At 31.3% G+C, this 262,227-nt stretch overlaps 8 protein-coding genes and 1 long non-coding RNA gene across 19 annotated transcripts; 5 read left to right on the forward strand and 4 right to left on the reverse strand.

Annotated features, from left to right (window-relative positions):
* Nucleotides 1–27,813: 27,813 nt before the first annotated feature.
* Nucleotides 27,814–30,516, reverse strand: ND-B14 (NADH dehydrogenase (ubiquinone) B14 subunit). The gene is made up of 3 exons (XM_088243332.1): nt 30,323–30,516; nt 29,840–29,955; nt 27,814–28,175 (listed from the first exon to the last, which is right to left on the reverse strand). The coding sequence occupies exons 1-3, from the start codon at nt 30,450–30,452 to the stop codon at nt 28,053–28,055; spliced, it is 369 nt and encodes a 122-aa protein (XP_088099458.1). The 5' UTR covers nt 30,453–30,516; the 3' UTR covers nt 27,814–28,052.
* A 3,332-nt stretch (nt 30,517–33,848) lies between these two features.
* Nucleotides 33,849–209,990, reverse strand: Eip63F-1 (Ecdysone-induced protein 63F 1). 6 transcript variants are annotated; one of them, XM_088243341.1, is made up of 7 exons: nt 209,752–209,978; nt 186,382–186,414; nt 143,193–143,292; nt 103,618–103,761; nt 46,546–46,675; nt 36,815–36,963; nt 33,849–35,094 (listed from the first exon to the last, which is right to left on the reverse strand). In XM_088243341.1, the coding sequence occupies exons 1-7, from the start codon at nt 209,788–209,790 to the stop codon at nt 35,072–35,074; spliced, it is 618 nt and encodes a 205-aa protein (XP_088099467.1). In that variant the 5' UTR covers nt 209,791–209,978; the 3' UTR covers nt 33,849–35,071. The 6 variants fall into 6 exon arrangements, with proteins under 6 accessions (XP_088099467.1, XP_088099468.1, XP_088099471.1 ...); XM_088243342.1 differs by having other exon boundaries at nt 209,889–209,936; XM_088243345.1 differs by lacking the exon at nt 209,752–209,978 and adding an exon at nt 197,092–197,240.
* Nucleotides 110,127–129,626, forward strand: LOC148283732 (uncharacterized). Of its 2 annotated transcripts, none has more exons than XR_015825518.1 (2): nt 110,127–110,256; nt 129,138–129,626. It is a non-coding gene; the product is annotated as an uncharacterized LOC148283732 (long non-coding RNA). The 2 variants fall into 2 exon arrangements; XR_015825517.1 differs by having other exon boundaries at nt 110,145–110,256; nt 129,130–129,626.
* Nucleotides 209,991–221,316: 11,326 nt separating the features above from the next.
* Ublcp1 (Ubiquitin-like domain-containing C-terminal domain phosphatase 1) lies at nt 221,317–229,732 on the reverse strand. The gene is made up of 5 exons (XM_088243340.1): nt 229,399–229,732; nt 227,026–227,207; nt 224,934–225,069; nt 223,162–223,373; nt 221,317–222,000 (listed from the first exon to the last, which is right to left on the reverse strand). Exons 1-5 carry the CDS (start codon nt 229,559–229,561, stop codon nt 221,671–221,673), a joined length of 1,023 nt encoding a protein of 340 aa, XP_088099466.1. The 5' UTR covers nt 229,562–229,732; the 3' UTR covers nt 221,317–221,670.
* A 44-nt stretch (nt 229,733–229,776) lies between these two features.
* Nucleotides 229,777–231,212, forward strand: Rpp20 (ribonuclease P protein subunit p20). The gene is made up of 3 exons (XM_088243347.1): nt 229,777–230,028; nt 230,113–230,281; nt 230,362–231,212. Exons 1-3 carry the CDS (start codon nt 229,873–229,875, stop codon nt 230,463–230,465), a joined length of 429 nt encoding a protein of 142 aa, XP_088099473.1. The 5' UTR covers nt 229,777–229,872; the 3' UTR covers nt 230,466–231,212.
* LOC148283735 (transmembrane protein 203) lies at nt 230,491–231,212 on the forward strand. The gene has a single exon (XM_088243348.1). It carries the CDS (start codon nt 230,491–230,493, stop codon nt 230,896–230,898), a length of 408 nt encoding a protein of 135 aa, XP_088099474.1. The 3' UTR covers nt 230,899–231,212.
* A 4,886-nt stretch (nt 231,213–236,098) lies between these two features.
* mip40 (Myb-interacting protein 40) lies at nt 236,099–239,910 on the forward strand. 2 transcript variants are annotated; one of them, XM_088243351.1, is made up of 6 exons: nt 236,099–236,268; nt 236,341–236,446; nt 236,539–236,802; nt 237,720–237,864; nt 238,486–238,634; nt 239,137–239,910. In XM_088243351.1, the coding sequence occupies exons 1-6, from the start codon at nt 236,190–236,192 to the stop codon at nt 239,141–239,143; spliced, it is 750 nt and encodes a 249-aa protein (XP_088099477.1). In that variant the 5' UTR covers nt 236,099–236,189; the 3' UTR covers nt 239,144–239,910. The 2 variants fall into 2 exon arrangements, with proteins under 2 accessions (XP_088099477.1, XP_088099476.1); XM_088243350.1 differs by having other exon boundaries at nt 236,524–236,802; nt 239,137–239,603.
* Nucleotides 239,911–242,140: 2,230 nt separating this feature from the next.
* On the reverse strand, nt 242,141–249,841 carry LOC148283737 (rRNA N(6)-adenosine-methyltransferase ZCCHC4). The gene is made up of 6 exons (XM_088243349.1): nt 249,430–249,841; nt 249,110–249,351; nt 246,383–246,595; nt 244,486–244,699; nt 242,995–243,315; nt 242,141–242,422 (listed from the first exon to the last, which is right to left on the reverse strand). The coding sequence occupies exons 1-6, from the start codon at nt 249,676–249,678 to the stop codon at nt 242,198–242,200; spliced, it is 1,464 nt and encodes a 487-aa protein (XP_088099475.1). The 5' UTR covers nt 249,679–249,841; the 3' UTR covers nt 242,141–242,197.
* Nucleotides 249,842–252,031: 2,190 nt separating this feature from the next.
* P32 (complement C1q binding protein P32) lies at nt 252,032–261,541 on the forward strand. 4 transcript variants are annotated; one of them, XM_088243333.1, is made up of 7 exons: nt 252,032–252,385; nt 255,929–255,964; nt 256,424–256,459; nt 257,155–257,305; nt 257,660–257,862; nt 259,434–259,522; nt 261,234–261,541. In XM_088243333.1, the coding sequence occupies exons 1-7, from the start codon at nt 252,163–252,165 to the stop codon at nt 261,384–261,386; spliced, it is 891 nt and encodes a 296-aa protein (XP_088099459.1). In that variant the 5' UTR covers nt 252,032–252,162; the 3' UTR covers nt 261,387–261,541. The 4 variants fall into 4 exon arrangements, with proteins under 4 accessions (XP_088099459.1, XP_088099461.1, XP_088099460.1 ...); XM_088243335.1 differs by lacking the exon at nt 256,424–256,459; XM_088243334.1 differs by lacking the exon at nt 255,929–255,964.
* Nucleotides 261,542–262,227: the final 686 nt, after the last annotated feature.

Here is a 262,227-nt window from a genome sequence, read left to right on the forward strand (position 1 = left end):
TAACGGGTTTCATTCTATTTTAAGTACAATTTGGCGTAAATTTCAATGTTGTAAATCTCCGGCATATTTTCGTATGACTGATGAGTATTCCCCTTTATATGTGGGATGCCGACGTGTCTCATCTCTGAAGCGTGGTGTCCCACCTCTGAGGCCCCACCGTGGGAAACACTGCACTGAAGAGTGTTAACTTTGTGGAGATTTATTTTTTGTATGCGACCACACTTTGTTTCCTATATGGCCACACTAACGATTAAACGTCAAATAAATATAAACACGTGAAATCAAACGTGATGACTTTAATTGAGGATATTATTGCGACCTTAAGCTTTACCCAAAACACTTAATTATGTTGAATTAGTATTTTATAACTTTTTTTTCTATTTTTTGAGCAGTATGCAACATTTGAGGTTACAAAATGAAATATCTTAATTCATGCATGCATATGGAAATAGTGAAAATAAAAAGGTAAAATAATGTATATATAAAAATAACACATAGGTAAACATAATATGGTATTATAGGGTGGGGTGGTTCATAAGCCAATATATTAAACCCTCTTATAATAGTACAAAGATTAATTATTAAAGTAATTCTAAAGAAACCCTCCACATTTAATGCGGAAAGTCTATTTAAAATATTTAAGGTTCATACAGTAGACACTCTTTATAAAATAAATTCTATTATACACATTTATAAAAAAGAAAATAATTTGAGATGAATAAGTTACTCAGATACCAGCTAATATTAAAATTCCTAAATTCCACACTAGTCATGGTCAAAATAGCTTTCTATTCAAGGGTGTAAAAAATTATAATAATCTCCCCAATAAACTAAAAACTATTAAAAATAATATGTCAATTAATAAAGTTGGAATAAATTTTAAGAAATTCTTTGAACACGTGTAAAAACTACATTAAATTATTATGAATGTGTTATTGTTTTATGTTTTTTTTTTGTATATCTATGTTTTTTTTTTCTTATAAACTCGTTTTTAAAATGATATAAGCCTTTTATGAAATTTATCAATAAAAAAAAGTATCTAGAGAATAATATGTTGAAAAAGTAAGGGAATCTTGTAACGAAAAACTCCATCAGAGACGTGAAAAATGTCAATGACCAAAGAAATATTTTTCAACATAGAGATAGCCCTTCCAACAGGCATAACCATCGGCAGGTTGGTCTTGTATATTGGAATGTAAATCAGTCTATGCTAACGCTATCCATGGTAATTATTCGGAATATAAAAGCTAATGCTCCGAAATGCGTAGTTAAATACGCTTCTTAAATACGGTCTTCAAACTGCTGTAACCGAGCATACTCTGGAGGAACTCAGTGAGATAAATAGGGACTATGAAATATTATAGTGTAAAAACACCCCTTTAAATTAATTTTATTTATTTTTATTTTATTTATTACAGATTAAATTCATATAAATAAAAACTACAAAAATGTATACATAGTAAAGCCTGCCATCCAATTATATGCATTCACTAAATTATACTGCAATAAAGCGACGACGGTCGAAAGTTTGAACTTTATAAAGAATAAATAAACTATTTATTAAAATAAAAGAAATATGGACAAAACAAGGAGATAGTGGGAAGGAAAAGAAGGAATGGATAAGGAGTGGTGAAGGATGATTAAGTGAAAGTAGGTGTGGAAAATTGCATTTGATTTTATGATTAAGAGGAAGAAAAGAGGCAAAACGTCTATTCTCTGTTATTTCTAATCAAGCCTATTAGTTATCTTCTGTACCTATTATATGGAGTGTTAAATGTATCAAGACTATTAAAATTATTTTAAAATGCTTCACATATACGAGGGATCGTAGAATGTTTCCGAATAAATATTTCATATCAACCATGTCGGGAATCGGGCAAACGCGCTGACCATTACTTTGCTTTGGATTTGCAGATTCGTGCTTTTGCCATTGACCCGACAGTATGTTTGCATACGTTTGTGTATTTTGAATGTATCGTTGAAGGTTATTTCCTAAGTATACATACAATCCATATACGCTTACTATTCACATCTGACATCAGGCCTGCACAGCTATATTGTATAAAACTCTATGGCAATGACATGTCAGGTAATCAGACAAAACGACATTGACATTGAGAATGTACAAATTTAAAACTGAACCCAATAACAACCAATGTACCTAACGGTTTTTGCTAAAACAAATTAACATAATTGCATATTTTATATCGAGTTGGAAACTGGCGACTGAAATGATAAAGTTTCATTAATTTATCCAAGTTTTTGGGAGGCTTATTGTCAAAATGCCATTTCTTCCAACTAACCAATAAAAGAATGTTATTTATGTAGTTTAAATTTCAAAACGTGCCCAAAAAAATAAATAAAAACTAGATCATCATCATTCCATGTCCGCTCCCTAGCTGGAGTATATGGTATCCTGGAAGAGCCTTTATGCATCTCTGTCGGCCGCCAACTTCTTTGCGTCCTCCCAAGTCAGGTTCTCGTCCCGAAGTTCTGACATAAACAGACCGCGAAACTTCGGAGGTACGTTCCTCATGGCATACTTTAAAATAAATCCTGTTTAGAAATAAAAACAAGAAATTACTTTGAGTCACGTCTTAAGTTCTCTTCCCCTCCTCCGCGATGAGTTCTGCTGATTCGTCAGTTGACTTACAGTAATCCGGAAAGCTATTACAACTATCTTATCATTGGTTGATTCAGAAGAAAGAGTGACGTCATGCAAATTAGTTAGTTTTAATTAAAATATTTTTTTATTTTTTTTACAATTTAACGATTTAATTTTTGTCACGCTAAGAATACATTATTTATTTTCAATTTCCCTAAGGGCTGAAATTCCTCATTGTGATGTATATTATAAGTACGTATTTAAATACGGGTCCGTAATGTAGTATGTAAGTTACCTGTTTTGACTTGTCGATCAAGAAAGCAAGTATCTTTAAAAAACCAGCAACCCATCAACTGAAAATTAATACTCGTATAAGGAAAATGTGTTATTTACAAAGTAATTATTTTTATGAGTTTAAGTAAATAGCTGTGACCGCTTACTTGATAAAAGTCACTGGAAATCTAAAAATATATGAACGAGTCATTTACACTACTAATACAATTCACACAATGAGGAACTTCAGCTCAATGGGAAATTGGATCCAAAAATGTTTTATTGCGCGGGGTAAAAATTAGAGCATTAAATTGTACTGTAAAGTTTCTTGAAAATGTACGGAAAAAATAATAAAAAATATTTTGATAAAAACGCTCTACTTCAAATGACGTCACTGGTTCATGTGAATCAACCTATGATCTGAGAGCTATGGAAGATTTCCGGTCTGCTTGTCGCCTCTGGACCAATGGGAAGAACTGAATGAGAATAAGCGGAAATGAACCTCTAACGTTACACGCGGAGTTATTTCATAAATACAAAACTTTAAAAAACCGTAGCGCTGATAATACGATATGTAAAAATTGAAAAAAAATTGACTTAGTTTAATAGTCTATTAACAAATAAAAAAATATAAAAAAACCATTGAAGTTCCTCATTAACACATACCCTTAAAATACTATCCACATAGAATAATTATTTATGTGGGGTATCTCGTAGTGGTTTTTTTTTTAATAATAAAATATTTGCGCTCTCATGATTTACCCAAATATTTTATTTTGAGGGCCATTTTCAACGAGTTGTAAATACTCGTAACTAACTATTAAAAAATGGGAATCAAGTAGTGACGTAGAGTGGGATTCGTACCGCGGACCTTTGCTCCGTGAGTCCGAGACGCTAGCCACGTGACCACAACCAGATTCACGATATTTTAATATAAATTAGCGTTCTTATAATTTTCTGAAATATTTTAATTTTGGGGTCATTTTCAATGAGTTGTAAATAACTCACTATTAGAAAATGGGAATAAAGTTGGGGTAGAGTAGGAATTGATCCTCGGATCTCTGATCCGTGAGTCCGCAACACTAGCCACGGGACCACAACCAACGTGTGGGAAATCGATCTATTACATGGATAAATTTATATTTATTTATTTTATTAAGGAACAATAACAGATAACTGGAAACATACATACGAGACATAGATAACATACAGGATACATAATATTTCTAGGCCTATCTAGGACTATCAATAATTATTCACAGTATGCAATGTGTTTTTTCAAATAGTCGGCCTGGTGGTGGAGTGGTCAGCACATTTGCCTACCATGCAAGAGGTCTCAGGTTCGATTCCCGACATGGTTGACATGAAATTTTTATTTTAAAATGGGGTTTTTACACTAGTACATTTAATAGTCCCTGGACTGGCACCTGAAACGTAAGACTAATCATCTTACCTTCATGTAACAAAAAAATCAAGATACGCAGCGATTTATAAACCAAAGCAGTGGCCTTTGTAATGTAATACAAATAATAAATTAATGGTTATAATAATAAAGTATGGAAGCTAAAAAAAACTGGTTTAAAAATAATAAAAGAAAAAAAAAATTAAAACGAGAAAAGTTAAGTTATGTTAAAAAAAACTCAGGAAACTAAAAACTTATCATCTGATTTTATAATTACAAATGACGAAATCAGTTGAGAATGCAAATCTGAGACTGGTGTAATTGATAAGATTAAGAAAGGGTCACAAATATGGTTTGGTTTGTTTTATACATGTCATACACGTCATAGATGACGAAAAAATGGTAAAACAGATATTTATATGGCGAGAATAAATAATAAGAGAGACCCAGCATGATCAGATAAACCAAAATTTCAAGCGCGATCTTGTTAAAAGTAGATAAAACAAGACGTGTGATTGTGGAAGAGGCTAGAAATGTATATCAAAATAGACGTGTGTGGCGGTCCATTCTCTCTCCCTACCCTACGGAATAGCAGGATGGTTAGTAGTAGTAAACATTTTTTAATATGTACATGGGTTTCCCTCTCCTATAATACAAAAAATGAATTCATAATTACATTATTTACAAAATCTGTTTATTTACCTGGTAAACAAAGTGAATTTTCATCGTGCCTATTCAGTCAATCAAGTCACACTTTTGTAAATAATTGTATTTTCATTCTAAGCATCCGATTTTTTCTCCCAATACGTTTGAATACATCGTTTTAAATATATTTTAACAAGATATCCATGTACTTAAATCATTATTTAAGGTGTTAATGTGCAAGACGTGCATCGCGATATACATTTATGTGTGTTTGAAAAATTATCGCACTATCAATTTAATATTAATATTTGCCGATGTCTACAATTGTTGCAAGAAAACTGTAAAGAAGTGATATTAGTAATTACGCTAATTATTTGCTGAGTTTCTCATAGGAATAATGATTGTATTGTTGTATAAACGGCATATACAAACAATTTTATTAAAATGTACATAATTCGAGTCCGATAGAATCCGACACCATAAAGATTTCTTGAGAAAAGCCAATGGAACCCGATGGTCTCTCACCTGTCAAACTGTCAAATTTTTTTTAATACGTATGATTTAATTGCGCTTAAGTACCTGAAATGGTGGCAAGTTTGTTGTTCAGGAAATGATTTGCTGCCGGTTCCATTTGAAGATCAACCGCTCTGTTTTTGATACAGATTTTTCTTGCCCTATCTCGGTAAAATCTAACCTTTTAACGGTCAGTCATAACGACGTGAAATTTAGATTCGACTTTGCTACTTCAACCGTGCTATTTTCAAGTCAAATTTATCTCTCTCAAAACACCAAACTTCTAAGTTTAAAGAGTAATTGCATTGGAGAATATTAGTCGTAAGATGGTTCGATTTCATGACTATAAGTGAAGTCCGAGAATGAATACAGAAGCCTCTTATAACGAGCGTCTTGAAGATGCATTGGTAAACCTGGCTTGGACATGTGCTGCGCATGTTTCAGGAGAACCTAAACCAAAGTTGCCTCTTTTTTACACCTTCGGGCTCTCGCCGCCCTGGAAGGCCGTCGATGACGATCTTTCGACTTTATTGAGCGGAATTAAGGGACGCGGGATTGACGTTAGAAGACGCAAAAGTACTAAATGGCTTTCCTGGAAGCATCTGGTGATGCCTGGTCCACTGGCTCCATTTTAGAGCGGATGTGGAAAAGAAGAAGAAATCAACAGAGATTTTAACTTTTTTCGGGCTTTTTGGTATACTTTCGAACTTTTAATGGCTAGTTTTATAAAAATCAACTTTTTTGTATTAACTGTGCTATTTTCAAGCAATTTTTTTTGTTGCTTTTATCGATATAAAATAAAAGCGGCTAACGGTAAGTCGTAACGACGTGAAATTTTGAAACTGACAACCATTTAAATATCAAATTACATAACAAGGTATGCAAAATTAAAATAACAGGATCATACTTTTTATTACCAATGACTTTAACTCAATCCTAAGCAACGCCGCGTAAAAATTCTAGTTGTCAATAAAATCAAGTAATAATAAGTACTTCGAATGACGAAAGATAAGTTACATAATACGCTTTAAAACTCGTACCATTTTTTTCTTATGTATCTATACGTTACGTAGGTACATAGATTTTATCATAATAAATTTTTCCGCCATAGTAAGATTACCTATTATAAAGTTATAACCATAAAAAATAATAATTGTTTGCTCTATATTTAAAAAAAGCCGTACGTTTTACGATGACCATACCCTAGCTATTTCAAGTTTGTTGTTTGTAGAAATATTATAAGATTCTTAATCATCTAACATCATAAATTAATGTCGTCTCGTTTTAATACTTATCAGTAGATTTTATTTTAAATTTATTTTCGTAGGGCGGGGCGCTAATTGAACATTTTTTAAAAATTTAATAAATCATAACTCTTGATTCAAACGTCTGTAGAAAATAAAAGATCAAATCTGGTTTAGAAGACATTGTCATGAATGTGAGAAACTTCCGGGCTCAAACTGCCACAAAGGTGGGGTAAGTTGAACAAGTCGAGAATTGAAAATAATGGTCTCAAAAAATGTTTGCAATTGGTTGCTGCACATCGATAGAGACGAGGTTGTCAATTTTTTAAAGTTCGAGATTAGAAATTAGCAAAAATTTACAAATGTGCTTTCCTTCCATACTTTTACTTTTGTTTGCTTTTTATATATCGTGATATTTTTATGTTTTTTCATTATGAATTTTTAAATTATTTCATTTAGTACTCACTTTGGCATATTATTTATTACTTCTATTTCTTACGTATAGAGTGAGTTTCTAGAAACTATATCTTAATTATCATTTCAACTATATTTATATATATATAAATATATATTATTTTTCTATTGATTTCACTGAGACCATTGATTGGTTTTTTTCAGTACTACTATATTTTACACTTATTTGTTTATAAATTTGTATAAACCACTTAATTTTTTTAATTACACTTCGACCGGTTTCGAGGTTACTACCTCATCGTCAGGAATTTAACTAACTTATAATTACACGCGTTGCTATTTATATAATAAAATATTGTATGAAAGTGACAGAAAATTGAAAGAAAGAGAGAAAGAAGATAAAGTAAATCATAACGGGAATAGTGTTAAAAGAGGACTCGAAGTTAAATTTAATTGATTATTTATTATTTGAAGTTTTTGATTAATGGCTTTACTAATTTCTAATCGTTCTAAATTATCTAAACGAAAACCATTTTTATTGACATGCAAAATTTCTACAAACGTTTCTTGATTAAATTCATGGTTTTCGGATATAAGATGATTTGCGAATTCTGAAAAATTATTATTACTCAGACATCTTATATGTTCTTTGATTCTAACTTTAAATTTACGTGAAGTTTTTCCAATATATAAATTTGGGCAATTTAAACAATTTAATTTATAAATTCCCGAATGATTTAATTTATCATCCTTATCTTTACAATTTGTTTATGTTTTACCTATGTTATTATTAGTCTAAAAAGCTGGCCTAATATTGTTAGGTAAAATTTGTGCTATATTTTTAGAAAATGAATTAATGTACAAAATTCCACGCCAGTTCTCATTTTTATTGGATTTTTTTAAATATAAATAGCAACGCGTGTAATTATAAGTTAGTTAAATTCCTGACGATGAGGTAGTAACCTCGAAACCGGTCGAAGTGTAATTTTTAAAAAAATTAAGTGGTTTATACAAATTTATAAACAAATAAGTGTAAAATGTCATACCACAAAGTTAGAAAATGTTTTTGATAACAATAATAAACTACTATATTTTACTATTATTTTGTTGATTTCAATGATACTACGAGTATTATTTTGTTTATTTGATTATTTATGAATCTTTATATTTTTATATTTATATCCGATTACCTTTTTTACATTGTTTTCTTTGGAATTTTATTATTTATAACTTATACCTTGTTTTTCTGGATTGTTATTTTATTGCATCACATGTCATTATAATTTACTTAATTTTTTTTTTGTTAATTATTCTGGCTTGACACTGGCACAGTCTTAAAAGCCTTAATTTTCGTATCACTATTAATATTAATTAATAGTGATACGAAAATCACACAAATTTCTAATAAAACCACATTTCATAATCAATTATATTTTTAAAGTCCTAATGCTAATTTCACAGGGAAACAAAAAGGTATTATTTCCACAACTAAATAAAATCAAAAGCAAACAAACAATATTATTCTTTATCTTTGAATATCGCTACATTACTGTACATTACACTACTGTACTGTACACACACTGTAATTAAGCGTATAATATAAGAGTTTGAGGTTAGTAACTTATTACGAGATCAATAATATGAATGCAAAGTTTATTGTCGCAATTGCAATTGACGTTAAATTCTTTGTCAGCGGCTTCCACACTCTTCTGTTCGTCAATTACAGATTTTGCTGCGTCACTTATCTGTTGACTCGTAGTTCAACCTTTGGAGCTTTTGTCCTATATGTTATGTCCGCATTCTAAAATGAAAGTCAAAAAAAAACCGTGCATTTTTGTAATATAAATAAAGTGGAGCAAACTTGCCCAACAATCTCCGATCAGATATATATTTGAACGAAAGTTAGGTTATGAAAAAAACGACGGAATTGGGCTATTTTTAATCAAAGTAACAACAAATACGTGAAGCATCAACACTTACGTAATTGCTGATAGCTGTCTTTGTACGTGTTCAGGAGAAAAATAACGACCAAGGTATTTTTTTTACTTTTTAGTCACAAAATAAACAATGCGTTCGCGCACCTCAATCAACCACCTTACGGCAACTAACGGTCACGCGATGTATTCCTCTTTTTTGTTCCCTTTTTTTTCATTTATTGTGTTATCGTGAGATGCGTAGTTTTTGAGATATTTATAAATATATATGCAAATTTGCTCACATTTCCCTATGCTCAACTAGCCCCGCCATACCCTAAGAAATAGTAATCCAGAAGAAAAATGGTACACTAATAATAAACAGAGTCATGATTTTTTCGGATTATTTCATTTTAAATTTATTTTTTTATTTTATTTTTAGATTTTATTTTATTCAGAAAACATACAGTCATAAATAAAAAGTATTAAAAACCATGATTTTGTAACATAAAAAGACCAATTATGTTTTCATAAATTATGCAAAAGATTTAAACACTAAATGTGACAAAAAATAAATTAGAATCTCAAGTGAGAAAATAATAATTGTTAACATTTGCGTTTTCCAAGGAGGTTGTCATTGGTAATAAATAAAAATACCGAATCCACACCTCGAGCCATCCACGCGCACATACATGAACGCACATATAAAACATACACAAACATATACATAGCACAAACCACTCAAGATGTACATTCAGCAACTATCCCAAATAATCAACTCCATGAAGAAATTTTCTGTACAAATGCAACGTGCAGTTAAAAATGTCTACATCAATACTGAGTCCATTACAATTTCTACAGGTACGTCTAATGAATGAATTCGTGGTATAATTGTTTTTACAAGTTAGTATATAAAAAAGGGAATTTAATCTGGTATAGCGAAGCGGACAACGGAAACCAATATTAGTCAATATTCGTATACAACCATTTACCGGCATAATGTCTACCGGTTTCGAGACGTAATAGTCTCTTTGACACTTTTCACACGTAAATTTTAGTATTAACTGACATTTATTTTACTACATACGAAGAACTTAAATTATTTGTACAAATTTTCCATAAATAATAAGGAATATTCCCATAAGGAATTTGAGATCTTAGACATAATGCAATTATTTATATTTTTAGGATAATAATGTTTGTGAAAGCAAATTATTCTACCAAATCCCAAAAGGAACACTACCACACTACCAGAAGTCAAACTAGAGGATGGGTCATGGGGTCTACCACAAACTCTGAATTCGGGCAAAGAAACTCCAGGTTCCTGGGCCCCAAAATATTTAATATTTTATCCGAACATAGCAAAACCATGGATTCAATGAAATAAAATCAATTTGTTAAAAAATGGTAACTGGGTTTAGGTAGAGAAAAATCGGAAAATTTACTCAAAAACATTCTTAAATAATAAATGATATAAATTTATATTGTATAACTGTATAGTAAATAAATGGTAGGTAGTAATGTTATTGTTTATTTTGAATAGAAATGTCTGCCTTTAACAGGTTGTACCTTGGTTGTATCTAGTTAGGCAGACTAGCCATGATTCAGAGAAATCTATTACCTAAGTGTGTATGTAGTAGATAAAGAAATTGTTATTTTGTTAATAAACCATGATTATTATTACTGTTATTATTATTTATTGTAACATTTTTTGTTTAACTTTTATTTAGTTTGAGCAGAGCTGGGATTTTTAAAATATAAAATACGTGGTCGAAATATTTCAAGATTCATCATTTTCACAAAAAGTGGCTTGGTGGGATTTTAGTTAGTAGTAAAAAAAATGAATTTTTAGATGTATAAAAATAAAAACATAAAATTTGAAAATTATCTCAAAATTGGGAAAATTTAAAAAAAGTTAGGTACTCAGAACTCATATGAAGCTACAGCTTCAATGGAACCCGATACCTCACACATGGAAAGAAAACGTGCTAACCGCAAAACAAAACCCATGCGAATGCAAATACTAAAAAAAAAAATGTTTGTAATGGATACTAACTTAATCGCAAAATAATCATGAATGCAATGCTATACGAACGCAACTATTCCTTTTTTTTATTGGTTTGTAAGTGATACCAACTGAATCGTAAAATAATCATGAATGCAATAATGTAAGAACCTTGAATACATATTAATTTATGGTTGACTGTCGGTAAAACCTTTTTAGCAGGAAAATTCATCATTCTGTGATAGCATAAAAAAAACGTAAATGCACATTTTAGCGGAGAAGCATAAAACAAACACATTAAAGTTTTTCATCATTTGAATCGATCCATGTTAAAAGGGCACAGGTCACACTTTTGGTGATTTCGACATTTTAATGTAAGATTATTTTTAAAATACACATCTTTTAGTCCTCATTCAATATCTAACAAAAATGCTCTAATCTAACAAATTACTTGTAGAAAATTGTAACAGCGATTTTAGTTCCATGTTAAAAAAAGACTATAGTCCTCAAAATGTAAAATGATTAGAATGACAGCTGTCAAACTCAAATCAATAGTGATGGGAAATTACTGATCACTGATCATGTACCGATCAAATCGATTTTATCAGTTTTTTCATGCAAACATGTAACTCTGTTTCCAAAAATTGATTTAAAAAAACGCAAAAACAAGCCTTATGTATATAGAAAATGCATAGTAAAATTAATAAAAATGAACTACTTTGAACGACGTCACAAGTTCACAAGATTGTTTTTGGGAAGCCAACTCATTAATCAGCAGAACTCTCTGACGAGAACTTGTGACGTCACGATTAAAGTTATTTCAAAAATACAAAACTAATCAAAAAAAATCGTAGCCCTGATAATACAGTACATATAAATATTTTTAGCAAATTTTTGCTTAGTTTGATAATCTATTAACAAATAAAAAAATATTTGAAAAACCACTGAATTTCTTAATTACAAATTTTGACACAAAATTATTTCGTATTTATAGAATAATTTTGTAAAACGTCCTCGAGAACGGCGCTGTATAATTTATCCAAATTAAAAATAATAATATAACTGTAAGGTGATCAGTGTCACGTTTCAGGTGCCAATCCGGGGTTAATGAAATATTGCGTGAAACCACCTTATAAACAAATATTGCATGTCAATCCTACTAGGAATCGAACCCAACACCTCAAGCATCATAGGTAAACACGCCAATCTGGCACCCAAAGCGTACAGATGATCGAAATACACTGCATTTGATTTAACAATGCAGTGCCCTATGCACAAAATAGTGCGGGTAAGGGTTTGATGATGATTAATATTTTATCTGTCTTTGCATTCACCGTTGTAATAAGTAGTAGTTAACTATTTCAAATATTTGTATAATATTCTGATCTGCCTATGAGTTCTTAGTTCGTGTAGCTCAATCACAAATAACTATCGGCGTGCTTTAAAACATGGTTATCATTTGAGCAATCACAATGAACACGTATGAACATGCTAAAGTTATCGTAGTCATCAGTCAACGCGTGTGTAATATCTATCTCTATGAAAAATAATGCAATATATTGCATTTGCAAAATAGTAAGGATTATCTGAAGAGTACAAAAAAGTGAAAATGAAATAACAAATACTTTTTTTTTTTTTAATTTTTTTTTTATAAATGAGTTGCTTTATTCTTTACCTTGCTTATAATATACAAGGTTTTTATTTTAAAAGTGGATTTTTCTGAAATTAAATTTCTTTAAATTTATCTAAACTGTTGGGATCAGGAGGGAAATACTAATGTGGGCCAGTCAGGAACTTCTCAGCATTTGCTTTTGTGGAGAGGAAACCACTCAAAACTCTTCAGGAGAAGCCGGCCTGTTGGCAGTAGTCAACAGGCCTTCCGTTCCACTAGAGGAGTGTTCGGCATTTTGTTCCCTACTTTGGTAATAATAAATACTATGGCGACTGCTTTTCTTGACATATGGCTTGCCAACCACCGGCTAAATAAAATAAATAAATAGAAATAGCAGTTTAGGAATATTTTCCATATTTACATCGGTGAAATTCAAATATGTGATTGCGCAGTAAGATTGTATGTCGCGAAACGTAAATATTTTGACATTTTATATTAGGTCTTCACGGTTGTTTTATTGTGATCGCGAATACGATAGACAACAATGGTGAGAAATTGTTATCACGTCGCTTATTAGTACGTCGATAGTTATTTGTGATTGAGCTACTGGAAGGCTATTTTGAACAATTTGGCAAATAAATACATGTTATACCGCGCTATGAACGCGTTCAGAATAGCAGCGCTGGGAGTACAATGCAGTTGTAATAATGACCAAATACATATTATGTACATAAAAATATATCTCGTTGGCTATACGTGTAGTTCTAGCATATTTTTTTAAGTAGGTTTATTCTGAAGAGGTTCAAAGAGCTTTAAGAAGGTTAATGCTATCGGCAATTTGCCAGGAAGAAGAAGTCGAGGTTGCTTGTCATGGCATAATAAAGTTTCATAAAAAATGCAAAGAATCAACTTGGTATTTGCTTCCGAACAGCCGGTAATGTTTTGGGCAGGCGATTGGCGTCCGGCACCTGTTAGCTGGATTTTACTGATTTTAAAATCAATAGAAAACACGAGAATTAGACAAGGTTATTTAATAAAAACCTATAAATGCCTTCATTTTAAAAACGGTGTGAGTTAAGAACCTTATGTATATTTGTTTAATGTAAGAAACCTTTGTTTAATAAATCGAAATAAATTAATCGGTAAAGATTTTTATATGAAGATAAATGTTTATGTAATTATTGCCAAAACGTGATATCAAACGAAACATTTTAGAACGACATTTTAAAAATGGTAGATTAACATGCATGTATGCTTTTTTAATAAATTTTAAAACGGTGAAATAAATGTTGACATTGTTACATAATATATGCAGTAAAACTTCAATTATCCGGATTAAAGAGCGCCAGATTTCGTTGCTTTTGAAAAAATACAGCGAATTGGAATCATATTAAAAACTTACTTAAACATGTCCAGCAAAGTTGATTGCACAATTAAATTTATATTAAAAACATCTCCTTTATTTTTTGTTTCCTGGGCCGCGATTATAAACGCGTAATATATCTTCATCGGTACATATCGAGACGGTATAAAGTAACATCGATACTTATGTACAAAAATGTGTATATTTTTTACGAAAATTTAAGATTTCTTCAACGGTAACCTATAACTGAACATGTTTAGAAAAAAATACATTACGTTTTTCATACGAAAAACTTAATTATACTTTGTAGATAAAAAAGAAGATAAATGTTAACTTCCCATTGGAATACGGGCCCTGATAACGATCTGGACATTTGGCAATCCAGATGACTGGAGTTTGGATAAACGGAGTTCTACTGTACTATCATATTTTTTTAAATCAATTTCGTTTTTAAAAATAAAATAATGTACCAAACAAATCTCTTATCCAAATATTTATACATACGTAAATAATAATTAATTGGTCCTAAAAATAGCTAACAATAGAACAAGTTCTTTCAAGGATTTGCGCATCAAAATAATATTGACGAGGAAATTTGAAATGCTTTAAGAGTCAAAGTAAAAATGATTTAAAAGAGGGAATAAAATAATTGAATATATACATTGAAATAAATATTACAAAATAGATACATTGAAATAAATATTAAATAAATGGTGAAATAAAGGTAGAATCAAAAAATACTTACGAAAATTACTTTATTTATTGATTTTAGAACAAAGCATATTAATTTTCCTTTAGTATTCGCAATAAGTTTTTTGACATAAAATAATTAAGTGACAGGCATAAAACAACATTGTTTGTATGACGTATTTACTTTATACATTAGTTTATTGTTAAAATATAATATTTACATATCCACCAAAAAAATATTCTAAGGCCCCGTATTAGAGATTTAGTCACTAATGAAAAAATAAAATAAAACGGCTTAATGTAATTTGAAAGTAAAATTACATTTTAATTTTATAAAAACCCCGTTTAGACCTAATTTTTATAAATCATAAAATATCTATTGATCGACCTACTAGTCTGACGATGTCGGTTTCGAGGAAACCAATACGCGTATTATTTTATGTGAAAATAATTCAATATCAATTTAATATAAATAAATACACATTATTCATCATCATCATTCTCTTTCCGCACCTAATGGTGCATAGGGAACTGCATTGGTACATTAATCGCAGCGTATCTTGATCTTTTCTGTTACTTGAAGGTAATATGACCAGTCTTGCATTAATATTTAAAACACCCTTTTAAATTAATATTTCATGTAAACCATGTCGAGAATCGAACCCGAGACCTCTTGCATGGTAGGCAAACGAGCTGACCATTACACTACGAGACCGACAATATACATACTATTACTTTAATACTTTAATATTGCTATTTTTAATGAAATTTTTTGACTGAAATTTTTATTACTGCTAATATTCCTTTAATTAAATTTTATCAACTACCTTTGGTTTAAAATCTTCTCTTAATGTTGCTTTTTCAATTTTTAAAAATTACTTGATATACTTGTAATTCTTTCTTTTTTCTCAGCTACGCTTGAAATGTTTTTATACTTTTAAAATACTGTTAATTACTTTAAGAATTGCTTCTAAAATATATATATTGCTTTTCTTACTATAATGTGTCATTATTTTTAAAGATTTTAAAAAAATTAACTTAAATTAATTGTCTTTAATTTCTTTTAAAATTTCTACTTATTGTTTCCTTTTTAATTCCTTAAAATATGTATTTATATTTATATGTTTTTCCTTTTTAAAAATGTTTTTTTTTTTGCATCTGAGCATGTTTTTTTTATTCTTATTTATTTTAATTCTTAGCCTTTAATTACATTAATAATATTTCCATTTATGTAAGTTTGTAGTAGATATACAAACTTTTACAAATAACTTTTTTACTTTGATTACACTTTTTTCATTTTTGATTTTTTTTCCTTCTTTTTTGTACTAAAAATAGTTAATTGATAAACCTTAGATCATAGAATTAAGATTAGATATAATGATAATATAACTTATATGGAAGCTTATATTAAAAAATATGTATACAAATGACGTAATGTTAAAGTTATCTTTATTACATTTTTTAAATATTTGATTTAACTGACCGAAAAAAGTTAGTTTGAGAATATTTTAATATGCAATTTCCAAAATACGGTTTTGTGAATTTACCCACACACGCAAGCCTAAAAATAGAATATTTTATTATTGTAATATCACACTGTTTTCATATGTTTTTTTTTTATAAAAATATGTGAACGTACTCATTTTTAGTTAATCATTTGGGTGACTTACGTTTTTTGTTTCCTTTTCACTTTCAGGAGAAAACTTTCAATTTCACTGAAACTTTGTATTCATAACACGACGTTCTGAGTGCAATATTTACGAATGATACTGACCGATATTTCCCTACAACCGTTCTGTACCAGCTCCGCCACCGACCACCTTGTCAGCGCAGGTAATACTAAACTTCAACTGAATTAATTGTACTTGTACTCGACAATGCTATCAATGCACTGTACATGTTTTACAGTGTACTTTAAGTAGTCTCAGTCAGAAAAAGGCCTCGCCTGGTCGCGATCGATAAATTAAATCATGTTGAATTGTAAAATTAATCTTTTTGATGTTGGAGCACTTTGTGGAACATTATCATTTAATAAATTAACATAAAATCACTTTGTTTTTATGTACCACTTATATTTTAAGAATTCGACAACCATCTCCCTAAATCAACACACAAACCCCCCCTCCTCTCTACTTCCTTAGTCACGCCCACTTTACCCTTACTGTGAAAATTTTATATTTGTTATGTTAGTTTGTAATTAACCCTGAAGAAGGCATAGTATTACCAAAACTAGTTGGTTTTCAAATTATAAAAATATAAATGGTACATAAAAACAAAGTGGTTTTGTTTTAATATATGAAAAATTAATCAATGATACAGTGAGCTTTTCTTGTTCATAATCCAAAATTTCTCTCATTTTTTATAAACAAAAATGCTTCTCTTGTATTATATTGTTTAAATCTTGTCTCAAACGCAATATTCATCAACATTTCACTATCCACACCAAGTGGTGCATAGGGCACCGAATTGGTACTCCAATGTCAGTGTTTTTTAAAATATTATTGTTAAAAATAGACTATTCAATTAGGCAAAAAAAAAAAATTTTATGCATCGTATTATCATCGCTACGATTTTCTCATTTTTTTTATTGCTCCGCGGGTGACATCACCAGCTCTTCGGTGAGTTGTTCGGATTGGTGCGTTGGCTTCCCGGAAACCGGAAATCTATCACAACACACTATCATTGGTTGAATAAGGAGAACTTGTTACGCCATTTAAAGGAGTTATTTTTTTGAATATTTTTTTTCAGAATTTTTGTCATTATTTTTAGAGAAACTACGCACTACAGTTAAATGTTCTAATTTTTACAGCGCGCAAGAACACATTTTTATATCCGATTTCCGGTAGCTGAAATTCTTCATTGCAGCGTACTATATTAATCATATTTGTTGCATAGAAGATAAGGTGATTAGTCTCACGCTTCCGTTATCAGTCTAAGGCCGCGATTTTGAACGACTATCTTCAGCGGTTTATACTGAGACGGTATAAACTAATATGGATATTTATGTACGAAAGTGTGTTTATTTTTATTAAAATTCAAAGTATCTTCGTCGGTAACTGGCAATTGAATATGTTAAGAAAAAAAAATTGTAAACATATTCTATTTTTCATACAGAAAACTTAATTTTACCGTGTAGATAAAATCTAAGATAAATTTTAACTTCCCATCGTATTTATCTCTGTACTTTTCAAATTTAATGTTTAAAAAAACATAATTTCATAGTACCGTAAATGATGAACAAAAAGCAGCGCATCTCGATCATATGTTACATGAATATGAGGCGATCAGTACCTACGCTTCAGGTGCCAGTCCAGGGACAATTATTGTGTCAAAATACCACCACATGCCATTCCATGCCATACCACTAATGCCTCTAATCCATAAAAGAAAAACGGAAAAAGCAGGAACTACCGAAAATGAAATGAAAAATGCATAGAATGAATAAAGTTAAGAAAAAGTATTATAGAAGCAGCCAAAATATCTAATATTCTATATGCGTCGTATACTGGAAGAAGGTACAGTTGGGGGCTACATACACACTTGGTTCTGTATAACATACAAGTTCTACACTACTTGGTTTAATCTCACCCTAACGCAGGTAGAAGTGAGTATAATAAATAATTTATTAAGACAACGAAATTCATTTTAATATTTTTTCCAATGAAATAAAGTTGGCTTACATAAGCTATTAAGTCTGCTGATTTGTCTAGTACCCTTTCCCCAGGACAGGATTTTTAAAAAGTGATTTACTCCAGGCGCGTTCCGTTCATAGATACTGTGGATGCGGCGCATTTATTGAAAATTAATAAATAATATGAATTTTACAAAAAAAACATTATAAATACGAAATAAAACCTTCAAATATGTATTCCTAAAATTCTCACTAAGAACGTTCGGGTGCACGCGATTCAAACAATATCTTCAGTATACATATCTAGCTACAAATGCGTATTTCCTATATAAACGTGCGTAGTGAATATCGAGGTATCTTGATCGTGATAGTATTTGTTGTATACGCGGGATGCTGCATGTCGAGTTGCGTCTAGTTCCCATAGCAATTGTCCAAATTTTTGCGCACGTGCTTTAGGTTCATAAGGTTTTAGATTTCTCTTTCGAGACTCAGGGAGATAAGAAGCATCCAACTTGAATAATGCGAAGAAAAATCGACTCTTATAAACTTTATCATAAAGTTTGAAGTAGCGCGTTGTTCACACTTGGCCCAAATTTAAGAACGATTGTCTCGGGTCTTGTTTTAGGTGTTTTGATGTTTATATTGTTTATCTCCTTTTCACACCTATGGGGACCGTCCTGGAAGACCATCGATGGCGATCTTTCAGCTTTGTTCGGCGGATCTAAGGGACGCGGAATTGGCGTTGGAGGAGGCGAGAGTGTTGGCTAACGATATGGTCTCCCGGAGGCGTCTGGTGATGCGCACATGCTCCACTTAGGAGTGGAAAAAGAAGAAGAAAATAAGAAAAATTACTGCTTCTCTTCCAGACGCGCCTGTGCTCCGTCAATTCATTAACTGTCAATTATTTATTATTACTACTCTGATGGACAACTTATATAGCGTATTAAATAATTCTGACTAAACCTAAAATACCGAATATGATGTTTTTTGTTAGCATCCTTACTGATAAAAGTCACTGCACGCGCCTGGTTTACTCGTATCTGTGGTCCCCTACGTAGCGCATAATGTCGGTCAAATTTTTGACCACTTTTTTCAACAAATCCGGCGTCATTTTCATAATAGTGCGTGATATATTGGCTTCGAATACTTCAATAGTTGTTGGTTTGTTTCCACAGACCATGGACCAAACGGAAATAATCCAATGGCGTCAAATCTCAGGAGCATTTCTGGAAATAATGTTATGGCCAAATGCAGTAAATTTTCACAATTTGCGAACGTTGTTTGAGTGTAAGGTGTTTCATTATTAAATTGAGTATTATTACAGAGCACAATGTCATCATTAGTTTGACAAAAGACAGCACCTACATATTACCAATCGAAAGTCCTATCACGGCAAAAAACATCAGTTAGCAATCAAAGAGACCAATTTATATCTGTAATAATTATAGATATTATATACTCGTACCTACTTACAAATAATTGCGATTGGTGGTTAAGTGATAGGTACCGGGATTGGTTTACTTTTCAAAACTGTATCTACATATTTCAAAAGCATATCTACATATTTCAAAAACAAAAGTAAGAACCTAATCAATGTGTATTGTATGATTAGAAATATAATACGAGTACATAGATACAAATATTTTCACAACTCCTAATCAGAAAATAAAATAAAAAATTATCGCAATTACATTTTTTGCATATAATTCAATAGGTACCTTCGATGTAATATTTTCTAAACGGCTTTAATATAACAAACAAACAAACAAACGAACCATCACGCTGTTTCCCCGTAGAGGTAGGCAGAGAGGATAAAACTCCAAATCACTCTGCCTTAGCATACAGACCTCGCTTCCTCTACATTCATACATCTTCTCACGCACGCACGCCGATTATTCCTACTCTTGACATGCCCATCTTCAAGTATTTGAAGGACTTGATCGTGCCATGTCTTTCTCGGCCTTCCTCGTTTTCTGCATCCATCGACATTCTCATTAGATCCTTTTGGCCGTTCTTTCGCCGTCCATTCGCTCTACATGTCCAAACCAACGCAGCACCCCATTCTCGATTCTGTCGATAATGCATGTCTCAGCCTTACACAGTTCGCTGATCTCGACATTTGTGCACCTGTCATACATCGTTTTACCACACATTAGCACGAGGGATCGCGTTTCGACAGCATTTAACTTCTTATGTTTGTACAATGCGTTTCGTTTTGAATGCATACATTAAATGAGTAGTTGGAAAGATACGTTTTTGAAAAAGAGAAACATTGAAAGGCCGCATACATGCGGACAATACGATAAATGTGACAATATCGTCTCGACGCAGCTCCGTGGACATTCTCGACCGAGCGGGACACAGCACAGGGACGATACGAAAATGAGGCCTACGGGAAATTGTACACAAAAAATGTTTTCTTTAAAAAATTAGTGCATTTAATTGTAAGGCAAAGTTTCTTAAAAATGTACGAAAAAAATACTTTAATAGAAACGAACTACTTTGAACGACGTCACTAGTTCATATGAATCAACCAATGATAAGAGAGTTTTATTTATTTATTTTATTTTATTAACATAAACGGCAAATCTGCCTTTTACAAACAATCATAATACTGACATATTTGGCTTAAAATTATTTTATTTTTTTGCGAACCCAAGATTTATAAAAAAAAAATTAAACCTAAAAATTTTACAAGAATTATATGTTTAAAAATAACCTAAAAATTATACAGCATATTCAGTAGAAAGTTTAAATAATAAAACATTCTACAGTAATACAACAAGAAAATTATAAGTACTGTTTCATACAGCTGGGCAAAGTGAATAAAAAACTGTATATATTATGAAATGCATGAATAAATAAATATAATTACCATTCACCATCTTTGAAAAAGTTCAAAAAGTTTATTCTATGGAAACAATACCCTACTCTAAATATATCAGATACGTAGGAATAACTATTGCCGAGTTCATGAAGTCTATTAAATACGGCATTACAAGTATACACTGTTCGTGAATTGTTGCTACAAAACGGTGGCACCTGTCTCGTCATTCTTCCAGGCACCCTGAAGTTGATGAGAGATAACAGTTCAGGGTAATCCCATATTGAATTTACCAGTTGTGGAAGATTTTGGATTTACGGTATTTCAATTGACTGAGAAGAAGCGGAAGAGAGACAGAACTTAAGACGTCACACGCGGAGTAATTTCAGAAATACAAAACTTTGAAAAATCATAGCGCTGAAATACGATACACAATTTATTTTTGGCTTAGTTTAATAGTCTTTTAGCAAATAATAATACATAAAACAAACCACAGACTTGCTCGTTCGGTCGCATTTCACACATAGAGCTGCAAAAATTAATACACGACGATGCGACGCGACGTAATACTACGAGCGAGTAGTAAAAATATTAAAATTTATTTCAACAAAGAGGAAAAACATTTTTGAGAAGGGAATATGGAAGTCTAGACATTTACAGGGCTTAAAACCTGTCATAGGCTGGTTTCAGTGGCCACTTTACACACAAAGTGACTACTTTAACCAGCCAATGACAAATCTTAAGCCCTGTAAATGCCTAGACTTCCATATTCCCTTCTCAAAAATGTTTTCCCTCTTTGTTGAAATAAATTTAAATATGAATTACTTCCTAGAGAGGAAATCCAGCTAGTCTGCAAGCACTTGGACATACTCAAACATTTAAAATCGGTTTGTGGTCCTGTGGCTAGTGTCTTGGACTCACGGACCAATGGTCTGTGGTTCGAATCCTACTCTACTCCAACTTTATTTCCATTTTCTAATAGTGAGTAATAACTTGTAAATATACAACTCGTTGAAAATGGCCCTAAAAAGGAAATATTTGGGTAAATCATAAGAACGCAAATATTTCTTTTATCTAAAAAAAAAAAATTGTTGAATAAAAATATTATTTATTTTGTACCAAGATGTACTGGAATTGTCAAAGAACAAACTAAATATTAAAAATGTTTTTTTTCTGTTTCCTAAAAAAATTAAGTATTGAAAGCAGTAGGCAAAATTATCATCATTCCGCTCCCTAGTTGGAGCATATGGTATCCACAAAGAGCCTCCATGCATCTCTATCTGCTGCCAACTACTTTGCGTCCTCACAAGTCAGGTTTACGAGAACCGACCAGAAGTTCTGACATAAACTGCCGACGAACATTCAGCAGTGGACGTCCAGGACGTTGAGAACCTGATGCCTTGTAAAGTAGGCAAACGTGGTTAAGACTCTCAGGATGCATTCCCAGAATATGGTAGGCCTCCGCTATGTTTGCCGCGTCCGTTCTCTTATTGTTTCATTCGTCACAAAGTCAAACCACCGCACACCTAAGATTCTTCTGAGGCGTCGTTTTTTGCTGTTTTGGGCCCTAGTGAGGTGACACGATTTGCATCCGTAGAGGAGAATAGGTGTTATGCAGGCGTTATATATGCGGCGTTTGGTTGTCACTGAATAAATATCCAATGTAGGCAAAATAACCAATGTTAAACAGTGCGTAAAGTGATCATACTCGATCTTTTAAATCTGTCAATGACAGGTATCCTATTAATGCCAAAAGACTTCCATATTACCATTTTTTTTTAATCTTCATCTTCGTTGAAATAATTTATTATCTAAATTTTCTTTGTCATTTTTCCACACGTACCTAAATTATTTTTGCATGTTTACTATCTATGCAGCAATAAAATATTTTATCTAGCAATATTGAAGAAATTTTTTATGAGGATTTATTACTATATAAACTTCTCGGAAAAATAATTTACAACTGCAATTTTCTTTAGACAACCTCGTTCAGAGGTTAAGAAAATACCATTTAATATTAGGTACCTACAAAACTTAAATAAACATTATTAATTTATGTTTATCGAAGAAAACGACAAAAAACTACCTTCCTACATGTAGGTACTTAAAAAAAATGTGACATTTATCCACTTACGAAGGTATGGTAGGTATACATGTTTTCCCTATATCTGTACTTTTGTAGAAACCATGACCAGAATCGCCTAGTTCTGAGATTTACAAATGATTTATTGTCATTTTGAGCCTGGAGAATACAGTCAAACTACATGCTTGAATCGGTCATTTGAGAAATTACCTATTAGTCAGTCAGTCTATTAAATGACATTCAAAATATCTGCATACTATAATCCGAACACTTCATTCATCCGAACAAGGCATAAGTTTTGTGTGTTTGGACTATCGAGGCCCTGATGTAACTAATTTTATCTTATACACTCCATAAGTTGTATTGTATTTACGAATGAAACAATATATCTGGTTTGTTTTTCACATTTGCAGTGCAATTAAAGCATTTTTGAAAGTCCGTTAGAGAATAAAGTCAATTACACAAAAATTGAATTAAAAATAACCAAAAATTATACAGCATATTCAGTAGAAAGTTTAAATAATAAAACATTCTACAGTAATACAACAAGAAAATTATAAGTACTGTTTCATACAGCTGGGCAAAGTGAATAAAAAACTGTATATATTATGAAATGCGTGAATAAATAAATATAATTACCATTCACCATCTTTGAAAAAGTTCAAAAGGTTTGTTCTATAGGAACAATACCATACTCTAAATATATCAGATACGTAGGAATAACTATTGCCGAGTTCATGAAGTCTATTTAATACGGCATTACAAGTATACACTGTTCGTGAATTGTTGCTACAAAACATTCTACATGCTACATTCTTCCAGGCACCCTGAAGTTGATGAGAGATAACAGTTCAGGGTAATCCCATATTGAATTTACCAGTTGTGGAAGATTTTGGATTTACGGTATTTCAATTGACCAATCGGCAGAACTGACTGAGAAGAAGCGGAAGAGAGACAGAACTTAAGACGTCACACGCGGAGTAATTTCAGAAATACAAAACTTTGAAAAATCATAGCGCTGAAATACGATACACAATTTATTTTTGGCTTAGTTTAACAGTCTATTAGCAAATAATAATACATAAAACAAACCACAGACTTCCTCGTTCGGTCGCATTTCACACATAGAACTGCAAAAATTAATACACGACGATGCGACGCGACGTAATACTACGAGCGAGTAGTAAAAATATTAAAATTTATTTCAACAAAGAGGAAAAACAAGGTATTTTCTTAACCTCTGAACCTCGTTCAGAGGTTAAGAAAATACCATTTAATATTAGGTACCTACAAAACTTAAATAAACATTATTAATTTATGTTTATCGAAGAAAACGACAAAAAACTACCTTCCTACATGTAGGTACTTAAAAAAAATGTGACATTTATCCACTTACGAAGGTATGGTAGGTATACATGTTTTCCCTATATCTGTACTTTTGTAGAAACCATGACCAGAATCGCCTAGTTCTGAGATTTACAAATGATTTATTGTCATTTTGAGCCTGGAGAATACAGTCAAACTACATGCTTGAATCGGTCATTTGAGAAATTACCTATTAGTCAGTCAGTCTATTAAATGACATTCAAAATATCTGCATACTATAATCCGAACACTTCATTCATCCGAACAAGGCATAAGTTTTGTGTGTTTGGACTATCGAGGCCCTGATGTAACTAATTTTATCTATACACTCCATAAGTTGTATTGTATTTACGAATGAAACAATATATCTGGTTTGTTTTTCACATTTGCAGTGCAATTAAAGCATTTTTGAAAGTCCGTTAGAGAATAAAGTCAATTACACAAAAATTGAAATACAATTTCCTTTGCGCTAGTAATTATTTTTTTTGTCATTATATCATATCACTAAAACATGCATAATTCACGAGACGATTGACACGAATTTTTTTTTTTTAAAAGGATGTTTTTACCCTAGAATACTTTCGGAAAGGGTATGGTAATTAATACAAACCTTATTTTCTTTAAGTTATAATTGGTTATAATAAAAATACATCGCGTGTTTCATTGTATATTTAAAAAAGTGCTGAATATCGCCATCTATTGACAAAACTCAAAAGTTATATGTTAATCATTGAAAGTCAAACCTACTCTAAAGCTAGGGTTTCCTAGGACAGCGGTGCCCGTATCTTAACGGCCGTGGTGAACGGTGATGCGGTGGACAGCCGTCATAACGGCGACTAGAGAGTGGTTTCCTAGGAAAACGGTGTTGATGACATCGTTAAAAAATAAAACCACTCTCTAGTCACCATTACGACGGCTGTCCACCGCATCACCGTTCACTACGGCCGTTAAGATACGGGCACCGCTGTCCTAGGAAACCCTAGCTTAAGGAAAATATAATAAATATTGAATAGGAGTAATTCAATTTTGAACCGATTTAAAAGGACGCTTCGTGCTGTTGAGCTGCAGCTTAAATTTCTAATAATCAAACTGTTCCTTATTATGATTTTTGTAATATTTGATTCATTGAAGCAATATGCTAAAATTAATTATTTATTTTTAAAAATAAATTTCACTTACATTTCTAGGTTTATCAAAATATTCAAACTTCATTTTTGCTCCCTTGCGTTTATTTTTAAAAATTTATCATAATTATAAAATTATGTTTGCTATTATTTTGTTGTAATTTTTCTAATTATTAAGTTTTATATTCCTTTATATATTTTTTCTATAACTTTCTCTTTTCTGCTAAATAGGCGCTATCAGGTTTTTTCTGTTAGTACCTATTTTAATTTATGTTGGAATCTTGTTAATTCAGTTATATGTTTATTATTATTTTATGTTTTTCTTGTACATATATTTTTGTTATCTATTGTTTGTACGTATATTAGTATTCCTTTCTGTTTGTGTTGTTCTTATGTTTATTGTAAATTAATGTAACTTGTTTTTGGCCTATGTTATCATATTTTGGTAAAAGGCCCTAATAAAGGAAAAAATATAGGCGGTATATTGTGTGTTTCGTTTGAATAGTATGTGTACGCGGCGCTTTACAGAAAATTTCATATCAGGTCAGGTGACTCAGCGTGTTAGCGGTGATTTGGTGAACCATACATTTATTTGTGTTTGAAAATATATTGTGAGTGTGACTGAAGTTCTTAAAACGGCTACAAACTGGCTACAATACACACATTTTATTTTTGAGTTCTTTATCTCGAAAAGAAGATTACGGACATCACTGTTTTTAACCAGCCATGATTTAAATATGCTTTTTGTAGTACGTAACCCCACATAGCAACTGACTGATAATAAAATTAAATTAAAATATTTTATTTCATTTGGTCAGTGTAAATTTTTCGGAACAGAGAATTTTTTTTTAAATGAATTGTATTGCAAATTATGTCTTTTTTTAAAATCATTTATTAGCCATTTTTCATTTTCATAGAATTTGAAAAATAATAATACACCATGATAAGCATAAAAATGATTTGGCAGAGATGATGGTCTGTATTAAATATATTGAATTGTGTGAATATTGCATGAAAGAGAAAGAATATAGCGGCATATAGGTAGAGATTTTTCTATATTTGCAGATCATTTCAGATATGTGGCAATACTGTAATCGCTATAAAAGTTTTTTCAAATGAAAAAAAAGCTAATATTTATTTAACTCAATGTAGAATTTATCTTTTGTTGACTGGCATTTCAAAATAAATTACAGGTTGATGGGTTTACAGTGATGATATAATCAAACGAATAATAGGTACTTTCATAATTATTTCATTAACTACACACAGAAAAGATGCTCAAATAAATTTATCATCATCATCATTCCCCTTTCTGCACCCTGTGGTGCACAGGGCACTGCATAGATAAACCAAATGCAGCATATTTCGATCATCTGTTACATGAAGGAAAGGTGATCACTCCTACATTTTAGGTGCCAGTCCAGGAACAATTTTATTTATCCCTACTGGGAGTCGAACTCACGACCTCAAGAATGGAAGGCGAACGCTACGTGGACTTAACTCCACTTGATATAAATTTAATGCAATCATTAAATATGCTCACATAAATATATAATGAACACCAAATATGCCCATGTAAACTTATAACGATCATTAAATAATATACACTACATAAATTTATAAAAATCACCAAATGTATTTTTTACATTTTTACATATTTTTTTATAATTCTAAATTGTTTATAACCTCTGCTTGTGTAAAAGCCCTCTGGGCGTTAACAAACAAATAAATAATGATCATCTTCACTTCCTCAGTTAATACAGACTACTTACCTTGTTCAACTTCCACATAAAAAATATGAATAAACTATTTAGGGACCGTAAGGACCACAACCGAGAATAACTATGGTTTGAAAAAACAGAAATACGGTAGAACTCGGTTTATCCGAACTCCAGTCATTCAGGTTGCCAAATATCCAAAATCGTTATTAGGAAATAAAAAATAAAGAAAAGATATTGAATTTAATTGTGCAGCCAACTTTGCTGGCCACGCTAAAGGAAGTTTTTAATGTGATTCCAATTCACTGTATTATTTCAAAAGCAATAAAATCTGTCACGCATTAATCCGGATAATTGGAGTTTTACTGGACTTAAATAAAAAAATTATAAATGTTTAACAATAATTTATTTTCAATCTAATTTCTATATTCACACAATTACTATAGAAGTATTAGGTATTCAGAAGATTGAGTTTTTGAAATTCCATTATGAAGTTGTAACAATTTTTTAATACCTTGTAAAAGATATAAGCTCAGAATCTTTTCTAATAATCTAAGGAGGAAAATAAAATATATACAATTAACTATAATTCAGCAAGAAAAAAGTAAAAGGTGAAAATTCCGATTAATTATTCATTTAAAAACTTGTTTAAGAAGTCTGTAGGCTTTGGGTCTTGAGTTTCTTTGAAATAAGTCATTACATGTCCTTTCTGCTTCCAAATTTCCACAGTTTCCTTTAGTTCCATTTGACCCTGAAAAAATTCATGGAAAATAAGTCAACATATTGAATTCAGTGTCTCAAAAATAGGCGAAATCATCCTAGATGAAGTGTATTGACGAAAAGTTAATTAAATAACTAGACCAAATCCACTAAAACTTATTGGCATACCCAGATTATTATACACATTATATGGGTACATTAAATTACCATAAGAAATGTATTATTTAATGCATAAATTAGTGTTTTGTCAAAATAAATCTAAATAAATAAGAGCTCTCATGTCAATTCTTAAAGCGTTTTAGAAATAAACACAAAATTGATAGAATGAAACACCGAATTGACTTTTTATATAGCAACATATGAAGATTATTTTAAAGAAAGGAATATTTGGATGATCATGAATTTTTAGTGTGGGAAATTCATGGAAATATGAAAGAAATCATCTCAGCGCTAACACTTTATAATAAAATAAGAAAATGAGGTTACTTTTAGTACAGGTGTTAGTTGCGGAATTGAAAATGCTACCTCGGGGATCTCAGGCAGTGTTAAAAGGAGCCGGCATCCCGAGTAAACCTACCATTGATTCTGTGGGCACAAAAATCTAGATACTTGATTACAAGGGAGGAGATAATAACATGCTTGTATTAATTTACACACATGTATATTCCCATCCCTTTTTAGTAAATGACGGAGCGCTACATTCCGTTAGATCCGGCGCTGGCAGTTTCAAATGCCATATACATATAATAATTTATAATTCGCGGGGTAGTTACTACAACTAGGTAACTTCAAAATCAGCATTTGTGAGTTAAAATAAAAACACATTTTTTATCCTCTCCCACGAATGCTTCAAATAGACAAGTCATGCATTCAAATCATACAATGATCACTATTTGTCTATTTAAAGCAGTTTTCAGTGGGCAACTCAAAAATGCTGATTTTGAAGTTACCTAGTGTAATTACTCCACAAATCATCGTGCCATCATGCCGATAGCCACCTACGGAATAGAAGCCAGGGCACACTTCCGAGGCAAAATCTCGGCTTCCAATTTCTGAGATGCGAACTCTCCGATCCATAACCAAAAATATGCTGCGAGACCGCACGAGAAACATTGATATTTGGAGCACATGCGGTACGGAGGATATTGTAGGATGGGGAAGACAACAAAGGCGGTACTGGAATGATCGTGTCAACAGAATGGCGGAGGACAGACTTCCACGTATCGCACTTCAAGGGAACCCCGAAGGAAGAAGACTCTCAGGCAGACCCCCGAAGAGGTGGGGCGATAGCTGGCAGTCGGTGTCCCAAGAGGAAACAGCGGCACAAACAGATTAACAAGATCCATAGAAAGAATGAAGGAGATAATTTTAAAAAAACTTTGTCCAGATTTTTTTTGTCACATACCTGGAAATTCTACTGAATGGTAAGATTAACTTTATAAATCTTAGCCTTATAAGTAATAAAAATCCCCATTTCCTTATGCATAAGGAAATGAGAACCCATATTACCAATTCAGTGCCCTATACATTATGAGATGCAGAAAATGGGGTAACAATAATAAGGAACAAGATTTGGCAAATGATGACTTTGTTTGATATGAAGCCCTCGGATAATAGCTTATATTGGAAAATGGTGAAGAGGTTAATTGCATCCACACAAGAATAAATTGAATATAAGTCAATATTAATAAATACCTTGATGACAAGCATGTCTATAACTCTAATATCGGTCACATGGCGATTTTTGTAGAACATTTCACGAAGCTTAGCCCAGCATTGTTCTTCATTTTTAGGTATATAATAATCATTAACTGCAATCAAGACAACATTATTAATCAATTGTCATAATATTTCATTGCATATTTTATATTAGGAAGTATATATTATGTTTTTTCGCATAGGTAGTTCAAAAAATTTTAGGTGGGACACAATGTTTACTAAATGTTGACGTTTCAATAGTACCTTAATTAAGCATTTACATTAATACAATTTTATAATATTTTGTTTACATAGAACGTTGGTATTTGACACATTTTATTTCTACAAAAAATAGAGTACAATGAGATATATTTAAGTGATTTTAATGCCAGAACGACTGTGATGACATAACCAAAATAAGAAGTAAACGTCAAAAATGTACCAGTATCAATAATTTTAAGAACGGTTGTGGAAACTGACCTATATGTGGAATTTGTCTATACCATAGTTTGTAAAGATTTAAAACCCGTCGACGAGCTTCAGAACTGTTAACAGATAAAATCGGTTTGACAACTTTTTGGGCTACCTTCACCGTTTCACGGCACGCCATTTTTATCAGTTTTTTCCTGAAAGTTTTGTCAGTGCTGCCATACTAAGCAATTGGTATTATTACTAAAATTCCTAAGAAGTATCGAACTTAAAGGTAGGTACTAAAAAATGAGTCGAGTAATTTATTACTCTTGAAAAAAAATCCCATTAATTAGCCTGTAATTTGCCTTGCCAAGGTATATCAAAATTTCCCCGTTATTTACATTTAAATACGTTTAGAATATAAATTTAGTACATTAAATTGTCATCTACCTCATCACTTTCATTTTAAAAGTATCTAAAATTTATTTTTCTAATCGAGTTGTGGTCCCGTAGATGGTGTCTCAGACTTACGAATCAAAGGTCCGTGGTTCAAATTCCACCCTACTTCCTCAGAAATTTCTTCTGCACTCTCTCCACCATCAAAGAGTATCGAGCCTCATGTGGCGACCAAATGATGGAACTAAACTCCAAACGACTTCTTACCAAGGAATTATACAATGTCCTCATAATCTGAGTGTGACAAATTGTTGAAGAACAATTTGTTTTGCTTGTTCTATTGAATAATATTTTGAATGTCACACTGAAGTTTAATACAATCTGAAGAAGTCTGTATTTCACAAAATATTTTTAGGTCGTCAGCAAACAAGAGATTTTTTTTTTTTTTTTACTTTACCAATATAATTTATAAAGATTATAAATAACATTAATATTATGTTATTAAGGGTTCTAACCCTGAGAAATTCCTGAACGCCTCCACTCGTTTGCGAGTGATTTTGACTCTTGAAAATAAGAATAAGGAAGTAAAAAAATACACACTTTAATGAAACGACAAAAAAAATACATACCCCGGAAAAATTTATGTGATGTAAGATGTTTAAAATCAGTATTAAAAACTGACAAAGGTGACAATAAAATATTAGTACCCTTTGCATTAAACGTAAACATCACATGAAATTGTGGGCTAAAAGTAAAGAGGGACATTTAATTAGTCTTATTATTGAAGACTTGGCAAATAACATTAAACGAATTCAAATATTTTTATTATTTATCCTTAAGAATTTAGTCAGAAGTTATCCAAATCATTCTGCGCGTGTAAAATTTTTACGTATTGTATTCTTCACAAATATTTGGAAGAAATTCGCTTCAGTCGTAGAGAGACAGTAAAAAAAACAAACGATCTAATGTATCATCGTTATTGTCACAAAGGCACATTGTCGAAGTAAATACATGTATTCTCATTAAGTTCGTGGCAACTTTCTGTAAGTTTTTATATTTTTATTTAGGAGTTGCTTTTTTTGCCTTGCTTATTATGTACAAGGCTTATATTAACAGCAAAAGGTTCTGGTGGGATAATCGGCTGTGGCCTTGTTAAGGAACTTCTCCGCTTTTGCTTTAAGAAGAGGAAAGCACAGAAAACTCATTCAGGAGAAGCCGGACTATTGACAAGCATCAACAGACCTTCCGTTCCACTTTAAGAGCGTTCGGCATTTTGTGTCCTATTTTTATTTATTTCAACAATTACCTTTAGTATTTTTACCATTTATGATATTACCTCATGCGATAAGTCTTTATGACTTATAACTGTTACGATATCTTCTAGGTCCTCATGCAGATTTCTACATCGCGCCTCTAGCTGCATTCGCTCTAAGCTGAAAATGGTACAATGCATCAAAAAATGAGGGACATCTTGGGGTGTCTCGTCATCATATGGACAGCTTTTGATTTCTGAGAGCTTAAAACGGTGAAGACAGCTCATAAAACCTCCGTTGCCTATGAGGATTTGAGTCAGTTCGTAGCCAACATGCTGCGTTTTCCTGAAATCAAAGGCATGAAAGATTGTTGGAAAAAAAATTAGTTACCTGTCCAGTAGTTTCACTTAACTACCGGTCGTTACAGAGCTTAAGTGTTCTGCATCTTATTTTCTTTTTGTCAAAACTCAAAGAAAATCTGGCAAAATCAGAAGCCGTTTTCTTAAGAGTAGCTTCTCTAGCCTTTTAATCTGCTTTTTCATTGCCTTGAACTCCGCAGAGGCCTTTTATCCATCCGATACGCACATTCTGTGATCTGGATTTCAGTTTTTGTATATCTGTATGAATGTTCATAATAATAAGAGGTTTGACTGAATTTCGATCAGCTATCGCTTGGACCCCTGATTTACAATCTGACAAAACCGTTATTATCTTCTACCGGTTTAGTGGTTTCTTTAAGGCATAAACTAGAGCTTCTCTGATTGCAAATATTTCCGCCTGAAAAACAGAGCAGAAACCATCAAGTTTCAGCTTTCTTGCCAGCCGCTCACTCATGCCATCAAAAGTTAATCAGTACAGTAGCTCAATCACAAATAACTATCGACGTGCTTATAAGCGACGTGATAACAATTTCTAACCATGGTTGTTTTATCGTATTCACGATCAAAATGGAACATCCGTGAACATCTAAATGTTAAATGTCAAAATATTTACGTTTCGCGACGTATAGTCCCTGTTGCGCAATCACATTTTTTAATTTCACCGATGTAAATATAGAAAATATTCCAAAACTGCTATTTTTATTTATTTATTTATTATTTATCATTCTATTCAATGCATTTAGCCGGCAGTTGGCAAGCCAAATGTCAAAAAAAGCAGTCGCCATAGTAGTTGTAATTTAATTTTTATGAGATTATCCTTACTATTTTGCAAATGCAATATATTGTATTATTTTTTATAGTAAACGCCGATTTTTTGCCAGTGAACTGTATTTATTTACGAAGAAAACAAAAAACAAACCGACGCAAGCGTTGACTTAGAGATTACACATGCGTTGACTTGTGACTGCGATAACTTTAGCATGTTCATTATTGTTCATTGTGATTGCTCAAATGCTTAGTATGTTTTTAAGCGCGTCGACAGTTATTTGTGATTGAGCTACTACAGGTGAATCGCGCGAAGCGGACGTGTTTTCACTAGTTTCCTTTTTTAGAATTATACCCACTTACCCTTGACAAGTCTTTTCGACTAGATGGCTACTTTTAGAAAAAAATTCCGAATAAGATAATCGAGTGGAAGTAATGTTTGCCTCATAGTTGGCGTGTTCGTCTACCATTTTTGTGGTCCTGGGTTTGATTCCTGGCAGGGTGGACACGAAATGTTGATTTTAAAGGTGGTTAGAACTGCAATATTTTATTGTTCCTGGACTGGCACCTGAAGCGTAACACTGATCATTTTAATTTATTTTGCATTTAGTTTACCAATGTACTGAGGCGTAAACGGGAATGGCGAAGACAGTTGTACACTAAAGGCACTGAGCCAGTGACAGGCCATAAACCCTGAAAATTCCCTGACATATAAATAAAAATAAATATCCGCCACCTTTGCCTTCAATCTAACTAAGGGCACATCATGCGTTTACGAAGGTGAAATAAAACTTCAAATAATAATATATTATGTAGTATTATTTATTTTCCATGTTGCGTAATGTTTATTCAACAATTATATACGTACAAATATGATGTGATAATTTGGTAAAATTAATTCTAGATACATAATGTGTAATAAAATAAATTTCTTAACCAATTAGTAACACTTAAATAATGTTTTTTTTTGTTAAACTAGAAAAATATAATCGTTATTAGTTTGAAAATGATAAATAAATATATAAGAAAACCGTAAAATCTACTGACTAGTTTTGAAGTAGAATATTAGCTGTATTATTTTATAATTGTAATTTTGTGGAGAACTTTTAATTTTCAAGCATCCCTACAATATTTTTTACATTAATAAGATGTTTTTATTTTTCAGTTTGACCAAAAACTTTTAACATTTAATTATGAAATTAATATTTTTTTTGTATCCAATATTTTTAATGTAACAATATCTCTTACAATTATTGCGATGCAATTTAAAACATGCAAAAGGCATTCTTAAAGCGTAGATTTAAGGTCAAAAAGCACTAGAGCGGCACTGCGCGACGCTTCGCGGTAACAGACAAAATTATTTTTACCGTTTTGGATGAAACAAACCGCAGTACAGCTGTGCTACACTACGCGGTACTCCATACAAAATTTTGTGGCGCAGCATCGCTGAAATGCAGCGACGCTGTAGTGCAATTTGACATTTACGCATATTTTATAAGCTTCCTTTATTGTTTGGAAATACATCTTACAATAATACAAAATAATGTGTTTTTACTATACAATCTGATGAACGTATCATTTTTATATACATGTAAATTTATTAGACAAAATATTTTATTTATAAATAAATTCTAAGCAATTTCTTCCCTTAAGTAAAGAGAACTAATATTTATCAATGGAACAAATATTAAAGTAAGATCTTTGGGAAGAAAACATCACTAGGAAAATGGCTAAGGTCTTTTACAAAAATATCATATTCAACAACTGTGTTTCGTTTTTACTGTAATTAACAATAAGTATTTATTTAACAATCTTGGATTTAAATTATTCGTTTGTCTTTATAAAAAGCTCATGATAATACAGTGTATCGTGTGACTTCAAAATATAACATTTTCTATGCGCTAATCTACAAAATGTACACGTACGCACATCTAACCATTTTAGTTATGGTAGATGTACTAACACAACATGTAGGTTTAATAATATTATATTATGTATAAAATCACTGCACAGTGAACTCCTATCTACAAGAGCAGCCTGACGAACTCTGAAACAAAAATGAGAAAAAATATGTATTTTTATTTATCTATAAAGTTATACGCAATACATTTATTTATTTATTCATTCAAAATTACAAAATTAAATATTTATGAACTTATTAATGCTTTTTAGGCTATGCCCGTGTCAAGCCACAATAAATAACAATAAAAATTCATAGTAAAATTAATAAGATCAAATTATAATGACATAGAATCACAATCTAGAAAAAAAAGGTAAATGTAAAAAATAATCAAATTCCAAAGAATACAATGCAAAAAAGATATTCAGAAATAATTTTTAAAATATAAATTTTACAAATTAAGAATCACACATAATCAAATATACAAAATAGTGGTATCATTAAAATCAACAAAATAATAGTATAATATAGTAGTATTAAAAAAAAAAAACACAAAATAAGAGCATGATTTAAATCAACAGAAAAAGAACATTTATATATATAAAAGCATAATTGAAATGATAATTGAGTTATGTTTTCTAGAAATTCACTCAATTGTAGTAAGAAATATAAGGAATAGGAGCAATAAATCATATGCCAAATAACAGTACGTACTAAATTAAATTATACAAAAATACATAATAAGAAAAACATAAAAATTATCAATATATATAAAAAGCAAATAAAAGTAAAAGAGTATGGAAGGAAAGCAGATTTGTAAATTTTTGCTAATTTCGTACTTTAAAAAAATTGACAACCTCGTCCCTATTGATGTGTAGCATTGTTAAAATGTCATGTAAAAAGGAAAACAATCACCCCCAGGGAGCATATGATTGAAATAAAGTTATTTGAAGAAATCTAAACCTAACACATCAACCCAGAAAAAGGTAAAAAAAATCTTCAGCTAACTTTGCGGTCTATTATCATGGAATGGTTTTCCTGCATATGGGGGACTCTATTAGGTTATTACTCTAAGGGAGAACAGGACAGAAACATAGGGTATAGACATGCCTAAAGAGGAAAATATTTAAAAAGCAGTGACACGAATACGTACCCATAGTTACTATGTACTGTTTATTTATACCAGGGGTTGTATTCTGAATATTCTCTACTTTGACAAATGGTAATCAATGATTACATTCGTTTTTACCAGGGGTGGTATTCTGAGTTTCTCGACTTTGACAAATGGTAAACAATGAATACATTAGTTTTTTTATACTACAAACAAGAATCTTATGATGTATTTGAGCAGTTTTAATGATTTTAAAAGTACTGTGCAATTTTTCTAGTGAAGGGGGTGTTTTTTGAAAATTGAGAAATGCTGTTTTGTGATCGACACCAATCTTTTTTTAAGAATGTGATTATTACAGTTTTTTGTATGAAAGCGGTCTGGCTGTTTTTAGCAGAACATAGAATTTACCTTACTGCACCCGACAACACCAATATCTATTTTTTCAAAATTGTGGACTGGCTGCTTACTGCATAACTACGTTAAATTGTTTTTAGCTTTGTTAGTCTCTCACGAACAAATATTTAGCAACGAAAAATTACACAATACTTTATACAATGTTTATTCAAAAGGTTTTTGCACGTTTTCATAATACAAGTAGTCATTTTGTCTAGATTCTAAACGTCAGTCTTAATTGACGGTCGAAGAACGACTAAATACGCGTTGGGCAAGACTGAGCGTTTGGGCAAGAGTTAAGTGATCAGTTTTGAGGGCTCGGGGCATGTCCATGTATTAATATCTCAATGGTATACTGCATACCTTCGTAGTTGATCTTCCCATCCTTGTCTACATCCCCGAGAGCGAGGACCTGAGTCAGCTGCGCGTCAGTGACAGGCTCTCCGATCATTTCCAGGGCGCTGCGCAGCTCGTCCTTGGTGATGTAACCATTGCAATCTCTGTCGAAGACTCTGGAATTAAGACAAAATCATTAACAATACTTTCAGTTTGTCCAAATTTTTGTAGACAAGGACTGGATTTAACTCCCTGGGAGCTGTTAGTATTAACATATTACAACAGAAGTGAAGAACATTTTAGAGAAGATAATATAGAAGTCTAGGCATTTACAGGGTTTATGACCTCTCATTGGCTGGTTTAAGTAGCCAATTGATGCACTGTGTAACATTTACCATTCTGCCCATATTTGAACATCTATATTACTTCGATTCTTTCATCTGTTGATGTGACGAACTAGAGTAGAATAAATTATTGAAACACCGATTATTTTTTTTTACTTCAGGTTGAATTTGATCGTAAAGTTTTTTTTTAAAGTTTTTTTTTTAAAGCGTAATATCTTATTTTTTAACCCTAGTTTGAGGGGAGTTCCGACGTATTTTAATCACAAATGTTTATAACTACCAACAAATATTGTCGCTAAATATAACTTTACTGCCGTATTATAAGAGCACAAAATCGCTTGAATTTTTTTTTTCTTACACTTATTCGAATAAAATAACATAATATTTTAGTTGACCGATAATAATTAGGTCTGTCAGTTTGTTTATATATTTACAGAATCCGATTACGCTATTAGTGAATATTAATTTTAATTAAATATGGCAGACGTGGAAAATATATATCCAAATCTAAATAATATGCGTAATTGTGTTTTGGAATCTTTGATAGTTAAAAGTTTTGCATCGCGAACGTTTGCCGAAAAAAAACGTGTTATTCAAAATGACAAACCTACGCCGAATTTAAAAATAATAACAAAAACAAAATCATGTGACCGACATTTTTCGAATTCCGTATATACGAAAACTTGGTGGATTTGTGGTTGTGGACAAGAGTCAAAATTATATTGTTGGCCGTGTGTTTTATTCTGCACTAACAATTTTAATACGTGGAATAATCAAGGATTTTGTGATTTAAACAATCTCATTAAATCTGCAAAAAGACACGAGTGTTCCCAACATCATATCGATTCATGTTTTAAACTCAAGCGTTTCAATAAAGAAAACAAAATTAAAACTTGTTTAAGTGAACAACATAAAATAAATATCGATATTTACAACAAAACAGTTGCAGCTTATAAATATATTATATCCAAACTCATATATGTTGTATGTTTTCTTTCAAAACAAGAATAGCCTTTTAGAGGACATCGTGAATTATCCAATTTTTCAAACAGGGGAAATTATATAGAACTATTATACCTAATGGGCAGTTGCGATAGCCAGTTAAATATCTCAACATAAGTCCCATGGATTCGGAACTTGTGACTCAATAAATTGATAATGCTAATAAAAATATTTTTTGGGAATAAATAAAATAAAAGATAAACGAATAAATATTTTATAAGTATTTGCGTTTTTATGATTTACCTAAATATTTTAATTTTAGGGTTCATTTTTTACGAGTTGTAATGCATGGTATACTGGACTTATGTACGTATTTATGTACTTTTTGGATATGTATGTACATATTGCTTCCCTAACCGAATTTTTTCTATTACAATATAATTTTATACAGTTATAACTCCAATTTATTTAATCTAATATAATGTTTCGTAAATAAAATAAAATTATTACGCAAACACAATTATAAATGATAAAGCAGTGTTGAAAAACAAAATGGAAGCAGATAGTGCCATTATTTTTGCCCATTTTCGATATCAAATTAATCAAACTATTTCTTAGTAAATCTCGATACTTGCGCGTGGGAATAAACATAAATATTATTTGCTTCAGAATAAAGTATTTACTTCTTTCTTTAAATCCGAATTAGTTCCTAAATAGAGCATGTGTGCATTATAAGACACCTCCAGGAGACCTTATCGCCAGCCGGCAGGCACTCTTACCTCCCACGTCAATCCCGGGTCCCTAAATTCCACCGACTACAGACGAAAAATTGTTCATGTCGGCCTTCCAGGAAATCGGGAGCCCGTAGGAGTAAAGAATATAGAACTTGGGTCGAGGCTCTCAAAAGGCATCTTAATTTTAATTGTAAAAATATACAAGTTCCAAAAATTTGATAGTACCAAGGTTTAATTACGAATAGCGAGTGTGCAAACCAAGCTCAGAAATGCCTTTAATTCGTATTTCCGAATGAATTTTTTTTTAAATTATTATTTTTTTTTTTTTACAATAAACAAAATAAAACAGTATTAAAAAATAAAGCATAATTACATAGCAATGAAATACATATTAATAGAAAAATAGTAAACAAAAAAATCCCACAAAGGCATGGCCTGTTCGTGGGTATACAAGAAAATGTTAATGAATTTTTGCTCCTATAATAAATAATGGACAGTTATAATATTTTTGTGTAACATAAGAACGAAAAAATAAAATATTCTGTAAAAGATAATATATATTTTTTTTATAGTAATTAAAAAAGGATATAAAAAATACAAAAAAAAACAAAAAAATATTCCTTATTATTAAAGGGCAACAAAATAAATCATAGAAAAAAAGAGTTCATATCTTTAGTTTGAATCCAGGATAGTGCATGTTTTTTAAAACAAGGAAAATTTTGAAAGTTTGGAATCAATGAAATATTATCAGTAAAAAAGAAATAAACAATTTTGGGCCTATAAAATATGCATGTCTCTGTGCGAGCCTCGTTTTACAATGTGGTATTTCTAGCACACGATTCCTTCATTTATTATCTGTATTTATTTTAAGACGATTGAGATAAATATAAGAAATGTGTTTGTAACAAGAAAAACAGCCCTAATTAGTAATCCTAACAAAAATAAATCGACATAATTAAAACCCAGAAATGAGGCTTACTTTCTTTGAATCCGTGTATTACCTTGTTCGATTGTTAGAAAGTTGAGAGTGAGATTAGTGAACTTTGGCCATCCAACTGTTCACAACATTTACTAACGATGCCGTTTCGTGATTAATTTACGGCTCCTTAGTAATATGTACTAGCAACTTGATACACTTTTGCAGTTCAACCATGTATAATCATTTATTAAAAGAGATAAAATTTCTTTAACATATTACAACAGAGATGAAGAACATTTAAGAGAAGGTAATAGAGAAGTCTAGGCATCTACAGGGCTTATGACCTGTCATTGGCTGGTTTCAGAGGCCACTTTACACACTGTGTAACATCCACCATTCTGCCCATATTTGAACATCTATATTCCTTCAATTCTTTCATTTGTTGATGTTTGTGAAGTTAAAGAGCTGAAACCTTTATTTATGCGGGTGAGATTCATCTAATTGAATTATTTCACCTACATACTAGGCCTGAATCCAGTCCTTATCTACAAAAATTTGGACAAACTCATAATATTGTTGATAAATCCACCTGGTCCATGAAGAAGTATAGAAATCGATAAAATAAAATTTTCAGGCGTTGCCTAGTATGTAGTTAAATATACATTGCGTTTGTGTAGTATGTGAATAAACGCATGGCATGACGTCGCACGGTATACGCATTTTGAAAATACTCTATGTGTCCCTCGCTTCAAGACACGCTTACGAGTGTTACAGAGAAAACTATTGCTTTGTTTGTGGCTAATAATGTGATTATAAAATATATACAGCGTGCTCCTGCGTCCGTCCGAACCGGTCAGTCATCGGCCATCGATCAACCGACGCGAAACTTTTGTGACATGTGTTTATTGTTTGTTAGTTTAGTTAGATGTATATTCCTCGCAATAAACATATAACATTTTCTTAACCCGTTGTTTTTTAAAAACAACTCTACAATCCAACAGAGATTTTTAAAAATAAGGAACATTTGGTTAAAATGTAATATGACTTTTTAAAAATCAACAACCTGTACGTTTTAGAGTAATGGGCTTGAACATCAATGTGGCCAAAACAAAGATGATAGTGTTTAGCCGAAACCCTCACAATAATACTGTATTGCGAATAAATGGTCAAACAATAGAGAGAGTGACTAACTTTAAATACCTCGGCAGTCAAATCACTTCTGATCTGGATCCGGATAAGGAAATAAGATGCAGAATAGAAATAGCACGATCAGCATTCAATGGCATGAAATCATTCTTCTGCAGTGATAGTCTTAATTTAAAACTGAGACAGAGGATGGTCAAGTGTTATGTGTGGTCAATACTGCTCTACGGGGTTGAAACATGAACCGATTAGAGGCTTTTGAAATGTGGCTTCACCGGAGAATGCTGAAAATCCCGTGGACAGATTTAGTGACCAACGTGGAGGTGTTGAGACGAGCCAGTGCCGAAAAAGAACTACTGTCCTCAATAAAACAGAGAAAACTCGCATATCTGGGCCATATCATGCGCGGAAGCAAATATACGCTTCTACAGCTTATTATGATGGGAAAGATCGAGGGAAAGCGTGGGGTTGGAAGGCGACAGATGTCCTGGCTGAGAAACATCCGCGACTGGACGGGAGTGCGTGGGGTTGAGGCGCTGTTCCAGTTGGCGCAGGACCGGAATGCCTACTCTAGAGTGATCGCCAACGTCGGGGAGACCTGATATGGCACAGAAAGAAGAAGTACGTTTTAAATGAGTTTTATGAACGCGTTAGCGCTATTAATCGACCTGAATATGTGTGAAGGAGTGTGGGTGTGGAACTGGGTTTGGATGATCTTAAATGTTGTTGACGTAAGTATTTTCAATCGATGTTCAACGAAGTTTACGTTCACCTGCCTCACTAGAGTCTGTATCGTCATCGTCAGTACAGCATTGAAGTGATGTAAGCTGGTTATCTTTCTTTTTTTTAAAAGGAATATCCCGCTAAGTCTCTATTCTAGAGGCTTGTCAGCAGGTGGGAAAGATGAGATATGAAAGGAGGTAATGAAAAATTCTCCACAGCACCCAGACCAATTGAGGAAAAAATCTATTATGGATTTTTCTTGCAACTGGCGGGAATCGAACCCGCGACGCCAGTTTCACAGTCGGCCGTTTAACAACTGCGCCACGACGCCTTCATTTCAATTGTGAACTTTTTCCTAAAAGTTTTGCGACAGGTGCCAATTGAATACCACCAATTCAACGTCCGTAAATCTTAATTAATTTTAACATTTTTACAAAGAAAATAAACCATCGCGCACTGAGGTATAATTTAATAGAGATGATGCTTCATAGAACGATAGATTCAAATGATGTTCTAAAAATGAACGTTCCCGCGTCATGCCTCATCAACATTGCCGTGCAAAACGCATAGTTCGAGTAAAAAGACTAACTGTCTATGCCAGTTTACTGTAAATTTAAATCTGTATAATACGGGGCAGAAAATGGTACAGAATCTTGTGCAAAATTTGACGCTATAAATATTGTGTCGCGTAATACACAAATTAGGTGAAACCTGTTTTCAAATTCAGAAAATTCACAGCACAACCAATTTTTAACAAATATTTGAACCAAGATATGCACGCTCATTCCACGCCTGTGATACTGTTATCTGCAACTTGTATTTGTTGTTGATTGGACACTTAATTTATCCTTGGTCGGATTTTTGTTCCACTGCAATTTTTCCCTTTTCGCTTGCCTTGCTTTATACCATTTCCAGTAAGGTTCACGATTCATGTTATTTAATACATCTGATGTTGATTGCTCGCAAAATAATATTTTGTAGGCTTTCAGTGGTCGCGTCGTCACAAGATATATAACTTTTTAAACTATGAAACTGCTCATTATCTGTCACGGCGCCAAAGCATCTAAGTCCTGCACATGCTGACGCGCAATTTTCATTCCCATAAACTGCGATATGAAAAACACCAAATAAAATGCCTCAAGATATAGATTACACAAACATCACTCTGTCAGATTTTAAATTTACACTAAAAATGCATTATGTAACTTAGTTGACATTATAATAATAAATATGTACATCTCCCTTCCCCTCCTTATCCTCTCTTTAAGCATTCTTATCTTATATATTTACAGTAACTTAATGTTCTTAAAATAAATATTAAAAAATTCTTTGATTATTGAAAAATATTTACGAGTACGTGAAAATAGCATTTTTATAAGTAATTATTTGATATGTAATATATTTTCTTTACTAACTTTGTATACTATGTGGAAATCTGTTATTAGTTCTGAGTTGATACACTATATCTGTTTGTTTACTATAAATATGTATGTAGAACTGTTAATTTCCCAAATAAAATAAATAAATATGCATAGGCGGCCTCCGTGGTGTAGTGGTCAAGACGCTCGACTCACAGATGGAAGGTCCCGGGTTCGATTCCCGGTGAGAACACAAAAAATTCATGTGATTTTTCTCAAGCCTGGGTGTTCTGTGATGTAATTCACCACTGTAATTGGGCCTCCTGGCCTGTTGTGGTGCAAAAAATAAATAATGAATAAATAAAATAAATAAATAAAATAAATAAATAAGATTTGGCATATAATTATTGTACAAGAAACTGTACAGTGTCTTTTGAATAGGGTTGTGGTCCTATGGTTTGTATTGTGGACTAACGGATCGAGGTTCGCACCCCGCTTTGGCACAACTTGTTTGCCATTTTCTAATAGTGAGTTTTTTACAACTCGTTGAAAATGGTCACCAAAATTGAAATATTTGGGTAAATCGTAAGAACCCAAATGTTTCTTTTGCCAAAAAAAAACTTAGCGTTAGATCTTGTACCATTTTCTGACCTATGCAACACGAGGTGAAGCTATTAGTTAGGTACAAGTCGAATTCAGTACGTCAAATAATATGTGAATCTAATCTTATTAATTCGAACACATAATGTGGGTCGGTGGTAAATTTCGTTTGAAGTAATCTGCTGTCAACGCCACGTCAATCTTTTTCAATTAGGATTTCCAGCACTTTGTATTTATACGCGAGTACATTCCAATTTCCCGAACTGGTTATCTAGAGTAGTACATACACATTTCATTACATAATATCGGGTAACATTGGCATTGGGGTGGCTCAGGGGATTAAGAGATTTAGCGCGAATAATATTATTACGCTGATAGTGCTGGCTGTAAGGTGGTGGTGAATTTACTCAAATATGTTTTACGATTTACTCAATTCATCGCTGTTAGTTATACAAACATAATTAATTTTATTTTAATTGATTTAATTAGGGATCTAATAAAAGTGATATATATACAAGAAGAACTAAACCAATTATCATTGATTTTAATAACTTTTGGGATGTAGACGGGTGTTAGATTTATCCCAATTTAATATTTTTTATTTTATTTATTTTCTTTTATTTAGGAAACATACAGTACAGTTACAAAGTTTAATATTTTACACAATTAGACTTAATTCTAATGGACCAGTGAAGTTTCCATATTATAAAGCAATTATATGTAAGGTTAATTATGAAAGTATAAAAAAGAGAAGGAAAAAGAAAAACATAAATGAAAGTTGTTTAAAAATTAAAATTTAAGTGAAAAAAAGATATTTTGAAGTTTGTAGTTTGTAGTGAGTATTTACAAATGGAAATAATATTAAAAATGAAGAAAATTTGTAAGAGTAATTAAAAATTAAGAATTGAAATAAAGAATGAAAAACATGCTCAGAAGTAAAAATAAAATAAAATAGTAATAACATTTTTTTTAAAAAAAGGAAAAACATTAATATACACATATTTATTTTAAGGGATTCAAAGAAACGATGAGAAGAATCTTTAAGTGAAATATAAGACTATAAATTTAAGTCAATTTAAAAAACATCATCAAAATTAATGACACATTATAGTAAGAGCAGCAATATATTGATTTTATTTACATATATAATATAAGTAATTAAAAGTAGTTTAAAAGTATAAAAGCATTCCAATGCAGCAGAGAAAAAAGAAAAAATAAAGAAGGAATAACAAGTATAGCAAGTAATCTTTAAAATTTGAAAAAGCAATATAAGGAGAAGATTTTAAACCAAGAGAAGTCGATAAAATTTCATTAAAGCGATTTCAGTAGTAATACAAATTTCAAAAGAGAAATTTGATTTGTAATAATAATGTTAATGTATGTAATTTGAGTGATATAAGAGAAAAAGGGATCTATATACATAACGTATATCTGTACGTTTTGAAGTTTAAACTGCAGAAATTAGCGCAATAAACCATTTTCTTCGTGAATAAAACACCGAAATTCACTTTTGTCATAAAACTGCGTCTTTAAGTTAAAATGAAAATCTGAAGTCCACATTATTTTAGGCAAAAAATATCAGTTGTCCCAGATACGCTGTTTTAATATATGTAATTCTTTTATCAAAATAATTAATATTTTGCATTGTAGATTAAAATAATCTCAATTGGTTAAAAAATTATCATGTTTTGGATGTCGCACAATCGCAAAATCTTTTTTACTGAATATTTCGTTCAATGTGACTCCCGAGGTTTATCCTTTAAGATACATATATTATTAAATTGCAGTTCTTTACAATAAGAAAAGTCACGATTGTTAAATGATACGCGATTAGGAAAACTCATGTGAGATTTATTTTCACTGACTTTAAAAACGGCATGAAAAATTTACAGTTAATCTGTTTAGAGGTTAGACGTCACATGTTACTTCGGAGTCTGTCGGCGTGGAAAAGAGAGCTACCTCTCTTGCGTTCTCCTTTTATTATGCTTTTACAGCGCTTTCTGTTGTCGGTCTTGCGTATAGTGCGATGTTGAGGTATGACATATAACCTTTTACGTTCCGCTGTGCGCTAACTCTATCTTATCTATCTTAATATTTTAATTGAGAGTAAGTAAGGCATCTAGATTTGATTTATTCTTTATACTAAATGCGAAGAGGACATGTAACCACAAATCCATTCCCGAAACAGGTATATATATATATATATAATACTTCTATGACGATTATCCGATTTTAAATTTCCAGTCTTGGATTTACTGATATTATGGTATTTTTATATAAATTGTTTGTATCTTTGTGGTTGTTACATGCTGATTTGTGCTTGTGGGTGAAAGGATATGCGTATTAGTGTGTGCATGTAAGAGCGTGCTCAGATTTCACTAAAAATAATATACTAGTAAGTACCTCCCCGATATAAAATTTGAATAAGAAAATCCTTCTAAAAGAACAAGGAAAAAAGGTTTTTGATTAGGGTAAAAATCAGGCCTTTTTGTAGATAAATAAATATGGTAATTTGAGGATAAAGAAAGCAAATAAAATTTAAAAAATAGTATGTTCACTGGCTATTATTCACTGGAATGGCACCAGGGAGCGTAAGACTAGTCACCTTGCCTTCATGTAAATAACAAATGTTCGCAAATACGATGCAATTGAAGTAACGATTATAAACGACCTATCAGCCGTTATTTTAATAGTTGACTAGCAGGAAACTGTCGGCTATCACCGGCTGTTAGATTAACTTTAGATTTTTTTAAATTTAAGCGTTAAACTTTTCGACTTGAACTTTTATTTTACTATCGTTTCTTCCAGCTTACGGGGGTCAAATTACTACGATAGTAATTCACCTCGAATAAACACAGAACCCTAATACTAAAAGGTTACTGAAATCTTTGGAAAACTGGGCCTGTGCATTATTCGTTTTCATAAATGTATTATTTGTTTGGATGAAACCAAATGGGCCTCTTATTAAGAAGATAATTATTATATTGATAGTTACCTAAAGGCCGCTAACAGGTCTCGGGTGATCTCGTCTTCCGTGTCCCCCGCCTCTCCCGTCAGCGTCCCCTGAAGAGCCTGGATTTTAGTCACCCACTGAAGAAATTCTGCTTCATCTATCAGCCCGGTACCTGGAAAAGATATACCTTTATAAGTATCTTACTTCTGTCAATATGACACCGCGCTAGTAATTCCCGGAAAAAAATCCTTGCGAATCCCCAGAAAAACTTCAAATTGATTTTAATGAAATGCCAAAGTGGGCACATGACTTTGGCCAGTTATTAACGTGTAAACTAAATGTCAATACATAAAATCTCCATATGCAAAAAAAAAATCCTTCCAAATATAAAAGCGCACCGCACCAATTGTTTGCACAACAAAATTCCCTATCCTTGTAATTGCGAGCTTATAACTTTTGAAAAGGATTATAGGTATTTAGGTGTTTATGTTGATTATAATTTTAAATGGGATTGCCAAATTTTTAAAACTTGTAACAGACTACGATCTATTGTTACTACTCTTTATAAATTATCTTTTATATTGCCGAAATGTACTCTACGGATTGTTTATTTTTCACTGGTTAAGTATATTACAATAAGGAATCGGATAAAATCATGGGGCCATTCAACCAGAACCAATATCAAAATGATGGAAGATCTACAGTATTATATTATTAAGAAAGTTGTACCACTAGAATTATTCAATCAGAGAGATAACAAAATTCTCGTTTACGAATCACTCAAACCTCTGCCAGTTCAAGGATGTGTGTGGTTTTGCATCATTTTAGAGCAGTATCATTCTAATATTTATAAAATTTATCAAAATCATTCACAAAACTCGCTTTATTTATAATAATGATTTAGTGATCCCTAAAATTAGTAATACATATGGCAGTAGAACATTGAATTATATTGTACCTTGCATTTTTTATTTCATTCCTACTGACCTCAGATTTAATAATATAATATGTAATAAGAAAAAAAAAAGTAGAAATTGGATTCTTAATCTAGAGTTTTTATTTATTAATGTTTTATAAATAATATGTTCAAATTTGATATATATATTTATTATTTCTTTCTTGATATATTTGTTTTTCTTATTATTATTTTCTTTTTTCGATTAAGCGGATACTGTCGAACAACAGCTCCTTATTTTACTGTAATTGTTTGTGTAACGATATTAATTTTTAAGTAGGATTCATATTTATATATAGGTAGATAAACTTCACCAACAAGCCACAAAAAGTGGCTTGGTGAGGTTTTTTGTATTTATTAGGTGTATTTAATTCTTTTTTATGCATCTCAATTTTTATTCATGTGCACCTTTACAATTAAATAAATAAGAAATAAAAATGCAATATTTTGAACATGTCCAAATGTGTGCAGACAAATATTGGATTTCATACTGCAAGAGTTTATCAAAATTGATAGATCTTAAAGAGCATGTTGTAAATCGCAATTTTAAGGGAGAGTTGATTATTTCATTTTCTAAATCAAATTTTAACTCTTAAAAGACTGTGCTAAAAATCTCCCTTCAAACGGTGTTGTAACGCCTTGTTACATTAAGCAAAACAGGAGATATTTTTAAATTCAGGTAATTAAAAACGAAAATTCAACACATAGACTACACTGTTTAATCATCTATTAGCAAAATACGACTGAATTATTTTTAAAAAGAGAGATTTTTTTAAATATTTTTTTTTTATTTAAGTTTTTTTACAATAAACATAAGTGATAAAACAAAGTATTCAAAAAATAAAACATAATCACATAGCAATGAAATACATATTAATAGTAAAAATATTAAACAAAAATCCCGCGATGCATGGCCTGTTCGTGGGTATACAAGAAAATGTTATGAATTTTTGCTGCTGTAATAAATAATGGACAGTTATCATTTTTGTGTAACATAAGCAAGAAAAAAAAAGAATAAGATATATCAAGTCTTGTATACATAGTATGTAGAATTATGCGACATCATAGCAAGAAGCATGTATGACGTTATAACGAATAGAAGAATTGAATTATTTACTAGTAAATTAAATACAGTGATTAGTGCGTGTTATCGTGTAGTAACTTTCCCAAGCTAAGTTTTGTAGTTACGAATATTTTTAAGGATACGCATTTTCCTTGCAGTGGATTTTTACGTCGCTGGAATAAAATCTTTCTTTACTTGTTTTCAATGCGTATAATTGAAAATGTGAATCTATTACAATTTGCTTACAAAACTAGAATATTTTGTTTCTACTGGGACATCATTCGAACACCAATGTCGAATCACGAAATCAATGCCGAAACAAATGGTTAGGCGAAATATTTTCGTGATTTTCCTCTCATCCGAAGTGTCATCTTTATATATATAATTTTTCTGTACGTGTGATGTCACAGAACTTCTCCTAAACGGCGTAACCAATTTACGTGCGATTTTCAGCGAAATGTAGATCTTTGCGCTGCGCGTGTTCGTAGATATTAAAATTTTCAAACTTATACGTAAAAAAGAAATAAGGAGCATTAAGTTTTATTCATCGATCTACCAGGGTTGCATTCGAGGAGAATGCATTTACAAAAAAATGTTGTTTTTTTGCGTATAGAAAAAGTTTGTTTTTAAATGTTTACAAACAGCATTTGTTTTTTGTGGATCTCAATCAGATTCTTTCCTTAAGATCCTTATAATTTCTACCCATTTATATATTCTTACTGGATTTTTGGTAATGCTAAAATAATATTAAATTCAATACATTTTTAAAAACCGAATATGTTAAAAAAAAGTTGGAATCATGAATCTTTTTTTCATCGACCTACCAGGGTTGCATTCGGCGAGAATACATTTGTTTTTTTTTGTTGTGTTAAAAAAAAGATTGTTTTTGAATGTTTACAAACAACATTCGCTTTTTACTTTTTATGGATCCCAGTCAGATTCTTTCCTTACATTCCTCATAATTTCCTCTCATTTATTTATTTTTACTTGATTATTTGGTAATACTAAAATCATAATAACTCAAATTCAATACGCTTTTTTAAATCGCATTCATGAATAAAGTGCACCCATGTTGGTGAGAAAAGCCAAGTTTGACGTTTGCTAAAAGAATTCTATATCTGAAACTGAATTATGTTATGTTTTGGAATTCAACCATAAACAATTTCTTGGGTACCTACTTAAATATAATAATTTTAAGTTGTGGAATTCAATCATAAGCAAGTACCTAGGTCCTAGGTACTTACTTATCAATGCAAAGTCTTTTTCCAAGGTAATAATAGCAAGCAAGCCAACGTGGTGTAGTGGTCAAGACGCTTGACTCACGCACGGAAGGTTCCGGGTTCGATTCCCGGTGAGAACCCAAAAATTAAAATGTGATTTTTCTCAAGCCTGGTTGTTTTGTAATGTGATTCATCACTGTAATTGGGCCTCCTGGCCTGTTGTGGTGCAAAAAAAAAAGAAATGAAATGAAGAAACCGTTCGGGCAGGACAACGTCTGTCGGGTCCGCTAGTATAATTATAAAGACAGACTAGATTAGATTTAGACAAACTTAGATTTTACACAAAAGTAGCAAAAATGAATTTATAAGAGTAAGAAAAATACGATATGCTTAGATATTGTCTTATTATAAATATTAAGATTTAGAAAATAATATCAAAAAATTATAAATAAATATAAATTAGAAAACAAACAGGTGATAATCAAAATTTAAGCATATATATAAATGAGAAAACATACAATTTATAATTTAAAACTATCACATATGTCGGCCTCGCGGCGAAATAATAAGCGCGTTTGCGTACCATGCAAGAGGTCTCGGGTTCGATTCCCGACATGGTTAAAATGACATATTTGTTTAAAAAGGTGTTTTTACACTAGAGTATTTCATAGTTCCTGGTCTGGTACCTGAAGCGTAAGACTGATCACTTTACCTTCATGTAAACAAAATTATTAAGATATGCTGCAATGAATGTATCAATTCAATTTCAAATTCAAATTTCAATTTTTTCAATTTTATTTATTTATTCAAATATATGTACATTACAAAATGGAATATCTTAATTCATACATATAGAAATAATTAAAATAATTAGGTCAAATTAGGTACATATTAAAAAAAAACATATTAGTATACATATTATCTAAAGAATGATATGTTAAAAAAGTAAGAGAATCTTGTAACGAAAAACTCCCTCAGAGACGTGAAAAATGTCAATGTCCAAAGTGATATTGTTCAACATAGGGATAGCCCTTCCAACAAGCATAACCATTGACAGGTTGGTCCATGGCAATGTCCTATGCACCATTAGGTGCGGAAAGGGAATGACAATGACGAATTAAAAATTGAACATATATGTAAATACTAATAATAAGAAAAATAAAACAAATATAAATTACAAATTGTAAAAAAATAATACTTTAATAAAAATAACAAGGAGATAACACAATTTTTAGACACAGAAATAAAAAAGTCTACTTCTTTGTACTTAGGGTTATATACTTAGGATTTGTACCGTGTTTTGCTTTCGTTGCTATATGCAGCTTGTTTATTTAAAATCTGTATAGTTTCACAGTTTGATGATGGAATGCGATTAAAATCATACCAGTACTTACCCGGTTATAAAGCCATTACATAAAAGCATAGACTGTGAAACGACACAAATTTCCAATGAACAAGCTGCATATACCAACCACTGTGACACGGTAAAAGTTATATATATCTACGCAAATTTCATCAACCCTGATGATGAACGCTGTAATGTGATCCGAACAGTCGGAAAAGAGTGCGAAAGAAAAGCTTAGTAGTCAATAAAAACTCTGTGCAGTTCTGGGCCGCGATTATGATGGGAAGCTAAGAACGTCATACCTTCACCATAACGTCATAGTTGAAGATAAATTCTCCAGAGCGATTACGAAGATACACTACCGATCCCCCCCCCCTTCAAGTTTTGATGTAAGTACATAGGTTTGTAACGACGAGTCTTTGATACGCATTAAAAGTTGCAAAACATTTGTTCCACCATGCAGTTTTTCCTTTAATTACGATTTATTTGAATTTTTAATCATTCTGAGGTTAGCATTTTTTTTTAAAAGCCTATTAGAAATATGAGAGAGAAATAAGTCAATTTTGAAGTCGAATTGAACGTTTTGTTCATTGAAGTGAACGTTTGAACTGAATTGAAGTCGAATTGAACGTTTTAAAAACGAACGTCTAATTGCACAGATAATGTGGCTAGATTCTGCCCTATTAACATATAAGAGCATCTAAGCGTAAAATGTTGCCACTGTAAAAATAAAATTAGTTATTTTATTTTTCCTATCTCCTTTCTATCTTCTTGAGTGTACGTATAAAAACGTTAAAGGAACCGGCTTTATTTTACTCGGTAAATAAATAGAGACGGTCGTTAAGCATACAGTTTTGGTAGTTGTCAAAAGCCGTATGAAAAATCATGTTCAAGCGATTTTTTTCGCTTGAATTGGAATTTATTGGAGATTATAAACGCTTTGAAGTGGACACTTTTTATCAAAGAAGCCTATTCAAAATATAAATGAGAACTAATGAAACTATAATGAAGTAAGGAACGCGGACTATATTTTCGGGGTTATTCATTGGTTGGATTCGATCGTATGACGTCGAAATGACAAGTCGGTAGAACATACCGAAGTAGATAGATATAGTACAGAAGTTAACTGTACCGTCTCTATATGTACCTACAGATGAAGATAGCGTTCATAATCGCGGCACTGGGCTCCGATTACAATGGGGGTTATCTTAAAGTCTATAAATGTCTATAAAGTAAAATTGAATTTGATTAACGAAAATGTGTATATTTGTGGGAAAATTTGAAGTATTTCTGTCAGTAACCTGTAATCAAACATGTTTATTTATTTATCCATACGAGTATTTAATTTCTAAAATTCGACTTCACTTTAGAGACAATTAAAGATAACTCTGTTAACTTCCCGTTTTAATCGGGGCCCTGTTTGATAAATAACTTATGATAGATAACCATCAAGATAACGCTGCATTTTACAAGTGGTTAAAATAAAATTAAAATGCACAAATGAATAAATATGTTTCAACACCCTCAGCGTGATTAATGTCCGAAATTTCCATATTAAGTAGTTATTATAAATGTAACTGATACAAATTTGTCCATTTCGATTTGACCCGAAAGCGTATTGGGTACAATAAGCAAAACCGCTCCATGTGAGAGCTTTTCACAAAGCTCAAGGCCTCTTTGAATGTCATTCAGTCGGCAAAGTTCGCATGAATGCTATGGGGGAGGCAGTGTGGGGAGGCTGTGGGGTGGTTAGCATACTACTAGCTCCCAACCGAACCTCACGCTGAACCTTACTTATGTATTAAGCTTGTTGGTCAGTTGTGAAATCAAATGCGTAGTTAAAATTATTTCGAATGTCCAAAACTTTTATATATTTGGACCTTAATTATTTTAACGGTAAAAAAATATTTCAACATGGTTTTTAAAAAGCGAAGCGGTTGACTTAAAAAATCATGTGGGTAAAAATAAGGGTGTAAAGATCGATGGCATGTTCTTGTGTCACCTCAGATTCGCAGATGACATAGTGGTAATAAGTCGTAAGTAAAGACATGGATGAATTAGGCGAAATGATTATGGAACTACAAGAGGCTTCAAAAAGGATTGGTTTGGAAATGAATATTCATAAAACAAAGATTGTGAGTCCAACAGGGAGAGATGTTTAAATTAGTCGATATAAAAAATAAACGCCATTAAAATCGATACACATAGTAAATATCTTATTTACAGAGTTTTCTACTAACATTTCTTGGTGGAACTGCATTTTAATTATAATAATAAAAATACGTATTTAGTTTCATTAATACATCTTTTTTACATTTTTTTTTAAATACATTTTTTTTCATATTCACATAAAAATTCCCAATTTACGCAAATCAATAAACTAAAATTAAATAATATAATGAATAAAATTAATAAAATGGGACTCACCCGGAAGCCAATGCCCACTATGTCTTGACCTACTAACGTCTCAAAGACAGTGCAGAAGGAATCATATAATTCCTGTATGTAAACAATAAAATATCAAAACATCCAAAACACTAATTACCTAGCACGGATGTCAAATTGCAGACAGTCAGGGAAATAGAAGATGACCCCAATTTCCCACTTAAGTGAAGAGAGAAAAACAGGGACGGCTACTACAAAAGCCGTGAAACCCTTACTAGAAGATTGTCAAACAGTAAAAGTTAGGAAGTCAGTAGAGTTCAGCCCTTACTCATGCACTTTATAACCGTTCTATATTTTATTCAACATGTAATAGATACACATCGAAGCATAAGGTAGTTTTCTTCTGTCATCTCCAACTGGAGTAGAAGCGGGAGCTCCTGAGAGATCATTGACAAGCCAAAATCCTACACTAACGTTTGTTCCTCTGGTTTGTTGTATTTTCATTTATTTTTACGTGATCTGAAATACAATTTTGCCGTAAAGAACTATTTCAGAGAACGCTATATCACAAAAGATCGTGAAATAATATATTTGTGTACTTCATCGATATTATATGTGAAAAATTGTAAGTTCATGAAATGCGTTATGAAAATATCAAAACGATTTGTTAAACAAAATGTGAACGTAAGAAGGAAGAACGGTGTACTATTTGATTATGGAAATAAACTAAATAATCAATATTTCTGAAATAATTATATTATTATTTAAAAAAAAATATTTTTTTAATTACGTTATGTGCAAAACTAGTTTTAAAAATGAATAATCGATAAGAAATTCGTTTATACGTTACGGAAATAAGTCAAGATAATCGGTTATCGGTAACGAAAATACAGTCGATTTTAAATATTGTTAACTAGAAAAACTTTTAAGACCAAATGTCTAAAAAAGTTATAAATTATTGATATTTTCTAGGGGAAAAGTATTAATCATAAAACATTGCTCACCATTTATACAAAAACAAGCCATGGATTGCCTGGTAATAAAATAAACAATAACCATAATTAACGCTAACGGTTGACCAATTGTTTTGAGGATTATTTTTGTTATAGAATATTATTCGATCAATTGTATATTCTTATAATTCGATTATGCGTTGTGTGCATCGCTAGTGTACAATAAGATATACATTTTGTTGTCATATCATTATGTAGGCAGTAAGCTGTGCACTTATTCATTGAAATCCTTCTTTGTATATATCTTCTTAGAAATCCTTTGTATGAAACAACTATTTGTAACTAAAATTAAGCGGAGGTTTCTTTTTACTGAGAGCCTCTTATATTATTCAACTCTCGTTGTGGCGAGACCAAGGCGGGGCGGGATATTGAAGGTCAGGGCAAGGAAGGATAGGAAGGCACCGCACAGGAAGTGACGGAGCACGAGAGCAAGACTGGAGATTTTCCACTTATTTATTCCATCCATACGTAAGATGTGTACATTTGTAAGGGAATATGTTGTACTTATGTTACGTCTACTTTGTTTGATGGAATATGATTGCATTTTGTATTATATATGCGCTTTCTTTCAAATCATCATCATACCCTATTCGCATCTGATGGTCCACAGGACACTACATAAGAAAACCAAATGCATTGTAACTTAATCATCTTTTACATCAAAGCAAGGTCATCAGTTACTCACACGAGAAGTAGTATTTTAAATGGTAAAGTTAGTGCATGACATTGGTAAAATATACCAACGTAGGAAACAAAAAAACTCTCTTCTAGTGAAACGGAAGGCCTGTTGATGACTGTCAACAGGCTGACTTCTCTTGAAGGGTTTTAAGTGTTTTTTTTACTGGAGTAAATTTTGAGAAGTTCCCGATCGGCCCACTATAAAATGAACGTAGTTATGCAGAAAGCAGCCAGTCCACAATTTTGAAAAAATGAGATGTAAATGTTATCAGGTGCAGTAATGTCAATTCCATGTTCTACTAAAAACAGCCAGACTGCTTTTATACAAAAAACTGTATTAATCACCTTCTGAAAATGGTGTCGATTACAAAAACGACATATTTTAATTTGCTAAAAACACCCACAGCATTAGAAAAAACTTACGGTTCTTTAAAAATTATTGAAACTAGTCAAAAAAATAATTAGATTCTTGTTTGTCAAATAAAAAACTAATGTTTTCATTGATTATCATTTGTTAAAGTCAAAAACATTCTGACTGTTGTGTAAACTTGATTATTCAGTCTTTTCACAAAAGTGCTATTATCTCATTCATTTTTCTATGGCTGGCTGCTTTCTGCATAACTACGTTCAAGTATTCCTTCTGATCCCAACACTAAAAGATAAAATAGAAAATTATTTACAGGCAGAAAAATCAACTTTTAGTGAAATATAAACCTTGTACATAATAAGCAAGGTAAATAATAATACAACTCCCATACATTTTTTTTAAAGGTGATTAGTAGTACGCTTCAGATGACAGTCCAGGGACAGTAAAATATTAAAACGGAAAGCCACGTTTAAACCATTGTTCTGGATCAACCCTGCTAGGAAAATAACCCGAAACCTCAAGCATGGTAAGAGAATCCGCTTGTCAGTACAAAGTTGACTTATCTCCACTCGTTTTCTTTTTTTGACTTTTTAAAAACTTATAATTCGTTTAGGGTTCTGGTTCTCTATCAAACAGAATTGTTTCCTTTATCTACTTATACACGGACCAAATTTCTTTAGAAGCTGCGAAAAATTCTAGGAATTTAGCTAAACTTAAAAAGTGTGTACCGAAGTACAAGATAATTTTTTTTTTTTTTTTATTAAGTTTTATTCATTTTAACAAGTAAATAACATACAAAATTGTATTTTTGTTCCCGCAAAGCCGAAGCTTGTCTGCGGGTTACATTACATTTTTTTTTTTAAAATTTATAAGTAAGTACATAGTTTAATAATAATTAAAGAATAAGATATATTTATACACTTAAGTTTCACTTGCTGTTTAATAATTTTTTGACTATTTTTTTAAATGAAATTAGGTTTTTTTCTTCGCGATTTTTGGCTGGTATTAAATTGTACAGTTTTGGTACTACACTACCCATTGTTCTGTCACCATAGTAGTTTTTCTGTCGTTGTACCATCAGCTGCTGTGCCGATACTTGTCTGGTCATGATCTGGTGGTTTATTTTGGATTTGAAACTGCAATCGAGGAAGTGATCTGTCATTATCTTATATTGACACTGTTTGTTAATTGGCAAAACGTCAACAAAATCAAATAATATTTTATTGTTGTCTTTTGCCTCATTCTTTATTTTTACAGGTACGATAATTTTTAAAATTTGTACCTGTAAGTTCAAGACTCTATCCGTATAAGATTTAAAACTTAATCCCCATATTCTTAATCCATATTGAATAATTGGGTCAACTAGCCCCAAGTAAACTAGTCTCAACACTGGGTATGGTATGTATGGTTTTAAATGGTACATGTTAAGTAGGCAGTAAATGGTAGGTAATTGAAAAGGGGAGAGATTTTGGAAGAGAAAGATGATGTTTCTTCAGACGTAATTAACTTTTGTGAGGCTGCGATGTCACAATAGTCTACATTCGAGACAAAAATTGATATATCTCTCTCATTTTTTAAAAGATGAAGTCGTTTATTGTAATCTTCAAATGTACATTTTCACATCGGATTTGGAAAGTAAAATTTGTATAATAAAATTAATACCGAAAATATAGAACTATTACAGAATTTTTAATTGGTAACACTTCGAGTGCCGACCCTTGTATATATACAAATAAATAATTATTATCTCAGAGAGACAAGACACTCGGTAAGTTTCATCTTTCGAAAAGGGAGCTAATAATTTATCTTTTGAATAACTCTCTTTGCTGTAGGAATACATCAAGTACGGTCTTTGGTCATTTCATTCTAAATTCCCTTTTGGATTAAATTCAGTACTTGTCTACAAAGATTTCGAAATCAAATGGTGCGTAGTATACAGCATTAGTAGATATTCTAAACGCAGCGTATCTCGACCATCTGACGAAGGCAAGATGCTCAGTCTAACGCTTAAGGAATTTGAAATGCATAAAAAAAAAAACTTTCTCGTCATGCAGTGGTTGGTACGATCGCCTACCATTTTTAAGGTCCTGGATTAAATTTCTGGCAGGGTGGGCGTGGAATATTGATAAAGGTTGTTTAAACTGCAATATTTCGTTATTCTTTAAATGGCACCTGGGCCCCGATTACAATGAGAATTTAACAGAGTTATCTTCGACTGTCTATAAAGAAAAACCGATATTTGTGTACAAAAATGAGTATATTTGCATGAAAATTTAAAACGTTTTCCTCGGTAACATATAATTAAACATATTTAGATGAAAAAATCGAATGCATATTCTGCTTTTCACACTGAAAACTTAATTTTACTTTGTAGATAAAATTGAAGATAAATGTTAACTTCCCATTGTAAACAGGGCCCTGAAGCCTAAGACTAATCATCTTATCTTCTGATGATCAAAATACGCTGCATTAAGTTAACCAATGCAGTGCTGTATGCACCACTTGGTTCTGAAAGCGGAATAAAGATGATGATGAAAGACACATTTTCAAATCAATATATCATGTGAAACTTCCCAAGAATCAACCCGAGACATCATTCATATTGGTTTAAAAATACACGCAGACGCGTTAACCACTATAACACAAAACGGAAAAATAATATCTTAAAAACTAAAATATAGTTATTGGAAAATGCGTTACATCATAGAAAAATATAATCGAATGTATTAACAGATTACAATAGAAATGAAGAAAACTTAGAGAAGGAAATATGGAAGTTTCTTATGACCTGGCATTGGCTGGTTTAAGTGGTCACTTTAAAACATTTACCACTGTAACATTCACTATTTAATTTCTTCGATTCTTCCATCTGCTGATTTTTTTAAATTAAAAAGCTGGAACCTTTATTGAAATGAAGATGCCTCGACTTCCATAAATGTTTTCTAAAACGTTCTACATTTCTGTTGTAAAATGTTAATCGTAATGACTTCCTAAGGGGTAAAACTCAGTCTTTGTCTACAAATATTTGAAAGAACTAAACATTTTGTTAATCAAACTTACATACCGTGGGTATACTGGCAAAAAATGTCAACTCGAAAATATGCGGATTTGACTTAATGATGCAGTATTGTAAAGGTTTTGACGCTCTAGAAACTGGCAAAATACACTTGTCATATTAAATTTCATAAATCTGTAGTTTCAAAACTAAATTTAAGGTTAAGTCGTATACCCGGTATTTTATTCAGGCTAAAAGCTTTAAATAACTTAATTTATATAATATAAAATTAAGAAACGGAAAAATTAAAAACATGTTCTTAAACGAGCACTTAATATTATCTCACTATTATAAAAGATATAAAAGAGTAAAATTGGAACAAAACTTAAATGCTTGATTTCCCAAAACAGGGATTTGAGAGTTAAGGCCTTTTGCCAGTATACCATACGATATATTTCATAAGCCTAAATAAATTCATCTCACTGGGGCGGGAGTCTGAAACGCCTCCATAATTAATTTTCTATGGAAGTTCTGACACAGATCACATCGTATATAAGTTATTTCTCTCTCGACCTCACACACTAAGTCACTTTAAAGTTAGATGAGACATTTAAAACGTATTTCGTATGACACTGATTTATTGCAAAGTAAACATACGAAGCAATTTCTTAAACATTTGCAAACAAAGTGTTTCCTGAGTTCCCTTATTAAATTATTTAAAAAAAAAAACAATAAGAGGATCAGGGCTGTTATTCCAAACGCTCTCGCAGCCGTATTATCTCGTGTATTTACATACAAAATACACGAGAAAAACTGTTTTCTCGTGCCGCGAGTGGTTCAGAATAGCACCCCAGGGGCTTGTGGGGAGTAAATTGATAGAATGTCTGTTATATATTAAAGCGATTTTATGTTTATTTATTTCAAACTCAATCTTTAAATATTTCTTTTTAAGGAAACGCGGTTCGCCATTTATGTTATTTTCTACCTGGATTAGAGCAGCGCACTGGAGCAGTATTTTTTACGCACTTTACATTTTCACCATTGGCGTGTCCCCATTGTTCTATTTTTTTTTTCAATGAGGAATTCCACTGTTTTCTAATTTATTTTTTTTCTATAAGCGTACTATTTAACTAAGCAAATATATATATTTATATATATTTTTTTGTGCGTTATTTACAAAGATATGATTTTTTAAAAGTTACATTTATCTAATACCGCGCCAAATGACTGTAATCAGTGTGTCACTTTTCAGTAGTGACGTCATGAAACGGTTGGCGTTCTTACTTTCACTGACCGCGGTAAGTTGTATTTCTCCAGCTAATAACAAAACTGACAAGAATCTATGGAATATTGCTTTGATTACTTCATTTAGTTGGTCGTAATTTGCTCATTTCTATGTTATGGTTGTTTTTACGAACGGTAGATCTGGCAACGCTGTTGAAATGTCAAAACTTTTCAATCACAAGTTATACTCTTTTTTTCTATTGTCAAAACGTTCCTTACAAGATGCGGGGGCTTTAAAGCGGAAACCGGAAATACTACACGTAGATATAAGGAGCGACGTCATTATTTACGATTTTAAAATTAATACTATTTTAAACATTTTTTATTTATTTTTGCGTGCGTTTTTGAGATATTTCATTCTACTCAAATTTTTTTAAATATTTACGTGTACACGAAAACATTTTAAAAACTTAATTCCGGGTTGGAATTGTTTTCCGAAAATCCTTAAAAGCATCCAGTTTTATCAGCAGTTTTCGAGCGGACGGTACACAAAAATAATAACATTTTAAAGACAGTCGACAACCCTCGAATTTTGCGGAGCATTGGCTTTTATGTTCCGGATAATTAGCTTAAACAGCGTCAACATCTCGGAGTAATAATTCTCTAGAGAAGCCCTTAAGCTTTATTGTATAGAACAAAAGAGTTCCAAATTTTTGGTTTGGTGTTAGTTTGATTTTTAGTTTAACAACAAACGTGTAATAGACGGTTTCGGTAAGGGCCTGCAATTTTCAGCCCAAGTACTTACGGCCGGTGTATTGCTGTGATCTGTTACTAACTTCGTGGTCAATAATCAAAGAATGGTTTTTCTCCGTATGCTGGACTCCATTAGGTTATTACTGTAAGGTCAACATGGGCTATTAAGGGCTACCTCCATGTTAAACAATATTGCCTTGGACATTGATATTTTTAACGTCTTCGAGGTAGTTTTTAGTTACAATATTCACCTTTTTTTAAACATATTCTAAAGATATTATGTATACCTACGTGTTATTTATATATATACCTATTTTTATTAACATATTTTGTTATTATGATGCGTTTGAATTAAGATTTTATATTTTATAATGTACATATAAACAAAAAAATAAAATTGAAATATTAACGTTTTTTAAAAAAAAACGTTATAATAATTAGTAAACACTTAAATTCAGAACACACATAATTTCCTCATAGTGATGGTGAGTAGTCCCGTGGCTAGGGTCGCGGACTCACGGATTAGAGGTCCGAGGTTGGAACTCCACTCTGCCTCGAATTGAAAATCATTTTATAATAGTGAGTTATTGACAACTTGTTAAAAATGAGTGCGAAGGTTTTCACGGTCAGCGTTATCAATATGTTTCTTTTTGGGTGATACAGTTTACCCTGCAGTGGCTCCTGTAATGGTAGCTGAAACTCAAGACACGTGGTATCACCCAAAAAAGAAACAAATTGTTGAAAATTTGTGTGGGTAGATAAAAAAAAAGGAAAAACTTATTTTACAAAAAAATAATTTAAAAAAAGCGAATTGTAAAATTTTCTTTAATTTCATTTTGTATAAAATGTTTTACTTCATTACGAGAATTTTTTTATTAAAAAATTATGTTAAGAACAAAATTTGAAAAAAAATACACCTTGGCATCAAAAGTTAGAAAACCAATGTTAGTACATATTTTTTTTATTTGAAATGAGTTTCACTTTAAACTTAAAAAAATTTTATGTTATTCATTGTGTGGTCATGTTTTTTCTAAAATAAGTTTATATTTCGCAGTCTAAATTTATTTTTTTATAAAGTGAAATATTTTCAGCTTATAAATAAAACCACAAGTCTCAGAAAAAATATGAAATAAAATACATGTAAATGGGATGAAAACATAAATAAGTATACTTTTTAGAAAACGGTTGGTTACATATAAAAATATTTGTCCTTAAATGATTATTAAAAATATAATATTCATTGTGTTATAATTTATACCGTTGTCATTGCCGTATATATGAGAGGAATAATTAATATCACCTTTGAATGAAGTACATAGATCTATGTAACGTTAGCATTCAATTGACCTTTAGTTGTTCTTGATATTACAAATCATTTTACACACAACAAACATTATGAAATTTTGTTTCCAGCTGATATCGTAATAAAAGAAAATTCCTTTGTATTATTTATGTCAAGATCGCCAACCGTAAATAAATTATTTTAGAAAATTAATTAGACTATCGCGTGCTAAAGGTTTTATTTTCTCCTAAAGAGGGTGTTATTCTAGTTTCAAACTACCGATGAAATTCCAATACCTTATAACTTTTATATATTTGCATTTTTTAGTTGCTGAAATAAAAAAATAAAAAAAGTAAAACAAGAAAATTAAAAACAATAGATGTTTTACACACTGAATTTTCATTGCCGTTCAGATGCACAATGAGCATTTCTGGGTTATCATCAATCATCAACCCTGATGATAGACACTGTCGGAAAAGAGTGCGAAAGACACACGGCATAGTTACCCAGAAAAACTCATTGTGCGCGTTTTTTATAGTAAGGAGAATAATGAATTGTTTTTTTTTTGTTTTCATCACATTTCATTGATTTTCTAATTGAATCTTTCGTACCAAAATACAATTATTCTTTTTTTACCAATGCAACGCAACGTTAACATTATAATATTAAATTAGTGATAGTAAATTATTGGTATTTTGATTTAATAATTTAAAAAAATATCTCATAAAAGAATAAATATTTTCAAATACATATCTACCTTTTTACGTTTATCAATTTTTTTTGGTATACATTTTTTTTATTCTGTAATATATATGGGAATTATTCTTATGAATATATTAGCTACCTTACCGGCTGAGCGTGAAACATAATTTATCTCTCCGATCGTAGCTTAAAATACGAAAATAAATTGTTAACTGTTCAAAAAGATTGTTATTGTTTTTAAGTGGTCAATGTGAAGACGAAAAGTAGAAAAAGAAAAATCTTAAAGCATTGTTTTTCACTTTATTCTTACCAAAATATGTGACCAAGTAACTAAAAACTGTCTTACAATAGAGCGTCTGTTACCTTAAAATCATAAAAAAGTAAATGAATCCACTAAAAGCGTTTAAGAATGTATTAATGTGCGACGCGAATGTACCAAGATTTAACTATCTGGAACACAGCCTTACACGATAAATTACAATAGTGCTACTTAAAGTGAATTTATTGATAAATACATGAGATTTTCACAAAAATGGCACTATATAAATTATTCAAACATAAAAATAATAACAATTATTGCACTAGAAACAGTTGCAGCATTGTTTTTTGATAACGTATCTATGAAAATATTCATTAGCTTATTTTAAAATGAGGAAATTAACTATAGCCGTTTAGGTAACACAGCGAACATCACATGGATATGTTTATAGAATTTTAAATAACAAATAGGAAAAATACAGATTAAAGACGATCACTTTCAAAATAGAACGTAGCTTCGCGAAAGGGCTCTAATATATTGCACAGGTGGTGTTGTGGAAATCTATCGATCTCGCGTGAGAAATAACAATTCAAGTTAATTTCCTTTATGGGGGTGGCGGTCAGTATTTTGTGCAATCTAAACGTGAGCTTTGATTTTGTACTGACTCTATGGGTTGTGCTTGTTGAAATAGAGGTTCTTCTTTGAGAAGGTAAAGTGGATGCCTTATACGTCAATGAAAATAACAAAAAAAAACTACAGAAAAAATCCTCCAAATCATTTAGTTTATATCAACCAATTATTAATTTAGATTCTTCATTTTGGGTAGAGAAAAATACGTTTATGGTTCTGGGTAGTTAGAAATTTCTCGCGATATGTCAAAATATCAAATACCAACCATTTTAAATTTTTTTAAATACAATAACATAAAAAAATGTATATATTTAGAAACTTGATAACAAAATAAGAAAACATCTTGATCAAGTTGCACTAAAAACCATACGTTAAGTGTTATACTGCCGTCATTAGCAAAAAATGCAGTTATTTGTAAAAGACATATTTTGAGATATGACACATAGTACCTATATTTCAACATTACGCAAATTGAAAAAAACTGTAAATAATTAAATCTGAAAATATCGAACGGTCCGAAATTTCTTGTAGAACATTATTTAATATTTTAATCATTTTATGATTTTTGACAAAAAGCTGCATTTTTGCTTATACAGCAGTGTATGGTTTTTACATTTTAGGAAAATAAACGCCATCCTTTCGCAATGAGGTTGATACTTTTTGATTGGATAAAATAAGGGTGCAATATGGAGAAGACGAATACTCATTGTATCGTTTCCGAAGACATAAAAGGGTAACGAGCAAATAAAAACGTAATATCATTAAGCCGCAATTATACACCGCAATTACTTTAACAATGTCATATGCGAGTAAGGGTAAAGTTAAGAATAATTTAACAAATTCAACCGCATTTAATTTATTAGAGGCGAGTTAAATCAACTCGGAGCGTAAAATTATTTATATTTACACGTTTAGTACTCCAAACACAAGCATGAAAATTATATTAATTTCCATAATGCGAGAGTTCTTACTCAGCAGACTCTTAAACCGGACGGCGACCAATTCCATTAGTTTGTGGTCTTCTGAAATATTAATAATAGTAAAATCTGTTTATGACGGGTATTTATTAAAACTGTTATGTTGCACCAGACACAAAGGTCCTTTAAGGCTTTATATGTAGAATATTAATGTAAATAGTCCATAAAACTACTTTTGTATTCAATTGTAAATCCAACCATAAATATGTACGGCTTTGGGCTTTATCGCAATTTTACGCGAGTCATATAAAAGCAAAGGATACTATTGGAAATTGGATTAATATTATTTTATCGCTGGATCTAAAGTGAAACTTCTGAACTACCTTTCGATTGAACTACTCTACGGTCGAGAGATCGTATTGAAAAAGACGATAAAACGGACACATTATTAATTTAATCGTGTTTTTTATAAACTCATTGGACAATCAACCGTTTTAAGAGCAGAGGAAATAAAATACCCACGTATTATATAACTCTGTATCGATGCTTATATTTTCTGGAAATTGTCAATTAAATATAATTTCTTTATGGCAAAAGATATACTTAATATAATATATAATATTCGACCAAAAATGCCATAATTTATTTAACACCATCAAAGTTAATTTCACGAAAAAGCTAAATCAGACCATTTTTTCCATTAAAGAAGGCTTTTTTACTTAAATGAGTTATAAATAAAATTATTTAACCTCACACCAACAATACCTAAGTCGATTAAGCCAAAACTCACCAAAAATTGACTAATAAATTATCAATTACAACAATAATAAATAGTTTTAGCCTAAGAGTAGCGATTTCGATTTATTTTTTCTTATTAAATACAATATGTTTTGTCTAATATTATTGCTCATTGCACAAATCGCCTATATGATGGTATCTCTAACCCATATAATTGCAAACTCATAGAATTTGTAAAGTAGTACAAGTATTTGGGTGTTTTTATAGACCATAATTTTGAATGGGGTTGCCAAATATTTAAACTTTGTGATCGATTGCGGACTCTTGCGAGTACTTTTTATAAGTTATCTTTTATTTTGCCTAAAATCACTCTAAAAATTATTTATTTTTCTTTAGTAGAATCAATAATAAGATATGGTATAAAGTCGTGGGGACATTCGACCAAAACTAATATTAAAATGATCCAGGGTCTACAGTACTCTATAGTTAAGAGAATTGTACCAGCAGAGAATTACGAACAAAGAAGTGATAATTTTCTCCTGTACAAAACACTTAAAACTCTGCCTGTTCGAAGATTACTGTGGCTTTGCATAATTTTAGAGCAATTAATTAGAAATACTTTCAAAATTCCTCTCAAACATAACCATAATACACGCTTCACGTATAATGATGGTTTGGTAGTACCAAAAGTATATAATAAGTGTGGTAATAGAACTCTCAAATAGTTAGTACCAAGCATTTTTAATTTATTGCCGAAAGTACTTAAATTTAACACACAATGTAACAAGAGCAAAATAAGGCAAATATTTTTCATATATTATCTTGAATTAAAATATATATATTATTATATACGAGTACATGTTTTGTATTCTGATCTTTCCGGCTGTTAATTATATCTGTTAATTCATTATTTTTATAAATCTAGATCATATTATATAAGAACAATATTTTAAGTTTGTCCAAATTTTTGTAGACAAGGACTGGATTCAACTCTCTGGGGAGCTGTTAACATTAACATATTACAACAGATATGAAGAACATTTAAGAGAAAGTAATATAGAAGTCTAGGCATCTACATGGCTTATGGGCTGTCATTGGCTGGTTTAAGTGGCCACTTTACACACTGTGTAACATTCACCATTCTGCCCATATTTGAGCATCTATATTCCTTCAATCCTTTCATTTGTTGATGTTTGTGAATTTAAAGAGCTGAAACCTTTATTAATGCGGGAATATAGATGTTCAAATATGGGCAGAATGGTGAATGTTACACAGTGGGTAAAGTGGCCACTTAAACTAGCCATTGACAGGTCATAAGTCCTGTAGATGTCTAGACTTTTATATTACCTTCTCTTAAATGTTTTTCATCTCTGTTGTAATATGTTAATATTATATAAGTTAGTATAAATATAAATCTCCACCAACTACAAGCTACCGAAAATTGCTTGGTGGAATTTTAGTTTTAGTGAAAGTATGAAAATTGAAATGTTAAAACTGTAAAAATGTATAACTATATTAATAAAATTAATTTAAATTTTTTCTGGTAGAAAAATAAAAAAATGAGACACCGATTTGCAATCGCCTACTTCCTACATACATTTTTTGTTGTAAAATATTTATTTTAAAAATAATTGTCTGCCTTTGATATAGTGTTTAGTTAAAGACGAGTTGGTACTAATAGTAATATTTAAAACTCCAGAATCGGAAAATTACTTCATTAAATTTGTATCAAAATTGCATGAAGTCCTTTTGTCACAAAATTCAACGCTCCAGGTTCGAAATTAATCAACTGCAAAATCAATTATTTCGGGAGGGCAACTTTAGCTTGTCATCTAAATATACTAACAAAAACATCTGTAATAGCTGATCTAGAACAAATTAGGCATAGTATTAATAAACTTGAATGAGGATAATTAAAATATTATTTTTATTGATAAGAATTTTAATATAGATGGAAAGAAAATCCAGAAATAATTTTAAAAAGAGATAACAATAGATCTCCGTTTATCCAAACTCCAGTCATCCGGTTTGCCAATATCGGGATCGTTATTAGGAATTTAAAAAAATAAAGTAGAAGTTATAATAAGAAATAAAAAAGGGCGCTAGTGCAGGGCACGTTTCTTCGATAAAGCAATTAACTTTGATGGACATGTTTAAGTAAGCTTTTATTTGATAATGTTTGGCACTTATTCAGATCAGTTCAGTGCCGAACAAATCTGCGTTTATTATAAGTAAAGCTTTATATTATTATGGTATCTTTTCAAAACAGTAGAGAAGGTAAAAAATAAACTAATTAAAAAAAAAAAATTAGTCACTATCTATTCTCACTGGGTATAGTAAATACCTGTTCTGAGGTAGACAGAATTTTTTTTCTTATAAAATACAGCATATTTTTTACTAGAGAGTCTAAAGATAATTAATACGAAATCGAAAAATATTTCAAAATATGATAATCTTACAAAAAATATGGAACTAAAAAAACAAAACTGCCGAAGTACACGAAACTGAAAAAATATATGAAAACGAAAAAATAAATGAAACTAAACAAAAATATACAGACAGAAAAACAAATATTTATAAAAAGGTATAAACTGATAGAAAGTAATAAATAAGTTAATAAAATTTGTAAACTAACAATTAAAAAACACACTGACAAACAAAATTATATCACACAAAAAAATTTAATCGCTGCTCCAACCGGCTCCTTTTTATTTTTAAAATCCACTCTTTTGTACCAATTTTAAATTTGCATCCAGCTAAGCATAAAATTTCTTGGGGGAGCATTCGTATACAAGGGGAACTATAAAACTTGGATTCGGGCAAAAGAAGTTTTCATATGGGGAATTTTTATTTTCCTTTCAGTTTTAAATCTGGCACTCTGATAGAGTGCCCGCCATTTAACCTTTCCTAAACTACCACTAAAACAAATCATTTGTGTAATACGCAGGTACGTAAATGTGTTGTAAAAATCACGTTATTTGATTGGCTAATGTTCATTCCAAATAGTTCAAAATTCAAAATATACTTGTCAGTACGTTTCTAACACTGTTTCAAGAAAAATACAGTGACCATGTCTAAAGCTACGAAGTTGGGACAAGGACGGACTTTGTGCGGACAAATCAAGAAACTCGTCTTAAATGTTGCATTTGATGATTTCACCGAAAACAGCGCTTTGATTTTTAACGTCTCAGATGACAAAAGTGATGACACATCGGATTGTGATGAGCAGTTAATATTTTAAAGAACAGTTGTAGTTATTATATACGGGTTAAAAATAAATAAATACATTTTTTTACTTCATTTTTTCTCACTATGACATATAATATTTTCACTTCATTCACTGCATACATGTGTAATGGTTTTTTTTACATTGTGACATTTTCTTACTTTTTTATTTATTTATTTTTATTTTCATTTAAAATTTAAAAAATAAGTACTTTAGCGGACTTAGTGCTAAAAGCAATATCTTCCAGCCAACCAAAAAACAGACTAGTAAAAAGAAGCGATTGGTCAAAATTTTGTACTAAAAACCATAAATATAAATCAAAAGAAACATACACAAGTAGAACAAACAATAGAATATTTAAAAAAAATCTGATTTTAAAAAAACAACTGTTTTTTTAATTTATATTTTTTTCAAAAAGTGCATTATGTTATAGATGTGAATTAAATGATGAGGAAATGTGGGATCAGATAATGAGTTTGGAAGGAGAGAGAAAGAGAAACCAAGGAAATAAGAATGTGAATATTATACTGTGTTATTTTCATTACGTTTTATTTTTACTACATTTACTACATATGTTAGTTTTTACTTCATCATTTCTTACTATTTTATATTTTCCTTCAATTGACTACATAATGTGTTTGGTACTTTTTTATTTTTTATGATATGTATATAATAAAACGTATAAATCGAAACATTTTGTTTGAATAATGTTCCCTTGCCCTGAATCTCTGCTTAAACCGTCCACGTTTTTATTTCAAACGCATCTCTCAGTCTTGAAATCAGACATCTATTAAGCTAGGGTTTCCTAGGACAGCGGTGCCCGTATCTTAACGGCCGTAGTGAACGGTGATGCGGTATACAGCAGTTGTAACGGGGACTAGAGAGTGGTTTCCTAGGAAAACGGTGTTATCAACACCATTTAACACCGTTTTCCTAGAAAATCATTTTCTAGTCACTGTTACGACGGCTGTCCACCGCATCACCGTTCACTACGGCCGTTAAGATACGGGCACCGCTGTCCTCGGAAACCCTAGCTTTACAGTGCTGCTTTATTATTCTGGTGCCTATGTTCAAGACAAAACTTCGAGGAAAAAATATTAAAAATAAATTCTAATATATTTATATTTTTACACCATGGTCACACTATGGGAAATTGGAAAGATTATATGGCGATAGCTCTACTGATAATTCAAATTTTACAGTAATTAATAATCAATATTTTTTTAATGGGCGGCTTCGTGGCGTAGTGGTCAAGACGCTGGACTCACTCACGGAAGGTTCCGGGTTCGATTCCTGGTTAGAACAAAAAAATTCAATGTGATTTTTCTCAAGCAAAAATAAAAAATAAAATAGTAATAAATAAATAAAATAAAATAAAATAAAAATAAAGGGAATACAAAAGTCTTTATATTTTCAGGCGTTTCCAAGTAAAGGAAATAATTTATTCAAATGAATCCCCCGCGCATCATTAAAGATTTCAGCTCTATATCTTAACAAAAACCAACAGTTGGAAGAGTTTACGAAATACTGATTTTCAAACATTGACAAAATGGTGTACAAAAATTTGAACAAGTTTTAAATATTGTTAAATAAATAATAAATTATGAAATAAGTAAATAAAAGAAGGATTGCTTGGTTGATAGGTACATTGATAAATGGATTGAGGAGTAAATTAATGAATGCATAAATATATTTTTATATTTTTTATTATTTGTTTATTTTTCCATACATATACACATGAATCGGAAAAAATGCCCAAAAAAACTAACAGCGTCTGAGCGTGGGTCATTCCTTTTTAATTATTAAAAAGTTTATAGCACATATATATTGTATGACATGACCATGAAAAGAAAAGAAAAGAAAAGAAAAGAAAAGAAAAGAAAAGAAAAGAAAAGAAAAGAAAAGAAAAGAAAAGAAAAGAAAGAAAAGAAAAGAAAAGAAAAGAAAAGAAAAGAAAAGAAAAGAAAAGAAAAGAAAAGAAAAATAAAAGAAAAACCAAATTAATTACGAAAATATTATTTATTTGCAGTATGCATTTTTTTTTTAAAGAATGTGTTTATCTGCTCCTTTCATGCTAATCCAAGACCTCGAACCTACTTAAAACTGTACCAGTGATTTAATGTTTTGTAGTTCCTTGGTTGAAGGATCTTGGACCAACATGTAAGGAGTGCCTCTGTGCGAACTTAGTTCTGCATCCTATAAAAGAGGATGACTATTCAATGCAAGCAACGTAACGTCATTTGATATCCTTTCATTGCAGTCTATAAAATATATAAGTGAAATTCGTATCACCCAGTTGAAACTTGAAACTATACCAAACTGTAACAAAATAAAACGTCCCTAACTATTTTGTTCCAAAGTACCCAACTCGCTCTAAAACGTGTTACTGAAAGAAAAGTTGACCAAATTAAATGTCATTCGGGGAAATTAAATTGAAATGGTTCCGGGTACAGCTTTAGAAATATTTTATACGTAACTGTCACGGCTGAATTTTGTGTAATTTTAATAATGTGGTATTTAAATAAATTATATTATTTTCCCTTATTTGAATACGTCTATCAAATAGGCGTAAATAATACATAACCCTTTTCCGAGAAAAGGGGTTAAGTTTGTTATTCATATTTTCATCATATACACAGTGGCCTCCGTGGTAAGGTGGTTGAGACGCTTGACACATGCACGGAAGATTTCGGGTTCGATTCCCGGTGAGAAAACCAAAAGTGAATGTGAATTTTCTCAAGCCTAGGTGTTCTGTGCTGTAATGAGAAAGTTCAAAAGTATTTTTTTATTTGTTATTAAATTACCAAAATAAGCCGAAAAACTTTATTTTTATGTGTTGTTAATATATTTTGATAATTCATCGCCACGATTTTTTTGAAGTTTTATAATTTTTTAATTATTCCACTAGTTTTAGTTTTTAGTCACTAGTTTTTTCGGTGAGTTGTTTTGATTGGTGAGTTGGCTTCCTGGAATCATTGGTTGATTTATATGAACTTGTGACATCATCATAAGTAGTTCGATATTGTTTATTAATTTTTTCACACATTTTAGAGAAATTTCAGCGAATAATTAAATGCTCCGATTTTTACCCCGTGTTAGGAAACATTTTTTATATCTAATTTGCCGTAGCACTGAACTTCCTTATTGACTACTGTAATTGGACCTCCTATGGAAATATTTTAAACTAATCAACAGATAAATGGCTTATTTCAATTACGTGATTTCAATAGGTAATTCATATTATAAGTCTAGTATCTAAAATACATAGGTTTGTATATCGAATGATAACAAGGAATAACGGATCAAATACATGTATCATTCAGCTGATAGTGATAAATTATATATATGGTTCTTCTAACATGAATAATATATAGGTACTTACCACCTACGTAAAAAAAGATTTTTAAATAAAAAAACTTTCCAGTGGATTTTAGTTTTTTTGTTAAGTTATTTATTTTTTATTTTAACTGGTTCGTAATGTGAAAATAGTACATCGGCGGATTTATAGCCGGATTTATAGATTTATTTATGGCAATATTTTACAACCAACTGATAAAATGAATGTTTTTTAGATCATTTTGATTTTTTTTTCTGGCTCAGTATCAGGCATAGAAGAAACATTCACATTCTATCACTTTTTTACAATATTTTAAATAATCCCACTTCGCCTGTTTATCTGAGAGAGCTCATCTAACCTCTTTCACAACACGGACTAACTCTTCGTTCTAGTAACGAGAGAACCCTTTAAATGCCCTGTCATCCCTTTAATTTTATTGCCTCCTCTTTCACAGTAGTAGCCGCTCGATTGAGGAATAATCTACCCACTAATGTTAGAGACGCCCCTTCTTTATTTACATTTAAGTCAAGATTGAAATGTCACTATCTAAATATTTAAATTGTTCCTTTATCCTTATTCTTTCCTTCCCATCCCCTCTCCTCTCTTCGTAGTATAGTGTTAATTTGTTTTTATATTTTTTATTTTGTTAATGTTTGTTTTTAATTTTTGTATAAAATTGTAAGATTTAATATGTCCATGTATTTATAATTTTCTCAAACTGAACGGTTTGGGTAGGTAGGAATTAATTGCCTTAAGGCAATATGCCCGCCCTTATATGTATATATATTGTATATGTATATAAAGTGTCAAATAAAATAGGTAAGTATTATTTGGAAAGTATTATTATTGTTATTTTTTTATTATTACCTTGGTGATTACTAAGAACTTTATTTTTACGTTAAGTCCTTTTTAAATTTACTTTGTTTTATTTATATTTAGAACATACGATTTTCTTATCCTTTTTTTTATTAACATTTTTGTTTCTTTTTTACTCTTTTGTTGATTTTTTTATATTTTACATTCACTAAATTGACGAGTTTAAATTACTGGATTATATTTCATATTTATTTATTTATACATCAACGGTTCAAAGAACCCTTTACAAAAAAATAATAATTTACAGTAATATTCACAGTAGTGCACAATAATCGTGTACTACAAAATATGAAATAATAGAATAATTAAAACTAAAAAATTTAGTAAACATATAATACAAAAAGTAAAAAAGAAACATAACACCTCTAAATAAAAGATAACAATAACCATGAGAAAATCTTATGTTCTAAATATAAATATAACACAGTAAAGTTGAGAATAACTAGATAATAATAATTTGAAAAAATAATACCACATTAGTATAGTATATAACATTATAAATTGTTCACTACTGTGATTATTTTAGTAAATAAATAGTGTAAAAAACCTAATTTTTGATATCGTAAAAGAAAATGAAAATGAGGTGGAGAATCGTAATTATTATTTTGTCCACACCACATATCTATGGCACAAAATTGGTTCATTAAACACAGTATATTTCGGTGGTATTTTTTAATAAATAAATTTATTGTATATAGATCATTCCGGGGATCAAACTCGCAACTTCAAGCGTGGTAGCCATAACGCAAAAGCCACTCACCACGAGCGAACTCGGACGTTTAATCTACATTAAAAAAAAGGATTAATGTTATTGGATTCAATGATTTGATATATTATACTACAGTGTAAGGGTGTTGTATAATAATCTAATTTGGGATGAACAAATTGAAACTTTAACTGCAAAAATTAAACGCTTGATGCATTTTTTCATCCCCCTTAGAAATATACTTAAAGTCCCGGGCTTGAAACACCTAGACCATGCACTGGCAAATTCTGTGTTGACTTACGGTCTAAATGGGGAGCTTGCATTAAAAAAAAAACTTTTCGTTATCCAAGTGACTTGCACTTCAAAGAATTCAGAGTACTAAATATTATTCAACAGTATATATTGAGAACGGTAGTGGTTACACACATCAATAGAGACATTTACCCAAGCGTCAACCACAACCATAATACAAGATACTCTAAAAGGGATCTGATACTAAGTGAAGGGGTCAACACTGTTCTGGCATCGAGACAACACTATTACGTAGGCAAAAAGGTCCATAACCTTTTGCCAGAATCATGGAAAGACGGGAGTGTTGTTAAGTTGCGGAAGGTGTTGACCTCGCTCTTTCATGACATTGGTTGTAGGGAGTCAGAAAAGTTTATGCATGCCACGGATTGGAGATTCTTACTGGATGTCGAAAATAAAATATGAAAATAAAGAATAATTTAAAAAATATATACACAGATGGTAACCATGAAGTTTTGTATTATAAATAAATTGTCTTTGTTTTATGAATGTATGTATGTGTATGCGCATGGGTGTATGTACGTGTGTTTGTATGTACATGAGGGTGGGCCGATATTTTTTTTTCCGAATTTTTAAATGAAAGTGGCCTAAAAAGTTGCCTTTTGGATTACTTGGAATGCAAAAAATATTTTAAAAAAATATTTGATACTACTTTTCGCCCTCAGCCAGAGCTTGAAGTTTTCATAAAAGTCAAATTTTCGCGCTAAACCGGCTGTCATTTCGTATTTAAGTAAGAAAATCAGTCCATTTAAATTTTATAATGTGCATTGAACCTTATTAAATAAGCATTGATGGGCGTGAGATGCACTTTATTTTGTAATAAATGGGTAGAATTGTTTTGATGAGCCATTGTTTTCGTCAATATTAGCCAGGCGCTCAACGGAATCAGTTCCGCGGAGTGTAAAATTATTGCGTTTCGGTAGTTCTAAAACGCATTTGAATTTGTAATGTGATTAAGTTATATCTTTACTACTAACAAAAAAATAATTTTATTGATAATTAACAAAATGTTCAGACAGTTATAAATTTCAAACCTCGGTTGAGGGCCAAAAGTAGTATGGAATATTTTTTTAAATAATTTTTACGTTCAATGTGATCCAAAATGCAACTTTTTATACCCCTTTAACTTTGATGTCTAAAAGAATAAGAAACTTCATACAACATCGGCCCACCCTAATGTACGTGTGGATATATGTGTGTATATATATATGTGTATATATGTGTATGTGTGTATGTATATGTATCAAAATGTGTATACGAGAAAGTTTATATTGTATTAGTCTGTACTCTCTATTAATTTGTTAACTGTTATCATATATTGGAATGTAATTGCCTAGCTTGGAACGAGGTATGTACCCTTGTTAGCTGGACAAAAACGTAAAATTGTATTTTTGATAAAAGGTGTAAATAAATAAATAAACAGATCTTGTAACTAAAATCAATCAATTTGGAAAATGATTTTAAGAGCTCATGTTTTGAAATGTACCTAAAATTGTACATACGAAGGGAGAGAATACAAAAAAAAAACAAAATGCGGGCTACGAGTTCCGAAGGATGTTAGGATCATATTTATATGGATATCAATTTTACAGGTACACAACACTCTTTATATGATAATGCAAGTCATATGACTCTTCACAGCTGCAGATGAAATTTGTTTTCAATATACAGGAGCAAATAATTTGTCCTTTAGCAACTCAAAAATAAGGAAAATATATATTTTTTTTTAATTTTTCCACAACTTGAGAATTAAACAAAACATGTTCAAAATATTTGGTAATAATCAATTAATTAGCAATGGGTAAAAATTTCACGAAAAACTGTTACTTGGTAAAAAAAGTTTTTAGCAGCTGTAGCAGCCATAAGAAAATTAATCTGTTAATGTACAGAAAAAAAATAAGTTAAGATGTTAAATGGAACTTTTCGTAAAACTACCGGTTCAAAATGAACTAAAAACTATTACCTACATTAGTAAATAAATTCAAAGTAAATTAAAATATTATTTTTAAATTGAGTAAAAAGAAAATTCTATTTAAATGAGTATATTGTATTACTCTTTTCTGTTTTTATCTTTATTGCGTAATTTTTTTTATTTGTACTCTCATGCATATTCGAAATTATCTAACTTCAAATTACTAACAATGCTTCTTGTTTACCTACATTTTATTTTTTTATTTTTTTTTTTTTTATTTATTTATTTAAAGAAAACAACAGCCATTACAACAAAAAATAAAGTATATACAAATGAACCAAAATTTTAGGCCAATTATAGTTTTCTATATAAAAACTAAATAGAATGTAAATTTTTTTTTAAAAAAGCGTACCTGTATTAAGCCACTCCGTATCATATCACTTGCAAAAAATAAAAAAATTAATAATAATTAAAAGTACAAAATTTAATTTATTATTATAATTTTTAAATAATTTTAAAAAAAAATCATTTTACGGATCCCCACGGAGTAGCTTCAGATCAGCTTTTCCTCTTAGACATAAATACAAATGTACAAGTATATAACAAATTACAAATGTTAAATAGATAGTACTGATTAAGTTAAATGATTATTATCTGCAATTATAGCCTTGGCATTTTTCTTATAGTTGATTAAAGTTAGAAAATATATATCAATTTCAAAAAAATGTTTGTTACAACTATTTAAGATTCTGGGAAAAGGTGCATACTTGTTGTTTTGTAGACAAGAACAGGATTCAACCCCCTAGGGAGCTGTTAATAACAACAGAGATAAAGAACTCATTAGAAAAGGGAATATATAGAAGACTAGGCATTCACAGGGCTTATGGCCTGTCATTGACTAGTTAAATTGGCCACCTTTACACACTGTGTAACATTAATAAAAATTTGGACAAACTCAAAACATTGTTGATAAATCCACCTGGTCCAAGAAGTTTAAACATTGAAAAAAAAATCTAGCGTTGTGTAGTATGTAGGTGAAATAATTCAATCACATGAATCTCACCCGCAACAAAAATGGTTTCAGCTTTCTTACTTCATAAATGTCAACAAATGGAAGAATCTAAGGAATATAGATGTTTAATTATAGGCAGAATGGTGAATGTTACAAAGTGTGTTAAGTGGCCACTTAAACCAGCCAATGACAGGTCATAAGCCCTGTAGATGCCTAGTCTTCTATATTCATTTTTCTAAAGCGTTCTCCATCTCTGTTGTCATATGTTTATTCAAATTACTAAATAACTATAATAGTGTATGTCACTCTCCAAGCAAAAGAGCTAATCTCTTTTTTGCAAAGTTGCCGTTATAAGATGAACTAAATATATTAAAGTAGATTGTAATAGAAAAAAAACATGTATCATTTTATTTAACTATATTAATGAATAAAAAGTTCCCTGGGAAAAAATCTTAACCACCTTCTATCCCATGAAAATCGAAAAATTTGTTCAGATACATGAAATGATCTCTTAAACAACAGTTTCCGCGCTGCTCTAAACTTTTCTTTAGAAACAGTTTAATTTGTAAAACGGTAACGGCTGCTGTTATTTTTTTTAAATAACCGAAACGCCCATCTCTAGTATATCCAGAACACACAAAAATTAAAAGTAAAATTATTTTTTTGACTTGACGCAACATGCTTGGGAACTACGAGTACGTAGGGGGTGCATTATATTGTAGAGTTTTACAGTTTGTATGCTTTGCGCAGTTAACCACAACTCTGTTTTATACAGCAGTATACAAATTGTAGCATAAGGGGTGTAACACGGTAAAGGTGTTGAGTGGATGTGGCACCGGGGAAATTGCATACAATGTTCTCTCAGTTAATAAATTACAAAAATACAAAGAACATTTTTACTGAACTATTACAAAAATTTACGTTAAATAATGTATTTGCGCAATAATTTTATCTTTATTTTTAATAATTCTGTTTTACAAAAGTAAGTGTAAAATATTTCGTACCTTACTATTTGTTTTAACTCGTTATTTTGATTATTAGCAACTACAGCAATCTATCATATATATAAAAAGCAATGTTCGTTTGCGTATCTTCGATAGACTAAATAACTACTGGACCAATTTACGTGCGTTTTTTGCAAAATGATGAGCTTTGCGCTAGGCATATTTATGACTCTTAAAGTCTTCAATCTAATTGGTAGAAAAAAAGTTAGGAGCGTAAACGTTTTATTTTATTTTATTATGTATTATTTAGGGTTGCATTCGACGAGAATGCATAGGTATACTGAATAATTGCGAGGATGTTATTTTTATGTATTAAAAAAGCTTGTATTTGTATATTTACTAAAAACATTAACTTTTAATAGATTCCAATAAGGAATTTTCTTTAAATTCCGTATAATTTCTACCCATCTACTTCTTTTTACTGGATTTTTGGTAATACTAAAATAATGTCAGCTGACATTTACATTTTAAAAAATCTTATTCCTGCATAAAGTGCACCCCGGTTGGTGAGAAGAGCGGAGTTAGACATTTGTAAAAATAATTCTTTTTTAACAAATTCATTATTTAAAGTTTTGGAATTTAACCGTGAAAAAGTACCTACCTAGGTATCTACTTACCAATGAAAAGTTACACTATCTTTTTTACGTTAATCCAAACGGTTTTTATACGCTTTCACGGCATTTTGGTTTAAAATTAAATACCAAATTCACGTCAAAATCGGCTGGTGGTTAAAGAATAAGTAAATTCGTGATGAGTAAAGTGTAATAATTTTAGAAGGCTCAGGGTGCGTTTATGTATATGAATAGGTCAATGGTTTCATATGAAAAAACAGAACTTGTTTTTATGGTTACGTAAAAGCATTAAATGTTTTTATCGTAAGAGGAAACAGAGTCTGACTTTTCTTTAAACAAACCTTTTCCCGTATTTTCTCCCAGGACTATGGCACTAGAGCAGTGATTTTTTTTATACACTTTACATATTTATTATTGGCGTGTTTCCATTTTATTGGTTTTTTGATAAATTGTTTATCATGGGAACTAGAACCACCCAAAAACCCGTAAAAATGGCCAGTTTTATCCGCTGTCTTCGGGCACACGGTATACAAATATGATATATCGATACAGAAAATTTTGTTCTGATACTTAGTTGGAAAAAAAAATCCGTTCAGTTTTGAGATGCGGAAAGCAAAACAACAAAACGTAGATTATTTATATTTTAGTTAGACATAAAAGGTCTGACATACAGTTTTATTTTCGCACAGTATCGAGGAGGCATCTGCGAGACAGTGACAAAAAAAATATGTTCAAATATCTATTTGTCAAAATTCTCTGTCATCGCATAAGCTCACAATTTATGTAATCCGAAACTCAAAAATATCAATGTTTATCTGAATATCTAATTTGAACGAAATACAATAATTGATATCAAACTTTCGATTTTTTTTAAAAAAATATTTTATTTTTTTAATATTTTATTTAATAGCATAATTGTACATTTTTACCATTAAAAAAAAAACAACTTGTTATATTTTTACTAAAACTAAAATCCCACCAAGCCACTTTTTGTAGTGATTGTGTTCATTTCATCTATATACAAGTGTTCATTTCATCTATATACAAGTGTTCATTTCATCTATATACAAGTGTTCATTTCATCTATATACAAGTGTTCATTTCATCTATATACAAGTGTTCATTTCATCTATATACAAGAATATACTCAAATCTAGCAAAAGCAAAGTATGGCCGTAAAATATATAATCAAAACAAATAAAAAATATTAACATATTACAACAGAGATGAAGAACATTTAAGAGAAGGTAATATAGAAGTCTAGGCATCTACAGGGCTTATGACCTGTCAATGGCTGGTTTAAGTGGCCACTTTACACAATGTTTAACATTCACCATTCTGCCCATATTTGAACATCTATATTCCTTCAATTCTTTCATCTGTTGATTTTTGTGAAGTTAAAGAGCTGAAACCCTTATTTATGCGGGTGAGATTCATCTAATTGAATTATTTCACCTACATACTAGGCAACTTGTATTTGTACAAACTCAAAATATTGTTTATGTATTTTATCGTCAAAACTGATCATCAGAACTTTGAAAATGTCAAGAATCACTTTCACTGGTGTACCATCGCTGTACCTTGAAATATCAAAACTATTATATAGTAATATTGCAATTAAATAAAGTGAAGATAAACATAAAGTTTTAAATAAACTAAAATAGTTGTGATACGCCAGTCTAAATTAATTCAAGTGATACTACATTTTTAAATCTTGTATGTTTACGAAGATCGCAAATTTCAAAAACCAATAACATGGTTCGTGTCAATTAAGAATGAAATAGTAATTGAAATCAAAACATTTCATAGATTAAATCTGACTCGATGACAGTTATATGGTGGAGGTCGGCCAAATGAAATCGGCGGAAGGTGAAGGCGCCATGATTAAGTTATGAGTACCAAAATAAAATAGAATTTTAAACTAGTGTTTACATTTTTATCGCATCTTTATTTTAATCTTCAAATAATTCAGTCAGATGAATCTCTTTGCAACAATAAAGGTGTCAGCCCTTTACCTTCACTAAAATCAACAGATGGAGGAATTGACGAAATATTGACGTTCAAACATAGGCAAAATTGAAAATGTTACACAGTGTGTAAAGAGGCCACATAAACCAGCCATGGCCTTAATGGCCGTGTATTGTCATGGAAACCATTATTCATATCCATGCCATCAAAAAATAACATCTTGTGTTTTCTCTCTTCTTCGTCTGCCCGCATTCCCGTAACAAACTGCACACTTTTTCCGAAGACTTAGAGATTTTCGTATCCGAATTCAGTCCGGATCTCCCTTTCCCGACTTCCCAAAGGTGAGATTTTTGTCTACTGTAGTTCGCTTGGCCGCAAACTGTTTTTATCCGCATTTTCCATCTCTGCATCGCGCATGTTTGTTTTCCGCAAAATTAATACACTTCAACATTTCTATTAAATAATCCCACCAAATTATAGTCGCCACCCCATGTTTAATGTTTTTTTTTTGCCGTTCTGACGTCAGGTTCACGTGACAGCGGGATATTGACAACGTGGAGTCATCTTAGGAACGTTTGTTGGTCGACCTATAGAATCGTAGAACGGGAAATGGCGGAAGCTTTCGAGAAAGGTCAGAGCGGGAATAAATCAAGATGGCGCGGCGTTTTGGCAAAGCTCCATCCGCAATTCACAGAAGATTGCAGCGTGCTCTCCGCGCCCTCTACCCCCTCCTGGCCCTGCCTACTACGTGCCACTGTGTTTACGATAATGACCATAGCGAAGTCCCGCAGTACTCGCTCCGAGAGTACCGCGAAATAAATTGCAACAGACTTTTACTAGAAACAATGGATTTGAGAAGACATTATACACTGGAACCTCTTTTTATCTGGCGAATACGCTTCATACAGTACCGTGTAAAAAAGCATACTTAAAAAAAACATTGCTGGATGGATTGCCTTATATAAAATTAATTAGTTCTTGTATTTATTGGTTTGTTTCAATGAAAATGGATCACTGTAATAGAATGTAGAAGAACTGGTGAATGACCAATATGAATGTATAAATATAGATGTATAATATTTATGTGTAAATAATAATATACATGTATGTGTGCGAATATAATGTACCGAATTTTCCGGACCATAAGACGCACTTTTTCACTCTGTAAATATTCACTAAAAAAATAGGATGAGTCTTATTGTCCGGTGCGTCTTATCGTCCGCAAAATACGGTATTTACCTATGTATGTGTGTTATGTTTATGAATGCATTGCAAGTGCCCCGACTCAACGCGGATTTTCTAGTGAGTCGGGCTAAGTTCCCAGGCATGGGTCGTTCCTGAGCCTCGTTTATGATGGGAAGATAAAAACGTCATACCTTCATCTTGACGGTATAGTTGAAGATAAATTCCCTCTAGCGATTATAAAGATATACTACCGACCCCCCACCTTCAAGTTTTGGGTAGGTACATCGATATGAATCAAAGGAAGCGTACCTCACGGTAAACATATCTACTCTCTAAATGACATAAATACGTCATACCTTCAGTATGACGTCATAGTTGAAGATGAAAGTCTTCCGACCGACTACAAAAGTATAGTACTGATACCCCCACCATCAAGTTTTAATATAAGTACATCATTTTATACCGACGGGTCTAGAACCCCTCGATAAGTTTATCTACGCATTAAAAGTGTCAAAAATTTTGCTCCACCTAGCAATTTTTCCTTTAATTTTTATTTATTACAACTTTTAATCGTTTTGAAGTTGGCACTTTTTTTCTTAAAAGCCTATTAAAAATATGAGAGAGAAATAAGTAAGTTTTGAAGTCGAATTAAATTCCGACATAACTGTCACTTTAATAAAACAAACGCCTAGATGTGAAAATAATGTCGCTAGGTTCTCTCCTATTAACAAATAAGTATTATTATTAACAGAGTATCTAGACGTTAGACACAGATTATATGCGTCAGAAAGTTACCACTCAAAAAAAATAATTTAGATATTTTATTTTCCACCAGTTTTACTATATTTCCGACTGTATGTATCGAGTCGTTATAGAAGCCGGCTTTATAGTCGATCGGTAGATACATACAGACGATCTTTAGGCGTACCTCTAGATGATTTCCAAAAGTCATGCAAAATTCATGTTCAAGCGAGCCTTTTTTGCTTGAATTGGGATTTATTGGAGTTGATAATCGCTTTGAAGTGAGGTTTTTTTTATTACAGAAGCCTATTTAAAATATAAATGATAACTTTTTCAAATGTCAATGACGTAAGGAACGCGGACTAATTGTTTGCGGTCATTCCATTTGCTTGTTTCGATCATATGATGTCGATATGACAAGTAGGTAGAACATACCGAGGTAAGATACAGATGATACAGAAGTTAAGTATACCGTCTCGATATATACAGATGAAGATATCGTTCATAATAGAGGCACTGGTTGTGTCACTATAAACTGTTTCTATGTAATCAACTTATTTGTTTATTCGTCATTCAAAGAACCTTTTACAAAATAATATTTTTCAGAATTAATCCAGTGAACAGTTTAGAATGCAATACGTAATATGAAATATAAAAGAATAATAAAAACTCAACAATTTAGTGAAAATGAAATAAGGCTAAATATTAAAAAAGAAACATAACATCTCTACTTAAAAAATAACAGTTTAGATGATGAAATTTTATGTTATAAATATAAATATAACAATGTAAAGTTGAGAATGATTTAACATAAAAATAAAGTGGTCAGTGTTTAACTAGGTAATAATAAAAATAACATAATAATAATACTTTTTGAATGATACGTTTTTTAGAGCAATAGGAAAACTTAAATTATCTAAATAACATCTTTATTGTATCAGTTGGTTGGAAGAAGTTGCCATTAATTTGACAATCAATTCGCCGATTTACTTGCTTACTTACTTTACTGAACTTATGTATGTATAATGTTTTCAATAAATAAATAAATTTAAGTTCGGGATTTAAAAGAAAAATAAATTAATAAAAAGTTTATTTATAGATTTATTACGTCCACGTGTAGTATTTAGTTGACATGATAAAAATAAAATAGGAATTAATTCATTAGCTACGTAAACCTTGACGAAGAAGCTTGTTTGCTTTGAAACCGGTCGGTGGAAAAAAAAAATATTAGTGGTTAAAAACAAAGATGTTTTATTTATTTTATTATGAAAAATAGATAGTTTACTCTTCATTGTATCTTTAAAGTACTTCCTCCAAATACCCGAAACCGTTTTAAAGAGCGTGAGTCTTCCTATCGGTTTCACTCATACAAAAAACAATGTTTTTTTCTCGATAAACGAGTTACTCTTTTAAAATTTTCAATTCAATATATCGCGATTTTATTTGAATTTAACCCTGCTACTTTGTCAGATATTGTCATTTATGTATATTTTTTTATTTTTAATCTTGAAATAGGGCACACATAAACATATTATTGTGTGTATTCTAATTATAGCAATGTACATATTTTTATTTTTAAAAAAATTCAACATATTTCATAACGTTCTGTTTGAATTGTTTTTTTTTTCTTCATAAATGTTTTTTTCCATTTTATAATATTTTTTACTGCCTTAAATAAAATTTTATTTCATGACTTTGCCTTTTTTCTGAATGTGTATCTGATTTTTACATTTTCTCTGGTATTGTGATCATGTTCATGTTGGCTTTGATCATTTTTTTCCAAATTCTATGTTTTAAAAATAAAATTCCCTTACACAAATATCTTTGTGTTGTAAAATATTATTTGCTTATATGTTAATACTTTTAATTAATTTAACATCAACTTTACATGTGTGTATCGTATTCATGACCGTATTGTAAACACGAATGGTCGCAAAAACTGCGTGGGCATATATGTTTTTGATAAAATTTTATAAAAAATTACAGGTTACTAAATATAAGTTCTTAAGATGTTATGAACTAACTTAATAATACGAAAATAAATAAACAAATATAGTAAAGTATTCAAATAATATGTTCGCACAGAATAATAAGTAAGGGTTACTATAAACAAAATATTATTTATATGGGATGTAATCGTTAACACATAAATAATCATACCTAAATTAATATATGCGAAAACGCTAAACAATGTTTTAGCTGTAGGAACAATTAAAAGTCTTAAAAGCATGTTTGCTTATTTTTTTTTCCTTAATACTAAAGCTTATAATATGAAGAACATTACAAAGCCAGTAAAAAAATAATTATTTATTTGTTACTAACTTAAAAATTATTAATTTTTATTGATTTTCCCGTGCGCGATTTAAATATATAAATTTATATGGAGTGAACCGAGTGAAAAATATAATTTTCTGTCGAACGCAAACATGTCTTTAATAATCAGTCTTAAGATAAACATTGGAGCAATATGGACGTCGCATCGCTTGGGGTATTGTTGACACATCTACCTACCAAAAACTTGTTTGGGTGCAGCGTATAAAATATAATTCGCGAGTGCTCGCTAGCCTGCCTCTCATGAAATTAGGTAGATTGGAGTAATATCAATCAAATGTATTTCAATATTTAAAAATGCGTAATTTTATCTTTCACTAGAGCATTGCGCACTGTATGTCACAGATACGCAATGGGTGGCCACCAACTCATCCGTGTTTCAACAATGAAGGATCTTGGGGTAATCTATGAAAGCAGATTGACTTTTCATGCTCACATCGAAAGAACACGTGACCTTGCACTCAAGATGTTGGGTTTATTTTTCGAACTGGAAGGGTTTTTGAGAATCCCCGTACACTCAGAATTTTGTACAACTCGTTGGTTCGCTTGAGAGTGCATCGGTGATATAAAGTCCGCACGAAGCGAGATACTCCCTCATGTTGGAGAGGGTTTAGAAAAAAATTCTGAGGTATCTCTACATGAGGGAGTATGGTAGTTACCCGTGGCTCTATCCCACTGGATTCCTCTTGGGTATGCTTGGGACCAATAGTTTACAACTTAGAAGGGATGGGTCTACACTGACCCATTTTTTCAGACTGTTAAGGGGTTTCATCGATAACTCGGCCATTTTAGAGAGTATCAATTTTTATGTTCCTGATGGCTATCTCCGACAGCGTCAGCGCAGACTGTTTTACCTCCCGGTTTCCAGAATCAACCTGCCTCTGGTCATGCCGATTGGAAGAGCAGTCAAGCAGCTGAACATTATCACTTTGGAGATCGACATCTTTCACATTAGTGAAACTATGTTTAAGAGGCAAATACTCTTGGTATTAGAGAGTATTATACCTTAATAATGTCAAACCATTGCTCAAGGGTTTTTGGTTTGATATAAAGTTCCAATTTAACGTCTTAAATCCTTTGTTATTTGTTATGTTACTTTGTGAATAAATAAATTTGAATTTGAATTTGAGTTTTAGATGTGTAAAAGTAGATATGTTTAGAATTTTACAAAAACATGTACTTTTTATGAAATTTATTAATAAAAATAAAAATAAAATATATCAGAACATTTATTAAAAACATTAATAAAACGAATATTTTTGTATGGAGTTCAACTTTTTCTGTGATTCATGGCTTTTATCAAGTGAAAACTCATTCCTTGGAGTTGTAATTTGTGTTTTATAAAAAGCGAAAAGAAGCGGGGGACTATATCCGGCGAACAAGATACATAAACGAAATTATCAATAACTTAACTGTTTTCGTGACATCTGTGTTATTTTCGGCGCGGTTTTAGCGGCTGGTTTATTTTTCGCTCAGTACAAATCGCATTACTCATGTATTTTATTTCGATTTACAGTACTGCTATCAATTTTACTGATAATGATCAACAGTTTTTTGGAATAATAATTGATTAATTTTTTTAAATTTTTTTTTTAACATATTACAACAGAGATGAAGAACATTTAAGAGAAGGTTATTTAGAAGTCTAGGCATCTATAGGGCTTATGACCTGCCAATGGCTGGTTTAAGTGGCCACTTTACACACTGTGTAACACGTGTATTATGTATTTATTTATTTGACGGACTTATGCAGTCCATTCAAACGATGGTTAATGCGATTTCTTATAGTAAATACTGGCACCAATAAAATAAAATACAACTAAATAAAATTAAAGCTAGGACAAAAAAAATCAAAATAACTACCTCAAGACAAGATCCGGCCTATCTTAGTGATTTTTTAAATCTATAAAGACTTACACCAAAAAAGTCCAGATCTTGTCTCGAGTTTACAATACGACACAATCGGGTCATTGGTGCATTCAAGCCATAGTTTGTGCTGTGTTGATCGAGGAACAGCACATCATTTTTTCGCAACCGACGGATTATGCCGCTTGTTCCAGTAACGGATAACAATTATAGTACCGAGATTAGAGCACGGCTATCGGCAGAAAACAGATGTTATTATGGCTTGTTTAAACATCTGAGATCCAAATAGCTCACTAGAAAAACTAAGACCATTATTTATAAAACTCTCCTCAGACCGGTCAAACATATGGTGCCGAATGCTGGGTTATGACTAAAAGAGATGAAAATATGGTATTAGTATTCGAAAGAGAAATATTAAGGTAGATATTTAGTGCTGTCAACTAAAACGAAGTGTGGATGAGACGGTTTAATCATAAATTAGAGGCACTGTATGTCAAACCCAACATTGCACAATTCATCAAAATAAGAGGATTACAATGGTTGGGCCATGTGCACAGATGAATGATAACCGCACCCCAAAAAAGATTCTTTATACCACTCCGGAAGGCAGACGAAGCAGAGGCAGACCAAATTTAAGATGGCTGGATAATGTGGAAAGTGACATTAGAGCGAGTGGCCTGACGAACTGGAGAAGAGCCGCGGGGTGCAGGGACGAATGGAGTCAAATTCTGGAGGAGGCCAGGGCCCACAACGGGCTGTAGCGCCACTGATGATGATGATGTTCCAGTAACGATGGTACATCAATTAAGCCATTCGGTTAGTTAAACATAAATACGGAGTCAATGTTATTTCTACGTTTTTGTAGACTTGAGATTTTTAAATTTGACTCCATTTTTCCATAAGTGTAGTCTCTACGGTAATAGGCTCTAGTAATAATGTGACATTTAAATTGGAATTTGCAATTTTGTACACACAATTGGCAACTTTTCTGGTGAAGCAGCTTTCTTTAACGAAATAATTGGTTTCCCATTTTTTATATCTTCTATGAAACTTTGTATAAAGACATTATTTTTTAATACAGAGAGAGTATTACAATGATGATTTATTGTCAAAAGAGAAATAAGTCTTGGAAATCGGCTGGTAAAATAAGTAATTGAAAAAAAACGAGTATATAATATTGTAAAAAATGAAAGAAAAAATCAAAACTCATCGGTTAAAAGCAGTAGATACAAAAAAATATGGATAATTTCCTTGGCAAATCACTATTTTTTTTTTTTTAAATCTTATAATACCTAATATTTCTTTACAAAAATAAAAAAAATGGTTACAAAATATTTTGCATGGTCGTGAAGCTTATATGCTAAATATATATTATATTATATTATATGCTATATTTACTCTTAATGCTAAATATATATTTGTTTACTTTCTACGCTATATTTACTCTAAATGCTAAATATATCTTTGTTTACTTTCTATGCTATATTTACTCTTAATGCTAAATATATCTTCGTTCACTCTCCCTTTTACATCGAACGAAACATTTTTATCATTAGAACGTACAAAATGACCTCAACATAAAATTTAATTTCTAGAATAAATTATTACAAAGGTGACATATGAAAATTTAAAAAATACAAATAACCACAACAAGCCATCACGCTGTTTCCCCGTGGCGTTCTATCTGCTGTCCCAGTAGGCAGAGCGGATAGAACACACATCACTCTGTATTTGTATACAGACCTCGCTTTCTCTACATTCATACATCTTCTCATGCACGCACGCTGATTATTCCTACTCTTGACTTGTCCATCTTCTAGTATTTGATGGACTTGATCATGTCTTTCTCGGTCTTCCGCGTTTTCTGCACCCATCAACATTCGCACCGTAGATCATTTTAGCCGTTTTTTCGCTGTCCATTCGCTCTACATGTCCAAACCAACGCCGCACCCCTTTCTTGATTCTGTGGATAATGCATGTCTCAGCCTTACACAATTCACGGATCTCGACATTTGTGCACCTATCATACATCGTTTTACCACACATTTGCCCGAGGGATCGCATTTTATTAGCATTTAAATTGCAAATACATTATCTATAAATTATAATCTTTAAATATTTTTATTAAGTGTCATTTAATTTGTTGGTTTTTTTATTGTTATATGAAATATAGAAAATTCCTTATAGACAATACACCCGTTTAGTTTTACGATGTCAGTAATTATGTAAGTACTTGTATGTTCATTATTATATTTTTGTACCTTTTACATTATTTTTATATAACTTTTTTCTTTTCTTATTCTTTAAATTTAAATTTATCTTGTTTCTATTTACTTTATTTTTATAACTGTATACAAGTATGTGAATTTTTATTTTATTTGCAACTTCTAACTGCCTAACATTTCTTAATTTTTAATTGCTTTTATTTTGATACCGATAGTGTACTTAATCAATAGCTTACACCTCTGTGGAAAATTTTTATTGACTTTTTTCACTATTTTCGTTTATTTGTAATCTTATTTTTGGTATACAATATATGTAAAAACTGTTGTTTTTTTCCCAAATAAAAATAAATAAATAAATATTTTATAAAATAAAATAACAAACGTAATTTCACAACTTTACTAAAGGGTCGTTTGACTCTAGTGAATAAAGGTTTACCCTAAAAAAAAGGTATTTCAAAGAATAAGAAAAATGTTTGACACGCCAACTGCGTGTCTGCGTGATCATTAATCATTACAGCGTTGTACATAAAATGATTTAAAGAAAATAAAGTGGCCACAAAGCCGATAACAGAAAATCATTGGAGCTGTTCTATACACTTCGCCCTTTGAAGCAAAGGGAATTGGTCAGGGGTCCCACTTTGTTCGGATAGAAAGGCTTCGTGTAAATTTATAAAACGTGCTACAATCTTCCCTTTGCGATCTGGATCATTTATTTTATTCAGTGCAAACATATACCCGACTAAACCCACGAATTGGTAATTCGGTTGCGTTTACCGTGTAATCATTTTAATTGAACCAGTTGTGTTGAATTGCGTTGTAGTTTAAAAATCTGATGTAAATTAAAATACGATAATTATTTTAAGAAGCAATAGATATAGAGAGATTACGTTAATACAAAGATAATCAGAAATTACGACAGTACGTGAATTAATGTTTTTTTATTTAAACGGTTTTTCTGAAAATGAGTTGTAACTAAACAAACAAATTCTAATCAATGTAAACATGAATTTTAAATGACAAATAAAATTAAACTCAGCCGCAATTTCGTAAAAAGTCAAAATCGCAGAATTCGTGAATGCACCGAGCTGTAGGTTCATGTCAGAGGCGAATCGTCAAAATAAGCAATTATCTACAGCTTACATTTGACTTTCGATAATAATGTTTTATAGTAATTATGTTTATGATTTTAACAAAAATGGCGCTATATAAATTATCCAACTATAATTATACTAATAATACAATTAATCTTTAAATATATAAAAGGCAATGTTCGTGTGTGTGTCCTCGATAACTACTGGACCGATTGACGCGCGGTTTTAAGCGAAATGTAGATCTTTGCCATGAGCATATAATAAGCTCTGAAATCTTTAATTTATTAAGTAGAAAAAAAAATAGGAGCGTAAATGTTTTTTCATCGTTAACCAGGGCTGCATTTGCCGAGAATGCATAAATAAAGAAATTGGAAGGATGTGTTTTTTGGGTGTATAATTTTTTTTCCTAATGTTTACAAACAACCTTAGTTTTTAATGGATTCCAATCAGATTATTTCCTTAAATTTAGTATAATTTCTACCCATTTATGTCTTTTTATTAGATTTTTGGTAACACCAAAAAAATATTAAGTGACATTTAATACATTTTCGAAAATAGCATTCCTCAATAAATTGAACCCCTGTTGGTGAGAAGAGGAGAGTTTGATATGCGCAAAAATAACTATTTATTTTGAAATGAATTTTTAACAGTTTTGGAACTCAACCATAAACAAGTACCTAGGTACTTACTTAAACTTGTGGTAAATTTTTTATTACCTTCTTCCATATCCCCTCTATCCCACCTGCTGACAAGCCTCAAAATAGAAGCTTAGTGGGTTATTCCTTTAAAAAAACAAAAAACAGCAATATTTGAAAATAAATTATTTAAGTTCTGGAATTCAATCATAAACAAGTATCTAGGTACCTGCTTACCAATCAAAAGTTACACCATCTTTTTTGCGTTAATCTGAACTATTTTTAGACGCTTTTGCGAAACAACCAAGCATTAGGTTTTCGAATCAAATGTCAAGCTCACGTCAAAACCAGGCTGGCGGTAAAATAACGACTAAATACGCGTAGGGCAGGACTGAGCATTTGGCCATGTGTTAAGTGTCATAATTTTAGAGGGTTTCAGGTGCGTCAATGTGTATTAATAGGTCGATGTATTTTTTTTAATACTGAACCTATTTCTATGGTAACATAAAAGCCGTATGAAGTAAAGTTTTGTTAGTATACTTAATAATGTTTCATCTGAATAGGAAACGCGGTCTGACTTTTCTTCATACAAACATATTCGCATATATTCTCTCTGGATGGCACTAAAGCAGTTTTTACACACAATAGATATTTACCATTAGCGAGTCCCTGTTGTTTCGTTCTTAAAAAAATGTTTATTATGAGAACTAGAATTATCCAAAAACCCGTAAAAAAGCACATATCTGCTGTCTTCGAGCGTACGGAATACAAATACAGCTATTTTTTAAAAACGCAAAACGTACAGATACAAAAAAAATATTCTGAGACTCTGAGTTTAAAATAAATAACAAAATCGGTTCAGTTTTGAGGTGCGGAAAACGGGACAACGAAACGTCGATTTTCTCTATTCCAACAAAAGGTCTAACATGACTCGTATAGTCTGCATTTTTTGAAAAAGATAATTTAGAGTCAATCCAAACTCCTAGATATTTGATGCTTTCAACATTCTCAAGAACCTCTCCATCTAATTCAACACTGATCACTGTTAAAACAGCGTTTCTTACCCATTATCATACATTTTGTTTTTCCTACATTCAGTTTTAGCTTATTTGTTTTAAGTCATTTGGAGACTGTTTTTAATTCTGCATTTATTTCCCTTATTGCTGAATCATATTCGTTATCAGCTTTATTAGATGCGGAAAGGAAATGACGATAATGAAACAATTATTGATAAATAAATACTTTATTTAAGAGTTTAAAAAAAAAGTTAAATTTAAAGATGTTTACGGCAAAATTAAAATAAAAACGCTTGAATAAAAATATACCACAGCTAAAAGTATTTTTGTATTTAGAATATTAATATTTCTCTTTATTTAATTGAAATGAAAGTTATGATTTTAGCAAACATGTACGTCAAATTAATTATAGACAAGCGCGGCCTACGTTCTTACTACGCAATATATAATGTGCCTTCATAAATATACGAGTGTGATAAACCTCATGATGGTGCGAAAATCCCGAGATAAATGTTAATTTAGAGGTTTTCCGTATAAAAAAATCACAGGATATTGTTTCCTAATAATGTATCTACAAGTATTGTGGTCTATATATCTACTGTCTCTACATTTATATTATTCCGAGTATAAATCAGCAGTTTCCTTAATCCTGGAATCTTCGACTTTTCGTTTAATCCAATTTCGTAGAATTAGATCGAAATATAGTGGTTGCGTTAATAGAATCGAAATAGCCGTATAAAAATTAACACTGACTATATTAGGTTGGTAACGTATGAACTGATACATTTTAGTTTCACTTTGTCTTTATCTTTAATCTTTTTTAAAATTTGTTGACCATCATTTGATGATCAATATATTCTGGTTGTAAAAAAAACATACTGAGACAAAATCGTTTGCAACCTTTACTGCAATCTATGAAAATTCTTGATTGTTGATATTACATTCTTTGTTTATCAAGGCTTTTTAAAACTTTTTTAATAAAAACATTGATCTTACTTTTGCAGTAAATCTGTTTTCGTATAAATAATTATTACATGGAATTTCGGTTTACCCGAAAATTTTATTGCATTGCATGAGCGTGTATAAATAAACGATTTCACTAACATATTTATGTGTAAACTTATAATTAGAAATCAAACACTGATTTGAGTCTACTGAACACTTTATTTTATTTTTACAAAAATAAACATGTAAAAATAAAAAAACGAATTGACATTCGTTTGAAAATGCCCTAATAGGGCGAAAGAATTGTCACGAAGTTTTTTATTTTTATATGTTTATGTTTGTAAAAATAAAATAAAATGTTCAGTAGACTCAAATCAGTGTTTGATTTGTAATTATACGTTTAAATATGGAGTTCTACAAAATAAATACCAAATCAATTAATATTTATGTGTAGTTTATTATTAAATTAACTGACTAAAACAAAGGAAAAATACAATAAAATGAATTCCAACAATACTGACAGAACCTAAGTGTGATATATAAACATAATTTACGTTTATGTTGAAAGTCGTTAACTTGGTCGTGTTGGGACAACCGAAACCAGCGCTTGACGAAAACAGTCTGAATTTAGTTTTATAGCTGCCTGTGACGTGTTGTGTGGCTGCGTTGACAGGCCTGGCACCTGGTGTTGCAATTGTTGCAAGTGTTTCAAGTGTTGCAAGTGCCCATACTTTAAACTTCACTGGTACTGTATGCTATTAAATTTCAAATTGAAAATACAAAATAAAAGTTTCTAAATAATGAGTTCAAAAATTATATTATCTTTTTGCTAAAGAAAAACATTTAATGTTAAATTTAAGTTAAGTTAAGTTGTCATATGAAAACGTCAACAAAAAATATTAAAAGAAATATGTTTTTCACTTACATAAAAAAAAGAAAAATTCATTTTGGTCATACTCTTAGCTTGTAGTAAAAATTTTACGTAATTTAAAAAAAACTTTTCTTTCAAAATTCTCTTATTTCAGTTTTTTTTTGCTTAAAGTTTTTACACAATGCAATAAAATTTAATTACATTTTTTCTTACCACGATTTACTGAAATCTAGAGATTTCTCAAAACAGTTTAAGACCTATGAATAAAATTATGTATTTTATATTAATACTAAACTGTTTATTTAAAAGATAGACCCTCCTTCTAAAAAAATTGTTGATAATTTCCCTTGTATTTTCTTGTATAGTTGTATACTGAGAAATACAAATAACGACATATTCACATGTAAGTAAAGGTAATTATAAAATATTATTTAATAATAAAAACGTAATATAAATATGAAAACTTATAATTTCCAGTCAATGTTTATTTAACATTTAACTTTGAAAAAATCATGAAGCTTTTTCTTGCATTAAATTATATTAAGATAAACATATAGGTCGGTTCGTGGGTAGATAATTTGATTGACTATGTGGTGAGGAAACATTAATCGAACAGCTATTTTCAGAAGTAAGTCATTAACGTGTCACATTAAAATTCATTTTAGTCCAGAAACCGTAAAGGATAAATATCCACTTGTAAATAACATAATACGAATACCTACTTAACCTGTCACTATTTACCGTCAATCAACATTTGCCTTCAGCCACTGGCCTACTGTCTACTGCCTACAACAGTCCACAGTATATAATGTAGTATTCGTATAATACATAAAGGGCACCTTTCGTAACGTCGCCATGGTAAAACCGATGTCCAAAAATAAGGTCATAAATACGGAGAATTTTCTTTGTGACTAAATCCGGAACGTTTTGTTCTGTGTTTGCAATATAATTCTCTAATCAATATAATACAAATTAGCCATGTTTAACGATAAACAGATAATAATATGTTAACTTCAATTTAATTCAGCATTTATTTATAAAAATTGGTTTCATAAAATTGTATTGTTTTCGTAATACGATTTGATTATTGAAAACATCGACCATTTATTACTTGTCTATTTTTTAAATGCGCACAATTGATGAACCCGCTTTTATTCATTTTATGCATTTCATATCTCTTAAAAATGTATGTAAAAGTTCTTATTTCAGTACAATGATATATTAAAAGAAAAAATATTTATGGACCATATCCTATATTTATGTTTGATTGCAGATATAAAAGAAGTTTTGTATTCAATTTATGATATTTTTGACAATGAGGAACTTCAGCCCTACGGGAAATTGGATACAAAAAATGTTTTCTTGCGCGGAGTAAAAATTAGAGCTTTAAATTGTGACTTAAAGTTTCTTGAAAATGTACAGAAAAAATAATAAAAAATATTTTCATAAAAACGCACTACTTTAAATGACGTCACTGGTTCATGTGAATCAACCTATGATCTGAGAGCTATGGAAGATTTCCGGTCTGCTTGTCGCTTCTGGACCAATGGGAAGAACTGAATGAGAATAAGCGGAAATGAACCTCTGACGTTACACGCGGAGTTATTTCAGAAATACAAAACTTTAAAAAATCGTAGCGCCGATAATACGATATATAAAAATTAAAAAAAAAAAATTGACTTAGTTTAACAGTCTATTAACAAATAATTTTTTTTTTAAAAACCACTGAACTTCCTCATTCTTGATGGAATTTCATTATAATTACATGGCAACTTATTAAAATATAAGTTATAAATAAATTTAAAATACTTGGTACAATTCCACTTTATCATTTGAATTTCTAAGTATTTGTGGAAGTTTCCTGAAATGTAGTTTTATATTTTTTAACGCTAACCGTTTATGTGAGAACAACGGCAAATTGTAACTTAAATTTCGGTCCAGGACTCTGGCTCCTAACCAACAATCGTGAAATCATGTTACACTCAAATAACACGTGATCAAGAATCGCTGCAATTACAGTACGCTTAAAACAGGAATAATACATTTCAGAGACCGGTATGACAAACACAAAATATTGTAATAAAACCAACTAGTCGAAGCGAAAGTTTTTGCAAAAAAGTTTTCAGGCGTTGCCTAGTATGTGGAATAATTCGGTCAGATAAATCTCTTCACAAAAATAAAGGTATCAGCTCTTCTAAAATTAACACTTAATAGTGTAAAATTGTTATTGTTTTACTTAAACCAGCCAATAACAGATCATAAGCCCTGTATATGCCTGAAGTTCCATATCCTTTCTCTAAAATGTTCTTTATTCCTGTTAAAATTTGTTAATATTAATGAGGAAGTTAAATGATACCGAAACAGTATTTTTAAATATTTTTTTGGACATTTTACATTTCTTAAATTTAATTTAATTTGGCAAAATTTCTTCGAAATGTACAAAAAATACATATCGTATACGAGTTAGTTAGAGAATCATAAACATAGTAGAAAATAAAACCATTTCGTAGAACAACGAGAATAGAAATGTAATGTCACAAGTAAAAATGTACGTGGGTATTTCAAAACAATTTTTTTAAGCCGTCATTGCCTCAAAATATCTCGAATTATTGTTAATCCTATTTTTAAAAAAAACAGTGAACATCTTTATTAGATGATAATGTTATAATATCGACCATGTTTAGGATGAAGGCACCGCAATTCTGGAAACAGCGCAGCGGTTTCATTAATTCAAATGTGTTTTCAACCAATTGCGTGGGTCTTATTATACTGGCAAAATGATTAAAGAGAATAGACGTATGTAATAAACAATTTTTTATTTTCAAATCATCAAAAACAAAATAAATACACATGTTCGTTATTTTGTATGTTCATTTATTTACTTACACATTATTTATCTGTACAATATTCTGAATACTCTGAATTCGGACAAAGAAATTTCAGGTTTCTGTGCCCCAAAATATTTAATATGTTACCCAAACATTGCAAAACCATGACCCGGATCAAGTAAATAAATTTGTAAAAAAATGGTTACTGGGTTTAGGTAGAGAAAAATCGGACAATTCAATAAAAAAACATTCTTAAACAATAAATACTATAATTAAATATTATATAATTTTATGATAAATTAACTAGTAGGTAGTCATATTATTGTTTATTTTGTATAAAAATGTCTGCCTTAAAACAAATTGTACCTAGTTAGGCAGATAAAACACAATCCTGAGAAATCTATTACCTAAAACATGTAGTAGATAAAGAAATTGTATTTTTTGTTAATAAACAGAGATATTTGATATTTATTTGATATGTAATATATTTTCTTTACTAACTTTATATACTTTGTGGAAATCTGTTATTAGTTCTGAGTTTATACACTATACCTGTTTGTTTACTATAAAAATGTATGTAGAACTGTCGATTTCCCAAATAAAATAAAATAAAATATTAGTATCATTATTATTATTAAATATTATGTTTGTACTCTTTCATTTGAAATTAATTACACTAATGTCTTAGCACTCGATGACAAACTATTATTTAATTAGTTTATTGGGACAAAATATGTGTTAATACTTTTTTTTGTGATATATTAATATTAGATGAAAGGACAGCTGGAACTCCTAGCCTAAATCCTAAATCACCCTCTAGCCGATAACAGATCAACTGATATAAACAGAGAAGAAAAAGAAGTATTCATAGTGTAATAACATGTGTATTTTATTAAATAAAATAATAGTAAAAATCAAATCGTTTTACTGGAATAACTGTAAAACCTTGGCAAATGGTTTGAAACACCTTTAAAATAATAAAACAGCTATTTCACGAATTCTGATTTAAATCCTTTGTTCTGAACCCGGTCAACACCTCAGAGTACTAATGTGCCAAGCTATAGAGGAGCCCAAACGTAGGAAAACCATTTTATGACTATTGGATATTAAGTTAGCTTCAGTTTGCAGCAAAACAGTGGGCCGTACTCAGATCGAGAATTGCCAAATGGATATTAATTTGGATTGTTAATACTTTTAAATATGTACCTGTGTAACAGTAAACATACTTTAATTCACAATTTTATCCCCTAAATTGAGAAAAAATAGTATCTGAAGTAAATATGTTGATATAAGGAAAGTTTTTAAGCATCATAATACACGTATCGGGACAATAAATGCCAAAAATCAATTTAAATCGTGGGAAAATATTCGAAATCAATTACCTGTGAAAACTGACTCCTTTAACACATTTAACGCTCCTACTGCTGCAACCAAACATACTGCAATTCACCATAGTCGATTTTCATTTATTATAACGTAAATATCCAAGTTATTTTTAAAAAAAGGCAAGCACAGCGACAAAAGAATCCGCTAGAACCGTTATGCGTATGTTGTAAAACAAAACAAAATGGCCTCCAATTTGTTGCTAACGAACATCGCTTGCGTTCTATGAAACAAAGTGTCCATAGGTTGACGCATTATTACTCTGAGGTCAATACATATTTCTTATCTGAATTTATTTCGACTACTCGACCATAAATTAATTTTTAAGTCCACATTTCCTGAATATAGTATTTTTACAAGTAGGGAATAACGTTAAAAATGCATTATATATTTAGAGCTGAACTATCAATTTTATCAAATCAGTCAATCAATGTTTAAAAATGAGCACATACAAAACGACTTCAGTTGGCATCACGTCATATTGACGTCACGCGTTACGACCGCCGACTGGGCTTCTAATAAACATTGCGTACAAATTTGGCGCCGAAACGTCATACGTGCTGTTTGTCCCGCAGGGCGCATAACATCTCTTTTTTTAGGTAATTCAAAATATGAATATTTTAAACCTTTATAGAAAATTTATCCGACGTCGTACGAAATATTAATACCGTTACCATTGTAATTTTTGCTTATTTAAAAATAATAATAAAAACGTGAAAATACCCTGTTCGACGATCAAGCGTCAATTTTTAGCTAAGACGTTTTCGTGAATACGAAGTTTACTTTCCTATACAATTTCCTCTGCATTATGTCAAATAAAAATATCGAACCACAACGCGGGAAATATCTTCCATCTTTTCATCACGCGTCATTCTTCTTTTCCATATTTTTATTTCATTTCCTCCTTATTTGGCAATACAGAAAATCGCATGCACATAACAGTTATGGGCGCTCTCAGTCATTTTTCATATATAATTGTTGCCGCTGGATGCATCCCACGACTGAAAAAATACATGATAAAAATTAAATAATAATAAATAATGAATACGAATAAATACAGACAAAATGATCAGTTTTATTTTAAACCCCTACCAACTAACATATCCTTACCAGTCTTTTATAAACATCACCACTTTTTGTTTACGAAATTCACTTCAGATATTTTACCCGAGTTTTGAAGACAAAAAATAAAAATAAAATTAATGAAATAAGATTCGTCTTTTTATGTTTACCTGTTAAATAAATGATAAAAAGAACTTTATACAAAATATCCCTTTCGATTCCAGTCAATTAATAATCCTAATAGTTTGAAACAGTGAACTCGAACTTCGTTTATCACGTATTTTTTTGGGAACATTTCCTACCGAGGTAAAATGAATGTGCTAGAAAATGAGAATCTTTTTGTGGTCCAATGGGTTCGAAGTTCAAATCTGGCATTTTAGATCTAAGAGTCTGTGACACTACTAGGTTCTACATAATAAAATATAAAATAGCAAGGAACAATATATAAAATACGACAGAATCATATATAAAACACCACATAATAATATACAATAATAATTTGACAGTATAAATGATTTATAGATATTTTTAATATTTTTTGTTTTTTTATATTATTTATTTAGTAAAATAAATTAAAACAATCTATTGATTGATTAAGTGGCAAAGACGCTTGTCTCACGCATGGTAATTCTAAATTCGATTGCTGATGAGATCAAGATTATTGTACATTTATTAAGTCGATATCGGTGCTTACAGCTAAAATTGAGCTACCTGTCTCGTAGTACCAATAAGTTATCGAATCTGAATTAGAAAAATATAACAAAATTCGTTTAAATTACCTAAGAAAGGGTTAAAACTTGAATTTCCAAGTTAGTGTCGGTCGAATAATATGACACGTAATGTACCTGACAGATAATATCAACGTTGTAGTTCGCGAAATTTGAGAATATTCCTTCACGAATAAATTCAGCCGACTAAATAATCGCTCTTCTGCCGCTTCGAAATATTATCCTCAAAATAAATTGGGTTGTCAGCAATTGCCTTCGAATTTTCATACCTAACGTGTTGTTATCTGGTAACTCGATACTACGTTATAAATGGGAAAGCGATAAAATCGCACGGTAATATATTTTTTTAAATGACAATTTATTCTAAGATAATTTAATTAGAGTTTATTTTTTGAAAAGTCCATTGTCCATTTGATTTTTAACGTGATACCTTTGTCGCTGCCATAGCATTCATAATTTGTAATCTATTTTTGTTCCATACAAATGCATATATACATATTACAAAAAAAATAAAATAATAACGTATCCTTTTTTTCAAATTTCTAATTCAAATTCAAATTATTTATTCACAAAGTAACACAACAAATAACAAAGGATTTAAGAAGTTAAATTGTAACTTTATATCAAACCAAAAACCCTTGAGCAATGGTTCGACCTTATTAAGGTATAATACTCTCTAATACCAAGAGTATTTGCCTCTTAAACATAGTTTCACTAATGTGGAAGATGTCGATCACCAAAGTGATAATGTTCAGCTGCTTGACTGCTCTTCCAATCGGCATGACCAGAGGCAGGTTGGTTCTGGAAACCGGGAGGTAAAACAGTCTGTGCTGACGCTGTCGGAGATAGCCATCAGGAACATAAAAATTGATACTCTTTAAAATGGCCAAGTTATCGACGAAACCCTATGAGGCCATGGGCCCAGTGTTGAGTTGGAATACATCATAATGGAAAGTGGAAGCACGTACATAATTAAATAATAGCAAAAATTAAATATTTTTACATAAACACATATATTTTTATAAGCATCTGGACAACACGCTTAATAGTATATAAATCTATGCAATATCTCGCTGAAGTCTCCTGCAATGCTCTCTTCCGTTAAACAAAATCAAGACTTGTACACTCCTCCTGAAAATGAATCCAGGGCATTGAACACTCTCGGGGCCACAAAAGATAAATTCCTCTGAGCAATCGTCGTACGTGTTTTTGTTTGTATTTAGACAGGAAAAATGTTTCAGTATGTCGTAATTTGTGTAGACCAGCTAATTGAAGATAATTGAATTAACAAAAAAAACATATAAAGCATCGAAGCAATTGTATGTGCATACAATAATGTATTTTACTATGTATTTCACAATATTTTCACTATGTCAACAACCTTTATTTATTTTTTCAATGTATTGAAAATTGTTTTTTTTTTTGACTGGCTTAGAACGGGGTAAATATCCTTAATTACATAGTCAAAGCAACTATGTATAAATGTATAATTTTATGTTTATAGTATGATAATAAATCAATTTGTTTATATTTTATTTTATAACATTATTTACCTAGCGGCTTTAAACCTTTAACTGCATTTCTTTAGCTTATTTAAAAAAATAAAAATAAAATTGTTATTATTATTTTTATATATTTTTTTAAAACCAACTTAACTTCTTAACACAGTTCTGTATTTTATTTCTCTATATTGTATTTTTAATTTTATGTTGTTTATACACTCATCTTTTTATTTTTATTTTTATACCAACTATACTTCTTAACACTGATCCGATCTTTAATTTCTTGATATTGTATTTTTTTAAATTTATGTTGTTTATATACTCATCTTCTTTTTTTATACCAACTAAACTTCTAAACAATGTTCTGTCTTTTATTGCTTTATATTGTATTTTTTAAAATTTTATGTTGTTTAAATACTCATGTTTTATATAACTTCCATGTATGTAAAAGCCTTATGAGCGTGAAAAATTTATAAAATAAAATAAACATTTAAAAAATTGATACGACTCTTTAACTGAAGCACAACTAAGAAGTTACATAGTATGTGTTTAATGTGATCACTTTTAATAGTCGACAACAGATTATAAGTTGTGAACTCAATGTTGAATGAACTCTGTTGAAATAAATTTAAATATGAATAATTCCCTAGGGATGAAATCCAGCCAGTCTGCAAGCATTTGGACATACTCAAACATTGTTGAGTTGTGAACCCTGTTAATGCCTGACTTCATTACCTTAAAAGTAATGTTTTTATATTCCGGACAATAGTTTCAAACCACAATTATGGAATAAGCATTACAATTATTTTAAACGGGCTTTTAAGCAATTATGAATGTCTTATATTTATATATTTTAGCAAGTAGTGTTTAAACCGCAAGCAGATATAGACCCAATGCTCCCGCCAGAATGTGGATAAAACTCAGGTAATTCGATTAAAAACTAATAATAACAAATTTGGTCGAAATTGCGGGTTGAAATCATTTTCCTATACATAGTCGATATGTCAAATAAACAATAAATTATATTTTTTTACAATAATTGGTTTTTTTTTTTAATTCAATAACGCATTACATGCATTGTATGGATTGAAAACATTGACTGAGGAAAAAATGCTGGAGGATGCTGCTTATTCATCTTGCGTGAACGACTCCATTCTTCGGGTATAATTATTACCGACCGAAAGATTCTTCACAGCATGCAGGAAAAACATTTAATTCTACATCGGACAAGGAGGGAACGAAGGGTTTTGAAAAGCTTGTAGTAACAGGGACAGTTAAGGTTATAGCGAATACAATAACGGTCTCCTAGAAGATGTACTGACCAAATAAAAGAACTAACAGGGTCCTTATTGAAACAAAAAAAAAAATTCGGAGTTTTCCCATTAATTGAAAGGTTTTATTCTAAATACCGCTTCTGTTCATAGTAAAGATTTGTTATATTACATTATTCGTCTAGACTCTAGTTCTAGGTAAAGTGACAATCTATTCATCCATTTTAGGATATAGTCGTTTATTTGTCTTCTACCAAGAAAAATGGTTGGGATTTTGACATGTCATTTGGAAATAATACGTCACATAAACATCACAAACTGTTATATAATATCTTTTATGAATTTCTGAATATTTGAAAACAAAAAATGTAAGAATTTCTTAAAAAACATGAAAATCGTATTGAAAAAAAAAAACATTAAAATATCTAGGGAACAATTGGATATCCGTCTGGGTTGATAAGAAAATCGATATTTTCATAGGTAATATTGATCATACTGTGTTAATATTTTTTAAAAATTGTATTAGCACGTACGAAAATTAAATAATCGGCAAATAAATACATCAATGTATAATTATGTATTTAAATAGGTAGACAAGACTTTCTGAAAAAAATTAACGCTATTTCCCGTTTTTAATATTTAAACGTAAGTAGGACCGCTGACGTAGGTATAATAAATAGATCCAGTACTCCTATACTAGCTACATCTAAGATATAGAAAATAAAGAGTTGACAACAATTTGAAAAAAAAGAGATACTACGATACACATGCAATCATTAATGTAAGAAAAAGATATATATTTCATTAGTTTGTACATATTTCTGTGAAACTCGTTACCACAGAAACGACACTAGGTGGCAGCTGTCAAAAATTTTTTAAATGTGCCGAAAAATATAGAATTATGTACTTTTTGATCAAATTTGGTTGTATGTATTTACGAATGAAATGATACGTCCGTTTTGTTTTTGTCGTTGCCATAGTTGGAGTATAATTGAACATTTTTTCGTCACAAACAACGACAAATTTCTGCGCAGCATCATGTCTGACAACAACAACAAACAATCACGCCGTTTCTCCGTAGGGGTAGGCAGAGAAGATAGAACGCCATATCACTCTATCTTGGCATACATACCTCGCTTACTTTACATTCATACATCTTCTCATGCATGCACGCCGATTATTCCGACTTTTGACATGTCCATCTTTAAGTATTTGATGGACTTGATTGTGCCATGTCTTTCTCGATCTTCCTCGTTTCTGCATCCATCAACATTCTTTTACATGTCCAAACCAACGCATCACCTCTTTCTTAATTCTGTCGATAATGCATGTCTCAGCCTTACACACTTCACGGATCTCGACATTTGTGCACCTACCATACATCGTTTTACCACATCCGCCTGAGAGATCGCATTTCGACAGCATTCAACCTAAATTTCATCATCATTTTTCCAATTCCATACTTCGCTCCCATACATTAGAGTTAGCACTAGAACTCCGTTGTGAACTGCTAGTTTAGTCTCCTGCGATAAACATGTGTTTGCCAAAGTAGATTTCAGTGCACCGTTCACCCTGTTTCCGGCACTCACCCTCCTTTCAATATATTTCTCGGTCTTTCCATCCCTCATTTAGTTATATTTTCATCCCTTTCAAAAACAATAACTTTCGATTTATCAACATTCATAAGCAAATCGCTTTTCTTGCACACATAGAGATCATGTCTGATCATAATAAAAATCCGTACAGAAGACAGAAGGCAATTACCCACGACTTGAAATGACATTTTCTTCGAGCTATCAACGTGTTTATTTCATAATACTCGTATGTCATAGAGTAAAACATATAGATTTGTTTAGTACTTTAAACTGCGATGAGGATACGCAACAGCAACTCCATTCTCAAAACACGAATGAATACTGCTCTTGGATTGGATGAAGTTTCGCTCCCGGTTGCGAAATCGATAAATACAGTGAAGTGACTACTCACCCTCTGTGCTAGCGTCCTTCATGAGGTCCTGGAGCAGTTCGTCCTTGACCTCTATCCCGAGGTTTCTCAGCATGAACTGCAGCTCACTGAAGGTCACGTGACCATCACTATCTCGGTCCAGAAGACCGAAGGCCGTGCGGAGATCTGCAACAAATAACGTACTGTTTAAATACGTACTATCGAACTTAAAGTTTGATAACAAACTTACTGTCTAAAATCATATGCATTTAGTTAATTTATTTATTTTATAATTTAAGTCCGTATTATTATTATTTTACTTATTTAATCCATTAGATTATGACAGATTGTGAATCGGGAAGAATAATATTTCAAATGCATCCTACGACAGTAAATAAATACACAAACATGTACATACCCACATATATAGGTATATTCTCAGGTAGACAAATCAACAATCATTCTCCGAAACATATAAAAGGGGATAGCTGCTTAACTGTCTACATGTACAGAAAAATATGTCGATATTATGTGCAGAAGCCGTATACAGCAAACAACTTATCCTATGAATAAGCTGAATTCTGACCTGCATTCGTACGGCTTAGTTGTTTGGAACATATAAATGTATCTTTCAGTATATTTAGATTGAATATTATGCTTTCACAAACCAACTTATCAAATAAATTAGGTTTATAATTAAAATTTATCATTTAATCAAGGAACAATTTAATATATACAAAAGTACGTAGGATGCAAATACCAATCAAAACAGCGCAGGACTTAGAGGGGTTATGGTCTCGTAGGTAGTGTAGATTAGGAGGGCCAAGGTTCGAATACAGCTCTATCACAACTTGCTTCCCAATTTCTGACACGGATTTTTACCACTAAAAGAAGATGGCTCTAAAACCAAAATATTTGGGTAAATCATAGGAACGCAAATATGTTTTTTTTTCAATAGAGAAAAACTGTATTATTTGTAAAAATAAACAACTTTTAGTGGCAGTGAATAGAAATTAACTAAAATACAAGTTATAAATCGTTATATTTGAGTGTCATTTTCATATAACAATTGATTATATTGATAACGTTTTATTAATTCATTTTATCACTTCTTTGTATCTTTTTGTTACATTTTTATGAAAACTAACATATTTTACACCACCGACAAAAAATTATAACTTACAGAAAATTATCATTTAGACTGTGTAGGAATAGTTTAAAAAAGAAAATCAAATATCTTTTAATGTATTATTTGTAAAAATAAACAATTTTCTAGGGCAGTGAATTGAAATAAACTGAATTACGAGTTATAAATCGTTATATTTGAGTGTCATTTTGATATAACAATTGATTATATTCATAACTTTTTATTTATTCATTTTATAACTTTTTTGTGTCTTTTTGTTACATTTGTATGAAACTTAATATTTTTTACATCACCGACAAAAAGTTATAACATAAAGAAAATTATAATTACGACTGTGTAGGAATAGTTTGAAAGAGAAAATCAAATATTTTTAACTGCATTATTTGTAACAATAAACGATTTTCAGTGGCAGTGAATTGAAATAAACTGAATTACGAGTTATAAATCGTTATATTTGAGTGTCATTTTGATATAACAATTGATTATATAAATAACTTTTTATTTCTTCATTTTATCACTTTTTTGTGTCTTTTTGTTACATTTGTATGAAAATTAATATTTTTTACATCACTGACAAAAAGTTATAACTTAAAGAAAATTATCATTGAGACTATGTAGGAATAGTTTTAAAAAGAAAATCAAATATTTTTAATATCACCAGGCTGCTTTTTTAAATTAACATTTATAATTATTTTAAATACATTTTTTCCACTACATTTTTTTTAATACGAGTTCCGTCGCGGTAGTAACACGGTGCAGACGGCACGCAGCATCGATGATATATGTAAGTGCTAGAAGCAAACTTCGAAATCTCCATTGAAGGAATTACTGAGATATTTGCGAAAAACTTTGAAAAAAGAACTGTGAGATTTCTAATTATGCTTCGCCAACTCAATAGAGAATGCTAAGTTTGCGGTGTCAAGTAGTATAATGAGGAATTCCAGCTTAACCCGGTATAACATTTGAAAAATGATTTCGTGTACACGTGAATATTTAAAAAAATTAAAGTAGGATGAAATATCTCAAAAACGCACGCAAAAATAAATAAAAAATGTTGAAAATAGTATTCATTTTAAAATCGTAAATACTGACGTCACTCCTTATATCTACGTGTAGTATTTCCGGTTTCCGCTTTAAAGCCCCCGCACCTTGTAAGGAACGTTTTGACCATAGAAAAAACAGTATAATTTGTATAATTTGACATTCCAACCAGAGATTAGGTAAACGTTCGTAAAAACAACCATAACATAGAAATGAGCAAATTACGATCAACTAAATGAAGTAATCAAAGCAAAATTCCATAGATTCTTGTCAGGTCAGTGAAAGTAAGAACGCCAACCGTTCCATGACGTCATTACTGAAAAGTGATACACTGATTACAGTCATTTGGCGCGATATTTGATAAATGTAACTTTAAAAAATTAAATCTTTGTAAATAACGCGCAAATATATATATATATATATATATATATATATTTGCTTAGTTAAATGTTACGCTAATAGAAAAAAATAATTAGAAAACTGTGGGATTTCTCATTGAAATCTAATTTTGCAAGATTAAGAGACGGTTTTTAATTACGCTATTATTTAAGTAGGTGGGTTTTTATGTACAGTTTAATTTGGCATCAATAACTAATTGTTCGTTTTTGGTGGAAATTTCTAAGTTTGATTCTAATACCCTCATACACAGGCTAAACGCCGCAAGTGAACGCACTACACGTTTTTTATTTGATGACTTCCATTCGGGAAATTTCGACTTTAAAAATAAACCCCGTGAAAGACTGGAGACTAAGGTTGAAGACGAGAGATTAAAAGCTAAAATGGAACCGGCTCCTCTTAAACTACGACTGAGTTAGCAGCAATTTTCAACGCGAGGGATGAAACAATATTAAGTCATTTACATAAAGTCGGAGAAGTAAAAAGCTTGATAAGTGGGTTCTCCATAGGCTAAAAATGAATGGCCCGGCAAGCTTGCGTCGATGATTAACCATAAAAAAATATTCACAACTGTTAAGAGAGAGTGAATCAATAATATAAAAAAATAGTAGGTCAGAAAAAACAGGTAAAACATTAATCAAAATAAATATCGCCGCCGTTCAGGCAAAAGTCACCAACCCAAAAAACATCATACTGAAAAATTGCAATATGAAAGTTTGGAGACCACGCAAAAATCAAATTTTTGTGTTTTGAATGTTCACAACATAATTAATTATTTTTTCTTAATAAATTCCATTGGTAACTTTTTAATTACGACACATTTAAATATTCAAATTTGTTGCAAGAGAGAGGGAAAACATTTTTGAGAAGGGAATATGGGAGTCTAGTCATTTACAGGGCTTACAACCTGTCATTCGCTGGTTTAAGTGGCCGCTTTACACACTGTGTAACATTCACCATAGACTCCTTAGACCTTAGACTCCCATATCCCCTTCTCGAAAATGTTTTCTCTCTCTGTTGCAACAAATTTAAATATGAACAACTCCCTAGGGAGAAAATCCAGCCAGTCTGCAAGCATCTGGACATACTCAAAACGTTGTAACGTTTAAATATATCTGGAAGGTTTTTAATGAGGCAAGGTGGCTAAAATTTGGTTATCTAACTTTTGCTTGTTTATAATCTGGGAAATGCAAGCTATAAGAGTTAGTGACAGGAAGAAAATATTAGAAATATTTTTTATAATTTTGTGGTTTAAAATTATTTTTTATTTAAAAAGCTATTTTTTAACGTATTTCTTCAATGTTTTAATATATAAGGATATAAAGTCACAAGGTAAAAAATAAATAATTTCGATTGACGTGACTTTTCTAACTAAGTTACCTTGATGACGTTTGCCTCAGAAAGAACATAATTTTACGCTTCGAATGGCATATCATTTAACTCAATTATAATTTTTGGCTGAACGCCGACAATATATATGCAGAACATAATGACATCTTAAAATAAAAATAACACAATTCAGAAATGAAACAGAAATCACAATAATGCGTAATTTTGAAGTATGAAATGAAGCGATTATTCATTTTTTCCTAAAAAAACCTCGATAAACGTTAACAAAATTATTGTAATATATCTATTTAAACTTATTTGTACCGAAGCGCCTACAGTTTCAAAGATGGACATTATTTTTAACAGTGTTATTTTGTATTTATTTATTGACAATACTCTTGGTAAATAAATTATAGGGGACAAGAACTACACATCTGAAAAGGGAATGTTGACATTTTTCGAGGGTTTTTCAGAAAAACTCGAAACACTGGCAAATCTTAAGGAGGCTTCAAGCTTGGTGATGAAAATTTTTGTTGACCCTCGGAATTTGTCAGCCTAAGATCTTTTCATAAATAAAATTAAAAGGGTATTTAAAAGGGGCAGTTTTTTAAACAGGCACTAGATATCTTTTGGATTATAACAATTTATTCTAACTTTTTAAAAGCGTGGGATGGACTTCCTGAAATACCTGTTTTAAGCTTTGTTCAGTTTTTACTCTTGTTAAACAATCACTTAACGGTTTAAATTTATTTCTAAGAAAGTCTTATTTTTAGTATGATTTTTGTCGAAAATTGAAAAGCGTTTTAGCAATTATTTTCTTATTTATGTTACATATTATTATTGTACAAGCAGTCTATCTTGCTTGTAAAATAATAATATATATATTTCAGGACTTTTTCCGCAACTGCTGTCAATAAACTCTTAGGAATAAATTTTATTTGACAATATTTTATTAGTACACGTGTACCTAGAACTTATTTTTCACAAGAAGAGTTTTTTTTAAACATAAATGTCCAGAGTAATTCTGTGATTGAATTTATCAACAATGTTTTGAGTTTGTCCAAATTTTAGTAGACAATGACTGGATTCAACCCCCAGGGAGCTGTTAATATTAACATATTACAACAGACATGAAGAAAATTTCACATAGGGGAATAAGCGAAAAATTTGGACAAACACAAAACATTGTAAATAAATCCACCTCTTCCAACAAGAAGTATAACAATTGAAAAATATTTCAGGCGTCACCCAGTATGTAGGTGAAATAATTCAATAAAATTTAAATAATTTACAAAAAACATAAACTATTTCCTAGTAATAAATTATACGTAGAGAGTGGACTCCTTAATTTTAGAAAATTATATATATTTCAGTGCATAAAATATGTTTACTTGTATAGAGAATTGTTTAGTAATATAGTAATAGATTCGATAGTGTACTGTCAGTTCCAGGATGCAGAACTAAGCTCGCACAGAGGCACTCCTCACATGTTGGTCCTAGATCCTTCAATTTTCTAACCAAGGAACTACAAAACATCAAATCACTGGTACATTTTAAAGTAGGTTTGAGGTCTTGGATCAGCATGGGAGAATAGATTCTTTCTTTCTTAAAAAAATACATTCTTAAAAAAATAATTAAAATTAAAAATAAATGCATTTTGCAAATAAATCATGTTTTCGCAATATCAGCATACATTAATTTGGTTTTTCTTTTCTTTTTCTTTTTTTTTCATGTTCATGTCATACCATATATATAATATATGCTATTAACTTTTTAATAATTAAAAAAGGAATAGCCCACGCTCAGACGCTGAAGTCTTTGTGGGCATTTTTTCCAATTTATGTTCTAGCTTAATTGTAAGATCTATTTTCTAAAAGTGTATTTTAGTAATTATATTTCTTTGTAAATAATATGTGTATGGAAAAATAAACAAATGAAAAATAAAAATAAAAAATCGAATGAATCTCACCCGAAAAAATAAACGTTTCAGCTCTTGAACTTCACAATCGTCAACAGATAAAAGAACCGAAAGAATGTAGATGTTCAAATATAAGCAAAACGGTGAATGTTACATAATGTGTAAAGTGGTCACTCAAACCAGCCCTGTGGATGCCTAGGCTTCTATATTCCCTTCTGTAAAATGTTCCGCATGTCTTTTGTAATATGTTAAAATACATTTACATAAATTTCATAGTGTATGGTTTTATTGACCTTCGTCAGAAAATTTAAATATTACATAAAAATAGCACAATCACATTTTATGATATCTTACCGATAAAAATAATTTAATTATTTTAGAAATCTCAAACATTAAAAAATATAAAGAAACATACTTACAGAAACTATTTTTTCTTTCAGTTTTCGTAGAGGTATTCATATCGATGTATTAAAATTACGTGTCACATATTAACCTGTGTTCCACAAAAATAAACATAAGATTTTATTGGTTTTCATTTACAACACATGTTTTGTAATGTCGGCGCATGGAACACATAACTTTTCACAGATCTAGTAATTCATTTATTTTATATCATTAACTAAACAACCGACTTTCTTTCAAAGACAAACGCGACTGCTGCTGACTTGTGAGTTCGCGTTTCAATCTCGAAAACATGTGCCTTGAATATTCACAGGCAATGTTTACGACAGTTCGCTGATTCTCTTGACTCGTCAGATTTACAATCCCAAACGCCTGATAAGATAACCGTTTTGACGAAATACCTGCTAATGAGCTATGTAGCAGTGGCGAATGGTGATTTTATTAACAGGTAAGCTATTAAAAAATATCATTGATTTGTACCTACATAGTAGGTACATAATATAATGTAAGTGATATATACTATAAATTGCTATTTTTTCTGTGGTTCTGCGTGATACAACAACATTCATTCATCAACTCAAACGACGTAATTTCGTGATATATTGCGAAGTTTTATTATATATCCATTAATTTAACACATAGTTTATCAAAATAGCACAATAAATTCAGTCATTATAAGGTATTCTCATGACGATTGAAATGTCAACTGGTTGATTTGTTCAAGAAATGAATAATGCCAAAAACAGCCGCGTCGAGCGCCACATGTGTTGCTAGTCATATCTCAAAAATATCATCTTCAAAGAAAAATAGTCCTTAAGAAATAATGTTTAAAATACTGTTTTCCAAATCACGAATCTTTAAAAAAATTGTAAGTTGACTCGAGAAAAATCCCGCCACTGGGTTTAAGATGTTTAAAATATAGTACGCTTATTTGTATGCAGAAATAAGCTGGAGTAATCAGCTAGTTCCTTGGCTCATTGCTGGCGCTGAGCGCGTTTTATTAATATTTTTATTTTTATTTTGAGAAAAATACAAATGGTGACAATGATTTCTAAGAAGAAGTCATTATTTTTTTGTTTTTCTGTAAATAAAGTTACCATAAAACATTATTATGGATAGTCAAATATGTAAGCTGAGCATAATCGCTTCTATACACAGTTCGCCCCTGCTATGTAGTTACAGTATTAATCTCTGAGAAAACAGTTCTCTTAACGCTATCACATTCGTTTTATGATATTTAAAGGAAAAACTGTAATAAAGTAATTGTTCATTTGTGTGACCTTAACACGGAATTCTAGACAATAAGCCGCGGCCAATGTTGATTGAGAAATTATTTACCTCGCGGTGTTATAATTAAAAGGCTACGAAATCCCGGGTTCGATTCTTAGATAGGTAAAAAAAGATCTGAAAAGACGTTCTGGTAATATCTGAAGATGGCAAGTTACAGCGCCAACATTTACTTTACTTAAATGAGGAATTTCAACGGTTTTTAAAGATTTTTTTGTTAATAGACTATCAAACTAAGCCAAAACAAATATTTTTCTTTTCATGCATCGTATTGTCATCGCTACGATTTTTTAAATTACTCCACGCCGGTGTCACTAGTTCTCTTCTGAGAAATTTCCTGATTGGTGAGCTGGCTTTCCAGAAACCTATCACACCACTCTATCATCGGTTGATTAAAAAAAACTTGCGACATCATTTAAAGTAGTTCATTTTTATTGAAATCATTTTTGTTAAATTTTCATACATTTTATGAAAACTTTGCCGCACAATTTAATGCTTTAATTTTTATCGCGTGTGAAAAACATTTTTTATATCCCATTTTCATCTGAGCGTTCGCTTACTATGATTATGATAATGAGCTGAATTCCTGGAAACGTCGATTTGAAATATTGTTTTTAAATGTAGTTTTACATCGCAATATTTTGTTGTGCCTAGACTTAAAACTGAAGCGTAAAGAAGATCACCTTGCCCATATTTGACAAATGATTAAAATAGCTGGATTTAGTTTGCCCGAGCCGTGCCCTTTACACAACTGCCCACTGGGTGCAAATAGGTAAATGATGATTATCAATAAAAATATATAATTATAACTATTTTTACTATTATTTTGAATTTTAATATTCACCCCAATATTGACACTTATATTGCATAAGGCACTACACTTAAACATTGCAGTGTTACCTTGATAGTTTTTTTATGAATATTTTTTCATTAAAAACTAATCAAAAATGTTTTTGTATTCAAAAGTAAAACGGCAAAAACAAACCAAAGTACAAGATTAAGTTGGAAAGATTTATTTATCCTTATTATTAAATAAACATGTCACCGTCGTGTTATATTACAGTGTATATGAAGATACATGGCTTAACGTGGACCTTTTTCTCGGAACTCTGAAAACATAATATAACATATTTTCACTGTGCTAAGATTCAAAGATGATTTCAAACGCTGAAAAATATTTAGCTATTACCATAGAATTAATAGGGGCGTAGAATCATATTTGAATACATCGGACTGTGTCCAATAATTCCCCCACTATGCCTTACTTTCGCCGCGCGCATTCGTGATACCGCCGAGTAATGTTGCACGATGAGAAAAAATATAATTATAAAACAAATGTAAGGTAAAAAAAAAGCAATCTGTTAATTTCTCTTAAATTTTATTGTGCACGCGGAAATATTGATTGACACAACAGAGTAGATAAGTAAAGGGTCATTTAATAAGAGTAATTGAATGAATGAACTTTAAACTTGAAACAATTTTTTTTTTACATAAAACGGACATTTTTATATCCTGTTAAATAATAGTTGATGTTTTAAAGATAATATCGGTCATATGTCTATGATAAAGTTGTTTAACCCAATATCCAATTATCTTTAGTTCTCTCATTAGATGAGCAAAGTAGGGTAAAAAAATTTACTACCCTGGCAACACAAACGAAATGTTCATTTCGTTTCTTCAACAATTTAACAGATGGAAAAATAATTAAATTTTTAAGTAATGCATTTGTTACATACACATTCATTTGCTAATTACACGTGAAATGTGATTGCATGCTGTTTCTTTAGGATCCTAGCAGTATTTTTACACTTTAAAAGGACACGGCATAGTCGAATTCAAATCAGGAGTTGCGTACTGAGCGACGTCTACAAAAAAACTAATGGGTCAAAACGTAAACCTACTCATTTATGAGTAGTTTAGTCGCCTTCAGTTTGATGTGCGTATGCGGTTTCTGGACTATTCTTAATTCTATGGCTATTACTTACATATCTAAGCGATCTCTCGACACATGTTAGTTATTCTTTCATTATCAATTTTAAAACGTTCTTTATTTACGTTTATTTATATACGTTTTATTACTTAATTAATAACTGTTTGAAACAAATTATTAATGTAGTAATAAAACTTTCTTTTTCATACAATTCTTTCTCTGTTTTTGATGTGAATTATTATTATCTTATCTCTTTCTGATATTAATTTATCAAATATTTTTGTGTACTTTATATTATATTATTTTCACATATATACTTAATGTTAACTAATTTTCATTGTTTATTTTTAACAATAATTTGTTGATACCATTTTTTTATTCATATAAGTATATTAAAATGTATTTTTTTTTTGTTTGAATTTTTTACAAGTATTTACAATTTGCTTTTTAATTCAATTACTTTTATTATATCCATTTATTTTTTTTTTCTTTTTTACTATGTAAAGTTTAACTTTTTATTTTGCATGGCAGTATGCTTCTTATTGTTTCTAAATGTATACAAAAAAGCATTGTTTATCTTTTAAATTTTTACGCACTATGTTTGTACTTACCTGTATATTTTTTGTAAATGCCCCTTGGGCGTATTGTAAAATTAATAAATAAATGTTATGTGCTGACACATGGATACTTGGACTAGAGAGAGTTAATTATTCTTATGCTGATATAGAGTCAATGTTAAATATTTCTAGTCTACAAAAACGTAGAACCAATATTGATTCTATATATATTTTCGGCATACTAAATAGTATAATCGATGTTCCATCATTACTGGGACAAGTAAAATTCCATGTTGCGACTCGTAGGTTGAGAAATAATGAAGTACTATTCATCGATCAGCATAGTTTGACCCGTCTTTGTCGTATTGTCATACTAAAGACAAGATCTGGACTTTTTTGGTTTAAGTTTACAACGATTTAAACGAGCACTAAATAAATAGTCCAGATCTTGTATTGATGTCCCTTATGTTTGTCAATGCTTCTTTTCTTTTTTTTAAATGTTATTAACTATTCTTTCATTGTAATATTTAAACCATATAAATTGTATACATGAACAATGTCCGTTAATAAATAAATAAATAAATTTAGAAGTGAATACTTTCTACTAGTGTTTGGGGATATTGACAAAAATCATTATGAACAATTGATATTTTTATAATCCAGTACGATTAATAATTGTAAATACATCGTGCATATTATGGTGTTGAAATTATGAAAGTATTTTTTTTTATTTTTTTTTATTTTATTTTAGTTTTGTAATAGAATTTTGGATTTGTAAACAGAATAATTTGCCATAGACTAGTGGATCGTCATATTTTTTTCATGGTGATAGCTAGTGGAGCGATAATTGATACAAGCTATTTTCTACCTCGAAAAAAATATTATTTCATCCGAAAAATTCTTATTGATAAACTACAAAACTAATTAATTACCTAACTCATTTCTCCCTAACACAATGCCGCGGTTAAAAGCTAGTATATTTTTAATTAAAAAAAATAAAACACTAAAACTTATTTTAGTAGAGTGCCCGCCACTTCACCTTTCCAACACTAACACTTAAACAAATCATTTGTATATGCAGGTATGTAAATGTGTTAGTAAAATCACGTCGTTTGATTGGCTAATGTCCACTCCAAAGGGTTCTCAATATACCTATCAGTACGTCTCTAACTTTCGAATTGATCGTACGTCTGTATGTTTCAAGAAAAATACAATGACCACGATTGAAGCTACGAAGTTGGGACAAGGAAGGGCATTGCGCGGAGAAATCAAGGAAGTCGTGGTATATGTTTAAAAATACAAAGAAGCGTTGATGGTGGTAATTGTTTTATGTTAATATTAGTTTTAATGAACAATGAAAAATATTTTTAGTAATATTAATATTAATAAAAAATGCATTAATTATTTTGAAAAAGTTATTTTTACATTTTTTTATGCTAGCAACAAGATATTAAATATGTATTTTTACTGCCATTTATATAAACAAAACAAAAGAACGGTTAAGTTTTCAAATTGATGTGTATTTTTTTTTTTTTTCAGTGGTTTGGTCAGTTATAATGGGGCATGTAGCATATACAAATGTCGAAATAACGTTGAGTTCTGTCAAAAAATTGGTAAAAGAAAAGGTGATTGCACCAGGATTCAGTCGGATAACGTCTGCGGGTATATATGCAAAATACTAGAAAAAAAATGGGAACAGGACGTTGCATTTGATGATTTCACCGAAAACAGTGATTTGTTTTTTAGCGTGTCTGATGACGAAAGTGATGACACACCTAATCGTGATCAGTAGTTAATATTTTTAAGAATAGTTTTTGTTAAAAATAAATAAATAAATACTTTTTTTTTATTAATTAGTTTTATATTCGCTACATTTACTGCATATATGTTTTATAATTTTTTATAAATTGTAACAGTTTTTTTACTTTTTTATATTGCATTATCATTGTTATGTTTTATTTTCATTACATTTACTAAATGTGTTACATACATACATTTGTCTTATAGTGATATTTTATTATTGTGTTAGTTTTACATTATTATTATTTTTATGTTATATTTTCTAAATTTACTATATAAAGTGTTTGGTATATATTATATAATTTTATGAAATATTTTGTTTTAATTTTCCCTTGCCCTAAATCAATATTTACATCGTCTACATTTTTATATTAAACGCATATCTCAGACTTAAAATCAGACATATATTACATTGTTGCTTTATTATCCTGGTACCTATGTTCAAATCAAATTTCGTAAATAATGTTAAAAATAAATTATAATATATTTATATTTTTACACTGTAGTCTCCCATGAGCGTTGGAAAGGTTATATGCCTATAGCTCTACGTACTAAGACCAGTAATAAAATACGTTTAGTCAAGCTTGTTATTTTCTGTTTTTTATAAACTGTGTCGTATGAATGATTTGTTCAAATATTTAAACAACTGTACTGTTCTTATTTTCTTGAGTATGTTTTGTGTACCCAAAAACATAAATTAAGTGATTTCCAAGAGTGTATGCCAGAAAATAATATACCTAACGACTCTATTTACATACGCCAGTAAACAGATAAAAAGTTAAAGTAACAAAATTTTATGTAGCTGCAATACCTATTATCAAACGGAGAATGATTAAAAAAGACTATGATATTTATTGTATAAATATTTTGTCGGCCTCGTGGTGTAATGGTCAGCGCGTTTGCCTACCACGCAAGAGGTCTCGGATTATATTCCCGATATGGTTGGTATAAAATATTTATTTAAAGGGGTGTTTTCACACTGGAACATTTCATAGTCCGTGGACTGGTACCTGAAGCGTAAAACTGATCATGTTATCTTCATGTAACAAAAATGATCAAGATACGCTGCAATTGGTATACCAGTGCAGTGCCCTATGCACCATTAGGTGTGGAAAGGGAATGATGATGATATTAATATAAACATGGATTTTATTTATTTAGGATACATTTAAGGTAGACTTACACAGGGTGTTCTTTAAACCCTGTCACATCCGAAACCACGATGATCAGTATGGGCAAGAAGACATATTAGCATATTTTAGAAAAATATTTAGAACAAAGAAAAATTTTAAAAATAAAATATTTAAAAAAAACAAATGGTTGCTTACTTCTGCAGGAAGGAAGTAAGGGAGCGCGGCGCAGTATCAGACTCCCCCCTTTTCGTTTCACCCTTGCAGAAGTTAGCAACCATTTGCTGTTTTCGATATTTTATTTTTTTAAATTTTATTCGTTTTAAAAAAATATTTTAATGTGCTAATATGTCTTCCTGCTCATACTGATCATCGTGGTTTCGGATGTGACAGGGTTTAAAGAACACCCTGTATAAATTTATATAATATTTTGACTTTAATTTCAGCCATTAGGTATGTGCAAAATATATATTGTATATATATTAAAATATTTAAAAGTATTAAAAATACATTTACATAAAAAACATTCTCTAGGTGAACTAAAGCAATATTATTTATTCAAAGTACCTCTTGATCTTTTTCACAAGACCTTCAGTCCACTTTAGGGCGGTGACTACAAACGCCATCTTCATCGGTACATATCGAGACGGTATAGAGTAAAATCGATATTTACGTGCAAAAATGTGTATATTTGTATGAACATTTAAAGCATCTTTGTCGATAACCTGTAGATAAACATTTTTTTAAAATGCAAGTGTATTCTATTTCAATACAGAAAACTCTGTGGTGTTAACGCCATTCTTATACGTATTCTGTCAAGATTATTTTTTATACTTATAATTACATTATTCACCATTATTTTTTATGAAAATTAACCATGCAAACCAAATAAAATAAATAAAGTAAAACTGGGTTCGACTTTTTTATCGTTTGGATATAAAATTTGAGAAGATAATTTAAAAAAATATGTTTATTATACTTTTTCCCTTAGTTTGACTGTTTTATTTACTAACCAACGATCTATTTCGCCAAGACAAGAAATGTAAAAAAAAAACATCATTTTTATAAAAAAAAAGCACAAGTCTTATTTATTTCGTTCATTTACGCCCAAGGGTCATTTACAAAAAATCAATAAAAAAATTCATGCAATCATACATCAAAAATAATAATCATATCTGCAGTCGATGGAGCATAAGGCAACACATCGTCGGTTTAATTAGTTTTTGTCCAACATACCATTTTAAACGAAATTGAGTCAGTGTACGGAAGTTCTGAGAAAGCCTTTTTTAGTAAAATTAAAATCATTTTATCGTTTTAAAAGCATTTTTTTTTTATTGTTTTAGAGGCTTTTTAACAAGTCTTAAGTTGTAGTCATTAATTGTGCCTATTTCATAAAAAAAATTAAAGCTTTATTTCTGCAGATTAGTATTTTGGTCTGTTGGACAAAAACGAACTGAAGCGACGACATCAATACATAAAAAAAAATACTATGCTCTACCACGGTTATACAAACACGGTTACAGATCATAATTTAACAAACATGCTCGGTTAGATAAAATTGTAATACAATATCTTCCTACTATTTTCTTTCTGTCGGAACGATTTTTTCTATGTATAACTATTCTAATTTTTATGGATGGCTTCAGCCAGACGACATAATTTAATTCAGGATACGGCACTACCCGATGTAGGGAGTATCGCTTTAAGCTAGGGTTTCCTAGGACAGCGGTGCCCGTATCTTAACGGCCGTAGTGAACGGTGATGCGGTGGACAGCCGTCGTAGTGGTGACTAGAGAGTGGTTTTATTTTTTAACGGTGTTATCAACACCATTTTTATAGGAAACCACTCTCTAGTCACCGTTACGACGGCTGTCAACCGCATCAATGTTCACTACGGCCGTTAAAATACGGGCACCGCTGTCCTAGGAAACCCGAGCTTTACCCACCGTTAAACTACTGGAAGTCTTTCTTAATTCTGACCTTTCTCTTGACGCTCGAATTGGTAGAACGATAAGTTCATGCTTTTACCAGCTGAGACAGATTAAATGCATACGCAAAAATTTGCTAGTTGATGCCGTCCGTCAATTAATGAATGCGTTTGTAGTGTCTAGAGTCGATTATTGTAATGCCATTTACGCAGGTCTACCAATGAAAAAAATGACTCGCCTATAGTCTGTATTGAAAGCAGTTCAGTCATATCACTCCACTACTTCAGGAATTACACTGGCTACGTTTTCCACAAATAGATAGGGTGGAATACAAACTCTGTTGGCTTATGTATAAGTCACTGCACAGCTCTGCTCCAGAATATCTAAGGGAACTCTGCATTCCAGATGAACTAGCTGACAGACGTCTTACGCTTAGATCACCTACATCTACGTCGAAAAGAAAAGTTATTATACCTCTACGCAAACAGCGCACTAAATTCAGCAAACGCGCATTTGCAGTCGCAGGCCCTACGGCATGGAATGCTCTCCCAGCAGAAGTCCGAAACTGTGATAGTGGAAGTGATGTTTCGGAAGAAACTTAAAACCCACTTATTCTCTAAATCATTTGAATATATCCTTAGCATGTGGTGACAATATACATTATTTTTCTTAAATTGAAAAAAAAATACATCTTTATATAATCACTTTGTAAAGCGCTCCCGAGGTATTATATTACGAAAATGGCGCTATATAAGTTGTCCACAATAATAATAACCGTAAAATTGACATTTGAATAAAATTTTGGAAATTTTTAAGTAGATTGATCACCTACCTTATGTAACAAAAATAATCCAGATGCGCTGCAATTGGAGTACCATTGCAGTGCCCTGTGCACCACTGGGTGCAGATATACAAACATTTAGGCACACTAAAAATATTTCATGAAATAATATATCATATTTTGATATATCAACGATGATTTATTTCATTTTGAGAAAATGACGTTTCTGAAATACGGCACAATATTTATTTTCCGTATTTTACTCACTACCCACCTAGCTAGAAGTATAAAATACTAACGACATGTTACTTTGTGATGGTTTATGTTGGGTACTATTTGTAGGTGCTGAAGCTTTCTTGGTGAATGCCTATGGAAACTCCCCTATCTAGCCGTTAGTAATGGCGAAGTGGAAGTTTCATAATACTCCCATATCTTAGGTATAGTGTTTCACGAATAATGAGACCTTGTTGCACATAAAGACGAGTAGCTAATATTTTCACACTCGAAAACTGCCATAACAGCTTTTTGTCCCATTTTAAGATAATATTTCAAAAAGCGTAAAATGAACTTTGGGGTCAAATAATTATGATCGTGGTAGTGTCATAATCTCATGGATCAGAGGTCCAAGGTTCATATCCCACTTTGCCAAAACTTGATTCTAAGTTTCTGGTACGACTCTTAAATAATTAAATTACTAATGGACACAAAATTAGGTAAATCATTAAAAAAGCATTTATATAATATGGACAATGGACATGAAAAAGTTTTCGCTGTTTTCCGACAGATCTTGTTTCTCGACAGATTGTAAAATATATTTATTTAAAAAGGTGTTTTTACAATAGAATATTTCATAGACTGGTACCTGAAAATTAAGACTGATCATCTTACCTTCACGTAACAAAATTTATCAAGATACACTGCGATTGGTCTACCAATGCAGTGCCCTATGCACCATTAGATGCGGAAAGCGGAATTATGATGACGATAATGTTTCCCGACAGATGGTATTGTCTTACCTTTTTTACATCAAGCAATACTTCAGCCAAATTTATCGTGAATCTCCACCATTAGGCTTAAAATGACAGTATATTTTATTCCGTCGAAGCGTAAACAAATTATTTTTCATAGTTTTAAGCATGTTGAATTTTGTGCCATAAAATAAGCATTTATTTATTTATTTGTTTATTTATTTATTTATACACGGTTCAATGAACCTTTTACAAAATTAAAATAAAAATAACGAAAAAATTGCAACAAAAACTACTAAAACATCAATTTTACATTAGTAGAAAATAGTAGTAAAAAAACAAATGTAACATCTGTAACAAATACACTTTTCAATTTAATACCACTATTTTTTACTAAGTCAAAACGATTTGAAACTGGGACAACGATGTTTGATGTTTACATTTCAAAAGTTATTGTTGCAAAGAAGTATTTATGGGGAATTTTACTGGATTCAAAATCTGCAGCTGAAGCACATAGAAACACAATCACCATCATCATCACATCGTTTTCGTAAATGCGGTTAATATCAAAGCATTTTGTTGTACGGTAAAGTTTCTCGAAAATGTAAGAAAAAAATATTAAAAATTAGTTAAACAGTGTCACTAGTTCTTCCGAATCAACCAATGATATTGTTGCGATAGATTTTCGGTTTTCGGACAGCCATGTTTTTCAACGTTTAGTGTGTTTCAAAAGGCATGGGGTTTTCCTTTTAGATGTTAAGAAAACTCACCGACTGGTACTCATCACGGGCGGTGTTAATAATTTTCAAATGACAAAACTTCAAAAAATCACAGGGATGATAACACGCTACATAAAAATATTTTTTCAGTATTTTTTAAACTTCCGCGTTGATAAGATCTAATATATTTTGCGCATTAATGTTCTTACCTAAATTAAATAAACTATTTTAATTCTCGACGAAAAATCAAAAACTTTTTACATTTAATATTTTTTGGGAAAAAAATAAATTGAAGATGAGAGAAAAATTATTCAATAGCGTGAAACGTCCACAGAGAGAGGTTATCATGGTGGAAACTTGGGACTTTCCTTTATAAGCGATAATTTAAATTGCAAAGTATCGGAAAGTCGTTTCTTGGGGAACTTGGTGCTTTAATATGGAGATTTATTATGATACAATAATGAATGAATGCCTTTGTATGAAAATCGTGACTCGGGCTGAAGAGTATGAATCACAGCCTCATTTCACATTTAATGCTGAAGTTTGTAGAAGAACGCTGCGCCGAATGAACAAATAACGTTTCTAAATGTCGCTTCTTAATTTAAGTAAAATATCTGACTTGGGTTTGTTATATGGATTACGTGATCGGAATTTTACGAAACAATAGACAGTGTTAGATTTAAATATTTTTTCATGTAGGGATTTATATTAGGGCGGGTTGAGAAGTTTGACAACAAAGACTATTTCATCAGTTTTACAAGATGCGTGAGTTTGATTATTCCGTGCCATACTTAAGCAGTCGAAAGATGCGTCGTCAACATTGTCACAGAGTCTGCAACTTAAGTAAGCTGACAAAAATTGAGATGGCTTTTTATAGCAATTTTTTTATCAAGATCGATGATGCCAAAATTATATTAAGTCTGATTTTAAGACAACGTCCTTACCAAAATAATATTAAATAATAAACCCCGGATGGTTGGTTGGTTTGATAGCGTGTAAATGGAACTCTAATAAAAGCCACCTCTTCTTGGTGAGTTCAAAAAAGTGAAATGGCGGAGAGCTGCAAAATGTAAACGGTATAAACCCCAATTTTTTTATTTTTTTATTAATATTGCTTTTTGCGCATACTCAAAATGTCTTTAAATATATTTTTCTATCATAAGAGAAATAAAATCAAGTGCTTAGATGAAATTAAAAGTAAAAATAAGTTACTCGTACATTTTGAGCGAAAAATTGAAATTCGGTGTTTTTTGTATTTTTTTCCAAATTTTAGGTCCTTTGCATTACAATTCGTGAAATTTAGGATTGTTTAAAGTATATATATATATATAGCCCTGTTTAAATTTTATTATTTAAAAATCACTGATTTTGACCCACCCAAATATATGCATATATCTATGTATTTTTTATATTTATTCACAAAACTTTACGATACATTTTTTTGAAACATTATTCCCAACTCCACGAGACAGAAATCTTGCGCTGAGTTGGGACGAATAATGAATTAATTAATTTGGTTAAAGCTCAAGAATAATATGAATTTTCTGTATTAAGCACTTCATTAAATTAAATGATTTTTTGTATCCTTAATTGCTTTCCTTCCTTATGTTTATATCCAATTAATATATTTCGACGTTTTGTTTAGTGTTTTACTTTGTCAAATGCTTTTTCGTAATCAATAAAAAAAGCATAGATGTCATTTCTTTGGTCAAAACAGTTTTGCAGCAATATATTTATTGTTGTAAGCGCTTCCCGGGTACCAAAGCCATTTTTGAACCCAAACTGGGTGTCATTAGTGAGTGAATGCGTAAACAAATGTCATTTGAAATTAATGAATAAATTTATTCATACATATTTTGTTATTTTTTCAATTAAAATTATTGGCAATTCTGTGAATGTATGAAGTTTAGGTTTTGTTTTAATATATGTAGGTTCAAGCTTATTTGGATGCAGTATAGTAAAATGATTCTAACGCTATTAATGTCATCAAAATGTCATTAGTGTTAATGAAAACGGACAGTCGATTTTATTTAATTAATCCATCTCGATAGAACTGGTTGACTGAACGTACACTAGTTATATAAAGCTTATGTTGAGCTTTAACTATACTGAATATCCAACGTGATTAATTGAAGATCACTCCCACTCGTCCAATTATAAGAGTTTGTCAATTAACATTTATTACCTGTAATTAGATTAAATACTAAGTTTATTGTTACACAGTATAACTAAGACGGTTCATTCGATTCCCATAATTTATAATTAATACCGGCAAAAGTAATATTAATTGTATTCCTACGCAACGATATTTAAAAAAAAACTTATATCCAAGTAATATTTCCACCTTACTTTATATCCAGGCGAATAAAGAAACAGTTTTGTCTGTGAAATAGAAATAGAAAGGCTGAACGAGAAATATTGAACAATGTTTGAGTATGTCCAAATCCTTGCAGACTAGCTGGATTTCCTCCCTAGGGAGTTATTCATATTTAAGAATGGTGAATGTTACACAGTGTGTATGGTGGCCACTTTAACCAGCCAATGACAGGTCATAACTAATGTAAATGCCTAGACATCCATATTCCCTTCTAAAAATGTTTTCCCTCTCTGTTGAAATTAATTTAAAGAGAAATATTGATTTTAAGCTCCTGGACTGGAACCTGAAGCGTAAGACTGATCACTCTACCTTCATGTACCAGATGATCAAACTACCCCGCATTTGGTTTACCAATGCAGTTGTCCGGGTGGATGAATATTTTTTAAACGTGAATACATTTTTTTTACTAACTTTTATTTTGCCCATCTTCTTTTAATTGAAAAATAGTTCATTTCTTTATAAAATTATAATCAATGTTAGATATTTCGAGAATATCGTGGCAAAAAAATTGCAAAACTAATGTTGGTTTTCGTCAAAACTGACAAAATGGGCTTTATTTTCATAAAACGCATTTTGTCATTCTTTCATAAATGTAATTTGATGTAACTTTTCATGCTGTATCTGGTCCTAAAATGTTAAAATATTTTATTAAAAAAAAAAAATTCTAAATATTCCCATGTGTGACCTTTTTGTCTTTGAATATAATGAAATTCCTAAGCATAGTTAAGCAAACGAGAAAATTGGCTGCAATACATAACTCTTTTAAGTCGTGATTTATTTGCCAAAATAAAAAAGCATCTGCCGCAGTTGAGTCAGTATTTTTTTTCAAATTAAGTCACCGTTTTAAAAACATGACAGTTTATAACTAAGACGTGGGCGTAAAAAAACATAAAAGTCGAACACACTTAATTTCCTAGAAACTTTAATTTTAATTAATTGTGGAAATAGTGTTGCAAATGATATTTGTAGAAAATTCGTGTTGTATAAAAACTATATATCTTGTTAACACCAATAAAAAATGTGCATTACTAAAAATAAATTATGCGCTCGTAATTATCTTAAAGGTTCAAGACTGTAGGTCGATAAAAAGTAAGAAAATCATAAGATTTAGCCATTTTAAAACACCGTTTTTATCCAAGTCGTGCCATTTAAAAAAATAAGTATAATATAGGTAATTTCTTTTCGACCGGCAGATTACGCCTTTAAAATTTAGACCAAACTTTGGTACATTGGTCCTCATATAAAAACAAAGTAGTTAAGTAAAAATTATTTTTAATTAAATTTAAAAGAAAAAAACTAGAATACAAGCTATGGGCACTCACTATCGCCGCATTTTTACCACTAACCCCGTGCAAGACACACCGGAACTGCCCGACGTCGGCACGATCGGAGCTCGCCAGAATCTGCGTGTGCCCGGTCGGTTTCGGTTCAGTTGGCTTTTGCTCTCTCTTTCTAAAACTTACAAATATAACCCACATCGTGTGAATTCGTGTCACGGTTAATTCATTCAGTGTTGTACTTAATTTAGTCACATCTTTGTATATCTTGTATTCATCATATCATCTATTAAATCTCAGAACAATGTAAGTAAATCTTTCATTTAATTTCCCGCAACCTTGCAACGAAACTGCGGTAAGTCAAACCAACCATTTCATTTTAACAAAAAAATTCACTACATAATTGGGGTCACCAATTACCACCACAGTGTCACCAACTATTTTGCCACATAAAATCATATTTTGTCAATTCAATTTCACAGTAATACTACATACTATAAGTCAAGTTAGATGGATTAAGGTATACCTTGACAATAATTTAAATCTGTAAATCGCAAATACTGACTATCAGCAATTGAAAAATACACGAATAGAAAACAAATATTTATTGTAATATTAGAAAAACTTTCCTACATAAATAAAAACGAATTCGTACTGTTTTCTGCGGTTATAATCTTATCGCTAAACTAGTTTTTGTGGAGTTAAGTATTTAAATTATAATTATTTATATCGAATTAAAACTATAATCATAATCTTAACTATGTTAAAAGGTAGAAAAAGAACTTAATATATTTTTTAACTATCAGCATTTTAAAATGGTTACTAAGTTTTTGATACTGCATCAATTTTGTTTAAAATAAAGATAAATTTGCAGTAATGTTCTAATATAGTTTACGTAGGTAGAATGAAGAATTTCTGTTATCATCTGTCTTTTATAACGGAATTTGACAAAGGAAATAGCGACTGTGTTAAGGAAATACCAAACTGAAACACGGATGCTATGTAAATTGCCATATTATGGGCGTCTTTGTTAGTGTCAAGAAGCAAATTCCGTAAAATTCCATATTTAAATCATGATAGGTACCTAAAACTAAACATTATTAGTCAATTAATGATGCATACACGATCGTAGATCAAATAAAATGGCGTTTTAATTCGTAATTGTTTTCTGTGCCTTTATTCTCATATAGACTTTCATTTTAAGTAAACAGAAAATTATCGTCGTTTGTGACGCAAAAATGCGTTAATTACACTGCAATTGTAAAAAATAAAACAAACATATCATTTTATTCGTAAAAACAACCAAATGTTATGAATAGGTAGACACAAAACCGATAGAACCCTGATACCTACACACGTGAATCAACCTTCTACCAAGAACTGCGCAGTCCTAGCTGTCAGCCAGTCACCAGTCAGCCAGTTGCAATAATTAGGCAATGATACTGGTAGCAGAGGCGAACCATGTAACCGAAGCAATAATGCGCAGCTTACCATTATATTTGACTAACCATAATAATATTTTACTGTAACTTTATTTACAGAAAAACAAATAAATAATTAACAAATTACAACAGGGATAGAGAATACCTTAAATAGGAGAACATGGAAGTCAAGGCATTTACAGGGCTTATGACCTGCCATTGGCTGGTTTAAGTGGCCACTTTACACACTGTGTAACCTTCACCATTTTACATATGTTTGAGCATCCATATTTCTTCAATTCTTCCATCTGTTGATGTTAGTGAAGTTAAAGAGCTGAAACCTTTATTGTTGTGATGAGATTCATCTGACTGAATTATTTCACATACTAGGCAACGCCTGAAAACAATTTTTCAATTTTTAAACTTCTTCTTGGACCAGTTGGTTTCATTACAATATTTGAGTTTGTCCAAATGTTCATAGACAAAATACTGGATTTCACCCCCTCGGGGGTCATTAAGATTAATAAATTACGACAAGGATAGAGATATTTAAGGTATTATCTATCTAATTTATTATTTTATTATATTTTATTTTATTTGTTTTTTTTTTTCATGTTTGCACCACAACATGCCAGGAGGCCCAATTACAGTGACAAATTACAGCACAGAACACCCAGGCTTAAGAAAAACCACGTATTTAATTTTTGTGCCTTCACCGGGAATCGAACCCAGAACCTTCCGCAAGTGAGCCAATCGTCTAAATTGAGGCTTGAATTACGGAGGCCGCCATTAAATATCGTCGGTGGTTCGGCAATACCGCGTAGCCTCTTTCTTTAAAGAAAATGTTTTACTGAAATAAATTCATTATAGGGTATAAGACCGTTAGTTTTAAGTTATTGCAATTTTTATTTTAAGTACGAGTAATGATAGTTTTTCTGACACTCTAGCGGTATTTTTGGTTGGCTAAAATCGTAAGTAATATAATAACATAATGATTATTTTTTTCGCAAAATTTTGGGGAGTCATCTGCGAGAGAGTAACAGAAAAACTATGTGTAAAAAAATCATTGGTTTTTTCGAGCACCGCGTTTTCTCTTAATTTTGCAAACTTTTCTCGTTATTTTGTGAAAAACATTTTTTTTTCAGTTCGACGAATTAATAAAACATAATAAAAAATACAAATGTTGCCAATCAGAATTCCGCAACGTCTGACTCATCAAGGCAGGAAACCTTGAACAACAGTCTAATAATATAAAAGTACAATATTCTTCATTTGAAGTGGTATTGCCTCTTAAAAAAACATAGTTTTACTTATGCGAAAGGTGATCTCTAAAGTGATTATGTTCAGCTATCTGATTGCTCTTCCTACAGGCATGACTAGAAGCAATTTGGAAGCCGAGGGTTTTTTTTCAAAATGGGAGTTACTTATAATTACGAATAAGTGCTAAATATTACATGAAATAATGTGAGTAGACTTAATAAAAGCGAACATGCGTAGGTTAAAAAAAAGTAAGAGAGGTAAAAGAAACGTAGGCATTTTGAAAGGGATACTTAAATCCAGCAGTAAAAGTACTTATAAATACTATAGTTTTAAAAAGTAAAGAATTAACACTGACGTGTAAGAGATAGACACGTTGTTCCCTTACTAGCTGCATTTCAGATGTAGGAAAAATTGCGTTGTCCTCAACAATTAAAAAAAAAGATATGGCTAATTACGATACATGCAAACATTCGTGCGAGAATGATATACTGTAATATACATGTACATATTTCATTAATTCCGATTATTTATGTAAATTCGTTGCTATAGCTACGACTCTGGCTGTCGGTGTTTTTATTTATGTACTGTGAAATTGTAAAACTTATTGTCTACTTACTCAAGAAATTATATTGTTTTATAAATGAAATGATATATGTGTTATGATTATCACAAATGCAGAGCAGGTAATAGTAGTTTTAATGTTTTTTAAAATAAAGCCAAATTTAAAAAAAAAAATATGTATCGTTATGATTTATAAGGTTTGTAATGTTGAAATTACTCCGCGTGTGACGTCTCAAGTTTTCTTCGGTGAGTTATGCTGATTGATGAATTAGCGTAAACCGGAAACATATCACAACACTCTATCATTGGTTGATTCGGAAGAACTTGTGACGTAATTCGAAATAGTTCATTTTTATAATTTTTTTCATACATTTTCTTGAAACTTTGGTGTACAAAATATTAAAATAAATTTATCTATTTTTTTTGTTCTATACACCATTTTGTTTAAAGGACCTAAATTATATTGTTATGGTATTTGTTACAATCAATATAGTTTAAAGTTTCCGTATACCAAGTTTTGTAAATTTTCCAATAAAATCTATGAAATCGCCATCTTTGATAAATTAGTTTCATATTTTCGTTTAGAGTCACCGTAAGATAAAAATTACCATAGACTTTACAGAGGTCAGGGCAGTAGTTAGCTGCGGTGGATCGGCGAACTTTCTACATTGAATATATTTACTTCGCGTTCAGGGAACAAACCAAAGTGTCACAATTAGACGCTTATAAGGAGAATAAAATTTGCCCGATTTCAGCCAATTTGGGTATTTATTGTGAGGAGATTATTATAGGGGCGGAAATGTTTCTAGACGTTTACAGTGTGGTTTGATATGTAATTTGATGCACTTCTGAACGTCCTTCGCTACTGTTCGGATGCAAGTACAACGACATTAAACAGATAAAATATGTATTGAAATCGGTAGTCAGATGGCAGAAGGGACCATCTGTATTTTTTTCTGTTTTTTTAATTTTCAAAAGTTTTAATCAATATTTCAGTAAATACAAATAGAAAGAAAAACATAATATAGAATGATAATTCATTATTGAAAACAACACTAAAATATTTAAGTTTAGGGATTGAAGTCTTGAAATTGAGTCGTATTTCAGCTCTCCTAAACATTTTTGAAAATTACAGATGGTCCCTTCTGCCATCTGACTACCGAAATATTTGTTGGCATTTTAGCGCGCGACTGTGAAGAGGCGACAAAGAAAGTCTTGAAAGAAGAGAAAAGCAAAGAAATATAAAGCAAAGTATATGGTTCTATGAAAGAAATACATATGTCGTTCTTGTTAATGTTAATGTGTTTTTAATTTACTTTGCTCAGGTTCGCAGTTTGCTCGAGTATGCCTCTTCTGTTTGGTCTCCACAATATGTCACACATAAAGAAAAGTTTGAGAAAATTCAATGGACATTTCTTAGACATCTTAACTGGAGATGCAGGTATACCGATCTCAATTATATGTCTTCCTGCAAAAAACACCACTTGCTTACTTTAGAAGATCGCCGTCTACTGTTGGACATGGGGGTGCTTCATGACATACTCAGTGGGCGCCTTGTTAGTCCGGCTCTTTGGTCGGAGTTATCATTAAATGTCCCCGGCTACCGCACCCGTCACACGTCGAGCTCTCTATTTCATGTGCCAGCAGTTCGTACGAACTATGCCCAGAACTATCCAATTATACGTTTTGCTAATGAATATAATTTGAACTTTCCCCTTATTGATCCATTTGATTGTAAAAAAATAACATTAAAAATGCGCGTCTTAAAACATACTTTTTTGTCTTATACTTAGTTTCAATAATAAAGTCTTAATTTATCTTATTTTATTTTATTTTATTAAATTTTATCTCTAATTCTTAACATTTTATATATATTTATATTTTCGACACTTGACACCCTCATTCTAATATAACACCCACCCTAATATTTAATTGTAAATGTAATTGTCTACGAGTTGTAAATAGCTTACAGTTATAAAATGGGAATGAATACTAGATTTAATCCCCTGACAGATCAAAAGCCCTATACATTAGAAATTAAACGGATTTCCGATAACTATCGGGTATCCGGCCCAGTTTACTATCTGGTCGGATACCATATAGTAGTTTAATATCTGGCGGATACCTAATATTCGGTATATTTTCCTGAAAAAAATAAAGCATTTGGGGTGAAACTACGCAAAACCAGTATAATTATTTAATTCATAAACGTACAATCCATATTTATATGCAACTCATTAATCGATAAGTGATCATCAAATATATTATTAAAATGTTTTCATTCATTTTTGATTTATGCCCATCAAAAGTTTTTTTTATATAAAAATAAATCTTTTGGTTCGTATGATTTACCCGAATTTTCCATTTTGAGGGCTATTTTCAACGAGTTGTAAAGAACTCACCATTAGAAAATGGGAATCAAGTTAGGGTAGAGAGGGGTTCGAACCACGGACCTTTGAGCCGAGAGTCCGAGACAGTAGCCACGGAACCACAACTTGATTTTTGTTTTTAACTAAGAGAGAAATTCGATATCCGGCTATCCGGCTGGGGATCACTGAATATCCGGTATTCGGCCAAATCACTATTCGTTTCACCATTATTATAATTTAATGCTTAAAAAAGTTCATCTGCTTGTTAAAATATCTATCAAATTAAATAAATCAATATTTATTTATTACATAAAAATACGATGTGTTTAAAACGTGCCTCGGGAGACAGATCGTCGCTTTAGTTCGTTTTTGTTCAACAAAATAGAGTTAAGTGAACGGTAGTTCGGAGAAAGTCTTTATTTATAAAATTCAAATGAAAATTATTTTTTTTACTTGTATAGAGATTTTTAAACAAATTTTGTATTAATTTGTTGTCATTATTTATGCCTATTTCATAAAAAAAACTTTATAGCCCTATTTCTGCAGATTTGCGTTTTGGTCGGTTGGACAAAAACGAACTGAAGCGACGAGATGCTACGTAGGACGTTAGGTCGACTACAAGACGCACAAACTTTTCCACCATCCAAGAACTACTCGTAGCAATAAGCAAAAGGCTCTCCACAACACGCAAAACGAAGTCATATGAAATGAAAGTACAAGGAGCCATAAAAATGGTGATAACAATGGGAGTAATCTGTAAGTGGATAGTCTTCTTCAAGATGGACTGACGACATAAAGGAATGGTCTGATTTTTTTTCAAACAAAAGTATTCCCGTATTTTTTCCCTGGATTATGGCATGAAACAGTGATTTTTTTAACATACTTTTGAAATTTATCATTAACATGTATCTATCGTTATGTTTATTTGATAAATTGTTTTTAGTGGGAATAAAGACCATACAAAAACTTTTTAAAGCGCCTAGTTTTATCTGCCGTTTTATTGGACGTAGGGTAAACAAATGTGCCAACTATTTTTAAAAACGCAAAATTTACCGACACGGAAATTTGTATTCTGATGCTCTTTAAAAAAAAAAACCGCCAATTGATTCAGTTTTGGGGTGCGGAAAACTTGGAAGCAAAACGATGATATTGACGATTTTTCTTTGGAATGATCAGTCTGATCGGGAAAAAACAATGCTCAAATGCCTATTAATCAAATTTTTTAGCCACCTCCTATCCTATTAAATGCCGCTCTCCACTTGATCCAGGACCCAAGGGATGGAGGCGTATCAAACACATCTCTGAAGACAACGAAGCACGGCATTGAGCAAGACGAAGATAAAGAATAAGAAATAAACATGTTTACTAGTTTGATTCATTTAACGATATTCTTTGAGTTTCAAATTTTTAATTTGCAACTTAAATATACGCAAAGGTACCGTCGCGTTATTTGTATTTTACTTCAAAGAAAACGTTCCATAGTAAATAATTGTTTTCTAAACTTAAGAGTGCCAGAACGACGCCGACGCCGACGTGAGCCGTTGTTGAATCTGTGGGTTTATTAAATATTCCACCCCTTTGAAGAATAAAGGCGTAAATAAAACGGTTTGAGTCTTTTCATTACAATTAATACCTTCATCTTTGCCAAAATACAAATCTTGGAAAACGAAGAATAATAAAATTCACATTAAGCAGTCTGTGAATTCAGTAATGTTTATTTTTAATCTTACGTTTTAAATGTTTACAATTCACGCATAAATTATAATGTATTTAAATCTTCTAGTCAGGTAATAGCTCAGTCATTTTAGTTTACCCTGAAGATGGCCGGCTCCTACAACGGTAGCCGAAACGTCAGAACGAATCCAGCCTACACGGTATAACCCAAAAAATACGAAATATAATATTATGCATATTGAATCATGGACTTGGTTATTTTATTGGCCGTTTTATTTTTTCTTTAATAACAAATTGAAATGTAATTAAAGTTTAACTTAATTTTACATCAAATTTAATTTAAATTTAAAATAATTTAAATTTTTAACAAAAATAACAAGAGCTCTTTTTGGAATCCTCTATCTCTCCTTTATCTTACCTTTTTAAAGTTTAATCATCTGAATGTGTTTTGATTTCCTGAATGGCAGTGTAGAAACCGGTTGAAATTATTTGTTTTTGTTCAATCTTGTTATATTTATGTCGTATTTGTGTATTTATAACTAAATGTAACGCTAAAACAAATAATAGAAACCAAATTTGAAGTAAATTTTATGCCCTGATTAAAATTCTTTCGTATTATTTGTTATGTATTTAATATTCTCGGGTTATTTTTTTAGCCATAAATTAGGTAAAATATATCTGTATCTTAGAGGATAAAATGCGAAAGTTCACGTTTTACCGTTCTAAAGCTAAAAATGCAGGAATTATCGCAATAAGCTATTTGATGCTTGAATAAAACGACGAAGTCGTAATAATAGTTAAAAATATTTTTTTAAAGTTGAAATAAAAATCTGAAGTCCAATTTGTGTTAATGCAAAAAACATCAGTAGTCCCAGATGGCTACTTTAATATTTATTTACTTATTGTTGATATGGCCTAAGCCAATAATAACAGTTACATGAAGAAACACATGTACAAGAAACTAAACAAAAAGAACATATAACTATGTAGCAAAGACAAACCAGGTCAATCGCATAATGGTATACAATATATTCATAAACACGATCAACTTATAATACTTCGAGCTAAACCATGCAAATCCATCTTCATCCCACACTGTTTCAGTGGCGAAGAGATCTACAAATAGCAAGGAGATCTATCACTATAAATTCCAAGTTTTGCGACGAATTGACTAATAACATTCTGGACATTGGGGCATAAAAACAAAAGTTCATCTTAAGAGATTTGATAAATAGCAGATTTTGATTTCTGGTGACACGGTCGGGAACATGAAAATAAATTGAATGCAACAGAGATAGTGTTAACGAAAAGGTGGACTGTAAATGAAAAACGATTTTCATTCAGTTTTGTGATAGGGAAATATTTGAAAAAAGGATAGGAACATACAATGGATACATACGTTTAATGTGATGTGAATGTTCTTCAATTTCGGGCACTGGATGACAAAATGAACTATAAAATTAACAATGTTTTCGACGACGCGCGACGAATCCAAGCACTTTTTATCCGATTTTATGTTAAGTGAAAAATGTTGTTTTGTTTTGTTCTAAATCCGAATCTTCTAATTTTGAATTTCTTCTATCTTGATATTAGGTAGGTAACATAAGAATGGGTCAAGGGAAGGATGGGAAAGAAAGGTAATCGGCCAGGAATAGTTTCGATAAATGCTGTTATTTACTTAACAGATGGCACATCACTTATTTCAATAAGTATTTTGAAAATGCATTTAAGGTTCATCTCAGTTCTATGTTTCTCTAATGAAGACAGATTAAGAGATGGCTCTATTTTAAAATATGGAAATACCTAAATACCCCTTTGCAATCCGAGCAACCATGCCACGTTTCTTCGAATACGGTGTATGTAGAATGTACTATTTTTATCAAAATAATTATAATTTTACAGTGAAAGTTCTTTATAAATTAAACAACTTCATTTAGTTCAAAAGTTATCATGTTTTGAAAATCGCAAAATCAGAAAATCCTATTCCCTGAACGTTTCGTTCAATGTAACTACCGTAGTCCATAGTTTAAGGTACATTTTATTTTATTTTCAATATTTCGTGTTAATTCTGTTTTGATTTGATTAAGACAATTACTATATCGACAATAAAAGAACTAAATGACTGATGCACCGCAACGTAAATTTAGGAAGAAAGGTTTTTAAAATGATTTATTTTGAATCAAATCCAAAACTACGTAGGAAGACAGATGTTATTAAAAATATTCGAGCTATATAGGATACCAAGAATATGTTTTTTATGTAAACCAAATCCAAATCATACAAATAAATACAATTTTGTGTGATGTAAACCTGTTGATTTTCTGAACGTAGGTAGGCGTCGTACAAGAAGTTTTGGGATGTAAATGCCAAAATTTAGGTCTGACATTCATGTGTGTCGGTGCATACGACGAAGTTTTAAATTTTGATAAAAATGGTATATATAGATAACTTAATTTCGGTTAAAGTAGCGCATCAGTTTTTTATTTATTATATTTACGGCCTAAATCAATAAAGGAACATTAACATAAGAAACTGAACATAAATACATGTAGCTAAGACAAACTAGAACAATAAAATAATGGAATAGGGTTTATTAAAAAAAATACACGATCTACATTATTAATTAAAATAAAATAAACTATTGTAAGACGTCATTTCTTATTATGTACACAAGAATTGTTTATTTCTTTTACGTAATGGGAAACTTTAATGTAAATATATGTATTTAATTGTAAAAAAATGTATTTAGTTGTCACATTGTATTTTCATTTGTTATCTGAATAAAAAAAATAAAAAAATAATAATAATAATTTAAGACTTCGAGCTAAGTCATGCCGATCTTTCTTCATCCCACACTGTTAGTGGCGAAGAGATCTATGAAAATCTGGAAGATCTATCCAGAAGAATATCAAGTTGTGCGATTAATTTACTAATCTACACATTCTGGATATTGAGGCATAAGAGCGAAAGTTTCTCTTAGAAGATTTGATAAATAGCAAATTTCGACTTCTAGTAACACGGTTGGGAACATAAAAATAAATTGATTGCAACAAACATGGGACACGACTTATAGAATGTATTTTGAATATGCATATAAGGTCCTACTAAGTTCTTTGTTTCTCTAATGAAGCCAAATTATGAGATTTCTTTATTTCAACATAGGAACAAGGATTACCCTTTTGCAATCCGAGAAATCGTGCGACTAAACAAAGATGCTGGACAGACGCTGTATAGTCAATATAAGTCCTAGAGAATGAAGGCCAAATTTAAGAAACATATCTTAGATGGGGACGAACTAGCGAGCAGCAAAGTATTTCGATGGAATTCACATTTTTGAAGTCCGCCGTCATTCTATTGATAAACAAAGAAGTTTGAAAGATTTGTTTTAAATCTTACCAATGTGTTTACGATATGATAGTTTACTGTTTTAAGTGACACCAAGAGCCTTTATTAAAGAAACCATCGAAAGGGGAATTGTTGTTTTATATGTAATCAAATTGAATTGGTGTATTTAGTCGTGAGAAAGATATTATTTTACATTCGTCAATATTAAGATGAAGACCGTTCATATCGCACTATTCGTTAAAACAAATAATATCCATTTGAAAAAGAAGACAATTATTTGACGAGTTAATTAGCTCTCTTATCGTCGATATAAACTGTACGTGCGCTGTAGGTACTTGAAAATATATTTATGGACTTGTCACAACTGACTCTAGTTAATACAATCGAGCCGTGACTTGACTAGATTGATTTATTGTTGGCTCTGAATTCTAGCTACACTCCAACCTTACAAATACCCGGCTCCATACAATATGGAATATAAGATTATCTATGTAATCTATGTAGCAGGGACACTATTTAACCCGTCGCCATTGTATGTATTATATACCCAGTTTACGTTCCGAAACATTCGATTGCGTGTGTATTTATCAAATAAGAAACTATAACTAATGCGAATCAACGCAACAAGTAAGTTGGTCTTGGGGTGTTAAAAATATTATAATAAATAGAGCAATAGACAGCAATGCCAATGGGTTGAGGAAAATTATCGTATACGAAATGTCGTTGTAACTATCCATATAAATCGGTAACTGCGTTAATTAACAATCGATAAAAAGAGGGAAATATCACATACTACGAACACCAATAAAAATATATGAAATGGATTTAGAATGATTAATTGTATTTTCAAAATCAATATGGATATTGTGGAGAAATGTTTTCATACATAGATGTAAAAAATAAATTTAATAAAAATACGTTCGTAGAAAAACGCGACGTGTTTGGCCTTGGTTGTCAATGTTCGTGATATTCTTTCAAATAAACATGAATCGTGACGTATTAGGGGCGTGACCAATGGAATCACCGTTTTTGCGGGAATTCAAAATTACAAATATAAAAGTATTTTTTATGCAACTAATAATAAGTAAACAATTATTTTTTACTGGATAGTATTTCATAGACCTTTATTACTTTAAACATATAAAAAAAGAGATATTTCCCTATAATGAATGTCCCCCTAAAATAACGTGATCATAAATTTACATTGTGCTAATATCGGCCTCGTGGTATAGTGGTCAACGCATTTGCCTACCATGCGAGAAGTCTTGGGTTCGATTCCCGACATGTTCCATATGAAATATTTATTAAAAAAGGTGTTTTCAAACCAGAATATTCCATAGTTCTGCTTGTGTAAGAAAAGGTTTTAGGCGTATATATTGTTGTTGTATATTTAGTTATAAAGGTGCTAAACTTGCTTTGTTTCTTTGTTGTTCTCAATATGTGTTTTTTTCTAAAGTTATGTCCCGAATTGAGTAGTTGTAACTCCTGGGAATGTAATTCATACTTGTAAAATACTTGGTGTTATATGAATTATAAATACAAATAAAAAATAAAATAATCCCTGGACTGGTACCTGAAGCGTGAGATTGATAATCTTACCTTCATGTAACAAAAATGATCAAGATACGCCGCGATTGGTGTACCAATGCAGTGCCCTATGCACCATTAGGTGTGGAAAGGGAAAGATGATGATGATGATGTGTTACATACGTAGCATTAATATTTACTCTATGGATTTACGAAAATCAACTAAGTAAATAAATTATTTTTTATTACTGTGTTGGTAATTTGATCTCCGTGTCCGGGCGGATTAAGAATACCGTATGTAAAATAGAACCAAGGCCCGTATTACAATGGGAAGTTAACGTGTACTTTAAATTTTATCTACAAAATAAAATTTTAAAAACAAAAAGTTTTCTGTAATATATGTAATATTTACTTTAAAAATATATAATGTAGGTACGCAATTTTTTTTTCCAAACATGTTCACCAACGAAGATAATTTAAATTTTCATACACATATATCTATGAGGATTTAAGTATGAATATGTATTATTTTATGTATATTTTTTAGACACCATAAGTATATTATATAAAATCATTTAAATGGATGCCTCGACACGGATTGTGCCCAGTGAGGTATTTATATATTTTTTTAAAGTTATGTAAAACGTGAAACAAAAAAAATAAATAAAAATACACATTTTCGTACATAAATATCGAATACTTTATACCGTCTCGATATGTACCAAAGAAGGTAGTGTTTGAATTGACCCCCAGACCCCTGTACTCCTGGGGGCGTATTCCAATGGAAAGATAAAATTTATCTTCAATTTTATCTACCAACTAAAATCTAATTTTATGTACGAAAAATATAATACGTGTATATTTTTTTGAAAATATGTTCAGTTACAGGGTACCAACGAAGATATCTTAAATGTTCAAAGAAATATTCACATTTTCGTACATAAATGTCAATTTTACTTTAAACCGTCTCGATATGCAACGATGAAGATAGTGTTCATAATCGCGGCCCTGGTGTGTTTTCGACTCGATGACTACTCTCAAGTAAAAATCCTAAAAAACGAAATTGAGTGGAGCAAAGTCTGCCTCGTAGTGAAGTAGTTGGAGGGTTCACCTACCACACTCCAGGTCCTGGGTTTGATTTCCGAAAGGGCCAATATGAAGTATTTACATGATGAAGAGTTTTATATTCTTAATTTGTAGTGGATGACAACAACGTGGATAACTTATTCCTTTCACCCTGATTCCTTAGAAACAGAACCTTCATATTGTCGCCATGTGACGATAATATATTATGTTTGTCTACACGTATCGATGTATTAATGTCAAGGTTTCCATCATGTAAACACGTCACTCCATGATTCAGTTTTCTCTAAAAGAGGCCAGAGGGATTTCTTTATTTCCCCACGACGCGTGGAGTACGTGCTAGAAAGCAAAAAGAACCGATATTCCGAGAGGAAAATGCTTCAGGGACCTGATCGTTTATCAGAACCTTGGGCAGGTTTCATATATCTGCCTAAATTATGTAGAAAAGATTACACTGAATGCCTGACATCCGTGAGGACGACCAAATGACAAGGGTAAGAACCCCTTATCCTTCTCAATTGATACACACTACTTTCGGTCAAAGAAACACGAAATACTATGTTATAAGGATGTACGAATCGCTTCCATTTTCCGTTAAAACAAACTACAAGCTAATCTTTATATATATCATTTTTCTGTACGCGTGATGCCACTGAACTTCTCCTAAACGGCTAAACCGATTTACGTGCGGTTTTCAGAGAAATGTAGATCTTTGCACTGTGCGCGTTCGTAGCTATTTAAAATTAAAAAATTTAATCTAATATGCGAAAAAAAAGTTAGAAGCATAAATCTTTTTTTCATCGAGCTACCAGGGTTGCATTCGACGAGAATGCATGTACAAAAAAAAGTACGTTGTTTTTTTTGTGTTTAAAAAAGTTTGTTTTTGAATGTTTACAAACCACATTCGCTTTTTATGGATCCCAATCAGATTATTTCCTTACATTCCTTAGAATTTCTTCCCATTTATTTCTTTTTACTGGATTTTTAGTAATACTAAAATAATATTAAACGACATTTAATACATTTTTAAAAATCGCATTCATGAATATAGTGCTCCCCCTGTCGGTGAGAAGGGCCGAGTTTGACATTTGCAAAAAGAATTCTGTATTTGAAAATGGTTTTCATTAATGTTTTGGTATTAAACCATAAACAAGTACCTAGGTATCTTTTTAATTCAACATTTGATTAATAATAATTTGTATTTTTTAAATTCAATCATAAAGAAGTACCTACTCAACAATGAATAGTCTTTTTCCAAAATAATAGCAGGCAAGCCAACGTTCGGGCATTACAACGACTGTCGGGTCCGCTAGTTTAAAATAAACATGTATCTAATGTAAGCGGGTAGAAACTACACAGACGCAAGTCTACGAACAAACTAATTCATTCCCTTTAAAAAATCAATGATCATATTTTAACTCGAGGTAAAACTTTGTTGAGATACAATTTTAAATGTGTCCAAGGGACGGGAATTTTCCGTGAGGACTTGATTTGAATAAATCATACGTATGTTTGTATATTTTTGAAGTGGATTTCGTTTATATTTTCCTTTTAATTCTCCGAAAATTAACCGATAAAACATTATATAATTTAGAGATATAAATAAATAATATAACTTTGTTTTATGAACCACTCTTTTATTGTCACAACCGACTAGTTTCGGCAACTACACGTTGCCCTCTTCAGGGCTATATAATAACAAATAGGCATTTTAGTCGTTCAGGGTTATATTTTTATTTTTATTGTTTTGTCGATAATGCTTATCTCAGCCTTACATAATGTATGGATTTGTGCATCTGTGCTACAAAAATTAACTTAAAAAACGTTATGAAGTTGTTTATCAAAAACAGCAAAAGAATTTTCCTAATTACTGTGATCGTAACATGAAAATGAAAGCACGAATCTTGAACAAAATATGAATCACTAAATATACGCACATACGCAGTCACAAAAGATAAGAATTATTGTTTTGTTTAAAAAAATACTAGGAAATAATCATAATTATATGCGTCCTTCAAAATCGAGGACGTGGTTGTTATTTTTGTAAAAGTTCTATCAATTAATAACGTTAAATGTTGTTTTCAACATTTTATAACAGCAAATCACCAAAGAAACGACCATTATTTGGTATAATTCAATAAAATACGTTGTTATCTTTATGAACCAGAATGCGAATTGCGTGTAAAATAAAATAAACGTTATAGAAATATTTAAGGTGATGGAACGATTCTTTTGCTTTGCGAAATGAAAGAAAAATATCTTATCGGTTAATTTTCACGCATGTTAATTGCCCTTAATATTATTAATAAACAACATTAACCGCGTACTGATATTCTTTTATTGCATTCTTTTTGTTTCTAAGCAAAAAGTCTATCAAATTTTACTCACTTTTGCTATTATTTTTTGGATGTTATCACTAGTACATAAATACGTTTTATGTACCGACTATAATATGAATGCAATTTTTTTTAATAACAGCGTACTATATACTCGTATTATATACGATAGGAAAATATCACTTTTTTACAACTATGAATTTATAAGGGACTATGAAATACCGACAAGAAACAAAAACTTTTTGTACTTATTAGTAGCAAAAACAATATTTTTAGATTTATAGTTTTAAATTCCCGCGTAAACACTGTATTGTTTTGGCCACGTCCCTAATACGTCACGATTCGGTTCAATTTTCACAGTCGGCGTCGTTTATGACCGTTTAAATAGATCATCGTGTATCACGAATCTTTGCGTCACGATTGTCAAGGCCAATCCTTTCGCGTTTTTGTGGAGGCGCATTTTTGACAATTTTATTTTTTTAAATATGAATGAAAATATTTTTTCATAATATCTATATTGATTTTGAAAGTACAAAAAAATCTAAATTCATTTCGCATATTTTCATTGGTATTAGCAGTATGTGATATTTCCCATTTCTATTTATCATTCAGATTACTTATAAAAACAACATTATTTTGAGTCGATTGAGGAAATTATTATGAGAAAAAACATTTCAACTAAAAACCTAGTAAAATATCCAAAATAGCAACAAAAAAGTATTTTTATAATCGATCGTGCTTACTGTTAACGAAAAGGCGGACTGTAAATGAAAATCGAATTTCATTCAGTTTTGTGATTGGGAAATATTTGAGAAAGGATAGGGACATGGAATGGATACCTACCTTTAATATGATCTGAATGTTCTTCAATTTCTGGCACTGGATCACAAAATGAACTATAAACTATAACAATGTTTTTCACGACGCGCGACGATTCCAACCACTTTTTTATCCGATTTTATGTGAAGTCAAAAATGTTGTTTGGTTTTTGTTCTAAATCTGAATCTTCTAATTTTGAATATCTTCTATCTCGAGGTTAGGTAGGTACCATAAAGATGGGTCAAAGGAAGGATGGGAACGAAAGGTAACCAGGAATAGTATCGATAAATGCTGTTATTTACTTAACACTCACGTAGAACAATTTTTATTATGTATTTGTAAAATTACTTTCTGCTTTAAAGTAACAACTGTGTTTAGTATCATCAAATAAAATTTTATTCATTTTTATTATTGATTCGTTATCATAATTCAAAACTTGGTTGTATCTTAAAATTCCTTTTATGTAATAAAAGTTCCTTTATTACATGAAAATGTGAAGATCATTTCAATAATAAATTGTAAACCACTAATCATAGGAGGATTTTCGCTCGACACACAAATAATTGGGATAATTTGTTTTTTTTTATTTTATTGGGAGGTCTTCTATACGCGATATTCTTTATTATTAGATATCAATAATGAAATAAAGCTAAACTTAAATATTGGCAGTCAACGTTAAAAAATACAATAAGATTAACACTGATTGTCAACGAGTATGACTCGAGCGACGAGTGAATATTTTCACACAACGCATCATCTCTAACAAGGTTAGGTAACACCGTTCGAACATTTTTAATAAAATTATAAACTGAGTCATGTATGTTTCTGACAAATTAATTTATCTTTTCACGGTCTCAAAATTGTTTTTTTTTAGCATCAGAGTAATTCACAGTACACATTACGTTATTTCTATTTTTAAGGCTTCTTTCACCCCTTGAAACAGCTACTATGTTATTATGAATGGCCACGGTCGGATCTATCGCGTAAATCGCTTATTTAATTTATCGTACGAGAATCGAAATAATATAATAAAATTTACAATTTGAAAATAGGTATTTGTGTTGACGTTTTTTTCATTATGAAGAATAATTAAACTAAAAAACGTCACAAGAGAATCTCAATCTATTGTGGTATAGAATTGTTACAATTCAAATTATTATGTACAGTTTTATATATAAATGATTATATCGTTGTTTTTTTCTCTATTTATAAATCCGTAAGAAAAAAATATAACCAATAGTTCTACACGTATTACCTTCAAATTATAAATTAGTATTTAAAAGTTTAAATAAATTGTATGATACGTTCGAATGTTCTCGTATTATAAAAGCATATTTCGCATTAATATTATAAGTGTATATTTTTGCATAATATCGCATCTTAATACGATGAAAGTCCGTTATAAAAAAAAAGGCCCGTAAACCTAGGAATTGCAATATTTTATATTCTATATAAGTTACATGCCTGTTTCTACTAGAGATGTGAAGAAGTCTGAAATGCTGCTTGCTTCTGCTTTTCTTAATTATGTTTCTACGATTCCCCATTGTGCGATTTGTTGTATATGTATATAAAAATACCGTATTTTTTTGTTTGAAAAAAGTTTCGTGGACTAAGAATCAGAGACGTCCACCGTCTTCGGCTAGTGAAACGTGAATAAATCAACATTTGTAATCTAGCTTTTTTGTATGAAGATTTGTTTAAACGATATAATGACCGAACAAAACTTATTTTAAAGAAAAACGAGATATTGAGACTTGTTGAGAAAACGAGAAAAAGATTTAAGCATTACGATAAACTAGAAGACAAGGTATTACCATATTTACAAATACGTTAAATACCTATTCGAACGATGACTGTTTTCAGTGACTTACAGATAAAAATAAAAAAACAAAAGATATTAAACCCTAGAAAAAGTTCAAATTTCGACAAGGTAATTTTAAAATTTGGCTAGAACTACTACAACTACTTTAAATATCCTACCGAAATATCACATTTTTCAGGCCACTCCCCCTTACAACAGTAACCCTTATATGACCTTTGAGATAATCATGAAAATAGCACCATACAGATTTACCATAAAAATTATGAATAATAATAATGTTAAATGACATCTCCAATTGCTAAAAATGTTCTCATCTGAAAAAACACATTTAAAAAAAAACAAGATTTTTTTTGCTAAAAAATATTTAGGAATTGAACTGTGCTAACAAATAATGTAATATATGAGATGTTTACCGTTTAAGCTGGCGTCTGATGGATCTGGTACTCTGGCTAACTCCTCGGTGGGAGGCTGTGAGCTGCTTCCAGCTTTCCTCTTCGATTTCTTCTCATCATCCTATAAAACAGAAGTAATAATGATCAACATTTTACTCCAGTAAGCAAGTAGCAGATTACGCAATTTATTATCAAATGATATGACAGACGCCAAAAAATCAATCAATCATACCTTTAAGTTTCAAGAAAAATATTACCTTATAAATAACCTAATTATAACTTTTTTTTAAAAGATTTTTTTTTGAAAGTTATTAGTTTTCCTCGTTTTATTGAAAATTTTTACATAAGCATTCCTTTCAACAATTATTCAATTCCTGCCAAACTGCAAAAGCAGTTTTTTGCAGGGATTTCTCCCGTTAAATATTTTGGTAACACAATATAATAATGTTTACATAAAAATATAAAAAATCTGAAATATGTCAATAAAATAAAAGTAAAATTAAATTAAATACAAGTAAAATAACTTTTTTGTGATACCGAAATATATAAAAATAATAAACGCACACTTTTTTTAACACTGTTTTAAATTGTTTAGTTTCCCCCCTTTTTTTACTCACTAAACTTAGAATTTAAGAAAAATATTTTTAAAACAAATTTTACTTTATTTTTATTTATATCAGTATTATTTATTTCATCCGGGAGTCTATTTACTATGCGTGAGAGTGTATATGCCCTGGTCCTCTCTCCATACGTATTAAGTGCTATTTTTTCTATGAAATTTCCTTTCACTTCTTGGCGCGTTTCATGCTTATGTGATATCGGCGTTTTGTAGAAATCCATGAAGTCCTCTGTTACCAGGCGATAGTATATCATATTCTATACCGTCAAAACTTTACACATCGAGAAAGGATTTTCGTTGTCATTTTGACAAGTAATCATGTATTATAATCACAATAATGTGTATATGTGTTTGCGTATGTATGTGTGTGCATAAGTTTTTTTAAAAATTTCTACATATGTTCGTGCCGTCAACAATCAGTATACCCCACGCATTGACTTGTATACTTACTGTATATTTACTGCTAACCAATATATATTTAAAAAAAACTTTTTTTTACGTAGGGGAGTGCAATACTTTAAAAAGGGGTAAGGTTTAAAAATCGGTTAAAAATGTAGAAAGATGCCATTTTGCTAGGGGATAAAAATGTATAAAATGAAAACAATCAAAAATGGATAAAAAATCTTTAAAAAAAAGATTGAAATGTTTTATATCCTAGTGGTGGTTCAAGTAAAAAGTGTATGTGATTCAAAAATGTTTGTAAAAATCAATGTTTTTGAGATTCAATAAGAAAAAATATTTTATCTACTTCATCAAATTAATAACGATGCGGCCTTTAAATTATATATCTTATAGCGTGCCTCGATTAATTTTGTTTCGAAGAGTTAGTACAATTAATTTAGTAAAATTAATTTCAAAATCCATAAATAAAATTTTGAACGAAGTCTTTACTATTGCTATACACGCAATCATTCATAAAATATTTCGTGATAATTTATTATTACTATGACGTAGACAATAATAATTTTGGCGTGATACATTCAAGCGTTATAATACTTTCAGCAGCTACGTGTATTTTAAGTTAATTATATTACCTATTATTAAAATACGAATTGTTCAATTTAAATTATAAATTCATTATTCGATGCTCCTGAACTACTTAGCTCCGTTTGTTTAAACATACCTTCTAGAAAACTTAGACAGGATCATGTTTTTTACATAGAAAACGGTATTATTTTTTACGAGTTTTACTATATTTTACCCAGAATTCTCAGAATAGGTATCAATTACCCTAGTATTGACTATTTATTAACAAAACATCAATTATTGTTAGCTGATCCGAGGGTTGTCTTTATTTATGCTATCGTTGATAAAACATCCAATGTACCCATAGTTTTATTATTTAAATCTCAAATCGAGCCATTTTTCTTGAAAATATATTATATTAAGGTATTATCCGCAATCCCAGCAAAATTCATCTTTCTTTATACTGAGCAAATCACAAAAAAATAATGCAATAATAGCTTCAACTTCTTTTTCATATTTTTATTTTATTTTTATAACCAGTTAATATTTTATATGTAATTGATGATGAAATAATCATGATTATCTCAAGTAACAATAGTGAAATAATGATTTTAATTTTGGAGATTGACAACTTTGCAATACTTAAAGAGAGGTTGCCATGTTTGCAACAAACCCAATTACTTGAAAGTTAAGATTCTTACAAATAAAGTCATATTTTGAACTGAAAAACTTATAATTATTGTAAACAATTCTATTCTGAATAAGTTACAATTCATATATAACTTTTTTAAGATTTTCGATTTTGCTAAGTTTGCAGTGATACCCTCATATCATAAATTTTAATTTAGATTTTATTGTATTGTTTTGTATCTGTTTATATTTCATAACTTGTTTATAACCTTTACGTATTTTTTCTTTATTTATTTTTTTTTATTTTTATAAATCATACAACACAAAGTATAATATGTTGAATTACATTCCCAGGAGTTATAAAAACTCAATTCGGGACATAAATAATATTAACATTAAGAAAATAACACATATTGAGAACAACAAAGAAACAAAGCAAGTTTAGCACCTTTACAACTAAATATAGCACAAAAATATATACGCCTAAAACCTTTTCTTACACAAGCAGAATAAATATATATAAAAAAACGCTTTTAAGAATAAAAAAGTAGTGTATCTACTTAGGGAGATAAGGTCATTAACCTCACATGCCATGCAGATGATGCTGCCATAGTGATGATGAGAACATATCTATCTCAGTTAGTAAACATCTGGATGCCTAAGAAATGTCGTATAGTACAATGAACACATGATTATTGGAAACATAATTCGAATATACAAAACGTGTGTCAGACCATATATTTTTAGTCTGATATGAAAATACCCGTTAGACGTAAATAAAGCCAATAAATAAAAACTTGTACCAATCAGTAGACTCATAATTTCATATGAAAAATACTGAAATAAAGATACTGAAAAACTATTCGGCAGTTTTAATAAAAGCGAAACAATTTTAAACAAAATCACTTAGAACAGAACAAACAAACAAACAAACAAACGTTACTGTTTTATAATTTACAAAAAAAATTCGGATAGAAAATTGGGGAAATGCAAATGTAAAAACAGTCGTAATGGCGAATATTATACCTACATACTGTGTGTAAACGATCGTTTCAACCATCTAAGAAAATTATTTTTTTAAAACACTTACAAGACACCAGATCTGAATAGCTAAAAATAGTGATTTGACTCGGCGTAATTTATTAAGAAATATTTGTGTTTTCTTATATATTATATTTGGCCAGGAAAATATACATTATTTGTCAAAATATTCGTTGCTGTTTGCCAAGATCAATCAAGAAAATGTCTCAAATATCTGCGACATACTTAGTGTCATCAAGCTTAAATGCTCAAGGATACTAAATGTTAATTTGAATGGGATGCTTTAAAATGTTTTGAACGTTAAAAATTTATTTTTACGCTCGTCTAGAAAAAGAAATTTAATTTAATCAATACTTTTTTAAGCAAAAGAAAGTTAAATTATGTCCATCAGTAAATCAGAATAAGTACCAATTTGCAAATTCTCAGATGAGTAACCGATGTAATGCGCATTTAAATTCGCAAATTAAAATATTAAATCAATAAATATGATTGATTTTACGTAGAAGAAAGCAATACTAAAATATAACGAGCATTTTTATTTCGATATCTATTTGAATTGCCAATAATATTTGATATTCTCGCATTAGAGTTATCAATTATTTGCGAATTTTGAATCCGTGCTTCCGTGCACAAAAAACGAATTCTTGAAAATGACAGTTCGTAAATTATATTTAAAATAGGCCATAACCACAACCTATATTATTTTGTATTATTCATATTCATTATTTGAAAATAGACCCTTCATTTCAAAAGCCCTCGGGGCGTCAAATAAATCAAAATAAGTAAATAATACCTATAGAAAATTTTGGAAAATGAGTTATACGTACATTAGAGTGGGCCGATTATGCATGAGGTTTTTTTTTTAGACATCAAAGTAAAAGAGGTCTAAAAAGTTGCATTTTGATTACATTGAACGTAAAAATATTTTTTTTAAATATTCAATACTGCTTTTGGCCCTTAACTGAGGTTTGAAGTTTATAACTATCTGAACATTTTGTTAATTACCAACATTGAAAAAAAAAAATTTGTTAGTAAAGATACAATTTAATCCAATTACAAATTTAAACACGTTTTAAAACTACCGAAATGCAAAAAGTTTACACTCCGCGGAACTAATTCCGTTGAGCGCACAATGACAAACAACAAACAATGGCTCATTAAAACAATACTACCAATTTATTACAAAACAAAGTACAACTCACGCCCTAAGATGCTTATTTAAAAAGATTTGATGCACTGACTGATTTTCTTACGTAAATATGAAATGACAGCTGGTTTGGCGCAAAAAATTGACCTTTTTGAAAATTCCAAACTCTGGTTGAGTGTCAAAAGTAGTATTAAATATTTTTTAAATATATTTTTTGGATTCCGAGTAATCCAAAAAGCAACTTATTAGACCCCTTTTATTTCTAAATTCGGAAAAAAAAAATATCGGCCCACCCTAACGTACATCATTTTTATTTTTGATATGTTTAATAATATGCATGCTTCTAATTTTTATTATGTTGTATCTCAACTCAACACAGGGCTCTTGGCCTCATAGAGTTGGGGAAAAGTTATTATTTTTTTGTAAAATATGTACGAGTATTTGTATAAATAAATAAAATTAAAAAAAAACAGTTCAGTTTAATTCAGTGACACCTAGTGGTTTTTATTTATTTTTGAAAACATACAAAAATATGTTAAAGTAATATGTAGATTGCACTAAATATATAATATGATTACTATTGGTAGATTTTTAGTATTATTAAAATAGTACAAAATAACTATTTATAATATTGTAGCATACATACATAACTACGGTACACACTACAATATATAATGTTTCGAATAGTTAAATGAGAGGTGAATATTTATTTTTTAAACACGTATTAAATAACATATTACAACAGAGATGAAGAACATTTAAGAGAAGGTAATATAGAAGTCTAGGCATCTACAGGGCTTATGACCTGTCAATGGGTGGTTTAAGTGGCCACTTTACACACTGTGTAACATTCACTATTCTGCCTATATCTGAACTTGTATATTCCTTCAATTGTTTCATCTGTTGATTTTTGTGAAGTTAAAGAGCTGAAACCCTTATTTATGCGGGTGAGATTCATCTAATTGAATTATTTCACCTACATACTAGGCAACGCCTGAAAATGTTATTTTTTCAATTTCTATACTTCTTCATGGACCAGGTAATTTACCAACATTTACTTCTATATTACCTTCTCTTAAATGTTCTTCATCTCTTTTGTAATATGTTAATATAAACAGCTCCCCAGGAAGTTGAATCCAGTCCTTGTCTACAAAAATTTGGACAAACTCAAAATAATGTTGACGTATTAAATATTTAAGAATGTTGTGTTTTGTTTAATTGTTTTATACGCATATCATTACTTACATCGATTTAAAATGCAAAACTAAAGAAGTTTATTCAAATCAATCATTGCGAACACTTGAAAGAAGACGAAACTGGGGAATAACATATAATATTTACGTTTACAAGTAAAAGCTCGCGAAAGATGCTTTTCAGTGAGTGGCGTTGGAGTTGGCGCTTCGAAATATTTAGAGCAATAGAATCTTTCACCTCTTTTTTACAATTTCAGGACCCCTCTACATGTTTTTCTACAATGAAATAAATAAACCAATAACATTTGCTCTGGCATCTATTCCAGTTATCCTCGGCTGATATTTATTCCCGGGAAAATCAAACTCGGGTATTTTTGAGAAAAAGAAAATGTCCAACACGCCCACCTTTGCGGTAATGGCCGCTGGTTTAACGATCCGGGAGCAGAGAAATTAATGTCCCCCTTTTTATAACGACACTTTTCTTGGCACCGATCAGCCACCTTGGTAACGCCAAGGGTTCAATTAATTAATTCAATTATGTATTATTATCATATATGCAGAGCGCTGACTGTGAAAATTACACAATAAAGCTGATTAAATAAATATGTGTATACTGTCAACTAATTATACTTGATTATCTTTGTTGTCATACAAACAAGTTACTATAAATACGTTATTACAAACATGTTCGTTAAAACAAACATAAATTATTTTTATATTTTTTAAATTAAATAAAACATTAAAAGGCAGTACAGTGATGATCTAGAAATTAAAATCATGTTCTGTATTTGAATTTCTAAAATTTGAATAGAATAAATTATTTTTAAAATTAGGTCCGGTTTTGTAAACATATGCAAATAGCTTAATACCATTTAAAAGTAATATTTTATTTATATAAAAAAATTATATCGTTTTATAAATGTTTGTAGCGTACCTAGTCGGTTAAATAATAGTTAAATAGTTAAATATTCGATTTTTTCATGATTGATTAATTTTATCGATTTATTAACATATTACAACAGAGGTGAAGAACATTTTAGAAAAAGGAATATAGGAGTCTAGGCATCCGCAGGACTTATGACCTGTCACTGTCTTCATCTCTGTTGTAATATGTTAATATTACCAGCTCCCTAGGGGGTTAAATCCAATCCCTGTCTTCAAAATTTGGATAAACTCAAAACATTGTTAGTTTATTTATATTTAATAATTTTTTATTTATTTATTTATGCATTACGATCCGTTTTTCTCAGCGCCAATGTCGTATTTAACACTGACAGATATTTTTACACATTGTTGGGTGATTATTTCTTTCCTTTTTCGCTTAATTCATTTGCGATATGTAATTATTTCTTATATGTTTATTAATTACCATTATTTTTTACTAATAAGTAAAAAAAAACATATTTTTTACTGGACAGTACTTCATAGACCTTTACTACGTTAAAACGTAAAGAAGTGGCATTTTCCTATAGGAGCACCAATTCAGTGTCCTATAATATGTACGCATTAGTCGTGTTTTAATAGAACTTGTTTTCTTGGAGGCGTATAAAGCTTGTTATAATTATAATGATGACGTAACATCGCACTGCACTCTGCACTCTGCATCCAGAGTAGCGCTGCACTGGCGTGACTCCGCACTAGACCTGTGCAGAGGTGTGCCATATCTTCTTCAATATGCCATTAGACCCTAACCTTCGTTGTTGGCCCACTTCCATCCAATAGGTACTTACCCAATATATTGATTTGCGCTTTACTTACTTCAAATTGCACAGAGAGATCACATGCAGTAAGATTTATTTATTGACGGCATTTCTGCCGTTTACAATACATGTTATTAAAGAGTATTTATGATTCTACATACTAAAAGGCTATTTTAAATGTGTGTCCTCAATGGACTGAATAACTACTGTACCTATTTACGTGCTGTTTTTTCGGTAAATGACGAGCTTTGGCCTGGGTATATTTATAATTCTTATAATCTTCAATTTGTTAAGTAGAAAAAAAATTAGGAACGTAAATGTTTTATTCATCGTTCACTGAGCTGCATTCGACGAGAATGCATATACTAAATAATTGGAGGGATGTTATTTTTTTGTAGAAAAAAGGTTGTCTTTTAATGTTTACAAACAACATTCGTTTTTTATGGCTCCTAATCAGATTGTTTCCTAAAATTCCTTTTAATTTCTACCCATTTACTCCTTTTTACTAGATTTTCGATGATGTGAAAATAATATTAACTGACATTTAATAAATTTTCAAAAATCGTACTCCTACATGAAGTGTATCCCTGTTGGTAAGATGAGCAGAGATTGACATTTGTAATAAAAAAAAGAATATGATTCTTTATTTAAAAATTAATAACTTCAAGAATAAAATTATAAACAAGTACCTAGGAGCCTACTTACCATTAAAAAGGTACACCATTTTTTTATGTTTATCCGAACGGAACATATTAATCAGGTTACGTAAAAGTAAAGTTTAACGTTATCATAATTCCCTTTCCATACCTAATGGTGCATAGGGCATTAAATTGGTACACCAATCGCAGTGTATTTTGATATTTTTTGTTACATAAAGGCTAGATGATCATTCTTATACTTCAGGTAACCAGTCCAGGGACTATGAAATAGTCTAGAGTAAAAACACCCTTTTAAATAAATGTTTCATGTTAACCATGTCGGGAATCGAACCCAAAACTTCTTGCATGGTAGGCCAACGCGCTGACTATTACACCACGAGGCCGAAAGTTTATCGTTAACTTAACTTAAAAATTTAACTTTAACTTAATTTTATAAACTTTTGATTGTATTAATTTGGTATAAATTAATACTCAAATCTAGAAATAGTTTTTGAGTAGAGTTCAGGAAATGTTTAAACATAAGCAGAATGGTGAATGTTACACAGTGTGTAAAGTGGCCACTGAAACCAGCCAATGACAGGTCATAAGCCCTGTAAATATCTAGACTTCGATGTTCCCTTACCAAAAATTTTTCACCTCTCTGTTGCAACAAATTTAGATCAAAATAACTCCGTCGGGGGGAAACCCAGTCTGTGTACAAACATTTGGACAAATTCAAAACATATGTAGTTATTTAATACTCAGTGAACTTAAATTAAACGATTTCCAATTCAAGGAAATTATTTTATCTCGATCTTTTGATGTAAATTTCCTCATTTTACTAAGAATTCGATATATTCGTAATATTGTTTTTGTAAATGAGCAATGATAAATTTAATACATCAGAATATGGAGCATATATGAATTGGCAGTTCAGATCTGGGACTCTCAATGAATTTGAGCAAAACTAAGCTTATGATCATTGATCGAGCTAATAAAATAGCGCCATTATCCTTACTGCGCAACTTAGAAAGAGTCAACAATTTTATTTATCTAGGTTATCTCATCAGCGATGGCGGTGGGTGTGAAGGTGAAATATGGCATCAAAAAGGAGAAAGACTAACATCCATGTGCGAGAAAAGAATCTTGAAGTTCTTTGGGCATATTTCCAGGGGAAACTCTGATAGTTTGGAGAAAATTATTCTCCTAAGAAGTGTCGAAGGGACAAGGTCGCGTGGACGTCAACTGACAAGATGGAGCGGCGCAATCACTGAATTATCAGAATCATCACTGACGAATGCCTATAGAAGAGCACAAAACCGTTCCAGATGGAGGGAGACTGTCCACAGACGAGCCATGCCTGGAGTCAGGCGTAATCACCATCCTCAGACATGAGGCACGGATTGGAGAGAGAGATTAATTGCCAATTATTTGTATTCTATTGATAGGTTTATCATAATGAACAACCGTTCGAGAATTTTGACAGTAAAATAAAGTAGATGCTCGACTTCAATAAATTAGGTATCTAACGATGATTTTATTATTTTTTACAATATAATTAGATCGATTGCTGTTCTTCGTTATTTAGTTCATTTTAGAATGTTTGGTATGTTTTCATAATTTACTCTGTAAACGAATGAAGAATATTTTTTAGAAACGAGTATGCTAAAGCAATAAATTATTTTGTGTTAAAACATTTCAATCAATGTTGCTTAATATTAGTATGTAACCACTTACCGTCTTTCTATTTATTTATTCATTCAAAAGTACACTCGTTTATACATTAATCAACTTATTAAGGCTTTTTAGGCTGTGCCTGTGTCAAGCCATAATAATTATCAATAAAAAATACGTTGAAAAATTGATTAAATTAAATTATAATGAAATGTAATGCAATAGAATAACAATCCAGAAAAACAAAGTATAAATAATAATAATGAAATTTCAAAAAAAAAACATGTTAAAAAATCAACTATAAATATTAAAATACAAATTATACAGATTTAGATTCATACATAATCAATTATACAAATAAAGTATCATTGAAATCAATAGAAAAAAAGTATACAAAAACATAATTGAAACGATAATTGAGATATGGTTTCTAGAAACTCACTCTATACTGTAGTAAAAAATAAGAGTAATAAATAATATGCCAAATAACATTGAGTACTTAATAAATTAATAGAAAAATGCATAGTGAAAAAACATAAAAATATCAAGATATATAAAAAGCAAATAAAAGTATGGAAGGAAAGCAGATTAGTAAATTTCCGCTAATCTCGAACTTTTAAAAGATTGACAACCTCGTCCCTATCGATGTGCAGCAACCAATTGCAAATTTTATGTCTACCGGTTCGAAACGTACCCGTTTCTTCGCCAGGACTCTAATATCATTAACATGTAAATATTGTAGATACTAAAATCCTTTGCAACATTTGCAAAAATAATTATTTGTTTAAAAAATAATTTTAGCAAGTTTCAGATAGCATGCCTTGTCTTCGTTTTGTAAGTCCGTTCGTATACCATCTCTCTCTCATATTGAACATTAAAAAAATCTCATATCTCTCATCTTTATCTAACGCTATTTAAATGGTATATCGCTATCGTTTCCGCTACCCACGAACGAACACCCTGTGACTCTTGTGCTAACTACCCTTTTATCGAATTAGGATGAACTCTGGTAAATAAAATGCTGGCAACATTATCTTAATACAACCCTAAGTTAATTTGCATGATAAAATGTTTTTTCTTCTCACAAATTTTCTGATTTGCTTTGGCAAGACAATTAATTATTCAGAAACTTCTCAATGTCCAACAATTATTTTTGTCACGGCGCGTCGCGGCGAGCGAGCTCGGGGACATGACACATCATGACAGAATAACAGACGAAAGCCAATGTCGCTTGCACAAAACACGATAAACAGATTTAGAGTCATTGGCCAAAATGTAGATAGATACTTAGGTTCGTTTATTTGACTGTTACACTATCTTGTGAAGGTCAAAATCAATTTCGCGTATAAAAACTTCAATTATTTTTTTAATGCTACAATCTGTGGTTTTTACATCAGAATAATTTTATGTTGTATTGTCCTGACTTAACATAGAAAAGCCCTAGCGTCTAGGAGTAGGCCAAGAGCTATTTTCCGTCTGGACTGGCTAGGTGCTTGGATGTCAGGACCGATAAATATAATGTGTGTCTGTCCGAAACGAAATATTAAATTTATGCTCTTGTTCCAATATAAAAATTAACTTTAATATTAAAATTCAACATTGATCTTCGATTTTAATATTAAAATTATAATACAGAGTTGTACAAAATAAACGGCAACTTAATAAATAAAAAATAATTATATCATTAAAAAGTAATGACTAATAAATTATAAATTAAAGGCTTGCACCATCCATTACCATACTACAAGAAATAAATCATATCATAATTTTAACACGATTTTGAGGCTATTTAAAAAAAATCAGCACTAATCTTTATAAATACACTAATATATTAATTGATTGAATTGCTGAAAATGTTAGTTTATTATGTATTTTTTTAAAGCAATAAAGAATCAAGATATGAAAGAATTCAATAAATATGGATGTTTATATATGTGTATATAGACAGCATAGTAAATGTTTACAGAGTGTGTAAAGTGATAACTTAAACCAATTAATGGCGGTTCATAAGCTCTGTAAATGCCTAGATTTTCTTCGCAGGATGGTTTTACACATCCGTTAAAACATCTCATTTGTTTAAATAATATTAGGTTTATAACTTAACGGGGTTCAAACTGTCAGTAGGGTCGCAGTGAGTCACATCTTGCTGGAGGTTGTGATTCAATAAAATGCTGCGAACGCCCAGTTGCATTCCACCGGCAACTCTGGTGACTGGTCCTACTCGTTAGCGTCCACGTCGCGAACCCTGGGTAATGGGATCATACTCATAACGGTGTGATCGCAGCAGATAACGAGAGGATTAAAGGCGAGTTTTTGGCGCCTCAAAACCAACCAGCTAAGGGAAGGTAACCCCGACAGAAAATCAATCAGAGAAGGCAACGGGAAACCACCGTGGTCATCTTTTCCCAGGAATCACTACGGTGAGTAACATCAATAAGCAGTCGTCCTGGCTGTAAAATGTAAAATTAGCGCAAGACAGATCCATATGCTTTCGCTGTAGTGATCGCCAACATCGGGGGGACCCGGCAAGGCACTAGAAGAAGAAGATATAACTTAAAACTGGATTTTTTTAGGAAATTCGAGCATTTATTAAAGAAAATCTCATACATTTCTGTAATTTAAAGTATTGTCTACCGGAAGTTACAACATTTCTGGCCCCATCTTTCTGGCGTTTGCACATGGCACACAAAATAACCGTTCATCTTTTGAATCAAAGAATGAATCGAGCCCATTTTTGATGCCTGAAAGTGCATTCTGCATTGACCGAAACAAATGGAAGTCAGAAAGCGCCAAGTCTAGACTGTATAGCTGATGGGGTAGAAGTTCCCATCCGCTATTTTCCAAATAGTTTTTAATGGGTTGAGCGACATGTGGCCGAGCATTGCCATTTTGAAAAATCAATGTCTCGTGTCTGGTCTCCCGTTCTGGCCGTTTTCCCTTCAACGCTCACTTTAAACGAATCAGTCGTTGTCGGTACAGCCTTCCAATAATATTTTCACCAAGTTTTAGAAGCTTACAATGCACAACTCTCTTCTGGTCTTCATCTTCAAACTTTTTCGGCTGTCCAGGCCGCTCTTTGTCTTCGATATCAAAATTGACACCTTGAAAACGTTGAAACCACTCGGAGCACTGTGATTTCGCAAGAACATGTTTGCTATACAATTCCACGAGCAAATGATGACTTTCGGCAGCAGTTTTCTTTGCAAAAAAGTGACTCAGCAAAACTTACCGGAAATGCTGTTTTTTATTATTATAAAAAAAATTATGCACACAAGAAAATCAAACACCATTGACTGATTTTGACAGCTTATAAATAGAGCCTTAAAATGACATGTATGTCAATGATTTGCTACAGCGCATACACACGTGTTGACATCTAGTGTCGAATTCCGGTTTTTAAGTTATAGACCTAAGAAAAATACGTAAATATTTATATTTTAGCTTTCGTTACGTAGTTTATTATATTGCATGTCTATTGTTGCAAGAACGAGGAACTTCAACCCTACAGAAAATTAATAACAAAAATGTTTTCTAGCGCGCGGTAAAAATAAGAGCATTCAATTGTACGGCAAAGTTTCTTGTAAATGTATGAAAAAATAATAACAAATTTTTCAATAAAAACGCACTACTTTGAACGACGTCACTGGTTCATATGAATCAACCAATGATATGAGAGCTGTGAAAGATATCCGGTTTGCTTACCGTAAATGAACCAATCGGGAGAACTGAGAGAGAAGAACCTCTGACGGCACACGCTGAGTTATTTTATAAATACAAAACTTTAAAAAATCATGGCGCTGATAATACGATACAAATTACCAATTTTTTTTGACTGGCTTAGTTTAATAGTTTACTAACAAATTAAAAAAAACTGAACTTCCTCATTGGATTTATGAACGCATAGGCGGTGCAAGTGGTCTTCCTCCGCAATGTCTCCAAACATAATTATACAGAGATTACGAATAACAAAGCTTGGAATTTATATGAGTCAAATTATGAATTAACTTGTGAAATACTTCTCACTCATCACGCAAGTGCCAGAAGCATTGAAAGTGAAAATCCATTGTAATCATTTGTATTCCGCTTTCAAACTTGTTCTTCGTAAAATGAAGTTTGCATTTTAAATACGCTTTGATATACGAGTATAATTACGTAAACTATTAATGTTCTTATAGAGACTGACAGAATAAATATAACGTGAATAGATATTTGTGTCGTATTTTCTAACACTAATTATTTAACAAATTACAACAGGGACGGAGAATACCTTAAATAAGGGAATATGGAAGTCAGGGCATTTACAGGGCTTATGACCTGTCATTGGCTGGTTCAAGTGGCCACTTTACACACTGTGTAACATTCACCATTCTGCCTATGTTTGAACATCCATATTTCTTCAATTCTTCCATCTGTTGATTTTAGTGAAGTTAAAGAGCTGAAACCTTTATTGTTGCGAAGATATTCATCTGATTCATAAGGTAATAACAATTATAAGAATATAAGTTTTGTTTGAATGTATATAATAAAAGCTGGTGTAACTGGTGTAACCCTACTTGCACTTGTATATAACATAGAAATTTGTTTAGTCTCCCACCAGTCTGACGATGTCGGTCACGACGAAACCCGGTCACTGGTAAAAAATTTATAAAATAATTAGAAATAAAAGTAGAATAAAACTATAAAGTATTTTTATTATTATAATTGATATATAGTTAAAATAATTATTGCACATTCAATTAAAAATTATTATCTGATCTGAATTAATTTTCAAATTTTAATTTTACGTTTACACAAAATAATTTGGTTATTGCCAACTCTGTTGTCTTGAAGCGCTTAATTTTCATTTCAGAGCACTTTGAACATCTTTGGGGTTTTATTTATAAATGAGAGTATTGTTTGAACTTTTGATTGTTTGATAATCCTTTCCTCTGCCTTTTACATTACCTTGTTTAGTTTGGAACGCTTTACTATGAAAACACCTTTCAAATTATCGATCTACTTTCCTTCAATGAATTTCAATTTATCATTTCGCCCTAGTTCAACTGGATCCGTAAACTAATTAACAGTGAACCACAGTAGCGTCTGATTTGATAAGAGGATTGTTTGTATGGCTAGATTTGTTAGAATAATATTCTAATTAACTACATGGGCACTGGTTGATTGTATAATTTACTCAGCTGACCCCAACAACAGTATAACAAGCTAAAACATAATATAATCAAAACTGTTACTGTATCTAAAATGAATTATAAAATACTACGTAGTTACAAGACAATAAATTAACTCGTTCAATTCATTTTCTGTCGAATAATATAGATCATTGGATTTATTTTGAATTGCACAGCATGTGTAAAGGTGAATGGGTCATTCACGTCGTGGTTAAACATTCCTAAAGGAGTCAAACAGGGATGTGTAATGTCACCATGGTTGTTCAGCATATACATCGATAACTATATGAAAGCACTGAAATATTTAAAAATGAGAGCAAAAATAAGTGGTATAACTGTTAACGGTCTTCTGTAAGCGGATGATGCCGTGCTTCATGCTAGCAGCAAAGAAGACCTGCAATTCTTGGTAACAAAAGTCGACGATGTATTCAAGAAAAGCGATTTGCTTATGAATGTTGATAAATCGAAAGTGATGGTTTTTGAGAGGGTTGAAAATATAACTAAATGTGAGATCAGTGTGAACGGAGATATTCTGAATCAGATTGAAGAATTTATGTATCTGGGTTTAGTATGTTTACTAGGTATGGAAAGACCGAGAAAGATATTGAAAGTAGGGTGAGTGCCGGGAACAGGGTGAACGGTGTACTGAAATCTACTTTGGCAAACAAATGTTTATCGCAGGAGGCCAACTCTAATGTATGGGAGCGAATTATAGAATTGGAAAAATGATGATGAAAGTAGGCTGAATGCTGTCGAAATGCGATCGCTCAGGCGAATGTGTGGCAAAACGATGTATGATAAGTGCACACATGTCGAGATCCGTGAATTGTGTAAGGCTGAGATATGCATTATCGACAGAATCAAGAAAGGGGTGCTGCGCTAGTTTGGACATGTAAAGCGAATGGACAACAAAAAAACGGCTAAAAGGATCTACGATGCGAATGTTGATGAATGCAGAAAACGAGGAAGACCGAGAAAGACATGGCACGATCAAGTCCATCAAATACTTGAAGATCGACATGTCAAAAGTAGGAATAATCGGCGTACGTGCATGAGAAGATGTATGAATGTAGAGGAAGCGAGGTCTGTATGCCAAGATAAAGTGATATGGCGTTCTATTCTCTCTGCCTACCCCTACGGCGAAATGGCGTGATGGTTTGTTTGTTTGTTTGTTTGAAATTAAATATGAATACTTTACTTCAATAAACTTATAAAAACTGAAAAAGGAAATATCTTTTATCAGTATTTTATAAAAATACTTTAATCCATAAAGTTAAAATATGTTCATAGGTAATAACAGAAATAATTATAAATTTATATTATCACTTTTGACTAATGCCATGGAGATACGCTATATGTGCTGCTTATAGTTGGTTACGTGATTTTTCGTTTAGTAAATTCCAAAAAGGAATGCCACATTTTCACAACTAAAGATAAAAGCTCGCGAAATCAATATAATATCAAGTTGTTCAATAAGCATACTGGATCTGCATACCTTGTACCTATAAATGTACGGAACAAACTACAAAGCACTGTTCCACAGGCAATAGAGCTCCGTCAACGAAGTTTTTGATCTCATAAAAGCAAGAGCCAGACTTGAAAGTCTCTAGGAATAAACAAACGTCCTTTGGCATGATTCAAGCAATATTTAAAATGAAAATTAGAATTCGGCTAAACGGATTGAAATATGTTCCCTGACTGACAATCGCTGAGGAAATTATAATCCTCATCTGTAAATCAAGTGCTTTGTTTACTCATCGCTACCAAAATAATTATGTATTTCAAGAGATGAAGAAATCGAATAAAGGTGTTTTATAACATTTGTCACCAAGAAAAAATATCTTAAACGTATTTTTATTGTAAAAGTATACGATTTACATTTTTAAATCCTGATTTAACATTAAAAGATGGACATAGAACACGGCTATTTACTTTTTGTGAATAACATTATTTAAACTAATAGTTTTTCCCAAAGAATATGCATTTACTCAGGGTATACTATTTGAAGTACAATAGTGTTATGCAATTATCTGAAACTCTGCACTATCAAATTGACATGTTGAAATTTTCCGATGCATCATATATGACTACGAAAATTTCAAACAAATCCATTGAAAAATCTCCAAGTTAACACTAAAAACACTGCTCCTGAAACAATTGCGTTTAAATATTATGTATCTTTTTTGGGTGATATCGTGTATGTTGGATTTGATCCGACGTTGTGTTGACACAGTTTTCCCTGAAGATGGCTCCTGCAATGGTAGCCGAAACGTCGGATCAAATCCAACATACACGGTATCACCCAAAAAAGATACATAATATTGATAACAGTGACCGTGAAAACCTTCGCACCTATTTAATTGCGATTAAAGTTGATTAATTTTTGCTTCATGATTGCTTGGATTTTCAGATTCTGATCCTCAAAATGAAGGAAAATTATATTTCTTCAATTGCGAAGTTGCAGTGTAAGATCTATAATCTTAACTTTATGTAATTGAAAATAAATTTTCAAAATCAACTGCAGTGTGTTAGGCATCACTTGGTATGAAAGGAAAAATTTATTTGGTTGGGATTTAAAACATTATATAACGAAGCGACGCGACAGTTAAATAACCTTGTTTTTCTTCGATTTTTTATAAAGCACAACTAAGTTTTATAAAGTACGCAGCGTTGCATTAGTAGACGAATTAAATTTTAATTTGATTCATGGTTGTATTATAACGACAAAGTAATAAATTTAATCATATGCCTTTAAAAATAAATATTTTATTCACCATTCCACCTTGGACCGTGGCAAACGGAAGCCATTGCACTAGCAATTATGTTACTCGCAGAGAGCTAACAAACAATGCACTATTGTTTACAATATATGCTATAGCACGTCAATAAATATAAACGTAAATATACGTAAACGTAAATATAAATATGTGTTATAGCACGTAACACATATTTATATTTTTATCGTACTGTTTGTTTTTAAAACGTATTTAAAATTATCCTAACCGAAAAAAAAATATTTTAAATAACGAGAATCTTCAAAGACATTGTCAAATAAATAGATATTTCATCTATTTACCTCAACCAGAAACGTTCGGCTTGATGACACAAGAAACTAATCAAAATGCGAGGAAAAATAATTTCTCAATGATTTAGTGTTCAGAAAAAGAAACATTATTGCGCGGTAAATGTTGCAGAGAAATGTTAAAATGAGCCCGTTTGGTTAATAATGGCCACATTTCTGGCTGCTTATCAAAGTCACGCCAGTTTTAACTATGAGAAAATATATCTGATTGTGTAAAGAAACGTTGCAGACAAATCAATATCATTTTATTCTCTTCGGGAGATATTTTGAAGTAGTATTTATATACGTATGCGTAAAAGCACGTGTACGCTTATGCGTAAAATAAAATAGCTTGTGTTTTAGTTTATGGTTAGTTTACGAGTCGACATGTTTACAATCGTGATTTGATCATGTTTGTAATAGTGTGTACTTAAAGTTTTTTTATATAACCGGGACAGGGACAGCTTATTAAAGATAATCTTAAAACAAAGTATGCAAAAGAATGAAAATGTTACATTTGATTCCCGATCGTAAATCTGATAAATAGATTACAGACCGTCAACAGAACTATTAAGGCTTCTTTTTATTATAGTGAGAATACGTTGAAAATTTAATTTGTAACATATTACAATTATTTTTACTGATTTGGATTCTTTTTGTTGATCAAAACAAAGATTTAAGAAAATAAAAAAATTATATAATATGTTTCAAACATGTATATTTACTTTTTAATATATTTTGCAAAAGTTGGTGGCATAAAGAGTTAGTAACATTTTTAAAAAATCAAAAAAAATATGAAAATCGTAATTCTGAACCATGTATTTTCCTGGGTCACAAACTGCATAATAACCTACCAAAAAAGACATCGTGCATGAAAATTTAAGAAATTTAACCAGGTTGTAGTCCCGTGGCTACTTATCGAAGTCTGAGATTCGAACTCTGCTCCACCCCAACTTGATTCATATTTCCTAGTGCTGAGTTGAAGATGGCCCCCAAAATTTAAATGTCGGTAAATCATAAAAACGAAAAAATATTTATTCAACAAAAAAGTAGCGCAGTAATAGTGAGGCTCATTAAAATGTTTATAGTCAAAATTATTATCGTTTGACTTTTTCGAAATATATTTATTACGGTGATAATTTTTTGGTAATTTTTACTTGGACTAAGTGTTTAATGCGTGCAGTTTTCCTTTAATGGTTAACCAAATTATTTTATAAAAACTGTGAGATTAATTTTTCACTGTTTTTGTAATCAGATTGCACTTACAAAACTCCGCAAATACGATATGTAAATCGATACTTTTGGCCGTCTTTGTGATATGAACCTTCCCGTGCAGCTACCGAAGTTATTTAAGAGACATTTTGCTTTATAGTTGTTCTAGTACCGAGTTGTTGGTAAACCCGCCTAAAGCTATAATAATTCATTCCCGGTGGAAATAAGAGAAGACTCCTTAAACCAGTGCTTCTGGTCGGGTAGAGGGTAGACGACAAGCTTGAAGATTTCTCACAGAAAATAGAGATTTCTTGTGATAAATTACTTAACTTTGACGGTGAGTGATTCCCTCATTGTTTTGATTATTTCTTAAATTACTTGAGATAAACTAATTAATTTAATCAAAATATATATATACACCTGTATATTTTACAAAAATAAAATAAAATAAATATATAGATATTAGATAAGGTTGATAGTTTATAAAATATCAAAAATTTTATTCTGCTTTTCTAAATAATATAATCGTTAATAGTCTAAATAAATTGAAAAATAAATTTTGATCAAATATGCGTGTCTTAAATGAGTTTTTTCAAAAACTACCTTGCAAAATTGTATGAAGTCCAATGTTTTCTGAATAAAAAAATAAAAAAGCGCACATGTTTACGAAGTTATGGGCTAGTGACAGACTCCAGATCTCATGTCCAAGATCAGACTTCTCGAAAAACCAACCAAATGAGCTTCGTCACCGTTGTCATTCACTTTGCGGCACCTAATGATGCATAGGGAAGTGCACTTGTACCCCAATCGCAACCTATCTCGATCATCTTTTTTTTGAAGGTGAGGTGAAGATAAGTCAAGTCAGTTTCTAGTTCTAGCCAAGTTACGATGAAATATTGAAGTGAAAAAACAAATTTATTGAATGGCGTAATGAACCATCTTGGGAATAGAACGTACAGAACAGAAAAAAGAACGAGAAAGGTGAAGATGCACATGACAAAAGTCATAATGACTGCGTCTCGTTAGATGTTTTAATATCTGGTGAGTTTGAATTTTATTTAACTTTTTTCAGTGCTCTAAACTGCGATCCCCCGAAGAAGCCAGCTATTTTTCTACTCGCAAGAAAGTTGCATATTCAAAAAAAATGACTGTAACGCTGATGTAGAAGAACGAAATCTATAATTGAAGATATGTGATTTGGCATTCTTTTCTTAAGCATACGCAAAACGAAGACAGAGCAGCGTAATCCTCTTCTCCCTGGCTCCATAACCCGGTGAGTCCAGAGTCTGGCCTCAATGGGAACATTCTGTGCTGCCACCATGTTCTGGAAGTCTGCCTCTACCTCTAGTTTGAGCTGGGATGTTGTTGTTTATTTTATAAAATATACGTCTGAGATCTACATCCATTGCGAGATATTTTTTGTAGCTGTAATGTATTTATTCAGATAGTTGATAATTAATGTAGAACGCTTACGTACTTAAATGTATACTGCTATTCTAGAGTACATAATGATTCTATGCATTCCAGGGTACGTATTCTGATGGGAAGTTAAAATTTGTCTACAAAGTAAAATTAAATTTTCTGTATGAAAAATAGAATACGTTAACAATTTTTTTTTCTAAACATGTTCAATTACCGGTAACCGACGAAGCTATATTGAATTTTCAAACTAATATACACACTTTCGTACACAAATTTCGATATTAGTTTATACGGTCTGAGTATATATCGATGAAGATAGCCGTTCATAATCGCGGCCCAGATTAATTCATTGAAAGTCGTCTAACGCTTCGATCGGCCAAATTTAAACTGAGGCAATTATTTTACCTCTGATCATCATCAAACCCTCACCCGCACACAGTGGTGTCTAGGGTGGTGGGTATGGTGCTGCATTCTTAAATAAAATGCAGCGTATCTCTATTATCTTTATCAGGAAGGTTACGTGAACTTTCTTACGCGCCAGTCCAAAAACAATGAAAACCCGGGGCCTTAAAAGCTCGGTAGGTGAATGCGCACTACAAGGCGGACTTTTCTGTAGTCGATTTTCTTTTTCAGAATTTTTACCTGAAACCATGAAACAAGTAAAATAGACTCATCCACTTATATTTTAATATACGTTATACATTTTAAATACATGGTATACTTTCATTTATTTATTTGCAAACTACAGCTTTCATCCTCTAATGGGCATCTTGAGACTGGTTGTTTGTTGAGAATAGAGTTGTGGACCCGTGGCTAGTGTTGCGGACTCACGGATCGGAGGTCCGAGGTTCGAACCCCATTTACGCCAACTTGATTTCCATATTCTAAAAGTGAGTTATTTACAACTCGTTGAAAATGGCCACCAAAATTGAAATATTTGGGTAAATTATAAGAACGCCAATATTTTTTTCAAAAAAAAAAAATGTTTTATATATGTAATAAAATTTCATCAAGAATTGTCAACAAAGAACATAAATTGAAACAAATATGATGTTTCAAAATATTGAAAATTCATATTTAATATAAATCATTCTGATAGTCTTTAGTTACGCATGTCAAGAAAATAAATTATATTACTTGAATTCTTCTAGCATATAATAAATTAAATGGACAGTCTAAATTTATTATCTAAAACGTCCTTGATGAATATTTTTTACGAAAATGTCACTGTATTTACGAAACCTACATATACGAGGGTTTTTCAGGGCTATACCGCGAAAATTCAGAGAAACGTTTTTCATGATGTACTTTTAAAAATATGCTAAAAAATTTTTTGGAAAATTGCATTTTTGAAATATTTTTTAATTCGATTTCAAACGTATTTGACCTACGAAGCGGTACACACCGGATGCGGACAAGAGTAGGGGCTGGGTAAGGGAGGGATAGGAGTTTCTGGAAGAGATGCTTATTCGCGACATTGAGGATTGTCTCGAATTTCAATTTATAATAAGTATTATTTTCATAAAAAAATTTAACTTTGAAAAAACAATTAATTTTTATTTTTATAGTTTACCAAGAGGACTGTTCCTTTGAAATTTCGTGGTTTGACCCTGAAACATCGTGTACAATAAGTAGAATTACTTTGTTATTATAAAAATATGTATAAAACAAATATATTATAATATAAATAAATAATGCACTATGAACAATTTGTATTATATTCATAATGCCTTGGTATGAATAAAAATACGTTTAGTGAAGTGATTGATTGAACATCTAAATATCTGCATTTATAAATGATGCAACATGATGTACTAAAATAGTGAATGTAAGAATTCTGAGATTCATTTATTATGGCCGATTAACTGAAACACTTTGGCAAAACATTTAGGAAATGTGAGATATATGTACTTGGATCATAAACAAATGTGACAAAACTATTTATACATTTAATTTAAATCACACGACGATCCAACACGTTTCATTATGTTATACATACGTTCTTTCACATTCCAAAACTTGATTCTAACATGTCATCTATCTTAGAATAATCATTAAATTTACGAGCGTTGTGTTATAAAACGAGTTTGAATAGATTACGTTTTCCAAAATCAAAACATTTAGGAATAATAATCACTATTTTATTAAAATATAATTTATTTCAAAATATTCATTATTAAACGTTTTGACCAAGACGAAACGCTAGTAAAAAAGTTTTATACAAAAAAACATGCTTTTGCTGTAGAATATTTATTCGACAATATTTGTATTTTTTTTCAGGGCTTACCAATATATGCTTGAATAATTTTTATAGCGCCATTTTTGTGAAAATCTGAAAGGGCGCTGACAATAGAGACAATAGGATTTTTATAGCTCATGAAGGCCATATTTAAGTAAATATAATCAAAATAGTCAAAATTTGACATCTGTTCTCAGTTGTCATCGTAAGGTTTGTAATTTCATCATGAATCGTTTCATGTTGCCCCAGCGTTTGGGAATTGTTAAAATATTCAATCGAAATTTGAGAAAATTTGTTGCTACTTAAAGAACATTCCTTGCAAAATATGGTTGTCATTCTGCTCTTTCTCAGCTCTCTATTCGTCGCATAATTCAAAAGTTGGAGACTGAATCTGCTCTACACGATAGTAAGCCACCGGCGCGACTTCGTAGTGCTCGTAGTGGAGAAAATATAGTCCCTGTCCGAGCAAGTGTGGCAGATAATGATAATGTTTCCCTTTCGCGCCGTTTACATGAGTTAGGCCTGTCCACGATGACTACCTAGGATGCTATTCTACATCGGATGTTTAAAATATCACCCCTGTGGAATTTTGCGATTAAACTTGAGCCTACATCCGTATAAGATGGAATCGGCACAAGAACTCAAGCCAACTGACCATCGTTCGCGTCGAGGTTCGCTGATTGGGCTCCGGAAGAGATAGAAGGAAATGCCGATTTTCATCTAAAAATCATATTCTCAGATGAGGCTCATTTTGTTGGAACGGCTACGTCAACAAGCAAAATTGCCGCTATCGGTGTAAGTCGAACCCTCAAGTGATTGATGAGGTTTCGTTACATCCTGAAAAACTCACTGCCTGGTGTGGATTATGGTAAGATGGCATCATGGGGCCATATTTTTTTCAAAAATTAGCAAGGACGTACCGTAACTGTGAATGGTGAGGGCTATCGTGCCATGCTGAAGGTTTTTTCCTTTTCCCAAATTAAAGGAATTGACGAAGACGATATTCATTTTTAAAAAGACCGCTCAAATTAATATATTAATTAATTAATTAATACAGCGGGCGATGTGATGAAGATATTGCGTATAAAATTAGGTAAATCGGTTATTTCACGAAAAGATCCTTATAACTGGCCACCAAGATCTTGTGATTTAACACAGCTAGACTATTTTCTGTAGGGCTATGTTAAAACACAGGTTTAGACCAACAAACCCTAGAATCATGATACCATCAGAAATGCAGCAGTCATCGAAAATTGGCGTCACCGGATCAACCGGTGCAAAAGAAGCCGTGATGGTCATTTGAACAATATTTTGTTTAAATCATAAATGGCATAATACGTACCATCTAATAAAAATCATACCGCAAATTTTTTGATTGAATTTACTAAGTTTTATTTAAATTTTAAATCCTATCGTCCTTATTGGGAAACCCTATACTTACATTACATTTACTATTTACAAGTAAGCAGAAATAAGAAAACAGTATTTAAGAAATATTTTTTTATTTTAATATTTGATTTACGACAAAGGTTTCTTTTATTAATTCTTATTCTGATTTTTTGTATAAATGCACTATCTAATGGTAGATAGGTCACATGCGCTTTGTAGCTGCAAGACGTTTTTTGTATTTAAAAGCAATACATTAACACACCAATTGCAGTGTACGTACTTCCATCAGTTGTTCCATGAGGGCATTTAGATGCCAAAAAATATATGAACCATTCACTTTTTAAAAAATCAAGTAAGAATTACAAACCAAATTTCGTATCGTATCGTACCTCAGAAAAATAATGCGTAAACGTATAGAGAAGCCCTGCAACTATGTTTCATAGAACGCAAGCAATGTTGGTTTTTTGGTTAGCAACAGATCGGTGGCCATTCTGTTTTATTTGACAACATATACATTTACATAAAAATAATATTTTCAGGCGTTGCCTAGTATGTAGGTGAAATAATTCAATTTGATGAATCTCACCCGCATAAATAAAGGTTTCAGCTCTTTAACTTCACAAACATCAACAGATGAAAGAATTGAAGGAATATAGATGTTCAAATATGGGCAGAATGGTAAATGTTACACAGTGTGTAAAGTGGCCACTTAAACCAGCCATTGACAGGTCATAAGCCCTGTAGATGCCTGGACTTGGACTTCTATATTACCTTCTCTTAAATGTTCTTCATCTCCGTTGCAATATGTTAATTAACTAAATATCTCATTTCCTCGGGTCTGCGGTGATGGCAACGATACAAAAATAATGTTTTTTTACCGGCTTCAGAGGAATGTCAGTGTTAATTTTTAAGCCTATTTTAATTTGTATTATTTCTGAGAAAGCAATTATGAAATCCAATCCTTTCTTATTGCCAGTTAGAATGCGATAATCGTTTTTGAGAGCGACTGATTGTAAATTGTTAAGTTGAATTTTATTATGCAGATGTCAGAGAGTATCGGTGAAATATAAGAAATTTAAATATACGCTGATTTATCAGAGTAATAAACTTTATTAAACTTCTATTAATATGAAGTATTTACAGCGAAGTACGTAAAAAAATATTCGTTTCAAAAAGTCTTACTTTTTCCAACTTAACATCTTGGATATAAAAAAAAAACTTCTATTCAAGACTCGAACTTTCATTTACAAGTTAAAAAAACTGAATGCTTCCTGGATATTTGTAAAATGTATTAAATGTAATTATCATACTCACAAGTACAAGAAGTGGGGGTGATTTCAAGTTTCCTAATATGATACTGACTGGAACTCAAAACAACCTATGTATATATGTTTAGTGGGTTGCCAGAATGTTTCTAGGAACCTGGAGGCATCTCCACTTTTCAATCAAAATAGGTACTTTGTTTACATTTGGGATAAAGAGTATATTAATATTATGGAGAATCATTGATGAATTTAATTATTTATATAATATAGTGTTATGCTAGCTAGTAAGTATTTTTTTGTAATATTGTATATTTACAAGCTAAATAAATAAATTATTTAATTTTTATTTATGTTCAAAGCATTAACTCTGTGGTCAAACATAAATGTTAGGAAATATTATTATTTGACCAGTTACCGACTTTTTAAGTCTACCGGTTTTGACACGACACAAATACATATATATATATATATATATATATATATATATATATATATATATATGGCACATCAATATGGTAAACAGTAAACTCAAACATTCGGAAAATCATCAAGGAGTTTCCTACTCAAATCCCTCCCACTGAGGAAAATTCAGTCCTTAACTACATTCTAGAAAATAGTTTTTGTCCTTGAGAGCTTAATACGCTCTTCCAAAATATTGAACACTCTCGGTGCGATAAATGAGAGATGTCTGAGCAAAAGTCGTACGGGTTTTAGGTATGACATAATTCATGCTCTGGAAAAACCTCGTACGGACATTTTGCTGAGACCTCTCCTTATTCTTCGATCAGAAGTGTGTAAGTACTTCTTTTAGGTACAGTTGTCTCATATCCAGCACCTTCATGTATTGGAACAACTGATCTGACGGGTATGTTTATTATTCTCAATAATGATTTCTGTGAAATTATTAGAGGCTTTAAAATGGATGCCGCACAACCCCCCCAGCCAGCTATTCCATAGGTCGCAGTGGATTGAAACAGAGCAAGATACACACTTCTGAGAGTGCCAATATCCAGAATGTCTCTAAGAGAGCAGAATAGATGGCACAGCTTTCTCAACCTAGAGTTTAGTGACTGGACCTGAACCTCCCATCGCAAATTCCTATCAATGATAACACCAAGGTATTTTATGGAATCTACCGTTACATGATTGCCTTCTGGGGAACTGGTAACAAGACAGACATAACAAGAATACAAAGACAACAAAATAAAATTCTTAAACTAACATACAACCTACCCTACCTGACCTCTACGACTGAACTGTACAAAAAAACACACCAGTTTGACATAAACTACTTGACTAAAATTGAGACCTTAAAAATTGTGCACAAAATAACACTGGGAAACATACAAGACGACGACATAATATTAGTCAAAAATGCTGACATACATAAATATAACACTAGACAACAAAAACACTATCATATTGAAAAAGCAAAGACAAACACAGGACAGTCAAAAATACTACATAATGGACTTAAACACTACAACGACCTACCTTACTACTTAAAAACTTTTAATGGAGACAAATTTAAAATCAATCTGAAAAAGCACATGATGACTGAACTAACTAGACTAGACGAGACATAAAATGACTAGACAATATTAAATTTCTAATGTAACCCTAACGGGTTTTTTAAAATTGTAAATAAATAAAAAATAAAAAAAATATGATATTTTTGTATCTATTGAAGCTGCTAGGTATTCGTTTATCGCAATTTTACACATCAAGTACTTACTTTTATTTTATTTTTGTATTGTAATTTAAGTGTTTAGCCAAAAAACGCCTTATTCTGTCACTGAACTGAACTGAAATATGCATATAAATAAAAAAAAAATATTAAAAAAGCGTGCAAATCAAAACGAGTATATTTTAAACCAAATAATGTTTTTTTTAATACGACTTTGTTAGAAATGGTAGAGGTGGAGGGTACGGACTAAGAACTATAAATACCGCGAAGAATGTGAAAGAAGATTGAGGTGTTTGCTAAAAAATTATAACCAGAAATAAAATAGGAAGCAGATGTTGAAGACAGTCAAAATTTAGTAATTATTTGATAAAAACACGCATTTTTACCTATGTTAAAACATTGTCTAGTTTCATCAATACCAAAAACTTAAATACACAGTTTAACTATTAATCAAATATTATTCAAATTCATTAATCATTTAGGAGAAAAATAAGTGTAATAAATTCAAACATATTTCAAAACTTTAGCCAAGTCTATAAATTTTGAGACTTCAACATAATTTTAGAATATCATAAGAACCTATTTATCATTTTGTGTGTTTTATGATAGCGTCCATTGAGCTATAAATAAATATAAATACTGTTCATTAAAGCTTAAAAAATATGTTTTTGCAATGTGAGGATCTGAAAAGAGGCCAAAAGACCTTTAAAACGGATCAGGGTAAGTTGGTAGGTCTTTCGATGTTCCGATATATTTTAAATCCCTAGGGAGTGAAATCCAGTGTTGTGTACAAACATTTAGACATACTCAAAATATCTTTGATCATATGTGCTTTCGTCCTGTTTGTGAAACTAAAACTTACTTATATTTTCACCCATGTTTTTGTTAAATTCGTTTGAGCGTTTTTATTACTATAAATAAAATAAATTATTATTAATATTTAAAGCATTAACTTTGTGGTTAAACATTTTACTAAATGTTATTAAATATTTGAATATAACCACTTATCGACTTTTCCATGTCTACCGATTTCGAGACGTACCCGTCTCTTCGTTAGGACGCCAATTAAACCAACATGCAAAACCCACTAAACACCTTCACCATAGTTGTAGGACAAAAATATAAAACCAACACGATATGCATTTGAAAAAGCACATGCACTGGTTAGGACAAACAGGTACAAACGGTAGACATAGAAAAGTCGGTAAGTGGTTATATATTATTACTTACATGTAAGTAACAATATTACATGTAAGTAATAATATATAACCACTTACCGACTTTTCTATGTCTACCGTTTGTACCTGTTTGTCTTAACCAGTGCATGTGCTTATTCAAATGCATATCGTGTTGGTTTTATATTTTATTCTTATTTATATATTATGTAGGTGCATATAATGTATATTTGTATGTTCTATTTGAATTAACTTACGCGTATTGTCATACCTACTATGCTTTATTGTTGACGTTACATTGTATTCACTGCATTGTGTGGTTACCTACCGTATTGTATGGGACTCGTTGCACATTATTCATTCAGTGTGTATCAATTAAATTTTAAAATGAAATGCTCTTTTTTCAGAATAAAGTTTAGAAATTTACCACACTTTAAACAATAGATTTTATAATATTTCTTAACTTAAATATTTACAAAATGGTTTCGAAAGTAAATATAAAATATTATTTTTTATTTTATTTTTATAATCAAACCAAGCTCTTTCTTGTACACTTTTCAATGTCACTACAAGTTTATTTTTTTATATACTTACGCACCCTCTCCATCATTCATTCACACACGCACATGCACACTCTCCCTCATTCATTCACACATACACACATTCACATACACACACATGAATACAAACGTCTCACATATATACAATTACGTAAACTCTTTTTCTTATATATTATGTATTATTAGATTTACAGTGATTTTTTTTAATTAGCTCTAGTATTGTTATTATGTTTCTACTTATTTTTTTATGTAATAACTGTACAAATATTTAATAACATTTAGTAAAATGAATTAATGAAATATGAAGAGGGGTAAGGTCTTTTAGTGCCTCGCGTGGCTAAAGCTTGATCGTTTTATATTTCATTCTATCGTAATGGAGTAGAAAAAACTAACGATTTTGTGTTTTCTTTACCACTTGGAATAAAATTAAGACCAGTCGTGACTCAACAAGATGTAAGGTTCTTAAACCCAGTAAACACATTAACTCTTTCTCGGAACATCACATACACATTTATGAAAGGCGGAGACATGTGAATTGTAAAAAAATCAATACCTCATTAAATTGTTTTTGTGTATTTATAAGATAATAAACAACCTTTTTTCTTAAAATAATGTTTTGAGTAAGTAGGGTTGGGTGGGGAGAAAAGTGCCATATTTTTACTTTGGATTGAATAACTCGATTACCGACTATTGCGTTATTGCAGCATAGTTTTTGTTTAAAAAGTTTTAGTTACTACCCAAGGTAAAAAAAATACTGCCATTTTTTTTTAAGGAAATTGATTGACACTTTAGTGAAAAGTACCGGGGTGCTGAGTCACACGCGGAGTAATTTCAAAATTACAAAGCTTTAAAAAATCATAGCGCTGATCATAGAATTAAGAATAGTCCAGAAGGAGCGTAGAATCATATTTGAATACATCGGACATTGTCCGAAAATCCTTCAATTTCGCACCACTTTCGCCACGCACATGCTTGAAGTCACCACGTAATGTTGCCAGATCGCGAACAATATAACCGTAAGATAATTAAATATTTTTTTTAATCAATTCGTTTATTTCTCTAAAATCTTATTGTACACGCGGAAACATTGATTGAAACAACAGAGCATATAAGTAAAGGGTCATTTAATAAGAGTAATTGAATTAATGACTTAAAAAATGTAACAAATTTTATTATATATAAAGCGGATATTTTTATGTCATGTCATGTCAATTATATATCATGAGCAAATTAGCGTAAAAAACTTGACAACCCTGGCAACACTAACAAAATGTCCATTTTGTTTTCATTGACAATCTGACATATGGAAAAATAATTTAATTTTTAAGCAATGCATTTGCTACTTACACATGCATTTGCTACTTACACATGAAATGTGATCCCATCCTGTTTCTTTTGATTCCAGCAGTACTTCTACACTTTACAACGATACAACACGGTACAGTTGAATTCAAATCGGGAGTAAAGTAATGATCGAAGTCTCCCAAGAAACTAATGGGTCAAAACGTAAAACTACTCCTTGAAGAGTAGTTCAGTCACCCTATGTTTGATGCGCGTATGCGGTGTCTGGACTACTTTTAATTCTATGGCGCTTATAATACGACACGTAAAAATATTTGGCTAAGTTTGATAGTCTAATGAAAACTTTAAAAATTATAAAACACCACTGAATTTTCTCATTCACCCATTAGTAGAGCAATTCGCTTTGTGAATTCGGCTTCTGCGCGTAATATACACATATTTTTCTATGGCAGCTATCTGCTTTCTATTCATTAACTTTTAATTATTTATGCTAGTCTACGTTTACAGTCTACATTAAGTTATTACCCGTAAAGTTATGCTGACAATAATTTATTTTTCAATGAGTAAATACCCATTGAGAAGGGAATCCAGAAGTCAACGTGTGGAAAAATTGAAGAAATGTGAATATTAAAATAAACGTAGAATAGTGAAAAGTGAATACTTACTAATGAGGATCCGATAGAGCACTTGAAAAAGAAGAAGGTGAACACTTGTATTATAAAATACGTAAAGCGAATCAAAGATCTGTCAAAGTAAACAAACGCATAAAAATCTCTCCACATATAAAGTTGAATTACAGTGTTATAAGCTAGTTTCGATAACTTTACATAATATTTTACCACTGCAAAGAATTAACACTTTAATGTGAACTATTTACATCAGCAACATCAATAACTGTGAGTACGTAATATACGATTGAAATTTTCAAATTTAACAAATTCACTATAAAAACTACTGTCATTATTGTCACATAATATTTTATGGTAGCATTAAAGTTTTGACAGTTGCAAAACGACCATAGAGTAAAAGAAAATTTATGATCATGGACAATTTTGTACCTCAGAGGCAGACGGATACAAATCTAAACGTAAAATGTTCAAAACATTTCTAAAGAATCTACTTGCTGTAAGTTATTTCTTATTATTTGTAGCATTATTTTGTATTTTTAGTATTTTAATACATCGGTTCTTTCATTATAAGACTGACATTTTTTCAAACTGAATGGACATGATCATAAACTGGATACGAAAATCGAAATGTCATTTCATCAAATTCTGAATTTGCATCTGTCTGCCTTTGGTACATATGTAAAGACAGAAAATAGACATAGATTAAACGGACAAAATTGAAATATAAAACTGAAATTTGATTGGTAAAGGAAGGTAAAGCGAGCAAAGAGTACGCACTTTTAAAGAAAGCACCTCGCGATATATTCGAAACTTATGAGGGTTGTCTAAGTTGACCAAACCACGATTGTCATCATTATTTCCTTTCCGCACCTAATGGTGCAAAGGGCACTACATGGTACACCAATTGCAGCGTATCTTAATCATTCTTGGTACATGAACGTAAGATTATCAATCTCACGCTTCAGGTTCCAGTCCAGGGACTATGAAATATTCTAGTGTTAAAACACCCTTTTAAATAAATATTTTCTGTCAACCATCACGGGGATCAAACCCGAGACTTCTTGCATGGTAGGCAAACGCGCTGACTTTTACACCAACATGCCGACAAATTGTATGGGCTTTATATGGCCTAAACGGTATGTCTTATAAAAACAGTTAAATATTTTTTGGTAGTTTTTATATTAAAATCGATAAAAAATAATCATCTGTTACAATTCTAGGACTGTTATAGTAAAAGTTAGTATTATTAATTTACTATGTTAAGTGATAATTAAACTATTTTCAAGTGTATTTGTTTTTGTCGCTAGATGTCATTTTATAAATGATTTCATTTATGCCGTCAAATTGGTGCCGTATTCTTAAAATCAAGATTTAAATGTCACTATCTAAATATTTGAGTTGTTCCTTTCTGCTTCTTCTTTCCTTCCTATTTCCTCCCCTCTCCTAGTATAATGTAATTTATTTATTTTTAGGTCATTTTCTTTCAAGTTTTGTGTAAAATTTTAAGTTTTAGTATAATTCCTTAGAATATGTCCATGTACTTGTAATTTTCTCAAACTGAACGGTTTGAGTAGGTAGGAAGAAATTGCTTTACGGCAATATCCCGCCCTTATATGTATATATATTGAATTTTGTGTGTTTGTTTTGGTTTCATTTTATGTTTTTTCGTTTGTATGCGTGTATTTGCTGTATCCCAAATAAATAAAATGAAAAAAAAAAAAAAAACGAACCAGTTAATGACAGCTCATAAGCTCTGCAAATGCTCAGACTTCACTAGTGCCTTCTGAAAGCTGTTATCTGTCTCATTTGAAATGATTTTATCTTTTATTACGCCACCCCAGCTCTCTGCAATAAATCTATTAGGTATGAAAAACGCCTCGTTTCTATGGAAATTAATGGTGTTTCGTATTGATTTTAACGGTTGATTAATCTGTTAGAACTTCGTCTCATGAACGTGACGCGTTACCAAAGTGTAGGCTTTACGTGCAGACAATGTTTTATTGCTTATCAAATATTAGTCTTCATATTCTGCCCATAACAAAATGTTGATACACTATACACTACTTATATAACTTTTTAAGACGTGCAATAATAAATACATTAAAGTTTTACTTCATTATTCTTCCTTTTTTTCAAATCGCATTTATTTTCGGCTTATTGACACCTTATAAATATATAATATATAACCTTATTTACATCAATTACAGATTGATTAAACTGTTTTTATATCTAAATTAGTTGCAAAAGAGAGGGAAGAGAAGAGAAGGGAATCGGGTTGTGGTCCCGTGGCTAGTGTTGCGGACTCACGGGCCAGAGGTCCGAGGTTCAAACCCCACTCTACCCCAACTTGATTTCCATATTCTAGAAGTGAGTTATTTACAACTAGTTGAAAACGGCCACGAAAATTTCAATATTTGTGTAAATTTGAGAACGCTTATATTTCGTTTTAAAAAAAAACATGGAAGTCCAGGCATTTACAGGGCTTAAGACCTGTCATTAGCTTATTATAGTTGCCACTTTATTTTATTTTTAAACATCTACATTTCCACTACTCTTCTATCTGTTGACTTTTGTGAAGATAAAGAGCTGAACCTTTATCATGTGGGTGAGATTCATCCGGACGAACAATTTTATTTACTAAGCATCGCCTGAAAACAATTTTTCATGTGAACATATTCTTATGTGTGCTCTAATAATAACCTTGTGTATATATTATAAACATACATGGAGCTTCTCGCTACTATCTGTGGCCCAACAGGGCCATAACAATAGGTCCTGTCGGATATACAGATCTCGTGGCTTCCAAAAAGAATTTCAAGGCCTTTAAAAAGTTTTGTTATCATTTCGGCAAATTGATCATGTCCAATCGATTTAATCCCAATCGATTTAATCCCCTTCCCTCTCATCTCAATCCAATGAAGTATATATTATGTACTTCTGGATTACTTTCTTTCAGCACAAAGATGCTAAGGTTACCAAATTTCAGAGAGCTCCTTAGGGCAGCTTTTCTCGTTTGACAACGAGCAAATTTTCCGTGTATGTGGGCTCCGCCAAGGAGACTTATGTCCTCAGATGCGGTGTGCGGTATATGGTGGGCAAGCTATACAGGGTGTTCATTAAACCCTGTTACATCCGAAACCACGATGATCAGTATGAGCAAGAAGACATATTGGCATATAAAAATAATTTTTTAAAACGAATAAAATTTTCAAAAATAAAATATCAATAAAAGCAAATGGTTGCTTACTTCTGCAGGGGAGAAACGAGGATGGGGAGGAGGGAGTCTGATACTACGCCGCGCTCCCCTCACTTCTCCCCTGCAGAAGTAAGCAACCATTTGTTTTTTTAAATATTTTCTTTGTTTTGAATATTTTTTTTAATATTCTAATATGTCCTTTTGCCCATACTGATTATTGTGATCAGAATGGTGAATGTTACACAGTGTGTAAATAAGCCACTTAAACCAGCCAATGACAGGTCATAAGCCCTGTAAATGCCTAGACTTCCATATTCCCTTCTCAAAAATGTTTTTCCTCTCTGTTGAAATGAATTTAAATATGAATAACTCCCTAGGGTTGAAATCTAGCCAGTCTGCAAGCATTTGGACATACATTGTTAAATACATCATACATCAAACATTTTAAAAATATAATCTGCCTATGTTTCAAGATAAGTTTTATATCTTTTTCTTCACAAATGTCAACAAATGGAAGAGTTGAAGAAATGTGGATGTTCGAACATAGGCAGAGTGGTGAATGTTACACAGTGTGTAAAGTGTAAAGTGGCCACTTAAACCAGCCGATGACAGGTCAAAACTACTTAAAATCGTTTATTTTATTTTTTAACTTTGTAAATGCCGTATAAGAACGAAACAATTGTATTTTTTTTTTGTTTTTTGTTCAAAAATAAAATAAACGATTTCAAGTAGTTCAACAATGTTGAATTACTACCTGGTAAAAAAAGAAGTATAAAAATTGGAAAATTGTTTTCAGGCGTTGCCTAGTAGGTGATTTGGTTCAGCCAGATGAATTTCACCCACGTGATAAAGGTTTCAGCTCATTTACTTCACAAAAGTCAACAGATGGAAGAGTCGAGGAAATATGGATGTTCAAACATGGGCAGAATGGTGAATGTTACACAGTGTGTAAAGTGGCCACTTAAACCAGCCAATGACAGGTCATAAGCCCTGTTAATGCCTAGACTCTCATATTCCCTTCTCAAAAATGTTTTCCCTCTCTGTTGAAATAAATTTAGATTACAAGTAGACTCAAATCAGTGTTTGATTTTACGATTAAATAATAATCTGGAGTTTTACAAAATAAACACCAAGTCAATAAATACTTTTAAGAACCAAACCACCGTGTTTTTTAAAAATACATTACCGTTCAGATTACACGATGTTTTAAATAATGTTTTTATTTTTTACAGAATATGTTTTGTAGAAAGCAGTCATGTCTTTATAATATCGTAGGAAAATTCAGTACTTATAACTGATAAGATACTGTAAACAAGATTGATGAGTTGAGTAAAACATATCCATCAAGATTATTGGGAGTTGGAAATAGGGGATGATTTAAAATCATTCATCAAATAAGGCTTTCGTCTTTAAAATAAATACACTTACGCTTATCAGATAATCAAGACATTCATAAAATGCCAGAGTTATTTTTATTTGAAAGAATTTGTAATTTTATTTTATTAAAACGAAAAATGAATTAACTAATATTAATATACCTTCGTGTAAAATTTCAACGTTTATCAGTTCACGGTTTACCTCATTCTCAAAGCACTCTCTTAATTTCTATCAAAAATAATTCCTTCTGTGCTAACTTATATATTTCGCCACCAAATAGTTCACTCAGACACTCGGTTGGCCGGTTGGTCTGTTCAATAAATGCCGCCATTAAATTTTATTTTATTTTTTTGGATAACCAACAGCTATAATTATCTTATATATATATATATATATAACAAAACAAATAACAAATTATCCAATTACAGGTTTTCACAAGTAGCATCATAGTAGGTTAAAAAAGATTCTCGAACATAAAATGAATAGTAATTCAATATAAATCAAAAAGAAAATAAAAAATACTACGAATTTTTTCGAAAGCAAACGCCGTACGTCATTAAAATTATTTGCAAATAAATCTATGTTTAATGATTTATTTATTACATAAAAATTATTTAAAGTTAGCTATAAATATGAATTACGCCTATAATTAGATGAATTGAATAGCCAAGCCATTCGTTGAATGATTTAAGAAAGCTAAACATTCAACGTAATGGCTGGTTGAAATGAAAACTAGCCCTTTGCAAACTACTTGTATAAAAGTTAATTAAAAAATACCACTAGGACATTCAGCAGATATTTCTATTATGATTTAAATTGTCAGCACTGAGCACTGGCTGATTCCATTCAAAATGAATAATTCCAAAAACGGCCAATTCGAACACCACATGTCCTATGTTATACATAATATGTCAACGGTATCCTATTGAAGAAAAATAGTCCTTCGAAATTAACGTTTGAAATACTAGTTTCCAAATAGGGAATTTTCAAATTTTGTTTGTAATCTGCAAGATGTTTTAGTACTTAAAAAGCTGACTGGGTTAAAATGTAAAATAAAGTTTACTTTTTATATGGAGAAATAAGCTGAGGTAATCGGCTAGTTTCATCGTTTACTGAGAACGGGCGGAGCGCTAAGCGCACTCCGTAGATGTTTTTTTTGTAGGAATATATAAACGGTGGTGGTGATTAAATAAATAACAATTATTTCATCTATTTTCAAAAGAAGCGCAGTTACTATTATTATTATTATTTATTTATTTATTAATTACATTATACGTACATTTGTTAAGGACATAAAACATTATTATCGAAAGTCAAATATAATGGTAAGCTGTGCATAATCGCATATTTGGACGATTCACCCCTGCCTTCCCGTCTTCCCGTCTACACGCACGAGCTCCGGTATACGAACCGGTTTGCGCAGGCAATACTTAGGTAAAGCCTCCACGTGCAGAAGACCCTTAAGCGACTTTCAGCCCTTTCAATAAACGTTGCTTTCCACGTTTTGGCAAAGCGTCCATTCAATTTAATACCGGTATTTAATGAACAGTCTAGCCGCCCAACTGAGTGGCTGATTTGACTATTTGGCAGCAACATGCACATGGCCACGCGGCTCGACTGTGGCCTCATCTCCCATCCACTATCAAGTTTGGTATGTTTCTACAGTAGCACTCTTTAAATCAAGCCCGAACAAACATTTCCTTTCGTTTTCTTAATCTCTCTTCTTTTCCTTTCTCTGTGTTTACTTTTCCCCATTGAATGCCAAGGTAGACATAAATTAATTTATAAACACATATTGCTAGTTTTATATTTGTATGTATTTTTTTTCTCATGTACATTTTAAAACGAAAATTATATATGTAACAACTTTAAATATTCTGACTGGTTTTAGAAAACAAGTGTTCATTTCTAGGCTTAAAAAACTAACAAAATATTTATTTATTACCGCGAACTATAAGCAATAAATTCTATGATGTTAATTAGATTTTAATAATTTCATTTAATAGTATTACAAAATAAAACAAAACACAAAAAAAAACGAAATGATGTAAAATAATAATTGATTTCACATATTTTTTTATAAATGTATTTAAAAGTGATACGAAAAAATTCAGAAAATGTTTCAACATAAAGAGTATACAAAAAAACCCAATTAATAAAAAATGAACTTCTGTTCTCTCTACTGGAATATATGTACGTATGTACTATAAGTAAGAGTAGTTTTTATATATTTTTGTTTTCTTTTTCTTATTACTTCATTTTCAATTTGTTGCTACTTTTGTGTAAAATATATCTCTGTTCTTTATATATAAATATATGTAAAACATGTAAAAGCCTACAAGACGTTTAAATAAATAAACAAATAAAATTAATAAATAAATATTGAAATATTTAAGTGAATATTTTTATTTTTTTAATATTTAATCGGTTTGTTATAGGTTACCTTCGCCTTAACCGTTGAAGATGTATGTTCCAAAAACTTTTAGCGATTTGTTTTCTTTAATACAGAAAATCACAAAATTATTGGTGTAAAAGTTTATTTTTTATTTTTGTTAAAATATTGTTCAACGTAGGTACTAGGATTAAATTCTATTTTTGTTCTAAAATTAAGTGTGCATAAGATAATTATCGATACTTTATCAAATACGTAGAATATATTCCATATTGGCTGCACTCCATTGAAAATTTTGGTTGTTATGCCAAGAATATAATTGTAAGCTAATTAGGTGTGGCAAGATAGCTGGCATGGGTGAAAACCAGAGGCGAACCGTGTATAGAAGCAATTATGCACAGCTTACCATTATATTTGACTAACCATAATAATGTTTTATTGTAACTTTATTTACAGAAAAACAAATAATTAATTACCATTTATTTTAAATAATTTCCACCGTTTGTATTTTTATCCTAATATAAATATACATTTTAATAAAGCGCGCCCAGCGCCTGCGGTGAGCCAAGAAACTAGACAATTATTCCAGCTTATTTTTTCATACAAATAAGTACACTATATTTTGAATGTATTAACCCCAGTGCGGGTTTTTTCTCCTAAATTAAACTTGCAGATTACACAAATTATTTGAAGATTCTTGATTTGGAAAACAGTATTTCGAACATTATTTCTTAAGGACTATTTTTCTTTGAGATGGCACTTTTGACATAAGACCATAATTACTTTCATGTGTCATATTGCAGGACATATAGCACTCTACGCGGCCATTTTTAGCACTAGTAATTACTAGAATAATGCGGCCAGTTCACATTTCAATTGAACACTCAATATTGACTGAATTCATAGTGGTATTTTTTAAATATTTTTTTTAATGAATTATATATCAAAGTAATTTATAATATATCACGAAGTTACATCGTTTGAGTTAATTTCATGGATGAGAGTTGTTGTATTACTCAGAACCACAGAAAAATATCAATTTATAGTATATATTACTTACATTATTTTATGTACCTACCTCCTATGTAGGTACAAATATATGATATTTTTTTATAGCTTACCTATAAATAAAATCACCGTTCGCCACTGGTGAAAACGCTACATAAATAGACGCGTATTAACTAAATATTCCAAGAGAATTGAAAACCTACAGATGGTACTCAATGGTTCTTACATTTTCAAATTGAATAAAAATATTTTGGTTCTTATGAATTATCTAAAGATTTCAATTGTTTATCCAAAACCTATACTGGTATCAAACAGCTGAAATCAGACGCGGAAACGAAATATCAGATGCAATACCCATTCAGCGGGGAGTGCGACAAAGTTGTATGCTGTCCCCTTTGCTTTTCAATTTGTATTCTGACTATGTTTTAAAGAAAGCGTTGAACAGCAATGAAAGAGGCCTGAAGATCAATGGAGTTGTAATCAACAATATCAGGTACGCCGACGACACTGTTTTGCTGGCGGATACCATTGCCGATCTTCAGGAGTTGTTTAATAGTGTGGATTTGGCGAACAACTGGGTTTAACAATTAATGTTGGCAAAACAAAATGGATAACATTTGGCCGCCTTGATTACTCCGCATTTTCTCTCAAATTAAAGGGTATTGACATTGAAAAGGTGGACAAATTTAAATACCTCGGCAACATTCTAACAGAGACCCTAAACCCAGATATAGAAATTAAATGCAGAATTGAGACAGCAAGAGCTGCTTTTAATAAAATGAAATCCCTCTTCTGCAATTCTAATCTCAACTTGAAAATAAGGCAAAGATTAGTAAAATGTTATGTGTGGTCTGTATTGTTGTATGGCTGTGAGACTTGGACTCTGAAAGTGAACACTATGAATAGGTTGGAGGCTTTTGAGATGTGGTTGCATCGCAAAATGCTTAAGATATCTTGGACAGACCTAATAACGAACTCAGAAGTCTTAAGTCAAGCTAGAACGAACAGAAAACTCTTAACCACCATAAAAGTTCGTACAATTTCTTATCTGGGACATATAATGCTTGGAGAAAAGTACCACTTGCTTTATTTAATTCTGAAAGGCAAGATTGAGGATCACAGAGGGGCTGGAAGAAGACAGATGTCCTGGCTGCGAAATATACGAGACTGGACTGGCTTCAGGACTGTGGAGCAGATTTTCCGGGCAGCACAGGACAGGGAGACTTTTGCCAGAGTGATTGCCAACGTTGGGGATACCTGACAGGGCACTAAGAGAAGAAGAAAGATTTCAATTTCGGGGACCATTTCCAATGAATTGTAAATAACTCACTATTAGAAAACGAGAATCAAATACTGAAGTGATAATATGAACATTCTCCTAGATACAGGACATTTATTTATTGTATTATAATAAATCTCGAAGGAAGATGAGTCTCAACGTCAGAGTATGATTATATTATACCGTCGCTTTAGTTCATTTTTGTCCAACGGACCATTTTTAACTAAACTGAGTAAAGTATACAGGAGTGCTGAGAAATCCTTAACTTATAAAATTCAAATGAAAAACACCTTTTTTTAAAATTGTTTAAGGGGTTTTTTTAAAGAATAGGTTGTGGTTATAATTTATGCCTATTTCGTAAAAAAAACTTTAAAGCCCTATTTCGGCAGATTTGTGCTTTGGTCTGTTGGGCAAAAACGAACCGAAGCGACGATACGTTGTCAGTATTTTCTTTTTTCTCTTTTCTTTTTCATAAATGGATTTTTTTTCATATTTCTTTTGAAAATTACCTAACTGAAATTTCATTGTAATCAATGTGGAAATAAACTTATGTATAAAAAAAATAATACACTTGACACTTTGGAACATACGTTTTTTTATAAATGAATTATATAAAATATTAAAATAAATACTCGTAAAATATGAATATTGTTACTCTGTATTAACACAAGTACACTTGTATTTTTTTGTTAAAAAATCGAAATGTGGAAAAAAATATACGTTCATATGTACCTACATAATTATGGTATAATATTCCCAGTGAGTTTGATAATGCGCGTGCTGTTTTTAGTTTTTTTTTAGTTTTTTATTAATAAAAAACATTTTTACTTTTAACAAACGTTAATTATTATTATATTCAATATGTTTTTTTTTGTAAAACTAACATTATACTAACATATTTAAATTGATTGGAGGTTGTATGCAAAAAATATGATCTCCAATAATTTTATTAATTTTCAGCAACAGGTAAAGATTGTGATATTTATTTTTTCATAGAGAATTCATTCATACATGAGCTACATACGCAGTCACCAGTGCAATAAATGATTGTTGAAGACGTCTACGTCAGATCTCTAGTTTAGTTTTATTTCTTTAACTGTAAAATTTTTGTTTCTTATTTTACAAAGTGATTCGAGAACCAAGAAAACTCGATTGAGTTTTTTCCTAGAAATGTATAGAGTAGGCTCCTAATACGATTTGCGTTTTTTCTTTTCTCACGGACGACTCAATACGACTTCAAAACACAATTATTTTAAAGGTAAAAGCTTTCTCTTTTATGTTATCGCAAGTTTTTAAAAGTGTGTACATATATTGTGAACGAATATTTATATTTTTAGGGGGGGTTTATCAGTGAGAGGTTTATAAATATTTTTTTTTTTAAAAAATACGGTAAAGCTATAATCTTCGCTACAAAATACTTTGTCTTATGCCTTCGATTTTAAAAGCGTGGACAAAAAATAACATTTGTATGCGAAGCGCGGATACAGACAGATAATCCGCCGTTCGAATTATTCCCATACGAATTTTTAAATCTAGAAAGGTTTTTTTCAATTTCTTTTTCAAGGGCGACAAATTTCCTGTTTCTTATAGAACTCGGGTTATGTAGCTACTAATACTAATGTAGTAAGAGGTGGTCTCTTCCCCCTATCACCACTCCCCTTTCTGGTCCCCCAACTCCCTCCGCCCTTTCTAGTTCCGGCATTTTTACTTTTTATGCTCCATTTTCCTCGACCGGAGAAATACGAGATCAATGGAAACGCTCGTTTGAAATATTATTGTATCTTCAGTTTAAAATGTTTCTCTATTGTAAAGTTTATGATGAAAGATTAATATATCTATTTCAAGTCCTCCTTAAAGATGGTTCCGACTATTGAGTACTATTTCAGCACTACGTAGATCTGAAATATTCAAAAGATGTTATTTTTTCTTTGAAAAGTTTAAGCGGGAAATGATGCCAAACGGCTGTGTCTTATTTCACAAAAGATAGAAAATGCGTATTTTGAAGACAAAATCAACAAATTTAACCAACCAAATCATAACTTATAGCCTGTGGTTTAATATTACCTCGCTGACAGACTTCGAGACGGGCTTTAATAATGGTATCATTGAATTATTTACAAAATAACTCAAATATCTGTGCATATTTCATGTGACAAAGGCTCGATTCCAATGATAGTTTCTAACAAAATTTTAAATCTCTGTTTTTGTACCACATTATATGTTACATTCAAATTTTTAACATGGTACATGATGGAATAATTAAATAATAAAATGTGTGACCAACAATTAAAATAGTTACATTAGGTATTATATATATGTATTACAATATTAAGACAAGAAAATAACAATATACGTAATGTTATATGTATGATGATACACAGATGCACAATTTTATCACAAAAAACAAACTTAAATTCTTGAAAAAAAAATAAAAACAGCATGCAGTAAGTATTTTTAATAGTAAATATTCAATTTTACACATTCATAGACACGCCCTATTTCATTTATGATATGTATAAATGCATATACACTGAAACATCCTGTGGTTATAAATGCATTATTATAAAATAACAATTTTATTTAAATTTCCACGTTTGACATCGGAAGATTAAAATATTAAAAGTTTTGACTTTGACAGAATTTGCATTTATACATTTGCATTTAGATACTTCGTAGGTCAGATAATTTAGTATAACATTACATTTACAGATATTTACTTTTTAATATGAATAAAAGCTATTTTACATTCATCAACGGTTATATCAAAAACACATTTAAAATATTGTACTAAACTTTATTTGTAAATGTGGACTTCCGAACTTCACAAAACTTAACAATACATCTTATAATATACATAAGATGAATAAAATCTAGAAAAGCAGTAAGCCACCGGAAAGACATATTATTTTATAGCATGTATTATCATTACAAATATGAGTAGAGTGCTTTAGTTGATTTATCAGCTGTCCACAAGAGCTATAACATATTGTGTAATAACGAGAAATCACACCAATAAATAAAGAGTCGAATCTCTACCAGTATTTATTAAGCGTGATACACTTTTTTATAAACATTAACGTTACCCATATAATTTACACCAGAGAAGACGCCGCGCCGGCGAGGGAGTGTATTAAATTTTCAAACTTTCAATACGCCTCGCGTGATTATTGTGGGGAATCGATTAATCAAATAACGGGCATAATAATCGTAATAATATTATAAATAAATAAATTGTACTGACCTTCCGCCTACTCCGGGATGTAGTGGCCATTCCCTGAAAAGCATTCATTATTTATTACATGGCCGTGGCAACACATCACGGCTCAATGTCGCCAATTTTCTACCACATTAACGAACTGAGAATTTAATATTTTGGCTCCTTTAAGTTAAGTCTTAAATTTCTTGGACAAAAACGAATATTTAATTCAATACGTTGTAGATTGACCTACAGAACAGCTGTTTTGTGGATTGTCCTAACTTATTATAAAACTAATGCCTTATAAATAGTAATTGATCTTAAAGACGCCGACGCAAAACTGTATAATATATGATTATAATAATTTTCGATTGCATTTATGGAGATTATGTGCGTTCAAATTTTTGTCATTCATTCGACTAAGTTATCGAATGTTTGTATTGATATTTTTATTTAATTTGGGTGTCGGTTTATTAATATGGTACCAAAATTCATTTTTTTCGTTTTTCTAAATTATATTGTAACGTTATTCTATTGCTTAACCTATTTATTTTGTATTACACAGATCCAGAGTCTGAATCACAGTGACAAACAATAGTTAAGTGTTTGTCTTGAGCATAAGTTAATTACAGTCCAACATCGCTTGTTTCAAAAAGTAGCGTGGATGCTTGGACTAGAGAGAGGTAATTATTCTTATGCTGATATAGAGTCAATGTTAAATATTTCTAGTCTACAAAAACGTAGAACTAATATTGACTCCATATATTTGTTCGGCATACTAAATGGTATAATCGATGTTCCATCATTACTGGGACAAGAAAAACTCAATATATATTCCGACTCGTAGGTTGAGAAATAATGAAGTACTGTTCATTGATCAGCATAGAACAAACTATGACCTTAATTCTCCAATGACCCGTCTTTGTTGTATAGTTAACTCAAAACAAGATCCGGACTTTTTTGGTTAAAGTTTACAACGATTTAAACGAGCACTAAATAAATAGTCCAGATCTTGTCTCGATTTCTCTTTTGTTTGTCAATGCTTCTTTTCTTATTTTTTTAATGTTTTAAACTATTCTTTTATTTTAATATTTAAACCCTATAAATTGTATACATGGACAATGTCCGTTAGTAAATAAATAAATTACCAGTGTTTTAAATTGAAAACCAAAAAAAATATCACTGTATTTGTTTTTATTCTTTTATTATTCGTTAATTATTACATAAAGTTAACTGATTATTTTTTATTACAAATATTAGAAAATTTTTCTATTAAAGACCGTGATTATTTACGTATTAAATAATATAATATTAAAAAATAAAATAGGATAGATATTTTTAATCCTGTTTAAATTAAAGCAACATGAATGAATATAAAAGCAACTTTTACCTACCCTCATAGTTTTGTATTTTGTAAGAGCTTTTATTGCTGACCAAATGGCCCTATTTTTTCCCTTAACTTAGGATCAACTAATTTTGCTAGCCGAGCTTAAAAGCTTTAGCGTTTACATACACGGTAAACCGTTAATTGGATTTATACAATCCTTTAAATTTTGGGGGATTTCTCAGGCAAATTTATAAAATGATTTTTATTTAAGAGAATCGAAAGAAATAATTTCGTCAATTACCTCTACCATATACAATAAGTGTAAAAAATAATCATAACCCACGTAATTATAATCCAATGTAAGACCAAACCTGAAAAAAATTTAACAATGCTCGTATGTTATATACAATTTTGTTTATTTTTCTTATTTAACGTTACATTTTCAATTCACACCAACATTATGTCATTCGCCAATAAATAGCTGATTTATTGTGTTTTTGTTTCGGTAGGAGTATTTTTTTTTAAAAATAGTTTACAATGACAGGAAAATGCTTATTTTTACCACTAAAAAAACCGACCTAGTGTGGTATTACTATAAATATCAGTTTCACGCCTCTAATACATCGATAATTTATTTTTTTGATTGAATAATTCATGCTTACTGGGAACAGAAAAGGCATTTTACGAAAAATTTGAGATTACTACTACTAACATCACACCATTTCCCCGTAGGGGTAGGCAGAGAGAATGGACCGCCACACACGTCTATTCTGGCATACATTCCTAGCTTCTTCCACATGCATACATCTTGTTATACATTCCCTTCGATTCTGACTGCTTTTGACATGACCAGACTTAAGATTTTGGTTTATCTGATCATGCCACGTCTTCCTTGGTCGTCCTCATCCCACGTTACCGTTCATTTTTGCCAAATATACTTGTTTAACCATTCTTTCTTCGTCCATCCGTTCTACATGACTAACCATCTCAGATATCTTGTCTTAATCTTAACATTTATACTTGACTCAGATTTACACTCTCGCCTGATTTCATCATTTGTACAATGATTTCCCTTACATTCGTCGAAGAAACCGCATTTCAACCGCATTCTATCAACTTTCATCCTTCTTCTGCTTGTTCTATGTTTTACTTCCATACGTAAGTGTTGGGACTAAAACTCCATTATGCACTCCCAGATTAGCTTCGATTGACATATTTTTATTAGCAATTACTGTGCTTAGTACGCTGTTCATTTTGTTGCCCACTTTCACTCTCCTTTCAACATCTTTTTCTCTTTCTATCTCTTGAAAATCGGAGATAAATCACTAATACAATAGAAAGTTTACCAATGTATCGCATATTGCGGAGTAAAAGAGTAATCCTAATACATAATTGTCTATCTTATACTCTTTACGTCTCACTCTCTGTAATATAGATGTATTCGGGAGCGAGAGAGACAATTTCACGCGTCTCACACGTGAACAGCAAAGTTTCTAGTACTTTTCCTAAGCGCTAGTTAGTAGCTTCCTAACTTTCGTTAGGGGCGGTTTGTTCGCTTGCTCTGCGAGCATGAACTAATGGTTTTTTCATGTTTTTGGCAATTAGATTGAAAATACTATAATTTTTTACTTCAACTAATAATAATTGAAGCAATTGCCTATGATAATTACATTTTTCTGATTAAAAATCTTTAATTTTTTGCATGTGGAATGACCACACTGCACCGTAACACGCGGATGTTTTTCAGACAGTAAAAAAAAAGTTTTTAAAAAATCACTTAACAGATTCTGTCTACTGGAAAAACCCTCTAAATGATCAAATTTCAGCAAGCAAGTTTCTTGCTTCATCAACTGATAAAATCCTCTTAATCATCCCAGTTTTGATTTCAAAGTTGTCACGCATAAAAACACAAAACATTTTTTTTTTTTTCTGGTGAAACCCGTTGATTTCATTAACTAGATTTTTCTTAAATCTCATCCATTGTAACAATTTAAAGAAACTTAGTTGGTTTCATAAGTATGTATCAGGTCCAAAATATGTTGAAAAACTGTTGTTGAGTTAAACGTTCAAAATTAATTATCTCAGTATAGTCAATAATGTATTTAGGGGGTTTTACTATTATGCCGACGAGATATTGTCGGCGCGATGATGATATTTGTATAATTTTGAATGAAAAGAGGTAGTTTTAATTTTAGTTTTTGTTATTTTCCTTTTTATAATAATTATGTTATATAGTATGTTTTTACTATATTTTTGCTATGACTTTCGTTCGTTTAATCGTTTGACTTTCGTTCGACTTTCGGTCGACTTTCTTTCGTTCGTTGACTTTCTGCGATTATTATTCATTAATGATTGTTTTTAAAACTATCAAACGACGAATATTAAATCGTAAATATAAAGGAACTTAAATTTACTGCAAAAAAAAAGGAAAAAAAAATAAAAAAGGCAATATGGAAGTCTAAGCATTTATATTTATGGCTTTTCGTTGTCTGGATTAAGTGGCCGTCAACACACTTTGTAACATTCACCATTTCGCCTATGTTTAAACATCCACATTCCCTCGACTCATCCATCTGTTGACTTTTGTGAAGTAAAAGAACTGAAACTTATTGATGTGGGTGACATTCATCTAGCTGAACTATTTCACCAACAACAAATGGAAGAGTCGAGGAGATTGCGTAAAGTGGCCACTTAAACCAGCCAATAATAGGTCATAAGCCCCCCAAATCTCAAATCTCTTCTGGAAAAGGTTTTTTCTCTCTGTTGTAATAAATTCAAATCTTAACTTCTCGATGAGTGAAATTTAGCCTCGTCTACAAAAATTTGGACATACTAAAAAACCAATATACAATTGAGAGAATTTTAATTTAATCAGCGCTTTTGTGCATATTAATTAATATAAAATATTTTTTATCATTAGCATTGACTTTATCAAAGGTTCTTGCCATCACTCCATTTATTATCCATTTGATGAATGCTTTATTTATATATTATAAATACGTTTTTAAAATAAATATTAGCGTTCTAAAGATTTATCACAATATTTCAATTTCGGGGGCTATTTTCGACCAGTTCTAAATAACTCACAATTTAAAAATGGGAATTAAGTTGCGGTAGAGTGGAGTGCGAACCTCGGACCTCTGATCCGTGAGTCCTCACCACTAGCCACGAGGCCACAACCCGGTTATTGAGTTAAGAATAACTTAAGCGCTTACTAAGCTTATTTACAACAAAATTTTAAGAACGTCCGATCGTTTGTAGACATAAACTGGATTTCACCCTACGGGGAGTTTTTAAAATTAACTTAATATAACAGAGATGGAGAACAATTTAGCGAAGGAATATGGAATTATGGCACCTACAGGGCAATTACCTGTTATTAGCTGTTTCAAATGGCCACTTAACACACTGTGTAACATTCATCAAATTGACTATAGAAGTGAAATCAAGTATTTGTCTACAAACTTTTGGAATTACTCAAAATATTTAATCAACTGGTCCACGAAAACGCATAGAAATTAAAAAGCTTTTTTGTGTATGAGGAATAATTCAGTCAGATTAATCTCACACAAATCGATAAAGGTTTCAGCTCTTTGACTGACAACGCAAAAATCAACAGTTGGAAGAATTGAAAAAATATGGACTTCAAACATTAGCGAAATGGTAAATGTTACACAGCGTGTAACGTGGCTATTTTAACCAGCCGGTGAGAGGTCATAATTTCTGTTGTAATGTGCTTTAAATGTTTTCATTCTTCACTAGTAATTTCTGTTATTTTACCCAGTTATTTGTCACACACCGGCATGATAATAAAAATACGCTTTTCTTATTAGAAAACGAGTAGGAAAATATAAATGTGGCATCGCATTGGCAGCCGGGCTAGGAAAGAATTTCCCATTTACAGTCATCGTTTAAATTTAGAAGTGTTTCAAGTTACTAAGATAGTGGAATAATGTCATTTCCGGGGGGAAACTCGGCAGAGGGCGCGCCCGGGGACATCCTTCCAATCTACCGGAAGTGAGAATCAAGGTCACCCAGAGCGGAAATCCGATCATTAAGACCGAGCTTACGATATGTACGTAATTATTATATTATTGCCTACTGCGCAGGGGTTGGCTTTATTGCTGGCGGGGGCGTGTTGGGTGGTTCATTTGTCACTACGAGATTAGATAAACACTGCGGATACTACATACAAAGTTACACGGTCTATAGCAGGGGTGGCCAACCAGATGAGACCCGAGGCCTGCTTTTTACTGCCCATGTTCGTGCACTATGTCATTCATTATACCTCTATTCGCATATAGAGCACTGCATTAGAACACCAAATGTTACGTGAAATGAAGGTGAACAGTCACAGAATTCAGGATCCAGTCCAGGGACTACGAAATATTCCAGCGTAAAAACAAATATTTCACATCAACCCTGCCAAGATTTGAACTTTGGACATCAAAGGGTCGTATTTATCAACATAACCATGGGGGTAATTATTCCCGTTTTGAAATAGACCAATCTCTTCATCTGTTTTTTTTTTGAGAAACGTAGAACTGAGTTGGACCTTATACGCATTTTCAAAATACTCAATGCTTTAAGTGATGTTCTGTTACCCACCACATGCAATATATTTTCAAGTTCCCAACCATGTCGTCAGAAGTCAAAATCTGCTATTTATTAAATCTTCTAAGAGCAACTTTTGTTTTTGTCCCAATATCCAGAATGTGTAGATTAGTCAATTCGTCACACAATTTGAATTTTTTGGGATAGATTTTCCGGCTTTTTGTAGATCTCTTCGCCACTAAAACACTGTGGGATGAAGATGGATTGGCATGGTTTAGCTCGAAGTCTTATATGTTAATCGTGTTTATGAATATATTGTAAACCATTATTTAATTGCCCTTGTTTGTCTTTACTACATAGTTTTATGTTCTTTTTGTTCAGTTTCTCGTATATTTGTTTCTTTATGTAACTGTTGTAATCGGCTTAGGCTGTATATAATAATAAATAAATAGTGTATAAGGTTTTGATTATAATAATTCAAAATAAACCAAAATTTATCATGTTTTATAAAATGCAAAAAAAACGTTAGCAAATTAATTTCGACACGCCCCGTTAAAATAAAAATTATTAGCCAATAGGAAAATGTAACTTTTTTTGCATTTTTTAAGTTTTAAAAGTCTATGAAATACTGTCCAGTAAAAAAAAATTAGCTAATTATTAGTTGCATAAAAAATCATTTATCATTCCAGTGGTCACGCTCGCACCCCTAATACGTCACGATTCATGTTTATTTGTTCCTGACCATTAAAATTCGTTTAGAACAATATCATGAATCTCAACGTCACAACAATCAAGGCCAAACACGTCGCATTTTACTAGCATCGTATTTTTATTAAACTTTTCTTTAACATTTATGTATGAAAACATTTCTTCACAATATTCAAATTGATTTTGAAAATACAATTAATTATTCTAAATTCATTTAATATATTTTTATCGGTATTCGTAGTATGTGATATTTCCCTATTGTTGTCCTTGCTCGTTGTAGAATGACTCATTATATCGCCAGAAGTGATTCTGTTTTCAGATTCCCTAAAAAATTGGGAAGAGCCCAAAAATATTTGACATTATGTAAATTTCCTTGACCCCTCTACGAGTCACCTTCAATATAAAACTAATCTAAGCCACCGAAACATAACTAACTGATTGGCGCCAGGTTATGGCTAGTTTATGTAAGATGTAAGTATTTTTACATCACTGCAATATTTAACTGTTCCTGTACTGGCACTTGAAGCGTAAGACTGGTCACCTTTTCTTCATTCCAAAGATGATCAAGATACGCTGTGTTTGGTAAATTCACACAGTGTTCTATGCACCATGAAGTCCGGAAAAGAATATGATGGTGATGAAAAATTATTTCTTTTTTACGTAAAAAATACGTATTCCTACGTAAAAAATCTTTTTTATATAAATACGAAACGTTTTTAATAACACAGAGGAAAATTTTAAATTCAGATTTTTTTATTACTGTACTTGTTTTATATTTTTTGTCTGTATCCAGGCTGATGGAGAAGACATTTTAGTGAGTGAAACAGAACCAGAACCCTGGACAAGTGTTTTTGACCCGATGGCTACTCTCAAGTAAAAATCCTAAAAAAGAGTGGGGATAAGTCGGCCTGGCAGTGCAGGGGTTGGCGCATTCGCCTATAATGCTTGAGGTCCCAGGTGCAATTCTTAGCAAGGTCAATGTTTGTTTTAAAGGTGGCTTAACATTGCAATATTTCTCTGTCTCTGGACTAGTACCTGAATCGTAAGACTAATGAGCTCACCTTCGTATAAAAAAGAGTTAGGCTGATGTGTTTGATGTTTCAATTAAGTGCCCTGTGCATCGTCTACCTTAAATAGTTATTATTATGTAGAACGATTTATACGGCGTTTTTTTCGTAAAAGTCAATAAATCAACTCTAAAGGTAGTATTTTATTGTTTTCGTGTGTTGGGGAGCCATCTGGCGCGCATCGCTTATACTGATATTGTATCGAGGCGCCACGACACAACACACAAAAGAAATGTTATTCTACCCATATAAGTGATACGCGCCAGATGACACCCCCACGCACCACTCTACAACATACGAGAACAATGTTATCCTGCCTCTGTACATTGAACATCCCAATACGCCCTGCAGCTACGACTCTTTATTTACGTATTTTATTTTCTTTTTTAAACTATTCCAATTATATATTATTTGAGCAATAACTATACGTCTTGCAGCTACGAAGCACGTGGGTAGTTGGAATTCTGGCTCCTATTTACAAATAACATAATTTCTAAATTATAGTTTACTTTAAAATACGTTTCCAGGAGTTTGATGTTTCATTGCTTTTAAAATAATGTTCTTAATATGAAAACACTCTAAAATTAATTATACTTGTAGAAATTCTAAAATAATAAAGTACAATAAACTTCCACCGAGAATTTTCGAGTGTTTTAATATAATCAATGAATAAAAGAGCAGTGATACTTAAACCCACAAATTTGGAATAACAAGTACCGATTTCATCGCTTTCACGGCATCTTCGAGACAGGTATGTTTATTATACCATTTATTATTCTTCGTTATTTTTTTTGTTATTGACTTATTTAGAATTTTGTAGTAATTTGGATATGAATAAACGTTGTAAATTCCCTAACAATGAGACAGGTCTATTGATGCACAAATAAGAAAGTACAGTGCTACGGAAAGTTGGATATAAAAATAGATTTCTTACGAGCGGTAAAAATCAGAGCATTGAGTTGTACGACGAAGTTTCTTGAAAATGTATGAAAAAAAATAACTACTTTGAAGGACGTCATTAGCTTTTCTGACTTTTTTTTACTTGTTTATTTTTCCATACATATATTATTTACATATAAATATAATTACAAAAATACACTTTAGAAAAATACATCTTAAAATTAAGCTATGACATAAATTGGAAAAAATGCCCACAAAGACTTCAGCGTCTGAGCGTGGGCCATTCCTTTTTTAATTACTAAAAAGTTTATAGCATATAAATATGGTATGACATGACCATGAAAAGAAAATAAAATAAAAACTTAATTAACATATGCTGATATTACGAAAACATGATTTATTTGCAGTATACATTTATTTTTCATTTGAATTTTTTTTTTTTTTTAAGAATGTGTCTATCTGTTCCTTCCATGCTAATCCAAGACCTCAAACCTACTTTTAACTGTACCAGTGATTTAATGTTTTGTAGTTCCTTAGTTAGAAGATTGAAGGATCTTGGACCAACATGTAAGGAGTGCTTCTATGCAAACTTAGTCCTGCATCCTGGAACTGACAGTACACTATCTTTAAATTATTACTAAACAATTCACTATTCAAGTAAACATATTTCAGGCACTGAAATGAATATAATTTTCTAAAACTAGGGAGTCCACTCTCTACGTATAATTTATATGTATATATATGTTTTTTGTAAATAATAATTATTATATTTTTCTGTACAATTTCTATTGAGCTACTATGCGCGTCCAAGACTCCTCCCCACCCTAGATTGAATTAAGGCGTAATATACGATTTTCAATTTTTCTTCGGTTAAGATATTTTTCAGTCTTTGGAAAACAACCAATAAAAGAGTGTTGTGATAGATTTATGGTTATCATGAAGCTAACTGGCAATCAGCAGAACTCACCGAAGAGAACTTGTGATGTCACACGCGGAGTAATTTTAAAATTACAAACCATTAAAAAAAATTGCGTGAATAATACGATGCATATTTTTTTAAACTATTGGCTTAGTTTGATAGTCTTTTGACAAATAAATAAAAAAAAACACTGAACTTCGTCGTTGTAATGTTTTGAATCCTTGCTATACATATTTATTGCTCTTAAAGTTAAAACGATTCATTTTTCTTGATATTTCTCTTATGTATTTTGGCTAATACCAATGTGTTACTATTTTACAACAAGTAATTTACTATTACGCAGAATCAAATTTCACATAACAAAGGATGTTTTCGTTATCTACAAACGAAAATTAAGGCGTAGAAAACATCTTTAGAGAAATTGTTTTTAATCTACTTGAAATTTGTATAGAATATAATTTGATATAATGTCTATTTGATATGAAAATAAGCTATTGTATCCATGAAATCAAGGATTTGTTATTATTTGAGAGAAACAATCTAAAATACACGATTTCATAATTAATAATATTTTCCCTAATTGTAATGTAAATCAATTTTAACTGTAAAACATTTCAATAAATGTAATATCAAAATTAACTCAACGCATGTATAATTAGAATATGAATATAAGTAATAACAATTTAAATGCCTATAATATTCATATAGCACTCAAACGATTAAAATTAAACGAAAAGCTGAATTTTGAATTATAATAAAAAATATTATACATATTTATAATCAATATTATCAATCTATATTTTAATGTTTGTCTTTATTAAAAAAATCGGTATACTCTGAGGTAAAAGCGTTAAATAATTTGGATTAACATTTTGAATTGATCCCCAACTAATTCTTAAAAAATAATATATTTTAAACTGTGGTTACAAGTCAACATCATTATTGTTTACTTTTTGTCCAGAAAATCAACAAAAAAGAAGCCATAATATTAAACACAATTTAAATCTAGACACACTATATTAAAGCCGTTACAATTTAATCCTTAAAAAAACTAAAACTGAAACTTTAAAAAAAGTTATGGTAAATATTGAAAATTAAAATCGAAAAGAAAAGTTTAACTTGTCCTTTTTTATGCTACCCGCCGTTATAAATCAAAATATCTGACTAAATTTACAAAATAATCTAAGATAAAAACGGTTCTTTTTTATTTTAACTGTGATTTTTCAAAGTATATACATAATAACAAATTTACTCATTAATCCGGCGAATCAAATACTCACTTTTTTACAACTTCTCACAAACCTAACGAACACAGTTGATAAACAAAAGAACACAGAAAAAGTTTTCCCGATCTACGGATTCGGACTTCGAACGCAGATAAAATCGGATTGTTCCCGAGTAGGTGTAGAGCGCTCTAGTGGTAGCGAGCGCACTGATATAGCTGGCCGCGGGCGGCGGGCACTGATCCACCCCCGCCGAGCTTCCCGCGCGCTGCTCAGGCGCCACTTGCGGGAAAATCTCAAACCGAAGCGCGCTGACAGCTATCTAAGGGCGCGCGCAATACAGCGAATTTGACCAGAATGTATATATTATACATAGTAATTAATGGAAAATTCATGGAGAGATTCTGAGCAGACACCTTTTAAAATTTCCATAATAACGAGATCCTTTGTCAAATTCGCGCTCTTCATTCACAAAACGACGCCGTGAATTCGACTTTTTTTTAATCGCATTATATTTTTAATTTTCTTTTAGTCATTGCTTTGTGCCTTGCGCGATTATTTATCTATTTATTTTACAGAAATATACGCCAAAATGAGTAAATTAATTATAATAAAGATAAAGTTTAAAGACAGACCACCAAAGTTTCTAAATAAAAATCATACATATTATATTATGGTACATTTTTAAATGTGTGCGTGCTTATATTATGTAAAAGAGTGGGTATCAAACAAAATAAGAAAATCAGAACTATGCACACTTTCAAACTAATTTTAATAAATTGTTTTAAAAATTAAAAAATATGCTTCAACGTATACAATAAATATTATATAACACTTAATGTTTTTCTCCTCCTTTCTGTAAAATGTTCTCTTTTAATTTGTTTTTTACCACTTTTACCACTCGTACTTTACTTTTAACTTATGGAGTTTTTTTTTTTCATTTCCTCTTTAAGGTTTTTAAAAAAAAAAACAAATATGTTTTTACAATCATTGATCAATAAGTCCACTTATATTCACTACACACTCTCGCATACGACACAATACTCACACACCCATACACATATGCACACACCCTCACACACCCTAAATATATATACTCACCCTTACTAACATGTACAACAATAATAAAACTGATACACTAAATAAGAGTACGCATTGTTTTTTATTTATGTTATTTTATTGAGACTATTATTACTAATTTATACTTTATTTATATACATTTAAAAGAAACTTAGTACTACTACGAGACTTTATTAATAATCTAGTAAAATTATATTCGATTCTATAAATTGCATCTATCTTAAATTAAATTTTATTAAAATTAATCTTATATAAATTCTAATAAACTGCTTCAATAACATATAATGAAAACTAAATTTTGGTCTATATAGACTTTTTAATTTTTCTTTTGTGGCTATTAGTGTTCACATATAATTGGTGAAAGATGTTATGTGTTATTATTTTTTATTTTATAAATTGTATTTATATTGTGATATCTTTTACTGTTTGTGAACTAAAAATAAATAAATTTATAATTTTGAAAAATATGTTTGTTTTTGTTCGTTTTATAAAATAATGTCGTTTAGCTATATGTTCTCATATTAAATTAGAGGTGATAATTGGAAATTCATCATTAATGTCATTTTTCCACTTTACATGGAATGCCCCATGTGGAACACTTAATCTAATTCTCCATATACTTCTCATAAATTAAATATAAAAAAAATATTTTTATGTATCTTTTTTTTCGAATGTCCCAAATATTATGATAGCAAGCCTCATTAATTATTAATTATTCGCGTAATTTACTTTACTGAATTATGTATATATTTATGTTTCCCGATTTCCGGCCGAGTAAAAAACTCCCAACATCACAAAATAAAAGAATACAAAAATTATAAAGAATTAATTTTTTGAAATGCTGAAATGGTAACTAGTATTTTTTTTATTATTTATGTATAACTATTTGTTGAACCACGCAACAATTGAAAGAGTTAATTTCATTAGGGATCTTGGCGTATTTTTTGATGATTAACTTACATTTATAAAACATATTGACAATATTTCAAATGAGGCGCTAAGTATGTTGGGATTTATTTGTAGGGTTACTAACAAATTTTAAAGTATCACACCAATCAAGTCACTTTATTCTCCCTTGTTAGAAGTCGTTTAGAATATGTTTCTCCAGTCTGGTCGCTGGTCGCCCCATTATCGTGTACATTCTGATTCACTCGAGCGCGTCCAGAAGAAATTTCCAAAACATATTAATTTCAAACTTCATATTCCAGCTGCTTTATTTAATTCAAATCAATTGTTATCTTCAGCAAATCTTTTAAAACTTTCTGATAGATGAATCCTAACTGACCTAATATTACTTTATAAAGTGATCAATTCATTAATTGACTGTCCTGATTTGCTGGAGTTGGTGGTACCCGCCACAGATCTCCTTTTTGTTCTGCAAGTTCTATGACCAACTATCACATGCACTCGCCTATCCCTAGGCTCCATAGATATGGTAATCAGTATGAGGACAAGGCTGATATATTTGGTTCTAGACTTGATAGTTATAAAACGAGTCTGATTTCTTTTTTCTCTCGCATTATTATTCTTAAACTTTTCTTTATATTAAAAAATGTTTTTCCTTTTTTTGTTTTTTTATATTTTTGTATTTATTTCGTCAATATTTTTGGTTGCTAATGTGTATTTACCTACTTGTTACTATTGTTATAGTTATGCAATTTTATGTTTTTTTTCATATATATGTTCAATATATGTTAAAAGCAATTTATGCCGTTTATGTAAAATAAATAAATAATTGCAATTATACGTATTTTCTACTTCGTATTACGTAGTTTAAGTGCTTTACTTATTTATAATTTTTTAACTAATTAAATTTGATCACCTTCACTGACATGCATAATTGTACATACGTATATCAATATTTAAGTATGTCCAAATTTTTGTAGGCAAGGCTTTATCCATATGCTAAATTAAAATGTTACCAATATGGTACTAGGAAAAAAATATTTTTGCTGTCGGGTAATACCATACCTTTAACAACTATTAGACCGTTTATTCCTTATCCATAATCAAATTTATCATACTTATATTTAATTTCTCTAGAACTGCTATTGTGTCTGTACCAAAAGTAATTTTAACCTTACGTAAGTGATTAAATACTGAACACGAATTAATATCCATGGAAATCAAATTAAGGGGTATGCGGTAGAAAATTTCGGTTTTTAAATATTATTATTTTATTTTCAAAACAAATGATAAGTTGAAAATGTGACATGCCGGAGTTTGAAACATGGTTTTTAATATAGAGGTCATTAAATTGTCATTATATATTTTTTTTAATGTTTTGATTTACCAAATAACATGATTTTTTATACCAAAAATTATTATTGCATCGTTTTTGTAGACAGTACATTCTATTTCATATACCATTAAGTAATAGCTTGTCCGGAAAGGGCGAACTCGCCGCGAAACGTTTCACGCGAATTCACTCGCGTGTTAGCGAGATAATCGGCGCCAATTCATAGCGTCCACAAGCATCGCGCGAATTCAAGATACGCGCGTAAATCGCGTGCGCTTCGCCAGACTCGACTCGCGCTTGATTCGCGCGTATTGCGCGCGAATCGAGATACTAGAGACGCCTTGTTGCGTCCAGTTGACGCCAACTATATAATCTGTGGTTGACGCGCGAACTCCAAAGCGAGTGCTTATATCAAGTGCGCTTCGTTCCACTCCATGTTTTCTACTGACTTACTTCGTCCTCAAATGCTAGCGCGTTGGTGCGCTCCTTCTGAACGCAACGGTCGCGCGTATTACGCACGAGAGAATCGCAGCGCCCTTTCTGGACAAGCTCTTAAACATCATTTGCTTAAAAATTATTTTTCCATAGGTCTTGTACTCAATGTATAGTTGTGGAGTACTAATTTTAAAGAAGAAGACTTAAGCACTTTAAATTTAACTTGTAATTCGACAGGTAATATAAAACAAAATATGTTTATTTTTTAACTCTTTTTTTTATTTTTATTTTTTTATTTATTTTTCCTTTTTAAATTCTAAACATTTTTTTTTTTAAATTCCCGCCAAACTGCAAAAGCAGTTTTTTTGCAGGGATTTCTCTCTTTTTCCTTCCATATATATGAAAGATTCAGTGCTACCATCCTTTTCTTATCCTCTTTACATTCATCCCCATCCTAATTTTATTTTATTTATTTCGAATACAAACAGATGTACAGGTTAAATGAATATTTAAAAAAAAAAAAAAATTATATAAAATGTATACATAGTAGGGCCTGCCATCCAATTATATGTATTCACTAAATACTACTGTAATAAAGCGACGACGGCTTGAAGTTTAAACTATATAAATAATAAATATACTATATATTAAAATAAGATAAATATGGACAAAACAAGGAGATAGTGGAAAGGAAAAGAAGGACATTGATAAGGAGTGGTAAAGGATGATTGAAGGAAAGTGAGAGTGGAAAATTGCATTTGATTTAATGATTAAACGAATTATGAATGAAGAGCATGAATCAAGCCTATTAATTCTCTTCTGTACATATTGTATGGAGTGTTAAATATATCAAGACTATTAAATTTTTTGTTAAATGTTTCACATATACGAGGGATTGTAGAATGTTTCCGATGATTAGTTTTAAATTTACGAATATAGAAAATATCAGAGAGTCTAGTTGGCCTGGAGGGGACACGGTAAGCAAGTAGATTAATGAGTTCCGGGGAATCGAATTTATTATTGACAATTTTATAAAGCAGGATCTGATCAAACATATCTCTTCTGTGTGCTAATGAAACAAGGTTATAAAATTTTAATTCTAATTATGTATGCCGACGACCTACGATATTTAAAAAAAAATCGAACCGACGCATTATCTAACAAAGACTAAACTACGACCTAGCTGTGTTGAGTAATTGGACAAACACAAAATTATTAACACTTACTGAAAAAAATGTAATATGACACATTCCAATCTAGGGAAAAATCTCATAAAATAGATACTACTTACATAAATGATAATCGACTGAATAAAATAGGACATATAAAGTACTTTGGACTTACAATGGACAGACAATTGAAATGGACAATTCATATCAATAATTTAACTAGCAAAGTAGCAACATTATCGAGTATTTAAAAAAAATCTAAATCTTTGTTCCGAAAACAGAAAATATTTTAATGTATGAAGCCTATGTTTAGTCTAAAATATGTTAAGTGCAACAACTATAAGGAACTCGAAACAAAAATGGCATAAAAAGACTACGACATCAAAATAATATATAAAGCTAAAATATGACCTCCTTTATCTAACACTAACCAAAGAACTCTTAAAACTACACCATTATATAAAACTGTACTTTTTCAACTAGAATCCTAAAATTGTATTCATAAATTAGGCACTGATGTAATAGAAAAAATGTAATTGTAATTGTAATTGTAATAAACACAAGAGAGATAGAGAATACCGACAAGGGCAATCGAGACAAATAAATCAGGGACTGGAATAATAACATAATATTCAATAAACTAAACAAAAGACAAAACTAAACAAAAGACAACCTCTACAAAAGATATTAAATATATGATTATTATAATAGAGTATGATTTTTTTTAATGTTTTGTTAAATTAATATAATAATCCGTAAGGCTTTATAAATAAATTTCCAATAAAAAAATGCTGCTTCATTTACTAACCCAATTCTACCCAAACAATATTTCGTAATTGTTGGTTCATTACAAGTACCAGAAGTAAGTGTAAAATTGACTTAAATGGTAAAGAAAGATCTCAAGGGATAAAAAAAACTACAAGTCCAGTGGTCGGTAAGATGAGGCCAACAACAACAGTTTAGCTAAAATAAAGTAATGTAATAGCAGAAACATCCTCTTTTTGAAATATAAACCGTGGAAAGAAAAAAATAATGCAACTCTCATATAAAAAAAAAATTAAAAAAGATGAGGCCAGCAAGGGCTGTGTGATTGAGGGCCAGAGGGCCGATAAACTAAGCAAATTTTCTAACATGTAACAGTCGGGAATAGCCAAAATTAACGTATCTTTTCCATGTAAGGATTACCAGTTTTAGATTATTCTTCACTATGTATCGTGATGTGTATTGTTAATTTACACATTTTTTAAAAATACTTGTAAGAACATTGTAATGAAGAAGTTCGTTTCTATGGGTTTATTTAAAAAATCTTTTCTTGCATGCGGAAAAATTAGATTATTCAATTGTACGGCGAAGTTGTTCGAAAAAAATTCATAAAAATGAACTACGTCACAAGTTCTCACTAATCAACCGATCAACTACGGCGTTGGATAGATTTTTCAGTTTCCGGGAAGTCGGCTCACCAGCCACGATAACAAGCGTAATCTCAAAATTACAAAACATTACAAAATCATAGCGATGAGAAAAAATATTTTTTTACTTTTTTTTTGTTTAACATTATGTATCTTTTTTTGTAATCCCGCGTAAGTTGTATTCGTTCCGACGTTTCGGATACCATTGCAGGAACCATTTTCAGGGTAAGCTAAGTGTTTTGTAGAAATGTGTTTGTGTACTAGTAATTTGTACCATGTCGCAGTCGCAGTCGGCAGCAGGCATATTCCGTGTCATTTTTGTGTAGTGTGTGTAGTGCCGGGAACCATGTCGTTGCCGACTTTGACACGGCACAAATTACTAGTACAGAAACAAATATTTGTTTCTGCAAAACATTTAGTTTACCCCGAAGATGGCTGCTGCAATGGTAGCAGAAACGTAGGAACGAATCCAACCAAAAGTATACACATTGATAACAGTGACAGTGAAAACCTACGCACCTTTTTTGGCTTAGTTTAATAGTTTATTAACAAACATTTATTTTTCAAACCACTCAACTCCTCATTGACAGATGTAATGTAATGTATACATTGTATACATTTTACGAAACTACATATTTTTTTATACGTCGTGTTTTATTATTATTTTGAATCTTTTTAGTCTTAAAATAGTACAAACATAATATATGAATTTCCTAATATTAACATATTTCTAATTATTATTAAAATATATACTAATTATTAACATTTCTATTTCTATTTTCTATTTAAAGCCACTCGAATACAATTATTTTTTTAAGCTCAACTTATCTGCTACACACATATTTTTTTAACATACGTTTAAATGAAATTATATTTTTTGTTCTCTTATTTCTAATAGTATTTCTGTAATATAACTGTAAAGCTCGGTGCATCAACTAGTTCTGTGACTTTGTCTTCTTACGAAATGGCAGCCTTACTTCATTTTTATTTCTAGTTTCATATCAGTGTTCACATTGATTAGAAAAAACCTTTTTAGTCAACTTTTTAGAGGGATTAACCATTATTCATTTTGTGAACAAAAAACATCACATTAAAATATATCAGTTGAAGTATCGTCATAATTTTGTTTGTTTCAGCATCAACTTCATCTTAGTGTATCTATTTTTTCTCAAAATTACTTTTGTATTCTGCGGAACAGTAAGATTATTGTTTCCTCTTCAGTAGCCAAAAACAAAATACTGGCACAATAATTTATATGAGGCACAAAAATGGGATTATATATCATCCTGCACGAATCTGCACTTCCAGATCTTCTGATTCTTCCCATAAGAGAAACCTTCCTTGCTATCTTATTCGTCAAATATCTCGTATTCTGGGAAAAAGTCAATATAGAATCTAGAATAATCCCCAAATATTTCATCTCTTTAACCTCCTTTAATATTTCCTTATCCATCACTATTGTTGGTGAAATAGGGATTTTTTTATTTAAAATGTTCATAAACTTAGTTTTATTTGTATTTAGCTTAAGTTTATTCTTCTTCAACCATATTTCGATATTTTTAAGGTCGAAGTCGATATACTGTAGATTCATAATTTAGTACGTAAAAACGCGCTATAGTTGCGTTCGGAATACCAGCCCACGGCATCATCCGCAAATAATCTTATTTTACAGTATTAAAAAATTTTCACCAAGGCATAATGGAGATAATAAATAGTATAGGGCCATATATATACATATATATTACGAAAAATTTCTTGGATCTATCAACCTGGAAAATTATAACCGCGGTGGGTCTGTTTTGAGAAGATAAAACCTTTGCTTAGTTTAATAGTTAATAACAAATATGTATATTTTTTAAAACCATTAAACTTTCTCATTGATAGATATGAAAGTTTAAAATATTTATTTAAAAAAAAAAAAAATATTAGCGTTCTTATAATTTACCCAAATATTTCAATTTTTGCTAGCCATTTTCAACGAGTTATAAATAACTCACTGTTAGAAAATGGAAATTAAGTTGGGGTAGAGTGGGGCTCGAACCTCGGACCTTTGATCCGTTATATGTCATAGAAGTCCCCGTATAAATCAATGATATGTTTTATGTTTAGATATTATAATTAATTCGATTTTTTTAGAGGAGGGAACAGTCACATTGAATCAATTTAATTTATAGATGGAGAGCATGTTATTCTCTGTTCACATTCCATAGACTACAGATAAGTAACTTATTGAAAGCAGGCCAAATTTTTCACGTGCATATTAAAAGATCCATAACAACTCGCGGTCACTGCCAATTTTTATGTCAACACAGTTTGTAAACAGTTGTTGGTACTATAACCGGCTACCGCACTAAAAATAATCACGTCGTAAATGCCATATTTCTTATAGCTACTTTAAATTCATATTTTTACTCATTCTGCTTGCAAAATGTGGGATTGGTTTATTTACTTTCAGAAATTTCAGAAAATATCAATGAAAATTCGAAGTTGCATGTATTTGTTTATTAACTGAGATAAACAACCGTTTTAAAAGAAAATGTGAAGATTTATACAGACACCTTTTTTAAAGAAATAAAATACGTTCTTTCGATTGACCGAAATATTTACATTTTTGGGCCATTTTCTGTTTGTCCTATATACCGTGTTGGAAAAGTTGGAAACAAGTTACGCTAGAGTGGGGTTCGAGCTGCGGACCTCAGGATCCAGAGTCCACGACACTAGCATGTAACCGTAACCCGTCTTAATGTTTATTTGTTTTTTAATTGCATCTTTAAATAGTGCACACATAAACATATTATTATGTGAGAAATACATTAATTATCCAAAAATTAAAATCAATTTACTTTGCATTAGCCCAATCCATCTTACAGTATGGAATAATCTATTAAAATAAATATTTTACCGGTCAAAAATGTACAAAAAATAATTACAAAAGAAACGTTTTCCATTGTTATTTTAAAGGAATCGTTTATTTTCAATCCGTAAAGACAACATACATAGTAGTGTTTCTACGTCACAAATGTACGCGATCTAGATCAATTGGTAAAATCTTAATTCCAAAGTTAAAAACCACTACAATACAACATCTTACAGAAGAATATTTTTCTTTAATGAAATGAACAAAGGAAATAAAAAAATAACTGCATTCTATATACGAGTATATTCTATAATCCTAATGAACGAATCTTCTAATTCTTCGAAAAATTATAATTTTTTGCGATATTTTTCGTCACCGCCCTCGGAGTAATAACGCGCTACAGCTATAGAAATGCCGTTTCACTTTCTTGCATATAACAAAAGCATTGCGAAGTTTTGGTTTAACAACAAACATGTAACGGACGATTTCGTCGCTGTACTTGCAATTCTCGACCGGAGTACCTACGGCTCATTGTAGGGACTGGCCGAAATTAGAGTTTCAACCGAAATCGAGACCGAAACTTATTTAAATAAGTTACAACTCCCAAAATTAGGCGTTTTTATTGTTAAACCTTACGAATTCACGAAAATAAGTGTTGAATAAAATAAACAATGTTTGTTTTTAGCGCTTTTTGGTTTGTTGTTATGTTATACATATAACTTATTTATTTATTTTTTTTTATTTTTTTATTTTCTTTTATTCATGAAACATACAGTACAGTTACAAAGTTTAATATTTTACACAATTAGACTTAATTCTAATGGACCAGTGAAGTTTCCATATTAAAAAACAATTATATAAGACAATAAATTTAGGTCAATTTAAAAAACTTCTTCAAAATTAATGACACATTACAGTAAGAGCAGCAATATATTGATTTTATTAACATATATAATATAAGTAATTAAAAGTAGTTTGAAAGTATAAAAACATGCCAATGGCAGCAGAGAAAAAAGAAAAAATAAAGAAGGAATAACAAGTATAGCAAGTAATCTTTAAAATTTGAAAAAGCAATATAAGGAGAAGATTTTAAACCAAGAGAAGTCGATAAAATTTCATTAAAGCGATTTTAGTAGTAATACAAAATTTCAAAAGAGAAATTTGATTTATAATAATAATATTAATGTATGTAATGATGTTATATGTAACGGTTCTTCGATGGACGCCATTGGGAACTTTTAACTTATTAACTTTAAAGAAATTACAAAAATATAAGTATAAAAGATCGTAGAACTACTAACTATAGTTAACAAATAACAAAAACCAGCATAGTTTTAATTTTTCATGTTGGACATTGGTAATACAATAACTAATTATTTGAATGGACAATAATCCAGTGCTCATGTTTATACATGAATAGAAATGTATATTTGAGATACCTCTGTACAAAAAAAAATATAAAACTTTTCTAGAGTCTGCTTGTAAAAAAATATTAAAAACTGGTGGTGGGGAAAATCGAAAGCGCCCATCTAACGCATATAGATGCCAATAGTGTAATCCGACACATTTCTATCGCAGGTTTTGACTGAGCCGAAGATTCGGTCAAATTTTGGCCGAAACAGAAACCACGGCCGAAATTCGTTTTGATGGCCGAAACCGAAACTTCGGTCGGTCACTAGCCCATTTTTTTGCTGTAAACTATAGCCAACTTCGTGATTGATAATCTTAGTGCTTTTATGACATGTAAATTTCGAATCCATCATTGCATCGAAATATTACATTTTACTTACTTTCGGGCGGGTGAAGTTCTGTGTGTGAAATAAAACTTCTACGGTACTTTAAGGTAAAATAGAAAGCGAATGCAGATAAGTCCGCCTCTTAGTGTAGTGGTTAGCGCATTCGCTAACCATGCCTAGGTCCCGATTCCTGGCAAGCTCGAAATGAAATATTGTTTTTTTATACACTCGAGTCCTTATTATTGACTCAAATATTTAAATTTCAGACCATTTCATAAAAGTCGTAAATAACTTGTGCTGGAAAAGGGGAAATCGAGTTATGGTAGAGTGGGATTTGAACCTTGGACTTTTGGCCCGTGAGTCCACAATACTTCCGCAGGACCGCAACCCGATTTAAAAGGTTGTTTTACATCGCAATGTTTCATTGTTCCGGGACAGGCACCTGAAGCGTAAGACTGATTACGTATCCTTCAAGTAACGATCTTACGCTACATCTGGTTTACAGTACCCTACGCTCTACCGGGTATGGATAGACGTGCGATGACTAGATCGCGGGGATGACAATTTCAATACTGAACGTAAATCATAAAAGGTAAACTTCCCGCAACGCCTTATCATATTTATTAAATTTAATGCGCAATGCATACAAATGTACGGCAAATAATAATCCGAAGCGGGATATTGAAATATTATCACTTCGGTAATATTATTTTCAAGTGTGTGCAATATATGTATAAGGGGACCTGCTGTTAGAAGCTTCTGTTTACATACACTCCTGTCGCAACATTATTGTCCTATGGCGGAAAGGTAATACCTACATATAAAATATATGTCTACTTTCAAAGGTATTTCTAGAATCGCGCAGTGTATTTTCGTATGTTTGCTCTGAAAATGTCCCATATCAATGAAAATATTCTATTTGTAAACACAGGCATGTCTATGAATGTTTACCATCAGAAAATAATAGAAAACAGCGTGATTTGCGAAACAGAGATTTTGCAAACAGCTTTATAAAGTTGTCGATAGATGGCTTCAGGAATGAAGTTTTTTAAGATTAAAAAACTTCTATAAGTACATTTTCATCTATTTTTCCCTAAGTAAACATTATCTTAGTATGAACTCTTATCTAATAAAGTTGTTGAACGTTAAAAATATTTTTTTATATACCTTTTACAAAACGACCTTTTTTAAGTCATGTTGTATTATATTACATACATTTTCTAGGATCTGCCAACCTGGAAAATCATTGCCGCGGTGAGTCTGTTTTAAGAAGATAAATCTTTTTATCAATACTGTTGTTTATTATACGATATTATTTTCAAAAATTGTAGCAGAACTCTGTATTTAAAAGGGAAATGAGTGAAAATAACAATTGTCTTTGTAGCGCTTTATTTAAAAAATAGGCTGTTTTTGCATAATTTGGGAAGATAAAACAGACTTAGTTTGATTATATTTTAAGAATGTGAAAGCGCTGACATCTAAATATTGAATACAATTGGAATGAATTTACACGTGTGTAAATTTATACATCGGCGGGCTTACGGTAATTATTATTTTTTCGAAGCAACCAGTAAAATTTACGAGCATCTAAGCGATTTTTGTTCCCGCTACATTTTAAAATTAACATTAATGTGATTCCCAAACTAATGTAGATTCATGTTTACATAACGGTATATAATAATGTCTCGGATCGGATGAGTAGAAACAAGCAGCATAGAGCCATGAAAATGCAGTCTACGAAAATAAATATATACACTAAGTGCTATTAATATGAAAATAAGCAAAGCCTTACTTTCGGCTTGGACAGATGAAAACACCAACACACACACATGCTAGTCACCGAATCACTAGATCTAGATGATGGGATACATTCCCAATTTGCACGTGCCGAGACTACAATAAAATGAGAAAGCACACGCCGCTACGTACTTCAAACTTGTTGTAAAGCGCCGAGAATATCATTCGTAACGGCGGGAAAGGGGGGTTTATTTTGAAACGAAAAGCGCGAGTAGTCGCTTCATACTGAGCTCGATAGCCAAACCTGTGTTTGATGTTTGGCAACAACACACAAACTCAACACCTCACTTTGAAAGGGTTATAATATTTGCACTTAAAAAGAGAGATGTCTGCCTCTTGCAGTGGCGAATGGTGATTTTATTTACTGGTAAGCTTTGAAAAAATATCATATATTTGTACCAACATAGAAAGTACATAATATAATGTAAGTAATATATACTATAAATTGATATTTTTCTGCGGTTCTGTGTGATATAACAACTCGCATCCATGAAATCAACTCAAACGACGACATATTATTGTGATTTTACATCGCATAACATGCGAGACCAGCCAACAAAAGGCGCTGTCAAAGAAATTAAGAGATATTGTTCTCTTTTCCACGCCGACAGCCTCCAAACTAACATGTGACATTGAATCCCTTAAGTTCATGTAAGTTGTTCTTTTAATTTTACATTAACTGAAATCGCATCGAAAGTTTACTACATCCATTCTTCCGTACTAAAGAGAAGTGGAAAGTAAATCAATATACTTATTTTTATCACTAATTAAAAAAATGCAATGAAAAAAATGTATATTCCATCAACAATGAGCAACGCTATTTAAAAATGTTGGTAAGGGGGATGTTCAAAAGAATAAATTTTAAATTAATTCTTTAATTTTCTATAATTGGCTTACTTTATCTATAGTTCGGTATGCTTTTCATTTTGGTTTTTTTTTTGTAGTAGTATTAAGGATAAGTGAATAGAATAACGATGCGACGTCGCCATGGACAAACGGATGGTCAATTTTTTTTCATGACAATAGTTGGAGGACCGTCATATTAACGATTTGCCTATTAACAAATATATAGGAGATAGAACAATGGGGAGTGTAGTATAAAACTGTTTAACTTAATTTAAACAGTTTTAAAGTGAAAATTGAGAGGAAAAAAACTTAAATCAATTTTTTTAAATCATCAAAAACTTATTAAAAAGAGCAAGTGAATCTCAAGTATGCACATTAATATTATCTTATTTGTTTATTAAACTATGTACTACCTACCTTTTATTAAAATAATAAATAAATAAAAAATGTAATGTTACCCGAAGACAAACCTCAGCTTTGCGGGAACAACAAAACTATTATGCATGGTTTTTATTGTTAAAAAAAATCATTATTGAAAAAAAAAATTGGTACAGGCTACTTTCTATCCCGAAAAAATATATTATCGGGAATCGTTTTAATGCCAAACGACAAAACTAAAGAAGTACTCTACTTGTTTCTCCCTAATATCACGTGAGCGAAGCGAAAAGAAGAAGGCATTTTTCTCCATTCGTTTCGGCTACCATCTTCAGTGTAAACTGTGTATTTTGTAGAAAAAAAAATGTTTATGTACTAGTAATTTGTGCCATGTCGCAGTCGGTATCAGGCACACTCCGTGTCATTTTTGTAATGTGTGGTGCCGGGAACCATGTTGAATTTAATTTCAGCCCGTCAAGCTCGCAAGGTACGAAGAAGATTAAAGAAAAAGATATTACAAGAGAGACTGCATACCTACCATTTGTACGAAATGTTACTGACAGGATAGCTTAAGTGCTCAAGAAACAAAATATTTTAACATTTGGGACTGAGGGAAAAATAAAGGTCCACTTATTTAACCCGAAAGACAAAAACCCCCTGAAAACTGAAGCAGTTTATAAACTGAGCTGCTGCGGATGTGATAAAGTGTACATTGGACAAACAGGGCGCACAGCAATGAAAATAATAATTAACGAATATAAAATAAAGTTCAAACTAGGGCATCCTGAAAAATCTGCAATATCGGAACACTTTATAGACACGGGACATCTTTTCGCCATCAAACCAAAGATTTTGCATAAACCTGAAAATAACAGAGACAATAATAAAAGAGGCAATTGAAATGCACAAACACCCAAATAACATAAACAACGACGATGGGCTGAAATTAAACTCAACATAGTTCCCGGCACCACAGACTACAAAAATGACAAGGAATATGCCTGCTACCGAATGTGACACGTCACAAATTACTAGTACTTGAACATATATTTTTTCCTACAAAATACACAGTTTACACTTAAGATGGCTCCTGCAGTGGTAGCCGAAACTTCGAATCGAATCCAACTTACACGGGATCACCCAAAAAAGAGATATATTAATATGCACGCAAAAAATATTTCTAGATATACGCATTTTACCACTATTTACGTACATGCATTTTAAGTATTCTGTCATAAAACACATTTTCATTTTCCTAAATAAATTAAGCTTGTTAGAGCCCTTTCAAATGAAGGCGAGAGAATAACTCCCACGCAGTGGCCAGCGAACAGCCATTGTTCCTCCTTCATCTTCCATTCTCTGCTCTCAGCCTCTTGTTGTTTTGCCGGCATCATGAGGCCAGCGGCTAATTTTGAACGCCGATACGAATATATCGATAGAGCGTCGGCTGAACTGAATCTAATTCAGATGCGACGAATGGGCATCGGGTCGATTAGGTTCGAAATAGTTTCGACGCAATCAGCGAGAGTGCCAAATATAAATCATCAGTCTCACGGACGAAACTGCTAAATGCGTTATAAAAAGATTCCACAACAATGCTTTATTTTTCTAGAAACGAAATATGCAATACGGTATTTTGCGTCCTAATATATCTCTAGTATGTGCGAGTATAATGCGCGTTTTCATCATGTTTGAATGCGCGACATCTCAGTTTATTAAAAGATCCGTGTCATGTTAACGGGATTCAAAGCTCTTTGCTGTCATGTCCTCAAAATAAAAATAGAAAGTTTAACCCTTTATAGGACACCAGAACAAAGTGGTACAAAAATGTACCACCAGAATGATGTGTTTATTTTCTAATATTTCTTATTAATAACAATTGAGTCACAAGAGTATTGTAATAACTCACTCTGGTAGGTCAATCTTCCACTCAGCTTTTTCAAATTCATTAGGTATTATTGTTAAACATTGTTGTTAAATCCACCTGGTCCATGAAGAAGCATAGAAATTGAAAAAATAACATTTTCAGGCGTTGCCTAGTATGTAGGTGAAATAATTCAATTAGATAAATCTCACCCGCATAAATAAGGGTTTCAGCTCTTTAACTTCACAAACATCAACAGATGAAAGAATTGAAGAAATATAGGTGTTCAAATATGGGCAGAATAGTGAATGTTACACAGTGTGTAAAGTAGCCACTTAAACCAGCCGTTGACAGCCCTGTAGATGCCTAGACTTCTATATTACCTTCTCTTAAATGTTCTTCATCTCTGTTGTAATATGTTAAAATTCATTAGGTTTATGATATTAAAGAAAAACGTGTTTTACTAGATTTGCAAGACATAAATCAACACAAAATAGTGTCCTATGAAGGGTTAATGCGGTCGTATTTTAGCATTAAATTTGTTTTCAGAACAAAGATGATTATCAACATGAATACATTCAATGATTTTTTTATTTAACATACATCAGCTATATATTTATAATGAAAACAACGATAATTTATAATTTCCATGTAAATAAATAACTATAATATTATATAAATAGCACACGGAGAAATCGACTGAAAAACACTGAAAATGAAAAGCATATTGCCTATAAACTAGGAGCTAAAAAAACATTGCAATGAGGTAGTTCATTGCTCCGGAAATTGGATATTACAAATGTTTTCTTACGCGCCGTAAAAATTAGAGCATTTAATCGTACGGCGAAGTTTCTCAAAAATGTATGAAAAATTCATAAAAATTGACTACTTTAAAACGTCACAGTGAACAACTGATAGTGACGTTACGGGCGCAGTATTTAAAATGAGAAACTTTAAAAATCTCAGCAATCATCATAAGAAATATATATTTTTTACTTAGTTAAATCCTGATAATGTTTACTTTTGTATGGGTACTATTGTGTACCATATTTACGTGTATACTTATTAAAAAAAATTAAAAAATATTATTATTATTACTATTTTTTTATTATTATTTTTTTGAGACAAAAGAATTTTATTGTTTATATTATACTTATATTTTGCACCTCTTAAATAAAAAAATATGTAAATTCTTTTCCTTTAAAAATTTTATCTGCACACATTGTTTAATTATTATTTTTTATCTAAATATGTTATTTATACAATACTCCTGTTGTTATATATAGTATTAATTAATTAATTAGTTATGGATAACTTATAAAGCGCCATTTTCGCAATAAAATACCTCAAGGGCGCTTTACATGGTTATTCTATTGTTGAGTTAATTTAATTGTAGCTTTTAAATTTGTAATTTAATTAAAATAATTTATTTTGTTGTCACGTGCTACGGATTTATTCAAATGATTTAGAGAACAAGTGGGTTTTAAGTTTTTTCCGAAACATCACTTCACTTTCACAGCCTCGCACCTCTGCTGGGAGAGCATTCCATGCCATAGGGCCTGCGACCGCAAATGCGCGTTCACCAAATTTAGTGCGCTGTTTGCGTAGAGGTATAATAACTTTTCCTCTCGCCGCAGACGTAGCTGATCTAAGCGTGAGACGCCTGTCAGCTAGTTCATCTGGAATGCATAGTTCCCTTAGATATTCCGGAGCCGAGTTGTGCAGTGACTTATACATAAGCCAACAGAGTTTGTATTCGACCCTCTGTGGAAAACGTAGCCAGTATAGTTCCCGAAGTAGTGGAGTGATATGACTGAACTTTATAATTATATAATATAATTAAACATAATACTTTCCAATTTAATTTTGAAGTTTTTTACATTATGTTGAAGTGTTTATATTATTTTTAATATGTATCTTTTTAAGGTAAAAGGCACTGCGTGCCATGTATATAATAAATAAATAAATAAATATATTAACAAATAAAAATGCATAAAAAAACACTGAATTTCCTTTATTAATAATTTAAATAAAAATAAAACAACTTTATTTTAACCACTTATTTTTTTATTATTTTTTACCGGTCGGTTCATACCTTGAAACTTGCGGATCTTCGAAACAGAACAGTAAAAAAAAATGAGGTTACAAACAAAGTATTTAATTTCAATTTCAAATTATTTTATCATTAAATTATTACGATCCGTTTCCCGTAGGAACACATTATTTATCCTCCAGTGAGCACATTAATAAACAAAATTATTGACAACTTAATTTAAAATCGTTAAACGAACAATATCTTGTTCATGTGGTACTTTATTTATTACAATTTTAATTTAATTACATTGATTCGATCGTATAAATGGACCATTTTTTTGTAATTTATTTATTTATTTTTACTATTAAAAATTTCAGAACCTTCATGGCAAATCATTTTTACAAACTTAATCCCACCAAGCCAGATAAATTAATTCATGATAATATATCATGCAGTCATAAAACTATACTAAGGAGAATTGGTGCGTAGGTTTTTACGGTAGTGTTATTAATATGTATCTTTTTGGGTGATCCCATGCAAGTTAGATTCGTTCCGACGTTTCGGTTACCATTGCAGGAGCCATATTTAAGATAAACAGGTGAAACATCGGACCAAATCCAACTTACACGGGATCACCCAAAAAAGATACATATTAATTATATTAGGGAAAGTTTTTTAAAATTATTTTTTTATTTTAAAACGTCAAGTACAAAGAATAAGTACTTTGACGGACTTATTGCTGAAGCAATATCTCCCAGCCAGCCAAAAAACACACTGTTCGAAATTTTGTACTTATTTTTTTTATTAAAAAATACATACATATATAATATATTTAAAAAAAACTTAATTAATTAAAAATAACAGCTGTTTTACAATGGGAAGATAAAGCTTGACATATAAACTTAATAAATGTATATTATGCTGTATAAGAGAAATTTTGTGCCCTTAAAATATTTGTAATAACCCACACATTTATTTATGTACATCTTTATCCCAATCAAAATGATTATTTTTTAATCACAACTTCTGTGCTGATATTTATTATTTTTTCTGAATAATGTGTATTTTTTTTACATAAAAGAAGAGTAAGTAATTCCATATTTTTTTAACTTTTCATTTACCTACGTGATATTCTTGGTCCAAAAAATATATCAATGCGAGTAAAATAAACGACATATGTTTTTGGACATACATTTATAGAGTTGAGGTAGTTATATAACCTGAAGTTATCATTGCTTTTAAATTTAAATCGTATATTATATTCATTTCCGTTAAATACTAGTGCAATGAACTGCAAGACCGCGAAATTTGAGATTCAAAATTTTATGAACAAGATAGAAATGTGTAAAATATTTGTAAAAATACATCTGCTGGAGATATGCCAGAAAGTAACTAAGTACACATACCTACATGTCTACCAATACTTGCCATGCCCGTCTTTATAGAATAATGGTTGATGTACAGTGCTATCATTCTTAGAGCCATATTTTCATTATTGGATATATATATTTTTTTTAAATAAGCTTTCGCTGTTTTTTCGCGAAAATTAATGCTTCGTTTTTTTTTTTAATAGTAAAGAATTCATCATCAAAAGTATTGTATATCCATAGCGACTACATTCTCCCATCTTTCTGGCAGCATACAAATACCATCTCGAAAGAACGACTCATCTTTTGAGGTTATCCACGAAACGAACCATTTTTTGGCATCTTCATAAGAATGGAAGTGCTGCTCAGCCAGACCATGGGTCATCAATCAGCATAAGTGGTAATCGGAAGGAGCAATGTCGGCGTTTCCAAATATGTTTAGTCTGGCTTTTAATCATGTGGCCGAGCGTTATCTTGCTGCAAAATTACTTTGTCGTGTCTCTCTTCGTATTGCGTTTTCCCTTCATTACTAGGCTCAAACGCATCAATTGTAGTCAAAAGCGAGTTCCTGTAATGGTTATATTGGGTTTGAGGAGCTCATAATACACTAAACCCAGCTGATCCCAGAACTCACGCGAGAGAGAGGTGGTCAAGTTAGTACAGGACATTGGTAAAATAAACTAGATTAGGACTCTAAATGCCGAACACTATTCTAATGGAACGAAAGGCCTGTCGATGACTGTCAACAAGCCGGCTTCTCCTGAAGAGTTTCAGTAAAGTGGTTTCAGAAGAGAAACTCACAAGAAAATCACAAGAGCAAATGCTAGAGATGTTTCTGATCCCTTAAACCATGAGCACTTAAGGTAAAACAGAAACTTATTAATAACAGAAAAATGCACCTTTCATCATACGTCATACTTGTGACGTCACATCACGTCGTAGAGTACTTGAGACAACTTCAGTCAAGTGTTTGCGAATCTATGAGTTTTTATTGGTAGTTCCGTCACTTCAATATAAAAATCTTGTAACCCCGATTTTTCATCCAAGTTCTACAAAATATGTGAATAAAAATATCGTATCAAAACGTCAAGTCGTAAATCAAAAAAAATTAATTTTCTCATTTATTTTATTAACATATACGACACAATTACCTTTTACGAAATTTTTAATACGAACATATTTAAAACATTTAAGTTTGTAAGTAAAAATTCTTGATGGATATTCATTGTAATTTATTATATAAATAAAAGACGGGTGATACTTTGACTTAATTATCTTAAATATTTGTATATAACGACTTTTCTATGTCTACCGGTTTCGAGACGTACGTTCGAATGTAATTTTTTTTTTTAAATGTCCAAATCATAGAATCAAGAATAGTCCAGAAACGTAAATAGTGAGTAGGTTTACGTTTTGACCCATTAGTTTCTTTGTAGACGTCGTTCAGTACGCAACTCCCGATTTGAATTCAACTATGCCGTGTTGTGTCCTTTTAAAGTGTAAAAAATACTGCTAGGATCTTGAAGAAACAGGGTGGTATCACATTTCTTTATTATTATTATTATGGATAACTTATAGAGCGGCATTTTCGTAATATAATACCTCAAGGGCGCTTTACAAAGTGATAAAGATATAAATTTGTAATCATGTGTAATTAGCAAACGAATGTTTATGTAGCAAATGCAGTACTTAAAAATTTAATTATTTTTCCATCTGTCCGATTGTCGAAGAAACAAATGAAAATTTCGTTAGTGTTGCCAGGGTAGTAAATTGTTTTACCCTACTTTGCTCATCTAATGAGAGAACTAATGAAAATTGGTTCGGACTAAACAACTCTGTGGTGGACATTTGACCGACATTATATTTAAAACATCAAATATTATTTAACATGATATAAAAATTTGTTTAATATTTTAAGTTCAAAGATCATTAATTCAATTACTCTTATTAAATGACCCTTTACTTATCTACTCTGTTGTGTCAATCAATGTTTCCGCGTGCACAATGAAATTTTAGAGAAATTAACAGATTTCTTTTTTTTTACCTTACATCTGTGTTATGATTTTTTTTCCCATCAAGCAACATTACGCGGCGACATCACGAATGCGCGCGGCGAAAGTAGGGCAAAGTGGGGGGATTATTGGACACAGTCCGATGTATTCAAATATGATTTTACGCTCCTTCTGGACTATTCTTAATTCCATGGTCCAAATTATTTATTATTTTATTGTGTAAAAATAAATTTTAATATAAAAATTATATTTGTAGCAGGGCTAGATTTTATATATGTTTTAGCCAAAACATTAAACATTATAAAAATATGTCTTAAATTGCTTTTTTTAAACATGTGTTTTGAGAACATATCTTTTTTTAATTTTTGAAGAATGGCTGAAATATTCCAAATACAAAAGAAATGTTCATATTTTTAGCTTTATTTCTCATAAATTCCATTTTATTGATGACGCAGTGGATTCACAGTAAGAAATAAAGTGTAAATTAGCCAACATTTTATCGAAAATTGACAAAAGATAGGCAGCTGTCGGGAGGTCAAAGAGCGATTCTTGGTTAAAAAAAACAGAAGTTGCTGAGGACATATAATTCAAAGTAAGCACAACAACATACACCATCTAGAGCTGATACTACTGCGAAAAGACCCCAAAAATGCTTAAATGTTTGTGTAAATGAATCCTCTTTTAAAACGATAAAAGTCATTGAATTAATAAGCTCGCCCAGACTCAAAATGTGCTGTCAAAATGACCGCTGCAGAAGTAGCTGTGCGTTCGTCAAGTCAAAGAAACGTTTCAAACACTTAGACATTAGTGAGTGCTCACAAAATAGTAATTGGTGTTACAGATACTTCTAGAAAATTAACTGGCGACGAACCGTTATCATATTTTACGGACTCTAAATTTATAACACATTCATACAAACTATGATGGGAGTTTACCTGTCTTTGGCTGGTTTAAGTGGCCACTTTACACACTGTGTAACATTCACCATTCTGCCTACGTATGAACATCCACATTTCCTCAACTCTTCCATCTGTTGATGATTTTAATAAAAACAAACTATTTTGAACTATGTCACAAGTTCTTTCGAATCAACCAATCATAGTTTTGTGATAGATTTCCGGTTTCCGGTAAGCCAACCCATTCATCATGACAACTCACGGTAGAACTTGTGGCTTCACACGCAGAGTAATTAAAAAATTACAAAACTTAAAAAATCGTAATACAAATAAAAAAAATCATTGAACTTCTTCATTGCAGGGCATCTGGATCATTTTTGTTACATGAAAGGTAAGGTGATCAGTCTTATGCTTCAGGTTCCAGTCCAGGAACAATGATATTGTCTGTGTAAGTTCAATACCGCGTATGAGCCAAAAAATCCAAATATGTTTTTTTGGCATTTTCAATTGAATGGGACAAGCCGCATTGATTGGTATATTTTGATTTCTACAAAATCACAGTTTTTTATCCCTCCTGAACATCTTGACAAACGATTCATCCGCGATATTGAACTTTCATAGATGATATATTGCTGCATAGAACCACCTTTAAAACCGTTATTTCACATCCACCCTATCCGGAATCAAATCCACGACATCGAGCTCGGTAAGCGAGCGCGCCAACCATGGCGCTACAAGGCTGACTTATCTCCACTCGATTTCCTTTTCCAGGATTATTACCCGAGTAGCTAGAGTGGAAAACACTCGCCCAGGTTTCTGGTTCTATTTCACACACAGAACTCTATTCTTTATCCGTTCGGAGACACAAAGTTATGCATAACTGGAGTTAATTTGCAACTTATGTAGCATCATCCACGAAGTGAAATATTCATGAATTATTCAATTGTACATGCAATAAAAAAGATTATAAGTTGTTTTTAATATATAGTTTATTAGGAATATAATATAAATGTGAAAATACAAAACTTCTACTTCAAAACTTATACATTTGAGTATTCAACAGTAAAATAGTTATTCCAAGAGATGAAACGCACTAAAATAACATTACATATTTTTCCCTACATAAAATAATTGCAACTTAATCAAAAACATTATCACAGAATAATAAAACAAACATTTGAAATGTGTTTATTTTTAAAACTCTATTTTCTTTTAAATTATAAAATTGATAATAATATTTGGATTCTTATTTAAATAGGGTATGTAATACTTTGAATAATAATACGGACTTACGACATCAACATGGAAACATTTAGGTTATAATTAAAAAAACATACTTATATAGGCAGAAATCTCAACAAATACAAATGAATTATTAGGAAAAATAGAATTCTAGTCATTTACGGGATCATTGAATGGCCGGTTTAAGAATAACTTTACACATTGTTTAATACGCACTATTCTGCAACACTTTTTAATATGAGTATAATTCATTCATCTCTGTTGGGATATATAGATAAAATCCCAAGCAAGTTAAAATATAGTTAATGAAAGTTAAGAGCACAGAAAAAAATAATTGTTTTTCGACCTATTATTAACTGTAGGATAAAGTTTTTTTTCAATCATCAAATACATACACTCTATTCAAATCTTTAATAACCTTTGCTTTATATGCGCGTTACAACAAGTTTTTATATGAATTATTCAAATGTGCATGCTTACACAAGCAAAAATTGTATGTTTACTTGGTTCACCGACAGTCACAACATATTAACATAGGCTTATTAAACATTCGAAAGCACTGTAAATACCACTAGTTTTTACACCTTTATGTGGTACTTTACTTTGGTAAATAAGTTTATTTAAATTTATGAAAAACATTTTTTTAGGTGAGTACATCAATTAATTCAATAAATATTTTTTCTTAGTATGTTTTAAGCGCAAATATAATCTTTAAAAAAAGACATTTCGTACATCGGTGTTAGTTAATTTTTATTTTAAGTATTTATTTAAGATTTCGATTAACCCACAAAATTGATGATAATTTGAATTGGAAATAATTTAGATGCAAAATACTCTCTTAAAATCATAATTTAAGTCAAATTTTAAAATGCCTCAAGATTCATCTTAATAAAATATCAATGATGAATATAATTAATGTAATATTTTTTTTTTACTTGTATTTTAACCATTTTAATCCGAGCCTATTTTACATTTAATATGCAAAAAATTCTAAGCAATTTAATAACAAAAAAACAGTAGTTTATATTTCATCATTTATCTTAGATAATACCCATTGAGTTTACGTAAATTGAGTCAAAAAAATGTAACTGAACATTACGTAGTAATTCTCAATGATACAATTTTTTTTTACATAAAATCCTGTATGAAAATTTTGAGTTCAGTTATTGGCCCTGAGGGATTAAAAAGGTTAAATGAAAAATTAAGAAAAAACAGATGTGTGTGAAAATAGAACAATTAAGATGTCCACAGTGAAATCAATGGATTACTTAAAATAATTATTGAGATTCTTCTTCATCATCATCAGCTTTTCTTTTACTGGCACCATATCTCCTGTCAGAATCTGTACACGGAGGAAGATACTTTTCCCATTTTTTATGATTTAGTTCATCAAAATTATCACAATGGCGGGCGATATCCCTCAAGTAAGTAGCCAAGTAGAGCAACTCTCTGTCTTTATCTCTGTTAAGGTGGGCTTGCCTAAATGCCCTTATCTTCAAACCGGTTTTAGGATTCATTATGAAATTACGCCTGATGTCGTCAAACATTATGGTATTTTTCGAACTGTATTGGCTAAATTTTCCCCAAATTACTCCAAGAGGTTTCACCTAAAAGAAATCGGTTAAAAGGGACGTAAAATATTTACAAGTCTTATGACTGGGCCCTGCTTACAATGGAAAGTTAATAGAGATTCAATTGTCTATAAAGTACAATCAAATTTTATACACTAAAATGTGTATATTAGTATGAAAATTGGATGTTTCTTCGTCGGTAAAAATTTATATTTTTCATATGGAGAGACATACTTTAGAGACAATTGAAAATAACATTGTAATACAAGCCTCGGTGAATTTTAATAATTCAACTCGTCAATGTGGTAGTAAAATATTATTTATGTTTCAAAACAATATCATTATTGTATTCAAAGGCCCTGTAAAATAAAAGAGATTTTGTCTAAAGCCAGAGAAAATAAAATATAAAATTCAGTTTTTCGCTAGATAGTCACAGATTTATTTTCCATCATTATTTTACAAAAAAATAGTAAATAATTCAAAGCATCTTCACCATACACTGCGCAAACATGGAAAGCAGCTTTGGCATCTTTATTCCCTTGATAGAACGCAAACAGAAAGAGGTGTCGAAAATGCTAACTTTTGTCAACTTGACATTACATTTAGAAGGCTTGTAATTAAATAAAATAATTTTTATAACGTAAAAGCAAATACAATATCTTGCAGAGTAGAAAATTTTCTTTCGAGTGACGTATAACCTTTACCATTTTATGTTACTTTCGGTGCTTTTTTAATTTTTAAATTAGGAAAAAACAGACACAACTTATGTTAACACCCAAAAAATATCAATTTTTGATACAGAATATAATTCATTATGTATGTATATTTACATTGCACTAAACCAGCTCCATAATATATTGAACTTAAATATATGTCCTTATTACACAACTCCCTTTTCGCTATTTTGGTAGTGCGGGTACTGTGTTTATTTATTGTTTTTATTTTAAATGTATACGCTAAAACATTGTATCTTTAAAGTGTCGGAAATGTATGGACAATATTTGGTCTTGTAATGGTTAGCATGCAAAAGGTCCTGGACCCAATTCCTGAGAAGCTTGACATTGAATACATGCTTAAAACTGTGTTTATTTGATCTTTTTATGTAAAAAATATTAAAGCATGCTACAATTGACGAATTATGGCAGTTCCTTTGGCAATATTAGCTCAGAAAAAAATTTAAAGGACAATAAAACTTACATCAATTATTCCATATTTTGGAGTGTGTACTGTTATCATGGCAAGATGGTCTAAGTAAAACAAAATCTTGTAATCTTCATGGGTAGATATACCGAGTAATTTCATTTTTTCTTCAATCCATTTCATGCCTGTCGCTGACCAAATAACTATATCGTAGTCTTTATAGGCAGATGTCAAAAATTCGTGGAGAAATGGACGCATCAGCTCATAACCTAAAACAATATAAAAGATTTGTTTTAATACTTTTGCTGATAAATTTAAATTAGAACATTTACAAAATAGTTTAAAGCAATAAGAATTTTGTATTGTTATGCCTGAAATATAATGAAATCTGTATAAAATTTTAATATACTAATTCAAATAAAATGTATTATCTTAAAAACTTAAATTGGTAAAAAAAAATCACTCAAAAGGCCAGTGCATGTTCATGGATATAACTATTGTTTTGTTTCCTTAATTTATGTATGTATACATTTGTAGTTTTGTTATATAAATAAATAAGAATACCATATTAACCCAAATATAGCGTGATATTTTTTACTAAACATTTTTTTTTTTAATATTTGCATTATATTCTGGGTTAAGGACGTGTCCAGATGTACTACGCACACAGCAAGGCTTTCTTGCCTATCATAAGCACAGTTTATGTGTGTGTTGGTTTCGTGAGATTTGGGGGCAGAAGAGTGAACGTGATGCACCGAGTAAAAATCATTTAAGCGACACTGACAAGCATACCTGAGTAAAAAAATATAATTTACCTAATATATTTTTTTTTCTTTAATTTCTGATCCAAATATATAGGCCGCATTATATTCAGGGTAATACAGTTCTTATTTTTAAAAATATATTAAAATATGATAGAGAACATAAAATATGCACATAATCTATAATTCTCCAAAAATTATTTCACCCGATTTCAAGTTAATGAGCTTCATTGAGAATTGACATCATAGCTTATTCAAAAATTAATAACATGATGATAACTTCACTCAAAATGTTCATTAATAGTTGAATCCGTTATTTGTGTACAAAATATTGTGGAGCAATAATAAAAAAAATCCATAATTGAGGAACGTTTTTAAAAAACACGATATTCGTTCCACGTGGATATTTGGGTTTTTTTATTCAACACGCATCGATTACCTGAAAGAAAACTTACCAAAACGTACTAAAAAACAACATAAAAAATATCAAAGTCTAATTGTTGTTTCAAAACCCTTATGATCTGATCCCAAATTTCAATCATTTTTATTGGGTGTGAATGAAATATAAAATAAAGCTATAAACTACATATAAATTATAATCCCTTCAGGCTTAGTTGTAAGGCGTAATTTTTAAGAATAATGATGGTGCACGCGATTTGACACGAATCAAAAAAACCTCACCTGAAAAATTACATTTTAAGCCAACATCAAGTTTTGAAAAAAACGGTCCTCAATTAGTAAAATGTAGAATTAAAAATTAGTAGAATGAAAAAAATAATAATCATAATAATATATCTATTAAAAAATATATATGTAAAGATATTATTCACAGTCATTAAATGTTATATGTATTACTAAACTTGAATGTGCTTGAATTAATACAAAACTTTTATCGTTACAATATTTTAACCATTATTTTTACTACTCAATTAAATAATTTACTACACAAGTAAATAATACAATAGAATAATATCAAATTAAATAATTTACTACACAAGTAAAAAATACAATATTATAATATTAAATTAAATAATAAAATGTATAAGATTCATTGGATCATATTTTTACCTGTTTCCGCAGCAGATCGATGATCAAATAGTGTATAATCAATATCCAATACTAGGAGATTTTTATCAGGTCTCGGTTCGTTCAGCATATTAATTTTATATTCCTTAATTCTCTTCTCAATTTTTTGAAGATATATCTAGAAACAACACAATGTTTACATTGGTGAGATAATTCAAATTATTTTCATTAAAAATTTATTACATGTATCTATTTATTTTATATATATTATTTTTCTGTTGATTTAAATGATACTCTTATTTTGTTTTTTTTTTAATACTACTATATTTTACTATTATTTTGTTGATTTTAATGATACCACTATTTTGTTTATTTGATTATGTGTGATTCTTAATTTTGTATAATTTATATTTTAAAAATTATTTCTAGTTATCTTTTTTGCATTGTATTCTTTGGAATTTGATTATTTATTACATTTACCTTTTTTTCTAGATTGTTATTCTATGTCATAATAATTTGATCTATTTAATTTTACGATGTATTTTTATTGTGGCTTGACACGGGCATAGTCTAAAAAGCCTTAATAAGTTCATAAATATTTAATTTTGTAATTTTGAATAAATAAATAAATAAATAAAAATAAATAATTAATAAAATGAATATGTTAACATTTTCAAACTATAAGACGTTCACAATAATTTTCACACCAATTAATTTATTATTTGCATACATGCAACCCAAATCACTTTTTTATAGACAGCTGGCTTTAAAATGAACTTATCTTTTATAAATAATGCCATTGTGCCCGGGTAATATTATTATTATTCTTCTTCTTCTTTTTTTTGGCCTTTTCACTTCTCAACTCGGGTGTTCTGGCCAGTGTTGAGTTTTTGTTTTTTTTCTTACATATTTACACATGTGTTAGTAATATAATATATACAAGTTAGTGTGTTAGTAATTAATACAATATACAGCCTGTAACTGGGGGGGTGGGTCATCGGTGGCAGAGCGATGAGGACCTCAATGCCTATCGATTTAACCCCCATGTATATTCAGCGATATTCAGTTGTTTTAAAGTTATTCAGATTTTTAAGAATTTTTAATGCAAATCCGATTTTAGGCTGAATGTCCCAAGTGTAGCCAAACTATTAAGTCTACAATAGTTTTTTTTTTACAAGTAGCTCAATAGTAGGCCTTTTATCATTCAATACAGTTTTGAGTCGTTATTTGATTTAATTCCAAATAAAAAATAATCTTTTCCAAAAAATATGCAAACCCAATTAATTTATTATGCATAAAAAAAAACATTAAAAATTTAAAATCCCCCCATACAAAAATATCATTTTTGTTAAAATTATAGATTGTAATATAAGCCGACCCACGATATACATTTTATTCCAAAAGAAGGAACATTAAAAATATATATATATAACGAAATATTATCCACCTCATGACATACTGGTTAGCGTGTACGACTTACTTACACGAAATATCGGGTTTAGTTCCTAACTCAGTTTAAAATTAATAATAATTTTTGAAAACACTGCATACGATGTTTGAATTTAATGTTCTTGTTGCTATAAGGTGAGAAGGCGGATATTTTATATTTTTGCAGGTATACACATTTAATAATAATTATAACTTATATTATCACTAAAAAAATACACATTAAGTTACTAACTATAAAACTAAAATTATAACTATAATAATTGTTATAAACAAATCTTAAAATAACTCAACCTTATTCAGCATGTCATCAACATCAACCTTATAAAACAAATTGAAATTATTTTCTGAATTCAATGAATGTATATTTTTTCTCAGATTGAATTAACCACTGATAAAGAAACTACTCCATTACGGACATTACTATTTTAAGTAAAAAATCTGTTTCCTCATTCATAAATAGCAGTTCGACATTTGATTAAAATAGAAAGACACAATATTTCTGTGTTTAAATCCCATGCAACTTATTGTAACATTTCTTGCACCATGTAAAACCAGCATAAGGTGATAATTTAAAAATACCGTTTTTAATTTCTTCTAGAAAAAAATCATAGATAAAATTACTTTCATAGAAGTGATTAAAACTAAAACATGCACGATACACATTATTTAAATTTATAATTATTACATTAGAATTTTCAATGGCAATCTCTTCGTCTTCGATATCAAGATCATTAATTACATCTTCAGAACCAGTCGGCATACTACAGGCGTCTTTGATAGCCTCCTCCAGAGAACCCATCATCATTATTTTGAATTTAGGCTTTAAATTTGTATCGCCGAGGGTACAGCCATCTTCTGCGGATTTACCTAAAATAAATACAAATACATAAATACCATTTAACAGAAACCAAACTCAGAGATTATAAACGAGACAAACAAATTATAAATACATTTATTTATTCTTAATATACAGTACGATAACATTGTATACAAATTTGACTTTGAGTTCTCTTTAAGAGACTGTCCAATGTTCAAATCGCTGTCTTCGTGGTGATAAAACTGAGTCACAATATAATAGTTTTAGGAAAAATTAACTTTGAAGTTGACCAGTTAACCAAAAATATATTTTACATTCGTAGTACCGACATTTATTGATCTAGGGTTGGGAAACCTTTAAAAAATATTAATTACCAAAAAGCTTAGTACAAAAGAGATATTAATCATTTTTCGGGGTCGTTTTGCCATCAAGATGGTGGTTATTATTCTTTGTTCACATGTCAAGGAAATATTTTTTCAATTGACTCTTTTTTTCATTGACTTTTAAAATCAATAAATTTCCATAACTAAGGTCCAATCATTTTATCGAGATAGACGAAGGCATTTTTTTCAAGAAGGAAATAATGAAGTCCGCGTATTAATAGAGCTTATAACTCAATTACTAATAAATTATTACCTTATTATCATGTCTCTCTTTATTGAGATAGAGGGCTTCAGATATTTGACCTGTGAGTCCGCGACACTACAACGGGTTCGCCACCCGGATATTAAATTGCTTGAAATTTTTCGCACATACTATGTTAAATAGACTGGGATTAATATATCTTCTATGACTCCATTTAATCTCAATGGTACCAATATTTAATTAAAAGTATTAATTTATTACCATGTATGCTGGCGGGCTCATACTAATGAATTCAATTGTAAAATATTTTTCATTCTACACTCACGTAGGCTACGATTTTTTTTACCCATTAGTACAAAATGATCACTCGTACAAGCATTATTACTATCCATTCTAGATTACTTAGATGATTTAAGCTGTGAACTGCTTGATAAACACAAACAATTTGAGAATTCATGAATTAGGTATATATTTGGTCTTAGGAAATATAACCACATATATAATTATCATAGGCAACTGAATTGGCTCAAAATTAGACAGCGGAGAAACTATCACACCTGTTACTGTCACTTCTGTTTACTCTACTTCATAGTCCTAACTATCCAATATATCTTCGTGAAAAATTTCAACAATTATCAGGTTTTCCCCTTTATTCTTATTATCAAAGCACCTTCTCAATTCCCATCCACAATTCCTCCTTCTTCTCTTACTCATATAGTGTCCATGAGGCTAAACTGTAGAATTATCTCCCACCCACTATCCGAGATATAGTGGCTCTGTTTGAATCACGCCAAAATAAACATCTCATTTCTCTTCCTTAACCTTTTAGGTGCCAAAAGGGAGATATCTCACGCATGGTACAGTGTAACATGAAAATTTGCATGTAAATAATCTAGAATATGTTTTACTGCCAACTTGACAGACTGCAATGAATAAAGTTACCAATCTACTTTTGATTCCGCATAATATCCTCTAGAAAAACTTATCCCTACTGATAGTATTTTTCTTTCGCAAAAGCATTCCAAAATCTGCTGAATTAGTCTGGTATTGAAACGATTGATCTCTCATCTTTTCCTCTCCCTTTGCTCAATTTATCACATTAAACACTAGTATCAATATTAATTCATTTATATTGCTAGTTCTATTTACGCCTGAATTTTTTTTTCATTTCACGAATACGTTTTGGAACTAAAATTAAATTTTATTATTGGTTAGGAAGAAATTTACATTTGGCAATAAGCCCATTAATGTACAAATACGCATGTATAAAAAGTTAAATAAATCGATAAAAATTTAAAAATCAAACGGATTAAAGCCACTACATTTTAAAACGGACATAATGATATGAAAAAAATATCTCATAACAGGTGATGAGATATTATTTCAGGACAAAGCTTTTATTTTAATAAAAACTCGCACAACATGTGTATTCATACCGGTCCGATATTTATAATTATTTTTTATGAACAAGTTATATTAGCTAGGGATAAAAAGACAAGAATTTCTTGATTTTAATAGAAAAATTGTACCGGCTTTTGATTGGAATAAATGTTGGTTATAAAATAAACAGCATCTTTCACTCAGGGAGAATTTGGCAATTAAAATGCTTTACACGATTTAAAGACAACAAGAAAATTGAGAGATCAGGATACATACCCTTATATTTGATATTGAGTAATTTCTGGCGTGCACACCGAACGCCCGTCTGTACTTCAATTAATTCCTTCAATTTTTTTACAGTGTCTTTTGAACATAAATCATTTATTTCATACTCTTTTCCACTCCATTTCACAACAACAGGTAGTTTATCTGTATCCATCGTAAAATAAATATTTCAATCAACGTTGATAAGTCAAAGCGTCACAGTAGGTATTATAAAAATTGACAACAACCGCGACGTCAAAAATACACAAACACAACCGACGTAAACGTGCATGAACTTACACGTTGGTAGACGTGTTTTTGAACTGTCAAATTTAGGATGAAATAAGGTGTTTGACAAGTTAGCCAACAAAATAATTAAAATATCATAAGCAATAATAATATAGATAAGATTGCCGTTTTTAAAATATTTTATGCATTCGCAGTATTCGCACATTCGCAGCTTGCAACATTAAAGCTCAAGTAAGAATGGCAGATGAAAAATTTTCTGCTGGAAAAACAAATGTCACTTCAAAAAGAAATAACAATTCGTTTTCCCGAGGATATACATTAAAGAAAAGAGCACCATCTAGAGCAGTTCCTAGAGATAATGATGTATATATCACAAAGAAAACTAGTTTCCAGGTAAACATTGATTTAACTTAAATCACATGTTGCGTGTTGATTATGACTGGTCTTCATAAATTAATCGTCTGATTTATATTTAAGGCTCAGTTGGAGAAGTGTTCAAATCTACTTCTGAGCGGGGAAAAGGAAATATTTTTACATGGTTTGGGAGCCGCTATAATCAGATGCCTAAACTTGGCATTGCAATTAGAAACAGCATTTCATGGAACTTGTCGAATAGAAGTTAATACTTCAACCCAAGATTTAATAGGTAAAAATGGTGATTAATCTACCTTTTACCAAGATAATTATGAATTGCCTTTAATTTAAATGTGGATCTCAATATTTCAGATGACTTGGAACCTACGACGGATGAGGGCGAATTTGGATCTCAAGTTCGACACAATTCTGCCGTCCACATAAGAGTATATCGAACAGCTTGCTTAGAATCTTAGTGGACTAAAATCAACATAAAACAAAATGTTCTTTACCCTCAAAGAAATAGTTTCGTGGATTGGATTAACAGTGTTTGAAATCTGGATAAATCTATTGGCCATTACAATATTTTCAATCCTACTAGCTCTTAAGGTAGATGGAGTTATTTCAGAATCTTGGTGGATCATATTTTCTCCACTTTTTATCAGTGATGGCCTGAATGCATATTTTTGTGTGATTATTTTTATTCGCCTCAATTTATGTGCGTCGCTCAAAGCATCTCTTTACCGGGCATCATGGAGTTCAATATTCTTGGGTCTAACTTTCGTTTTCAAATTCCTCCTCTGCAAAAAGTTGACAGGACAGTCGACAGTAGATTATAGTGAAGTCTTCGCTCCACTGTTTATACTTCTACAATTGATAGCCGTCCGTGCTTGTCAACTTCATCAGTAACAATTAAGTGTTTCCTCCTGTGTAAACGACTTTTAAAAGTAGATAAACTCGATTAATTTCATATTGATGTTAATATTTCATTATTTTAAATTCCTCCTCTGCAAAAAGTTGACAGGACAGTCGACAGTAGACTATAGTGAAGTCTTCGCTCCACAGTTTATACTTCTACAATTGATAGCCATCTGTATTTGTCAACTTCGTCGGTAACAATTAAGTGTTTCCTCTTGTGTGAACTACTGTAAAAATAGTAGAGAAACTCAATTTATTTCATATTGATGTTAATATTTAATTATTTATAATAAATGATTAAAACATAACAGATTAATTATTATTTTTTCCGGCAACCTGTTCTTTTAAAATAAGAAATACAACAGTGCAACGTGATGAAAAGATAACTTCATTAAAATTGAAAAAAAATAAAAATATTTATATATTCAACTTATGCTAGCATGAAAGAATGTTTTGTTTCAAGATAACTTTTTATTTAATTGATTATAGAAACAGGTATGTAACATTTTGAAAAGTGTAGATTCATCATTAAAAACCTTAAAATAATAATAAAACAATTTATTTTTTGTATGAACTAGCAGTTTTAAAAATGGACATTGCTGTTTATTAAGCGTAAAGGTGGATCAATCTAATTTTGCATATGGATATTTCTAAATTTGCTACTTAAAAATGTTGCCATTTTTTGTCCTGTGTGTTATTGGCTGATTATTGAATTTCTAATTGTAAAAGTGACAACGCTACAGTGTCATGTATAATTTAAATACGATTTTACTTTATTATAAAATGTTTTTGAAGCACACTGCTGTTTAGATAGGTAGATTTTTGCGCAAACTTTATTTTGGCATCAATAACTCATTTTTCAGATTTTGTGGAGATTTCTAGGTTTGCTACTGGTACCCTCAATGTCTGATTAAAAACACCCAAAAAGTTATTGTATGAAATTTAATTTATAACTGAAAATGTTCATATTGTAATGAGGGAGCTCAGTGCTACAGGAAATCGGAAATAAAAATAGTTTTTTAAATAAGAGCATTAAATTGAACAGCAAAGTTTCTTGAAAATACATATATTTTTTTGAAATACTTCAATAGAAACTAACTACTTTGAAGTAAGTCACTAGTTCTTCCAAATCAACCAATGAAAGTGTGTTGTGATAGATTTCCAGATTACGGGAGGCCAACTCACCAATCGGCAGAACATACCTAAGAGAACTTGTGACGTCACACGTGGAGTAATTTCAAAACATTAAAATATCATTGTGCTGATAATACGGTACATAAAAATATGTCTTTTTAATTTATGACTTAGTTTGATAGTCTATTAACAAATAAAAAAAACGCTTATTCTAACTTCCTCATAGCGTAGATTCTTATATAATATATTATTGCTGCTCTTTTTTTCAAATAAGCATAAAGTTTAAAACCACTTTTGATTTGAAAAACGTGCCAGAATACCTTTCAATTCTTTTTAAAACAAAAAATCACCATATATTCCTTTATTGTAATCAGCTTAATATTCTTTTTAAATTTAAAGTTAAACAAAATAATAAAGTTATCAGATCTCTTGAGGACCGCTGAGGACATGAAAATCGAAAAAATGAATCGGGTTGTGGTCCCGTTGCTAGTGTTGCGAACTTACGAATCAGAGGTCTAAGGTTTGAATTCCAGTCTACCCAAACTTAATTCCCATTTTCTAATAGTCATTTATTTACAACTCGTTGAAAATGGCCCTAAAACTTCAATATTTGCATAAATTATGAGAATGCAAATACTTCTTTATTTAAAATATTTATGTTATTGAAAAAATGGATCTTAAACTCAATAAATACCCGGGCTTCCAAATTGTCTTCTCATAAAAAAGGTTTCTTTCATTTGGTAGAATTTCAAAAAAAAAAATATTTCTTATATTTCTATACCGACTTAAATATATTTCAGTGTAATTATTACTATCAAACTTTTTTTTTACTGTAGCTATATAATGTTAGTATTTTTTATAATATTGTGATTTGTGGCTGATACTTTTATTTAAATTTATTTCAACAGAGAGGGAAAACATTTTTGAGATACTTTTATTGCTTATTCTGCTTTTTTAACTTTTCACATTCTTTCAGCATCTTTTGAACTTCAAAGATTGCTAATATTAAATTATTGATCCATTGAAAAATAAAAAATTATTACTGGCATGAAAAGGTAGTGTTTGTTTTTTTACTTTAACAAGCCAAGAGGCCTAATTACAATACAAATCATTCGGGAAAAGAAACAAGAACAAGGGGAAAAATGTTTTCGAATACCTATATATTTTTTTGTCGAAAGAACAGCCTAAAAGATTTACGCTGCGAATGTTGATGGATGCAGAAAACGAGGAAGACCGAGAGAGGCATGGCATGACCAAATTCAATAAATACTTGAAGACGGGCATGTCAAAACTCGGAATAATCGGCATGAAAAGATTTATTTATTGATTTTGTTTACTAACGCCCAAGGGTATTTACAATACATGCTAACATACTTGAAAATAAAATACAAAATATACAGCAAAAAGATGTGAAAGTACTTAGAAAAGTGATGGTAAAAAAGTTATTATAAAAAACAAATATACATTTTTTATACATATATTTTATCATACATCCAATCTTTTGTTCACTTTGCCCGGCTAAAAAGGGTACATACCCCGTTTCAAGCTAGCTGAAGGAAAACAATAAAAAACAGTTAGCATATAAACAAAAAATGCAATAGTAAAATTAATTTTGTAAAGCAAATAAAATAAAAAAAGTTTTACGGTAAGCAAGAAAGAAAAATGTGAGTATGATACGAGCTAAACATACCTGTTTAAAATATTCAGGCATTAAAATCTTTTGTCCCCGTAAAAATAAGCAGGTATTTTTGTTTTAATATATAAAATTAACCCTTGTTTGTATTGGGAAAAAACGCGGCGATGTTTCAAAATATTTCAATACGAATTTAAATATAACTTTCCAATACATTCTATTGTTTTCTCTAATCTGGGGTTTCTCAGCAATAATGCATTTAAATATAACATTTTGGTTCATGTCAGCCAATTCTCAAAAGAACCCCATTTTAATTACCGCCTTTACAAATAAATCCATTAAAATAAATCCCCAATTACCTGAGCCATTACTAGGTATCCACAACTTAACAATAAATATTGACCCATGTTTTCCGCTGGGGAAAACATAACCTTTTTTAATAATAATTTGTAAACCTATGGCCATTAAAATAATATTTGTATTTTAAAAACTTATTTAAAACTAACAAAATAAAATGCATAATTAATTCCTCAGTAATACATACAAACCTTTCTTCTTCAAATTTCATACATCTTCATTCATTTGCGCGCCGATTATTCCAACTTGCCACATATTAACTTAAAACTCTAATTGACTTTTGCGCCATCATTTTCTAATCCGCACCCGTGGTACATAAGGCACTGCACCAGTCGCCAGCGATTATTTTATAATATGTATGAAGGTATTTTACATCCACCTTGCCAGGAATCGAACCTAGGACCTCAAGTATGGTAGGCGAACGCGCCAACCACTACACTAGCAGGCGAATCATTTCCAATTTTTTGAATTAATGATTCCTATCTAATCTTCATAGGTATAAGTTAGTTTAATAATTTAGGTTCTCATGTTTAGTATATGTTTATTTTTTAATTAATTAGTTTTGAACGTATTTAATTTTATATACATTCTAATCTTAGTTAATTATAATTTAGTTTTATAAGAAATAATATGCAGAACATAATATTTTCGTTTTAAATATGACGCGGTGTTTATAATATGTGCGGAAAGGAGACAATGAGTTTTAGGCAATAAGCGAAAGGGAGAAGGAGAGACCTCCTAATTTGGGAGTTATAAAACCACCCCAAATGGTCGGAACAAATGAGTCGGAATACAGTCGGGAAGAAGAGTCGACCAAGAGTCGGTCGATAGTCGGGAGAGTGAGTTGGGTCGACGCGATCGTACCGTCGATCGCGGAGACGATGCAGCGTGGAAGTCGAAGTTAGGGAGTTTAAGTGCAGTGAGTGTACAGGGTAGCCAGTGCTACGTAGCAAGCTCGTGGAATCTGACTACTCCACGAGGGTCATCGGAGGCCGCTTTCCAACCGCGAAGGTCCCTCCACATCCCGGACATCCATCGTCCTCCAAAAGGAACGCCAGTTTCCTGCACCGCCAGCGCGTGTTCCCAGCCCACGGCCGGCCAGTCTTCCAGCTGACTGTCGCCGTCACCATCGCCACGGGACCGAATCCCGAGAGCTGCCCAAGGCTCTATCTATGGCATATCTCCGCCCAGGACATCGCCCAGCATGTGTTCGTCCGAACACAGCATCCAGACCACCATCCGTCATCTCTCCACATAAGTGAAACCACCATTGCATTAGAATTAAGTTACAAAGAAGAAGAAGAGTGACAATTACGAACTGCATTAGTGGAGGACCTAGATCTGTAAGTATTTTTCTTTCTCTCATGTTTGTAACTAGTTCTAAGATTATTCCCATGTTCTAATTAAATAAACATAGGTACATAAAACATTCAAGCTTTTAAATCATCTTCCAATTTACTCGTTTTCAGAATAGATTTAAGTTTCTTTTATTTTCTTTTGGGCTTTAAATTCATTTCGTTTTAATTAGGATTATATTATCATGATGGGGAATAAAAATGGAAACACATGGCGAAGTAATTTTCTACACCACATATCCGATAAGGCACCAGGAAGACGCGATCTTCTTATTCATCTCAAGGTTCCGTTCGGTGGATGTTCCCGATTTCTCTCAGTTAGCGGAGAGACGGACAGCTTCCGTCTATTCCTACGTGCGAACGCGGAACTTAATTTTTCACAGCCTCCGAGATGATTAATCTCATCTTAATTTTTCTCTCATCGCCACTCCCTCAATAACCCAGAAACTACCCCATAAAAACACGTAATTTTTCATTAAAAAATTTACCCCCCGTGATAAGTAAAACATAAATTTTATGATTATTAAATCAAGCAAGCATATTATGGTGAAAAAGAAGAAATAAAAACATAGTAAAGTGATATGGCGTTCTATCCTTTATGGGAAAATGCGTGATGGTTTTCTTGGATTTTTTTTTCGCGTATAGTCTATGCTTGTCCATTCCCACGTTTGCTCTATGCCTGTCAACTGTCAATTTTTTCCATATTATCTGTGCACTTTATTGGAATCCAAGCTCAAACGAAAACATAGATTTAAGATTTTTTTTAAAAATTAAAGTCAATTTGTTTTATAAAAATATCTAAAATGCCGAAGAAACGAAGGAATTTAAACACCAGTTCAGACATTTATTACAGCCCCGATAAAAAAGTTAAAGACCCGAAAGGTACGTGCCCTCGAAACATACAATTATAAAATAGTGTTAGCCGTTTATTAATTTATACAATTTTGTATCTAGATGATGTAGTGTGCATGGCGCGCGGAAGACTGAAAGGAGCATTACAAGACGCTCTAGACCCAAACATAGATGGTGATTCGTCGAACGAAAATACTCCCTTTAGACCGTAGGTCGACTTTCTCAACACGTTTGGATATCCTACTTGAATTTATGCCAGTTGTATAATTGATTTCGCTAATTTAGTTATGTGCTCCCCAGAAACGCTGGCTTTAGTGATGGAAAGTTTTCTTCCATTTCTAAAAGGGAATTTAATGATTTGTCAGGAGACAATGATGAGTACGGCTCGGACAAAAGCGATAAAAAAATTTCTTGCAAGAAGAGGTTGTTATCTCCAAACAGATCCAATTCTTATGTCATGAAACTTTTTGACAGAAGTGTAGACCTCGCACAGTTCAAGGAAGACACACCTCTATATCCTATTTGCCGAGCCTGGATGGCCAATCAGCCACGAAACTCCTTTAGGTATGAGTATTTCCCTATTTTATCTTTATCGTCCCTATTCGCATACGCCCGGACAGGGCAGAAAGCAATGCATTCACACTATCATGAAAGTAATGTGACCGGTCTTACGCCTAAGGTTGTCGGGGTTGTGATCAAGTTGGTAGCGTTGCGGACTCGCAAATCATTGGTCCAAGGTTTGAACTTTGCTCTACCTTAACTTGATTCTCATTTTTCTAGCATTTAAAAAAAATATTTATTTATTATATCGTACACATAAAACTATACATTAATATAAAGTTGCATTTACTGTGTAACTAGGGTAAATAACCCTATTATAAGATAGTCGTTAATTCCCACTTTATTAATTATTTACAACTTTTAGAAAATGGGCTTAAAATTTTAATATTTGCCAATATTTCACGTCGACCTTCCCAAGAATCGAACCCAAGACCTCAGCGTGGTAGGCGAATACACCAACCACTATTGTAAAGGGTGGGACTTATCTCCATTTCCTTTTCTTTTTACCCGAGAGAAGTCATCGGGTCAAAAACACTCCACACACTAAACTGCAATCTTCATTCGCCCGGACACAGACTTATCCGTATTTAGAACATCCTAATACTAAACTATTTAAAAACAGAAACAGATTAATTATTTTGACAAATATCTCAATTGAGATGAAGGAATCATTATGGAACATGAATGTGTAATGTTGAGCTTTCCACATCTTAGAATATTCTATATTTGTATGTATCTAGTGAATTCTGCATGTCTCTGTTTATTTTTGATGAAGTTTTTACTATGCAGAATGGTGGATGTTGCACTGTGTGTAAAATGATAATTTTAACCAACAAATAGCACATCATAAGTCCTGTTCACTTTCCACATTTTCTTCTTTAAAAAGTTCTCCCATCTTGATGTCTTGTGTTGGATTTTAGGCCCAAATCTCCGGTACCAGAGTTGGAAGATAATTCCTTCTGTAAGGTAGATCTCCCCTCTCCAGAGGGGCCCCCGGTGCCCCGTGTCCCCCCTCTATTACCCGAGCAAATTCACAATGGAAAAATCAACATTAATCTTAATTACGTAAGTTTACTTTTATAATCTACTTTTATCATTACTTAGATGCAGTACTGTCATTTCAGGTAACATCAATATAATATTTTACCAAAAACAACATAAATACATTAATATTTTTCATGAGCATTATAGTAATTGATGTAAATAAGAAAATAATCTCTTTTTTACATACATATATCACTTTTTTTATAGTAAATATGAAGACAGCAAGAGTGGTACCCTGTTTTCAAATGTTATTTTCAATTTGTACAATCTTTTTTGGATAATCCCATGTAGCTCAGATTCGTTCCAACATTTCGACTACCATTGCAGGAGTTATCTTCAGGGTAAACTATGTGTTGTGTAGAGAACAAATGTGTTTATGTATATATAGTAGTTTTTTACCGTGTCGCAGTCGGCATTTGGTACATTTAGACCCCGTCCGCTGAGTCCATAAAAGGCTGAGATTCGCGCCTGGACCGGTCATTTTGCCAGGAACCGCGGCGCACACAACAGCTAGAGTATAATAAACATTACAGAGATCCTTTTCAGAGCCACAATGTATTTTTATAAGATCTTAATATTATATAAAATTACTGAATGAAGATATCCTACACTATATAATAAAACAAAATATTGATATTCCAGAATGAAATGACCCCTCCATCAATAAATGTTTTGTTAGAGTTACACAAAGCTCGCTGGTCAGCAGTACGAAGGAACTGGTTCGAACAATCTGTAAAATACGAGAGTCGGTATGCCCAAACTCAAGAAATACTGAAAGAAATGGACACCAAGTGAGTGTACTACTTAAAATAATTAATCACTTAAGATTTATGGAAATATTAGTTAAAACTTATGTTTTTTTTTAAAAATCAATAGGAGTTCATATCATTTATGACAGTTGCTTTATTTTATTAAAACAAAAGTTTTTAAAGTACAACAATTGATTATATGTATTACAAACACAGAAACAACCCAGACATTGATGTAATTAACACATCATTATGTTCTGAATTTTTAATACATTTGCTTAATAATAAAATGAAAAGTTTTCTCTCATCCAAATTCACCAAAAACTGACCATAACTACGAGATGGTGAACAAATAACTATAACATGTGCTGATTCCATTTCCATGGATGAAATTGATGCATTTTCACAAACTTTCACTTTGTATCTACTTGGGTTTGAAAAAGTTATAGTAAAAGTATGTATAGATTTTTATAATATTGAAATAATTGAAGAATTGTATTGTATACACATATTTTTGTTAATTTTGTTTTTTATATACTTTCAGTTCGTGAACACCTGGACACATCGAAAACAAAATTTAAAAATATATTTGATAAACTTTCAACACATTTTTTTTAGTATATGTTTTTTTCTTCTTCTTTTCATAGATTTTAATTTTTATAATTAACAGAGTACTTTTTACAATACTCAAAAAATTATGTATAAAACTGTAATTACATAATAGAAAATCATAGAGCTGTTTACAGTTTAATCCTCAATTCCACTAATGAGCAGTTTTTCTTTCTAAAGACAGCTAGTTCATTTTAAATTATACCAAGAGACTTTTGTCGGTTAAAAATAAAACACTTTGTAAAATACACATATGTGAAATAAGTTTAAAAGATATTTAAGGGTAAAAATCATAATTTTCTACATCATTATTTTGTGTAAATTCAAATTCCTAGCTCACTGTTTATGATACATAATGAATATCTGTTTATTATTTGTGCAATTATAAATGTCCTGTGTTTATGTTTGAATTTATAATGCATACTTGCATATTATAAGTGAAAATTGCTTGGTACATACACTTCCACTTGTTTATTCAATCTGTTAATGCTTTCACCTTCTAAGGGTATCTTCAGAACGGTTAACATGTTTTAGATTTATGACATAGATTAATAAGGATTAAAGCCTGATTACAGTGGTGAATTACAGCCCAAAACACCCAGACTTGAGAAAAAACTAATTTCAATTTTTGTGATCTTTCCGGGAATCCAACCTGGAACCTTCCGTGGGCGAGGCAAGCGTCTAAATCATCACACCACAATTATCACAGCCGAAATTCAAATAAATAATATATCTTTCAATCAATTGTATAAATAAGATGCTAACATATTTTAATGTTATTTAAGCTTTACTATACAAACCATTGGTAAATAAGAGCTATCTGCAAATGTAAAATTTATCCAAAATACTTTCCGTTTTTACTAATGAAGTGTTTTTTTTAAACATTTGAATAGAATACACTATTAAACATTATATTGACAAAGCGCTTTTATCATTATACACTTTTACAACATACAATCATGTTTTTAATTTATTTTACAAGGGTTTATGATTTTTTTACATTTTTATAAATAAATATGTACATGTTATAATTTTATGTTTAATGTTTCTACATCTCTAATGGAGCGAAAGGGAGTTCGTTTTACAATAACATACTTTTTTTTTCATATTCCCGAGAAAGAATGGTGATTTATTTAAATCAAAGGGAAATCTTTTTTCTTCTTAAATTTAATAAAATAGTAACTTTTTTCTCTTTAAAAGCTTGTATTATAGATTTTTTTTAAAAATTTCTTCTACTGTATTTACACGAAATTCTTTAAATACTAAATTAGATATTTGTTTTTATATACTTTATACTTTTTGGTAATAAAAATCTATTTTTTGTGTAACTTTTGTAAATACACTTATTAAAGGGACCGGTGGGCTAAATTGTTTTTAATCCATGTTAGTCCCAAGAAAAAACTTTCTCATAGGCAGTTTCTGCATTTGAACAAGAAAACTATATATATTCTGTATTTCAAGATCTTATATATCCATATTATATTATGTGAATTAGTGTTATTAATGTAAAAATTTAGTAAAATTATTATTTCACCAAAAACTACACGTAATTACTGTTTTGTATAGTGGTTTTACTTTTTTAGAAATGCATATTTTCTAAAATAATAAGTATATAAATAAATAGGTCTTAAGATTTTGTTTAAGACTTTAATTATTAGGAGTACAACTTTGCTTCCGCTGTTTTTTTTTACCGAAATTCGAGGCCTTATTGTAAAAAACTTGGTTATGCATTTATGATTCAAAGTTTTTTCCATTGCTGGTCACTACTTTCTGGCAGCATTCCCGTGTTGAAAAAACCGGTCATCTTTTGAAGCGATCCATTGATTAAAATAAGTGATTGTCAGAGGGAGCAACGTCTGGAGAATACGGCGGGTAGAGTAGAAATTCCCGTTTCAACGTTTCCAAGTATGTTTTGACCACTTTCGCAACATTGGGTCAAGCAACTGTTCACAAGCAAACAAACACCGTTTAACATCTCTCGTTTTAAACGCGTACGGCAACCAATTTCCTTGCTTCTGAATCATACCCATGGTTTTAAGGCATTTTGAAATTGCTCGTTGAGTCACTCCCAATGATCGTGCAAATTCTTCTTAATTTTGACACAAGTCTTCATTAAGTAATGCCTCCAATTTTGCATCTTCGAAAATCTTTTCTCTTCCACCGCTTCCATCTCTTCCATGGCGGTCTACGATGTGAAAATCACAGGCTTAAAGCGTTGAAACCACTCACAACACGTTCTTTTACTAATAGCGACCTCACCATAAGTATTTGAGAGCATTCAATAAGCATCAGCCGCAGATTTCTTCATATTGAAGCAGAAAATTAAAACGATAAGAGCAAATGATAAGAATTTGGTCCGTAAACTGACATTTTCAACAAAGAATACTTCATGATGCAGACATAAATTCAACAATGTTTTGAGTATGTCCAAATGTTTGCAGACTGGCTGAATTTCCTCCCTGGGGAGTTATTTAGATCTAAATATGTTGCAAAAGAGAGGGAAAACATTTTTGAGAAGGGAGTATGGAATTCTAGGCATTTACAGGGCTTACGACCTGTCATTCACAATCTACAAAATTGTTTTTCGTTGTTAAAACACAGGCAGAATGGTGAATGTTACACAGTGTGTAAAATGGCCACTTAAATCAGCCAATGACAGGTCATAAGCCCTGTAAATGCCTAGACTTCCATATTCCCTTCTCAAAAATGTTTTCCCTCTCTGTTGCAACAAATCTAGATGCAAATTGACTAATGTTTCTATGAGGTTATGTTGACAGATGTTGATTATTGCATAATCTATTTATTCCGACCACTGCTTACCGCTAAAACCATCTACAGAAAAACAGCGGAAGCAAAGTTGTACACCTAATATAAAAAACTATAGAACTCTCATTTGATTTAAAATAGAAATTCTCCTTCGGTTGAATGAAAAACAAATGTGTATCAATATATAATTGTATTTATAAACTGAATAAATAATAATAATTTCCAAATAATTATTTGTTTCTATTTGTGTGTATCCTTATTTTTCTCTCTTTCTTTTTATTTCTTTTTGGTTGTGCAATTTTATTTTTAGAATTTGATTTAGTCTTTATGTCGGCACATAATTTCTTATTTTGGGTGTCACATTCATTTTCGTTTTTTCTCTTCTTTGACTGATTCACTTCAAGTTTTGGACAAAATGCCTTCTTGTGTCCCTTTTCCTTGCAATTGAAACAAATCTGCAATGCATAAATATTTTAGCAACAAAAAAATATCAGATAAATTAACATTACAAAAGAAAAGAAATAACATTTGTCAAAATGTATTAAAATAACGTACACATATGTATATTAGTTAACATCTATATTGCTAGCTGCTATTAACCTCTAAGAGATTTGAGTTTTTTAAAGAAAAAAGTATGTATTTAAAAGAGTTAAGTTAAAAATTAAAGAAATCTACAATTTTAAAGAAGTCTATATTTAAACCAATCATCCATAGAGGCACTGCCATGTCCTTTATCCAATGGAAGGATTTTGACAAGTGACTCTTTACAATGTACGTCCATATTTCTCTATGTGCAAATTATTTTAGTGTACACGGTATGGCCATATTCACTTAAAGGTTAACCATTCAACTGATGATTTTTTTAATCTCAAAAATATATTTGCATTTAAATTGTACATAGCTAGTGCAGAACAAAACAATTTATAATATTGCGGTAGATATAATCATTGCTGAGGGATTATACAAAATTATCCATGGTATTAATTATCCAAGTATTAATACTTTTAATAATAAATATAAAACATACCTGGTCTATCAAAATAATCCCACAATCATGTTCTTTCAAGCAACACCGGCTGCATTGATTGCAATGTTCCCATGATTGTTTGACACACCTTTGGCACAGGTCACAGTGTTTATACGTGCTTCCATTTTTACTCGGGCAACATTTGCAATTTAAACAGTGTTTATTCCAATTTCCGACCCACTTGACACAAGGTTTACAAAAGTGATACCCATCTTCAGATTTCAATTTGAACTTTTTCAGTGGTATATTTGTATAGAAGCGCACAGGTGATCCATGTTTCAAAACTTTGTCTTTGAAATTTGAATGATTTTTATATGTCACCTGTTAAAAAAAAGTCGATCACTTGTATTTCCACCAAATATTATGTAATAAAAAAAATGGTGTGTAATAAATAAATATATCAATTCAATAAAACACCTTCATAGGAAATCAAAGTTTATGTATTTGTTTTATCGACTAAATACTAAGTCTCTATTGAGAAAACGTTTTTCTTTTACCCTCACCTCATTTCTCTTTTTATAAATAAATGCCCACATAAATCATAATTTCAAAATATGTAAATGGTAGATAGTGAAAAATAACTCCATTACAATGTACTACGACTATCACTCCATTTTCACATAGGGGTAGGTGGAGAGGATCGAATGCCACTCGTGTCTATCCTGAAATACTTAGCCTCTTCCACATTTTCATCTTGTTCGATTGTGTCTGCTTTTGGTATAACCAGACATGAGGTTTTGGTTTATCTGATCATCACACACACACATCTTTCTTGACAGTCTTCGTCCTACATTACTATTCATTCTTCTCATATATTTTCAACATGCGGGTCGCGACTCCCTGGGTCAGGGACACAAACAAGAAAAAAGTAAAAAGCAAGGATGAAAAACCATTCTATGCTTATTGACCATGACGTTAGTTTCAGATTACACTAATACAAAGGGCCGTAGGTACTCAGATAGACAATTGCAAGCGCTAACCGAAACCGTCCATTACACGTTTGTTGTTAAACTAAAAACCAAAAGTTTGGAACGGCTTCTCTAGAGTGAGGGCAAACTAGTATAATAAAATTAAGGTCCTAGGAGGAGCAGCGTAGTCAGATCTTGTTAAGCCTCGTTCGGGAGCCTCACAGTCACAAGACAAAAGTGAAGTCCCGGAAGGGGGGAGGGGGTGACATGTAGCGTCAGATCTTTTTATATTTGGTTCTACCCTCCTCCAGAACCTTCATTTTTTGCCTTGCTCTAGACTGCGACCCCCCTCAAACAAAACAAGAGTTGATCCTGGGGGGAGGAGGGGGTCGCCAGATATTTTTCTACTCGTAAGGGGGTCGCGTATTCAAAAAAGTTAAAAAAACACTGTCTTACCAATCTTTCATCATCCATTGTTCCACATGACCAAAACATCTTAGTGATCCTTTCTTAATCTTATCAATTATACCTGTCTCAGATTGTCAAAATTAATTTGTAGCGGTTTCTAATTAAAATGTCATACCTGGTAATCGCTCATCTCTAAATCGGGGATGTGATTTTTAATTTGTGGTTCCATAAAATACGGAGAAACTAAGATAATTGGCAACAATGTCTCGGTATCAACACTAAGATCGTTTACTTTTCTATGGAGATTCGAGATCTCGCTCAGTGTTTGACCGAGTGGTTCAATTCGTCCACCGAATGGTGGATCAATAATAATACACAGGTTGTCTTTCCTGAAACAAGATACAATTCATGATTTAAAATATTAGTATTTGGGGACATTTCAGCAGATGGAAAATTTTATGGGAAGGGAATATGAAAGTCCAGATATTTACAGAACTCATGACCTATTATTGGATGGTTTGAGTAGCCACATTAAACATTCACCATTCTGCCTTCGGTTTGAGCATCCATGTGCGTATTTCTTCAATACTTCCATTCCAGTGTTCAATATAACAGATTTCGTTAAATTTTAATACCATTAGATGTGTTTACTTTTAAAGTAAAATATTATTTTATTATACTCATTTATTTTAGAAAAAAAAAACTAATTGAACACCGTCATCCATTTATTTATTTATATATTGTAGATAATTTTTATAGCGCCATTTTTGTGGAAATCACCTTAAGGGTCATAATCACAATAAACATACCAACATGTCTTGCAGCTACAAAGTGCATAGGCAGTTGGGATTTTAGTTAGAAATCTAGACCCCATTTTAATTTTACAAAAAAATGATAAAAAATTTAAAATAATCATTTACAGACAGAAACTAGATTAAAACATGTTCCGCAGATACAGGGTGCATGGGCAGTTCGAAATCTAGACCCTATTTACAGTTGAAATAGAAGTTAGAAATAAATGTTTAGTAAATTTTATTTACATAATATGGAAGCTAATATTACTAAACGTCTTGCAGCTACAAAGTAGATGGATGTATGGGATCCGCAACACTAGCCACGGGACCACAACCCAATTTTGGCAGCATTAAGCCTACTTTTATCCTTGTTTTTCCAATTCCATACTTCGCTTCTATACAGATGGGTTGGGACCAGGACTTCATTGTGAACTGATAATTTCAATTAATCTAAATCATGTAAATGCCTAAACGTATTCCCCTTCAAAAAAGTCTTCACCTCTGTTGAAATATCTATAAATGTTGATAAACACTTCTTAAGGGATAAAATCCAGTAATTTCTTGTTTTTAATGATTTTGACATTTTCAAAATATTATCAATATTAATATCCTGATAGATATATTTTACAGGCTTAAAAAATTAATTATATCATCCATGTAACCATAATATTATGTCATAAGACACCATATATATATATATATATCTTTTTTTGTGCATTGGTGGTTATTCGCCATCTTGCAAAATGTCATAATCCAGAAAAATCATTTGATTGTTATTTTTACGATTAACTTACATGTCTTAGATTTTAATGAAGCAAAAGGCAATCCCATAAGCCATAAAATTATTTAATGTTTGCCTAAAATTAAATATTATGTTTTATTCTATTAATTATTCACTAACTGTGATTATAGGGCAATCTTACATACAAAAAGAACATTAGAAATATTATTATTTATGCAGTAATGTTGTTTTCTCGCCCTACTGCAAAATTTGAAATTCATGGCTTATTACATAGAACAACGACGCATATGATTTTCTTCAACTCTAGGTGAGAACGGTTTAATATTTTTTTGACACTTTTATGTCACAACTTGATATGTACACAAGTATACTATTTGATACTTGGGTTAGTTATGAATATATATTTTTTTTCAAATCTGGAAAAAAAAGCCTTCAATATCAAATATAAAAGAAGGTCAATGTGGCATTTTTTACAAATCCGTCGTTGTTCTACGATCCCGACGATATTATGGCTGTATAGCTTCTACACAACTTACTTATTACACTGAAGAAAATATTCAAAATGTTTTAGTTCTTCGTTTCCATTGAAAAAGTAGTTATTGAATATGTTATAATGGCAAAATTTGTTTGCATCATAGAAATTTTTATGACGACTGTCCATGTCTAATAAGATGGAAGACATGCCATTCTGAACACCATTCTGCTGTATATACTCGTGCATTCGAGGTGTTCCTAAACAAATTATGTTTCTGAAAATAAATAAACATATACATATATGGTTAGTATACTATTGCTGTACCTTCTACTCTATACTTGCGCAAAATTAGATATAATTTTATGTGCTTCTTATTTTGTATTTTAATCCGTTATTTAGGAACACCACAAAAATGACAGTTTTAAATAGAATATTATGTGTAAATTTGTCTCTTTGAAATTCATCACTTGTTCATAAAAAGACAAAATGTAGTAATTAGATGTAATAAATTGTAAAATAACTAAATATAAATAAATACATTTTACAACACAGATGGAGAACATATTAGATAATACAATAATTTATATCGACGCTGGAAAGGAAAAAGTTACCAATGGATATGTAGTAACTTTACAGAAGAACCAATCAAAGCTTTTTTTATTTATATAATAAAAAAAATCTAATAAATACGTATTATTTTGCCTTGATTCCTACATAATTTAAATAAAATTTTAAAATATGAGATTCTTTATTCATTTAAAAAAAAAGTAAAATTGCTACAAGTCGCTTGGTAACTGTTTCCTTTCCAGTGTCGATATATTAATCTTAATAACTCCCTAGGGGGTTAAATCTAGACCTTGGCTACAAAACTTGGACAAATTCATAATATTGTTGATTAAACCAACTTGTCCAAGAAGTATAAAAATTGAAAAATATTTTCAAAGAATGTCAGAAATAATTCACTCAGATGAATCTCACTTATATCAATAAAGGTTTCAGCTCTTTCAACTTTACAAAAATCAACAGTTGGAAGAATAAAAGAAATATGGATGTTCAAACACAGACAGAATGGTGAATGTTAGTGTAAAGTGGCCGTTTAAACTAGCCAATAACAGGTCATAAGCCTTGTCAATACCTAGACTTCCTGATTCCCTTCTCTAAAGAGTTCTCAATCTCTGTTGTAATATGTTAATCTTAATAATTCCCTAGGGGGTGAAATCCAGTCCTCTGCAAACATTTGGACAAATTCAAAATGTTGATAAATAAATTCTTATAGGTACCTGGTACAAAGATGTTAAGAATAATACCTACTTATGTCTAATAAGCTGTTTTTTACTTTTAAATTAATTATATACATTTCATCTATTCAATTCTGAACTATCCTCAATGCCAAAATGTAAAATGTGCAGGAGAGCGATTTTTTCAACTTCACAAACGGTACGTTCCGGAGTATTGTAAACGCCATGTTATTGTAAAATTGTTGAAAGCGAGGAAATCCTGTGAAGAATTCAAAGTATAATTGTCTTTTAAGAGTATCCTAGGGGTTTAGGATAGATTTCATTTTAAAAGTATTGCATATTTGGCATTAAAGATTATACAGAAATGAAGGGATTTTCTCGGAGAATCATATTCTGTAAAAAAATACCAGATTGAAAAATTGGCATATAGGATAGTTAAGAAGTGAATAGATGGTTTTATAGTAATTCTTAGGTCTGCCAATAAATATCCCAGTCTTGATTTCTTTAATAAGTTGTCTTCTTTCGTACAATCACTGAATCAAATTCAACTATAACCATCTCTCTTTTTTATTTCCATCTATCTAGTCCAATTTTATTCCCTTTTTTTTTGAACCAACACAGTCATAGTTATAAACAATACATACAGAATAACAACAAATAACAAGACCAATTACGGGTTTCATATAGTAACAAAATATAAAAAACAAAACATACAATTCGCTAGGGGTGAAAGGAAGTGGGATTGGACAATAGGGAAGGAAGAGAAGAAGAAATAGTAAGTAAATATAAAACAAAGGAAAAATAAATAAAAATATATATAAATGTACATTTACAACATACATACATATTCAGCAAGCGAATCGCCCTATTAATGGGTGAATTCTGACTTGCATTTGTACGGCTTCTGGGTGTGTAAAACAGTGGGTGAGATCTCTCTCTAGTAACATACAAACTGATCTCTTTCATAGGTGCGAAGGTTTTTACGGTCGCTGTTATCAATATGTTTCTTTTTTAGGTGATACCGTGTGTGTTGGATTTATTCTGACGTTTCGGCTCCCATTGCATTACTCAGTTTACCCTGAAGATAGCTCCTGCAATGGTAGCCGAAACGTCGGAACACATCCAACACACACGGTATCACCCAAAAAAGAAACACATTGATCTCTTTCAGTATATTTCGATTATATATGCTTCCAGAAATCAGCTTATAGAAATGTTTTCCAAGAAAATTTTGAAGATGAGATTTGAGGGTGTTGTAATCCAGCACCCTTGCTAGAAATAATGATGGATACAAGAATGGATAATAATTATTTTCTTTAAGATATAATTATCGCAAAAATTTATTTCGAACCTTCTCTATTTCAAGGATGTGGTTTGATTCAGAAGGGTCCCAAATTGTGGAACAGTATTCTAGTATGCTGCGGACTAATGTATCATACAATAATGTCTATTTTTCCATTAAATGATGTATTCCCTGTCCTTACGTTAAATGCTCACCGGGTGTATATTTAAATAATATTTTATGTTAAAAAAATATTTATAAAACTTACTTCAAATTATTATGAACTAAAATGTTAACGACAGTTTCAATACTTTTATCGGAGAACAAGTACTGCGCTTCCTTCTTATCATTTTCAAGAGGTTTCAGTAAACTTGATGGATTTGAAAGTAACATCGGGTTACTAATGCGCAAGACATCGTGGTGTACATGGGAATTATAATCTTCAGACACCAGAAATAAAAGACTGCATGTGTGGCAATAGGCCTTGTCACTATTAGATGCTGCTTTCACCTAAAAATAATAATAGGTTAGCTCGGACTGCAATATTATCACTCCCAAATGCATGCTTATTATCAAATTTTACCCAACCTTTTCCAGTATTTGTTCTATGTCATATTGAGAAGACACTGGTGATTTTGGTAATGGCACGTAATTTTTCTTTTTCCGTATCCAGTCTTCTTCGCGCATAAAAAACGAACAATCTTTTCGATTTCGACATGCTGAACAGGCATAAAATTTTGCGTTTTGCCGGCAAAACAAGAGTGTGGGCCCATGAGTACAGACCGGATGATCTGAAAGATCTTTTATTACAACTTGAACACTTTGGTTACCCTTCATATTTAGTAAAAAGGCAATTCACAGTATAAGTTGAAAAATATATAGGTTAAACCATGCACTGACGATCGCAACTCATGTCTTCGACACTTCAACGTCATTTGTCATACTGACAATCACTGCCACCAACGGAACGGTATTTTTATGTTTGTATTTTGTATTTCATAAAAATATGCCTCATTTTTTTCTACCATAGAACTGTGACCCAAAGACTAAGGATCACCTAAAGATATGTACCTAATAAAATGTTTGGATCCATTCCATTCAAACTTTTGACATATCTATATTCATAAAACTCTAATAAATTTTAGCCCATCATTTTCTTATCCGCGCCCGTAGTACATAAGGCACCAGCGATTATTTATAATACGTATGAAGGCAAGATGGGCAGTTTTACGTTTCAGGTTCCAGTCCAGGAACTACAAAACATAGCGTAGAATCTCATTTAAAATCAATATTTCACATCTAACTTGCCAGGAATCGAACCTGGGAACTCAAGTATGGTAGGCGAATGCGTCAACCACTACACTACATAGGAGGCGGATCAATTCCATATTTTATTAATCATTGATTCCTTTTCTCATCTTCAAATATACATTATCAAGTCTTGGTTTATTATAATTTAGTTTTATAAAAAATACGGATAGTTAATAATAATTTTAAATTTTAGTAATAATAAGTAAAAGTGTTGAAAAGAGACAATGAATTTGAAGTAATAAGTGAAAAAGAAAAGGAGACAAAGCTTTGCTCGGGCGATATTATAAAACAACCTCAGACAGTCGAAAAAGTTAATCGGAACAAAGCAGCCGTAACAAAGTCGTAATGCAGCCGAAAGCACTGTCGGGAAAGTGAGCGGGTCTACGCGATCGTACTTTGGTCGCGAAGACGATGCAGCGACAGTCGGAGAAGGTTGTCAGTCGTCAGTCGGGAGTCAAAGTTGAGGAATTGAAGTGAATGTAAGTTGTGTCGAAAGGATCCTCGGTCTTTGCTGGAGAGCACGTACAAGGTAGCTAGCCGTGCCACGTAGCAAACCTCGTGGATTCCGACTGCTCCACGAAGGTCATCGGAGGCTGCTTTCCAGCCGCGAAGGTCCCTCCACATCTAGGACATCCTCCTCCAAGGAACGCCAGTTTTCTGCACAGCCAGCGCGTGTGCTCCAACCACGGCCACCCAGTCTTCCAGCTTGCTGTCGTCTACCAACGGGATCGAATCCTAAGAGCCGCTATGACTCTATTCATGGCAGATCTCTGCCCAGGACATCGCCCAGCTTGTGCTCATCCCACAGTATCCGGACCGTCATTCGTCAACTCTCCGCATAGTGAAACCACCGCGGTAAAATTATGTTAGAATTAAGATAAAAGTGAAGTGACAATAACGGACTCCTTTAGTGAAAGGGCATAAAAACTTAGCGGCCCTTCCTGGGGCCTTTCGATATATTTACAGCATAGGAACTTCAGCTTATGTATGCGAGGTACTACCTCTCTAATAAAGACAAGTATTTGTCGCTTTCGGGGGTGTTCATCGCCATACTAGAGCACGGTATAGAATAGTTATTAAAATATATCTAATAAAATATTGTCGACTATCTACCATATTTACTGCGTCATACAAGTTATTTCTGTGTATATATTTTTGAATGTCAACCGCCACGTGGTCGGCAATGAACTGCGGCCGGGTAGCGAGAGGGGGGCGTCCTTATACGTGGCGCAAAAGAGACCGATAGAGTGGGCGAATGCACTCGCTATCTCTCTCGCCACGTGATTAGCCAACCTAGCGCCGCCGCACGGCAAAATATGTTGTATATATAACACCACTAAGGACTTTTACTCTTCACTTTGTCTCCCTGCTTCTCGACTTCGCTTCAATCGGACCTCTTCGCCACCTGGCATATTCGACTGCCACTACCCTTTGGACTTGCAACACGGATAATCTCTGTTTTGGATTTTGGACCCCGGATAAATTTGACCCTTGGCTACTTTTCCGGTACACACACGCCGTTCCCGCCGACGGATCGATACCGGCTTTACAAACCGGTTGCCTGCTTCAGGATTGCGGTTGCCAGTGCTACCTACTAGTGAGGATCTACGCCCGGCCATTCTGCGGTGACACCTGCACCTATAGTATACAGTTCTTGTGATTGGCGCGATCGCTACGGGAGAGAGAGTGACTTGCCGCGTCTGTTACCGGGCCATTGGGAGCGGATCACAGATTAATAGTACGAGCGGATAAAGAAATTATGATGATTATAATTTTTCAGAAATTCAGAAAGACAGAAAAAATTATGAGCAGCGAGCAAATTTGTATTATCTATGCCATGAGAAAACTATCAAACTAAAGAATGTTCTTCGTCTTCGTTGTCTATGGCAAATCCAGCTTCGGCAAGGCAGGTTTAGGGAATTCAAGGTTGATCGATTTGAGTTTTTTTCAAATAATCGGGTATAATAGTTGCTTCGTTTATTTGTTTTCAAAGAACAACATATTCAGAAAATGAACGGAATTGTACGAACGGCTTTACGCCTGCCTTCACTCAAGAATCTCGTAAATCCGATGGTAAACCGCTCTCTTTTTCCGGTAAAACGTGACTTTAACCGGAGTTTTTGGCACATGTGTAGTGGCTCAAAGAGCGAGAGTCTTGCATCAGTATCAATCCTTCATAAAAACACAACAGCATGTTCTTGTGGCTGTGGTATCAAGCGTATTCATACTAAAGGTAAGCAATATGCGTGATTTGAATTTATTTTTAATTTTCAATTATGTGAGGTTATGTAACTTGAAACGCCTTTTCTTGTGTTTCATTCCTTTTAAGCATTCTAATGTTGCGGAAAAATAATTTGTATTCAAATATGTGCCGCTTCCCATTGTTTGGGACTAATTTTCGGTTCTATTAGCGTAATTTTCGTGATTAAACTACTGCATTTATCATTTCGCCGAGTCTTTTTCTTATTGTTATTTTGCACCCCAACAGGCCAGGAGGTCTAATTACGGTGGTGAATTACAGCACATAACACCCAGGCTCACCGGGTATCGAACCTGGAACCTTCCGTGCGTGAGTCAAGCGTCTTAACAGCTACGCAATGGAGTCCGCTTAGTATTGCCGTTTAACTTCTTAAAATAAAAAATAATGCCTATTTTTGTATTTATGAATTCTTAAAGCATGTTTTTTTTTTAATCATAAAAAATATTTTCAATGACATATTTACATACAACCATGTAGAACACTATTAATCTACAAGTCTAAGCATTTACAATTTAATTTAAACACATTTTTCTATTATTTTCTCCTTATATTTACATCTGACTCCCACACTACAAGTTTTCAAAAGAACAAGGTGCAACAACTTTTTTTCAAACATTAATTCAATAATGTGTTACAGTAATATTATGTACTCATTTTTGGCCCTTCTTACACCCCTTGCGTGTACTTACTACTCAGTAGGCAGATATGCGGAAGGTTCTGGATATCGGAAAATGATGTTGTACATCTGTCTGAGATATTGAAAATTTGTTTTACTGAAAAACAATAAACAGTAACTGTTCAACTGAATTTGTGTCCTTAAAATGGTACCAAGGAGTAACAATCCTTGCCACTGTTTTTAAAGTAATAAAAATATAAAAAAATGTACTTTTTTAAATTCATACATTTTATGATATTACACACATTTTTTGTACACTTTGCCCAGCTAACAAGGGTACATACCCGTTCCAAGGTAGGCAATTACATTTTAATACATAAAAACAATTAAAAAGTTTAAAGAAAGAACAGACAAATAAAATATAAACTTACTAGTAAACACATATCAGTATGAAACGTATTCACTTTTAAAACAGAAGTCCGGTGTATCTAATTTGATGTCAAAAATAGCACTTGAATTATTTTATCTAAATGGTTCAATATTCTTCTTCTCCTTAGAGAGATTAGTCCCATTTCGGGGAATCCCATTATGGGATTACGGGCGTCCCATTATGGGATTAGTCCCATTTCATTCGGGATCAGCTAAGAAAGGCGAGTTAATAACTAAACATTACCAAGATTTTTCTTGCCTAATTCATTCGCCTACTTAATATGTTTCTGAAATTATATTTTAAATGAGTTTATAATAAATAAAACAATCATCTTAATTCTCTATCTGCAGTTTTGAATTGGACGTAGTTATGCAGAAAGCGTTCAACCCTCAAAATGCTAAAAATGAGTAATGCCGGTTTCGATAGCATACTACGATTTCTAACCCACATCACGGCTATTTATGTTATATTAACTTTTAAAATGTCCCTAGTGGTTTGACTGTTTTCTGCGGCTCTTTTTTTATTTTTATTTTTTAATTTCTTTAATTGGCAAAAAAGTATAGCACTTGGAGCTTGGAAATTTTCAGCACCTAAAAATATCGTAGTATGCTATCGAAACCGGCATTAAACTCATTTTTATCATTTTGAGGGTCGGACGCTTTCTGCGTAACTACGTCCAATTAGTAAGCCACCTTCAGCGTATTTAATTAATTTGTTACATAAAGGTAAGGTTATCAACCTTACGCCTCGCATACTGCCAGTTCAGGCATTATGAAATATTTTAGTGCCAAAACTTTTTTGATCAATATTTTTTTCTTAACCTTCTCGGGAATCGAACCTTACACCTAACGCACGGCAAACATGCTAACTACTACCAGGAGGTAGACAATAACAAATTACATTTTTGAAAATATACAGGTGCCCTTAATTTTTTGTATCACTTATATAAAGTTGTTTAAATATAATAAACGTTAAGAACACTTATTATAAAGTTTTTATTTTATAATAATCCGTTTCCCCATAGGGGTGGCAAAGAGGATATAACGCCACAACACGCGTACAGACCTCGCTTCCTCTACGTGTCTTTCTCGGTCTTCCTCGATTTCTGTATCAGTTAACATTCGCATCGTAAATCAATCATCTTAATTTATGTGTTCGTTATTTTATATGTGTATATTATTATGTAAGCAGACATTGTAGTGTTGGAATTGTAGAAGGGGAAATTATTGAAGAAGAATGAGTGTGTATGTTTGTAATGGTATTATGAGTAGAGACTGGATTATATACAATTTACAAAATAGTCTTAAATTAGTCAGCAGCTATTGCATATACATTTGTATGTTTTGGCTCTTTTTACAGATTTTAGCATATCTTACTGAAAACCCGCATATTTGCGATATTTTTACAGATCGTAATAGTTGTAGCCAACCTAAACAATGAAATGTACGGCTCGTATGAGCCTGAATTGAAATTGCCAGAAATACTCCTCCCGCATAAATGTAGAGAAAAGTTTGAAAACATTTTACAAAACAACCCTGGCTTTGAACCTTTATGTCAAATTAATAGTTTTATCAATGGCACGGGTGAAATTTTACCTGAGACAATATGTGATAATAAAGCACTTTAGTGCAAGCACTGCCTGGTAGCCCTTGGTGGGCGTGGAAGGTTCATTCTCAATTTATAAATAATATTTTGACTTATAGAAGGCACAACCACACGACAGAATTTTTTTTTAAATACGTTGTTGTTAACATTAATGAAAATGTTTTTTTTTTTTTAATATTCCATGTTACACATTTTGACACTTTATTTTATATTTCAGCCTTTTTATATTGCATATAATCCGGTCTCTAATTATGAGTGTGAATGTGACGATGTATAGTGAATAAATGAGAGGACTTATTAAATTGTCCGTCTTTCCGAGAAAACTACTTTATCAGTCTAAAAGTACGACATAAATGTAAATACAGTAGTCTCGATTATCCGACCTAAACCGGCCGCGGCAAGGTCGGATAAGCGAAAAGGTCGGATAACACGGAAGATGATAAAAACGACATTGAAAATGTGTTACATTATTTTATTTGCACATTGAAAACTTTTCAAATATGTACATGTAACATAACTGAATGTAACGAACTAAAACATTAAAATGCAGGCAGCTCCAGCTGCTCTGCATACTTAAGTGCTATTTCTAGAGCTTTGTGTCCTTCGCTGTGTGAAACTTTCTGTTTTCCTCCAACGCCATAGCACTGAGGACTGTGGACTTTTGCCTGGTGCGCGAATATAATGCGAACAGTCGGGTTAAGGAAAGGGGCATTGCCCCGGTAGGTCGGATAACTCGGAAGGTCGGATAATTGAGACTCTACTGTAATGTGATTATTGAGTTGTGCAACATTTTAGTTAATTTATCTTTTTTTTTTCTCATTTCAATTAAATAATACATAAATGAAATCCTTGTTTTTCTACTCAGATACTGAAATCCCTGCACCAAATGTCCAACATCCTGGTAAGATGACTTTCTTATCCTTCTTTACCTCTCCCAAACCTTTCCTATTATATTCTACTGTTATTATTTACAACACCATCTAAACATAACCCCTCAGTAGAAAAATTCAGCAAATTTTTCTTAAATCAACTTTTTTCTCATTTGAGCAAAAATGGCAACCATTTGGTTTTTATTTATGGTTTGCCCCGAATCATTTATTACTTTGGTCAGTCAAATAAAAGCATTGGGAACCTGTCCTCCTGCTTTGTTACTGATTAAATTGGGTTTGGTGGAACTTTAAAAAAAATAAAAATATTCTGTGTAAACTTAGTAATATAACAAATAATAAAATTATAAAAAGATTATGCGTATTCCCTCAATCTTGACTAAAACATTTATGTATGTTAAAAATAGAGAAAAAGTTGTGTTGAGTAATTGAGTTCAATATGTAATTAACCATGTACACTTTTTTATACTTAGATACTGATACCCGACCACCAAAAACCCAACTCCCCGGTAAGATAAATTCCTTATCCTTATACGTCTCAAACCATTCCTGTAAATAATAAAAGTATGCAACTGAATCACAGTAACAGCATACGAAGTTTCCTCTATTTGTAATGTAGTTTTACTCCGTGTAAGGTGTTTTTAAAATTTAATTCATAATAATTTTCACCATTAATGAAATTATAACCTAGGTTTATTTACTTATTGCAGTAGGAACGATTCAATAAAAATTGTCGTACAGAGACAGAACTAACACCTTTCTATTGACATGTTTTTTTAATATCACGTTTCTTCTGGAGACGTGCACTCCATAGAGGCATTCGTGCAGTTTCTACTGCCTAGCCTATACTTGATTATCACAAAAATATCAAGTCTTCCAGAGCCGTCAATGAAATTAATATCAATATATAATATACCAATAGACTTGTAATTTGCATATGTTGTTTCCGAAAGACTCGTAATATTTTTATGATAATCAAATAAGGTTGGCAGTAGGCACTGCTTAAGTGCCCAGTGTTCACAAACCTGTGATACTTAAGTTTTGTGTATTATACAAATAAATATTTTTTACATCCAGTAAAAAAATATGTATTCATGTACTTTTGGCAAAATAATGCTGGGAATCTGGATATGGACAATAATAATAAAGGGTTGTATACGCTTCATAATTTGTTTTCCCCTTTTAAAATTAATGATATTTTCAGGTGAAAGAGAATTGGTCGAGTTTTTAACTGAAGAAATCTTGGCAGAGAAAAAAACACAGAAAGTCAAAACCATTCCAAGCACTTTTGAAGGATTCCAAGTTAGTCTCAGCGGAGCAGAAGTCACCCTTACCAGAAAATCAAATGATGAAACGTATGTACCACTATTTTGATCACATCATAAAATTCACATAATTTCGTTTTCCACACTCAGTGATGGGGCACTGCACTGGAACAACGTGTCTCTATCATCTGTAACGTGAATGTAAGGAGATCAGTCTTACGCTTCAGGTATTAGTGCAGGAACAATGAAATATCGCAGTGTAGAACCACCTTTGAAACCAATATTTCACATTAATGTCCACCCTCCCAGGAATCAAACCCAGGATCTCAAACATGGTAGGCAAATGCGCCAACCGTTACACAATGAGATGGACATCTCAGCAGAAGTATTATGGAAATTCCATTTTACCAACACAATCAATCAATAATAATAATTTTTTTGCAGAGTAAACATATCATTCAACGTCAACCACACCGTGGACTCGGAGCCATCTGAAATGGAAGAAGGCACGAGCGAAAAACAAGAAATGTCAGAGATGCGATCAAAACCACAGTTTGAAGTTGATTTCGTCCGTGGAAAGTCTACACTCAGTTTTACTTGTAGCTTTATTCAAGATAATGAGCCCACACAGGAAGGTGATGGCTACAGTAAGTAGAAAATATCCCTGTTTTTGTAAAACATAAGTATTGTAACAAAAGCTACACAGCGTAAGCTAAAAAATATTGATATGGCACTAGGACAAAGCGTAATTTGGTAATTACTAAGTACATAGTTTTATTTATTCAAATGGAAAAAAATACACCTGCTTTTGTATTTGTTAAAATCACACTAATTATAACAATTATTATTTATGTTTTGTTTTTTCATATCGATGGAGATTTGAAAGTATGTACTATCTAAAAATTTAGATTTTACTAGTGTAAATTTTAAGTATTTTATAATTTAAACATTGTTGCCCAAATTATTACTTTCCAATATGTAATACATATTGGGTATTGAATAATTTTTTTAACTGTGAAAACACTTTGTGCAATGGGGTAGTGATTAATGACTGATTTATTGCAGTTAAGAAAAACATTTTAAAAATAAGATAGAACCATTTATATATTAATACATATAGACATGCCCTCTTATGACGCTTAACTTATGCCCAAGCGCTCAGTCATGCTCAACACGTATTTAATCGTTCTTTGACCGCCAGCCAGGTGTGTCATGAAAGTGTGTAAAAACTTTTCGTATAAACATTGTAAAAAGGATTGTGTAACTTTTCATTGATAAATATTATTTTTTGTAAAAGTCAAACTACATCTTGCGGCGCATTTGTGAAGTTTTTCTTACATACCAGGGGTGCACTGATACGAATACGTTTTTTAAATATTATAAATGTGATGATGTAAAAATTTATATTTACATATAAGTTAAAAATACTGAATACCAGTCTGAAGATGCCCATTAGAGGGTGAAAGCGATAATTGGTCGACCAAGTATTTTTAATTAGTACAAAGGAACAAAGTTTTAATTACCATCATTACAAAGGAATTCCATCAAGAATTGTCAATAAATAATTTCAATCAAATAATAAATGTGAGTTAATATTATTTTTGCATTCACCAAAATCCAATGAAAAGAAATAAATTAGTCAAAATTATAAGGAATCAAAAGAAATAATCTGAAAGTAATCCAGCAAAACTAATTTTGATTGTTAACTTTAAAATACAAACTTTTTTAAATACCAAAAATGAGTATCTAATTTTTTATCGCAAATTCATGCTTGTTGAATGCAGCCCTGGTAAAATTAACAAACTCAGTAACTTTAGGTACGTTTTCGTGTCACTACTTTATAAATATTTAAGTCTATAGGGCGCGTCTATGTCTTTATTTATTTTTATTTTATTCAGAAAACATACAGTCATACATAATAAGTATTAAAAACAACAATTTTTAACATAAAAAGACCAATTAAGTATTAATAGTAAATGGGTAGAACATACTGACAGATCACCGACAATATTTTTTCTACAGGTAATAAATATTTTAAATCTGTCCCTAATCTTAAGTCTTCAAAATATTTGATGGCCTATCTAAATTTATCTATTGTCTTACCAGTAATTACTTTGATAAACCAGTCTGAGTGTTTATCTTTATCTTTTTTTACCATCCTCTGGATATGTTTATGTATCGGATATGGATAGAAACAATAAGCTTTTCGACGTTTCAGATGATGTATTCGGTATCGATGAAATCACCATGTACGAAGGTGAATGGAGTGATAAGACCTATGCAGTTGCTGGCGATGTTCTTGATGGGGTAAACATTCACATTTACCTATTTTATTCAGACTTTCCTAGACCAAACTGACAACACTATGTAAAACCACACCATAGCAAAAAGCCACGACTCGTCACATTCCATGTTGTGTCGTATATTATGCGTGGTGTTTCCGGAAAGTAATGTCAGTGATTTTTTTTATGCGACTGTACGTTGGAGCGTGTGTACACCGGTTGGGAATGGTAGTGGGGGAAGTCAGTAGTCTCTCAGTCTTCTCCGGAGAGTGAGGACAGGCGTTTATGCGGAAGTTGTTTTGGGACCTTGTACAAAAGTCAAAATGCAGCGCTCGGTAGAGCAAAGGAGTTTATCAAGTTTTGCGTCAAACTTGGCAAGACTGCCGCGGAAACTGTTCAAATGATCAAGAGAGCCTTTAAAAATGTTCTGTCGAATCAGCAAAAGGTCAGCGTCCCCTCTCCCCAAGAAGACCAGGATGAGTAGATCCAAAATCAAGAGGATGCTTATTGCGTTTATTCCCAGATATTTAATGTAGTCAACTGGTTTTAAAATTTGGCACGAACAATTAATATCAAAGGACTGGTCCATCACGAGTTTGTACCACCTGGGGTGCTATTTTGAACCGCCCTCGCGGCACGAGAAAACAGTTTTTCTCGTGTATTTTGTATGTAAGTACACGAGATAATTTGGCCGCGAGAGCGTTTGGAATACCACCCCTATTACAACTGTGAAAAACAAATTTTACGTCGAAGTGCTAAAAAGACTGAAACACAGGATCCAACGCTTCCAGCCGGACATTGTCAATGACTGGAAGTTGCATCACGATGATACGCCAGGCCCACAGCGCCTTCCTCGTCACCAACTACCTGGCCAAAGCAGGAGTTCCGGTAATTCCCCAGCCTCGCTACAGTCCGGTCCTGGCTCCCCCCGACTTCTTTTTGTTTCCACGCCTGAAAGGACCCATGAAAAGAGAGTATTTCAACTATCATGGGGATCCAAGCTGCACCGTGGCCTTAAGGAGCATTCCAGACGAGGCCTACCGTGGCGCATTTGATGCCTGGAAAAATCGCTGGAGCCGATGCATCAATGCAGGAGGAGCCTATTTTTAAGAATTTTGATGTGTTGTAACCAAAAGTTTAATAACTTTAAGAAAAGTTTTATAACTTAAAGAAGTTATTAAAATTTATTTAAAGGTAATCCGACTCACTGACATTACTTTCCAGACACCCGTGTATTGTCTTTTTTAGTACAAAAAACTTCTATGAAAAACCTACTTGAAAAAGTGAAGATTGCTTATGTACCAACAGCTCAATTTGTTGCACATCCTTAGACTTGTCTCATATAATAAATAAATAAATAATTGAATCCACGCCTACATACTTTGAAATTTAAAAAAAGTATGTTTAAATTATATATGCATACTTACCATATTTTTAATGAAAAAGAGAAATTTTTGCATTCTTATTATTTATCAGTTATAGATAATTGCACTAGAAAACAGGAATCCAGTTGTGCTAGAGTGGGTTTCGAACCTTGGGCAGTGTTTATACGCTACACTAACACGGGACTATTTTTTATAGTTGATAAATTAAGACCATTTTGTTGTTTACTACAGAGATAAAAAAATAAATAATGAATCTGTAAAATGAGCATTATTTTTAACCCTCTTTACATATTATATATACATATTCTACTTGTATTAAAATAGTTTCTAAGTGTGTTTTTCTTTTTCTAGTATCTCTACGACCTTTTGATGAATTTGCTTGAGGAGAAAGGCATCAGTAATGAGTTTGCAGAGAAGTTAGCAGATTTCAGTACAGTTTACGAGCAGTCAGCGTATATTGGTCTTCTAGAGAGTTTATCTAAATTCACAACTGGGGCAAAGTAAACAATCTCACACTATCTGTAAAGATTTAACATTCTCGTAGGTATGGTGTAATATTAAATTAGTTCATTATTTTCATGTTAAAAGTTGTTTTTATTTAGAATATCTATGTAAATGTACTGTCGCACATACAAATAAATATTATTTCCGCAGTACAATCAAATGTGTTTTTTTTTAAATATTTTTTGTGTAACCCCAAAAAGTTGGTTATCATTTCAAGATATATGCGCACATGAAGGTTGCACATATTAAGTAATTTTTAAAAACTTAACATATGGTGGCAACCTTGATAACTCTTAAAATAAAATTGAAAAACCAGAATGATTTATAATGATGGAAGAGAATGTGGGGTGACATAGATAATTATTTAAATTTGTGATGCCGATTTGGTTGAAGTGACAATGTTCATATGGAGAATGAACATTATTAAAAAACAATATAATAAATTGTTGACCTTATGAATGAAGAAATTAATTAATTTTTTGCCCGAAGTATGGTGTAACTAAAGTTTTACTTATTGATTTCTACTGTATAATATGCACTGGACTACCGTGCAAGAGGTCCTAGGTACGATTCCCGACATGGTTTATTTGAAATATTTATTTTAAAATGCATTTTTACACTAGAATATTTCATAATCCCTGGACTGATACCTGAAGCGTAAAGACTGATCATCTTACCTTCAAAAATCAAAATGACGCAATTTTTTTTTCTTCAAATATTTTTAACAACGCACGTTACACTATAATAGGGGTCAAACCTTTGATTATATGCTAGTTTCGAAATATCTAAAAAGTTAAAACAATAACATGAAATATTATAAACCTAAAGTAAAGACCATAGT

The sequence above is a fragment of the Micrasema longulum genome, unplaced genomic scaffold (assembly GCF_059751315.1).
Source record: "Micrasema longulum isolate JH-2025_06_02 unplaced genomic scaffold, ASM5975131v1 h1tg000206l, whole genome shotgun sequence".
Taxonomy (NCBI): domain Eukaryota; kingdom Metazoa; phylum Arthropoda; class Insecta; order Trichoptera; family Brachycentridae; genus Micrasema; species Micrasema longulum.

Excerpts from the sequence above, each read along its gene's own strand:
- ND-B14 (XM_088243332.1), bottom strand. The coding sequence starts at position 30,452 with ATGGCGTGCCGTGAAACGGTGAAGGTAGCCCAAAAAGTTGTCAAACCG. Across the intron at positions 29,956-30,322 it reads TAGACAAATTCCACATATAG|TTAATGATTATTATATACCT; the intron begins GTCAGTTTCCAC and ends TCTTGATTGCAG. Across the intron at positions 28,176-29,839 it reads TAGACATGCTTGTCATCAAG|GGTCAAATGGAACTAAAGGA; the intron begins GTATTTATTAAT and ends GAATTTTTTCAG.
- Eip63F-1 (XM_088243341.1), bottom strand. The coding sequence starts at position 209,790 with ATGTGTGTGTGTTGGTGTTTTCATCTGTCCAAGCCGAAA. Across the intron at positions 186,415-209,751 it reads TTCATCTGTCCAAGCCGAAA|GGAATGGCCACTACATCCCG; the intron begins GTAAGGCTTTGC and ends AATGCTTTTCAG. Across the intron at positions 36,964-46,545 it reads GACCTGTTAGCGGCCTTTAG|AGTCTTCGACAGAGATTGCA; the intron begins GTAACTATCAAT and ends TCTTAATTCCAG.
- Ublcp1 (XM_088243340.1), bottom strand. The coding sequence starts at position 229,561 with ATGGATACAGATAAACTACCTGTTGTTGTGAAATGGAGTGGAAAAGAG. Across the intron at positions 225,070-227,025 it reads TTGCCATTGAAAATTCTAAT|ATATATCTTCAAAAAATTGA; the intron begins GTAATAATTATA and ends TGTTGTTTCTAG. Across the intron at positions 223,374-224,933 it reads TCGATCTGCTGCGGAAACAG|GTTATGAGCTGATGCGTCCA; the intron begins GTAAAAATATGA and ends ATATTGTTTTAG.
- Rpp20 (XM_088243347.1), top strand. The coding sequence starts at position 229,873 with ATGGCAGATGAAAAATTTTCTGCTGGAAAAACAAATGTCACTTCAAAA. Across the intron at positions 230,029-230,112 it reads CAAAGAAAACTAGTTTCCAG|GCTCAGTTGGAGAAGTGTTC; the intron begins GTAAACATTGAT and ends TTTATATTTAAG. Across the intron at positions 230,282-230,361 it reads TTCAACCCAAGATTTAATAG|ATGACTTGGAACCTACGACG; the intron begins GTAAAAATGGTG and ends TCAATATTTCAG.
- LOC148283735 (XM_088243348.1), top strand. The coding sequence starts at position 230,491 with ATGTTCTTTACCCTCAAAGAAATAGTTTCGTGGATTGGATTAACAGTG.
- mip40 (XM_088243350.1), top strand. The coding sequence starts at position 236,190 with ATGCCGAAGAAACGAAGGAATTTAAACACCAGTTCAGACATTTATTAC. Across the intron at positions 236,269-236,340 it reads AAAAGTTAAAGACCCGAAAG|ATGATGTAGTGTGCATGGCG; the intron begins GTACGTGCCCTC and ends TTTTGTATCTAG. Across the intron at positions 236,447-236,523 it reads GAAAATACTCCCTTTAGACC|TTATGTGCTCCCCAGAAACG; the intron begins GTAGGTCGACTT and ends TCGCTAATTTAG.
- LOC148283737 (XM_088243349.1), bottom strand. The coding sequence starts at position 249,678 with ATGAAGGGTAACCAAAGTGTTCAAGTTGTAATAAAAGATCTTTCAGAT. Across the intron at positions 249,352-249,429 it reads TAGAACAAATACTGGAAAAG|GTGAAAGCAGCATCTAATAG; the intron begins GTTGGGTAAAAT and ends TATTATTTTTAG. Across the intron at positions 244,700-246,382 it reads TATTTTCTTCAGTGTAATAA|GAAAGACAACCTGTGTATTA; the intron begins GTAAGTTGTGTA and ends ATCTTGTTTCAG.
- P32 (XM_088243333.1), top strand. The coding sequence starts at position 252,163 with ATGAACGGAATTGTACGAACGGCTTTACGCCTGCCTTCACTCAAGAAT. Across the intron at positions 252,386-255,928 it reads CAAGCGTATTCATACTAAAG|ATACTGAAATCCCTGCACCA; the intron begins GTAAGCAATATG and ends TTTTCTACTCAG. Across the intron at positions 255,965-256,423 it reads ACCAAATGTCCAACATCCTG|ATACTGATACCCGACCACCA; the intron begins GTAAGATGACTT and ends TTTTATACTTAG.